Source organism: Mobula birostris, chromosome 18, assembly GCF_030028105.1.
Source record: "Mobula birostris isolate sMobBir1 chromosome 18, sMobBir1.hap1, whole genome shotgun sequence".
NCBI classification, from domain to species: domain Eukaryota; kingdom Metazoa; phylum Chordata; class Chondrichthyes; order Myliobatiformes; family Myliobatidae; genus Mobula; species Mobula birostris.
In genome coordinates this window covers 19,843,684-20,113,738 of record NC_092387.1, presented here as the reverse complement: position 1 = coordinate 20,113,738, position 270,055 = coordinate 19,843,684, and the positions used below count along the sequence as shown (strand labels likewise).

The window sequence follows — 270,055 nt, the reverse complement described above, 5'->3', positions numbered from 1 at the left end:
ATGAACTTTTGGTCTCCCATTCTTCCTGGTCAAGCTGCTTCCACTATATATGTCTGCCTGCTTGCATTTCCAATGTAGCTGAACATTATATTCTGCATTCCGTTTTCCTTTCTACTGTGTCCATGTACTTATTTGTGGTAATGATGCAAAACAAAGCCTCTTGCTGTATCCCTACATGTAATAACAAACTAATATAGCACTCCACCTTCGAGTCAGCACCCTCCGAGTGAAGAAACCTCCTCAGTCCCAAATGTCCTGTTCCAACCCACCCCTCTTTCTGAGACCGTAAACCTACGTCCAAACCTCTCACTCACTTGTCAACGTAACTAATGTTGACAATACTAACCCCCCTGAATTGTTCTGAGATACAGACTCATCACTTCCTTTCGTCTGGTCCCTCTTCACAAACGGCTAACTGTATCATCCAGGATGCCCGCCACCCTTTTATCTCTTCTACCTACAGGAGCGTGAAAGCCTGGATGTCCAGACTTAAGAACAGCTTCTTCCCTACTGCTATCAGACTTCTGAGCCCATTGAAGTCAGATCATTATCTCTTTTACACTCCCTTCATTGTCATGCTCTCCGCCTCCTAACTCGATCGCTCTCAGTTATTCCCTTTAACAATTATTGTCACATTACATCAGACTGCATGACAATCCTTACATCATTCTGTTGCTTTGTTCATTTTTGTATTTATTAATATGACCATTTACACTGTTTACTCTGTCGGTTTCATGTGACTAAGGAATTTCATTACACCCTGGTGGATATGGGAATAAACTAATTTAATTCACTGCTGGCCTTGATCTAAAACAGGAGCAGAATTAGGCCATTCAGCCCATTGAATCTGCTCCACCACTCGAACATGGCTGATTCATTATCCCTCTCAACTCCATTCTCCTGCCTCTCCCTGTAACTTTTGACACCCTTACAAAACAAAAATCCATCAATCTCCACTTTAAGTATACCCAAAGACTTGGACTCCACAGCAGTCTTTGGCATAGAATTCTACAGATTCACCTGGCTAAGGAAATACCTAAAGGGACATCCTTGTATTCTGAGGCTGTGCCCTCTAGTCCTAGACTCCCTCACTATAGCAAAAATCTTCTCCAAGCCCTGTCTAACCAGCTCTTTCAATATTCGATAGGTTTCAATGAGATCCTCTCTCATGCTTCTAAACTCCAGCAAATACAGGCCGAGAGCCAACAAACGCTCTTCATATGTTAACCCTTTCATTCCTGGGATCACTTTTGTGAACCTCCTCTGAACCCTCTCCAACACCAGCACATCCTTTCTTAGATAAAGGACCCAAAATACTCCAGGTGCAGTCTAACCAATGCCTTATGAAGCCTCAGCATTACATTCTTGATTTTTTTTATAGTCCTCTCGAAATGAATGCTAACATTGCATTTGCCTTCCCTACCATCAACTTAACCTGCAAGTTAACCAATGGGGAATCCTGCACAAGGACTCCCAAGTACCTTTGCGCTTCTGATTTCTGAATTTGCTCCTGTTTAGAAAATAGTCTACACCTTTATTCCTTCTACCAACGTGTGTAACCACATTCTTACACTATACTTCATCTGCCACTTCTTTGCCCATTCTCCTAATCTGTCTAAGTCCTTCTGCAAACTCCCTGCTTCCCCAACACCACCTTGCCCCTCCATCGATTTTTGTATTGTCTGCACACTTGGTCAGATAGCCATCAATACTGTCATCAAATCATTGACCTATAGCATGAAAACAAGCTGTCCCAACTCCGACCCCTACAAAACACCTCTAGTCGCCGGCAGCCACCCGGAAAAGGCCATCTCTGCAATCGATCCCAGCCCAAACTCACCTGCTTTTATGAAAGGCTCCACAAGCTAAATCAATTGCATCCCTGGACTAGAGCAGTGAACTGCAGTGTATCACCTCATGTGTGCTGAAGAAAATATGACAGATATTAAGGTAAAATATGCTGCTTGTGACTTAAATAACTTCATTTAATTGTTCCAATAAGTCATAATGCTGAAATACCTTCCGTTATTCCAAGGCTCGCATATCCACCGGTTCCTCTATATCCATAGAACATGATACTTCATCAAAAAACTCTATTTGGCTAAACTCAATTTAATACTCAGATGGTCAGGCATCATCGCAGGAGAGAGAACAGAATAAAGGTTTCAGGTTGAAGACACTTCAGAAGAACAGGAAAACTTCAAACGCAAGTTTTACGTTATAAACAAGTAGAGGGATGGAGAGAAGAGAGAGATTGGTGAAGGCTTGTTAACACTGGCTGATCTGTCTAAGGGAGGTGTAAGCAGAGGAATGTGAATGAGAGAGAAGAGAGAAAATAAACAAACTTCTGGACACTTTGCAGACAACAGTTGCTGGAATTCTGATATAAAGCAGTGCAGGAATTAGGGAACAAATCAGGCAACATCTGTGGAGAAAGAAAAGCTGAGGTTGTTATCAAAAACATTAACTTTATTCATGACTCTCTGAGCCTGTAACATGTCCTGGGCAGAGACGAGGAGTGGTTTTGTTATTCATTTCTATTTTTACTCTCTTCCCCGCACTCATGTTTACACCTCCTGCAGGCTCATCAGCTGGGAGTAAGAAACCTTCAGTACCAGGGGTGACGAACCTGTGGTGCGCATGCCCAAGATGACACATGCAAAAGTTATGTTGGCATGCGACATGTAGTGTCACCCCTTCGATTCTTTAAACTCCATCCATAAAAAAAGATGCATTATTATTGTCTTTACCACCAAATGAAGCAGCAAGTGATATTTTTGCGACCTGAGAGCAGTAAGAAGTTTTCACAGGAAACGTCACACGCCAGCTAACTGTTGCAACAACACGTGACATTGAATGGACCCCCAGCACCCAGGGCATGCCCTTTTCTCACTGTTACCATCAGGTAGGAGGTACAGAAGCCTGAAGGCACACACTCAGCGACTCAGGAACAGCTTCTTCCCCTCGGCCATCCAATTCCTAAATCGGCATTGAACACGTGAACACTACCTCACTTTTTAAATACGGTACATATTATTTGTTTTTACATGATTTTTAATCTATTCAATATACATATACTGTAATTGATTTACTTATTATTTATTTTTACTTTTTTTTCTCCTATATTACGTATTCCTTTGAACTGTTGCTGCTAAGTTAACAAATTTCACAACACATTCCGGTGATAATAAACCTGATTCTGATTCTTCTGAAATCCTTACAGAAATGTTAAACATGTCAGTAGTTAGGTAGTAAACAGTTATAATAACAATACTATTTAGAAATAATGTTATTTTTCAACTCTTTTAAACTGATTAATATTAATAATATTAATAATTTTAGGTTTTCTAAATCTGTCTCTGTAATACTTTTATTAGTATTAAAACAATGAATACATATAAATAAGCAACAGGACATCCTATTTCCTTAAAAATGTCCATAATTATTGTTATTCATTCACTAATCAATGATTATCTCTGCTCAAAATTATCATGGCATATAAGAGAATTTTGTTTAGAAGGTTATCACCAATTTGAGCATCCACTTTCAAAAAGGTTCAACTCCCCTGCTCACCACCATCTCCAGGACGACACTTGCATTGATGGATTTGCTTGGCCCCCATCCTACCAGAAGGGCTCCCTTTAGCTCTGCACCCTTTTCCGACTCCATTTAACTTTCTTCCTCTTCTATTCTGATGGAGGATCACCAACCTGAAATGGGGGCTTGTCTTCTCTCTCCATCAATGCTGCCTGACCTGCTGAGCAGCTTCAACATTTTCTGCTTATGTACCAGATTTCCAGCCCTTGTACTCATCTGACTTTATATAAAGTGTCCATTTAGTTCGCCTTTCAGAAAGAAATGTGCATATTGGCATTTGCAAACTACTGCAATTAATAACATACACAGGCAATCTCTGGGTTAGGTAAGGGCTACATCCCTGTGAACCGTGCATAAGACGATTAGTCTGTAAATCAAAAATGCCATTTTCTATAGTAAACCATTTCACGTCAATATACACTTGCTTTATTCTTTCATTTCATTGAATAATCACCCTAACACTACCCATAATTAAACAAATGGAAAGCATTCCATTAATGAAGACCACAAAACCATATAGGTTCTCCCCATGACCACATGGGTTTCCTCCCACAGTCCAAAGGTGTACCAGTTGGTAGGATAATTGGTCATTGTCCCTTGATTAGACTAGGGTTAAGTCGGAGGTTGCTAGGCAGCACGGCTCGAAGGGCCAGAAGGGCCTACTCCACACTCTATCTCAGTAAATAAATAAATCTATAGGTATATAAATAAAGTAAGTTTCTTTTATTATTACTACAAGTTTGAAAAATGCAAGATTTAATTTGCAGAAAGTGGGTTTTTTCACAGATCAAGTCATTGGTAACCCAGGAACCTCCCATAATATTACTCTTCTGCAATTTTGTTAGCATTGGCTCCAAATTGTTTGCATGTTTTGAAAGATATTGCCGCAATTTGGGCATGGCCCTACAGATCAAGTATAGAAAATATGCATAGGTGCTTTTAAACAGTCGGCAAAGTTGGGTGACTCTCTCCCCCAGTGTCAACGAGTCCTTCCGGGTTGGCAAGTCATGGAATTGGAGGTCCAAGTGGGCAGGAGGCATGAGGGCCTGCGACTCCCCCCAGGTCAGTGAGTCCTGGGGTCAGAGGCCTGGAGTTTCTTGTGATTGACGAGTCCTGGGTCAAAGCCCAAAGCTCGCCAAGTACAGAATTTGAGGCCTGATGGTTAAGGCCCCTGGGTTGGTGGGTCAGGAAGTTGGAGGCCTGATGTCTGTGTGAGTCTGCAAATCCAGGCAAGGGACTTGTGGCTGGAGGCCCGGAAAACAGCCTGACCTGGGGATGGAGGGGTGTTTGTGTGTGTGTCTGTGTGAGTGTGAGAGAGATATGAAGAAAAGGGGCTTGTTTTTCTGTTGTTTTTGTTGTTGTTGTCGTTGTTGCTTGTGTTGTTCTGCTGAGGATTGTGCATGTGCTATGTTGCTACTGGAATGTGTGGTGACACCAGCAGACTGCCACTAGCCCATCCTTAGATTGTGTTGGTGTTACTGCAGCTGACACATTTCACTGTATGTTTCAATGTACATGTGATAAATAAATGAATTTGAATCTGAAAAAAATGACATTTTGTTAAATGCTCGCTATAAAAATATTGTATTGGTAGATCAGGCAGGGATAAGCTTATTTCTGGTTAGAGAACATGCAATCTCCACAAGCCTGGGCAGTACGATATGGAGAGCAAGTTGTTGTCCATGCAATAGGAACCCCTCTCCATGCAGCCAATGAATCCAGAGGATCAGCAGACACAGATACAGTTTGGCACCAGCGATGTTGCACAAGTTGCCAGTCACCATTGAACTCAAAATAGGACTGCCTTAGGGACTCCAGCTCCAGTCTTTTCCTCAGGGTTTACTCCCGAAGCCTTCCCCATGAGCTGATATAGCTGCAAGGCAGTGGAGGTTTGAGATCAGATTTTTCCTTCTCCTAGATGAGCTGCCAACTATGGCTGATGAGCCCCATCTGCCCAGAGCGACTGGTTTTAAGGCACCAGTATCCCGCCTTTGCCCTTCTCCTGTCAGTCGAAATGCTTCCACTGGGCTTAGTAGGTAAGCCTAACGTGAAAGCCAGGAGCTTGCACTGGTTGTCAGAGGCTATTTGAAATGCACTCCGATGGGAGCATTGAATAGGTAGTAGAGCTTATTCCAACCCCCCCCCCCCCCCCACCACCACCCCGGATATGACAACCTTACAGAATTAAACTGAGGTAAAGCAAGGGTAAAACAATAGCTATGCTTTCTGCAGAGACAGTGCATTAAAGTGCAAGATTATAACCAGGTAAATTCAAAGGTTAAGAATCCATCTTATCGTACAAGATGCTCATAGCGTTTTTTTTTACGTGGTGGAAATGTGTCCCATTCCGTCCTCCTAAAGCAGGCTATCTCATGGTCCAAGTGAATCATATGTGCGGGGTGTGATATATCAATCTCCCGGGGGTGGGGGGGATATATTCAGTATGCCCTTCTCCTGATGGCGACCTTTGTGTGGAGGCTCCAAACCATACGTAGAGCCTGGGCAGACAAAAACACTGCTCTGTTCAGCTGGACCCTGCCACATCACCTGTACCTCACAGAAGAACTCTGTGCAGAATAACACTTTAGACCAGAAGTGAATTAGGCAGTGGTTCCCCGAGCAGACTCTCAATCTCATCTGGCAGACTATGTCATCACCAGAATTTTCAAATGAGCACCAAGACCTCCTCTGCTTGGTGGTGATCCCTATCAAATGCTTCATATACAGCTGGAGTCTCAGTCCGATTGAACACTGGCCTGGAGACGGCCGAGGAGTCATCCTCCTCCTTGTGGGCTGTGTGCGTTTGCCAAGAATATCTGAAGAGTGATATAAATTCAGTTTGTCAGGGTTTGGCCCAAACAGCTGCATGGGCTGTTTCCAGGACACATGCTGAGGCAAACTCAAAGTGCTGCTGGAAGATCACCAACCCAGTGAAAAACCCACTTTGGTCTTCCAGAGTAAGCAGATGCCGGTCAGGGAAGACACTAGGTCAGTTTATTATTGTCACACGTACCAAGATACAGTGAAAGAGTGAAAGGCTTGTACTGCATACTGCTTATACAGATCAAATCATTACATGGCGCATCAAGGTCAAACAATAACAATACAGAACAAAGTGTAATCACTACAGAGAAAGTGCAGTGCAGGTGATTAATGAATTGAAAGATAATGATGAGGTATATTGTGAGGTCAAGAGTCCTTTGTATTGTACTAAAGGTCTGTTCAAGAGTCTGACATCAGTGGGATAGGAGCTGTCCCTGAGTCTGGGGGTACGTGCTTTCAGGTTTTTGTATCTTCTGCCCGATGGGAGAGGGGAGGAGAGAGAATTCCCGTGGTGGAGTGAGATGCTGGAGATCTGTCCCAATTGCAAGGTCTGAACCTGAAACATTGATAATTCTCTTCTCCCCACAGATGCTGTTCGACCTGCTGATTTCCTCCAGTGGTTTGCTTTCTTCTGTTTTTGGCTGTCTGGGAAGGCTGCAGGAGTACACACTGAGGCTCAGGGCAGCCGATGGAAAGGTTCCGTGAGGAAGGAAGCGGCCCAGGAGCCTCCCGCCACTGAACACTGAGGGGCAGGGACTGTGTAAGGATTGCTCAGATTTATCACTGATGGAATAGTTGAGAATGAAAAATAGATTTTATGTCAGCATACTGTAAGAAAGTGTTCCAGTCAAGGGATACAATGTGAAGCTCACTGTTGTATCATTACCTATTGTAGGAATGAAGTATATTTTGGGGAAGGTAATGCTCCCAGTCTGGTGTAGAACAGTGACTGCCACTAGGGGGCGCCCCAGCGGCACACAGTTACACAGACTCAGGACCAATCCTGACCTCGAGTACTGTCACTGAGTGGTTATTCTCCTTGAGCTACAGGGATTTCCCCGGGTGATCTGGCTTCCTCCTACCTCCCAAAAACATGCTGGCTGGTTGACTAATCAGTGAATTAATTTGTCCCTGATGTGTGTGGGTAAGTGGTGGAAGTTAATGGGACTATGGGATACCACAGGATGAGTGTAAATGGGTGGACTGAATGCTGTGGGCACCATGTCTCTGTGACTCTATGATCACTCTCTGGCGTACAGCAGTGCATGCCATTCCACTCCCGTAACCCTCCCTGACCACGACCCCAGTGAGCTGTGGATGCAGCCCAGCCCGGCATGAACACCAGCCTCCTCTGCTTACCCTTCCCACCGCCCCGGGTGAGCAACGGATGCAATCAAGGATCCCTCCCAGCCCAGTCATTCTCCCTTCAGTCCCCTTCGACCAGGCAGAAGATACAAAAGTTTGAGAGCCCGTACCAACCAGCTCAAGGACAGGTTCCACCCCACAGTTAGAAGACTGTTGAAAGGACCTCTTACATGATAAAGATGAAGTCTTGGTCTTTCAATCTACCTCTTTATGACCCTTGCACTTTATTTGTCTTGTGGCACTGCACTTTCTCTGTAATTGCAATACTATATTCCACATTCTCTTTTATCCTCTGATACTATATTGATGTACTTACAGAAGACTTACACACATATGTGTATAGCTAGGGTGCTGAAGGCTTTTGCACAGTACCGTATTTGTCAATGTGGAGCGGAGAGCGAGTTTGTAAATCTGGAAACCTGGTGGGAGCAGAGGATGTTGCGAATAACGAGGGTGGAGCACCACGGGAGGGATCTGGGACCGGTGGCAGAGAAAGAATGCCAGGGACGGGGGGAGTGTGGCGCAAGTGCAGACACATGCAGCCCCGAGACACCAGGCAAGGTCATTTGATTCCAAATAATCGCTTTATTGATCATTACAGAATGTCTCTCTGGTACTTCCCACCTCCCCTCTCTCCCTTCCCCTTTTCCCAACAATGATTACCCTCGCCCAGACCCCTTACCACTCTCTGTCCGGAATAGAGACCCATATCATCACTCACATCTGTTGTGAAATTTGTTTTTACAGTCCTGCACAAAAGTCTTAGGGACCATAGCTATATGTATGTGTCCAAGTCTTTTGCACAGCACTGTGCGTATGAAATGATCTGTCTCGATGGTCTACAAACAAAAGCTTTTGGTAAATTTGTAAATTGGTTTATCTTAGTCACCAAGATCCAGTGAACAACTTGTCTTGCACACCGTGATACAGATCAATTCATTACAGCAATGCTTTGAGGTGGCACAAGGTAAAACAATAATGGAATGCAGAATAAAGGGTTACAGTACAAGTTAAGAACAGTGCAGGTAGACAGTAATCTGCAAGGTCATAATGAAGTAGATTGTGAGATCAAAAGTCCATCTAGGGTGGGGGTTCCCAAACTTTTTTAAGCCATCGACCAATACCATTAAGCAAGGGGTTCATGGACCCAGGTTAGGAACCCCTGATCTTGAGAAAAATTCAATAGTTATAGAGTCATAGAGAGGTACAGTATAGAAATAGGCCCTTTGGCCCATCTAGTCTGTGCCAAGCCATTTAAACTGCCTACTCCTATTGACCTGCGCCAGGACCATAGCCCTCCATATACCTATCCAACTTCTCTTAAACATTGAAATCGAGCTCGTGCAAGCACCATTTGTGCTGGCAGCTCATTCTACATTCTCACTACCTTCTGAGTGAGGATGCTTCCCCTCAATTCCCGTTAAACTTTTCACCTTTCACCCTTAACTGATGACCTCTGGTTGTTGTCCCACCAAACCTCAGTGGAAAAAGCCTGCTTGCAATAACCCTATCTACACCCCTCATAATTTAGTACACCTCTGTACAAACCTCCTCCCAATCTTTTACATTCTAAGGAATACAGTCCTAACCTACTCAGTCTTTCCTTATAACTCAGGTCCTCCAGACCTGGCAACATCCTTGTAAATTTTCTCTACACTCTTTCAAACTTGTTTATATCTTTCCTGTAGGTAGGTGACCAAAACTGCACACAATACTCCAAATTAGGCCTCACCAATGTCTCATACAACTTCAACGTAACATCCCATCTCCTGTACTCAGTACAATGATTTATGAAGGCCAGTGTACCAAAAGCTTTCTTTACAACTTTATCTACCTGTGATGGGTCAATGAATTATGGACCTCTATTCCCAGATCCTTTTGTTCTCCCACACTCCTCAATGCTCTATTGTTCATTGTGTAAACCCTATCCTGATTGATCCTACCAAAGTGCAAAACCTCACACTTGTCTGCTTTAAACTCCATCTGCCATTTTTCAGCCCAATTTTCCAGCTGATGCAGATCCCTCTGCAAGCTCTGATAGCCTTCATCGCTGTCCACTACACTTGGTGTCATCTACTGAGCCAGTTGACCACATTATCAACCAGATCACTGATATAAATGACAAACAACAAAGGACCCAGCACCAATCCCTGTGGCACACCACTAGTCACAGGCCTCCAGTCAGTGAGACAATTATCTACTACCACTGTCTGGCTTTTCCCACAAAGCCAATGTCTAATCCAATTTACTAACTTATCTTCAATGCCGAGCGACTGAACTTTTTTGAACAGCCTCCCATACGGGACTTTGTCAACTGACTTGCTAAAGTCCATGTAGACAACACCTAATGCCTTGCCTTCATCCACTTTCCTGGTAACTTCCTCAAAAAACTCTACAGGATTGGTTAGACATGACCTACCATGCGCAAAGCCATGCTGACTATACTTAATAAGTCCGGATTATCCAAATACTTATATATCCTGTCTCTTAGAATATGTTCCAATAACTTTCCCACAACTGATGTCAGACTCACTGGCCTATAGTTCCCTGATTTATGGATAGAGCCTTTTTTAAACAGTGAAACAACATTAGCTATCCTCCTTCTCCGACAATTTCTGTACTTGCCTCTTGTAGGGTCCAAGGGAACACCTTGTCAGGCCCTGGGGATTCATCCACACTGATCATGGAGCTGTAATTTGTCTAAACCGGCTGGTATATTTCATATACAACACTTTATAATTAATCCCTTTGGCAGCAAAGCATTTCTTGGGACATCTTGAGGATATGAGAAAGTGCAAGAGAACGCTATACATTTCTGCCCTTTGGAATGACCCACAGATTATCATAGGCAGTCTCTGGAGGAGTTCAATCAGAATAAGATAGCACTGTTATTGGACTCTAAGTCTTTACAACTCACGCCTAAGTTCTGCCTTCAGTCTTTAGGTCATGGTGCCCTCTGAATGTGTGAGGCATGGACTAATTTTCAACGTCATGTCTGGATAATCATTTGGCAGAGTGAAGTGTGTGTCAGTTGCAAAAGCTGCCCAGGGTTTAACCCGTTCAATGAAATGGTGACTTTTGCAATGAGGAAGATGGATCTGAGAACCCTCGTGATTTCTTCTGTGGGTATTGGCCGCATAAACCACGTAAATCAAAGACTGAAACCATCAGCTTTGCCGCTGTGACAGCAAATAACGGTCACCAGGACTAGAAGATTTACATGAGCCAGCAGAACAGGCAGAGCAGCTGTCTCCATGCTCCAGGGGTCCAGAGTTCAGTCCTGACCTCCATTGCTGCCTGGGTGGAGTCCGCCCGTTCTTCCTGGAATCCCACGGGTTTCATTTCCAAAGTGCTTCAGTTTCACTCTCACTTGGCTCCATCTACTTGTTCCTTTTCTCGTTGGCTGCCTCCACCAACCATCCACCTGCCTCTGTCTCAGAACTCCACCCTCCCCCTTCCCCACCTGGCCCCATTTCCCTGTCATCCTTCCCCTCTCCTGGGTCCATCTATCACCTAGCAGCGCCTATCTCACACTTCCCCGTCTTCTCTTTATACCAGCTATGCTCCCTCTCCACTTTCAAGTCCTGATGCAGGGTCTCCAGCGTAATTGATTTAAATCCCAACAGATGCTGTTTGATCTGCTGAGTTTCCTGGTGTTCTGCTACATGTTCCGACATAGGCAACTGTGTAATAACTGGTCAAGTTAATTACCCACAGTGTAATTAACATGGCCGGTTCCCCTACCCAGTAGCACATGGGGTATAAATAGGCATGTGAGAGAGATATGATTTACGGTCAAGGGAGAAATAAATGGGGGACGCAGTTGATGGGATTACATTGGAAATAACGTTGGCTTGATGGGCCAAATAGCTTCTTCCTTTTAAGAAAGGAAATATAAAAGCCATTTGCAGCAAGATCACCCCCACCATGTTTTGCAACATTTGCAAACTGCTATTTGGTGTAGAATCAGAACAGATCTAGCAAGTTTGTACCGGGCGTCCTCGGCGCATCGCGGACATCGGCAGCATGGATGTGCAAGCTCAGGGCCCAGTAAGCTACTCAAAAGTGCAGCCAAGGTCTCAGCAGTTGGTTCTACAAGGAGAGAATCTGTACGCACATGCGAGGCACCAAACTAGTGAGGCCGTGATACAGAATTATATGCATTCTAAACACAAAATTCAGTATGCAGTGTCAAATGCTAAAAGACCACACAAAATTGAGGCCCTACAGTCCCACCAAATCTAGCGGGAATGTTTACAGACAGTACAACAGCTATTCAGAGAAGATAGCTTCAAGCGCCATTTCCAATGGTGGTGGGGCTCCATGCATCATTGAAAGATAGAGCAAAGGTTGTGTGATCAGACAATGTTGTGGTTGCTGTAATAAAGATTTACATTGTGGAACAAGCCACATTCCAATCTGTTCCAGTGCACGTATAATACTGGCAACTGCTGATATTGTGGAAACTTGCCCAAGTACATCCCATTCACACAAAGAAGGACAAATCTACTGTAGTTGATTAGAACTCAATCATCAGCAACATCCCAGAAAGTGTCATCACAGAGAATCAAATGATGCCTCGTCTCTAGTAACCTGCACACCATTTCCCAGTTTGGATTTCACCAGGATCAGCCCGATCTAGACTTCATCACAGTCTTCTTTCAAGCATGGACCAAAGGGGAAATGTCTAGAGGTGAGGTGAGCGTGACTGACTGTGATATCAAGGCAACATTTGTCCGAGTGTCCTGGTAAAACTGGTCTGTGGGTATTAAGGGGAAAATAGACCAGGGGCTGGAATCTGACCTCATACATAGCAGGATGAGTGTGGACCCAAGACATCGTTTGCAGGAGTTCCTCAGGAGAGTTCCTTAGGGCCAACCCTCTTCAGCTATTGGATCAATGACCCTCCATCCTCTGGAAGATCAGAAGTGGGGATGTTGGCTGATGGTTGCACAATGTCGAATTGCAGTCATAACTCTTCAGCAAATGAAGCAGCTCATACCTGCATGGACAGTAGAGGGGTCTGGGCTGACTTACAGAAGTGCCAAACAAGAATCTTGAACAGTGTCATAAAGCAGCTATAAGAGTGACTGACTATTCATGGCACTCAATACATTGAGAGCTTGCTTGACTTTGAAAGTGAGGTAAATATTTAGGACACCTAATAGTGCACTGAATTATACAAATGTCTATTTCAGGATGATTAAGTACAGAACATATATTCAAGATACAAGTTTCAAGTCTATTTATCACATGTACATCGAAACATACAGTGAGAAGTGTCATTCCTGCTAACAACCTACACACCTAAAGATGTGATGAGGGCAATCTGTAAGTGTCACCACACAGTCCGGCGCCAACTTAGCATGCCGACAATGCTTGGCACAACACAGAACAGCACAAAGAAAGAACAGAACGAGCAACAACCCATGCACATACACAGTTGTCAAACCCTGATACAGGCCATCGTCCTCAGTCTCCAGCAGACTCAGACTTGGACATGCAGACATTGGGCCTTCAGCTGTCCCAGTGGACTCGCAGAGATTCACAGACCCAGGTTCCGCCCAGTTGGCTTCTGGACTTCTGATTCGATCCTATACATCAATCCCAGGACAATGGAACCCAATACCAAGGCTTTGAACTCCAGTGTCACTGATTCATGAACCCAGGGGGTTATTGGGCCTTGTTCCTTCTGCCCACACAGAACTCAGACTCTGAAACCCACCGACAACTCGCTGACCCTGGGAGTCCACCAGCCCTCGTCCACGTTGGTCTGCCAGCCCAATTAATACTCCATTGTCGCATTTAGTCAGGCCATCTTTAAGACTATACCATGTTTTAGGACAACAAATTGGTTCCTAGTTTAAATCTCCTTGAGGACTATAATAGATATTTACAAAATTTTTTTGATATATGGGGAAAATAGTGTCAGTAGGAAAACCAAGCTTAGATGGGCTGTTAGCCTTTAATATCATCATATAAAAAATTAGAGAATTGCACTTATTTGGTAGTAGGTGCATACCATTTTGTATAATTCAGTACAATATTAGATGTCCCAAATATTTATCTCCCTTTCAATGTCAAGCAAGCACTCGATGTATTGAGTGCCATGATTAAAAAACAAGATTAGGCCTACCCTGACACCTTTCGCATCCTTGTTGGGGAAACCAATCAGGTTAGCTTGAAGAAATCTTTGTGCAACTACCATCAGCAATTCATCTGCAGAACCAGAGGACCCAACGAAGTTGAACACGACTACACTACCATCAATGGTTGCCTACCTTTCCGTCCCTCGAATGCGTTTTGGGAACTATGACTGCTTGGCTATCCTCTCCCTACCTGCATACAGGCAGAGATTAAAGAGCAAGGCACCAGTGGTAAGGACAACAAAGAGCTGATCACAGGAAGCAAAGGAGTGGCTACGAGACTGCTTCAAGTCCCATAGACATTCGTTTGCTTCAGTGGACTGGGCCATGCTCAAGGACTCAGGGAACCTGAATGAATACACCAGAGTTACCGTGCACTTTATAAATACACCAGTGGACAAGTGTGTCACCACAAAATCACTTAATGTCTACCCATCCAAAAGCTCTGGATGAACCAAGAAGTTTGAAATCTGCTGAGGGCTAGATCATTGGTGTTCAGGACTGGCAATCCAGGAAAGAACCAGAGATCCAGGTATGACATCTGGTAAGCCATCTCACAGGCGAAGTGGCAGTTACGGACTAAAATTAAATCACAAAAGGATGCTCGATAGCTGTGGCAGGCCTTGAATACCATCACCAAAAAACGAGCAGGATAAATGATAACAAGGTTTCGCTCCCAGATAAGCTCAGTGTTCTTTATGCTCACTTTGACAGACAGAATATGGAGGCAACTTCACAAGCCCCCACAACCCTGAGAACCCTGAGGCTTCCTCATCCCGCCAAAGTGAGAGATTGAAGATGTTCATGAACACTCCAGCCAATTGATTAACACAGGTCTTCAGTACTCAGCCAAATGGACCATCTGGACCAGATGTTTTTCAAGGATGCTCCCTCTTGAAGGATGCTCTTGCATCAGCCTCAGAGGCTGATGTCACGGGGTCATCAGGGTTGTGGGGGCTTGTGAAGTTTTCTTCTTGGGCACATGTATGATTGAAGCTTGCTTGAACCCACCTGCTTCAAGCAAGCTTCAATCATAATGGTGCCCAAGAAGAACATGGTATCCTGCCTCAATTACTATTGTCCTGTAGAACTTGCATCCGCTGTTATGAAGAGCTTTGAGAGGTTGGCCATGAAGCATATCAAACTCCTACTTGAGGAACAACCTGGATCCTCTCCAATTTGCCTACCACCGCAACAGGCCAACAACAGATGCCATTTCATTGGTCGTGATGAAAATAGATACATCAAGGATGATCTTCATTGACTATGGCTCAGCATTCAACATTATCACCCCTCAAAACTCATCACTTAGCTCCAAGATCTGGGCCTCAATACCTGCCTGTGCAACTGGATCCTCGATTTCCTCACTTGCAAGCCCAAGTCAGTATGGATTGACAGTAACAGCTCCTCCACAATCACCATCAGCGTGTTCATCACAAGGCTGTGTGCAAAGACCCCTGCTCTCCTTGCTTTAGGCCTTTCATTGTGTGGCTAAGCACAGCTCCAATGCCATATTTACAGTAAGTTTGCTGATGACGCCACAGTTGTTGGCCAAATCAAAGGTGGTGACAAATTAGCAAAGGAAGATTGAAAATTGGTGATGAAGGAAGATGAAAATCTGGTTGAATGATGCCACACAACAATGTCTCATTCTACGTCAGCAAAACCAAAGTGCTGATGATCAAATACAGGAGGAGGAAACGGGGGGTGGGGGAGGGTCCATGAGCCATTCCGTATTAGGGGATCAGATGTGGGCAGGGTCAATAACTTAAAATTTCTTGGCATTATTATATCATAGCTAGTCATAGTCATTATATCATAGTACTGTCTCCAGCTTTAAGTGCCATCGGAAAGGAGGCACAACACCTCTAGGGTCTTAGAGGTTTGCATTGATTTGGCAAGTTACCTAAAACTTTGATAAACTTCTATAGGTGCACAGTAGAGAGTATCCTAAGTGACTGCATCACACCCTGACGTGGAACGCCAATGCCCAGGAACAGAAACACCTGCATATAATGGTAGATACAGCCCAGTCCACCATAGGCAAAGCCCTCCCCACCATTGAGCACACTTTGCATGAAGCACTGCCACAAGAGAGCAGCGTCCATCATCAAAAACCCACCCAACCCCCTCCCTCCCCACCATTCGCTACTACATTGGGCAGGAGGTATAGAAGGATTAGGTCCCACACCACCAGGTTCGGGAACGGTTATCACCCTACAACTATCAGGCTCCTAATTCAGTATGGATAACTTCACTCACCACAACTCTGAAATGATTGCGCAACCTACAGACTCACTTTCAAGAGCTGTACAACTTATGTTCCCAGTATTATTTTGTTTTTATTTGTATTCTGCACACTGCTTGTTTGTCAGTTTTTCCTTCTGTTTAGTTTGTCACAAATCCTATTTTATTGTTTTCCTATAAATGCCTGCAAGAAAATGAATCTTAATGTAGTATTTACATATATGTATGTACTTAATGTAAAAAAAATTTAGTTTGACTTTGATGTCTGTAAATAAATTACCTAGTCAATATCATGTTGTTGCTTTCAAGTTAACTGCTATGACTGCAACATAAACATTTGTGACTATATTTACCAAGTTCTTAATTTGGGTATGAAAACCTTCAGGAAGACTCTATATCTTCAATTCCTGTCAGCAGCATATCTATTAGCTGATGCAATCAGTTCAAGGACACACAATAAACAAAACAGAAGCAACCCTTTCTCATAATCTGCAAACAAGTAAGCTGTGACTAATTGGACAACCAGAAGTTCAAGCCGTGGTGTTTTATCGATGCTCTTTGAACAGTTGCTTTTCGTAAGTCGGTGACAGTGATGTCATTTTGTACTATTTATGCTTTAGGTTTCATCCTCTATAAATATATTAATACAACATTACGGACTGTTCTTAGATTGTTCATTGGGTGGAAGCATGGACTGGAGAGAGGGCTGCAATAGTCCTGAAATGTTTTCTGTACTGGAGGGCTCCTCGCTAGAAGGAAAACATTGCAAAATACTCCCGGCACACTACAAACTCTGATGCATAAACATTTCATTCCTTGTGTCTTCCTAGTCACCTGAGTTGAGTGGGGGGGGCGGGGGGGGCAGGTTTCAAAATCTCTTGATTGTTGATATCCAATTTATTCTGACAGATCATTTCATAGAATTGACTTTGGAATGACCTAGAACAGACAGTACTATGTCCCCTCGTTGCTTAGATACACGGTGCTATTTATAACTGGAGTTCACATCATTTCGGAAGTCTGTCATCGGTACGTCTCTGCATCATCACTATTATTGTAAAACAATAAGTCACAAGTTGAAACAAGTTAAAATGTAGGAGAATGGGTAATTGCCACAAAGCATTGAACAGACTGCCCTCGAAGTCACTAGGTGGATAGCAAACTAACTGGTACATTAACAGCAGCTCTTTGAGGTACTGTGAACCTCAGCAGAAATATACTCCATCACAATCTGCAACCTCACTATACCATCACAATCAAAGATTGGGATCACCCTTGTTCAAGTTCCTGAGGACGTAGAGGTGCTGGTGCGGTTTCCTGGCCAGTAGTGTCCATGCGGTTGGATCAGGATTAGCCATTGGTGCTGCTTACACATAGGAGCACGAAGCTGTCGACCTCAGCACCGTTGGTGTAAAAAGGAGTGTGTGAACTGCCCTGCTTAACTGCAGTCAAAGACCAGCTCTTTTGTTTGTAGACATTGAGAGAAAGGTTGCTATCACGACACATGGTCACCAGGTTCTCTTACTCCTGCACACCAACTTGTCAGTATTTGAGATTCAGCCCACTAGGGAGATATCATCCACAGCTGGAGTTACAACAGAATCTGGCAACTATTTCACGATTGTACAAGGCGTAGGGTGGGGGCCTGAGGATACAGTATTGGAAGGCACAAGTATGGGCAATAATCATAGCAGATGTGCTGTGGCCTATTCTTACTGATTGCGGTCTGTTGGTCAAGAAGTCAAGGATCCAGTTGCAAAGACAGCTGAGTCCCAGGTAGCATTGTTCGGAGACAGGTTCGCTCGTAATTATGGTAATGAAGCCCGAGATATAGTCACTAAGTAGGAGTCTATTAAGGGTCAGATTAAGCTAGAGCGGGGCCTGTAACATATGTTATAAAGGGGCCCTAAATTTTAAAAGTGCGCAGAAGTATTAAAACATAAATTATTTACTTGCATAGTAAAGTAATTCAATTTTTTTCATTTGCTGTACAGCCAGATAATACGACATATGTCTGACACTTCAGTAATAGTATTACTTACATGTAGCTATCAATTTCAAATGTCAAAAGTAACAAAACTACAATTTAAGAGTTACATTTTCTAGATTTAGCATGAGCAGATTTGTTGATGATACTGGAAATGTCTATTTCACGCAGAAGTTCATGTTCAATTCTCATTAGAGTGAGATTGTTCAATCTGTTTTGACCCATGGTGCTCCTTAGTTCATTTTTAATCCTTTTCAGTTTTGAAAATGAGCGTTCTCCACTGCACTTGTAACCATGAGTGGCAAATAGATGCACAAGGCATTTTCTACACTTGGAAAACATGACTCCAAAGAATTGTCAGTTATCAAATGGTACAACTGTAACTCTACAAGGTCTTGTTTGGCGCCAATATGAGAAGCAAGATCAGTTTTCAACAGTTCAGTAAACTCACAAATTCCTCATTAAGGCTTTCTTCCAGATCTTCCGGATATGATTTAATAAGATTTGATGACCTCTTTACGATCTCTTCAGGTGTAAACGACTGTAACTGATGAAGGAATCCAAGAACACCATTCACCTTTAGATAAGCTTTCTGCCTTTTTGACAGGGCAGAAAGCAAGCTGTCAATAATGCAAGAAATGTTCAGCTTTTAAACTTCTGAGAAGGCGAATGAGATTCAACAAGTGGGTCAAGAGTGCTGGAACCACTGAAATCATCATAGGCGCGATTTTGCTTGTGTTTTCTTCAAGTTTACTGTTGATAATCTTCACACTTCAGTCAGATTCTTGGCTTTTTGATCAAAGTCTGAAAAAGTAGACCGCATAACTTGAATATATCAAGATTCATAGAGTGCACAAGTTGTGTTCAAGTCTTGGCCAGAAGATTGCAAAGAAGAACTGGTCATATGAAAATGCTGTAATGCTTGATCCCACAATATGACCATTATTCCTGTTTCCAACTTCATCATGGTTAAAAGCAGTTAACGAGCCTGTTGTCGACACTCTGCCTTCTGATCACTGTTTTTTAAAATGTCATCCAAGACTTGTTTTATTGCGGAAAAGCTGTGTAAAAGTGCTTTTGTTGCATCTGCAAGAGCTGACCACCTGATATCTGACGTTCTTTTCACAATGGGCAAAAGAGCAGCACCATCAGATAATGCAGCAGAAAGGAGATCCCACCGATAAGTAGAAGCAGAAAAAAATGTGTACAAGCTTTCTGCAAATTGAAAGAAAATTAATGCTTCTCGACAACATTCAGCAGCACATTTTCCAACCAAATTTAGTGAATGAGCAAAACATGGAATGTAATCCGCAAACTCATTCAGCTTTTTAATTCGTGCTTGTAAGCCACTATACTTGCCACTCATGTTGCTAGCATTGTCATAACTTTGACTACGGCAGTCTTTATATCAATGTCATTTTCCTTTAAGAAGTCAAGTAAACTTTGAGAGAGCTGTTCAGCACTATGACTTTCCATATCCAAAAACTTCACAAATCTTTCAACTGGTCCAGACGGCAAAACATAGTGCATAGTCAAAGTCAGCTGGTCCACATTAGCTATATCTGGAGTAGGATCCAATGAAACAGAATAATACTTGTATTTCTTCACTTCACCAATAATGTGATCCAGTATTCTGGATCCAATCAGATTGATGAGTTTCTCTCATGTTGTTTTAGATAGGTATGATTTATGTCCCCTTCCTTGGTTTGCATGAGCATTTATACCATGACACAGCAAGGAGCCAACACACGCCTGCACACACATACCGTACCATGCAGCATGCAGCTCCCCCGACATGAAAACAACAGCATTGCCAGATCGTCGTTGTTGTGGCATGGATGAAATAACAGAGCGTTGCGTTACTGGTAGGTACAAGGCAGTTTCTTTATTCGACAAAACAGGGTTACAGCAGGCAGAGAACCCTGGCAGAACAGGTCTAACCGCCTTGTGATTGAGGCTCAATATTTATTTGCTAAACACAAAGGACAGTTCATAGTTACAAGTATAGACAATTCTTTGAAGTTTTCACATCTTTTGATTAAATTCATTCTACCAGCACCAGTATGCCTAAGCTGGCATTCATGGCCTTTAGGAATGTTAAAATCCATAATACATTATTTGGTATGTTACGTGCTAACTTAGAGGACAATTCATATCCAAAAAGCATAGATATGGTGTCTTCGCAACTACCTGTAAACTTAGCATTTTTGTCTCAGAGGCACCAGAGATGCATTGTTGCAAATGTTAGGGAGCGCATTGTTATGAACTCAATCCACAGTACTTTGTCAAAGAACAGAAGACTGATGGCTGAAGTCATTTATTTAAGTGTAAATGAATCGTCTACCCAAAACACACTCTAACAGTCGTGAGAATACGTCGGTGAGATGCCGATTTCACCAGACTGCAGCTTGCAAGCATTTAGTGCGGGCGGGGCCCGTAGCATATGCTACTTTTGCTACTAGGTTAATCTGGCCCTGAGTCTGATTTGGCTATCCAGATGCTTCAGAGTTGAGTGCAGGGTCAGGGAAATGTCATCCGCTGTGCCCTGTTTGATGAGCCAGGCACAGAACGCCACTGGCCAAGAGCGGGTAAATGAGACCACTATAGATGGGTATCCAGTATGGGTATGGTTGGCTGGAGTGCCTGCTCTGAGTTGTGCAAATTGACTCCTGCTGTTGGTGGTGTTGTCATCAACTGTGCAGCATACAACACACAACAATGCCCAACTATTCGTCCATGCCTATGCCTATGGACAACTAAATGTCCATGCCTATTTGGTGTCTCCCCAGATCAACGCAGGCAATGGAATCACACCTGCAGGAGGCCTGTGGCATCTCGGTTCCTGCTTCGTTCTTGTATCAGCTCTGCCCCTGTGGTTGAACTGTGAGCGGGTGCATGAAGCTGAGGAAGTAGAGGATCGACCTTATCCCCAGGAGCCACCCCTCACAGCAGTGCTGGCTGCTGGGAGAGCTCAGCTGTGCAGACTCCCTTGGCATGAGTGCTTCCTGTCAACAGGTCCTTGACCAGCAAGAAGTCCTTCCATGGTACGTTGATGAAGTGGAAGAAATGAGCTGACAGAGGAAGTAGTTGAGACAAGGTAGAATAACAATATTTAAAGGACATTTGGGCGGGTACATCACAAGGCTAAGAGTGAAATGTGGGCAAATAGAACTCACTTAGCTAGACATCTTGGTCAGCATGGAAGAGCTGGGCCTGCTTCCATGCTGCTTGACTCTGTGATTCTAAAAAACATGGGTTATTCATGGTAAGCACAAGAGATTCTGTAGGTGCTGGAAACACAAACAAAATGCTGAAGGAACTCAGCAAGTCAGGCGGCAACTGTGGAGAGGAATAAGCAGTTGTCAATTCAGGTTGAGACCCTTCATCAGGACTGGAAAGAACAGGAGGGGAGGTCAGCATAAGAAGGTGGGAGCCCTTCTCGTGTAGGAAATAACTATCTGCACTCATGAGATCAATCACAGTACCTGAGTTGCCGCCTATTCTTCACTGAGATCAAAACAGATGAAGCAATTCCTCCCAAAGAAAGCATTTCTCTGATGCAGCTCTGAGCTGTAAATTGACACACGGTAGAGATCTGCTGCCTTCCGTGAGAGTCACCAACTCCTTGACCTAGGCATAAAGCTGCCCAGATACAAGAGTGCAGTTGTAAATCAGCCCACAAGATGTCATAACCCCTGTGGTGACTGACTCAGAAAGACTGAATCAGCAAATTCTGTGTTTGTCAGACACATCCAGTTAAGATTTGATGTCTTTGAAAAGTGTGGGGAATAGGCACTTCTCAGAAATAATGTTTTTATCTCTTTCCCTAAACGACTTGCCTCTCCTGTAGCCTCTAGTATTGTACTGTCTCCACTGAGGCGCACGCTCAGTGAGTTTCTCAGGAGTTAAATGCAATAAAAAATAAAGTCAGTTCTGGCACGGTCAGTGGACTTTTTTTATTGAGATACAGTGCAGAATAGGCCCTTCCAGCTGTTCAAGTTGTGCCACTCAGCAACCCACCCCACCCCGATTTAACCCTAGCCTAATCACGGGACAATTTGGAAGATGCACGAGCAAACTTCAGCACAAGAGATTCTGCAGATGCTGGATATCCAGAGCAATACATACAAAATGCTTCTGCTACGCAGTAGGTCAGGCAGCAGCTGTTGGAAGGTCTTTCTGGCCAAGGCCTTTCATGAGCCCAAAAGATCCGGCATTTTGTGTGTGCTAGTCATGTGTCGGAGGTGCTTCCTGATTTCTTGGTAGAATCCCTTTGAGTAGTCAGAAATAGGTACCTAAGGTTGTGATAGCCATGGGTGCTAGTGGGGATAAGCTCCCACTACCTATAAGGTGCTCCAACTGGTGTGTGCCTTTAACAGCCTCTGACAACCAAATCCAACTCTTGACCTTCACGTGTGGCTTAGCTACTAGGCCTGGTGGAACTGTTTCCTCTGACAAGAGAAAGGGCAAAGGTGGATCACTGGCGACTCAAAACCAGTTGCTTTGGGCAGGTGGGCCTCGTCAGCCTTGGGTGGCAGCCCGCCTAGGAGATGGAAAACTCTGATTTTAAACCTCTGCTGTTTTGCGGACATACCCACCCATGGGAAAGGCTTCAGGAGTAAACCCTAGGAAGAAAACTGGAGCCAGGGTCCCTAAGGCAGCTTGATGTTGTTTACACCTTCACCCTGGTAACCTCTGTGACAACACTGGTGCCAAGCTGGATCGGCCCTTGTCCTTCCCTCGGACCACATCAGTGACGTGGAGGAGGGGATCCTGCCGCAAGGGCCACAGCCAGTTCTTCAAATCTTCCCGCCTAGGCTTGCGCCCGGGAGAGGACACAGTCCACCAGAGGCGCAAACCCCTGATCCCCTGGGTTCGATGGCTGCCTCCTACTACTACCAATTGAGAAAAGTAGGGACTTAAGATGTTCCTGGTTCTGCTGAAGCTTTTCCATGGCAGCCATTGTGTGGAGCTTTCAGTCCCAATTCATGACAGGACAAGTAGAAACATGCAATGCTTGTCTGCTCCAGGTTTTTAATTCTGGAAGTGATATCAAATAATTTATTCTGTGTAAAACTGACAGCAAATTGCTTCACATTTAGAAAGAAGTACTATGTGGTGCAATATCGAAGCTTGGAACTCCTGAGAATATTTGAATTGTGGTCTGAGCAGAAGGCATTTTACACCTGCAATTATATGTTTATTTTGAAGAAATCAGTGAAATGCATGGAGCCCGAAAGGTCGACTGTACCTCTTCCTATAGATGCTGCCTGGCCTGCTGCGTTCACCAGCAATTTTTGAATGCATGGAGCCTCTTAGAGAGAAAAAAAATCCTCCATTGTAGTCTGAGTCACTGCCTAGCCATTTTTTTTGGAAACTAAGTATAGCCTTACTGCCAGAGCCAGTTTACCTACTCATCAAGTCCTCATCTAGTAACTAATCTTCCATTTGACGTTCTTCTTCACCCTGGGTTCCAAAACTGACAGCAGGTTTTGAAGTGGTCAATATTCATGAAAGTCAAATGGTGCTATTTGACTGCAGTAGACAACACAACTAACCTCAACATTAACACTTTCATGCATGTCTGGGTAGGTTATTAGATCATTCTCTCAAGGGGTAGAGAAGAAGGCCATTCAGCCTATTTAGTCTATGCCAGCTCTAAGGGAAATCTCATCAATCCTATTCCCCTATTTATTTATAACCTATTCTCTCACACATTCCATCAACTCTGCCCTAACTCTCTATCACCTATCTTCAGCCAAGAGGTGGTGAATCTGTAGAATTCATTGCCACAGGCAGCTGTGGAGGTCACGGCATTGGGTATATTTAAAGAGGAGGTTGATAAGTTCTTGGTTAGTCAGGGCATCCAAGGGTACAGGGAGAAGCCAGGAGAATGGGTTTGAGAGGGATAGTAAATCAGCCATGATGGAATGGTGGAGCACACTGAAATGACCGAATTTGAGTGTGCCTTACAATCTTATGGTCTACACTGCAGGTAATTTACGGTAACCAATTAATTTAACAAGCAGCATATCTTTGAGATATCTGTGGAAACCAGAGCTGGGGAAACCCAAGTAGACCCAAGGCAATATGTATATTTCTCAGAAAGTGTTGCGGAGGTCAGGATTGAACAGAAGTCCTTCAAGTTATCTTCACTCTTAAGACATCTCTCAATTCTCATTGCTAGCTGCCTTAATGTAAAGTTTCCATTTTAACTACCTTTGCGACAAACCTTCCCAAAAGGCAATGATTTCAGACAGACTACATGCTATGAGTAGCGTAGGGCTTTTATATTGAAGATTGATCATATGACCTCCTCCCTTCAATGTCCCAGTACAGTTGTAAAGATTTTAATCAGCTGTGGTTTGGTGGGAGTAGTCTTGCCTCTGAGTGAACAGGATGTGGTTCAAATTTCTTTTCAGACTCAAGCACACAATTCAGTTTAATGCTCCATTCCAGTATTGAAAGGAGGGTTACAGTGATAACCAGGACCAGGTCTCCCTAACACTGCTCTGGACAAAAGAAGAAGTATGTCGATTGAAAATCATCAGGAAATCTTCCCTCCAAAGGCTCCCACAGTGCTCAACCCTACGCTGCCGTTCTACTAAGATCCACAAACGGGACTGATCCAGCAGTTTCAGCTTGCTCTTGCTCAACTGAACCTACCTTACCTTGATTCTTTCTCTCTAAAAACATAACAATTTTGATACTCTCCACCACTTCCGTTGCCCCAGTCCTAACTGGCTCATCTTACACACAGATGTTCAGTCCCTTCCACATCCATCCCAGATCAGGTAGGTTCAAATATCCTTCAGTTCTTCCTCACACAGAGGCCCAATCTGCACCCTCTTTTAATTGGCAAAACGTGCCCTTATGCTCAATGACTTCTCTTCCGATTCCACTAGCGTACCCCAATTTAAAGGTGTATCTATGGCAGCTTGCAAAGGCCGCATCTACACTTGTTACTTCTGTTGGATCAGTTCTGATGAAGAGTATTCGACCTGAAAATTTAACTGTGGTTTCTCTTTCGACAGGTGCTGCCTGACTGGTGCAATCCCACAGTTTTGTTTTCATTCTATCGTGCTTGTTTTTTTTTAGGTTTCCCACCACCATGAGGGTGACCAAGAGGTCCTTGCACATCAGTAAAGATGTGTTAAAACACTTGACCTTCGGTTTCCAGAGCACCAAAGACCAGATTCAGTGGATGTTGTGGAACAGGCCTATAGTTCAGGCAAGGCCTACATTCCCTAAACTCCAACACCAAGTCTGGGAGGCAGTGGATCACAGCAGAGAGTGGGTGGAGAGACACAAGAGATTGCAGGGGCTGGAGAAATTCAGCTGGTAAGGCATCTGTGGAGGGAAATGAACAGTCGATGTTTTAGGTCATGGGTTGGGTGGGGTGGGGAAGAATCTGGCATGGGGTGGGTTAATGTAGTTGGGCAACCATCCTGGAACAGAGTTGATTAGTGTGGATGACAGGGATGTCCAATCAGTGTTACGGCTGGCAGTAGTAACTGCACTTCATTGCAGATGGCATCGGAGCAGTTGTGACTGGCCCATTGTGAGGGGAGACAGTGATAGGCCTGGGCCTATTGCTGAGTGTGCTAGTAGCCAGAGTGACTGGCCTACGCAGCAGCTAAACAAAGGCCAAGAGACTTGAATGGCCTGTGGTCTGTTGAGAGGCAATGTTAGCAGCGGCTCCAGGCAGGCTCTTGTGCAGCTTCGGGGCTGCTGATATGTACCTTTCAACAGTATTACATGTCAACACAGAGCGGAGAGTGGGTTTGTCAATCCAGTGGAAGCAAAGGATGTGGGAATGGCAAGGGTGGAGCGCACAGGAGGGGTGTGAGACAGGTGGCAGAGAGGGAGTGCTAGGGGTAGACACACCCAGCACTAAGACACCAGGCAAGGTCATTTGATTTCAAATAATTGATTTATTGATCTAACAGAATGTCTCTCTGGTGCTTCCCGTTCCCTCCCCTCTCCCTTCCCCTTTTCCCAAACATGATTCCCCTCCCCCTGCTGCCTTCCCATTCTCAGTCCCCAAAGAGACCCATATCAGAATCAGGTTCAACATCACTAACAAATGACATGACATTTGTTTTTTTTTGTGTGGCAGCAGTACAGGGCACCTTCAGACAGGTGCATGTCCGCTCCATAACTGAAATGCTCCCACATGCATAGCCTTTGTTGCCATGCAGCTCAAATTTTCTTTTTTTTAGTTAATATAATTTGAAATTATGTCAATATAATTGTGAGATTATAATTAGTTATGTGTCAATGAATATAATCCATAAATCTTCTAAATAATAAATGTGCCACAAAGTTAACTTTGAAACATTTTAAAGCTTCAATGTATTTACATTGTCAGTGTTTCAAGATACAACACTGTTACAAATTGTAACAATAAACACAGAATGGAAGTCGCCACCTCATGTTAATAATCTGCCAGCCTGCTAAACACTGATGGAAAAGAGAATGCTGTACAACTTACAAAAAATACTGAGCTACTATTACCAACTATGACAAAAGCATTAATTCAAAAGTACCACGGCACTACTATGATTTCAAATATGTTCATTTTTGAGGAAGTTAAGGATGGCTCAATTAAGACATTTACAGATACGTATGTAGAAAAGAAGAATTAAAAGAACTGTCAATTCTTGTTGATTTCATTGGAATATCTCAAGCTTCTAGTGCTGACTGTCTTATTACTTAATCAAATGTAAATCCAGAAACAGAGTAGAAGTGGAACATTTGGATGATCTAATGAGGATAAAGATGTATCTTTCATCTGGATGCAAAATTAACCTGGACAGTGTTTAAAGACAATGGATTTGTAATAAAGACAGACAGAGAGTGTTTATGAAATGTGGAAGATTTTCTTTGTTATACCGTATTCATTACACCCTTCATTAAATAAATAAAATCAAGAATACTGTATGTGGTATTTTGATTTTTCTTTCAAACAGTCATAGTATGCACATTTAAAAAAAAAGCATGTAAAATGCTGCACAGTTTTCAACTGTACAAAACTTTCCTGCTCTGGGCAATGGTTGGCCCATGCAGCTATATAAACAAACAGAGGGAACATTGCTCCTTTGTCAATCCTGCCTATTAGTTACTCAAATAACTCTAATAGATTTGTCAGGCAAGATTTTTCCTGAATGAAGCCATGCTGACTTTGGCTTATTTAATAATTTTCCACCAAATACTCTGAAACCTCGTCCTTAGTAATGGACTTCAATATCTTCCCAACCACTGAAGTCAGGCTAACTGGCCTATAATTTCCTATCTTTGGCTTCCCTCCTTTCTTAAGGAGCCGTGTGGCAATTTTTCCAGTTCTCCGGAATCATTCCAGAATCTAGTGACTCCTGAAAGGTCATTACTAATGCCTCCACAATCTCTTCAGCCACCTTTAACATAACCCTGGATTTAGTCCATCTGGTCCAGGTGACTTATCTACCTTTACACCTTTCAGCTTCCCATGCACCTTCTCCTTAGTGATAGCAATTACATTCATTTCTGACATTCTTGATTTTTTGGCATACTGCTGATCTCTTCCACAGTGAAGGCTGGAGCAAAATACTTAGTAAGTTCTAATAAGTTTGTCAGCCATTTCTTTGTTCCTCCATTACTACCACTCCAACGTCATTTTCCAGCAGTGTGAGATCTACTCTTGCCTCCCTTTTACACTTTATATCTCTGAAAAAACTTTTGTATTCTCTTTTATTGGTAGCTTATCTTCATATTTCATGTTTTCTCTCTTTATTGCTTTTTTAGTTGCCTTCTGTTGGCTTTTAGCTTCTCCAACTCAAACTGCAGGGTGAATTATATCATATAATGATCACTCTCTCCTAAGGGTTCCTTTACCTTAAGCTCCCTAATCAAATCTGGTACATTACACAACACCCAAAATAGAATTGCCTTTTCCCTAGTGGACTCAACTATAAGATGCACTAAAAAGCCATCTCATAGTTGTTGTACAAAGTCCTTCTCTTAGGATCCAGCACCAACCTGATTTTCCCAATCTGTCTGCATATTGAAATCACCCATGATTATGGTAACATTACGCTTTTTACTTGATCTCCCGTTGTAATTTATATCACACTGAGTTAACTGTTTTTTGTTTTAAGAACTGGTTTTCAGTTCATAATGTAACTTGCAAGCAATAATCTGTTTGAAGTTAAAAGGATACTTGGGCTGGCTGCTAAAAGGTGTGGTTTGCAAAGTGAAGTAACCATAAAACCTATTGTCTGCATTAGCCAAACGCAAGATAATGAGTTTATATTAATTGGCCTACATTAAGCCAGACAACTATGGCTAAGTTATTCACTTTATTGTCCTCATAAACTTTTAGGCCATCTGTGCACGTTACTTTGTCCCAGCAAAGGTATCTGGAAAACAACACATGCAGATGATGTCCCCCTAGCAGCAAAACAGCGTAAATATTGGGAAGCACTGGGGATTATTACAAATGACATGAAGAATGGGCGAAAGACGGAGTGACTGAAAGAAGAACTGGAATTCATTCCTCAGTCTTCAGTTTCTGTCCGTCTGCAACTCATTGATATGTTCTTTTAGTTTGTAAGATTTGTGCCTGCATTTGGAAATCCTTTGTAGCTTATAAATTGTTTGTAGTTCTGAAATGTTTTAGAAATCAGAAACACTCTGGGATTCTTAAATATGTTAAGAAGTACTATATTTGTCTAAATTTAAACCTGTACCACTAAAAATAAGATAAACTGTGTTTAAACTACTTGTTAGCTGGAAGTACGTATCTCCTCCTTGGTCGGGGTGGCGGGGTGGTGGAATGCAGCATCAAGCAGTGGGTATTGGCAGCTGGACCTTGCTGAACAGACTAGACAGGGAAGTAAGCTCATCCTTGAAGAGTCGGTGGATAGAGTATAACCTCCTATATTGGGGGTACCTGTAGACATCTATATCAGACAAGGCTTAAAATCTACTTTTAAGTTTAGGGCTTTGTGGACAGGGAAGCCAATACCACTAGAAACAAACTTAACACTTCAACTCTGAGATCACTTATTCTGAAGTAAATAAGAGCTATTCCTAACCGAGTTTTCCTGACACAGATTCTGGTTTACCAGCTGAGTGCTTCCAGCGTTCTCTGCTTTTGTTACCAGTTTACACATATCAGGTCTATTCAATTTGGTCAGGTCACTGGTCTGAGTGCTACTGGTACCATGTAACCCAGTACTACCTGTTGCATGGTCAGGTGGTCGGCGACTAAACCAGCTCCCTCACCAGGTTTGCCTGGTGAGGAAGGTGGCTAGACACCCTGCAGGATGAAAAACAAGACCTGTCAAGGGGCGGATGAACCCTCCCGTAGGGTCAACAGCCATCTAGCAAACATGTGCCGTGAAGCGCGGAAAGGGCATCCCTTGCATTGAAGCTTGGTCTGGCCATTCACTGCAACAGAACTTCCCCCAGCTGTCTTGAACCCCACCATGCCACTGGATTTGATTAGATTAGATTATGAGGACACGCAGTCCTCTTTTATTGTCACTTAGTAATGCATGCATTAAGAAATGATACAATATTGGGAGGGGAGGGGATGTGGAGAGGGTGGGTCTGGACCTGTGCAAACCCCTACTCACCTAAAATCCATTCATGCACACACTGTTCTTTTCTGAGGAGTGGGGTACCACCTCACTAACTGCTTGAAAAGAACCATCATCATCCTATGGGATGGATAGCCAGAGAAAGAGAGAGAGATTGAATTTGAACAAGTAACTTTTGTTCATAATGTTTTAGATGGCATTCATCTTCTGCTTCTCAGCAGGTCACCTGTAACATGCCACATAACACACCACCGGGGAATGAAGCATTGGGAAGCTGGTACATGCAATAAGTCTGAACTGGGAAAGCTCAGCACATTGGAGAATTCAGGGACCAGAAAGGGTCACAGAAACAGCAGGAAGCAAAGCGGACAGAAGGACACCTACCTTTTGTATTTCAGGACCCACTTTCCTTTATTTCAAAGAATCTCGCAGCTTTATAAAACTCTGGTTAACCTGCGCCTGGAGTATTGCGTTCAATTCTGATTGTCCCATTATAGACAGGAATTGGAGACTTTGCAGAGGGTGCAAAAGGTGCTTACCAGGATGCTGCATGGATTAGAAAGCATACCTGTGTGCTATAAGGAGAAGTTAGGATACACTTTGAGTCATTTCCTCTGGGCCAAGAGAGGCTGAGGAGAGACCTGATAAAAGGTTTATGGGTAGCATAGCTAGAGTAGGCAGCAGTATTCTTTTCCAGGGTCGAAATGTCTAATACCGGAGGGCACACACATTTAAGGTGAGAAGGGAGGTAAATTCAAAGGGGATAGGTGAGGCAGGGGCAGGTTTTTTTTTACACGGGGTGGTGGGGGCCTGGAATGTGCTACCAGGAGCGATGATGGAGGCAAATATAATAGAAGAATTTAAAAGCCTCTATGATAGGCACATGAATGGACAGAGAACAGAGGCATGTGGAGTTTTGTAGACTGAAGGGATTAGTTTAGTTAGCATTTAATTACTAGTTTGATTAATTTGGCACATTATGGGCTGTAAGGGCCTGATGCTCTGGACTGATTTATGTTCTATATGAACAATCTGACTGCCAATCACTTCGACACATAATGTTTGACACCTGCTCCATTTTTAAATGTTTAGTCTTGGATTTAACATGTGGCTGGCAAGATCTTTTTATCTGGCTATCACAAGTTAGCATAACTAAGTGGTGTACTGATCCCAGGATAACTCAAGACAATCCTTAGAGGAAGTCATTTTGTTTTTTTTTTGTGAAAGTCTGCTTCACTAATTCTGGATTTTGACTTCCAGACTTTCAGTCCAACTAAACTCAAATTCCCAACCCGTGGTATTATAATTTCTACTCAACTTCTCCGGATTATTACCAGTTTTAGCATAATCAGTACATTCCAATTTTATCTAAATAGCCACCCTAAGCATTCAAACCAGACTACCAAAAGTTAATTGTTAACATTATTGCTCCAGCATTCAAACTTCTGCTGATGCCTAATGATAACTGATTAGAAATAATAACTGTGTAAAACTAGCTCCAAATAATCTATGTTATTAATTCTGTCCATCTATTGGCTGGCTTCAATGGAGCGTGTCCGTCTTGTGAAGTGATTTTCAGTGTTTCCTAATGGACTTCTCAAAGGCCTATTGTTTGGTTTTCAACTGGTTTACTCATTTGACTGGTTTTTTTAAACTGGGCTTTGTCCTGTACCGCTGGCACAGTCTCAGCAAATGCCGGAAATCACACAGGTGTCCTTCTCAAAACCCTACACAAAGAGCCAAAGGTTCCCGTAAAGCAGATTAGGTTAAAATGCTTGTGTAATTAGATTGACTGCACAAAATGTGGATGTTGCCCCACTTTTTACTTCACTTAAAGGTCCAAGAACTAATTAAATTTCCCAGAATTTAGACCATAAAACCATAAGACATAAGAGCAAAATTAGGCCATTCAGCCCATTGAGTCTGTTCCACCATTCCATCATGGCTGATTTATTATCCCTCTCAATCCCATTCCCCTGCCTACTGAACTCAGGTCACTGGTGCTGTAATGGTTTGATGCTAACCACTACACTACCATGCCATCAAGAACTGCTTTAAATATACCCAATGACTTGGTCTCCACAGCTGTCTTTGGTATGGAATTCCACAGATTCACTCTCCCCTGGCTAGAGAAATTTCTCCTCATTACTGTTCTGAATGGATGACCTTCCACACAGCACAGAAATAGGCCCTTCATCCCATCTACCTTGTGCTAGCCTAGTCTTCTGCCCAGTGCCATCCACTTGTACCTGAAGCTCTCCATACCTCTCTCTCGTCCATGTACTATCCAAACTTCTAAATATTACACTTGAACTCATCTATCACTTCTGCTGACAGCTTGCAACAGCCTCAGAATGAAGAAGCTCCCTCTCTGATTCTGTAATGAGCACTTTGGGCTTGTGCAGGGAGCTGAAGAGTGTTGGGCTCCCAAGTTTTTAGAGCATCTGATCTGGTTTAACAAGAGTCCTTAATCCCTGGAGTTTACTGTTTAACCTTGGTAAGTTTATTTTGACAGGCTCGGAGATTCTGTAATATTTGTATTAGTTAAGTGGATGCTCTGTTAGCCCTGTTGTAGGGTACTAGTTTTGAGAAGTTACGTCTTACAGTGTCGCTTGGCCGAGCCACTGATGTTCTGCAGGTTTTCTTATGAATAAACCCTGATCGCCATCTCTACATGGGAGTCTGTCTTTCCTCCAGACTTGGGTCTCGTCATTCCCAGCACACATCGTGACAGATTCCCAATAAATATTTCATCTCTCACCCTAAATCTATGACCTCTATCCTCAGTCTCACACAACCTAAGAGGAAAAAGCCTGAAAAAAAAATTCAACCTATCAATACCCCTCATAATTGTTGATACCTCTATAAGATCTCCCCTCATTCCCCTATGCGCCACTGAATAAAGTCCTAACTAATTCGAACGTTCCCTGTAACCCAGGCCTCCAAGTTGTTGCAACATTCGCTTTAATTTTTTCTGCATTCTTTCTCGCTTGTTGATATCTGTCCTATAGGTAGGCTACTCGATCTGCAAATAGTTCTCCATATTAAACCTCACCAACATCTAGTACAACTTCAAAATAACGTCCCAATTCCTGTACTCAATGCCCTGATTTATGAAGGCTGATATGCCAAAAAGCTCTCTTTACACCTCTATCTACCTGTGATGACACTATCAAGGAATTATGGATCTGTATTCCCAGATCCCTTTATTTTACTGAAAACCCAGTGCCTTACCATTCATGGTGTATGTCCTACACCGGTTTGATGATCAACACCTGTCTGTGTTAAATTCCATATACCATTTTCAGTCTATTTTCTGAGTCTATTATGTAACTGCAACAGCACAAAAATAACCCATTTTGCCCAATATTCTCAAAACGAGCATCTATAATCCTCACAAGGCTATTTTACAAATTTCTTTCGCACTAGAGTTATATAGCTTGGAAAATACCCTTCAGCCGAATTGTATACACTGAACAAATTGCTCACTTTTGTTCATCCATCGTTGACGTCGATGAGGACCTCGACACCATTATGATGGTTTTGAGACTAGCGCGTGACTTGGATTTAAGTGAGGGAGAGTTGCGCAGCGTCAGCCTCACTCTCTCTTCCCAATTCCCATCTGGATCCAGTGGCAAGACAAGAGTCTAGACGGCTGGAGATGGGACTAGGCGCAGTGGATGACCAGGACGTCTTCTGTGTCTTGTCCTGCTCTACACGTTCCACAACGCTTGCAGAGACCGCCACCTTGACCATTGGACCTTCCATTGGTCTCGTCCACTCAATCCGCCGGAGTCTGTCTTCACATGCTGGGATAGACAACTCCCTATCTCACCGAGGGTTTGAGACCCGTCGGCTACCTTCACCTGGTTTAGCCGGCTTGTCAAAGCCGTTGCCCAGGGTGTGGCCGCTGTCACATGCAAGCAGCTACGGGGAGCCACAGGTGAGAGCTGAGTGCCAGGTGGGGACCAAAGGTGGACTAACCGCCCTGAAAAGGACGCGACATGTTCCCCCACCAGAGATGCTACCCCTCCCTGACACCCCATACACCCCAAATTGCTCACTAGAGTTGTCCCATTTGTCTGTATTGGGCCTATATTCCTCTAAACCAAGGGTCCCAACCTTACATATGCCATAGAACCTTACCATTCACTAGGTGAGCGGGACCCCAGGTTAGGAACCTCTGCTCTAAATATTTACCATCCAAGTACCTGCCCAAAAGCCTTTTAAAATGTATCCACCTGTACCAGTTCCTCTGTTCATTCCACCTACCCGCCACCCACTGTATGAAAAAGCCTCGTTTCCTTTAAATTTCTCCCCTTTCACATTAAATTAAACTTTCTAGTTTTAGACTCCCTACCCTTGGAAAAAAAGAACATTCATCTTAATTATGCTCCTTGTGGTTTTATAGTCACCCCTCAGCATTCTATACCAGCTGGTGGTGCAATGGGATCAGAGCCGGACTCCAGAGCGAAGGCTCCCAAGTTCGAATCCAAGTTGAGCCACCCCCAAGCACGCTTTCCATCCGTGCCAGGTTCAGTGTCGAGCTAGCCACTTGACCTCGTAAAAAATACAAGGGTCAAGTCAGGAATGTTCATATCGTGACACCGTTAATCCTGACACCACACGCCGGACAAAAATGGCTGACTGTCTGGTGCGACACATTTAAAAAAGGTTAAAAAAGCATTCTATGTTCAAGGAAAAAAAAACAGCCTACCCAGTGTCTCATGCCTTCCAGTTTTGATATCATCCTTATGAGTTATTTCTGAATCCTTTCTGGCTTAATGATGTGCTTCCTACATCTAGGCAACCAGAGTTGCACACAGTACTCCAAGTGATGTCTCACTAACGACTTATAGTTTTGTAACATGATGTTCAAACTCTTGTACTCATGGAATGAACTAAATGTCCTCTTCACTACCCTGTTTACCTGTGTTACTACTTTCAGCGAACTATGTACTTGTACCGTTAGGTGCCTCTGTTCCACAATACTGACCACAACCCTGACATTTGCTGTGTATGTCCTATTGTGTATTTAATATATCAGTAATATTTGAGAATTATTTTAAATATAGTGTTTCATTAAGCATCCTTTGTTATTTAAGTAATTCATTATGGTTATATGTACGAAATACATTGAATAGTATATGTCGTCACACCACCATCTTATATGCATGTGTCTTGCTTAGAGACCAAGTTGGGCTCATATTTCAGACGCCCATCTTTTCTTTTCAATTAGTTTAATGTTTTGCAGTTACAAAACGTAACAGTGGCAACGAGGGGGTTTTAAACGAACCTGAGACATTGACCTAACTGTTGAAGCACAGTGAGACGTACAAGTTTAAAAAAATGCAGCAAGAAATGGTCAAGTTAAAAAAATCACAACATGTGTACTTAATAAGGGGAGATGATTTGTGAGGATTAAAAAGGATTGAAAATTGTGAGAAAATGGACAAATTCGCTGGTTCATAAACAATGAGTACCAGGTAATAATAATAATAAGAAATGGCTGGCTATATTGGAAAGATTGATGTGTTTGATTACACAATAGATAACAGGTTCATGTATACTGAGAATATTGAGCAGTATTTTAAAGCAAATGAAATAGCCAATAAGAAACAAGTACCAGTTTTTCTGAGTGCATTGGGTGGAAGACCATACCATACAGTTTACTTAGAAATTTAACTGCTTCAACCAAACCAGCAGAGATGAGCTTTGCTGATATTGTAAAAGTAATGCAGGGACATTTAGAACCAAAACCATTGTTGATTGCAGAATGTTTTAGGCTTCATAAGTGGAATCAAAAGGAAGGAGAGTCCATTTCAGCATTCGTGGCTGAATTGTTGTCTGAGCATTGTCATTTCAATGATGGATTTAATGATGCACTGAGAGAGTGTTTAGTTTGAGGAAAGTTGCAAGCATTCATCTTCTGTGAGTATAAAGAACCAGAATCTACTCTGCTGCATGAATTTCAAGAGGGAGACAAAAAGCTGCTTTTAAAAGTAGATGCAAAGACCAAAGCCCAACTGGATGAATGGAAGGCTAAAAAGAAAGGACTCAATGGAGATACAAAAAGAGGATTTGTCAGATGATGTTGTACATGAAGAAACCAAGAGGAGAGATCAGGTCATAAAAATAGCAATGAAAGGATTAATAAGAGAATACTCCAGTGAATTAGGTGCACCTTCCCAAGATCAAAATGCACATTCTAGGAAGAAGAAAAGGGAAAAGAAAGGTGAGGATGACATAAGTGTTATGGAAATGGAAGAGGATAATTGAAGCCTAATTTCTCGAAATTAGCAAATTCAGAGATACTCATAAAAAAGCCAGAAGAAAAATGAAGGCAGGAAAAAGAAAGACAAGAAGTTGGAAAAGAGAGAAGAGATAGTGAGCAAGACCATGAGCATTAAAGAGAAAAGGAACATGAGAAAGAAAAAGAGCAGGATAAAGAGAAAGAAGCTGGAACCGAGAGAGAAGCAAGAATCTAAGCAGATCCAGAGAGGGAAAAGCCAAGAAATGAAGAAGAAAGGTGTCCAGACCTGTCAGATCCACTTCCTGCAGGCTCGCTGTCAACTCCTACAACCAGCACAGAAGAGGCCCCGAAACCTGAGACTGTTTTCACAACTGCCAAACAGAGTGCCCACCCAACATGTGCCAGGACCTTCTGTGCCTGAAGTGGCCTGACCAGTCATCTTCAGACACACTGCATCCAGTCTCAAAGTGACTATATATGAAATAAAACAAGGAGGAGTGTTGTGTACTTAATATTTCAGTAATATTTGAGTGATACTATAAATATATTGTTTGATTAAGCATTCTTTGTTTTTTAAATTATTCAGTATCTGTATTGTTCTGGAGTTCAAAACATGACATGCACTGTCCTCCTGGTTTAACTTAGAAAAATGCAACTCTTCACACTTATACAAGCTGAAATTCATCTGCCTATCCTTGGCCCACTCTTCCAGTTGGTGTAGATCCTGCTGTAATCTTAGACAATCTTCTTCACCGTCTACTATACCACCAGTTGTGGTGTCATCTGCAAACTTACTGACCATGCTGGCTACATTCCTAATTACTAATATAGATCACAGGAAATAATTGACCAAGAACCAATCCCTGCAGCGCACCATTGGTCTCAGGGCTTCAACCTGTGAAGGAGCCCTCCACCACCACCTACAAATGACCACCACGTTCTGTTATTGCTTTTTTAAAATTGCTGTTTGACTAGAGAAGTATTCACTTGAGTGAGGAAGAGTCCGTTCGCAATTACTGATTGAAAGGGATTGCACTTTGTCCCATTAATTTACTAACAATGGGAAAATGAGGGTGAGATAGTAAACAGTGATGGATCAAGAGCTCATAAAAGTTGCTGGTGAATGCAGCAGGCCAGGCAGCATCTCTAGGAAGAGGTACAGTTGACATTTCGGGCAACTTTTATGTGTGTCGGTTGAAATTCTAGCATCTGCAGATTTCCTCGTGTATGGATCAAGAGCTGATGAGATCTCATGAACTGGACTGGACTAAAAATACAGGGGCTCTGTACAAGAAGGGACAGAGCTAACTGTACTTCCTGAAGAGGCTCCAGTATTCAGTGTCTGCAGTACTGTGCTGCAGATGTTCCACGACTCAGTGGTGGCCAGCATTTGATTCTACACGGTAGTCTGCTGGGGCAGCAGGGTGAGAGCAGCTGACGCCAAGCTCGTCAAGAAGGCTGGTTCTGTTCTGGGAATGGAACTGGATTCTCTGGTGGTGGTGTGTGAGAGAAGGATGCTGCAGAAGCTACAAAGCATTATGGATAATCCCCCCTCACCCCCTCCATGACATTCTGGACAAACAGAGGAACACCTTTAGGAACAGACTGATTCTACCAAAGTGCACCACTGAATGCCTCAGGATATCCTTTCTCCCTGTGGTTATACGAGTCTACAACTCCTCCTCCTTAAGTATATAAGTACATGGTTCCATTGCACATCTGTGTTTTGAACTATTACTTTTTAGTACAAATTTTGTATTTTTTTTGCATTTCAATGCTTACACTTTGTATTTCAAAGTATATATTTCGGAATGAGCAACCTTGCAATGACAATTTCCAATGGGATAAATAAAGTTTTATCTTAATCTTAATGTGAAGGAGATTACAATTATAGTAAGAAAGGGAAGTGAGAGAAGGCAGGTGTGAAAGTATGAAAATTTGAGTCATATAACATGGAAAAGGATCCATGCTGACTGTATTGGCCGGTGAGCTTGTCCCATCTGCCCACATTTGGCGCATAGCCCTCTAAACCTCTCCTATCCGTGTATTTATTTAGTTGATTTTTAAATGTTACTAATGTGCCCACCTCGACCTCCTGGCAGCTCAGCTTCCTAATATGTACCACCCCTTGTATGAAAAGGCTGCTCCTGAAGTCCCGCTTAAATCTAGATTCTGATCTCAAAACTATGCCCATTTTGCACTTCCTCCCTGGAAAAAGATTGTGTTGACAGTGCAGAGGCAATGTTGTGGGGGAGGGGGCAGGGGAAAAGAAGAATGAGTTACAACTAAAAACAGAGACACTCAGCAAGTCAGGCAGCCTCTGTGGAAAGAGAAATAGGGTTAATGTTTCAGGCTGAAGACCATTTATTACAGTTCATCAATATTTTTAGCCTGGATTATATGCTCAGACCTCTGGCCCAGAACTTAACCCACAATCTTGTGAGTTAATAAAGATTTTTTTTACTGAACTTGACCTGACGCCCACCTACAAATGACATTTGACATTAAAAATGTAATGTAATACATGCTGGTGCAAAAAAAAAAACAGAAATCAAATTGCCATCAAAAAAGTTGAGTAATGATACATGAGAAGGGGAATTCCCAAATGCTGTATTGCTATGACAGAATCTTCTGCTAAAAGTTAACAGCAAATATTTAAATAACCAGTGCCCAGACTAATGTGGCAGAGTACTGCTCGCCATCATTCTTGGAGGTTATGATGTAAGCCGAGCTAACGTCTTTTTTCTTTTGCATCACAAGTATTTTTCTCATAAATAAATGTGAAATAGCAAAGCACTCTATGTAACATTTTTTACCAGAGTTCTTCTCAACAGTATCCTTGGATATAATCACAAATCCTGATTGCATCAGTCCCTATTCTGCTTATAATCATTAGACAAGGATTTGTATACTATACCCAAAAAGATAACTAGCAGTGTATCAAGGAGTAGGTGAATTGGCAATGAAAGCATTTAGCATTAAAGTAAATCTTTCGTATATAGGTCCAGGAAGTGACACTGAAACTATTGCGGAAGGTCTCAAGTACAAGAATGTCTATATCGCAATAGCAAATAGACTTCCACACGATTTCACCTTTTCTTCCCTGTCTTCATTCTGATCTTGTCTTCCTTTTCAGTCAGTGTACATTTTTCTGCACCTAGTAAAGTTGTGACGAAGACATAATGAGGGAACAGATAGGTTAAATGTGTAGAAAGCGATCTGCCAAACAGAGAGTATTGTGCAAAAATGTGAAATTGCTAATTTTGGTAGGAGAAACCAAAATAAGTTAATTACCTAAACGGTGAGCGATTACGGCATCAAAGGTACTGAGGGACTTGGGTGTTCCTGGACATGATTCACTGAAGGTTAGGTTGCAGGTAAAACATGGATATGACTATGTCTTGGCATCATTACCAGAGAGGAAGATCAAAACAGGAAGCAATGAAGAAAAGCTATCTCTGAACTTGTTCTCAGGTTATATCTATTGCATACAGGTTCTCAGGATGAATCCACTCCAGTGAGTCAGCACCCTTGTAGGGAAGTAATACTTTGTCCTCTTGCCATTCTTGTTACAGCATGTCTTTGGTATTCAATAACAAGGTATCATGGCAAGTAAGTTGTGTATCTTGGGCAATAGGACATTAAGTACACTTATAGCCAGCTCTACAAGCAGTACTTTTTACTTCAGTAGAAATTATAAAATAGCTTTCAGGGATATTTATAACCAAGTGTGCTCCAGCGAGGGAATAACTATTCTTCCACTGGCTGTGGAACAAGGAAAATGTGATGGTGCTGACTGTACTTTCGTAGATTGGAAAGGAACCTTTGCATCAATCAGCCAATGAGTCAGAGCTTATGAGTCAGATTAATAGGCACTAGGTATCATATTGACTGTGTATTGTATCCAGTAAAGTCAATATACAATTATGTGGCTTTGTTCAGGATTGCTAGGCTTAAGTTTGATGTTTTACCAGATTGTTGTACAATTCCGCCTGTCAGAAAATAAAACCTGTAATGCATTCCTGGCGTGGTCAACATGTGACTCCAAATCCACCGATATGGACCCCTACCTGCCCCTGACATCACTGGCAACCAAGCATGGACAATTAATGCCACTATTGCCTGTGATGTCCACAAGAATACATTAAAAATGTCCTTGACAATGGATGATCAACATTATATGTTACTCCCCCAGCTCTAATCCTTGTAAGAGATTTTAGTCAGTGGCTTTTTCTACTTTGCAGCTGTCTGACACTCCAGATGCTGTTATTTCTGTACCACATTGGAGACCATTCAGCCCATCAATTCTTTGCTGACACATGCCCCACCTCTAAAATCATTCAGGTGAAGCCTTCAGGCAATCCTTCTAGGACATTCATGGCCTTTGTAAAATATGACAACCAGTATTTGACACATTACACTAGTTCTGTACCAACTACTGATTTGTACAAATCCAATATATCTACCCTGTTTTTCCACTCTCTGTTCGAGCTGTTCCCATGTAAACCTGGCTCCCTCAGTGCCTCCATGGTCTTTAGTTCCGAGTCATTTGATCGATATTGCCTCTCTACCTCTGTGAAGTGTATTACTTCTTGCCGTCCTGTATTGCTACTGTGTGTTCATTCAGCTCACTTTTCCTTATGGTCATCCCTCACCACCTACGCCATTCCCAAACTTTGTATCATCTGCAAATTTCAAAATGGCACCAGCATGGCCATGTCCAAGTGTTTATGGACCTTGAGGAACAGAACTGCCAACCTTCACTGACCTGAAAAACTACCACTTCCTTCAACTTTCTACCTTGAAGTAATTTTCTATCCATAGTATTAGTGGTCATTAATTCTCCAGGCTTTGATTACAGCTCAGGGCATTTCAGAGTTCAGAATTTAATTCTTGCGACGTTCTGTAAGGAGACCTCCCCGTGGAATGCGTGGGTTTTCTCTGGGTTCTCCAGTTTCCTCCCACAGTCCAAGGACGTACGGGGTAGACTAATTGGCCATTGTAAATTATCCCGTGGGTTTCTCTGGGTTGCTGGAGGGCCGACTCTGCACTGTATCGCTAAACAAATAAAATCAATATAAAAAATAGATTGAAACCAGGATAGTCAGCTACACATTAGAGGCACTTTACAGTGGCCAAAAGTTCAAAGTTCAAAGTACATATTACATATACAAACCTGAAACTCATTTTCTTGCAGACCTACTCAAATCCATAATAGAATAATAACTATTATAGAATCAATGAAAGACCGCATCAACTGGGGTGTTCAATCAGTGTGCAAAAGACAACAAATACATAAAGAAAAAAATAATAATAATAAATAAACAAACAAGTAAATAAATAAATATCGGGAACATGAGATGGAGTGTCTTTGAAAGTGAGTCCTTAGGTAATGTGAATATTTCAATAATGTTGGAAGTGAAGTTGGATGAAGTTATCCCCTTTGGTTCAGGAGCCTGATGGCTGAGGGGTATCAACTATTCCTGAACATGATGGTGTGAGTCCTGAAGCTCCTGTATCTTCTTCCTGATGGCAGCAGTGAGAAGAGAGCGTGGCCTGGGTGGTGGGATCCCTGATGATGGATGCTGCTTACTTGCGACAACGCTTCGTATGGGTGGGCTCAGTGCTAGGGAGGGCTTTATCCGTGATGGACTGGGCTGTATCCACTTAAGTTTCCAATTCAAGGGCATTGGTGTGTCCATACCAGGTTGAGGTGCAATTAACCTACCAAATCTTTTACTGAGGTTCTGGTAACATTAGGTAAATATGAATGAAAAAGGTCATTTAGTATTCTAGTTTACTAACCTGAGAAGTATCTTCTCAGAATGAATGCAGAAGTATGAAACTGTGTACAGGTCATCCGCAGATTGTGAACACCAAACCTGTTTACAGCTTGTACGTAGAAAGATAGAACATAGGACAATATAGCCGAACTTTTGACCTACTCCAAAATCAATCTAATACTTCCCTCTGACATATCCCTTGATTTTTCTATTATCCACGTGACTACCTAAGAGTCTCCTAAATATCTCCAATGTACCTGCTTCAAAGAGCACGCCTGGCAACGCAAACGTGCGTCCACAACTTGTGGAAAAAGCCTACAGCACCTCTGACATTCCCCTTCTACTTTCCTCCAATCACCACAAAATTATGACCTTTCATATTAGCCATTTCTGCCCTAGGGAAAAGACCCTGGCTGTCCACTCTGTCTGTGCCTCTTATCATCTTGTGCACTCCTTTCACATCACCCCTCATCCTCCTTCACTCCATTGAGGAAACTATGGAGTGAAGGCTCACTCAACCTTTCCTCGTAAAATATGGTGTCCAATCCAGCTTGCTGAGTATCTAATATTTCAGTCATATTTGAGTAATCATGTATATATTTTGGTTGGTTAAGCATTCTTGGTTGTTTAAATAACCCATTACAGGTTATATATGTAAATACATGAGTTGCATATATTGTAACGTTATCACGTGATGCGCATGGGCCTCACTTAAAGTAAACATAAAGTTAGATCCATATTCCTGGAGTCCCGCGTCTTCCCTTCAATTAGTTTAACGTTTTGGAGTTACAAAACATAACACAGGTAGCATCCTGGTAAATCTCCTCCGCACCCTTTTTAAAGCTTCCATATCATTCCTATAATGAGGCGACCATAACCAAACACAATATTCCAAGGGTGGTGTAACCATAGCTATACAGAGCTGCAATATTACCTTGTAGCTCTTAAAAGCCAACACACCCTATCAGATTGCGTGGCAACTTTGAGAGATCGATGGATGTGGGCCCCAAGATTTCTCTGTTCCTCCATACTGCTGAGAATCCTGCCATTAATCCTGCACGCTGACTTCCGGGTTGACCTTCCACGGTGAATCAATTCACACTTTTCCTGATTGAACTTCATCTGCCACCTAGCAAAATTCTGTAGCCTATCAATGTCTCGTTGTAACCTATAACAACCTTCTACACCACCAACTCTCATGTCATCTGAAAACCCACCCTTCCACTTTCTCATGCAAGTTATTTATAAAAATCACAAAGACCAGGGGTCCCAGGACAGACCCCAGTGGAACACCACTGGTTGCCAACCTCCAAGCAGAATATGTTCCATCTACAACCACCCTCTGCCTTCTGCGGACAAGCCAATTCTGCATCCAGGCAGCTAGGTTTCCCTGGATCCATTGCCTCCTGACTCTCTGAACGTTCCTGTCATGTGGAACCTTGTCGAACACCTCACTAAAACCCATATACACCATATCCACTGCTCTCCCTTCATCAATTTGTTTTGTCACTTCCTCAAAGAATTCAATCAGGCTCATGAGGCGTAACCTGTCCCTCAAAAAGCCATGCAACATATCCCTAATCAGACTATACTGATCCAAATGCTCATAAATCCTGGCTCCAAGAATCTTCTCCAATAGTTTGCCCACTTCTGACATGAGACTCACTGGTCTACAATTCCTAATAATTACCTTTCCTGAATAAAGGAATAACATTTGCCACCCTCCAATCTTCTGGTACTACTCCTGTGGACAGTGAGGACACAAAGATCTTTGCCAATGGCACAGCAATCTTTTCCCTCGCTTCCTATATTAACCTGGACTATATCTTATCTGGCTCCAAGGACGAGTCTATCCTAATGTTTTACATATGCTCCAGGACATCCTCTTTCTTAACATTGACATGCTTCAGCATACCAACCTATTCTACGCTGTCCTCATATGTGTCAAGGTCCCTGCCAAAGGTGAATATTGAAGCAAAGTATTTATTAAGGACTTCCCTATCCACCCTGACTTCAGGCACATGTTTCCTCTTTTATCCCTGACCAATCCTATCCTCGCTCTAGTCATCCTCCTGTTCTTCACATAGGTGTAGAATATCTTGCGGTTTTCCTTAATCTTACTCACTAGGACTTTTCCATGTCCCCTTCTAGCTGTCCTAACTCCTTTCTTAAACTGCGTCCTGACTACAGACCCCTCTCCTAAACCTCAAGTATGCTTCTTTCTTCCTCCTGACTAGATGTTCCACATCACTTGTCAATCATGGTTCCTTCACCCTACTATCATTTCCCTACCTCAGTGGGACATGCCTATCCAGAATCCCATGCAAATACTCCCTAAACAAGCTCCACATTTCTGTTGTACATTTCCCTATGAACATCTATCTGTTCCCAAGTTCCTGTCTGATGGCATCATAATTCACCCTCTCCCAAGTACTGTCTTGTCCTACCCCCGTCCAAAGCTACAGTAAAGGTCAAGGAGTTGTGGTCACTGATGGCAAAATGTTCTCCTGCTGAGAGACCTGTCACCTGACTAGGTTCATTGTCTTGTACTAGGAAGAGCAGAGGTGTCGAGTGTTTGGGAGACCAGCAAGATGGATCTACCAGCTGCTGCACAGATGCAGGCGTCTCCTGCCAGGTGGAAGTACATTCCTGGCCGCATTTCCTAGTTGTGAACCATATGGGTTATGAACAGCTCATGGGAATGGAACCCTACCACCACGTGGGCAGGACCTGTAATAATCCTGTCTCCAGCAAATATACCACAGGTGGATGCTGACAATTGTCCAAGTGTACCTGGGAAGTGGGAGAATCAGTGAGGAGTCAATGTTGCAGGAAGTAAGTGGGGGAATGGAACTGATGAGAACACTCTGAGAACCAGCAAGGACTCAATGGGCTGAACCGTCTCATTCAATGCTGAAAGAAAAATATGAAAGTTTTGTCAGAGCTTGGGACAGTCCTAAACAGCCCAGGTGGCTGAAGTGTCAAACTTCTCCAGTGCAATGCAGCTTTAGGAGATGACAAAGCAGGAAGACCTGCTGTGGGATGAGTGGTGTCTGCTGCCCTGTCACAGGGTGCTTGGCTATTTGCCAGCAGTTTCAGCGCCTCTTGGAAACTCTGTGCCTCCCAGTTTGCTGTACATAATGGTAGGTCACTTAGCACTGTGACCTGGTGTGCAGGTGAGTGATAGGGTCTGGAGGGAATGTGAAAAAAATAAAATGGGTTTCATACAATTGGGTGCTTGGGACAGAATTGACCCGGTGGGCAGAAAGGCTGTTCCTCTGCTGTGTAACTATGACATGTCTGGAAGGGAGAATCTTGCAGCCACAAAATGGACATTGCAGCTGAAAGGTACAATGGTACCAAGAGGTTGACTGAAAGTTCTGACCGAGTTTGTCTGCTTACTGAAAGAACACGGATAATGCCAGAGGGGTGGACGGTGGGGGAGGAAGGGCTGTCCTACACAGGCTGGATGATGACCAGCAATAGAAACAATGTTAGCTACTAAAGCACTCACAAATAAAGATGAATACCGAAAGTAACTGATTAGAGACACGAAGCTATAGTTAAAACTCCTGTAAACAAGCACACAGGTAGAATGTATAATATAGAAAGCACAGTAGGAATGGTGATCAAGACTGTAATAAGGATCCATGTGACCTTAAGCTTAACCTTTTAACCTTGGGGGACGTAATGCAGCCTATAGCCCAATTCTGTAAACTGCACTGCACCTATTTATACCTAAGATTGTCCGTTAGTTTGTTGGGAAATGCGAGGACATCCACCTTGGAAGGAAAAATGGAAGGTCAGATTATTATCTAAGTGGTAAAAGATTGCAGCATGCTGCTGTGCAGAAGGATTTGGGAGTGCATGAATCGCAAAAGATTGGTTTGCAGGTGCAGCAGGCTATCAAGAAGGCAAATAGAAAGTTGACCTTCATTGCTAGAAGGATTGAATTTAAGTGCAGGGAGGTAATGCTGCAGCTGTACAGGGCACTGGTGAGGCTGCATCTGGAGTACTGCCTGCAGTTCAAGAATATACTGGCCTTGGAGTCAATGCAGAGGAGGTTCACCAGGTTGATTCCAGAGATAAGGGGGTGGAGACTATGAAGAGGGATTCGGTCACCTGGGACTGTACTTGCTGAAATTCAGAAGGATGAGGGGAGATCTTATAGAAACTTATAAAGTTATGAAAGGGATAGATAAGATAGAGACAGGAAAGTAGTTTCCATTGGTAGGTGAGGCTAGAACTAGGGAACATAGCCTCAAGATTCGAGGGAATAAACTTAAGACTGAGATGAGGAAGAACTGCTTTCCCCAAAAAGTGGAACTGTGGAACTCTCTCCCCAAAGAAGCAGTGGAGGCTACCTCAGTAAATATATTTACGACAAGTTTGGTAGATTTTTGTATAGTAGGGAAATTAAAGATTATGGGGAAAAGGCAGCTAGGTGGAGGTGAGTCCATGATCAGATCAGCCACGATCTTATTGAATGGCACAGTAGGCTTGACGGGCCAGATGGCCTACTCCTGCTCTTATTTTTTATATTTGTATGTTAAATGCTGTGTCATATGATGTGAGCGATCATGGTCTTATGACCATGATTGCTCTTGGCAAATTTTTCTACAGAAGTGGTTTGCCATTGCCTTCTTCTGGACAGCGTCTTTACAAGACGGGTGACCCCAGCTATTATCAATACTCTTCAGAGATTGTCTGACTGGAGTCAGTGGTCACATAACCATGACTCATGATATACACCAATTGCTCATACAACCATCCTGTCCGGGTGCTGGAGCAGGGATCCAATCACAGACCCAGTACTGTACACACAGTGATATTAATTGAGTAACAAATCCTGAGGTGTTACAAAATACACGTGGACTAAGATGTTAACTGTCCTGTGCTATCACCAGTGGGACCATCAGTTGATCTGCCACCTGTCTTCAGGAGTTTCGGCCCGCTTATGATCAAGACTACCTTGAGGTGGTGGGCCAGCAGTGCTAAAGCACCACCTCCCACTGGTGAGCTTAAAAACTTGGATTCTGCCTCTATCAGAGTTGTTGGTCACTTCCATCCAACAGATAGTCTGCTCTTCAGGTGTCTATGCAACTACTGAAGGGTTTGCAAGATATGTATACACTGTCTGACTATCTGCCCCTCTGGACATACTTGGTCCACACCAATGCTGATCCTTTCTCTGCTGCCTCAGCTACAGCCCTGCTGGTTGACTTGATCTCTCTTCTGGTGAAGCCAAGGTCACGCAGCCACTTCTGGAGAGTGAATGCAATAAACCCACGGCAGCCTACTTCGAATGGACAGCATGAGACCTTCCACCCTCTGTCTCTGCACTCTGATCTTAATTCTGCATACTTGGTTAACTTGTGCTCATGGGCTTCATCGATGTTGTCTTCCCAGAGGACTGTGAGTTCACCAATAACCACTTCTCTACTGGTGTCAGACCATATGATTATATCTGGACGCAATGTTGTGAAAGCTATTTGCTCCGGGAAACTGCCTTTCCTGTCCAGGTCAGCCTTGACACACCAATCATTGGCTGAAGAAAGTATGCTTGATCGTGAGCCTGCGCTGTACACCCTTGACTTGGAGCCTTCTTTCACAAATGATATGCGATGTTCTGTGCAGCATGGGGCATGAGATAAGCTGTGCTGCAGTACTCTCTGCTCAACCGCTTCTGTTACAACTTTGAGAACGTTGTTATGTCTCCAAGTGTACATGCCACTGGAAAGATTGACTCTGCATGCACTCAAAATATGTTGAAGTGTTCCCATCTCGTCACAAGTAGCACACCTGTCTGTCTTATCTTCACACCAGGTGCTGAGGTTGGCAGGTGTTGGGAGCAGATCGTACGCTGCTCTGCATAGAAACGAAATGCGGAGCGGGTTCCATCTGCCACAGAACATTCCGAGACAGATGTCATTGTTCAACACCGGGTCCAAGCCCCTTGTTTGGCCAGGCCAGCTGTTTTAGTTAACCTCTCCTCCTCTTCTACCTCTCGTATTTCCTGTGTTACAAGCTCACGGCGCTCCTTACCTGTAGAAGATGACCATCACTTGTGGCTTGTCCATCCAAGTCCCTGGCGGCCTAGTTGGATAACCCCAACCGTCTCCTTGTGCTTCAGTCTAGACTCTGCCTCATCAACTGCTACACGGGCTGACCACTTCCTGCCTGATCTCACATCCGGCTGGGTGTTCTTGATGACAGGGTCTTTTGAGTCTCGAAGCATCAAGAATGATCTTACCTTGGCGACCTTGACCTTCTCAATAAGGGATTGCACTGGGATGGTAAGCTTTGTCTGGCTACTGTGGATTGCAACATTGGTGAGGCTGCTCGGTACTCCAAGTCACTTCTTCACATATTTGTTGATCTTCCGTTCCATTGCCTCAACATGGGACATTGCCACTTCATAGACAGTTAGCGGCCACATTATCCACGGCATCAGTCCGTACTGCAAGCACCGCAACTTCAACTTGCCGGGCAAGCCATACTTGTTGACAGACATCAAACCTCTGTTGATCTGTTCTCCTGTCTCTTGGTGTCTCTCTGCTCCTCTGTGGTACCATCGCCCAAGGCTCTTAACTGGTTGGTCCTGAATGGATGGAATCTCCTCTCCACAAAGGGTGAAATGAAAGTTAACCAGCTTTCCTCTCCTAAGAACAAGGCTCCTTGATTTCTTGGTCTTGAACTTCATTCTTCCCCAATCCATTAGCTCCTCGAGTCTAGATAGTACATTTTCCACTGCCTCCGTGCTGGGACCCAAAAGGGTAAGATCATCCATGAACACTCGTATTGGTGGTAACCCCCCTCCGCCATCAAGTGCGACACCTGGTCCCACTGATTCTGCAGCCCTCACAATAACCTCCATGGCTAACACAAAAAGATGGGTGAAATTGCACATTCCATTGGGATTCCAACATCCAAGCTCTGCCACCTAGTTGTAAACTGCTGAGTGGAAAATTTCATCCGGAAATCATTGTAATACTGCATAACAAAGTTCCTCACCTTAGCAGGAATCCATAGGAATTCCATCGCAAACTCAGTCAGGACATGGGGAGCAGAACCATACGCATTTGCCAGATCAAGCCAAACTACAGCCAGATTTCTTCTCAACCTTTCTGACTCCTGGATGGTATGCCATATCAAACTAGAATGTTCAAGGCCTGACGAAGGGTCTCGGCCTGAAACATCGACTGTACCTCTTCCTAGAGACGCTGCCTGGCCTGCTGCGTTCACCAGCAACTTTGATGTATGTTGCTTGAATTTCCAGCATCTGCAGAATTCCTGTTGTTTGCATACTTATGAGGAAGACTGAGTCGAGAATCTATGTTTACCATAAATCAAATGAACAAATGAATTTACTCTCTCTGCTAGTGGCAGGTGCGTGTGTGTGTGTGTGTGTGTGTGTGTGTGTGTGTGTGTGTGTGTATACGTGTGTGTGTGTGTGTGTGGCCTCCGTCAGTCGTGGTCGACCATGGGTACTGCTGCTCTGGTAGTCACTAGTTTGTCGAGCAGTGTTGACTGTGGCTATTGAGGCCGATTCCAGGATGGCAGGCTCTGCCACAGTTGCTGCACGTGTAGGGCATTGTGGAACTGTTGCCTGCTGTCCACTGTGCTCTTCGTTCAGCTCTCTGCTCCTCAATCTGACTCAAGATCACTCTTTCACCTTGCTTTAGGTGTTGCTGAAGAGTACCCCGCCATTTGTTGCGGTCATCTGCTGTATCCTCCCAGCACCCTGTGCTGATTTTTAAGGCTCTCATGTCACGCTTGCAGAGGTCCTTGAAGTGAAACTGGGGTCTACCAACATTCCTGTTGTCTGTTGCTAGTTCTCCGTACAGGATGCCCTTTGGCAGTCTACCATCCTTCATATGACGGTCGTGGCCCAGCCAGCGTAGTCTGCATTGTCTTAAAAGCGTGAACATTGTGGGAAGTCCAGTGTGGGACAAAACCTCAGAGCTTGGGACTCTGTCTGTCCAGGTGATGCCGAGGATGCGGCGAAGGCTATGCAGGTGAAAACTTTTGAGTTTCCTCTCCTGCTTGGATGGTCCAAGTCTCGCTACCATACAGTAGGGTGCTGATAATGCATGCATTGTACACAGCAGTCTTGGTCTTTGTAGTGAGTTTCGGATTCTCCCAGTCCCACGAAGAGAGTCGAGCAAGGATCGAACTGCATATATACCCGGTGGTTACTTTATTAGGTAGCCTCTGTATCTAAAAAGGTGGCCACTTGTGTAGGTCTGTGGTCTTCTGCTGCTGTAGCCCATCCTCTTCAAGGTTCAATGTTTTGTGCATTCAGGGAAGCTCTTCTGCAAACCACCATTGTAACACATAATTATTTGGGTTACTGTAGCCTCTGTGTCAGCTTGAACCACTCTGCCTATTCTCTCCCTGAACCTCACTCAATAACAAGGCCACAGAACCACCAATCACTGGATTTTTTTTTTTGTTCTTTGCACCATTTTCTGTAAACTCTAGAGACAGTAGTGCACGAAAATCCCAGGAGATCAGCAGTTTCTAAGATACTCCAACCACCCCTTCTGGCACCAACAATCATTCCATGTTCAAAGTCCATTAGATCACATTTCTTCCCCATTTTAATGTCTGGTCTGGTCTGAACAACAACAGAACCTCTTGACCATGCCTGTATGCTTTTATGCATTGAGTTGACTGATAAGATACTTGTGTTAATGAGCAGGTGTACAGGTGTACCTAATAAAGTGGCAACTGAATGTAATTAACTGGAACAGGCATTCATGAGTTACAGTCTGCAAGAAATAGCCTTACCTTGTGTGACCTCAATTAACTGCAAGAGACAACAGATACTATCTGTCAGCAATCACCACTGTTACAGCTCTGTAATGGTACCAGGACAATTTCTTCATGTACAACAATTTTATCGCAGAACCATCAAAGGATCTTTCTTCCTTAAATTAACGGAATTTTAAAAAAGTAGTTCATACTCATCAATTCACAACCAAACTTCCAATCATTCAAACTGATTCTGACCCACGTGTGCCCAAGACTGTGGGTCTGGCTTAAAGAAGAAAAGAAAGTAAAAAAAAATGGAAGGCGCTAGAAATCTGAACTAAATACGGGAAATTCTGGAAACAGGTCAGGATATCTGTGTGAGGAGAAACTGACAGCATTTCAGGTCTGGGATTTTTCATCTCTTCTACTAAAAGCTAAATTGTTGTTCTCATTTTCTCATTACTGACAAAGGGCATTGGTCCAGAAACTTTAACTGTTTCTTTCTCCACAGGTCCTGACAGACCTGCTGACTGCTTCTGACATCTTCTGTTTCTGTTTAGAACCCAGTTTGCTGGAAGACTCATCAGCTTAGGCAGCATTTGTGGAGAAAAAATGCTACGGTCACATCAGGGCCGGATTAAATTAGTACGGGGCCTGTAGCATATGTTATAAAGGGGCCCTAAATTTTAAAAATGACATAAGTATTAAAACATAAATTATTTACTTGCATAGTAAAGTAATTCAATTTTTTTCATTTGCTATACAGCCAGATAATACGACAAATGTCTGACACTTCAGTAATAGTATTACTTACATGTAGCTATCAATTTCAAATGTCAAAAGTAACAAAACTACAATTTAAAAGTTACATTTTCTAGACTTAGCATGAGCAAATTTGTTGATGATACTGGAAGTGTCTACTTCACACAGAAGTTCATGTTCAATGCTCATTAGAGTGAGATTGTTCAATCTGTTCTGACCCATGGTGCTCCTTAGTTCATTTTTAATCCTTCTCAGTTTTGAAAATGAGCGTTCTCCACTGCAGTTGATAACCATGAGTGACAAATAGATGCACAAGTCATTTTCTACACTTGGAAAACATGACTCCAGAGAATTGTCAGTTATCAAACGGTACAACTGTTACTCTACAAGGTCTTGTTTGGCGCCAATATGAGAAGTAAGATCAGTTTTCAACAGTTCAGTAAACTGCACAAATTCCTCATTAAGACTTCTTCCAGATCTTCCGGATATGATTTAACAAGATTTGATGACCTCTTTATGATCTCTTCAGGTGTAAACGACTGTAACTGATGAAGGAATCCAAAAAAACCATTCACCTTTAGATAAGCTTTCTGCCTTAGGATGGCTAATGTAACCCTGCTTTTTAAAAAAGGAGGGAGAGAGAAACCGGGGAATTATAGACCGGTTAGCCTAACGTCGGTGGTGGGGAAAATGCTAGAGTCAGTTATCAAAGATGTGATAACAGCACATTTGGAAAGTGGTGAAATCATTGGACAAAGTCAGCATGGATTTGTGAAAGGAAAATCATGTCTGACGAATCCCATAGAATTTTTTGAGGATGTAACTAGTAGAGTGGATGAGGAGAACCAGAGGATGTGGTATATTTGGATTTTCAAAAGGCTTTTGACAAGGTCCCACACAGGAGATTAGTGTGCAAGCTTAAAGCACACGGTATTGGGGGTATGGTATTGATGTGGATAGAGAATTGGTTGGCAGACAGGAAGCAAAGAGCGGGAATAAACAGGACCTTTTCAGAATGGCAGGCAGTGACTAGTGGGGTACCGCAAGGCTCTGTGCTGGGACCCCAGTTGTTTACAATATACACGTTTGTATATTAATGACTTAGATGAGGGAATTAAATGCAGTTTAATTTTAATTTTAATTTTAATTTTATCCAAGTTTGCGGATGACACGAAGCTGGGCGGCAGTGTTAACTGTGAGGAGGATGCTAAGAGGATGCAGGGTGACTTGGATAGATTGGGCAAATTCATGGCAGATGCAATTTAATGTGGATAAATGTGAGGTTATCCACTTTGGTGGCAAGAACAGGAAAACAGATTATTATCTGAAAGGTGGCCAATTAGGAAAAGGGGAGGTGCAACGAGACCTGGATGTCATTATACACCAGTCATTGAAAGTGGGCATGCAGGTACAGCAGGCAGTGAAAAAGGTGAATGGTATGCTGGCATTCATAGCAAGAAAATTCGAGTACAGGAGCAGGGAGGTACTACTGCAGATGTACAAGGCCTTAGTGAGATCACACCTGGAGCACTGTGTGCAGTTTTGGTCCCCTAATCTGAGGAAAGACATTCTTGCCATAAAGGGAGTACAAAGAAGGTTCACCAGATTGATTCCTGGGATGGCAGGACTTTCATATCATGAAAGACTGGATCGACTAGGCTTATACTTGCTGGAATTTAGAAGATTGAGGGGGGATCTTATTGAAACGTATAAAATCCTAAAGGGATTGGACAGGCTAGATGTAGGAAGATTGTTCCAGATGTTAGGGAAGTCCAGAATGAGGGGTCACAGTTTAAGGATAAAGGAGAAGCCTTTTAGGACCGAGACGAGGAAAAACTTCCTCACACAGAGAGTGGTGAATCTGTGGAATTCTCTGCCACAGGAAACAGTTGAGGCCAGTTCATTGGCTATATTTAAGAGGGAGTTAGATATGGCCCTTGTAGCTTGTGGCCAAAGGGATCAGGGGGTATGGAGAGAAGGCAGGTACAGGGTTCTGAGTTGGATGATCAGCCATGACCATACTGAATGGCGGTGCAGGCTTGAAGGGCCGAATAGCCTACTCCTGCACTTATTTTCTATGTTTGACAGGGCAGAAAGCAAGCTGTCAATAATGGCAAGAAATGTTCAGCTTTTAAATTTCTGAGAAGGCGTTTGACATTCAACAAGTGGATTGAGAGTGCTGGAACCACTGAAATCATCATACGTGCTATTTTATTTGTGTTTTCTTCAAGTTTGCTGTTGATAACCTTCACATTTAGTCGGATCCTTGGCTTTTTGCTCAATTTCTTAAAAAGTAGACCACATAGCTGGAATATATCCATGCAAGGGTTCATAGAGTGCACAAGCTGTGTACAAGTCTTGGCTAGAAGATTGCAAAGAAGCACTGGTCATTTGAAAATGCTGTAATACTTGATCCCACAATATGACCATTATTCCCGTTTCCAACTTCATCATGGTTGAAAGTAGTTAACAAACCTGTTGTCGACACTCTGCCTTCTGATCATTGTTATTTGAAATGTCATCCAAGACTTGTTTTATTGCAGAAAAGCTGTGTAAAAGTGCTTTTGTTGCATCTGCACGAGCTGACCACCTGATATCTGACATTGTTTTCACAATGGGCAAAAGAGCAGCACCATCAGATAATGCAGCAGAAAGGAGATCCCACCGATAAGTAGAAGCAGAAAAAAATGTGTACAGGCTTTCTACAAATTGAAAGAAAATTAATGCTTCTCGACAACATTCACCAGTACATTTTCCAACCAAATTTAGTGAATGTGCAAAACATGGAATGTAATCCGCAAACTCATTCAACTCTTTAATTCGAGCTTGTAAGCCACTATACTTGCCACTCATGTTGCTGGCATTATCATAAATTTGATCACAGCAGTCTTTTATATCAATGTCATTTTCCTTTAAAAAGTCAAGTAAACTTTGAGTGAGCTGTTCAGCACTATGACTTTCCATATCCAAAAACTTCACAAATCTTTCAACTGGTCCAGACGGCAAAACATAGTGCATAGTCAAAGTCAGCTGGTCCACATTATATATGTTTGGAGTAGAATCCAATGAAACAGAATATTACTTGTATTTCTTCACTTCACCGATAATGTGATCCAGTATGCTGGATCCAATCAGATTGATGAGTTTCTCTCATGTTGTTTTAGATAGGTATGATTTATGTCCCCTTCCTTGGTTTGCATGAGCATTTACATGCTCTGCCAGAGAAAGGTCAAACTTGGCGAGTAATTCTAACAACCCCAAGTAATTTCCATTATGAGGAGAGCCAACTGTTTCATCACTACCATGAAATGAAAGGCCTCGTTCTGCTAAAAACTGTACAACTCAATTATTCGCTCTAGAAGTGTGTGCCAATACTTTTGTTCAGTCTCCATTTCTTTCACAAGGTGGGAATTGACACGATTAGCTTTGTTTTTGTGCATCGACAGTGAAATTAAAGCTTGTCTATGTTAGGAACTTTCTTCATGTCGATGTAATAGATTGGTTGCATTTTTCCAGTCATTAAACCCCTCTTCACTAAACTTTAATGAACATCCTGAAGTCATAACCTTGCACGGAAACAGAATAGACTTCCTTTGCTTTCTGAATAGCATAACCAATTTCTTGCATGTTGCTTGTTTGTGGGTTTATGAACATATGTAAAATAAGACAGTGCCCAGGTTCCTTTGCATTGTGGATCACATGCACTCAACAACCAGCTAGGAATAGTGTTCTGAAAATTATCTGTTTAGTTGCTTATTGAAACTCACTTCAATTGGGAAATACAGGTTGAAACTCACAGTCTAATCTGATCTTGTATGTTCCTGAGCTGGTTCGGACCACCTAAAATCAGGAAAAAAATGAGGAATCATGAACTGGGTCACATAAAACTGTTGGGTTGCACATCCCTTGTCGCAGGCTCACCGTGGTGGCGCACCCTCCAGTGGCGTAACAGCGCACGCTGCAGCGGCTTGGGACCGTGGGAGATAGCACAAAGGTCACCACGACACAGCAAGGAGCCAACACGCGCCTGCACACACATACCATGCAGCATGCAGCTCCCCGGACATGAAAACAACAGCGTTGCCAGATTGTCGTGAGAATACGATGAGATGCCAATTTCTCCAGACTGCAGCTTGCAAGCATTTAGTACGGGCGGGGCCCACGAAAATGCGGGGTCCGTAGCATATGCTACTTTTGCTACTAGGTTAATCCAGCCCTGAGTCTATGCTGATGATCTTTCATTAGAACTGGCAAGAGTTAGAGGTCAAACCAGTTTTAACATGTTTAACCTCTGCAGTAGAAGGGAGGATTGATGGACAAAACAAAAAATTTGTGTGCAGGCAGAGCACAGGAAGATTAAACAACAAAAGGGGGTAAAAGGAAATTGGGTGAAAGCAGGTTGCAAAATCTTCAGGTGAATAACAAAAGGTAAATCTGGAAAGGAAGGTATATAGTTATGTGAAATTATCAGAGAAAAAGAAATATAGAAAACATAAGCTATGAGGGCTGATGATCTAAAATCATTGAACTTATTTGGAAAGACTGTAATGTACGGCATCTAACAGGGCTACTGTCATGGACTTAAGTTGGGTCTTGTCAGAATACCAGCAAGGCCAGAGTGAAAGTGTGGCAGAGAACTGTTGGAACAGAGGAGAGGACAGGCAGAGAACTGAAGCAAAATGCAAGTGAAAGCTCAGATGGAGCATGCAGATCTCCACTCTCTTCCACTTTTCATCAAGAGGGAGATGCCCCATTTGACATAAACACACAATGCAAGCTTAAAACATGAAGGTAAAAGCATAAGGCCAGCCAGATACACCTCACCAAAGGCATTCGTGGCTCCAATTTGACGGCATAAGATCAGGAAGTAAAAGGTCCCAAACCTGAAATGCCAACTGTTTCTCATTCCACTCATACAGCTTGACCTGCTGAGCTCGTCCAGCATTTTCTGTCTTATTTTGGATGTCCAGCATCTGCAGTCCTATTGATTTCCAGGTGAATAATATCAGCTTTGGCTCAGCATTTCTGATGCAAAACAGCATTGGTTCCAACAATACATTTCTGAAGACTGCAGATGCTGAAATCCAGAGCAACAAACAATGAAGTGGAGGAACTCAGCCAGAGCAGCATCTTTGGAAAGAAAGTAACTGTCAACATTTCAAGTCAAAACTCTGAATCAGGATTGAGAGTGGAGAGGGAAGGTAGCCTGATATAAAGTGAAGGGGAGGAGGGGTGAAACAGAGGCCAGAGGGAATTGGTGGACTGGGGGTGGATGATAGACAGATCAAGTCAGGTGGAGGGAGGAAGAAGGGTGGATTTGGAAAACGGAGGCAGGAGGAAGGAGGGAATGGTGCAGGGAGAGACAACTGCTTGGAGAGTGATAAGTAGGAAGCCCACATTTTCTACTACAATCACAAAGCATGGGGTGGAGCACCTCATTTCCACAACTGGTTCAGCCGGGTCCGTGCACGTAGACTGGACTCAGAAAAGCTGGTTAGCGCGAAGGCTGAGTTTGCTAACATAGAAATGCCTGGCGTTGTACACAGGTCGAATAGCCCTTGGGCTTCACTCCTCCTCATGGTCCCTAAGACCGATCGTGGCGGATGTCTGTGGGGCAATTACTGCCACCTTAACGAGTCCACCACCCCAATCGTTTCCCAGTCCCACATATTCAAGACTTTTCAGAGCGCTTAGCCGTAAAGTTAATTTTTTTTCTAAAGTGGACTTAGTCATGGGCTACCATCAGGTGCCTGTGTATGTGCGGGACATTCGCAAAACTGCTATTTCAACCCATTTGGCCTATTTGAGCTCCTGCTGAAAAATGCACCACAGACTTTCCAGTAACTCATGGAGTCTGTATTCCAGGACTTGGATTTTCTTTTTATTTACCTGGATAACTTACTTGTCACCAGCACATCCACAACCAACACTTGTCATATTTCCACACACTTTTCAAGCCAACATGGGCTGATTTCTAACCCACTAGACGCCAGTTCGGGTGGTCTGCAATTGATATCCTCGGTCACCACACCTCCGCAGAAGTTTCAACACCCCTGCCGTCAAACTTCGTCGCTATTACAGACTTTTCACTGCCCGGCACTATCAAAGCACTGCAAGAATTTTTAGGTATGGTGAATTTCTATCATCATTTCAATCTGCAAGCTACTAACTTTATGCTCCCCTTTGTATAGCGCCCCTAATCTCATGCTTGTGTGGTGGATGTCACCACAGCACTTGATGATCCCATATGAATGTGAGCCTACAGGTGCCCCCACTCCCCAGTGCATCTGTAACCATCACTACTGAACTACGCTGTGGGTGCTGTGTGCAAACAGTTGGCTGTAGGCATGTCTTCTTCAGCTGGCGGCTCTGCCTTCTCCCACTCGAGAGGAAGTACAGCACGCTTCACGGTCTCTATCTGGCCGTCAGCCATTTTCCATTTTCTGCTGGACGGTTGGCATTTCACAGCGTTCCTTGTGTGCGCGATGGCACCCTTGGTCTGCGCAGCAGCAACGCCGCTTGGCTTACCTTTCAGAATTCGCGACTGATACACAGCGCATCTCACGGCCCACCCTAAACGCCATACACATTGCGGTCCACTATGCTGGCATGGCAGCTGACCGAGCTACCGGCCCAGAGGTCCGGGCTTACAGGATAGCAGTCATGGGTCTCCGGTTGGCTGAAGTCAAGTTCAGGAATGCAGGACTTTTACTCCCCTGCGATGTCTCAACCAGTTGCCCTCGCCCTGTAGCGCCTGTAAATTGGAAACGGACTGTTTTTTTTAACTTCTTCCCACCCCCCACCCACCCCTGCACCCAGGCAGGAAGGCTTCAGAGGAAGTGGTTACTTTAAATTTTGAGTCGCACGGCCTTGGGAAGGATGTGTGGGACTGGAGTGGAGCCAGTGTTGTGGGCGAAAATTAACCATTGCCATTGGCACCTTTCAAGGCTCTGAGCCACGGTTTGACCACATCAATATGGACCTGGTTGGTCTTCTTCCCCCCGAGGTTTCACACATATCCCAAGCATGATTGACCTCATTCATTTTTGTCTGCTATGATGACATCAATACCCCCTTACGATGGCCCGTTCCGTGTTTTGGAACAGGGTGAAAAGACTTTGATTGAAGATAGGAGGGGTAAACCTCAATGTATTTCTGTAGCTCACCTTAAACTGGCCCACCAAGATCTGGATGGTTCCACTGTCATACCCCCAGCATCACAACATGACCATACGCTCGTCGGCACGTCGCTGGACAAGGCAGGGGCATCTGGCTGTTACTCCACCCAAGGCTCATCAGACTCAAGCCAGGCAGCTCATACCAGCTCCAGGTAGACTCACAATGCCGGTTTTGGTGAATTCTTGGGGGGGGGGGGGGTGTCCTGTGGTCCTGTGAAGGGTAATGTAATGGGTGACAGAAGACAGATTGTTCATAATCGAAACTGTTCTACATAATTCACAAACCCCATCATGGAGTTGTGTTCTCTTTAAGAGATGATGTCTGATGTAATGATGTCAGTGTAAGGCACCTTTTTTAGTTTGTTTGCAATGAAAGCAAAGGGCACATAAAACGACTTTTGATTTATTCACGGAATCCTACAATTCCGTTTTTCACTTTTTTGCCCATTCTCCCAATCTAAGTCCTTCTGCACGACACCCTGTCCCTCAACACTACCTGTCCCTCAACACTACCTGTCCCTCAAGCTATCTACGTATAGGCTGCAAACCTGTCCACAAAGCCACCAATTCCTTCATCCAAATCATTGACATATAACGTGAAAAGAGGTGGTCCCAACACCAACCCCTGCAGCACACCACTCGTCACTGGCAGCCAACCAGAAGAGGACCCCTTTATTCCCACTCCTTGCCTCCTGCCAGTCAGCCGACCTTCTACCCATGTGTGTATAACAGGACTCTGTGATCTATGGCCTGTTTGCAGGGATATTCTTGGCCTAGCTATCTAACTCGTTGTGATCTTGCACTTTAATGTTTACCTGCACTGCACTTTATTCTGCATTCTTACTGTCTGTCTTGTTCTACCTCAATGCACGGTGTAATTGATGTGATCTAGATGAACAGTATGTAAGGCAGACTTTTCACTGTGTAAACACGAGGAATTCTGCAGATGCTGGAAATTCAAGCAACACACATCAAATTTGCTGGTGAACGCAGCAGGCCAGGCAGCATCTCTAGGAAGAGGTACAGTCGACGTTTCAGGCCGAGACCCTTCGTCAGGACTAACTGAAGGAACAGCTAGTAAGAGATTTGAAAGTGGGAGGGGGAGGGGGAGATCCAAAATGATAGGAGAAGACAGGAGGGGGAGGGATGGAGCCAAGAGCTGGACAGGTGATAGGCAAAAGGGATATGAGAGGATCATGGGACAGGAGGCCCAGGGAGAAGGAAAATGGGGAGGGGGGAAAAACCCAGAGGATGGGCAAGGGGTATAGTCAGAGGGACAGAGGGAGAAAAAGGAGAGAGACAGAAAGAATGTGTGTATATAACTAAGTAACCGGTGGGGTACGAGGGGGAGGTGGGGCCTAGCGGAGGTTAGAGAAGCCAATGTTCATGCCATCAGGTTGGAGGCTACCCAGACGGAATATAAGGTGATGTTCCTCCAACCTGAGTGTGGCTTCATCTTTACAGTAGAGGAGGCCGTGGATAGACATATCAGAATGGGAATGGGATGCAGAATTAAACTATACCCCTAGCCCATCCTCTGGGTTCCCCCCCCCTTTCCCTTCCTCCTGTCCCATGATCCTCTCATATCCCTTTTGCCTATCACCTGTCCAGCTCTTGGCTCCATCCCTCCCCCTCCTGTCTTCTCCTATCATTGTGGATCTCCCCCTCCCCCTCCCACTTTCAAATCTCTTACTAGTTCTTCCTTCAGTTAGTCCTGACGAAGGGTCTCGGCCCAAAATGTCGACTGTACCTCTTCCTAGAGATGCTGCCTGGCCTGAGACGTTTCACTGCATCTTGATACATGTGACATTTTTTTAAATTAGCAATACACACATGGATGAACATTAAGTGCTGTTGGAAGAGCATAATTTTTCGCAGACGCGCCTCAGTCTGCCGGAAGGGTGAGATGTCCGGAAAGGGAATTCCGCCGACTAGCACATCCAAGTTCAGTGCAGCCAACGGTTCTGTGGGGAAGGTGCACGGACCCAGCTCCTTCCGCAGCTAGACGTGAAGGAGCTGAATTGGGTGGGAGAGCTCTTAAATAATAATGAGGTTGTTTCACTCCAGTTGTCCACTTGAGTGGCTCAGGTGCATGTACGAAAATTATGTGCAAACATTGCTTTGAATAGACAACACTGAGGATGTAAAGAGCTTTGTGTTGTGCTCTTTTTAAAACTATATAATGAATAAACATTAATTTAAAAATAAAATAATAAACAAAAAATCCCATTAAGCACCACCAATGGAGCTCGCTCATAGTTAAACTAGGAGGCGTTAGGACCTGGAGCGGCCGAGGCGGCTCTGGCCATGTAGCGGAACTTTCCATAAAGTTTCTTTTCCCCTCTGCAGCATATGGTGAGTTAACTTCCGGGGATTTTCCTGAGGCCTGAAGTAATTTAAATCATTCATGCTGATGGCGAAGCGTTCGCCGCTGAGCGCCGGCTGCTCCGGTTGGAGGTGCGGCTGACAGCGCTGAGCACAATAGGGTGCTCCGGATCGTCGCCGCTCTCCATGCCGTCTGTTCTCAGAGAGACCCCCGGATCCTCAGGTGAGTGCGGGGCGATGACTGTTAATATCGGAAAACGTTTACAAACTTAGAATGGCCACGCCTTTTCGAAACATCAACACCATCGCCACCCGGGTGGCACGTTCCTGCGTATCGCGGTTTGGAATGAAATGTTAAATCTTCTGTGAGGAAGGGAGTTCAGCTAGTGTGTATTTGGAGACATTATATCTAAAAGAAGAACATCATTATTAACTAAACGGAGAGTTGGCGACATTAATGAATCAAAATTGAACTAAGTAAAACTAACTGGTCTACATTTTTAAAAGTTGTAAAGGTAAAATCGCTATCTAAATTAGGGAAAAGTTTGTGAGAGAGAGAAAAGGTTGCAAGGGAAAAAGTGGGGAATGGGGTTGTCCTGAGGGTCGGCATAGGAGAGGTTGGACGGTATGAGGAAACGTGAGAGAAATGAGAGAACGAAAAGTACAGCAAAGTTGAAAGTGGGCTGGGATCCTTATTAGTAGTTCCTGTGCGGTGTTGGAAATGCGGGATACTACGCGTGTTCCACAAAACCAAGAACAGGACATGCTTTCAGTTACTTAAATGTAAGAGTTTCTGAGTGGGAGCCAAGGATTTAGATAGCCTTCTGGGAAGTAATCGCCCTGGAGGCAAGAAATGACATACTGTGACTACAGAGAAACCTCAATGATTGTGGCTCAGTGTTGACGGTGTTTGCCTTCGGTGAGCTGCCGCTATAAACTACCCTCTGGAGATTATAATGAAGTGCAAGTATGTAAAGTTACATCATTCTTATAGCTGTTAGAACCAAAATGTCTGTATTCAGAGGTTTTGGGAAGGAAAAGTGAAGAAACTGGCAATGCCATTTAAAGGCACTTTTTAGAAGATTTACAGAAGTATCCTAATAGCTGTGTCTCAAAGAAAATCTGTTGGGAGATTAAACTACTCAAAATTTTAAAGGGTTTTGAGGGAATAAATAAGGATAGACTCTTTCCATTGCCAGAAGCACTTAACCAGTTAAGCTTAATTTGCAGCTATTAAGGAGAAATAAAATCCAATTAATTGTTATTGTTAAATATATATCCAAAAATAAGGTAAATGCTTTATAAGGATCATTTGTAGTGTTATGGAGAAACAACAGTTTTCCAAGAGTCAGTGTTGAGACATCCATTGACTTAATGGTGCATCCCGCTCACCAGGGTTCATATACGGACTTGGCGCGTTAGCTAACTCTGCGAACAGCCACATGACTCAGCGGTAGCAAGGCTGCCTTTCATAAACAATATACGCCCAGGGTTGGTGTGATTTGGGGTTCAACCAAACAGGAACGTTATGGTGTTCCGGCTAAAGGAACCTCAATTTGAGCGAATGCTGTTTAAATACCACCCATACACAATTATTGGTCGGCAAGAAGTAACCCGTCATACAATGCATAAATTGTTTAAAAAGTATATTTACCAATTTTAGCTTTATCAAACAGTTAATGGGGAAAAGATAATAAAAGGACCCATTGCAGTTAAACCAGCCCAGTGTGCGCATAATGCTGGAGTGCATACAGGAGTCGGGGGTGTATCCCTTTGCGTGCTAGAAATCTGGTCTGCATGAAAGCACCTGCGACATTCTGAACTTCCCTCAAAGTCTATCTTGAACAAACTGGCTCTCCCTCAGGAGTATTGGCCCTTCCTCCTTAGAGCAATTCATCTGCACAATGCACTTCTTGTAAAGGGGACTCCCCTTCTCTGGCATTCTCTTGTGTCCCAGTCCGCAGGTCCCGCCAAAAGACCCCAAACCAGATTATTGTCTGTCACAGATCTCTCACAGCCTAGCTCTCTCTAGAACCTTCTGATCCCACCATCCTGACTGGCTGACACAACATTCCTAAGTTGAACAGCTGGGCTTCTTAACTTTAGCCAAAACCAAAACATTCTGCCAGCAAGACACACTGCTTTTGCAGAAAACTGCTAGAATGAAATACCCACAGCAGAGCAATAGAAATCTTAATCAGGGCATTATGCTGGGTTAATACCATAGAGCACACTGAGGCCAGAGCAGGGAAGGGGTCCAATCAGTATGGTACCTAGGTTCACATGGTACTGAGGGGAGGTGTTGGGATGGACTTTTTGGCTCCTTCCGGTATTGTAGTTCAAAATTAGTTGGGATAGCACATTAATGGCAGACTCGGTGGAATACTTGCCCCTGATTCGTGGGATCAAATTTGGTCTGGCTCTTCAGTGCAGTTCTGCAAGAGGCATGCGTTGCTGAGGTCTTGTCCTTTGAACAAGGTTTTAAGTTCTTTTTGTCCATCCTGTCAGATGAACTTGACAGTTTCAAGTAATTCTGAGTGCAGAAATGATCCTTCCAGTCACTTTACCAGTTCTTATCAAACAGCATCGCTGGAACTGGTATTTATCTTTTTACAGTCTTGCTTTGCAAATATTGCCTGCTATGATTCCTAAATTACAGATGTGTCTATATTTAAACATCAAAGTGTGATTGGCTTGGCAGTTCCAGGGCAGTGAAATCATTGCAAGTCATTTTGTTCAGATGCATTTTTGTTTTCACAATGATGAAGACATAGAAATGATGAACTCCCTGTTTGTGATCATTTTCTAATATTTTTAGAGGGAATAAAATTCGGAGTTATGTATTGAATAAACTGATACAGTGACAAATGTGCTTTAAATACCAAATTATCAAAGAAAGTGTACTGATTTGACTAAAAGAGAAGACTTAATGAAAGCTATTGATTAGAAGAGTTGCATTCTGACACTTTCAGCTGTGTGTAGAATGATTTAAATGTGGACAGTGTGCTTATGTGGATTTCATACAATGGGTGTGAGTCAGTTGTCCACGGTGTATAGTGGGAAATGCTTACCTTTGTTAAGGAAGCTAAATTCTGCTTATTCGTGTTTTTTTATTCAAATGAAGAAAAATGTTCTCCAAGGTTGGGAATTTCTGTTGGCAATGATGAGTCCTTAGTTGGTGAATGTTACCGAGATTGCAGTGAATGCACGTTGCAAGGGCATTTTGGGAACTGTTTACTGTGTGTGGAGCACTGGGGTGTGCGGTGGTTTGTATATCTGGCAGGGTGTGTTATATATCTGCAAGAATCCCAAATTAATCCTAAATGTCATTAAATCATAAAATCACACAGCACATTGAAAGTCATTTATTATCCTTGAGAGGGCCATGTACAGTACTGTGCAAATGTTTTTGGCTCGTGTATAGATGCAAGAAAAAGTTTGTGAACCCTTTGCAATTACCTAATGTTCTGCATCAATTACTTGTAAAATGTGGTCTGATCTTCATCTATTGTGTGTAGTTTTTTATTTGTCCATTGATCTACTGTGAATGCCCATGAGAAAATGAATCTCAGGGTAGCGTATGTTGATATATATGAACTTTGATAATAAGCTTGCTTTGAACTTTGGAATGGGGGGAGCTAGGGAGAAACAGAAACTATTCAACACTCAGCAAACTAGGCAGGATATGAATAGAGAGAGAAACAGGTGATCTTTCAGTTCAGGGAATCTACATCCAAACTCAATAACTGACTCAATTTTCATTCAGTGGATTTTTTTAAAACTAGTGTACAAATATTCCTTTAACATCTCTTCTAAATGAAAAAGGGAAAACAAAGAAAAAAAAACATCTCTTCCCAAATAACTACTTCGAAGTATTGCCAACAGTTCCCTATACCTACCCAATGAGGGTCTGTCTTTTAAAGGCAGAATTGGAAACCAAATAATTAATAATTATTTTCTTCTTAATGGGCTCATCCAGCTAAAAAAAAACCTTGCGTGGTGCTTTTACGAAAAAATATTAAAATGACTAATGACTTACTGTAAAGTAGTTGAGTTTCTTTGGTCCACATAAACCACCAAGCCAAAGATGTGCTATTATTCTAAAAGAAGGCACCTTTTCTCCATTTGTTTCATTTGCGGTATACAATGAGGTCCATTATCTGATCTTAGTGAACGTTTCATTTCTGGGATTTTTTGTTTCTTATTTGTTCAATAGGAAAATGTATTCACAGATTTAACTTTCCTTGCTAAGTACCCACTATTTCTGACTTTATTTTGAATCCAGTGTATTTTAGCAATTTATAAATGGTGCTTGTGCCCCATTGTAACATATGATTATTTTAAAAAAAAGCCCCAAAGGAGCAGCCCTGGACTTGAAACATGTAAAACTTAAATAATATGACTTAATGTTGCCTTAATGATTTATCACTGAGATATCACATGGTGTGTAATTAACCACTTCACAGTGTCAGTTTCAAATTTGACTGGAGTCCAGAAACAGTAGAGAGGATGCAATAGATAATGAGTACTGTTTCACAACTCTTTTGTTATTCAGTAACACTGGATGTTGGGGTCGGGAAGGGGGCTTACATACTTACAGAGATATTACAGGCACTACAATAAAAAATAAATGATTGGTAAATGATGTATTTTTATGATTAACAAATTGTTAAGACAAATGTCTTGTGGAGTGGTTAATTGTAAGTCAGATTTATGTTTTTGCATCATCTTAATTAAAATTCGAGTGTATTTGTCATGCAGTGAAATGTGTCACTTACATTAACAGCCAACGCTCCCGAGGGTGGCTGGGGAAAGCTGGCAAGTATCGCTACACATTCTGGCGCCAACGTAACATGTTCGCAATGCTCGGCAGAGTATCACAAGACACAAACAGCAGCAGCCGCAAAAACAAGCCCCATTCTCCCTTCCACCCACACACATACAATCAGACCTTTAACCCAAGGACAGGCCTCCAGCAGGCATGGACTTGGGCTTGCAGACCGCCACCCACCCACAGTGGACTTGTAGTGATGTGCAGAATCTGCTCCAGACAACGGTACTCAACTTCTGGATTTTCGATTCATTCCTGGGCCTCAGTCCTCAGCATCAATCCCAGAACATGCCGATCATTGACCACCAGGCCTCAATCAGGAATTGCTGTTGGCAAGAACCTGGACGCTAGGCCTCAAACTCTGCTATTACCTATTTGCGAGCTTGGGGGTCATTGGAGCTCACTTCTCCAGCCCACATAAAACCCCGACTCCAGAACCCACTGACAATTTGCTGAGCCTGGGGAAACCACCAGCTCTTGTCTGTGTTGGTCTGCCAATGAGAGCCCCATGTTGCTGACCTTTGAATGTGTAAGACTCCAGCCTGTCCTCTCATTCCTCTAATTTTCTCCGAGGAATGAGGTCTTTAGAGTTTCTGTAGCACTTCGTTTTTACAGGATAGGTCTACTAGCCCAGTGCCAAGCATTCCTCCTTTGGCAGTGGAGCTTGGGGCCATCTGTGGCAGAGTTTTAACTCCCCTGTCAGTCCCCATGTACAAAAACCATGGACCTATAAAGGAAACACTTTTTTAAAAAAAAAAATGAAACTGAACCGTAACCTCAATGGAGGTCACAGCTCGGAGTTATCTTTTTTTTTATATAACATAGATGCCTGGGCTGTCAAAGGTGACAGAGAGATCATATGATGGTTTGTGGAGGGATGGAGTCAAAATGATTCATGGTTGAGGAGTTCTTCAAAATGTTCCACTTGGTGGGTGCTGACTTCATCGCTTTTCTGGATAAGCTCACCTTTGTTCTTGCTTTTAGTAGTTGGAGTCCTTGGCTGTTCGGGCTGCTAATGTGCTCTACAGTGCTAAAGAATACGGTCCCATCGTGGTTGTTGGATCTTCTGAACTGTACCCACCACTATCTGTTCTTTGGGCCATGAGGTTTCTATTGGATAACAACCTTTATGCACCAGCACAGCTGTTGAAACATAATGAAGTTTCTATTCTAAAAGTGCCTTGCACTTGACTTTAGTGAGCTCCTGGCCTTTTAGGCCATGGTTGGAGCATTGGCCCTGATTACTACAATGTTATAGTCCGAGACAGTAAGCTGGAGGGTTAGAGGATGGCCACTTATCCTTCAGGGTGAATTGTTGATGGTGAATCCAACTCCTTAAAGGCAATGTCCTTTCTTTCTGGTTACTCTGCTGGAAGGTACCGGCTGGTGATGTAGTGGCATCAGCACCAGACTCCGAGGCAGATGATCCTGAGTTCGAATCTGGCCAGCTCCTTGCACACTTCCCATCCCTGCTGGTAAAGCATCGAGCTAGCAACTCGACCTCATTTTTAAAAAAAAACAGTCAAATGCTACAGAAACGGCAAAAATTAGTGCCCCCCGCCCCCCACTGCACTGCATGGCGTGAAAAGGAACGACAGCAACTCTCTAGGAGAAGGTATACCCACAAGGTTGCTCTTTGAATTGGCTGTCTTCTGACTGTTGTATCCCATGCAAGGCATGGTGTGGTTACTAAGGAGTTTCTGGATCTCAGTGTTTTCATACATCAACTGTCCTCTGAGGTGCCTATGGAATGGATCCTACCCCTGTGAAATAAGCATCCCCAAGATAAAGATCAGGAGACTGAGGCCCTTTAACATCTGCAGGACGATGCTGAGGATGTTCTACGAGTCTGTGGTGGCCAGTGCTATCATGTTTGCTGTTGTGTGCTGGGGCAGCAGGTTGAGGGTAGCAGACACCAACAGAATCAACAAACTCATTCGTAAGGCCAGTGATGTTGTGGGGATGGAACTGGACTCTCTGACGGTGGTGTCTGAAAAGAGGATGCTGTCCAAGTTGCATGCCATCTTGGACAATGTCTCCCACCCACTACATAATGTACTGGTTGGGCACAGGAGTACATTCAGCCAGAGACTAATTCCACTGAGATGCAGCACAGAGCATCATAGGAAGTCATTCCTGCCTGTGGCCATCAAACTTTACAACTCCTCCCTTGGAGGGTCAGACACCCTGAGCCAATAGGCTGGTCCTGGACTTATTTCATAATTTACTGGCATAATTTACATATTACTATTTAACTATTCATGGTTCTATTACTGTTTATTATTTATGGTGCAACTGTAATGAAAACCAATTTCCCCCGCGTCAATAAAGTATGACTATGACTATTCAACTAATTTGGTGTCACTTGAAAGAACTGGACCATGGTCCATATCTGGGGAGTGCCTCTCATAGAAAGTGGACATCGATGATGAAATTCACTGATACTTTCAGGTACCAACACGGCCTTGGCATATCTGAGGAAAATAGTGTTTGAAGGTAAGGACAGTGTTTCTGAACCACTGAACGGCAGAAAACCTGACTCTCAGCAGCCACCCTGAGTGTGTTTGCAAAATTCTCAAACTCCACTGGCAAGATAATCAAACCAACATCAGTGTCCTCCAGGCTATGATTATGTTTGGAGGTTTCTGAAAAAAGCAGGCAAATCAATCACGTGGCCACTACCAGACTCCTGATGAGGCATACTGCTCCGACTTCTATCACAACAAGGAATTTATCAGGAGGACAGAGATGTTGTACCAGATGAATTAAGTGTGGAAAATGTTATTCCATTACTCAGTGGTGGGCAAATTATTGGTGGAGGTTCTTAGAGACAGGATTTATGAGCATTTGGAGAAGCATAGTCTGATTAGGATTAGTCAATGTAGCTTTGTGAGGGATAGGTCATGTCCAAAAGCCTGATTCAGTTCTTTGAGGAGATGACATAGCACATTATGAAGGTAGAGCAGTAGATGTAGTGTATAAGGATTTTAGTAAGGTGTTTGATTTGGTTCCCCATGATAGGCTGTTCAGAAAGTCAGGAGGCATGGGATCCAGGGAAACTTGGATGTGTGGATAGAGAATTGCCTTGCACATAGAAGGCAGAGGGTGACCATGGATGGAGTGTGTTCTGCCTGGACCAGTGGTGTTCCGCAGTGATCGTTTCTGAGACCGTTGTTCTTCGGTGACTTGTATGAGGAAGTGAAAGAGCGGGTTAGTAAGTTTGCAGATGACACAAAGCTTGGTGGAGTTGTGGACAGTGTGAAGGGTTGTTGTAGGTTGTAATGAAACATTAGCAGGATGCAATGTTAGGCTGAGAAGAGGCGGATGAAGTTCAACTCGGAGAGGTGTAAACTGATTCATTTCTTTAAGAGCATGTGAAGGTGAATGAAAATGACAGCAAAAGACCAACTCCTCCCATCTCACCCAGCTTTCGCATCGAGCACTTCTGCCCCATCTTTGCTAAATGGATCTTACATTGTCTCAATAACCATCTCTGAATGAACCCACATAACCCTCATTCTTGATCACGAGGAGCTGCTTGAGCAGTAAGATGCCGCGTTGAACCTTTGGACAATAAAATGAACCTTGGATGTGACACATTCTTGGTTACTGAGTTAAGTGGGGTTGAGATTGCAGAATGGCTCGGCCTCATCTCCAGTGCTCCTTAGCATTGACAGAGCTGCCTGAGGAGTAGAAAGTGGCACATGTGGCGTCCTTGTTCAGAAAAGACATGCCCAGCAACTGCAGCCCAATTAGTTTAACTGCCAGTGATCTAAAAGTTTGTAGAAACAATCATCCGGAGGTGTCCAGGTCAGCTTGAGTTAATAAAAGAGAGTGAGAATAGGAAATATTTTCATTCTGAGGTGGTGAGTATATGGAATGACCTTCAAAGAAAGTGGTTGAGGCAGACCTAATATGTAAGTATTTGGATAGGTAATGGAGAGGTGGGGTTTAGAGTGACTGGGACTACCTGGGTGAGCAGCATGGTTGGCGTGGATTGGTTAGGCTGAAGAACCTGTATCTATTCTGTATTGGTCTATGACTGTATAGATTCGTTACATGGAAATAATGTGATTGGATTTGCTTTTTTTTTTAGTAATGAAAAGTTGCTGCACGGAATGCAGTAACTGTTGCTTTTGCAAATTTTCAAAATTCCAATCCTGAATATCATATTCCCCCCTTTCCCCCTTGCCCCCTGATGCATTTAACATCCAGAAATCTACCTACCAATATCTCAGATATATTCAAAGTTGCTGGTGAATGCAGCAGGCCAGGCAGCACCTCTAGGAAGAGGTACAGTCGACGTTTCAGGCGGAGACCCTTCGTCAGGACTAACTGAAGGAAGACTTACTAACTCTTCCTTCAGTTAGTTCTGACGAAGGGTCTCGGCCTGAAACGTCGACTGTACCTCTTCCTAGAGGTGCTGCCTGGCCTGCTGCATTCACCAGCAACTTTGATGTGTGTTGCTTGAATTTCCAGCATCTGCAGAATTCCTGTTGTTCTCAGATATGCTTAGTAACTTTGCCTCCTTTGTCTTCTGTGGTAGAAAATTGCACACATGCAGCCCCCTCTGAGAAATAAATTAGTTTTAAACCAGTTGACCTGCATATTTGAGACTCTGACCCCCTGAGAAAGAGCTTTGCAACCAGGATAAAAACTTTCCTCTCCCCATCCAGCCTGTGTCGCCCTGTCAAAAATTTAGTGTTTCAAAAAGATTTTATTTATTTTTCTTCTCAAGTTGATTTTATTCCCATTTGCCATGTCCTGTCTTGTCAACCCATTTTCAATCCTCACTCATGATTCCACCTGTTTACAATTGTACCCTAATATTGTTTGCTGGACTTTGCCAAAGACATTTAAGGGGGAAAAGTACTCTATGTTCCTTTTCATAAATCCATATTTAATTTGCCTAAGTGTCCATGTATCTTTTCTTAATGCACTGTTTTTATTTCTTTAAGCCATTTTTCCTCCCGCTGGCAACCAAGTAGCCTGCAGCTCCCAAGTTTACCTGTTTTAATTAGTGGGATCCATTTTGCCATCTTACAATCTGCCCGAATGGTTCCAAAATTGATAGAATTGTATAAGATGACCTGTTTCCATGACCTCTTCAGTGCGTTAGAATGTGGATTATCAGGTCCCAGAGGTTTACTGACGCGCTGTCATTAATCCAGTACTATTTAACCATTGCTGATTTACTTTACCTCACCTGTCACTAGATCTGTAATTCCTCACCTTTTCTGGGAAGTTATTTGCATCTGCTTCCGTGAAGGTGGAACTAAAGTATGTACTTAATTGTTCAGTCATTTCCTTGTCCCTGTTATCATTAATCTCTTTCATTTTGCATACTTGCAGAAGCTTTTGCGATCTAGTTTTAAAGTCTATGCAAGTTCACTCTAAAACTTCTTATTTGTCTATCATTCTGTTGACCTGTTCTTTAATTTAAAGCTGCTTCCAATTCTATGGCCTGTTACTTTTAACAGCAACTTTATATATTTCTTCCTTCAATCTAATACAGGGGTTCCCAAACATTTTTATGCAGTGAACCAATACTCATAAGCAAGGGATCTGTGGACAGCAGGTTAGGAACCACTCTCTAATACCTTTCTTACTTTTGTATATCATGATTGGATCTCTGTTGCATTTGTATTCTTGCTCCAAATAGAAATGTAAATCTGTTGTAGTTCCTGCATTCATTCCTTATGACTGTCAACTCTGCAATGCCTTCGGTGGTTCCAATTAATATCAGAGATTGCATACAATATAAAACCTGAAACTCTTACTCTATGCAGACATCCTCAAAAGAAAAGGAAAAACACCAAAGGATGAATGACAGGAAAAAATGTAAGAATTCCAAAGCTCCCTGCCCCCTCCCACACACAAGCAGCATTAACCCTCCCCCTTCCCCTTCCCTTAACCCCACTTATTCCAGCAGATAGCATCAGCATTCCCACAACCTATCATGCAAGCAACAGCAAAGCCCTAAAGAGAGCCCATGGTCTATAGTCCATCAAAAACTACAGTTCTTGTTCAACATCCCACAGGCTCGCTCGCTCACAAACAAGGAAGAAAAAGATATCACTCCTTCCACAGTGAGAGGGGGACAAACAGCTCATTATTTCCATGTTACAGCCTGTAACGCCACTTTTATTTCAAATTTTCTCCAACTCCAGTATCAGTGGCAAACTCACCATTGAGTGAGAGAGAGAGAGAGAGAGAGAGAGAGAGATGAGATTAGATTAGATTATGAGGACACGCAGTTCTCTTATTGTCATTTAGTAATGCATGCATTAAGAAATGATACAATTTGTTCCCCCAGAATGATATCACAGAAACACAAGACAAACCAAGACTAAAAAAAACTGATAAAAACCACATAATTATAACATATAGTTACAACAGTGCAAAGCAATACCATAATTTGATGAAGAACAGTCCATGGGCACGGTAAAAAAAAAATCTCTAAGTCTCTCTAAAGTCTCATCATCTCACGCAGATGGTTGAAGGGAGAAACTCTCCCTGCCATGAGCTTCCAGCGCCACAAACTTGCCGATGCAGCACCCTGGAAGCACCCGACCACAGTCCGACTCTGAGTCCGTCTGAAAATTTTGAGCCTCTGACACCAAGCACCATCTCTGCTGAGCGCTTCTACCCCGGCGATAGGCAAAGCCGAGGACTTGGGGCCTTCCCCTCTGGAGATTCTCAATCGCATAGTAGCAGCGGCAGCGAAGCAGGCATTTCAGAAATTTCTCCAGATGTTCCTCCGTGCTTCTCACATCTGTCTCCATCAAGTCAGGATTGTGCATGGCCCCTATTTAACAAATACGATATCAATTTGGAGCGGCCGTGTGCGCTGCGTCGCGCTGCCATCTTCTCCTCCCTTCCTGAGAGAAAGATGTACAGAGAGAGAGAGAGATAGATAGAGATGTATATCTCCAACAGACACACTCGATGTTCTGGTTCCCTGCAACTCTTCAGTGCACTACACTAGCGAGGAACTGGGTCCGCAGTGTTGTCAGGGCACACACCAAAGGCACCGTCTTCCAAGCCATTCCTGCAGATATTGCAAATGCGGCTGATCAGCAAGCTCCAAGAACGGGAATGCGCCGCCGTGAAGAACCGCGGTTCGAGTGCAGCTGTAGTTCAAAGACTCCAACAGGATCCCAGCCACCTGGAAATGGAAAGTACTGGGATTAGAAGAAGTAATGGCTGGGATAAATCACCCTCTGGCACCATCTGTAATCAAGTTATATTCCATTCATTTACCTTAATTTAGCCACTTTATTTCAAAGACTTTGTTCATAAAGATATTCCCCTTTTTTGTTTTGTTTTTAATAATTTCAGACATCTTTAACTTTTATTGTTACTACTTGCCTTATCACCAGTTTTCTCTCGCCTGAACACTATTTGTTAGTGGGGTTTTTGTACACACTGTTCATTTCCAGTGCCATTTGGTTGTCCATAGTCCAATTACTTCACTTCACTGCTTCCTTGTTCCTTCTCCCATTTAGATCAAAGCTCCATCTAACTTCGTGGCAATTCAGCTCACCGGGCCTCCAGTTCTGAGCCTGGTTTGGGTATAGTCCATCCTAATGGACCAGCTCCCTTTCCCCAGTACCTCACAGGCTGAACCCCACTTCTCACAGCAATCCCTGAGCCACATGTTTACATCCCTAATCCCATTAACCCTGTGCCAATTCAGATTCGGATTAGTGTATTGTCATATACACCAGGGCACAGCGAAATTCCTTGGTCACCCTTGGGAAAAGCATAGTGTCCTGCTTAGTCGCACCCTCTCCCCAACCAGATCAGGGTCACGTGAAGCCATGGGAGCAGGTGTGATACGCAGACGATCTCTGAAGATATTGATAATGGCTGTGGTCACCCATCTTGTAAAGACATTGCCCAGAAGAAGGCAAGGCAAACCACGTCTGTAGAAAAACTTGCCAAGAATGATCATGGTCATGGAGACCATGATCGCCTGCGTCATACAACACAGCACATGATGATCAATTTACACCTTGGCTGTTCATATTCTCTCATCAGAAACTAAGAAACTATTCATCAGTCCCACAAGGTCATTGGTAACCTCAGAGACGCAAGAGATTCTGCAGAAGCTGGAGATCCGAGCAATACACAAACTTTTAGAGGAATTCAGCAAGTCAGTCAGCATTTATAGTGGGGAATTAAACAGTCGATATTTGGGCCAAGACCCTTCATCAGGACACGTAATCAAGATCCTGAAGATCTTGTCTTGAAATGTTTTCTGTTCATTCCCCTCCACAGATGCTGCCTGACTTGCTGGGTTCCTCCAACATTTTGTGAGTGTTTCTCATCAGTAAGCCATGTGAATTGGACCCTCTCCCTCCCACCCCAGCCCAGAGCAGGTATCCTATACCATGACACTGGGTCTTCCATTTCTGGTTGAGGAGAATAGTGTTTGACCCTCTAATAATAGTTTCCTACTACAACCCCCCCCGCCCCCCCCACCCCGAGCATCCATTTAATTGTTCCTGTGCACCGTGGTACAATGTCAGTCCCCATACCTGTCCCCAAAGATTACAGCAGTCTCTGATACAGCGCAGAAATGGGTCTTTCTGCACACTGAGTACAGATTGGCGATCAATCACTTACTTGTGCTAACCCTACATTATTCTCCACATATCTCCAAAACTCCCCTTGAGTTCTACTACACTAGAGGCAATTTACAGCCAACACGCATGTCGTTTAGAGTGGGAGGACACTGGAGAACCCGGCCGAAACCCAGTCATGGGGAGAACCTGTGAACGACGGTGCAGAATTGAGTCGGGTCTCTGGAGCCGCGAAGCAGACGCTCTGCTTGCTGGGCCACTGGGCTGTAACGTCGGGCAAGTGTGCAGGGAGTGAGGCTCCTGTATCTCGGTTTCATGGGCCTCTGTACCTGCCTCACTCACAGTCACACTCTCCTGCCCCCGAGCAAGTGTTAATTCTAAAGCATTCAATCAGGAGCTGTGGTTTCCTCCTATAGTTTAAAATAAATCGAGGTAACTTCCTCCCTCCCAGATGTCTGCATCACCTCAGCACACAGGCAAAGTTCCTTGTGTCTAGGTGTTAGCTTTTTGAACAAATGCCTTGAAATTCCATATTTCACAGCAGCAAAATATCTCCTCTCCACTGGTTAATTTATTTAATTCATCAATTTAATGTACATTAAATTATTTGCCTCATCTAGATTAATCAAACTTACTGAGGTGAGTGGTGACTCTTAAGGATGGAAGCGGTTAGAGTCTAAGGAGAGAGGTCACCAGCGTGTCAGAATGATATTTATTATTACGGGCATTTGTTGTGAAATGTGTAGTTTTGAGGCAGCAGGCCAGTGCAAGATGTACAAAAAATTATAAGTTACAATAAACATAAAGTAAATAAATGGTGCAAAAGAGAAATAGTGAAGCAGTATTCGTGGATCGGCCGGAAATCTGACAGCGGTGAGGAAGAAGCTGTTCCTAAAATGTTGAGTGTGCATCTTCAGGCTCCTGTACCACCACCTTGCTGGTAGCAATAAGAAGAGGATATGTCCTGGACGGTGAGGGTCCTTAATGATGGATGCCACCTTCTTGAGATGCCACGTTTTGAAGCTGTCTTCGATGGTGGGGAGCTTGTGCCCATGGTGAAGCAGCTTGTGTCTACAACCCTCTGCAGCCTTTTTGTCATCCTGTGCATTGGAGCATCCGTAACAGACAGTGATAGAACCAGTCAGGGTTGCTCCCCAGAGTCTATCTGTCGAAACCATTCATGCTCCCCAGGGTACATGTGTAGAAACTTGCAAGAGTCTTTGGTGACATACTAAAACTCCTTAAAGTCTTAATGAAATAGAACTGATGGCCTCCTTCATGTACGGATGAATATGATGGACCCAGGACAGATCCTCTGAGATGTTGATGCCCTTTCCACTATTGACCCCTCAGTGAGGATTGGTCTGTGTTCTCCCAATTTCCACTTCCTGAAGTCCACAATCAGTACTTCAGTGAAAGGTTGATGTTGAAACACCACTGAGTCATCTAATCTATCTCACTCCTAATTGCTATCTGAGATTCTGCCAGCAGCAAATTTGTATATGGTGTTTGAGCTGTGCCTAATATGGCTGGTTGTTGAAAGTCATGGATAGAGTGGCTGTGGGGAAGATGTCTAGGATCTGAGGGCACAGCTTCAGAATAAAACAGAGGTGAGGAGGAATTTCTTCAGTCAGAGGGTGGAGAATTTGTTGCCACAAAGGGCTGTGGAGGCCAACTCACTGGGTGTATTTAAGGCAGAGTTTGATTACTTCTTGAGGGGTTAAGGGTCAGAAGTTGAAGGCGGGTTAGTGGAGTTAATAAGAAGTACACTATTGAATGATGGAGCATTAATAATCAGCTGAATGGCCTAATTCTGCTATCTGTAACATATAGTCTAATGGTTACATGTTCAGGCATCAGCTGTCAAAACTTTTGAGAATCATAATCACTGGCTTTCTTTGGGAGTTGTAGTTCAGTCTCCTTTCTAGCTCTCTGAGTTGCGGTTTTAGATTAAGACAGCCAATGATTCTTGTGCTAAACGTGAAAACCTTAAGCCTGTAAAGCAGTTATAGTCAAACGCAGATGTTCTCATCGAAGTCAGCAACATTTGCTGAAAGAAATTATCAAAGGGAACCTAACACTACCATTCGTTTCCGGACCTAATGATTCTGTCTCATTTTCTACATCTAATGTTGGTAGACTTCCGATTTATAGCAGAATACTGACAGAGGCTTGCTTATGCCAACACTAGAAGGAGCTGGGATGGTGTTTAATTAAACGCAAGAGAATTATTTATTCATTTAGAGATACAGTGCGAAGTTGGCCCTTCGTACTGCGCTGCAACCTCCACACCCTCAATTCTACCCTAACATAATCACAGGGCAATTTACAATGACCTGTTAACCTACCCAGTACATCTTTGGACCATGGCGGAACCTGGAGCACCTGGGGAAAACCCACACATTCCACATGGAAGATGTACAGATTCCTTACGGATGATGCTGGAATTGAACTCCTAGCTCTGATGTCCCGAGCTGTAGTGGCATCACACTAACCTCTACACCACCGTGGTTGATGGATGCCATATCTTCTGCACAATAGTGTAGTGTGTATCTGCAGCTGGGGCTGAGGGTGGATGGGAAAGTCCGGTTGATGGACTGCAAAGGCATTGTAGAAACCTTTTTCAAGAGTCGTCTCTTGTGCAGCGCCAGCAATTACACCAGTCAGGTTCTCTGAGAAAATTAGAGTTTGCAACTTTTAATAACAAATTGACCTACAAGCATTAATGAGAAACACTAGCACGCACGTACTATTTTTGCACTGAGTTTAAGAACTGTTTATACAAATTAACGAGACATTTGCAAGTGCAACATTTGTCTGTGTCTTTGAGTTTTTGTTATTATTAAGAAAGGGTAGCATTTTCTCACTGGCACTTTGTTTCTGTCTAGACCTTTCGGCTTCAGACCTTGGTCCGAACGAGACAGAAGTCTGTCTTCCGGGTATGAAATGAGAGTGATTACACTTGATGTCAAAGTAGCATTTGATGGAGTGTGGCCTCAGTGTTTAAGGTTAAAGTGGAAGTTGAGGGGTCTGGCTCACTGCTATTGACATCGGAGGAAAATGCAGCCTAATAATCTCGGCTTCAACATATCACTGCAGGGATACCTCAGTGCAGAACTCCAACCCAAGTCACCTTTAGTTAATTCATTATTTCCGAAAAGGGATGGTCTGTGATGATCTGTGTAATGATCAGTCAATTCCTTAGATAATGAAGTGTGTGTGTGTGTGTGTGTGTGTGTAGCAAGATCTAGACAACACTCAAGTTTGTACAATGTAATATTTGTGTTACATAATACCTGTGTCCAACAAGAAAGAATTTAATCGCCCTTCCTTGACATTGAACATCAATATCATTACTGACTCACCCACTAACAATATCATGAGACCTGCCAGTGACTAGAAATACAAACAGACTTGCCACGCACACTGCAGGTTGGCAGCTATGTATTCTGTGGCAGGTAATTCGCACCAGACTCCCTTTCTCCCGGTGTAAGCTGGAGAAAGTCAAAAGCAACCTGGAATGGTTTCCAGAGTTGCTTTGGTGTTCTTTTGTTGAGGGGAGCAAAATTAAACTGTCTTCAGACATGTAGTAACTGAGTGTTGGGGTGAACTGAAAGACTGTAATATAGGAAAGGTTTCGGAGACTGTACCTAAAAACGAGAAATGAATAAACAGTCAAAGCTTCAGGCTGAGACCCTCCTTCAGGGCTGGAAAGGATGGGGGAAGACACCAAAGGTGGGGGGGGGGAGGGAGAGGGGAAGAAGAACTAGCTAGAAGGTGGTAGGTGAAGCCAAGTGGATGAGAAAGGTAAAGGGCTGGGGAGGAAGAATCTTAGGAGAGGAGAGTGAACCATAGGAGAAAGGGAAAGAGGAGAGGACCCGGGGGACATGATAGGCAGGTGAGATGACGTGAGGCCAGGATGGGGAATAGAAGACAAGGAGAGGGGGAGGGATTTTTTTAACCAGAACAAGAAATAGATATTCATGCCATCAAGTTGGAGGCTTCTCAGATGGAATACAAGGTGTTGCTCCTCCACCCTGAGGGTGGCCTCATGTTGGCACAAGACCGACATGTCAGAACAGGAATGGGAATTGGAATGAAAATGTTTGGCCACTGGGAAGTTCTGCTTTTGAGAAAGTATACCTATTTTTAGAAAACCATCTCAATTTATGGTGACTTATTATAAAAAAACGCAATCAAGAAGCTTCCTTGACACAGTGGGAACATGTCCACCATTTAACCAAGCAATGCTGTAGAGAGTATACTAGTAACTTAGTGTGAAGTTCAGCTCCAAAAAGGAAGTACCTAATGCAGACTGTAAATAAAATGTAATGCCACACAACCTCTCAGATAAATCAAGGCAATTAAAACAAGATAAAACTGCTTTCTCCATCTGGCTATCTTTAGCATGTTAGATATGCTACATTCCGATTGGTTTTATTTTGCAACTGTTCTGTACTATCCACAATTAAACCTATCTTTTCCAAAATCAGATCACTGGTAAAGCAGTAGTTGCTTTTGGATCAGTAACACGGACCAATCCTCAGAGGGATCAGAAATGGAGAGAGTGAGCAGTTTCAAGTTCCAGGGTGTCAAGATCTCTGAAGATCTAACCTGGTCCCAACATATCAAAGAAGCCAAGACAGTGGCTATGTTTCATGAGGAGTTTGAAGAGATTTGGTTTGTCACCTAAAACACTCAGACTTCCACAGATCTACCATGGAGAGCTTTCTGACAGGCTGCATCACTGTCTGGTATGGGTGGGGCGGGGAGGGGTGGCTACTGCACAGGATTAAAAGAAGCTACAGAAAGTTGTCAAATTAGTCAGCTATATCATGGGTATTAGCCACTGTAGTACCCAAGACATCTTCAAGGAGTGGTGCCTCAGAAAGGCGGTCCATTATTAAGGACCCCCCCCCCCCCATCACTCAGGACATGCTCTGTTCTTACGATTACCACCAGGAAGGAGGTACACAGTTTGAAGGCACACACTCGGCAATTCAGGAACAGCTTCTTCTCCTCAGCCATCCGATTCCTAAATAGACATTGAACCCATGAACACAACCTCACTTTATTTTTACTATTTCTGTATTTGCACTGTTTTTAATTTAACTATTTAATAGACATATATACACTTTGTTTTTCTATACTATCAAGTACTGTATTGCATTGTACTGCAGCGAAGTTAACACATTTCATGACGTATGCCGGTGATATTAAATCTGATTCTGATTTTGATAGCTAAAAGCATGTGAATTGTATTCAGTTCTGGTTTTGTAATCACGGTTTCCAATCAGTATCATGTTCGCATTGTTTACTCATTGGTTTTGAAGTGTTGGGTAAATCTCTTCTCAATCTTTACTGAATACTTGATGTTAATTCTCAAGACAAATCTCAGTTGGTCAGATTAATGTTCCTGAGGGTCTGAGCAGAGATAACATGCTACAGCTCATAAAAAGCTAACTTCTGTGAAATGATTCAGAGGGACTGGCAGATTCACCACGTTACCTCATTGTCCACAGTAATGTACAGGCAGAGTGTGTGGTGAAAGTGGCTAGGTATCGTCTAGTTGAATCTATTGCCATGTACACAAGGACGGTGACGTGCAGGTGCAATGTTACCTGCAGCAGCAGCCCAGACAGGTAGTTAGACATAAACAAAATATAAATTATACAGGACAGCTAAGAGAGGAGAGTGGAGGGAAGCGTAGTGTATGCGAAATCAAAATGAAGCCTTGTGTTGCTTCATTCCTTCTCCTATAAGCTGCTTCTGTGTGGAGTTGTCTATAAGTATTCCAAATATTGCTGTCCCTGGGGGTGGCAGCGTCGATTCCTAAAGGCAGAATGCTTGTGGTTGGCTCCATTACTCCGCTCCAACTGAAGCATCGAGCAAGATTACAATCGACAAGGAAAATGAACAGGTGTTCAGTGCCGTCTGCCTGCGTTTGACCAGTCTGCCGCTCACCGCTGCCGTCGGAGGGTGCTGGAGTCTTGGGTGCCATGTTCGATCGGCTGGTGGCGGTGGACCCGCTCCCGGCTGTGGTCCTTGGCGCTGAGCGCAGTTTATTGCTTGTGCGATTTGATCGGCGGAAATGGATCTGTGGCTATGCCCTGCAGCCGTTGACGCTGCTGACTCAGTGGTCGTGGTTCTGGACCGGCTTCACTCACTTTGGTGGCTCGTGGCTGTGGACTCACTTTGGGGATTCTGTGCTTTGATGTTTAATGTTCTGTATATTTATTCCCTTCGTGTGATTTATTTTTTTTCACACACTTGATGGTATTGTGTATGGGGTTTTCTTTAACCATAACAATTACAGCACGGAAAAATCTCCCGCACTCTCAATGGAAAAAGCCTATCCACGTCAACCCTAACTATCCCCTCATAATTTTAAATACCTCTATCAAGTCCCCCTTCTAACTGATACAAAAAGTGGAAGAGACCCCAGACTGATCTCCGTCACTGGCATTAACTCCTGCCAACCCAGACACGTGCCCCCCTCCCCTGCCATGTGTGCCCAGAGGGTTTCTGTTGGACAACAAATCTTCTGCCTACATCAGGACCACCTCACACAGCCGGAGCTTTACTGTCTGCAATAATCCTTCATTGGCACTTGCTAAGGCAGCACCCATCATTAAGGACCCCCACCAACTAGGGCATGCCTTGTTCTCATTGCATGGTGTTTCTTTGTTCCGTGGCTGCCTGCAAGAAGACAAATCTCAAGGTGGTGTATGGTACAGATACTTTGATAATAAATGTACTTTGAACTTTTGAACTTCGATATTCTCATTTTATTTGTCTTTTTAACAATGCTGAGTGTGCTTTTGAGAAGTAATTCACTGGAAGGTAATTAGGGTTGCCCAGCACATACAGGGTCCAAGTTCCTTCTTATTCACATATTTGCACCAATTCGTTACCCTAGTCGCCTTCCATATTGTACCTGCCTTCCCTGCACAAATCCATCAGTCATTCACTGTTGTCACCAACCCATCCAAGGGCCTGTCAGAGGTTAAGGTTGGAGTTGCTGGATTACTGGTGCCACATGCTGTTATGGATAAGATCGGGAGGGTAGGACTGATGAATGTGTAACTAGAAGGGTGTAGGAGGGAGGGCCCTGGATTGCTAGGGTCATTTCTGTCAAGGTGGGGCTTGTACCAACTGAACCAGAACATGGTCAAAAATCCGTGTCGGGAGAGACGGGCTTTAAACTAATTGGGCATGGAATTAGGACAGAGAGAAGGTGTACGGAGAGAATGGAAGGAGGTCACGGGCCACAGCATGGAAAAAGACCCTTTGGCCCATCTTGTCTATTCTGTCCAAGATATCTTCCTGATCTAGCCCCATTTGGCCAGTATCCTTCTCAACCTTTAGTATCTGTGTATGTGTTCAAGTGTCGTTGACACTTTGTTTTCATACCTACGTCTAACATTTCCTCTGCTCTCTCTTTCTATACATCTACCACCCGGTGTGGGGGGGAAAAACTTGCCTTGCAGAGGTATGATTTAATGTTCACAGGTAACAGAAAATTGGTGGTGTTGATATTAAGGACAAATGTTGGCTACAGGATATTGATCATTGGGCAGCTTTGGCAGGGGCAACTTGATAAATGTGACTAGACATGTTTTGGAAGGATGAATGAGGTAGAACATAGAATGCACAGAAGGGGAAAGATGTCAGAATAAAAAGGTAGAGGGAGGGGTAGGAGGTTAGCTGGAAGGTGATAAGTGAAGCCAGGTAGGTGGGAAAGGTTAAGGGCTGAAAAAGAAGGAATCTGATAGGAGAGGAGTAAGAAGGAGGAGGGGGCCAAGATGGGAAGTAATAGGTAGGTGAGAAGAGGTAAAAGGTCAGTGTGGGGATTAGAGGAGGGAGGAATAAATTTTTTACTGGAAGGAGAAATCAATATTCATGCCTTCAGGTTGGAGGCAACCACAATATAAGGTGTTGCTCCTCCACCCTGAGGGTGGCCTCATCTTGGCACAAGAGAAGGCTATGAACCAACTTGTCAGAATGGGAATTGGAATTAAAATGTTTGCCCACCTGGGAGTTCTGCTTATGGTGGATGGAGCCCGACAAAGCGGTGCCCCAATTTACGACAGGTCTCACCAATGTAGAGGAGGAGGCCTCAGGAGCACCGGGCACAATGGGCGACCCCAGAATTCACAGGTGAAGAGTTGCCTCACCTGGAAGGACTGTTTGAGGCCCTGAATGGAGGCGAGGGAGGAGTATGGGCAAGTGTAGCACTAGGGCTGCGTGCAGGGATGAGCGCCTGGAGGCACAAATGGACAGGGGAATCACGGAGGGAGCAATACTTGCGGAAAACAGAGGAAGGGCAGAGGTAATGATGTGTTTAGTGGTAGGATCTCTGGGGTTGGCGGAAATTGTGGAGGATGATGTGTTGGAAGCAGAGGCTGATAGGGTGGTAGGTAAGGACAGGAAGAACTCCCATCACTGTTAAGGCGGCGGAAGATGGGGTGGGCGCGGATGTACGGGAAACGGAGGAGATGCGGGTGCGGGCAGCATCAATGGGAGGGAAACCGTTCTTTGAAGAAGGAGGATTTTGACTTCATTGAAGGCACCATCTAACTTAGTCTTTCACTGGTGAAACTTGCATAGGAATAACTGATCTAACATGTTTCAAGCCAGCTGCAAATCACTATTTTTCCTTTAAAGTCTCAACAACAGCAATTTATATTTGTTACATGTTTTTAATCTAGCAAAAGATGCCAGGGATGTGCTGTTGAAAGGAAGAAGTGTGCAATAATATAAAATGTTTTGCAAAATCAGCTGTTCTCACATAGTATGAGCTTGAAGTGCAGTGGAAAACACTGCACAAGATGTATTGGGACTCTGGGGACTTTTCCAAGTTTGGGCTGAACTCAAAGGTTTGTCTTTAACATAACATGTGCGGTTACACTGTTTGCTTTTACTTCTCCTATCCTGTTGGATTGGAGATTGTCTCAGTTGTGGAGTGACTAATCTGAGAATGAGGTTTGCAAGGCCTGCAGGATGCTAGGTTCTTTCTTTTTGTTGCATGACAGTGACTCCTTGTTCATTGACTGGACGAAAAAGATGTGCAGGCACCTGTTTCCGTGAAAAGCTGCAGCGAAGGGAAGCTGAGAAGCTTTCGGCTATAAGAAGGATGAGCTGGGAGGAGCGGTTTAAAAGAACCTTAACCCTACAGCCCAGAGAAAAGCCAGGTAAGGGAGCATTCAGTTGGAACACATCACTGAATATTACATTAAGATAAATGCATTTTTTTTTTAACAGTGCCTTTCTTAATTTCGGTACGTCACAGTGATTTACAGCCTTTGAAGTGCAATCATTGTTGCAATGCCTTAGCATTGTGCTAAGAAATTAAGTTTAATTGAAATCAGTTGTGGGTATAAAATGAGTCAGCAACCTTAACTGTCAAACCATTATTTCCCTCGGACCCTTAGTCAGAATGTATCCATTTGTGGCTAATATATTTACTAGATCCAGAAACCCAATATCACAACCTGTTATCATTGAAATTGATCAGTCTCATTACAGGAATTTCAGTTGGGATTGGTTCAGATTTCCACAATCCACTGAAGGAAGTGCTCATTCTGAACAGCCTAACTCTAATTTTACTGACCCTTTCACACGTACGTGCCCCACCAGAAGAGATAATTTCTTCCCTATTTATCATTTAAACGGGTGGCAGGGTGGAGATGCGTCTACACCAAAGGAGGTTAAAGGTGCTGCCAGCCTGTAGGTCACCCTCGGGCAGGGTGAGACACCCGCTTAGCCCACCCCCCCAATCAGGGTCATGAGAAGCCATGAGAGCAGGTGGTGGTGGCCGTATGAGCAGCTGGTCCATATCACAAGTCCTGGTTATGCGACTATTGACACCAGGCAGTTACTCTGAAGAGTATTGATAATGGCTGGTCACGTGCCTTGTAAAGACACTGCCCGGAAGAAGGTAGTGGCAAACCACTTCTGTAGAAAAGTTTGCCAAGGACAATTGTGGTTATAGAGCATGATCGGCTATGTCTCCTCCGGGTGCTCCAGTTTCCACCCACAATCCAAAGACATACTGGTTGGTAGGTTAGTTGGTCTTTGTAAATTGTCCTGCAATTAGGCTAGGGTTAAGTTGGGGCACGTGGCCAAGTGGTTAAGGCATTGGTCTAGTGATCTGAAGGCTGCTAGTTCGAGCCTTGGCCGCACGTTGCTCTGTGACGACACCGGTGCCAAGCTGTATGGGTCCTAATGCCCTTCGTTTGGACAATGTCAGTGGCATGGAGAGGGGAGAATTGCAGCATGGGCAACTGCCGGTCTTCCATACAATCTTGCCCAGGCCTGCACCCTGGAAACCTTCCAAAGCGCAAATCCATGGTCTCATGAGACTAACAGATGCCTATGAAAAAAATTGGGGCACTGTACCTCAATAAATAAATAAGATCAAATCATTACACCGTGCATTGAGCTAGAATAAGGATCGGCCTTGGGTGATGTAAAGAGGAGAATCTGGATGCAAAGTGCATCAGGGCTGCCTCTGCTCAGGATGTTTGTGCTTTGTCCCTGGGTTCGGCTTTGAGGTCGAGGGTTGAGGTACTGGTGTAGTGGACTCGATGAGCCGGCACATGAAGAACTCCTTGTCATCATTTCATGGTGAAATCATTGGGCATATTACATGTTGTTATCAGATTGCTGTTTGAGGAAAATCTGCCCTTATAATTGGCTGCCTAATTGAAGGTATTAAAAACAATTGAGTTTGTGGAATGTGCAAAGGAAAAGTAACCACTTCTTGAATTGCCTTTACCGATAATGAAGTTTTGCTAGTTTAGTGCTTAAGTATTCTAAATCTGAATAATTTAAGTATTCGATCATCAAAATCATGTGGTCTACCCTCATTGTTCCATGCTGTTGGGACCTTGGCAGGTTGACACAATACTTTATTTTTTGAGGTACAGCACAAAATAGGCCCTACGAGCCACACCATCCAGCAATCCCCCGATTTAATTCTGGCCTAATCATGGTACAATTTACAATGACCAATTAACCTGTCAAGCGGAAGGTCTTTTGGACTGTGGGAGGAAACCAGGACACCTGAAGGAAACCCACTTTTAGCAACTGTGAATTAAACCACCCACCCAAGGATGATTACTGGGCAAGCAGAAATCTTCCTGGTTTACGCTTAAGGGGGTTACTTGCATTCAAAGTTTAAACTTCAAAGTAAACTTATTATCGAAGTATGTATAGGTCACCATGTACCACCCTGAGAGTCATTTTCTTGTGTGCATTCACGGTACAATAAAGAAATGCAATAGAATTAATGAAAAACTGCACAGAAACTGATAACCAACGTGCAAAAGAAGACAAACTGTGCAAACACAAAAATAAATAACTAATGGATCAAGAACATGAGTCGTAGAGTCCTTGAAAGTGAGTCCATAGGTTGTGCAATCAGTTCAGAATTGAGGTGAATGAAGTTATCCCCACTAGTTCAGAAGCTTGATGGTTGAACAATAGGTGTGCGTACTAAACTAGAGCTGATTACTTGAACCTGTTGAAGTACCGCCAAAATTTGTGGGTTGCCACATAATAAAATTCGTGCTTTGTCTCAAGCCTTCAGTGCCATTTCTAGCAAAAAAAGGTGACCTGTGCATTTTTGCTTTCCTCAATGGTTGGTTCTAAAACTAAAAGAATGACTTGCATTGGAACAGTGCAAGTGATCTCCCAACTGCTCCCCAGCCAATGGTAGAGGAGGGAGCAGGCAACAAATTTGTGTGCAGCAAACTGCTGTGGGGACCAAAGACAGGAGGACTACTTTATCCATTTTATTTAAACTGGTAGCAAGAAAAATATATTGAGCAGACAGTTGTGGAAGCCAAGTCATTGGGTATATTTAAAGTGGAGGTTGATAGGTTCTTGATTAGTAAGGGTATCAAAGGCTATGAGGAGAAGGCAGGAGAGTGGTGTTGAAAAGGATAATATATCAGCCATGATTGAATGGTGGAGAGGAGTCGAAGAGCTGAATGGTCCAATTCTGCTCCCATGTCTAATGCTCTTATTAGAGAGGACATCATAGTACTATGAATTTTTGTGTGTATAGACGAAACTTTCAATTAATGTTTGATCCAAAAAGAAGCTATATGCATCTGGCAGCCTAGGCAATTCCAAGAGTGGAACATGGGAATCTGCAGGAAATTCCCAGCACAAATACACCAGAATAGTAATAACATAACTTGTATTGCCAGCATGGTGTAGGCAGTTACCAGACTTGCAGATGATCATAAAGCAGGAAGCTGCTGCAAATATTCAGCAGGGAAGGCTGCATCTGTGGGTAAAGTAATTGAGTCAATGTTTTAGCGGAAATGTTGAATCTGTTTCTCTTACCATGGGTGCGGTTTGATCTGCTCCGTATTTCCAGCAGTTTTGGTTTTCGTTTCAGATTTCCAGCATCTGCAGTTTTTTGGTTCTCGCATAACTTGGGAAGATTTCTGGTTGCCCAATAATTGGCCATGGGCGGCAGTGGAATTGATCAATATCGGCTGGGTTTCAATTGCTGATATCATTGGTATTGCGTCAATGGGAATTGTTGACTGTTGCTATACCAGTGAAAATTTCACAAGTCTTGGTTGATTGCATTGCAGTGCGATAGACTAGATTCTGAGCAATGTGGATTAAGAGTTACATTTCCCACAGCAGGGAGTTGTTGACGGTTGGAGCCAACTGTACGTCAGAGTCAGTTTTATGGAGTCCAAGCCCAGAGACCTTGGTATGAAATTTGCACTCACTTTCCTGATCTGCTAGGGAAAAAAAAATTCCTTGTAGTGTACCTGACTGCCCACCTTTAGGGAAACCCCATGACTGAAAGGTACAATACCAGCAATCAATGTGTAAATTTTGGATTTCTGTTCCTGAAGTGCCAGCATTGAAAGTATGTTTGCACCAGCTCAAAAGGAATGTAACAGATATTAGATTAACTATAAGGAAGTCATTGCAACTTCTTGCCACTGTCCGTAAAGAGTTTGTACGTTCTCCCCGTGACTGCATTGGTTTCCTCCGGATGCTCCAGTTTCCTCCTGCAGTCCAAAGGCATACTGGTTGATATGTTAATTGGTCATTGTAAATTGTCCTGTAATTAGGCTGGGATGAAATTGGGGATTGCTGGGTGGCGTGGCTCAAAAGGCCGGTACCGACCTGTTCTCCGCCGTATCTCAATAAAAAAGTTTAAAGAGTAAATTAGCTGAGGAGGGAGTTTAAGAGGGAGAGTGCTGCACCAGGTGGTACCTCATCCTCAGATCTCCAGCGTCCCAGGACCATGTTTACTTTGGCTGCCATCTGTGCAGGTTTCGCCTTCTCTTTCTTACTGCAGAGGGTTTTATTGAGTCATCTGGTTTCCCCCTACATCCCAGAGGTACACTGATGGATTAACTACCTGTAGAACATTCACTCCTAGTGTAAGTTAATACCAGTCAGGGTCATGGAGCATTTGATGGACAACAAAAGAGAATAAGATAAGAGAAAGAAGGTGGGGGTGGGAAGTAGGAATGATGGGATTGCTCTCTCAGGATTCCGCATGTACTTGATAGGCTGAATAGCTGCCTCGTGTCGTTATGCGGAGAAATTTATATATAATCACTTTTTTCCCAAAAATAATTTTATCACACTTAAATTCCTTGGTGTTGGCATTTTGGAGGACATCACCTGGGTTCAACACTTAACTGTAATTACAGAGAAGGCAGTGCCTCTACTTTCTTAAAAGTTTGCACAGATTTGGGCTCTCACTTAAAACTTAGACAAACTTCTTTATGTGCGTGGTGGAGGGTATACTGACTGGTTGCATCACAGCCTGTTACGGAAACACCAATGCCCTTGAATAGAAGAAAAAACTTCAAAAACTAGTGGATACATCCCAGTCCATCACGGGTTAGATCCTCCCACCAATGAGCACACTTACAAGGAGCAATGTCACAGGAAAGCCCCCCACCATGCTCTCTTCTCGCTGCTGTCATCAGGAAGAAGGTACAGGAGCCTTAGGATTCTCACCACCAGGTCCGGGAACCAATATTACTCCTTACCCATCAGGCTCTTGAGCCAAAGAGGATAACTTCATTTACCTCAACACTGAACTGATTCCACAATCATGGACTCACTCTTAAGGACTCTACAACTCATGTTCTTGATAATTTATTGTTTGTTTATTTTTATTTCTTGTATATATTTGCACAGTTACCTTTAGCACTTTGGTTGTTTGTCTTTGTTATGTCAAGTTTTTCACTGAGCCTATTGTGTTTCTTTGTATCTACTGTGAATGCCTGCAAGAAAATGTACAGTATAAAATATACTAATGTATACTGTATGTACTTTGATAATTTACTTTGAACAAAAATGCTTTTTTACTTGAAGGGTGATGTATTTGTAATAATCAACAGGAACAAGGCTCTCTGTCTAGTCTGACTTACCTCGCGTGTGCTGTTAGTCCTTGGTAGTAAATCTTCTCCCTCCCACCCCGCACTAACTCGGTGTTGCCGTCCCATGGATCACCACGGTTGTAGTTTTCTCAGTTAAAATGGCGTGAGGCGTTTTATGGTTAAGAAAAACCATAACAATTCATTTATTGTACTCCAAACACAAGGCACTGTAAAAGAACTTCACGTAATTACTTCATCAGGTCAGACCTGCCTTTATAGTGAACCCCAACTCAATATCAGTGGTTGTTAATTATGTTTGTTTCTACCAAATACATTAACCTACATGGTGATAGATCAAACTGATATCTTCACCAATCTCATGGTTTGCTGTTCTGCCCCCCACACCCCCAGCACCCCAAGAAGTTACATTAACCCACTGTGCCCTTACTCTTGCTAATGGCCTGGGGATATTGTGGGAAGTCTGGAGCTAGCTTTGAACCACAGCTGTGGAGTGCTTGGCCTTCTCTCAACAAACAAGAGAAAATCTGCAGATGCTGGAAATCCAAGTAGCACACACAAAATGCTGGAGGAACTCAGCAGGCCAGGCGGCATCAATGGAAAAGGGTACAGTCGATATTTCAGGCCGAGCATCGACTGTACGCTTTTCCACGGATGCTGCCTGGCCTTCTGAGTTCCTCCAACATTTTGTGTGTGTTGCTTGGCCTTCTGTCAACGTTTGCTGCTGCGAATATTAATGCTTCCAAATAATTCTAATGATCAGAGAAATTTGCAAATGGTTGGGGGAAATAAATCTATATATTTTTAATTTAGGATGGATTTATTTAGAAGTACACTTAGCTACTGCTAATTTAGAAATAAATATACTGTCAAATAAAGAAAGTAAGCACAAATTTGACAAACCTAATCTTGCTTTTTATTTATGCTGGAATACCCTTTAAAATGAGAGGACCTGTGGGATGTGCTGGCAGTGGTTGACGTAAAGCTGGGAGATGTGTCCAACCCCTCGCCTCTGGACTGGAGTTCAGGGTGGGGAGAGGGGTCAGAAGCTTTGCAAGAAGGTCCAACACCCAGGGCTGGATGTCCCTGCAGGTGGCTGTCGGTTCTCTGTGGGATTATCGTCCAGTCCTTGCTTCCGGCCCCCTCTCTCCCCCTCCTGTTTTTTCTGTGTACTCAAGCTTTTCACTCTCTACACAGTCCTGCCTGAGTTTGGAGGCTTGCTGCTCTCCGAGAGTGACAGACCTCTCCGCTCTGCAGCACACCACCAAGAGGTTTGCACTTTTTAAACAGAGAAAACACTTTGGGATAGAAATTCATGCTGGGTTTATGCATGATGTAAGAAAAACGTATGTACATGTTCCCCCTTGTATCACTCAAATTTGCTTTCAATTCCAGCTAAAATACATCCCCCAGCAACTGCAACAGCTGTCAGAGTTAGAATCCCGTATGCAAAAGGTGCAAAATAACATTTCCTCCATTTCCTCTTTTAGTACAAAGGTGCTAGTATTAGAAATGTGGTTTCAAATGAATCATCTTAAATAAGTCAGTTGAAGAACTGGAATTAATCTTTCCAACAGTCTTTTGTTTCAATTCCCACTTCTCACAGCTTGCAGTCAAACCTATCCAATCTTCTAGTAAATGTCTTGGAAAATGCTGTCTGCTGGAAGAGGTGTGCTTCTGACACTTTCGGCTAATTCCATCTGGCGTCTTCTGTGTGTCTTTGATGTTTCACTACAACGAAACATAAAACTTCCTTGTACCCGGGTTGCCAACCATTTTAATTCCAATCCCCCATTCCCATTCTGACATGTCAGTCTACTGCCAAAACAAGGCCGCTCTCAGATTGGATGAGCAACATTCCTATTCTGTGTCTGGGTCGCCTCCAACCTGATGGAATGAATATTGATTTCTTTAACCTCCTTCTCTCTTCATTCCCCATTCTGGCTCCTTTCTTATCACTTCTCTTCTCACCTGCCTATCCCCTCCTCTTTTCCTTCCTCCCAGATCCTCTCTCCTCCCCTAATAGACTCCTCCTTCAGCCCTTTTACCTTTTCCACCTCCCAGCTTCTTTCTTCATCCCCTTCCTCCACCCACCTGAGTTCACCTATCACCTGCCAGCTTGTCATCCTCTTCCCCCCGCCCCCACCACCTTTATTCTGTTTTATTTTCCCCTTCCTTTCCAGTCCTGATCAAGGGTCTTGGCGCCAAACTATCGACTCTTTATTCCTCTGCATAGGTGCAGCCTGACCTGCTGAGTTCCTTCAGCATTGTGTGTGTATTTGCAGCATCTACAGAATCTCTTGTTTGTATGTACACAAGTCCTTTTTCATGTTCTTCAATCACTGCTTCACAGCCACTGCCCTACTTTGAACACACAAATCATCCATCTGGAATTGGCCATCAGCTGCTTTTCATGAAGTGTAAAAGCTGCGAGACCAGCTTTGTCCAGTCTCTAATGATTTGCATAAAGCTAGTTGGAGTCGGCTAGGGTTATCAGCCTTCTGCGAGTACCCCAGGGATTTCTTGAATTTTTATGTCCAGCAGGGATGAAGTATCAGGGTTTTTTTTTGTTTTATAAGTTTGCTTGACTTGAATACCTGCATTTATTGGATGTATATTATGGATGGGGTTTTGGGGGGGGGGGGGGTGGCGGAGAAAGAAAAATAGAACCAAATTGGAGGCAGCGTGTGAAGTTCCAGAGCCACACCTGACCAAAGGTGTCGACCTGGCTGGTAGTACCTGCAGCCCTCAGCTCCTGCGCACACCAACCATGCAACCTCAAAATGACCTGTTTATTCCTCCTCTATTTTCCATACTTTAGTTGATCCTTGCCACTCCCAATCCCTTTGTCCTCTGATTTGCCCAATACGGTGCTCAACATAACCATATTGAAGATCTTCTGAAAATCCATTATGCTTAAAAATATCTCGCCTTTTGTTCCTTGCTACACCTGCTTCACCATGCTTTTGGCCAATAACTTCAGTGGAGCAAAATGTTGAAAAGGCCAGTTGGCTGGCTTAAGTTGACTGTTGGAAACTAAGAGTGAAAGTGCCTTTGGATTGAAGGTGGTTCATCTGACAGTATTGCAAAATGGTTCTTGTTTTAAAATGACAATTATGTTTCACTCCACAGGTATTGTCATCACAAAGCAACCTGAGTGTGCGTCTGTCCCAGCCGGTAGTCCTGTCGCTCTTCATTGTTCTGCCATTGGACCTACACCACTACAGTACCAGTGGTTTGAAGGCAAGGAGGAGGTGAGCAATTAAATTGGGCCCTGAATGCCTTCAAATCCATCAAACTGAGATCTGTATAACTAACTCCAGGATGCATTGATAGTTATGTTGTGACTAAATCAAATGAGCCCTTCTGCTTTTGCTTCTGTTCCAAAGTGCCAGCACCTACCAGTAGGATCTGGATCATTGTCTTTACCAAATCTATAAATAGACCCTGCCTCCCAAATTATCCTAATCAGTTAGAATTTTGCTGGAAATCACATCTTGTGCCCTCCTTCCATTTACAGTTGAGAGAGGATAAAAGCACAAAATAAAACCACAAAGTCCATTTAAGAGAGGCTGGTAATTTAGACAAAGTTGCAAATATTACAACTGAGTGAAATCTTGATCATGTGACTTTACATGAGACTTCAGGCTTGATAAGTTAGCAGTGAATTCTGAACAGAACCTTTGAGTTAAGATTTGGCCACTAACAGTGACATGAAAGATCTTTGGGATATAAATGAGGTCAGAATTGGAGGGGGTGCACGCAGCTAGGAGGGAGGCGGGACTACAGGGTTTATTGTTTCAACTATTTTTAGAGACACAGCTAGTAAATGGAATTAATGACTAGAATATGACATAATCTCTTTTTTTTGGTAGAACAAACTAGAAAGGCCAAATCAGCAGTTTCTCCTCTGGGTGTGCAGTAATCTGTGCTGAACCCAGGTTGAATCCCATCTCCAGTGCCTTGTTTACGTGGGCTATCTCAGGGTTTCTCCACTCATCCCAAGGATGTGCTGATAATTTAATTAGCCAGTCTAGATGACCCCATGTGGAATGCTTGGCGGGAGATGAGGGGCACGTGAGAAAGAGCAGCTTAGAGAGAGCAAGAATGCTCTGATCACAAACATGAGAAAATCTGCAGACACTGGAAATCCAAGCAACACGCACAAAATGCTGGAGGTACCCAGTGGGCCAGGCGGCAACTATGGAAAAGAGTACAGTTGACATTTCAGGCCAAGACCCGTCATCAGGACTAGAAAGGAAAGGGAGAAGTCAGGGTGAGAAAGTGGGGGGGGGGGAGGAAGAAGTACAAGGCAGTAGGTGATGGGTGAAACTGAGGGAGGGGGTAAAGTAAAGAGCTGGGAAGTTGGTGAAAGAGGTAAAGGGCTGAAGAAGGGGGGAAATCTGATAGGAGAGAGTAGAAGACCATGGAAGAAAGGGAAGGGAGAGGAGCACCAGAGGGAGGTGATGGACAGGTAAGGAAGAAAGCAGGAATGGGGGATGGTAATGGAGAGGCAATTACTGTAAGTTTGAAAAACTGATGTTCATGCCACTGAGTTGCAAGCTACCCAGATGGAATATAAGGTTTTGCTCCTTCAACCCGAGTGTGGCCTCAGTGTAGCAGTAGAGGAGGCCATGGACTAACACATCAGAATGGGAAGTGGAATTGAAATGGGTGGCTACAAGGAGATTCCACATTTTCTGATGGACAGAGTGTTGCTGCTCAGGAGCACTCTCCCAATCTACTTCCGGTCTCACCGGTGCAGTATACAGGGGGCCCCGCTGGGAGCACCGGTACAGTATACAGGGGGCCCCGCCGGGAGCACCGGTACAGTATACAGGGGGCCCCGCCGGTCTCACCGGTACAGTATACAGGGGGCCCCGCCGGGAGCACCGGTACAGTATACGGGAGGCCACACCGGGAGCACCGGTACAGTATACGGGAGGCCACACCGGGAGCACCGGTACAGTATACGGGAGGCCCCGCCGGGAGCACCGGTGCAGTATACGGGAGGCCCCGCCGGGAGCACCGGTACAGTATACAGGGGGCCACACCGGGAGCACCGGACACTGTAGATAACCCAACAAACTCACAGGGTGAATTGTCACTTCACCTGGAAGGACTGGTTGTGGCCCCTGAATGGTAGTGAGGGAGTAAGTGCAGGGGCAGGTGTGGCACTTGTTCAACTTGCAAGAACAAGTATCAGGAGGGATGAGTGGTCAAGGGTGTTACGTGGGGAGCAATCCTTGCAGAAACTGGGGAGGGGTGTGGAAGGAAGGATGTGCTTGATAGTGGGATCCCGTTGGTAATGGCAGATGTTATGGAGAATTGTGCTGGATGCAGAGGCTGGTGGGGTGGTAGGTGAGGTCAAGAGAACCCTATCCCTGGTATGGTGGCGAGAGGTCTATGGATCTTGGGTAGGAGGCAGAAACAGGAGGTGCAGAGTAAGGGAACTTGGTGGCAGTGGATGGGAGTTGATAAGGTTGGTGATGGTGCGGGAGACAATGACCTGGTTCTCCTTCATGGGATCCTGTTCGAGGGGTAAGGAAGAGGAGGTGTGAGTTGTCACCTGGCCTCGGCAAGGTAGAGGGCTGACCTCAGCACACCCCCCTTATCTGTGGGTTTGATGGCAAGGTTAGGATTGGTGTGGAGAGAATGGAGAGCAATGCGTTTGGAAGGAGTGAGGTTAGAATTATAGAGAGGAGTGTTTAAAATCGAGACGGGTAATATCTGTTCGGCAGTTAGCAATAAAAAGATCTAGAGTGGAGTGTCCAGAAAGAGGAGAGAGCCAGCAATGACTCGATGGGCTGGAGGGGTTACCATCCTCCTATGATATAAGACGTGACAAATAGAACCAAATGATAAACAACCTTTCACTCATCAAATATCGCCAGACCGAACCTCACCTACAATAAACTGAAAAGCTCCACTCAGCACCTGTGTTGTTTTCTAGTTTGAGGGTTTTGTGGTTTGGAGTTCCTCCTAGCAAAAGTAGGTTTAATGAATTCAGTTTTTGTTCGCAACTTTTCCTGGCAGCTGTATTGCTAATACTGGCTGAGTTAAAATATCAATGTTAGGGATTATGAAAGTGTGTTAAGGACCCATGAAGCGAGTGAGTAAATGGAAAGAGGGCACTGGACTGTAATGGGTTCAATGAACTCTGATCCGGTTGTCGAGTAAGACATTGTGATGAGTAAGTGGTTATGCAGGTGGGCATGCGCGAGCTTGTCAAAGTGAAATTTTTACTACTTTGCTTCCAGTTCAACATTTCCTGCCTACCGAGACAAGAATCTACTTTGACTTGGATGCTTCAAGATCACCAGTCTTGAGGCTGGAGTGCTGATTTAAATTTGACCCATTTGATCACATTTTGGAGTAAAACATAAGCATGCTACTGGGAAATGCACAGCTATGGAGTGCACGTTATTTCTCCCTATCAATAGGCTTAGCGTTGCTTATTGATCATAGGATTTTGGTGTAGTGTTACGATTTGATGCACCGTCCATGTGTCGCGAATGTTCATTTTAACCAACTTAGATTATGGGCAAGCATCCCGCTGTCAGGTCAAGTCTACTCTATAGGACGCTTACTTTTGTGACTATCTGGAGTTAGAGTGTTAAAATTTTATTGCTTTGATGACATATCTGTCCCTTTTGAGCTTGGTGAACTAATAGTTCATCAGGGCTTTGTCTCCTGAGGGAGTTGGATTACAGAGAATTCATGCTTCCAATCTTCCAAGAAGTTTGGATTTCTTCTCCGAAATGGTAGATAGCAGCAGATGACCAATGGTTTGAGTTTTTGTAACCACGATGTAGGTGGCAGATTCTAAGAAATCTTGCCAGCCATTGTTCTCAAATAGAACTATTCTCTGTAAAATAAGAAAGGTAACCAATCCAGGATGCAGAGCTTGCCAGCTGTTCCTTGTAAACCCACTTATAACACAGCACAAAAATGACCTTTCAATTGTCCAGTGGGTGTCATTTAAATATTGATATTAGCCTTTGTTTTTAAAAAAAAGGTTGGTGAAAGAGAATGCTGTATTACAGCCATTCAGTTAACAGAAATTCACACTCGTAAAATTCACATATCACCATCCAGAAATTTGAAAGGTGGAATAAAATTTGCTCTCACAGAATTTGTGTGGGAAAAGAAAATAAATAATTTATTTCCAACTATCATTTCCTCATGTATGCGTAGAAGACACAGCTTTGTGTTATGGAGAACCTGGATGTGCCTGCGTTAAAGAAAATGGCCAAAATGAAGGCAGATGGAGTATTATGTAAAAGTATATAAAGCTTATTCACTTTAAAGTTAAAAGTATGTATAAATTATATAACTTTGAGATCCGTCTCCGTCAGCTACAAAACAAAAAACCCAAAAGAACCCATTAAAAGAAGACTGTCAAACACCTAATGTGTACAGAGGGGGAAAAAAAATAGTACAATTAGTAAAAAATAAGCAAATAGCATTCAGAAAAACATAGTACAAATAGTAAAAATAAGCAAATAACATTCAGAACAAAAGTGAGTACGTAGACATGAAGCCCAGAGCAGGCCTCAGCCTCAGCCTCAGTTCAGCACAGAGCCGAGTAAATGTCACAGAGCTGAACCGGCCCAATCCTTGCCTCTTGTCTCGGCACCCTGCCTTTTCGATATATCTGCCCTGGCGATGAAATTGTCCAAACATCAGGTCGTTTCTCGCACTTGGACGTGGGCCTTTTTACATCGATACGCTCTGGGCTTGGGCCCTGCCACTGGGTTTTGGCTTAGTTTGGGTGGATGAGCCTCGAAACTGCCTCTCCTTTGCTCCGCTCACCCTGGCTTTGCTCGAATATACCTCGCCCCTGCATGCTTCAACCCTCAACTCAGCCACACCTTCGCTCACCTCTCCATTGTTTGCATTGATCGCTTACCATAAATTTTAAAGAATGTTATTGATAACATTTGATAAAAATCATGAACTATTTAGTTTTGTTTGCTGCCAGTAAGTAGTCACTGGGCTTTACCAGTCCCATCTTAGACCAGAGTCCCAGTTGAAAGATAAGAAACACATGTTGCTACTTGGAAGGTATGAATGCTGATCTCTGTGGGATCTGCAAGTGCTCTTTCTAAGAAACACAGAAGGCTGTTTCTCTCAAATAAGGAAATCAACACCAATAAGCAAATAGATGTGCAACACCAAAGGACCCAGCATGCACAAACACTGCTATACAAAGATCAAGAATGCCTCCTGTTCCATCTCTAGACTGCATTTTGGCAAATCCGATCATCTGGATGTTCTCCCCCAGGTGCAGGTAGAGGCTAAAGAGCAAGGTACCAGAGGTATGGACAGCAGAGAGAGAGGTGGTCACGGAGGCAAAGGAGCAGCTGTGGGACTGCTTTGAGTCATATTCCAGGACTCATCACAGGACCTGAATGAATACACCACAGTTGTCATGGACTCTATGAAGACACAAATGTATCCCTGCAAAATGATTTGGAGTCTTACCAACCAGATGCCCTGGATGAGCCAAGAGATGGCAACCCAGGGAAGTACAAGAGGTCCAGAAAGCCAGCTGACGGGAGAAGTGGCAATTGCAGACCAGGCTTGAATCGCAGGATGTTTGACAGCTCTGTCAGGGCTCGACTGGTAGTACCTCCTGCAAAGCAAAGCAAAGTAACATAAATGACAACGTGGTTTCGCTCCCAGATGAGCTCAATGCCTTTTATGCTCAATTTCACCGTGGACCACTCTCAGTCCTCAACAATCCTAAGGCAGACGTGAGAGCATCCTTCAGCGAGGTGAGCCCATGGAAAGCATCTAGCCTAGATTGTGTGCCCGACCGAGTACTGAAGACCTATGCTGATCAACTGGCTGGAGTGTTCACTGAGATCTTTAACCTCTCGCTTTGGCAGCCTGAAGTGCCCACCTGCTTCAAGCAGGCTTCAATTGTACCAGTGCTGAAGAAGAACGTGGTAACCAGTCTCAACGACTATCATCCAGTAGCGCTTGCATCCCCTGTGATAAAGCGGTTTGAGACGTTGGTCGTGAAGCATATCAACCCCTGCCTCACGAGGGACTTGGATGTGGTTCAGTTTGCCTGCTGTCACACTGGGTCCACAGCAAATGCCATTTCAGTAACTCTTCAATCAGCTCTGGAACATCAATGAGCATTCATACATCAGTATGCTCTTCATTGACTACAGCTCAGCTTTCAACACCATCATCCCCGTGAGACAAATCACTAAACTCCTTGACCCAGGCCTTGATACCTCCTTGTGCAACTGGATTCTCAATTTTCTCACTCCAAGACCCCAGTGAGTTCAGAATGACAACAACGTCTCCTCCACAATCCTCATCAGCACAGGTGCACCACAAGGCTGTGTGCTTAGCCCCCTGCTCTACTCACTTTGTGTTTACGATGGTTAAGTACAGCTCCAATGCCATATTTTAAGTTTGTTGATGACACTACTGTTAGCTGACACAACAGGCATATAGGAGGGAGGTTGAAAATCTGGTTGAATAATGCCATGACAACCACTTCTTACTCAGCATTAGCAACACCAAAGAGCTGATGACTGACTACAGGAGGAAGAAACTAGAGGTCTGTGAGCCAGTCCTCATTAGAGGATCGAAAATTCCTTGGTGTTATCATATCAGAGGATCTGTCCTGGGACCAGCACATAAGTACCATCACAAAGGAGGCACCACAATGCCTCTGTAGCTGACACAAAATGCTGGAGGAACTCAGCAGGCCAGGCAGCATCTGTGGAAGAGTACAGTCAATGTTTTGGGCTGAGGCCTTTCATGAGGACTTTTCTTAATTAATAAAGTCCTGATGAAGGGTCTCGGCCGGAAATATTGACTGTTTACTCTTTTTCATAAATGTTGCTGGCCTACTGAGTTCCCCCAGCATTTTGTGTGTTGCTTGGACTTCCAGTATCTTCATATTTTCTTGTCTTTGTACCATAATGCCTCTGCTGTCTTAGGAGTTTGCGCAGATATGGCATGTGGTCTACAATTTTGACAAACTTCAATAGATGCACAGTGGAGAGTGTCCTGACTGGTTGCATCATGACCTGGTATGGAAATGCCAATGCCCATGAACCGAACAGCCCAGAAAAGGTGGTGGACACAGCCCGGTCCATCAGAGGCAGAGCTCTCTGAATAGCATCAGGGATCCTCACCATCTAAGCTATGCTCTTTTCTTGCTGCTTCCATCAGGAAGAAGGTACAGTAGCCTTAAGTCCCACACCACCAGGAACATTGAAGTCAACCATCAATAATCAGGCTCCTCCTGAACCAGTGAGGATAACTTCACTCACCTCAACACTGACTTGATTTCACAACCTATGGACTCACTTTCAAGGACTCTACAACTCATGTTCTCAGGATGATTTATTTATTTATTTATTTGCATGGTTTGGCTTCTCTTGCACGTTGGTTGGTTGTCACACTTAATGTGTAGTTTTTCATTGATTTTAAAGCAATTCTCTTCCAATATGAATGCCTGTTAGAAAATGAACCTCAAGGTTCTATATGATATGTCCTGTACATATGTATATGAACTTTTAATCTACTTGCCTTGGAGGCAGTTCAGCAAGCTGCTTCCTGATAAGGTAAGAACGCAGAAAATGCACCTCTGGTTTTCTGTGGTAGAGAATTACATATATAGAAAATTCTCTCTTCATCTCAGCCATTATTTCTTGCCCCATATCCTAACACTTCCAGAGAAAACATCCTCGCTACATCCAGTTTGTTGAACTCCATCAGAAGTTCATACTTTTCAATAAGATACCCTCTCAGGCAGGCCTAGTTCACCCAGGTTTTCTCTGACATAAGAGCTTTGCCCTCCCAGAGATCATTCCGGTGGATCTTTGCTGCACTCCCTCTATGGCAAGTATTCCCTTTCTTGGGTTAGGAGATTTAAAATTGCAGGAAGTAATTAAGGTGTGACCTCGCAAAGGCCTGTGCAATTGCGCCAAGTGCACAAATCATTTTGCAAACTTCAAGGTACCACGTGTGTGTGTTTAGAAATGCTCTTCTGCACACCACTGTTGTAACGTGTGGTTGTTTGAGTTACTGTTGCCTTCCTGTCAGCTTGAACCAGTCTGGCTTTTCTTCGCTGACCTGTCTCATTAATAATGTAATTTCACCCCCAGGACTACTGCTCAATGGATGTTTTTGCTTTTTGCACCATTATTTGAAAACTCCAGAGACTTGTGAGTGAAAATCCCAGGAGGCCAGCAGTTGCTGAGATACTCAAGCCACCCTGTCTGGCACCAACAAGCACTCCATGGTCAAAGTCACTTGGATCAAATTTTTTTCCCCACCCATTCTAATGTTTGGTCTGATCAACAACTGAACCTCTAGTGTCTGCATGCTATTATGCATTGAGTTGCTGCCATATGATTGGCTGATTAGGTATTTGCTTTAATGAGTAGGTGTGCCTGATAAAGTAGCTACTGATTGTCTGCCCCCGTTCACTCGACTCACCTAAGTCATCCTGCAGCATCTTTGCATCTTCCTCACAATCTCACCCAGTTATGTTGTCCACATCTTATTTAACGGTGAGGCTCAGGGCTGCAATGCTAGCTCTTTTCTCTTCTGCTGTTAATGCCAGCCAACAGTTCTGAACTTTTTTTCAAATGTAATGTGCTTCAATCTTGCATTATGTTCAGAGAATTCCTTAGTCAGAACTGCATCTTCTGCTGACATGAACAAAAAGAGGGGAGACTGAGCAGAAGTTCAGACCGTGGTCACCCTGGCTGCTCCATATTTGGCAGCAGCGAAGGTTCTCTGAGAGTAGATGACCAGTGTCTCATCTGCCATTTCCCTTTTGGCTGGAAATAGTTTACTGTTCACTTATTGTCACACAATCACGCAAAGACCGAACGTGCACGTATAAAGTTGATCACAGGTCAACTAAAGGAACAGAGGTCACTAAATACCTTTCTCCCCCATCGCTTCTGGGAATATATTTTCTTTAACTCACACTTGGCAAATCAGGGTTTTTATTAGAAAATATATAAAGTGACTGACTTCTGTAATTGAGGAACATTTTAAATCATGTTCATCCTGTTTATGAGCTCTGTGTGCTTACTATCTGGCATCTTGCAATTGAACTTGGTGCTGTAGTTGAGCAGTGTTTTTGGTGACTGCTGCAGGGGAACTAGCCATTCATTTGATTTGTAAGTATCTGATTGGTTGGACATGTTTCAGGACATCATGTGGATGTGGCAGACTATGTATAGATGCAACAAAAGAGCATCCTTCCCCCACCCACACTATTTTCCTTCCTCTTTTTAATATCCTTGAAAGAAAGTTGTTTCACTTTTTCTTGCAGATAAAGTCAGAACTAGAGCAAAGTTGACTTTCGGTGAGAAAGGAGTTATTTTAACCTGAGAACAAGAATAGAGCAGAGAAAGAAACTAAAAACAACACAAGGGATGCTAATGGTGAAAAACCATGACAATAGCAACCGAAGTTTTAATTATATTGAAACAAATTCATACATTGTACGTTCAGATGTTTTAACAATATAGAAGGAAGCCATTGAGCCCATTGACTATCTCATGGCAATCACAACCTACCTCCCTGTAATCTATTCACTTTCTCCTGCCCACTCAACTCCCCCGATTCTTCTGCCACCCGCATACACTAAGAGATAATTTAGAGTAGGTATGTCTTTGAAATGTGATAGAAAGTAGCACCCAGATGAAACATGGTCTGATGGACAATGTTTTTTTAAAAAAAAACACAGGCACACTTCAACCCCACTACCAGAGTTACACTTATATATACACACACACACACACACACACACACACACAGAGCAAGGTGTGAAGGTAAGCCTTTCTGTGTAGCTACAGTACGGTTGACACTCTGCAGTGTGATAGGACTTGGGACCACATCAGAAGGAAGCTTAATTTTCTTACCTTAGCAGAGGTGTGAATCTGCTATAAAATGGGAGACTCATAACCTGATATTTCTGATGACCAGCAGGTAACTCTGATTGTCAATATAAAGCAATTCTAAGTTCCTTCTTCCCCACTCACCGCCTTAGCATAGTGTGTGTGGAAAATCCCAATGATGCCGTGATTACTCATAGGGTGAGCAACTGGGTTGAGGCATGCAGCTTTTGTGATGTGAAATCCACCCCCTATCCTCCAGTGTACGCGGATTTAAAATATGAAGCTTTTTTTTGTAAGAGGAGTGAAAAGACTTTCCTTTCTGGATGTATTTCACAATCTCGAGGCATCAGACATCACTTGCCTCAAATGAATTGCTTTTTGCCATACATTTGCTGTTTTGCAATGTGGGACCACATTGTCTGATAAATTGTTGTTGACAGGTTGTTGCTCAAGACTGAATGGATTATTGTTCCTAATCTTTACTGAGTTGGTATGTTGTACCAAGCTATGTGCAGCAGTAACTCTAGATTTCCAACAAAACCTGTCAAGAAGACGGGTAGGTGTTGGCTACCTGGCCCCTCAGGCCTTGATGCCTCTCAAAATAATCATGGCTGATCTGACCCAGGTCACAATTCCTCTGTGCCAGATACCCTGAGCCCTTGATTCCCAGATATTTCAAAAAAACATGTCTTTAAGTCTCATCCTCCAATGATCTAGCCTCCCTGACCCTCTTGGCAGGAGAACTCTGGAGATTCTTAACGCTCTGCAACCGGTAGATCCTAAGGTCTCCATTTTAAAATTGCACTGCCTCCAAAGCTATTATATTCTTTCAGAATGTAACATGCAAAGTTGGTGGAGGGGAGCCGATCGATGTGATCAATGTATTTGGACTTTTGAAGGGCTTTTGGAAGTAACTGAAACAAATCTGCTCAGAAATTCAGGCCTGGCTTCATCGCCATCCTGTAGATGTTCAAGTTTATTATCATACAACCATACACATGTATACAGCTAAAGGAAACACCGTTCCTCTGGGCCAAGGTGCAAAATGGGCATGTGACTAAGCGGGCAGGTATCGCATGCCATTTGCTGCCTAACTGCTTCCTGCACTTGCCTGCTGACCTTTTTTTGTGTGTGGTTCACCCAGGTCCCTTTGAACTTAGTTTACTCTCTTTCCATTTAGAAAAAAAAACAACCTGCTGCTTGATTTTTCTGCCAAAGTGCCTGACCTCGCACTTTCCAAAATCAAGCTGCATTTGTCAAGTTCTTTCTCATTCACTCAATCTGTCTGCATCCCTTTGCAGAGTCACAATATCCTCATCACCAGGTGCATTTTCTCCCACCTTTATGTCAGCAGCAAAGTTGGATGCTTGCATTTTGCATCCCTCCTCTAGGTCACTAATATAAATAATTAAATGTCATGGTCTGAATCCTCAGGTACTCTTGTTACACCCCTCTGACCTGAAAATGACCCACTTATTCCAACTCTGTGATAACCAGTTTTCAGTCAATGCTAATATAGCAATACCATGATTTCTTAACTTGCATCAGCCTCTTATGTAGCGTCTTGTTAAAAACCTTTTGGAAATCCAAATACATTACATCTATAGGTTTCCCCTCCACCAGCTTTGCATGTTACATCCTGAAGGAAACAAATTTATCAAGTGTAGTTTACCCTTTGTGTAACCACGTTGACCTTGTGTGATTATATTCAGCTTTCCCAACTGTTAAGCTTTTTAATCATTACTGACTCTGGCACTTTACCCACAATAGATGATAAAATCACTGGTCTGTAGTTTCCTGCCTTTTCTTTTTGTCTTCCTCCCTTCTTAAATTATTGAGTCACATTTTCTGTTTTCCAATTCACTGGGGCCTCCCAAAGACTTGCGAGTTTTCAAAGACTTGTCAACCCACCACCTCTACAACTACATCCTTTAAATCCCTTGGGTGTGAACTATTGGTCTGTGGCTTGTCGGCCTTTAATTTTGTAGGATTTTCCAGTATTTTGTTCCTCATAATTGGGACTTCTACCAGTTTTTCCATGCAGTTTGAAACTTTTCCACCTGTTATTTTCAGGGCCAACAATCAATCCACTGGAGGGTCACGGCAGGTTGAACAACAGTTGTGAGTGTAAGGAACTGTTGACGTTTCATGTCAAAACCCTGCATCTATTCCTAATGTAGGGTTTCAACCCAAAATGTAAACAATTTTTTTCCCCTTCCTCCCCCACAGATGCTGTTCGGCCCACTGAGTTCCTCCAGCTGATGGTTAGTTGTTCCATGTTCCAGCATTTAGGTCTCTTGTGTCTCTTGTTATTTTCATGATATTTGCAATATCCTCCATGATGGTTTAATCGCTGTACCATTTCCTCGTTCCCTGATATTAATTTCCCATCTTCATTCTTTGGGCTTTCCACAGTTGCACTAGCCACTCTCTTCCTTTTTATATGGCTATCGAAAATCTTAGTGTTTGTTTTGATATATGCAAGTTTTCTCACAAAATTATTATTTTCTTTTCCCTTGTGCTTTCTAACATTTCATTAGTAGTTCCTGTAGAGTTCAGACTTCTGCTCTGCCACCAGCCCACATACACTGTATGCTGAAATTTTCAATTTAACTGCATTCTTGACTTCCTTGAAACCACAGTTTCTGCCTCTTTTTTTTTGTGCAATTTACTTTTCCAGTTGGAATGAATTTCTGTCGAGTATTAAGAACTTTACTGTGTAGCATCTTAAACAAAAGTCAATTAAAGTGCATTGTGGTACTAATAGAAATGGCATCTACTCTGGCACAATGATCCTCTGAGTTCATCTCTGGATTATCTGAGTTTGCATGACCAATCTTTGGAAAAACAATCTCCAATGCGCACTCTAAATTTTTCTACAATACCCTTGCTAGTTTAGTTACTCCAATCAATGGACAGATTAAAATTTCCCATGAATTTCTTTATGATATTTCCCATTTTTTTTATTTGCCCTATCTAGGCCACACTTTAGGGCCAGTATCTTGCATCAATGGAGGGGAAGCTAGTTTTCATGATAGAGTGGGCTATGTCCACAACTCTCTAAAATGATCACAGAGAAGTTCCCATAGGAAGCTGTGATGCACCAGAACAGTTTGCTTTCTATGGTGTCTATAAAAAAAATAATGAGAGTCATCAGGGGAATGCTGAATTTCCTAGGCCTTCTGAGAAGGTAAAGGTGCTAGTATGCTTTCTTGGTCATAGCATCTCTGTGGTTGGACCAGGACATGTTATTGGTGATATCGTTCATCTAAGAATTGAAGCTCTCGATCATTTCCAGCTTGGCGCCATTGTGTAATGTACTCCGCTCTGCTTCCTGAAGATTATAACCAGCTCTTTTATTTTGCTGACGTTGATGGAAAGGTTGCAACACACACAAAATGCTGGTGGAATGCAGCAGGCCAGGCAGCATCTATAGGAAGAAGTGTGTGTTGCTTGAATTTCCAGCATCTGCAGATTTCCTCATGTTTTCGTTGATGGAAAGGTTGACAACATGACACCAAGCTATCTATCTCCTTCCTGTACTCCATCTTATTGTTGTTTGAGATGCGTTCTACTACGACGGTGTCATCTGCAAACTTGTAAATAGAGTTAGAGCAGAACCTGTCCATTTCATTGCGTGTTTTGCGAGCAAGTTAAGCCCTGCGGGGCATCAGAATGGTCACCTGTCCATCCGAGCTTCTGTATAATTAAAAACATCCCTGGGGGGTAAAGGATGAGGCAATGGGTTGAGGAAGGGGCTTGGAAGATCAGCTGATCAGATATTCAGGGAAAGAGGGGCAAGGTATCAGTGTGGGCCCTGACATTTGGAGAGTTGAGGCTCTTGCACGGTCAGGGCATGAGTTGGGAGATGAGTAATGGGACACTGGAGGGTTGGGTGATCTAGAGATCAGCATGAGTTACTAAAACTAACTTGGTCTGGTTTTTCCATAATGCTGTAAAAGGAATGTCACACATTGAGTTACATGTGAATCGATATGATATCTGCAAGGATTATTAGCCCAGTTCAATTCTTAAGGACTCAGAATGATCCAGGCCTTGACGCACTTAATCCATTCCTAGCTGCTTAGAACACCTGAAAACTAATGTACTAATAACCGGGTAATCTATTTGTAATTCTGGCCTGGGAATTGATTTTTGGCAGGACACCAAGGAGAATTCAACTACTCTTCAAGGTAGTGCTATGGGAGCTTTATATGCCTAACTAAGCACACGTGACTTTGGCTTAATATAACTTCTACGTGCACATTCTGTCGGTGTTGTATAGGTTTTACTGATCACATATTTGTAGTAACATTTACACGTGTAATATTTAGTCCTTGTAAGGTGTAGTTGGAGCTGGAAATGGGGTTTGTACATCAACTTTTCAGAAATGAAGCTGTATTTTTTTTTCTCCCTTTCTTTGTTGCATGCACATATCAATTCGAGGATCTTGTTCAAGGATGACCTTTACTGAATTTATCTAGATGTGCAGATTAACACAGTTCCTGTATTTGTTATCTTAAGTATATAAGCAACCCTTTAATGTGGTAAGAACTATGCAAGTTGATTGGCAGGAAGGGGGTGTGATAACCTAAACCACTGGGTGCAGGTAATTTTATTGTGTTCCCCCTTTCTTATTAACAGTTCAGTAAAAATGGTGCTGTTTGTCATCAGTTATATTTATCTTGCAGGTCTATCCCTGTTATTAGAATCACAGAGTTATAGAGCATGGAATGAGGCTCTTCTGCCCTAATCAACAATGCTAACCGAATTACCTTCCACCACCTGCTCTCATGGCTTCACGTGACCCTCATTGGGGGTCGGGGGGGGGGGGGTTAAGCGGGTGCCACACCTTGCCCAAGGGTGACCTGCAGGCTAACGGAAGGAAGGGCTATCTTGCATCTCCTTTGGGACAGACATACCTCTGCCGCAGCACCCCATTTTATTTTATTCCCTGTGGAAAGAGCTGGATTGAAAGGAGGGTGAACAGACCGGCTGCAAGGAGCCCTGAGGTGTCATGCTGAGGCAGGAGTGAGCTCCCCATTGTATTTGGATGGCCGTCAGCTGAGGTGCAAGTAGACCTATCATTCCAAGATCTAGTCAGCCCCTCACTACCTGTGCTGAAATCACCCCCATACAGTATGTACAGAGAGCCTCCACCAGGTTTCTTTGCAGAGGCCAGGAGAGCCCTGATGACGGGATGGGGGTGGCGTCAAAGCATGTGCCTTCTGTCTTGCAAATTGTTGGTTGAAAATATAAGCACAGCATCATCATATTTCCAAGCCAAGACATTTTGTACCATTTTTAGAAGAAAAATAAGTGTGTTCCCCCAGGGATGTCAAAAGTGTATCTTTCTACAAAAATATCACGTAGCCAGATTTTTTTTTTCTCATTTCTGAAGAAGTCTTAGAATATTTTGGCCAATCAGGACTTGCTGGGAGCACAGTTCAATAAGTCTATTAGTTTCTCCAAATGGGGAGTTTCCCAGTGAAGAGTTGAATGATTTACACCCTCTTCAGTTATTTTTATGGTAATTTTTCTGCAGCAACTCCACCTCATGCTAACAGCCGGATAAAGAAATTTGGCATGTCCTCTTTGACGCTCACGAATTTTTATCTACGCAACGTAGAAAGCCGAGTATCTGGATGCACCGCAGCTTGTTATGGTGATTGCTGTGCCCTTGACCGCAGAAGCTGCAGAGAGTTGTGGCACAGCTCAGCACATCATGGAAACCAGTCTCCCCTCCATGGACTCATTTACACTTGCTGCCTCAGTAAAGCAGTCAGTATAATCAAAGACTTCACCCACCACGAACGTACTTTCCTCTTCCTTCGCCCATCGGGCAGAACATAGAACGGTCCAGCACAGTAACAGGCCTTTGAACCAACAATGTTGTGCCAAACTGGCTAAAAAGTAAGTCAACCCCCCCCCCCCAAATAATATGCTCTTACCTACACAAAGTCCATATCCCTTCATCTTCCTCATATCCATGTGTCTATCCAAACGTCTCTTAAAAGCTTCTAATGTATTTGCCTCTACCACCATACCAGGCAGCACATTCCAGGCATCCACTACTATGAGTAAAAAATACTTTGAACCTACCCTCTCTCACCTTCAAAGCATGCCCTCTGATTAGAAATTTTTACCCTGAGAAACCAATGCACTCTGTCTATCTATGTCATAATCTTATAAACCTCCATCAGATCTCACCTCGATCTCTGCCACTTCTGATAAAACAACCAAGTCTGCCCAGCCTCTCATGATAGCACATACCCTCTAAAGCAGATAGCATTCTGGTAAACCACTTCTGCACCATCTCCAAAGCCTGAATGTCCTTCCTAATGAGTGGTGACCAGATACAAAAGCCTGAACACGAGGAAATCTGCAGATGCTGGAAATTTAAGCAACACACATCAAAGTTGCTGGTGAATGCAGCAGGCCAGGCAGCAACTCTAGGAACAGTCGATGTTTCGGGCCGAGACCCTTCGTCAGGACTAACTGAAAGAAGAGCTAGTAAGAGATTTGAAAGTGGGAGGGGGAGATCCAAAATGACAAGAGCTGGACAATCTTGGCTCCATCCCTCCCCCTCCTGTCTTCTCCTATCATTTTGGATCTCCCCCTCTCACTTCCAAATCTCTCACTAGCTCTTTCAGTTAGTCCTGTGTTGGAACATTTGGAGGTATATTGAAGTGCCAACAGTGAGTGATGATGACACAAGCCCTCAGGGCTTCTTAGAATTGATGTCTAAAGCTTAGCATGGACGGTGACTATTTTATTGACTTGGCAGAGAAATCTTTGGCACATACAGTGCTGTCAGTATAACTTCTCAAATAGAAATCAACAAAACCAAACTGCAGGAAAACTGAAATTGAAAACAGAAGGTTCTAGAATAATCAGGCGGGGGCTGAAAGGAGAAACCATCAAGGTTTCAGGATAAAGACCTGAATGCGGTCCTGACAAAAAGCTGAAACTTTAGCTTGGTTCCTGTTTCTGCAGGTGTTGCCCTGCTCTGCTTAGTGTTTCTGGCAATTTCTACCTTCGCAAATAGAGTTGAGTCAGCCTTGCTGAGATTTCAACTGACTCAGTATGCGGTAATGGGAATAAGTTGGTATGGAATTGCTTTGGCTTTGGTCACATTATCATGGGAACGCTGTTGTAATGTTGATTTTAGCTCAAGGAATATATGCTGTAAGGTGACAGTGAATTTGATATGGATCTCGTCTTTTCCCAGACCAAGTTAAGAACTAGGAGGCAGCAGTATGTGTGGTCAAATTCTACATTTAGGATGCCCATATATTAGTTCATGCCAGAAATTTATTAGTGCTCTGGCAACTTGGTAATGACCTTGGGAATTACTGCTAGCCATTGCACCCCCTTTCCTTTTTCGGATTGTCCCTTGAAGATATACTGCATGTTCAGAGGAGTCCATGTTGATTTAAAGTATTGAATGAAAAAGGAAATTGCCTTTTAAACTCACGAGAGAGCATAGCATCAACCTTTTGCTGTTGATGTTTCTGTAGCAGGCAATTTCTTTATGAGGTCGAGTTACTAGCTCGATGCTCAACCCAGCACAGATGGAAGGCGTGCCAGGGGAGCTGGCTGGATTCGAACTCGGGAGCCTTCACTTCGAAGTCTGGCACTGGTGCCATTACGCCACCAGCCATCAAAGTATTAAATAGTGGAGGATAATTATTGAGTTATCCTGCTCAAAAGCAAGCCCTTCTGCCCAATTCATCAAACCAACCAAGGTGGGTTCTTGAGCTAGTCTCACCTGCCTGCAGTTAGCCCATGTTTCTGTAAAGCTTTCTTCTCCTTGTACCTGTCCAATTGTTTCTAAAGATTGTAAAAGTACCTGCCACTACTTCCTCTGGAGGCTCACCCCATATACCTACTAACTTCTTCATGAAAAACCTGCCCTTCAGACCTTAGATGTGCTCCCTAGCTTTAGGCTCCAGTGCTGTGGGATAAAAACACAGACAATCCATCTTGTCTTTGCTCCTCATAGTTTTGTACATTTCCATCAGGTCATCCCTCAGTATCTCCAGGGTGAACAGTCCCAGTCTATCCATTCTTATAACTCAGGCGCTCCAGTCTCTGCAATGTCCTCGTGATTTTTTTTTTCTTCTTCTGTACACTCTCTAGTCTCCATTTCTTGATTCAGGTTTTACTAATGCATTTGCCTAGATAGAACAACCGTTCCCTGGTTTCTTTGAGTTTCCTTGCCAGTGATGGCACAAAGTTCTTCCAGCAGCTGAAAAACATCAAGATCAAGTTTAAATGTCATTCCGCTGTACACATGTATACAGCTAAACAAAACAGCCTTCCTCTGGGGTCAAGCTGTAAAACATATATAGTTACAAAATAAAATGCACACAGCACAGAGTTACAAAATAATATTACTACAAGCCCCTGAGTGACATGGCCTGAAAATTTATGGTGTATGGTATTTTGTCTTACAGTCATGTTTCTGTAAGAACAATCACACAGCAGTTTCTCATCTCATGCTGGGTCAGTCACAGACAAAGGCAAATCAGCTTGTCTTCCAGTGAGTGAACACTGCAGAGCTGGCCCGCTGGGGCTAGTCTCCAACTCAGCACTGATCCAGCACACCTGCTGCGTCTCTGTTCTCTTCCACACTGTCCCCAGTGCTACCTCCCTGAGTGGCTGTAATGGGCAACAATCAAGGCCATGCAGCTCCCTCGCAGCTGGTCCTGCCAATGAATCAATGAACCGAACTTGCAGTATTTTGTATTACCAATCTCTTAACAGGTTCTTGCGATCACAGAGCGGCCGCTGTGACCAAGCATACCTCCATCTTACTAGTCCACCAGTTTGTACAGTGTGCATAAGCTACTCGGTCAGCTTATTATAAATCTTCCATATGGTATGGGCATGAAGTTTGTGGGTGTCCCATCACCTGCAGGTTCCCTTCTTAGTTGTACACAATCCTGACTGAGAAATCTACCACTGTTCTTTCGTAGTCAGTAGGTGCAAGTCCTGCTACCTCCTCTCCAGCTACATTGAGGGAATTCTTCACCAGGAGGACTGCATCAGATTAAGAAGCTTTTTCAACATTATCTTCTCGGTGGCAAAATCTTGCCTTGACTGGCAATGTCTGCATCCAGAAATCAAAGAAAGAATTCAGTGACTATTTTTAAGAATTTGTGTCTTTAGGACATCAGTGAGGCCTTTGTGGTCTGAGCTAAGAAAATCGCAAGAGTGCAATGCATGCCTGTTTAAATGGTGTGTTCGCTATGTAGGACACTATCTTACACTGTATTATTGAGAAACGTGGATCTCATTGAGTCTGTGCAATTAATATCAGGGTGGTATATCTTGGAACTTAAAGATTAGTTTTATTTGTCACATGTACAATGTAACATACTGTTAAATACGTCATTTGTTTCAAATCAACTAAGCGAAAATCGTGCTATACTTCCGGCACAAACATAAGCATGCCCAGAACTCATCAGTCATAATCACACGTGTTTGGAATGTGGGAGGAAACCAGAGTACCCGTAGGAAACCAACGTGATCATGGGGAGAAGACACAAACTCCTCACCGACAGCAGCGGGAATCAAATCCTGATCTAACAGCCTGCTCTATAAAGCAATTGTGCTAATCTCTATGGTACTGTGTGAAAGGCAGAAGATTTTAGAGAATATTTGTGATGGTAGGAAAGAAGCAGAAATACCAAGACAGGCAGTAGTGAATCTACCACAGTCTCACCGTCCTCTCACCTGTTCTTTTCCTGTTGCTTATCTGCATCTTCAGCTCTGTCTCTAAACTTGTCAAGTTCAAATTCAGTGCAACCAAAACACTTTCAGACTCAAACTCCCCTGTGGTTCTTTTCCCTTGTCTATTAATTACTCATGAAGCAATATCAAAGTTTTTTTAGTTATGATTTATCTGGACCTTTCTAAATTCTTGAATCTGGACTCTCATCCGACATGACTATTGAAATAAGTTCCTGCAAGGATTGTGCTTAAAGCCATATTTGCCCCACAAACATTAAAAAGGTTGTATCCATGGGAACAAATGATTGGCCAACCTACCTGTGCGTACTTAAAAATTTACCCAGTAATTCATCTGCTTGGCCATTGAGTGCGATTGACATCAGATGAAAATGTTAAGCTTTATAACTTTTCAATCTGCTTCTTAAGTATATGACAGGATTTGCAGACTTCTTTCTGTAGAGATCCTGTTTCTTAGAAACCTCATTTGCTGAGGTGAAGAATTGATTATTTCTGAGCCGTGTGAAAACCAGTGTGTTAGAATAGTCTCTGTTCAGGTCAGTAATATGTCATGGGCATACTTTCAACAAGACATTCCTCTGGAAGACAGAATCCTTTTTTAGCAGAGTGATCTTTCTACTAACTTTTGACTTTTGGCTGCCATGTGGTTTTCAATAGGATGAAAACGTAATCAAGCTGTTTCTTCAGCTGCCAAGACCCCAACTCGCAAAATTTCGCCAAATCATCATCACCTATGCACTTCTCCACTCCTCATCCATTCTCTTTAAAGAAAGGGTCTTGCCCCCCTTCCCTTCCAGTCCTGAAGAAGGATCTTGACCAAAAATGTCAACTGTTTATTCGTTTCCATTAATGCTGCCTGAACTGCTGAGCTCCAGCAGCATTTTATGTGTGTGTCTCTTTAAAACTAATCGGTTTGATCAAGTCTTGGTCAACTTTCCTAATATGTCCAGCTCTGTATTTGTTTGATAATCACAGTTTTATAAAGAGCTTTGGGTCAAATTTACTCATATAAGTAGGATGTTGCTATAAAAAAAACTTGTTACTTCTGATAATACCCAACTGAAAAGTAGCAGTGCAACTTGTGAAATTCTGAACTAATTGGAAGACCTTTGTTCATTTTGGCTTTGAAAGCAAGAAGACATTCTTGCAGAATGCTAAGAGTTAAAGGAAGTGTATGGCTACAAGGAAGGGGGGTTAATGAAGAATAGTAATGACACAGATGATGTGAACTATCACATCCTGCTAGTGAAAAGTCATATAAAGAGCAAGAAATTCAAAGGGCCATTCAGAGCTCAGAACTCTATTGTGACTTAAAATATTATTTATTTATTTAGATACAGCACAGAACAGGCCCTTTGAGCCGCCCAGCAAACCCCTGATATAACCCTAGCCTAATCACTGGACAGTTTACAATGATCAATGACCTACGGACCAGTACACCTTTGGACTGACTGTGGGAGGAAACCGGAGCACCTGGAGGACAACCACGTGGTTATGTAGTGGCAGGAATTGAACCTAGGTTGCCCGTACTGTAAAATATGCACTACACTACGCTACTGTACCACCCTATTGCTTTTAAAGGAAAGCAATGTTGTCACTTAAGTGTGCATCATCAATAAAATTATTAAGAAATGCTTTTGTTGGTAGATAACATTACTGATACAGTCAATATTTGTCATCATCCCTAATTTTTCATTGATCTAAATACCTTGCCCAAGCATTGCTATGTACAATTAAAAGTGAGCTACATTTTCAGTTGAAACTCACAGATAGGTCGGACTGAGGACAGGTTGCTCTCTTCAAGGAAGGAAGCGATCTAGGTGGGTTTATTATAATCGATTAGTTCCACAATCACCGATACTGAATGATCTTGCTTTTGATTTACGTGATTGTATTTAAATTGCCAGGTCTCTTGTCCCAAGCTCAATCAATAGAAACTTAAGGACAATTCTATTGCAGTCTATTGCAGGAGTGACTTGTGTCAAGGACACTCCTTTAGCAATGCAGACTTGTTCCAGAGTACACAAGAAAGTGATTGAGTTTGCTAGTGGTATCGCTTTGCCAATGCCCATGTTGGTGCTCATGTCTAAATATGAAGTGTAAAACACAACAGTTGATGTAGATATTTTGGACCTTTTCAGATACAGTACATTTGTTTGGCTTGTTGAAACCCCTGTGTCACGACAATTGTGCCAGTCGTTGGTATTTGAAGGTCCTACTATGAGGTTCTTTCTCTATTGGTTACAGATCGTTGGGGCAACACAGTCGGTACTTCTGGTTGACTCTGTGAAGACTGGGATTTATGTGTGCCGAGTGAACGATGAACAGAACCGATGTGTTTTCAGCAACTGGGCAAAGGTCAAGGTTCATTTTATCAAATCTGGTAAAAGCTCCTTTTATAATTGGTTCACATAAGCATTAGTGTGTGATTTATAAATGGGGAGGTGTTGGTCAATAAGACAATTTACAGAATGCTTAATTCTGCAGTACGGTGAGTAGGGCTTGGCTTGGAGTAGTGTCAATATTGTTTCCTCTGACTTTTTAACAACACCTTATCCCTAAATGATCTGGCACCTCATCCCCTATGGTGTTCTACAGTCATTGCTCATAACTCGGTGCTCTATTCATAGTCATGGAGGTAAACAGCACAGAAACAGGCCCTTCCACCTATCTTGACATATCTATTACTAATCCCATTTTCCTGCCTTTGGCCCATATCCCTCTACCCTTTCCTATCCATGTACCGGCCCAAAAGACTTTGAACCGTTGTAATTGTATTTGCCTCTACCGCTTTCTCTGGCAGCTCATTTCATATACCCATCGCCCTGTGTGTGGGAAAAACTAGTCCCTGGGATCCCTTCAACTTTTCCCCTCTCACCTTATATCTATGCCAGCTAATTTTAGGCTCCCCTCTCTGGGAAAAAGACAGAGACTGATGTCTATGTCAATCATGATTTTCTAAACCAATATAAAGTCACCCACCCATCAGACTGTTTCATTCCAGGCAAAACAGTCCCAGCCTATTTAATCACTCCTTATAACTCAAGCCCTCTTGTTCTGGCAGCATTTCTATGAATTTTTCTGCACCCTCTCTAGCTTGATCTCGTCTTCCCTACAGCACGGCAATCAGAACTGCACGCAATACTCCAAGTGTTCCAGCTTTGACGTTGACACTGCTGTATCACACATCCATCCAGCCAGCCATTACCCTGCCCAATCTTGAAAGAGTCTGTGCTTCTCACATTGGCCTCATTAGCCACCTCAGACCTCAAAGAACCGGAGTGGTTCTGTGAACCAACTGGGCCGTGCCACTTTCTTGTAGCTATCATTGGGCAAGAGGTACAGAAACCTGGAGCTCCACACCACCAAGTTCAAGAACAGCTACTTGCCTTCAATCATTTGCCTCCTGAACCTACATGCACAACCCTAATTACAGCCTCAAAATAGCAACACTACTGCCACTTTGCATTACAACGGGTACTTTTTTAGTTGTAATTGTGTTCTTCCTTGTAAAAATCACGTATAATTTACATTTTTCTTGTGATTGTTGTGTATCTGGTGCCACGTGCTTTTGATGTTGCTGCAAGTAAGTTTTGCATTGTGTCTGTGTATGTACTTATGCATATGACAGTGAACTCAGCTTGGATTTTGACTTTGGATGCAAGTCATGCAAGGTCCCAAGGGAATGACTAAAAAGAAGAACTGACAGACATGCGAGCGGAAGTGAGAAGGACATTCAGAAGCAACATGTGCCACTCGAATGCCATTTCAGGACTTGGTACATTCATTCCAAATTTAGCCTAGTGGTGTCAGGCCTCTACCTGAGCAGCAAGGATTCTGGGAAATAATTTAAGGTTTCCTTCAGCAGAATGCTGTTTTCCCTCAGCCCTCACCCTAACTACCTGTGTGTCTTCCTCAATCAATTTTTAACATATCTATCTAATGGAAGTAAAGCAGGCCTAAAGATAAAAACAATAGACTGTGAAACATCATATGGGAGGCTGCCAGAACACTCTGTTCCTCAGCACTGTTTTCTGTATACTCTGCTGCACCATCTCACAGTTCTGAGGCTGATCAGCGATGCAGGGAGGGAGCTGTAGGCCCCCTTCAGCAGAGCAGATGGTTCCTGGCACTGACCTACATCTACTATTTGTGATTCCAATCTCATCAACATCATCAGGTGCCATGCCCAGTTTAAACTTTGACTGCCATGGCCCGCACACTCCTGTTTCGGGTCAAGTGGATCAATTCATTGGTATTCATTTCCAGTTCTCTGGCTGCTGTCTCCATCATCACTTGTCTTTGTCTTCCTCTTGCTTTCTTCCATTCAATCTTTCCCATAATTACCATGCACTACAACCAGAAACAGGCCCTTCCTGCAATCCAGTCCATGCTGTCCACTCTGCCTAGTCCCATTGATCTGTACCCAGACAATATTCTGCCAAATCCCTCTCCATCATATACCTATCCAAACATCACTTGAAGAAGTGGCGGGGGGGGGGGGGGGTGGCGCGGGGAGCTGCTGGAACTGTAAGATTGAAAATATTGTAGATCTGGAAATGTGAAATAAAACGGAATGTTTGAAATACTCAGCAGATCAGGTAGTGTTCACGGAGGGTGGAATAAAAACAGAGATAACGCTACAGGTTGATGGCGTAACATCAGAATTTGTCAGCACTGCAAACCACCAGGACTGGTGATCTGACATTGTTAAAATTTATGGATGCAATGTTGGGCTTTTCCCAACCAACACCTGAACTCTTGCTCTCTTCCCAAAAGCAGAGGAATCCTTTCTGTGTTTCTCCCATCCCCCCATTTCACAGTTTTTAAACTATTTGGTCAGACGAGCTCTCCACTTCAAGAAAAGTAAAACCAAGTCTGAGCGAAATTTTCTAAAAGAAGCATGCTGTCTCAGTTTCACCATGCTTGTAAATTATTTTGAACCTCAACCAGAACCGTACTAACCTTTTTACATTCGGACGAGAACTGATTACCAGTACCAAAGTTCAATGTGAGTTCGATCTGGGTTCTCTAGCTTTCAATTCTATCCCATTAAAAATAAAATTAAGTGCTTGGCTTTTATTTTGCTTTGAATTCATTACGGTTCCAGTCCAGATGAAGGGTCTCAAATGGTTCAATTTAATGTCATAGAATGTATACAGTATACAACCTGAAATTCTTACTCTTCACAGACATCCAGAAAACAGGAAACACCCCAAAGAATGAATGATAGAAAACATTAGAACCTCAAAGCCCCCCTTCCCCTCCTATGCACAGGCAGCAGCTTTTGCATCAACCCTCCCCCTCCCCTTCCCCCACTTGCTCCAGCAAAACCATCAAACCCCTTCCCACCACCTACCTTGCAAGCAATAGCAAAGCCCCCAAAGAGACAATGACCCATGAAAAAGTACTGTCCATCCCAACACTTCGACATCTCAGACAGGCTCTCTCTCTCACTAGTGGGGGAGGAGAGAGAGAGCGCTCCTGCAGCAGCAAGAGGGGAGACCAGCAGCTCGCAGTTTTGATGTTACAATCTACCGAGTACCCCAACTCGAGGACCAACATCGTCTCGATCATCATCGAGAAAGCGATCGCGCAAGTGCAGGGGCTTTCTTTCAACAGCAGCGCACACTGCGCGCTTTAGTTGGCGACATCAGAGAGGAACCAGGTCGTCCACGCCCGGGGCCACACCTCAAAGGCGCGTGTCTTCCAGGCCGCAAGTAAAGGTATTGACACACCAGGCTGTACGCGAGTCTGAGGATGAAAACGACTGTGGAAAACAGTAGTTTGAGCTGCATCTGTATATCATGGACTCTGACAGGACCCCAGCCATCGTGAAAAGAGAAGAGGAAGCTGTTTCACGGATGAACTGGAAGAAGTCGTCCAGGTTTTCAGAAACCTCTGGTGCCATCTTTAGCTCCTCCCTCTTAACCTGAAACCTCAAGGTGGCACTGGGTAGTGACCTCTGTTGAGGTCATGGCTCCATTTTAGCTGCTTTTCATTATTTTTTGGGCTTGGGGAATGGTTTTGAGGACAGGGGGGAGTTAGTGGTCAGTATTTTAAGTACAGGGATGTGGGGAATTAGAGCCTTAAATCTCCACTCCACATTCAAAGGACAACAATGCAGACGTGAGACATCCGTGGATGGGGCTGGGATGTTGGGCCGAGAGAAGGTCAGTGGCTCCGCCAGGGTCAGCGAGTTGTTGTCAACGGTTTCTGGAGTTGGAGTTATGTTGGGCAGGAGGAGAGAGGTTCAGTACCCCCCCACCCCACCGTGTTCGCCGATCAGTGAGATCGGAGTTCGGAATCTAGTGTTCAGGGTCCCTTCATGGTCAGGCTGGCGTTCAAGGCCTGGTGTAAAGTAATTGATAAGTTCTGTGATTGATGCTGAGGATTAAGGTCTGAGGGTCGAATCGGAAGTCCATGAGTCAAGGCCCACTGGCCAGAGCTCCAGGTCTGCAAGTCTCTGCAAGTCCACGGGGGTAGTTGAATGTTCAATGTGTGCGTGTTAAAGTCCAAGTCCGAGTCCGCTGGAGGCTGGTGGTGAGAGGACCATGTGTACGTGTGGGAGGGAGGGAGGAATGCGGCTTGCTCTGCCCTTGTTTGTAGCGTTCTGCTTTCTTGTGCTGTGTGTGGTTCTGCCCAGCTTTGCGGGCACGCTATGCGCCAGAATGTGCGACAACACTTGTGGGCTGCTCTCGAGCACACCCTCAGTTAGCAGAAACGACACATTTCACCATATGTTTCGATGTACACGTGACAAATAAACTTGAATCTTGAACGTATTTCCCTCAGATGTTGCCTGACCCACTGAGTTCCTCAATACCAGCAACTGCAATCTCTGGTACCTCTGGCTTTCATTTGTCTCGTCCTGCAGAACTATTCTTGTGATTTATGAATGTGTGCCTCTAGAGCCTTTCCCTGCTCTTGAAGCTTAGACTGGCCTATCTGTGCCTTCTACTAAACTCTGCCACACCACACATAAGATATCTGTTACAAACTCGTTGTGCAGGATCATTGATCCCTTGTCATCTGTTCTGGTAGCTTTTATAGATACATGCTTCACAAGATGTTATATTCCCTGTGTATAATATTGCTATTATGAAAATGGGTCAGCAGGGTCAAAGCAACACTTTACAGTACAGGCGACCCAGGTTCCATTCCTGTCACTGCCTGGGAAGAGTTTGTACGTTCACCCCATGACCATGTGGGTTTCCTCTTGGTGCTCCAGTTTCCTCCCACTATCCAAAGACGTAGATTAGTTCGTCATTGTAAATTGTCCCATAATTAGGCTAGGATTAAATCAGGGGATTGCTGGGTGGTTCAGATCGAAGGACTGGAACGGCCTATTTCGCATGGTATCTCAATATGCAGTGTAGATAAAACAGAAAATCATGGAATAACAGTGAAAATCCATTTGAAAATGAATGTCAAATGATAGGTTGACTTATTAGGTATGTGCACTCTTTATTCCAATGTCACAATAGTGTAAATAGATTTAAAACAAGTTAGTACTTCATATGTCATCATCCTGAATCAGTAAGTGCTCTTCGTATTTGTTCTGTCTGTGTCTGTTGACATCTCGCTCCCCACCCATTGCTTACACGTGCTGTGGAGGATTTTCTTATACTTTACAGGTGGGGTACAACTTTTACGATGTTTCCTTATTGTTGTATATAGACACAGAGAATGGGCATACAAACCGGAAACTGTACTGCAAATGGCTAGTGTCATTGCAGCATCGAGACACACCAATTTCGGATCAAAGAACTGAAAGCAGGAAGAAGGCCTGCTGATCACATGCGTTTGCGTTGTTAATTCATCTGCCAGTGACAGCTTCTGAACATTGGTTTCCTTTCCCTTCACCACCTCCTTTAGCAGCTGTTTGCTCAAATGATCAGACATTCTATATTTTAAAGAAATAAAAACACAGCAATGACATGCTGCTAAAATTTTCCAAGAAATCAAAGCCATTATGAGCTATAAAACATCAATATCAAGTGTGTTGTAAAATATTTTAATATATTCCTCTGTTTACAATTTTGATTTTGGATTAACAGACAGAAATCTGTGGCAGTATCTGGTTCAATTATAATGTCATTCTTTCATGTTTACATGCATTTAGAAGGCAACATATAATAAACCTCCACGCCCAATAGCAATTGCAAAATTCCACATAGTACATCCTTCAGCTATATCTGAATGGTGGGTCGGTCGCATCCAGAATTTCCAGTTAGCGGACGACTTCCTCCCACACCACTCTGACATAGTTGGGAATCGCATACGAGGCAAGTTATAGCAGTGGTTTGCCATTGCCTTTTGCCGGGTGAGTTTTTTTTCCACAGAGATCACCAGCTCTTAACCCAGCACAGTTGACAGGCGTGCAGGGGAGCCGGCTGGCTTTGAACACGGGACCTCCCGCCCCGCAGTCCTGTGCTGATGCCACTACGCCACCAGCCGGTTCCATCAGTATCAGTCAGTAATTAGCCCTCCAGACATTAGCTATGGGTACAAGACTTGTGGCTTTGTTGTTGCAATGGAGAACCCGGGCAGTCAGTGAATCCAGGCATTCACTGATTATGTAGGATCTCCTTCTCTCCAGGTGGGTTTAAATTGCTGAGAAGCGTGACTACGGAGCCTCACAAACACGAGAAAATCTGTAGATGCTGGAAATCCACAGCAACACACACAAAATGGTGGAGGAACTCAGTAGACCAGGCAACATCTATGGTAAAGAGTAAACAGTCAACGTTTTGGGTCGAGACCTTTCATCAGGACTGGAAAGGAAGGGGAGAAGTCTGAGTAAGGAGGTTGGGGGAGGGGAGGAAGAAGTACAAGGTGGCAGGTGATAGGTGAAACCAGGAGAGGGGGAGGGGTGTGAAATAAATTTGGAAGTTGATTGGTGAAAGGAATAAAGGGCTGGAGAAGGGGGAATCTGATGGGAAAGGACAGGAGACCATGGAAGAAAGGGAAGGGGGAAGAGCACCAGAGAAAGGTGATAGGCAGGTAAGGAGATAAGATGAGGGAGGGAAACAGAACTGGGGAATGGTGGAGGGAAGTTCGAGAAATCGATGTTCATACCATCAGGTCCTCAAGAACCTCATGTAATTTTTTTTTCATATAAAGTACTTGGAATGCTTCATATGAAAAAGTACCTAAATAGTGATTTGTACAAATTTAACAACTGACAAATTTGACAATATTACTTTGCTAATATGTGCATCACCAAGATTGATAAGTGCTTGCCACTCTCGAGTTCACCAATTAATTACTACAAGAAAAGCAAAACCCTCATTAATTAAGGCTTGCATTTCTGTTCAGCTAACGGTCCAGCCGTAGAGATACGATCTTTGTTTTAATGGTAAATGTGGAATGTATTAACACCTACACTAAATTAGATTAGATTAGATTAGATTCAACTTTATTGTCATTGCGCCAAGTACAGATACAAAGCTAATGAAAAGCATTTAGCATCTGACCAGAAATGCAAAGGATAGTGTTGTTTACAAAATAACTGCGAATAAAAAAAAGTGCTACAGCACACAAATATTTTTGCATACCACACTGAGATGCAGTTGGTGAGTATGCTCTCAAAGGTACAGCGGTAAAATTCCGTCAGTATCCTGGGACAGAGGTGAGCTTTCTTCATGCTCCGCAGGAAATAAAGGCGCTGTTGCACCTTTTTGATCAGGATGGAGGAGTTCAGGGACCAGGTGAGATCCTCGGAAATGTGGACACCAAGGAATTTGAAGCTTGATACACGCTCCACTACAGTTCAGTTGATGTAGATGGGGACGTGAGTGTGACTCCTGGCATGCCTGAAGTCCACAATGATTTCCTTGGTCTTCTGGGTGTTAAGGGCCAGATTGTTGTCGGCACACCACGCAGCCAGGTGCTGGACCTTATCCCTGTAGGCTGTCTTGTCATCCCCTCTGATCAGACCAACCACCGTGGTGTCGTCTGCGAACTTGATTATCGAGTTAGTACCATGTTCAGGAACGCAGTCATAGGTGAAAAGGGAGTATAGAAGAGGGCTTAGCACAGAGCCTTGAGGCACGCCAATGTTCAGGGTGAGAGTGGAGGAGGAGAGGTTGTCTAACTTAACTGATTGGGGTCTGTTAGTCAGAAAGTCCAAGGTCCAATTGCAGAGGGATACGCTGATACCAAGCTGGCGAAGTTTGGTGATCAGCTTGGAGGGGATCACAGTATTGAATGCCAAACTAAAGTCAATGAACAGCATTCTGACGTAAGAGTTGGGGCTGTCCAGGTGGGGCAGGGCAGAGTGAGGTGCTGTGGAGATGGCATCCTCTGTTGACCTGTTGGTGCGATAGGCAAATTGATGGGGGTCCAGGGTAGAGGGCAAACAGGATTTCAGATGTGATAGAACCAGGATTTCAGATGTGAAATGAACAATGTGGTAATGCATGCACTCTGAAATCAATGGAACAAAGGACATTTACCCTCTGAACTCCTCAAAAAGAAGGGGATAAGTATCTAGCCCCCAGTATTCAAGGTGTATTTTATTTTATGGCCAAAATATCTTATTCTATTTTGCATTCAACTGCCATTTTGCTAACTCAAATAACTTGCCCCATTTCTTCAATGTCTCTTTTCTACTTGGTATAATTAGCAAGCTTTATCACCCTGCACAAGTGTCTTTATGTTGAGACATTAAAGCTGCCTCAGGGCATGGTTGAGGCAAGTAACAAGCAAGTGTTGAAGGGGGAAGCCAGTATGCTTCAAATGGCATGATAACATTTTATTGTCTTGCAACTTGATCCTGTGCCAATGCAGTACTATGTGTGCTTTACAGATACTGTATTGTACTTTGACATATTCTGTTGTGCATTTGTAGCAGGGTTACCTCGAAGCTGGCAGGGCGAGCTAGTGATTGGCGTGCAGCCTGAGCCCTTGAGAGTAAAACTTGGACAGAGAGCATCCTTGATGTGTGTTGCATTTGGAATTCCTGCTCCCAAATACCAATGGTACAAAAATGGAATACAGTTACCTCATCAATCCAAAGAGGAGTTGATGGTAAGTTGACCTCAATAAATTACCACCTTTTCATACCATCAAGGGGACAGAACGAAGTGTTTAGTCTGAAAGCAGCTCCACTAAAGACGGCCATGAGCATGGTGGTTCTAGAGCAGGGGCTCCCAAACTGTTTTTGTAATGCCATGGACCCCTCCAGTAACTGAGTTGTCTGTGGACTCCGGGTTGGGAACCCCTGTTCTTGAGGGAACCTGCTTGTGGGTCAGCTTACCCCTGACTTCTGCACCTGTGTATTGGAAAATAGGAGTCAGAGCTGAGCTGGAAGTTGGATGCAGGACGCACATACTGGGCTGAACCACTTTAGTGAGAGACCCTCTTATTTTTATAACAGCCCGTTAAGTAGTGTGGCCCCATTCATTTGAATGAGGTCCTTCGCCTTAAAAATGATTATTGCAGTTGAGCATTTTATTGTCCTTTATTTCATATTAGTCTTTTAGTTTATTGTTGGGACTTTAAGTAGTTCTTGGTTTTGTTTCATGTAAGCATATTTGAATATTCTTTCAACATCTGATAGTAGGGACAGTCTGCAGGTCATCGTGACATGCTGGGGACATGGCCTCAGGATCTCACCTGCAGTCTAGGGCAGCAAAAGTTTTCTGGACTGACTTAATGGCTCAAGCAGCATCTGTGAGAAGGAAGGAATTGTCGATGTTTTCAGTCAAAAGGGTTTCAGCCTGAAACGTTGGCAATTCCTTTTCCTTGCACAGATGCTGCTCAACCCACTGAGTTCTTCCAGTAGATTAATTTGTTACTCCAGATTCCAACATCTGTAGCCTCTGTGTCTCCAACTGTGATACCTGTGAACCAGGTACCCCCTGTGATACCTGTGAACCAGGTACTCCCTGTGAACCAGGTATTCCCCCGTGATACCTGTGAACCAGGTACTCCCTGTGAACCAGGTATTCCCCCGTGATACCTGTGAACCAGGTACTCCCTGTGAACCAGGTATTCCCCCGTGATACCTGTGAACCAGGTACTCCCTGTGAACCAGGTATTCCCCCGTGATACCTGTGAACCAGGTATTCCCCTGTGATGCCTGTGAACCAGGTACTCCCTGTGATACCTGTGAACCAGGTATTCCCCTGTGATACCTGTGAACCAGGTACTCCCTGTGAACCAGGTATTCCCCCGTGATACCTGTGAATCAGGTATTCCCCCGTGATACCTGTGAGCCGGGTACTCCCCTGTGATACCTGTGAGCCGGGTACTCCCCTGTGATACCTGTGAGCCGGGTACTCCCCTGTGATACCTGTGAACCGGGTACTCCCTGTGATACCCGTGAACCAGATACTACTTATGGTCCACTCCATTTAGTGGGAGGACTAGTGAGTATGGAGGTTCAGATTGGTAACCTCTCTTGTTTGAATCAGGGAGTGATTGGATCCAGTAAAAACTAGCACAGTGATTTGTGATTTGAACTTGCAACCTATTGGCTTTGTGGTGTATCCAATGTTTAATTAAACAGGATGTAACAATGAGTATTCTAAAACATAAAGTGTAGCGCTGTCAGATGCCTGTAGATTAGGGGTTCCCAACCTGGGTCCACAGACCCCTTGCTTCATGGTATTGATCCATGGCATAAACAAGGTTGGGAACCCTGCTGTAGATGAAGGACCATGAAGAAAACAAACAATATGCAGTAATCCTTTGGAATGGAACGGAATGCATAGTGGAGATGTGAAATTATTCAGTTTCTTTTATGGATGAGAGTCAGCATGGAAATATCAGAACTAAGGTTTTTGTCAGAAAGAGCAATTAATACAATTCAAGCTGGATAGATTGAACTAAAAGATCAGCCAAGAAAAGGTTTAAAGAGATAAATGACTATCTCATTATGTTCCTACAAGTTTAGTATGTTCTGTACTGATGAACTATTATTTTAATAATTGCCTTCTGTTTATTAGAAATACAAAGATGTGACATTTCAGCCAACTCATTTTGCTTTTACATGACGATAATACAAAGATTGTGATTTTGAGAAATGGCTGTCACGGCAAATTACTGGATCTTTGTGATCAGACAGACATTGTTCTCCTCTGGCAAGATTAGAAAATATTTTCTCTCTCTACCCAGATAGCTGCGGCTGAGATGAAACATCGTGGGTCTTACCTGTGTGCAGTCACCAATAACCGAGGACAGGAATGCTGGAGTTCTGCAGCTGACGTAAGCGTAGGTAAATACCAGCACTGCGCTGTCGTTAATATCGCACTGAATTAGATTAATTATATAAAATTAATTCTATAAATACAGAAGCGGGTCATTCAGTTTGCATTACTGTTGTTCATCCTCAGGCCATCCTGTCCTGTTCTCCCTTGTGTTTTTATCAAGCTGTACCCAAAACTACACCCTTAATTACCTCCTATCTTTTGAAACTGGCTGCTTTGTACATTCAGATGCAAGATCTGTTTTAGTATAATGTGCCAGTATCTTGGTTTTACATACCAACGATCAAATGTGATGCTTTCTGAATTTCATTGTGTTCCTTCGAAACACTCTGCTGGCCATTATCCACATGTACCAAGAATATCCCGTCATGACTCAGCTGACTATCCTCATAATATTGTGTAGATGGAAGCTATTGTTATGAAGTTAAGCAGGTAATTATGAACATTTTACAGAGTTAAGGACATGCATAACTAGTAACTGTTTTATTCCTGAATGTCTGTTCCTGGAGAAAAAATATTTCTTTTAATAATACAGAATAGGAGAATGTCACCACCAATACCTCAATGCTGTTCTGTCTAAACTTCTACTTTATCTGGTTGATGGGGAGAACAGGAACCTCACCTCTTTTGTCCAGGAGTAAGACTGGTTGCGACAGCAAAGGGCTTTGTACCAGCGATCCAGGTGGAATTCAATCCAAAAGTCAAATATTGGCAGCAGGGTGTTGGTAATCAACTTCCGTAATAGAAAATGAACACTTTGCAGTGAAGGTCCTGACAAAGGTATCACCTTTTACCTGGTGGGTGGGTGTGGGGGGGGGGGGTGAGGAAAACAGTTGCTACATCATTATCAAGGCACTATTTTGAAACAAGAGCAGTGAAAGTTCTCTCTACCCTTCAACTACTATTGTGCAAAAAAGTTATTTGACTATTATTGTCCCATTACCTGCTGCACTTCCCACATTGCAAAATGTGTGTACCTATATATCTGACATAACAGAAAGTGACAAAGGAATATAGATCATTCTTCTTTCCATCAATTCATTTGGTTAAAATAGTGGAATTATCTAGACAACAGTATGAAGCTTTCGGAAACCATTAACACAGCAGTCCCCCACCACTGGGCTGCAAAGCATGTGCTACTGGGGCGCAAGGAAACGGTATGAGTCAGCTGCACCTTTCCTCATTCCCTGTCACGCACTGTTGAACTTGAACATAGGGTTGCCAACTGTCCCGTATTTGCCGGGACATCCCGTATATTGGGCTAATTTGGTTTGTCCCATATTTCCCCCGCTAAGGTAGAGCGTTCCTGTGAAACCTTTCGTGCTGAAATGGCGTGAAGTGAAAAAACAATTACCATTAATTTATATGGGAAAAATTTTTGAGCGTTCCCAGACCCAAAAAATAACCTACCAAATCATACCAAATAACACATAAAACCGAAAATAAATAACACTAACATATATTGAAAGCAGGAATGATATGATAAATACACAGCCTGTATAAAGTAGAAATAATGTATGTACAGTATAGTCAGGAAGATAAAGGCAAAACCAATTTGTGGACAAAAAAAATCAGCACATACGTGCAAGGCCTCATGGTCATGGTAGTCTTTCCAGGGGTAAAGTGTCCCAGGATTTGACTGCTACTTTTGTTCCTTATTTGGGAGTGAGAAAGTTGGCAATCCTAACTGTAAGAGACATGTTGAGGTGAGTTTAACCCTACTTGAACACCCCCCTCCCCCGGTCGGCCAGTCCACAAGAATATTGTCGATATTAAACCGGTACACGGTGCAAAAAAAGTTGGGGACCCCTGCATTAAAGTGTCATGACATGGGCAATCATGGCCTTCCATCTGTCTACTGAGCGAGGACCCATTGCCTGTGGTGAATATCCCCTTCATGCTGCTCTGTCTATGACCATGATTGTCCTTGGCAAACTTGCCCATAGAAGTGGTTTGCCATTGCCTTTTTTCTGGATAGTGTCTTTACAAGACGGGTGACCCCAACCATTATCAAAGCTCTTCAGAGATTGTCTGCCTGGTGTCGGTGGTCGCATAACCAGGACTTGTGAAATCCACCACCTGCTCTCATGGCTTCATGTGATTCTGATCGGGGCGGGGGGGCGCGGGGGTTAAGCAGGTGCCACACCTTGCCCAAGGGTGACCTGCAGGCTAGTGGAGGGAAGGAGCATCTTACACCTCTTTTGCTGGAGGTGTATCTCCACACTGATACCCTATATTTAGTACAAGTACATCACAGATCCTGTACAATTTAGACCAAAACAAAGGCAGGGTGTAAGATACTTGTAAACCTGGCTTTTCCACAATGGAGGCCAGAGATTATCTACGAGGGGTGATTGATAAGCTCGTGGCCTAAGGTGGAAGGAGCCAATTCTAGAAAACCTAGCACATTCATTTTTCAACATAGTTCCCTCCTACATTTGCACACTTAGTCCAGCGGTAGTGGAGCATACTGATCCATTCTTTGTAGAAGTCGGCGTCTTGGACCTCCAGAAAGTGGTCCACAGCAGGGGTGATCGATAAGTTTGTGGCCTAGGGTAGAAGGAGATGAGTTATTAACTTCAAACTTTCTGCAAATCACTCAAAGAGTTGAACTGCACGTGCATGTAATGAGAGCCGTATAACTGATCTCCTTCTACCTTGGGCCACGAACTTATCAATCACCCCTTGTATAATCCACCAAGTAATAATGATAATTTAGGAGGTAGCATCAAACAGAAAATTATGATGTCTGTAACAAAGGTTCTATGGGAAAAATGAGGGACTTTAGTCTTCATATGAACTGGCCAAAATAGTTCAGCAGACTACTTTAGTGGTTAAATTCCTGGAGTACATATGGTACTGTACACTAGTCTTAGGCACATTAATATAGCTAGGGTGCCTAAGACTTTTGCACAGTACTGTATTGTCAACGTGAAGTGAAGAGCAAGTTTGTAAATCTGACAGGAGCAAAGGATGTGGAAATGGTGAGAACGGAGCATCGTGAGAGGGGTGTGGGTCAGGTGGCAGAGAACGAATGCCAGGGGCAGCAGTGGTGCAGCTGCAGGCACACCCAGCACTGGGACACCGAGCAAGGTCGTTTGATTCCAAACAATTGGTTTATTGATCATTGCAGAATGTGTCTCTGGTGCTTCCTGCTCCCTCCCCTCTCCCTGCCCTTTTTCCCAACCACGATTCTCTCCCTGCCCCCTTCCCACTCTCAGTCTGCAACAGAAACCCATATCAGGTTTATCATCACTCAACGTAATGAAATTTGTTGTTTTTTTTGTGGCAGCAGTACAATACATAAAATTACTAAATTACCGTAGAAAAGTCTTAGATACCCTAGCTACTGTATATATGTGCCTAAGACTTTTGCACGGTACTGTAAGAAATAGTTTACTTAATCCAGTATTCTGAGGATGCAGCCAGGAGAGTGCCTACCACACATTGGCTACAGCACAATGTGAAGAGGCAAGTTAATGCATTTCTTGTGCAGGATTAATCCAAAGCTAGATTCCTAATTTAAACAAGCAAAACTATTAAGATATGAATGAGTTAACTCTGAATGATTGGGGAACTTCACTGACGTGCCCGAAGTGAGACAGGCAACAGCAGTTAATTCCAATGTAGAGCAGAAACTCAATAGGAAAAGTGACCCAATCATGATTTACCAAAGAAGCAATAAGAAAGATATTAAATCTGAAAGGGAAAAATAAAAATTCCAGAAAAAAATTCTGAGGATTGGGAGCAGCTTAGAATTCAGCACAGAAAAAGACAGGACATTGATTAAGAGAGGATTAAAACAAGTATGAGTGTAAACTTGCAGGGTGCATGAAGGCAGATTAAAAGCTGCTGCAAGTACATAAGAAAAATATTAATGAAGGTATATATAGTTACCTTACAATCAGAAATGGGGGAAATTATAATAAGGTATGAAGAAATGGTAAAATTATTAAACAAACATTGAGGAACGTGAAAGAGCCGGGAGACTAATGAGAGGGGAGAATTAAAAGAATTATTATACAACATAGTCTTGGAGAAATTTATTCCACTGAAAGCTGATATATCCCCTGAGCCTGCTAGTCTGCATGCCAAAGTGCTGGAAGAGGTAACCATGCAAAAAAATGGATATATCGGTTGTCATATAAAATTCTGTAGTTTATAGAACAAATTATGGGATAGGCCAATGGTGCACCTTTTGGAGCTGCTGTCTCTCAGCTTCAGTGTCCCAGGATCATTGTTAATTTTTTTCATCTTTTACACGATTTATGTATTTCATAACATCATCATTTTTATTTTTTGCACTCTGGTTGCCACAAAACAACAAATTTCATGACACATGCCCATGATAGTAAATTTGCTTCTAATTCTGACTGGGCCTACTTTCACCAGAATTTGGAAGAATGAGAGGGAATCTCATTCTGGTAGACGTAGACGTTTTGAAGAGGACAGTTTCCCTGGCTAGAGGATCTAGATTAAGAGTTTCAGTGTCAGGACACTGGGTAAGATGTTTAGGACTGAGATAAGGAGAAATCTCTTCACTCAGAGGATAGTGAACCTGTGCATTTCTTAACCACAGAAGGCAGTAGAAACCAAGTTGGGAATATTTTTAAGAAGATGGATTCCTAAGCACGGGGGGTGGGGGCGGTGAGAGTGCAGAAATATAATTTTGAGACAGTGCGTCTCCCATATTGGTATTGAAAGAGCCACAAACCTGTTCCTGCACCTAGTTTCTATGTTCCTAATGTCCTTGCTAAAAAAGCATGAGCTGGACTTTATCTGAAAGTCTTGTACATTACTGGAGTACGAGTTCATTCTTACTGGCACTAAAGCCTAGAAATTAGACCTATTTACACCCAAATCTTGTGTGTAACTTGCAAATAAAGATGTTGTTGATGTGATTAGCCTATTTTGATAGGGAATCTAATCATAGGCAAACTGCACTGGTCATTTCTGGGTTCAGCTAAACCTAACAAGCTCCCTGGCATTATTCACACATGCAGTGAGGTCAACTTGCACCCCAGCAGTTTGGCCTCCCCAACAGAAAATGGGACAATGAAGTGCAACTCATGATTGGTGTTTTTAACTCTCAATAAAACAAGGGGGAAAATCCAACACTAAGCTGTTAACTGTACATGAATTACGGACGTTGATATTTTGCTCTCTGATCATACGTTCCTCTTTGCTACACTGTCAGTGGTGTGTCAGAGTGCTTATTGGAACTCCTCACTACAGGCATATGTAGCGCGATCTCTGTGTGAATGATAAACCAGGCTTCATGGTAATTTGGGGAATATTGCATGCACAAGGTCTATTACTGTCTTAACTTACTGAATGCTATAGAGCAGTGGCCCCCAACCTCCGGGCCACGGACTGATACCGGGCCGCGAAGCACGCAGGGGTGCAGCGGTAGCCGGAGCGCACCCAGCATATCTTTAAGAAAAGAGCTGAAATAAACAAGCTAATTAATTAGGTGCCGCCTGGCACGTAACTGTTGGCCCAGATCAGAGGCGATTGCTGATTTCATTTGCTCTACACGATGTTCACTCCTCTTTCCAGGGCGTTGGAGTCTTTAGCTGTTCCATTGTTTGGTCAATTTAAACGCCAGCCCAGACAGGCTGAAAAGACGGGGCTGTTAGGATCGAGGTGACATGTTGAATCTACACAAACTTGTAATAAAGTACAGGCGCTGCCGTGCTTTCTTTGTAATGACAGTTACGTGCTGGTCCCAGGACAGATCCTTCGACACTTTTCAGAGAGAGAAACGTCGATCCTTAATGCCCATGCATTTAAAGTTATTGACCCTCTCCACCTCAGTTCCTCTAATGAAGACTGGCTTCTGGGCAGCACCTAATTAATTAGCTTGTTTATTTCGGCTTTTTTCTTAAAGATGTGCTGGGTGTGCTCTGGCTACCATTGCACCCCGCATGCTTCACGGCCCGGAGGTTGGGGACCACTGCCATAGAGAGTGCTTATTAGGGGACTGACATATCTCCCAGTTGTTAGTCAGTTTGGGTAATAACAAGCATCTGGTGATTTTGAGTATCCACACACAGTAATTTAATAAAGGAGAAGTGAAATCTATCCTTACAACTTTTTCTGTGCTAAATATCACCATTTTTTTCCCCAATTTGTAGGGTCTTTGACTGGATACTTAGACTAAATTCAGCACCCTCCAGTGTGTCAAAAATCAGTGGACTCTAACATTTAAAATAGTGGAAGTTCTGTGCAAAGATGGCTGATGCCCATTATAACCAGGATGTGTGCATTCTGTAAAATTGTTTCAAACAAATAAACACAAGAAAGTTTAGAGGTGCTGGAAATCCAGACCTCTGCCCTGAAGAAGGGTCTTGGCCCAAAACATCAACTACCTTTTCATTTTCGTAGATGCTGCCTGACTTGCTGAGTTCCTCCAGCATGTGTGTGCGTGTGTGTGTGTGTGTGTTGCTATGACACTTTAATTGGCTTGGTGATTCATGTGCTTATCTAGATGCTTTTAAATTGTGTGAGAGTCTCTCCCTCAGTTAGTGCATTTCAGATTTCATCCACCCTCTGGGTGAAAAAAATGCTTCCCCGTATCCCTTCTAAGCCGCTTATCCTTTACCCCAAACATGCGTATGATCGCTAGTTTCATACAGATTCATGCTTGTTTTATTCATAGACTGTGTATTCTTATGCCTTTCCTGGAAATGAATGTCACAAATAGAGTCAGCATCATCATCCATACTCAGCTGCTCCCATGAAAGCAATGAAGAGTCACATTGAACAGCTATAGTGCAAGTGGGCCTTTTGCCAGTCAACTCGGGTCATTCGGTCCATCATCTCCATAGTGACCATCAAGTACCCACCTGCACTAATCCAGTTTTTCATATTCACTGCCTGTTACACTGTTGGCATTTAGGGCAGCAATGAAGGCCCTCCATCTCTGCCTGTCCATACTATCACATTGCTGGTTCTGTAACATTTTTTGACCAGTCAGGGTTGTTAGCCCTGGGCTGAACCCCGGAACCTGGAGAATTGGTGGGCCACTCTTTGTCTGGCCTCTGCCCTTTGACCCAGATGGCTTGGGTGACCCTACCAAGAGCCAAAGCACAAGGCCCTGACTCCAGCCAATATAGCTCTCCGGGTCACTGAGGCACGCAAGCCTCCAAACCCTATGATGAGATTGTGGTCCTCTTGGAGGAAATCCAGTTTACAAATGCTTTAATTGTCCTGTTGAGTAAAGGGCTTCAGAATTTTGACACAGTGATGAGCAATGAATGCGATGTGAAACTGTTAATCAAGTCTATATCCTAGAATGGCTTTTCATGTCTTGTATGTGAGTTAAGGCCATCAAGCCATATAGCATCGAGACAGCCCTTTCACCCAACTTGTCCTTGCAAACCATGATTTCCATCTACATTGTGTCACTTACCAGCATTTGGCCCATATCCATCCAAAGCTTTCCTATCTCTGTACTTGTCCAGATGACTTTTTAATGTTGTTAATAGACCTGTCCAAACCACTTTCTCTGTCAGCTCAACCCATGTGCTGACTACCATTGAGAGAAAAGGTTGACCCTCAGATTCCTATTCAATCACTTAAAAATATGCCCTTAGAAGATGTTGCTGATGCCTTGTTCTGTGTTTTCTTTCTTGCTGTGGGTATTTATGTAAATCATTTCCAAGGTTTTTATTAGAATGTATCATGTTATTTCCCATGCAGTGGAAAACATCACTGTTCCAGTACCACTACCGTCCCGAAGAGTGAAGAGTAAGTACTAAACTTCCTTTAAACATTTTTCAATAGATATTGGCAAAAATGCAAATGAAACTTTTCTAAGTTGGATGCTTTGGGGAGTAAATCCAGCCTGGTCTATTTGGCACAAGTTGACTGTCAGTCATTTGATAGTGTTCCTACAATATGTTTGGTTACAGCTTTTCTGCTGTAGACCTGTAGCTCATGGAATTAAGAACTGATAACTGAGTGGTACAGTAGCTGCGGTTAGTGGAATTGCTGCCTCACACCTCTGTTGACCGAAGTTCAATACTGATCTATAATGTTATCTGTGTGAGTTTGTACATTCTCCCTGCGTTGGGATGGGTTTCCTCACACGTCCCAGAGATGTCCAGATCAGGAGGTTAACTGGCCACTGCAGTTTGCCCCTAGCTTGTAAACGAAGGGTAGAATCTGAGGGTAGAGCAGACAGAAATGAGTAAAAAATAGGTTAGAATAGGAAAAAATGGTGGGGGGAACAGAATTGTTCTATGAGCTAGTATAGACTTGATGAGCCAAATTATTTCCCTCCAAGTCATCAGGAAATATGGAAATGTCTAACTTGCTTCATTCAGATTTCCTGTATCCAGTGGAGAGAGAGGAGGACCATTCCTGTGGTCTTAGGGTGGAGTAAAAATATGTGAACTGGAAGATTTGCGTGCAATATTCAGTCCTTAATTTGCTCTGCAATTCAGTTTAGATCTAATTGCATTTTTAATTGTTTAACTCTCTGCCCTAACAAAAATGCATCCATATTCTTGAAATGTTCATTTATTCACCAGCACTAACATGTTGAGAGCTCCACTACCCCATTGTGAAGAAATGCTTCCTGATGTAAGCATGTCTGCCTAAGGTTAGGTTCCTGGTCCTGGATTATCCCCACTGCAGGAAGCAATCTTTCTCTCTATGCCTATCCAAACAAATCATGTTAAACAGCTCCTGTATTCATCTCTTATCTACAGTATGTTCAAGGGGGTATGCTGATACTTTTGTGTATAGTTTGTTTAAGAAGTCTGAGGTTATTTTGAAATGTTGTGACGTGCAATTAATCATTTTCAGCTTCATGTGAAGGGAAGGCAGCAGGAAGTTCCACACCAGTCTGTTTGACGCCAGGTGAGAGAAAGTACTTGACGCAGTTTTCACTTTTTCCCACGTGTGTGGGTGTGAATTGAAATATGCAAATTAATTCATTCAGCAAACAGGTTCCAGTAAAATTGGTGATGTAATGCTAAAGGCATTCCCAGGCTTCAAACTACAAGCTCTGTGCAAAACATCTGGATATCAGTGAACATGAAACTTGATTGGTTTTAATTGAGTGTTGTTTATAACTTTAATTGACACATTCAGAGCTGTTAATGTCTGTGCACATCCTTGATTTGCATACTAATGCTGTGGGTCAGATAAAACCAGGAAGCCCTAATTCTTTTGTGACCTATCCTTCTATCCTGTATCAACATTTCTGTATAACTTTTTGAAAGGGTTGCATACTGAAACCTTGCGTTTCTGAGTCAGAGCACAATTGTTGCTAGCCTCTTCCTGCAATCAAAAGGATTGACCTGCTCATACCTGGTCTTGGTCCTATAAACCTTTTGATAGCAGGCAATGGATGTTGAGTTGCATCTCATCAGTTCTGGGAGGACAGAAATCTGCCATCTCACAAGATGAGCTGGTCAGCAGTCAGGAAAAAGTTGCCGGCATTCCATAAGATGGGAAAAGCCTATCATGTACTGATTTTTTTTGGGGGCCAGCGCAAGAGACGACCCTTTCGACCTTCTCTACCAGTCAGTAGGATTGGTGGTAATTTTGTTCCCATCCAGGGACCATAGATTCTGGAGAAACTTGGAGAGGGTCTAAAGGAGGTTCACGAAAATGATTCCAGAATTGAATGGCTTGTCATATGAAGAGCGTTTGATGGCTCTGGGGCTGTATTCACAAGAATTCAGAAGAGTGAAGGGTGGTCTAATTCCACTCCTATATCTTATGGTCTTATTCCCCATTGTTCAAACTGTCAATCTTAGTTATAAATTAATAACAAAATTCCAAATATCTAGTCATCTTAGTGAAGAACTTTTTACTTGCCTCAGTTGCACTGTCTTTGTGCCCACCCAAAAAAATAACATTAAAATAATATGCAAGGTATTTTTGTAAAGTGATAGCATAGGTTGTTTGTTACTGCGGAGAGACAGACAGGACGAGCTCCACCACGACTGTACCTCAAAACTCCGCTTAAGAATAATGTATGGTAGTTCAATTTGGCCGTTGTAAAATTGCCCCTAGTGCAGGTGGATGCTGGACAAATCAGGAGGAGTTTATGGATGTATGACAACAAATGGGTTGTAGTGAAATAATGGGGCTGGTGGGATTGTTCTGAGTGCCAACATGCATTGGAAGGGTTGAAAGGACTCTATGTCATGAGATAAATATTTTAAAAATAGTTAGAATCAGCATCTTCAGCTACATACATTAATGAAGTCCTGAATGTTTCAGAATAACCAAGTGGACTATCATCAACATTTTACCTGAGACTATTGGAACAGAAACTGGGCAGCACAACTAGTCTTAAGACTAAACACAAGGGATTCTGCAGATACTGAAAATCTTGAGGAACACACACAAAATACGAGAGGAACTCAGAAAGTCAGGCAGCATCTGTGGAGGGAAATGGACAGTTGTATCAAGCTGAGACCCTTCATCAGGGCTGGAGAGGAAGGGGGCAGAAGATGGAATAAGAAGATAGGGGGAGGGGAAGGAGTACAAGCTGACAGGTGATAGGTGAAACCAGGTGAGGGGAGAGTGTTGGTAGGTGGGGAAAGGAGATGTGGTAAAAAGCTGTGGGGGTGATAGGTGGAAGAGGTTAAGGACTGAAGAAGAATCTACCAAGAGAGGACAGTGAACTTATGGAAAAAAGGATAGGAGGAGGGTTTCCAAAGGCAGGTGATGAACAGGTGAGGAGAAGAGAAGGGAAGGGGTGAGACGGTGGCCAGAATAAGGAATGGAAAATGAAAGAAGGGAGAAGGGTGTAATTAATGGAAGTTGGAGAAATCAAGGTTCATACCATCAGATTGGAGGCTATCTAGATGGAGTATGAGGTGTTGCTCCTTAAGCCTGAGTTTAGTGTCATCAGTTTTAAGGCTGCTGCTGTTTCTGGCAAGAGTATATGTGAACTGCAGATACTTTATGTTTTTGATCAGCTGCCAAACTTTCACTTCTCCCACGTTCCATAAAACTTGCAGGTGGTTCAGTTTTCAGAGATTCGTTGAAGAAATGCTTACTGTGGCGTCAGGGTAATGAGACCATCAGGAGAATTTTTTTTTAAATTTGAGCATGAACAAGGCCTTTTTATAAAACCATAACATATAGGAGCAGTCAGGCCATGCAGCCCATCTAGTCTGCTCTGCCATTCTTTCATGACAAACTTATTATCCCTCTCAACCCCATTTTCCTGCCTTCTCCCTGCAACTTTTCATGACCTAATTAATCAAGAACCTATCAACCTCTACAGATATTCCCAGTGACTTGGCCTCAACAATTGTTTGTGGCAATGAATTCCACAGATCCACCACCCTCTGGCTAAAGAAATTTTTCCCTCATCTCTCTTCTAAAGGATATCCTTGTATTCTGAGGCATGCCCACTGGTCCTAGACTCCCCCACTCTCGGAAACATCCTCTCCACAACCACATTGTCTACACTTTTCAATATTTGATAGGTCTCAATGAGGTATTTTCCCCACCCCCCATTCTTCTAAACTCCAATGAGTCCAGACCAAGAGCTAGCAAACAATCCCCATGTTAACCGTTTCATTCCTAGGATCATTATCATGAGCTTCTTCTGGACTTTCTCCAATCCAATGATATCTCTTCTTAGATAAAGGCCCTAAAACTGCTCACAATACTCTTAAGTACAATCTAAACAATGTCTTATAAAGCCTCAGCATTACTTCCTTCTTTTGTATTGTAGTCCTCTCGAAATGATTGCCGACATTGTATTTGCCTTCCTCACCACCAACTCAACCTGCAAGTTTACCTTTACAGAATCCTACACGAGGACTCCCGCCCCATTGCACCTCTGTTGTTGAATTTTCTCCCATTTAGAAAATAGTCCATACTTCTATCTGCCAAAGTGCATGACCATGTGCTTCCCTATACAATATTCCATCTGCCTTTGCAAACACCTTATTTCTCGAACCCTACCACCTATCTCCATATCACTCACAAACTAGGCCAAAAAGCCATCAATTCTTTTATCCAAATCATTGACATATAATGTGAAAAGAAGTGGGCCCAACACCAACCCTTGCGGACACTACTGGTCACCAACGGCCAACTAGAAAAGACCCCTTTTATTCCCACTCTTTGCCTGCTGCCAGTCAGCCAATCTTCTAGTCATGCCAGTACCTTTTCAGTAATACCATGAGCTTTAATCTTGTTAAGCAGCCTCACATTTGGCATCTTGTTAAAGACCTTCTGAAAATCAACGTAAACAACGTTCACTGACTCTCCTTTGTCTGTCTTGCCTGTTAATTCCTCAAAGAATTCCAAAGGATTTGTCAGCAAGATTTCCCCTCAATAAAACCACGCTGACTTTGGCCTATTTTATCATGTGCCTCCAAGTATCCCGAAACCTCAAATTTAATAATAGACTCCCAACATTTTTCCAGCCACTGAGGTCAGGCTAACTAGTCCATAGTTCTCTTTCTTTTGCCTCCCTCCCTCCTTAAAGAGTGGAGTGATGTTTGTAATTTTCCAGTCGTAGTGATTCTTGAAAGATCATTAATGTTTCCACAATCTCTTCAGCCACCTCTTTCAGAACCCGATGGCGTAGTCGATCTGGACCGGGTGACTTATCTACATTCAGACTTTTCAGTTGCCAAGCACTTTCTCCTTAGTTATAACAATGACACTCACTTCCGCCCCCTGACACTCTCACATTTCTGGAATTCTGCCAGTGTCTTTCACAGTGAAGACTGACACAAGATACTTACTAAGTTCATCCACTATCTCTTTGTCCTCCATTACTACCTCTCCAGTGTCATTTCCTAGAGGTCTGATCTCTCATCTCTTTTACTCTTTAAATATCTGAAAAAAAAACATTTTGTATCCTTCTTTATATTATTGGCTAGCTTACCTTCGTATTTCATCTTTTCTCTCTTTTTGGCTTTTTCAGTTGCTTTCTGTTGGTTCTTAAAAGCTTCCCAATCCTCTACCTTCTCACTAACATAGTCTCTCATTTGCTGTCTTTTTCCTTCATGCTGTCTTTGACTTTCTTTGTCAGCCACAGTTGCCTCATCCTCCCTCTAGAGTACTTCATCTTTGGGACATATTTTTCTTGTGCCTTCCAAATCTCCCCCGAGAAACTCCAGCCATTAATGTTCTGCCATCATTCTTGCTAGTGTCTTATTCCAATCAACTTTGGCCAGCTCCTCTCTCATGTCTCTGTAATATTCTTTTACTGCACTGTAATACTAATACATCTAATTTTATCTTTGCTTTCTCAAACTGCTGGGTGAATTCTGTCATATTCAGATAACTGCCTCCTAAGCATTCCTTTACCTTAAGTTCCCTAATCAAATCTGGTTCTTTATATAACACCCAATCCAGAATTGCTGTTCCTCTAGTGCAGGAGTTCCCAATTTGGGGTCCATAGACCCCTTTCTTAATGGTATTGGTCCACGGCTTAAAAATGGTTGTGAACCCCTGGTCTAATGGGTTTAACCACAAGGTGCTCTAGAAAGCCATCTCATATACATTCTACGAATGACCTCTCTTGGGATCCAGTACCAACCTGATTTTCCCAATCTAAATGCATATTGAAATCCCCATGATTAATGTTCAAAGTAAATTTATTATCAAAGTACATATATGTCACCATCTACAACCCTGAGATTTATTTTCTTGCAAGCATACTCAGTAAATCCACAATAGAATAATATCCATGGTAGAGTCAAAGAAGGACTGCACCAACTTGGATATTCAACCAATGTCCAGAAAGCAAACTGATTATTGCAACATTGCCCTACTTACATGCCTTTTCTATTTCTATGTCCTGTTGTAATTTGTAGCCCACATACAGGCTACTGTTCAGAAGCCTGTATGTAACTCCCATCGTGGTCTGTTTACCTTTGCAGTTTCTTAACTCTACCCACGAGGATTCTACATCTTCCAATCCTATGTCACCTCTTTCTAAGGATTTGATTTCAGTTTTTTACCAATAGAGCCACCCCACCCCGCTCTGCCTACCTGCCATCTTTTTGATAGAATGTGTATCCTTAGATGTTAAGCTGCCAACTGTGATCTTCCTTCAGCCACAACTCAGGGACGCCCACAATATCAGTGATCTAGCAGTAATGTTCTTCACATCTTAGCAGGAAGAGATATTTTTGTTCTTACGTATTTTTTTTCTCTCTTTCCAGCTACACATCGAGATATCAGACTGTGCGGTATGTCATTAATCATTTCTGTTTGCATTTGGGTTTTTGGGTCCAAGTTTTCATGACATTGTCACAGCATGAGATTTTCCGACATCAGGATCAGATTACTCAATGAATCATTTGAAAAATGTTCTGATTATTTACAACACAAAATCGGATGCTTGTGCTCTGCACATTCCTCCTCCCACTCCTAACAGGGAAGCAATTTGGCTGACGTAAAGGTCCAGGAGATGGACAGAATCATGTGAGAATGAAAGCAGCCACACTTCCATGGTATTCAACTCTGACGTGGTGCTGGTAAAGGACTGTCATCCTATGACGTGCCCTTAAGAGATGATAGCTCTTCACTGTTGGTAATCCTGCCTGTTTAAGTGGCATTCAAGTGCCTGATTTTCTGTTCTGCTGGTGCATATTTTGATTGTTACATAAAGATAAGGACCCTGAGATTTCCTGATTTTGTACTAAAACAGCACCACTAGCTTAAAACAGACACAATCACACTGCAGGGATTCCATTTATTTGCTGCCTCTCCTGTATTTCCTTTGTTATACCACCAGGACTTCTCCCTCAGTACTTCTCCGATTTGACTCAATTGTTATCCATTTGAGAACTGTAAGGTGAGGCCTGGGGAGCCGTAGCCCCGTTGATATTCTCATCTCTGAGTCAGAAATGCTGTGTTGAAGTCTCACTCCCACCCTGGTGTCTTGAACACAAAATCTAGGTTTACATTCACTGACAGAGGTTGAGAAAGTGCAGGGCTGTGCCAAATTTTGAGTGAGACATTCCACTACTGGCTGTACTCAAAAGCTCCCATTAGACATGTTCCATCACTAATATTCATCCGCGCTATTCTCTCCCACATGCACATCAGCCAGTTAATCTACCAGCTAGCACATTCTTTGATATGCAGAGAAACTAGAGCAACCAGAAGAAATCTACATGGTCATTAAGAAAACCTGCACACAGACAGCACCCGAGGTGGGAACTGAACCTGGGTTTTACCTGTTGTAGCACGTCATACTCATTATCACTAGGTGATTTAAGGGACCTTGTTCCTTGCAAGTTAATTTCTGTGTTTTCTACATCACAGTAACATCACTTTGAAATTATCTTAGAGTTATGACAGGTGCTATATACAATACTGTACAAAAGTCTTAGGCACATATACTGTATATAGGTAGGGTGCCCAAGACTTTTACACAGTACTATATTTGTCATCATGGAGTGGAGAGCGTGTTTGTAAATCTGGTAGAGGCAAAAAGATGTTGGAAACGGTGAGGGTGGAGCACCACAGGAGGAGTGCCAGGGGTGGGTTGACACAGGTGCAGACACATCCAGCTTTGAGACACCTGGCAAGGTCATTTGATTCCAAACAATTGGTCTATTGATCATTACAGAATGACACTTTGGTGCCTCCTACTCCCTTTCCCTCTCCCAACCATAATTCCCCTCTCTTTGCCCCCTTCCCACCCTCCATCCACAATAAAGACCCATATCAAAATCAGGTTTATCATCACTCACATCTGTCATGAAATTTGTGGGGGGGTTTTCGGCAACAGTACCGTGTAATACATAAAATTACAGTACTGTGCAAAAGTCTTAGGCACCCTAGCTATAAACGGTATATGTGCCTAAGACTTTTGCACAGTACTGTACACAAGAATTTAAAAATGCCTTGGCCCCTGAAGTCTGCTCCATCATTCAATAAGATCTTGGATGATCTACCTATAACCTTAATTCTGCATTCCTACCTCCCTGGTAATTTTTCATCCCATATCTTATGAAGAAGCCACATACAACTGTTTTAAGACTATTCAAAGACTGCGCTGAGACACAACATACTGTAAGTAGCGTGTTGATAGACAGACGGCCAATGCCTTTGTTGCAGTCGTAACCCAACATACACTCAGTGGTCACTTCATTAGTTACACCTGTGCACCTGCTCATTAATGCAAATATCTTAATTGGCCAATCATGTGGCAGCAATCAAATGTATAAATGCATGCAAACAGGGTCAGGAGGTTCAGTTGTTCATCAGAATGGGAAAGAAATCTGATCTAAGTGACTTTGGTGCTAAATAGGGTGGTTTGAGAAACTGATGAGTCTCTAGAGTTTACAGAGAATGGTGTGAAAAACAAAGATAATCCCGTAAGCAGAAGTTCTGCGGGTGAAAGTGTCTTGTTAATGAGAGGCGTCAGAGGAGAATGACCAGACTGGTTCAAGCTGACAGGAAGGTGGCAGTAACTGATATAACCACACGTTACAACAGTGGTGTGCACAAGAGCATCTCTGAATGCACAACACGTCGAACCTCAAAGTGGATGAGCTACAGCAGCAGAGGATCACAAACATACAGAAATACACTGCAGCCACTTCATTAGGTAGCTCCTGTACCTAGTAAATGGCCACTATGTGTACCTCCCCTGATAATCTCTTATCCCATTGCGTACGAAAACTCTACAACTGCCTTAAGAGTATTCAAGGACCCTGCTCTGAGACGTCTCATGCTGTCAATAAAGAGTGTTTATAGGAAAATGTTCAATTTCTTTATTGTAGTCATAAACTAACATAATTTACTAGAACCATTTCATGAAGTAAATGGGGCTCAGGACTAGTAAGTTACTTTTCATATAGTTGATAAAAAAAAAGTACAAGCAGAGATAATCGATTACGTCGAAAGGAAATTGGGAACTAGAGACAAGGCATTGAGAATAAAAGAATAACATTTCAGCAGAGTGCAGGAGTGATGAGATCAATGAGCTGTTAGTAGCTGCTACATCACGTCTGATTGAATGAAACAGCTTACATTTCTGTCACAGCTTTCACAACTAACAGGTTTGGGATACTCATTGTTTGTAGTATCCACACCATCAAAAAGAAAGGGTTAAATTGTGAAGAGAGGAGGGTTTAGCAGTACACGGAGAGAAAAGGGAACTAAAGTGGCTGCTGTAAGATGTTTTCCCCCTGTATCATTGGTACCATCAGGGTGCCAAGATTTTTGTGTTTGAAGTTCCATTTTGAGGTTGGACTGGTGGCTCACCTGTGCAGATGGTGATTGTAGAGGAGATATTGTTAACTGAACTGGGGTTTGTAAGTGAGGAAATCGAGGATCCAGTTGTACACGGAGGTATTGAGGTCCAGGTCTTGGACCTTATTGATTAGTTTTTAGGGTATGTTGATGTTAAATGCAGAGCTGTAGGTAATGAAGAGCATTCTGATGTATGCTTCTTCACTGTCCAGATATTCCAAAGTTGAGTGAAGAGACACAGAAATGGCATTTGCTGCTGGCTTTTTGTGATGCTAGGCAAATTGGAGCAGATCCTGGTTGCTTCATCACCAACCTCTCAAAATACTTGATCACTGTGGATGTAAGTGCTGCTGGATGATAGTCATTGAGACCGGTAACCACGTTCTTCTTGGGCACTGGTATAACTGAAGCCTGCTTGAAGCAGGTGGGTACCTCAGACTGCCAAAGCGAGAGGATAAGGATATCAGTAAACACTCCAGCTAGTTGATCAGCACAAGTCTTTAGTACACGGCCAGTTACCCCATCTGGGCCAGATGCTGTCTGTGGGTTCACCCTCCTGAAGGATGCTCTCAAGTCATCCTCAAAGACTGAAATCAGAGGGTTGTTGGGTGCTGTGGGAGTTTGTAAAGCTGCTTCCATGTTCTGTTGGTCAAAGTGAGCATGAAAGGCATTGAGCTCATCGGGGAGCGAAACCTTGTCACTTGCTGTATGTTGCTTGGTTTTGCTTTGTAGATGGTGATAGCATTCAAGCCCTGCCACAGCTGTCATGCATCCTCCTGTGATTCAAGTTTAGTCTGGAATTGCCACTTAGCATGTGAGATGGCTTTCCAGTGGTCATAGCTGGATCTCCTGTACTTCCCTTGATTGCCAGGCGTGGACACTGGTATTTGCAGATAGTTCCCAACATTACTTTACATTTTGCCTTGTGATCTTTCACATGAACCGGAAAGGGTATATATTATTGTTTTATTGTTTCATCTGAAAATTTAGCAGACCTTAGACTAAATTTGGTACTCAAATCTGTGGACTGAGAATTGACCCAAAAACTTCTGATTCAAAGTAGTAAGGTGCTGCACCTGCTTCATCCCTCAGCCCATGATTTTCTCTTCCTAGTAGCTTTTACAGCACCAATCCAACATTATTTTCTCCTTTGTATTTCAGCAACTGACAAAGTGGCGTTGCTGATTGGGAATATGAACTATGTAAATCATCCCAAACTGGTAGCGACCATGATGGATGTTTTTGAACTGTCAAATCTTCTGCAGCAGTTGGACTTCCGGGTAGTTTCCCTGCTGGACTTGACCAAAGAGGAGATGCAAAGTGCAGTCAAACAGTTCCTCCAGCTCCTGGACAGCGGTGTATATGGTGAGTGATTATGAGGAAACCTTGATCCATATCAGCAAGAAAAATGTTTAAAATGTCCTCATCCTGTGAACAGAACGATATCAATTGGCTAGAATTATTTTGCTGCTTGTTCCAGTTTGGACTTCTAGTACCTCGTGTCCTGTGGTTTATAAACTGTTTTAATTACTGGGAGCTCTCTGCTTTGAGGAATAGTCTCTAGTCTCCCTTATGTTTAAAAGTCTCCATCTATTAGTCTACTGTATTTTCATATGTGGTCTGCATGTATTCATACATTAATGCTTTCTGATCTTCAGAAATAGTTTCAGAACAAGTATTTACCTTTTCTGAACGCTTGTTTTCAACCACAACCAGAAAATATAGACAGTAATATAGATTTGCAGGGCAGCACTGTAGCATAGTTGTTAGCACTATACTTGATGGTACCAGCGATCCAGGTTCATTTCCTGCCGTTGTGCGCTGCAGTTTCCTCCCACAGTTCCAAGACTTACCGGTTGGTGGGTTAATTGGTCAGTGTAAGTTGTGCCCTGATCAGGGTAGGATTAAATTGTGAGATTGCTGGGCAGCATGGCTTGAAGTGCTGGAAGGGCCAATTCTGCACGGTTTCCTCAATAAATAAATAGTAAATAAACGAACAATATAAACTATATTAAATTTCATTACACCCTATAGCTTTTAGATTAATATTTGCTTTTAATGAAGAGGAAGTGAAGGCTAATTAATGAGAGCATGTCTTCATTTATAGTGCAGTGGGGATCAGAAGTGGTACTGAGTTAATTTTCAGCCCATAATAATACTATAAAAATTTCAGTTGCAGCTTTAAAACTCAGTTACGTTTTGAAGCAAAAGGGCAGTAGTGATAGTTTCTAATTACTGTTAATGTACAGGTACAACGGGCTGATTGGCCTCCTTTTGTGCTGTAATTCTCTCTGATTCTATGTTGAAATCAATGAGGATGACAGATCGTACTGCTGAGCATTGACAATTTGCATATTTAGGATTGTCTCGCCTGGTATCTATAACCAGACTGATGACGGTGAGTGGATTTAAACTTTAGATCTTCATTCAGAATGGTGGGTGTTTGGGAGAGTGGGTGGGATGTGTGAGTATGGGTAGGATTCTCGTGTTTATATATTTTTTATATCAGAGACATCAGTTTCTTAAATTAAATAACCTAAAGTCCTTATTAAAATAGCACATGGGAATGCCAACTGAATGGATTAACCATGCATATAATAACACTGCAGGTTAGTAATTCTCAGTAAGCAATATTCAGGGAAGAGGACACAGAGTGAGGGACTGGCATTCTGTACAGGATACACTTTGTACGACCAAACACAATTTCCATTGGTCGTTGGAGGCAGTTGAATGACTCAATGTATCAGCCTTTCGTCCTTTGTATACATCACTAGAACTACAAAAATTTTTTTCCTTCATGTTGTCCGTATTTCAAGTATCGCTGATTCCTGCTCATATAAAAAAAAAATGCCTTGTTAAGGAAGAGAAGTTCACCTCAGAGAAGGTAAATGTCTTTGGAAACATGCCAATTAGTTCTCTTCGGAGCAGGAACGTAACATTTCTTTAGTCCTTTCTACTTCTATGGTGAGAATCAGATTTACTATCGCTAATTTGTATCACATGAAATTCGTTGTTTTATGGCAGCAGTACAGGGGAAAGACATAAAATCACCATGTTATAAAAATAGGTAAGTTGTGCAAAAAAAAAGGAATAATGTGTTAGTGTTCATGAGTTCATGGAAATGTGGGTCTTGTGGCTCCTGTACCACCTTTCCCATGGTAGTAATGGTAAGGGGGCTCATTATGCATGGAGAGGGTCCTTTGTGATGGATGCAAACTTCTGGAGGTACACTTCTTGAAGATGTTCTTGATTTGTGAGGGTGGGGGGGTTGTGCCTGTAGTGGAGCTGGCTGACTCTATAACCCTGTGCAGCCTTTTGTGATCCTGCACAATGGAGTCTCCTTACCAGGCTGTGATTCAACCAGTCAGAACGTATCAGTTCACTGTACATTTGTAGAAATTTGTAAGAGTCTTTGGTGACATACTGAATCTCCTCAAATTCCTAATGAAGGCATGCCTTCTTCACGATTGAATTGTATTTTTAGCAAAGTCAAGTTGTCCCTGATCTGGTCATGTACAGGTGGGCCTTACATTCAGATAATGCAGCATGATTTGACAGGGCTGAAAAGTTCCATGACTTGAAAGTGAATGGCAGGTCTTTTGGAACATGAGGGGTGCAAGTATTCAGTGCAGTCTGAATGTGCGGAGCATGAATGGATGTGAACTGTGAAACGGTGAGATCCCGTCATTCAAACCATTCTGTTTCAGAAGCATATGTTCGTAGCTGTGCTAGGAAATTGCCATTGGAAAATAAGCACAGACCTTGACACTGGAGACCTTGACACTGAAGTAAAACAACAAATACTAACATGTCGCCCAGTTCTAGCTCATTTTGATTGGCTGCAGAGTGGTAGGAGGCAGCAGATTGTCTCATTCTAGATGCTTCCTATTTCCAGAATGTAATACAACAGTGAGAACAACTTCTATTTATATAGAGTCTTTGATGTCGTATCACATTCCAAAACAATTCTCAGGAACATTATCAAGCAAAATATTGTGAAGTCCAGAGTGGAATAGGAGGCAACTTTAATTTAATAAATTTGTTTTTATAGCTCCTTTGTGCTTTCTGAAGTCCAAGTTCAAGTTTATTGTCATTGTCATACATAGCCTGGGTATAAGTTAGCCTTTTGCAGCAGCAATTCATTACAAACATGACAAATGAAAATTTCATAAACTTATAATAAATTATATATAATTTACACAACACAATAAACAAAAATAATGTGACATCAGTTCAAGTTGAGGGAAATATAATTGTAACTATATTTATAGAGCACTTTTCATACAGATGATGTAGTCCATAGTACTTTACAATGGGATAAAAGTGTAAATATGAAAAATGAAAATAAATGGCAGAAAGATGTTAGTTATAAGCAATGTTAAATAAATAGCTTTTGAGCTGGTGTGTAAAGGTGTCAACTGAGTCTGAATCCCTTATAGTGTTAGGTATTGAATTCCACAGTTTAGGAGTGTAGTTCAATAAAAGCTGACCTGCCAATTATCTTTTGAATGAGATTGTTTAAATTTAAAAGACTGGTGGAAGAAGACCTGAGAGCTCGAACTGGATTATGAAAGGAAAGCAATTCTGTGATGTGCTCTGGTCCCAGACCATTAAGAGCTTTAAAAACAAGTAAGAGACTTTAAAATCAATTCTAAAAGATACAGGAGTATATAGTATGGGAGTGATACATTCCCTCATCCTGTTTTTGGTTAAAAGTCTAGCAGCAGCATTCTGAAGGAATTGAAGTTTCTCAATAGATTGATTTGGAAGGCTAGTAAAAAGTGCATTGCAGTAATCTAGTCTATTCGGTATAAAGGTGTAAGTTAGTTTTTCTGCAGAAAACTGAAATATAGTCCAAATTAGGAATTTTCAGATTGGTTCCTCCTGACTGTGGGAGGAAACTGGAGGACCCAGAGAAAACCCAGGCTTTCCACGGGAAAGACAAACAGAGACTCCTTACATAACAGCGCAGAACTGAATTCCTAACTCTGGAATGCCCCGAGCTGTAATAGCATTGCATTAACCGCTACGCTACCGTATCATCGTATACTACCTGGCGATTCATGTTCCTGCAGAATGTTTAATTAAAACAATTAAAACAGGCATCTTCCACGAGTAGTGCAGCCAAATGCAGTCAAGCTGCAGAGATATTGTGCCCCTTGTAGGGCAGCTACCTGTAATGAATGCATGGTGTGCGCCAAGTGTCTCATGTCGGTTTTAAAGCCGAATTTTCAAATCCTATTTCTGAGAATTGAGCACAAAACTTACGCTAATTTCCTGGTGCAACATTAAACAGCTGTGGCATGGTATGGGGTGGTACCATCATGTGGGTGTGATAGTAAACCACGGTTCTGTCTATTGTTTGAGATGCGGCAGATCCCACTGTATTACATTGAATAAAGATGGTGAATTCTTCACTGATGTCCTGGCCAATATTTATGCTTCAACTAGTTTCATGAAGGTAAATTATTCGGCCATTATCAAGAGCAACACAAAAAGGACCTCAGCAAGTCAGGCAGCATCTGTGGAAGGAAATAAACAGTAGACTTTTCAGACCAAGAGAATCCTGCTGATCATGTACTGGTTCCTCCTTGCTGCAGTATTCTATTAGTCTATATTTTGTGCTAAAGACTTTGAAGTTTAACTTGAATCCAGAGTTTTCTATGAAAGTGTTGAAAGCTAAGCTAATATCCATTATATTTCAACAAAGAAACAACCATCAATTTCTTGATTGCTGCTTCACCAACAGAAGGTCAAAGATGAACTCAAGATTAATTCTGTGAGGCTTTGATTCTAGTTAGCTCAAAGCGAGGTTCCAGGAAGCAGGAAGCTGTGATATTTAGACCCTTTCCAAGACTCCCATCCACTGAATGCTTATCCTTGTTGTGCCGTGTCAGCTTTGTCACATGTTCAGCCAGATTTAAGGCACATGCTGCTCAGTTAAAAAGTTTATGACAAACAGCCCATTAACCACACTTCCAAGATATGAACGCATACCTCTCTATGTATAGCAATGTGCGCAATGGAAAATGAGAGAAGCAGATGGAGAGCTTTGACACAGACCTTGAGGTGACTTTCCAAGAAGTCTACGGACTGAGTCATGGTCTAAAATTATTATAGTGATGTGTTGATATTAATCTATAGATTAGAAATGGAGACTTGTCCACAGGCTCTCAAATTGTCAAGGTGAGTTGGTGGTTGACATTTGGAGAGGAATCATGCAAAAAAAGAAATGTCTAGTAAAGTGCACAGGAGGGGATGGAAAGAGGTTATTGGCCAAAAAGCCACACAGGTGTCATTGTATCCCTTTTTAAAACCAAATATTTGAAAATGGATAAGATATTGAAATTTATAGTGTACTTTTCTCACCTGAACATCCCAAACCACTTTACATCCATTAAATTCCTTACAAAGTATCACTCATGATGAAATTGAGATTGTAGCAGCACATTGGAATATAATGTGTTCTATACATGAACAAAGCAAGTGCAAAGCACCTATGAAACTTCTCAGGTTATTTCAATACATTGGAGATGCCACAGAAATGAATATGTATGGTTCACAAATTGTACCAACTTCTTACTAATTTTTGTTCACACATGGGATGTGGATATTGCTGGGAAATCCACCATTTTGTTGCCCATTCCTTGAATCATGAAGATTGGTTGATAATTTCAGAGTCTGATAAAGATTTGCCCTAATGCAGATAAGACATGTCGTCAAATATGTGCTTCCAATTAGACTTGCCTCATCCACAGAGTAAGCCTGCAGTAGATGAATAATTGAAAAGATAAGAAACTGTGGCCTCTTTTCTTTCTCCCCACTATTTCATCCCTGAAAAGAGAGATCATGGCACAAAGAGAGATTAAAGCACAAACTGTTCTTCAACCAGCTCTGTTGGTTGTCGTCTTCCTCCTGCTGTGATGAGCTGGTAAGGACTACAGGAACAAGTTTGTCTCACACTATGGCAGCTTGCCTTTGGAAAATGGTGATGGAGAAAAATTTAATTAAGTAGTGTCAGCAATGATAATTTTTGTAAACTTGGCAAATTAGTCAGGTTTTAGCCATTAGTGGACAACAGCTATTTCAAGAAAGCTTAACTTTTCCAAGTCGGAGAGGCTGGGGCATGCAGTGGAGTGCGCCCTGTCCACTTGCTCCATTTGTTGTCAGCATTGGCGTCAGTTGAGTGATGGATACAAGAGGCAGCAGCAGCCTGTGTCAGGGCAGTGGAATGTACTATTTCTGGTTTGCCGGAGTTTCACCTCCGTGTTTGGTAACGGGGATGTAGTGAAGGAGACGGGCACAGAGGAAGAGAAGGAGCCCTATATTATTTCTAACAGACACCACTGAGAGATACAAAGGTTAGGTCCATTAAGAGGATAGACACATTATTGGCATTACAACAACTTTTATAGCTGAAATTTCCAGATCATGTATGCGTGGAAATACATCTTATATATAACAAAGAAAAAGCTAAGCAGCCCAGGTTTTTTACACCACTTTTGATGATTCACAAAAGCCATCTCTAACCTTATTTATGAGCATAACTCCTTACTCTCACTCATGGGTTTCTTGTTTCAGGGATGTCTGTGAAGAGTATGATTTTCAGGTTGTATACTGTATACATTCTCTGATATTAAATAAGCCTTTGATCCAAGTTTCCTGAAAATGTATTCATTTTCTTTTAGCAAGACATTTTCTTTCAGACTTCAGGACAGTTGCAATTGGATGTTAACGCAGTGCTGGCATCATGTACATGCGAAGTCTTTGGTTACTTTTTTTTTACCTTTAGTGACCTGTCTCAGTTCTAAAATCTATAAAGACTTTCATAAATTACTTGAGACTCTGTATAAAACCTTTAGAGTTCCAAGGTGTATAGTTCTATCAGGATGCCAAGACTGTAGATACACCCAGTGGCAGCAGCCCTGAAGTGCTTTGCTAGATGTATTTATAAAGAAGCTGGGTAAACTCGTGAGTTAGTAAAGGATAAGTTATACCTGGAAAAATGGGTGAAATTATGCCTGAATTAAATATTAGTGACACTGGTTTTGCAATCTCTTACCACCACTGCAAATCCCTCGGAAAGTGAAAAGATCTTCCTTTTGCTTAATATCTGCTCAACTACTGAATAAGTTATGTAACTACCACAGGGTAAGTGACAAATGGTTTGAACATTTATGCAGTAAATGACAATTGATGAAATTCCAAGAATATTGGAAGTTAGAAGTTGTTAATGTAATTTAATGGACAGTGGTCTGATCTTGTTCTAATATATCACTATATAATGTCATTGCGAAAGTGGAAAGAACATGTTACACTCCCATCATCGTAGTGTAGAGCAGGAGTTCCCAACCTGGCATAAAAAAGGTGGGGAATTCCTGGTCTGGAGTATACATTGATGCTATATTTATACAGATGATACAATACTCATCTGATGCTGAACAAATAATATGGACGCTGTACAGAACCCTCTTTCCCTGTTTTCCCCCCATATCCCCAAATCCACTGTCTAATGTTTCACTCTCTAAATCTCTCTGTCTCTATATCATGTAGTTACATTGGAATCCCATCACCTACATTAAATTTATTATCAAGAAGCAGCACTACTAACTTGAATTATGGCTGCTGTTAAATTAGACAGGAATACTTATTGGACACTGTGTCATTTGTTTGAGTTGCTGAAGATTTTTAAATTATTTTTAAAATTGGCAGGTTAGGGAGATGGTAGAGGATATCCAAAGATGGTGGTTCTTATGGGTTGATATGAGTAAAAAGACTGTAGATGGTTTATATATGTTTTCTGGTTTTCGTTCAACAGCTCTCTTTTACTATGCTGGGCATGGCTATGAATGCGCAGGCCGTAACTACATGGTGCCGGTCAATGCTCCAAATCCGTACAAGCCAGAGAACTGCATCAATGTCCAGAAAATCCTGTGCAGGATGCAAGAGAAGAACACAGCCCTCAATGTCCTCCTACTGGATATGTGCAGGAAATGGTATGGCTGCAGTTCCTCTTCTTTCTCTGTGATACATGCCTCAAAAATTTGTAAATGACTAGGTATGCAGTCAGGACCCCTCATTCAACAAAAGAGTGGAAGAAGCAATGTGTGCATATGAAAACAGAAGTTTATAAAATCACAAGAGTCGCGGCTAAGATGGATTGGTGAGTGTAACTAGAGGGCGTAGGCTGAAGGTGAGAGAAGAATGATTTAAAGGGTACCTGAGGGGCAAGTTTTTTTTTTACACAGAGGTAGGTAGGTATCTGGAACCAACTTCCAAAGGAAATACTGGTGGTGGGCAATTTCAGCATTTAAAAGGTATTTAGACAGTACATGGATAGGAAAGGTTTAGAGGGATATGTGCCAAATTCAGACACCATGACCAGCATGAACAAAGTTGGGCTGAAGGCTAAAGGGTTTCTATGCTGTGTAAATCTATAACACAGTGGCTCTAAAATGAAGATTAAAATCACACTCACAAGGAAATCTGCAGATGCTGGAAATTCAGGCAACAGGCATAAAAAATGCTGGCAAACGCAGCTGGCCAGGCAGCATCTATAGGAAGAGGTACAGTCGACATTTCGGGCCGAGACCCAATCACACCGAGTGAATTATCTTATTATACTTTTTAAAACATAGAAGTGAAATTAGCTACAATATTATTCATAAATACCCATTTGGCTAATATCTAATATGGTGGATACCACTGTAAAATGATTGGTGACGTGAATCTTCCCCACAATATCAGGACAGTTTCATGAAATCCATGCCTCCATAAAATGAGAATGGTTGCTGCAGTATCATTATTTTGCATTCAGAACTGAGGACTCATTTAAAAAAAAAGAAACCAACCTAGCACCCTGATTGCTTGGGGGCTGGATTTGTTATCCTATGTCCCTCATTCACTCATCCCCTTTTTTCACCCAGAATCAGAATCTGGTTGTAATACCACCAGCATACATCATGAAATTTGTTGATTTGCAGCAGCAGTGCATTGCGATACACGGTGTAAGTGAAATTACATCTGCTGTAGACCTATTGTAGTGATAGGTAAATCACAGAAGCTGATTCTAGCTATGACCAACCCCTTAAAGCACTTCATCACAGTAGATGTGGGTGCCACTGGCCAATAGTCAATGAGACAGCTCACCATGGTCTTCTTGGGCATTTTTGTTTGCTCTTTGGAAGCAGGTGGGAACTTCTGAACTGCAGCAGTAAGAGATTGAAGATGTCCTTGAATAATCCTACCAATTGGTTGGCACAGGTTTTCAATGCCCTACCAGGTGCACCATCAGGGCCTGATACCTTGTGAGGATTCATCATTTTTTGAGATGTTTGGAGGTTAGTCTCCGAGACAGATATTACAAAGTCACCAGATGCTGCAGGGATTCACACAGATGTGGTTTTATTCTCCCTTTCAAAGTGTGCATAAAAGGCATTAAGCATTATTGAATAGTAAAGAAGGATCACCCATTATACCACCAGACCACTATCTCTGTGCCATCAGCCACCCATTACAAGCCCTTGCGGCAACAACTTGCCCCCTGCCCTGGCTGCAGTTTCTAGTTCAGCCATTCTACCACGTTAGAAACATTAACACATTTGAGAGACTCCAGTTATTCCAGTGAATCCTACATTTATTTTCCAGGTACAATCAGGATTACCTTCCCTCAGGTCTACAGCCACTTGCTCCCACAGGGAATATCGTTTATGGATATGCAACGTGAGTATTCTCCCAGTTCCTTTCAGGGTCTAAAGTCACTCCCTCTTTCTCTTTCGATCACTTTTTCTCTTTGTTTACTCTATTTTACTTGCACTTTTTCCTCTCTCAGTTGCTCTCTCTCTTGCATTCTCAGCCACCCCTCCCAATCAGCTTCTGAATGCAGCCACAGAAAGTTCTCCCTCTTCACAGAGTGTGACCTTTGGAACTGAAGAAGACTGCAGAATTATTTGTGCCTGGAGTCACCATGTTCCTTTGACTCAAATTTATTCATTTATCTTTCACCATTAGCACCCTGTTCCGTCAGTTGCCAAGGCTTCAAGATTTGAAATTCTTTTCTAAAACCTATGCACCTCTCTCCCACTCTTTAAAACCTGGCACTTTGATCCAGTGTTAACAAGAGTATTGTTAAAAAGTAATTATTTTACTATGGGAAATATGGTATCCCAGTTATACTGTATATTGAAATGTTCCACCGACGATTAAGTGATATTATCTAGTTTATTGAATTGAATGAAATTTTTAGGACACAGAAACTATTCCTGATGATCTTTGAAAGCTCTGTGACTCAGTAACAAGTTAGACAAGGTGTCAGGGGAGAGCTGACAACTGTAGAACAGTACTAGTCAAAAGAAACTGCTGATTAATCTCAGGTGTGGTTGAGTAACTATACTTGCATTCATGAGACTTCATAGAAAATCCCTTATGCCTAAGGTGATACAGATCAATATTTTCCTCGGGTTGAGATCAAAAGACAACTGTGACCAAAGTAGTTTCTCAACAGGAAAATGTACTCAAAGATCAGAACAAAACTGCAGATGCTATCGATCTGAAATAAAAACAGAAAACAGTTTAACGCTCAACAGGTCAGGCAGCATCTGTAGAAAGAGAAATATAGCTGACATTTCCAGTTCTTGATGAAGCGTCTTCAGCGTGAAATGTCAGTTCTACTGTGCTCTCCACAAATGCCGCCTGACCTGCTGAATATTTTCAGCATTTTTAGCTGTTTGACTAAAATACACTCATTCTGCTTTCTCTTTTTACCAACAAATAAAATCTATATGTATCTGTTAAAATTAACAAGGTCAGATACCCACCAATAACATCAATCTAGCTGGTGTCTAGTCACAACAATTGTTACCTTCCTGTGTTAGTGGCTAATGTGTTGGCAACTCTATTGTAGAAGCACAAGTAGTCCTTCAAGAGATAAGAAGACGAGAAGGAAAAATGGGAAATAGTGAGAAAAACTTAATTCTTTTAACCCGCACTGTAATTGCAGGTGTGAAGATGCAGAAGCTTATGAGGTTCAAGATGGTGAGCACAGCTCAGGAATCTTTATGAAGTATCTTAAGAGGCATATTCTCAAAAAAGAGAAAGTCACTCAGATTTTGGAGAATGTCTCTGAGGGTAAGTCAGGTCCTTCCCTTCAAGGAAACTCATTGCATCTCTATTCATGATGTACTGCTTATTCATGGGTTGTGTTTGTTGGAATCCAATCATCTCTGTCCAAAGATATTAAATCAGAAGTTCTTCAATATCTCTCGGACCAACTACCTCCAGCTGCCTTTATAGAAGAGGATAGAAGTGGGGACATTCACCACTGGCTGCATTACATTAGTTCTGTTCATTAGTCCTTTGAAAGTCAAGCAAAGATGCCCGTGTGCAACAAGTTCAAGGCAACTCTCAGGCTTGAGCAGAAAGTAATTATTCACATTCATATCATACAAGTGAAAATGATTGAAAATCTCCCACAAAGGGGAGTCAAACCACCTTGACACTCAAAGGCTATACTGTCCCCAAAACCCCACTATAAGCAGTCAGAGGGTCAAACATGACCAGGCCACCCACCTGAATGCTGTGAATGGAAGGTAGATTAACGCATTGGTATTCTGGAGTGAATGAGTCACGTCTTACTTCCCCAAAGCCTTTTCATCACCTACAATGCATAACCAGAAAATGATAAGGTGTTCTTCATTTTATTGGAAGGGTATACAGTAATTATAATAATTTTATATCTTTTCACTGTACAGTTACCACAGAACAGCAAAGTTCACATCATTTAAAACATTGATAATAAATCTGATTCTGATTGAGTAATTCTAATGAGACTCAAAGGTCAACAGGATGCTTAAAACGTAAGCACGATGATCTGTTACCGTACATATTAGTTTCCTCCACTAGTGTATATTGCTGTGTGTATCATCTTTAGAAAGCACTGTAACATCTGACCAAAACTGTAACTGCAATAAACAACCTGAAATGTTTGCTATTTGCAGACATCCACGAGAAAAGAAAGAGTACTCCTAAGAATGAGTGACAGTGAAAATGTTAGAACCCCAAAGCCCCCTTCTTCCCCCTCCCATGCACAAGCAGCTGCGAAGTGCCAATCCTCCCCCTCTTCCACTTATTTCAGCACCCACCACCCTCCAAGCATGCAATAGCAAAGCCCCCAAAGAGAGACTGTGATATGCGGTACAACAAAAGCTAGTTGTTCACTCGACAATTTGACTTTCTCTCTTTCCCCTTCACCCCCTCCCCCCCAAATAAAGTGAGAGGGAAGACTGGCATAACAAAACAACTCGCTGATTACGGTGAAGTCTGCTGCGTCACTTTTACTCCAAGTGTTCTGACTCGAGAGTTGGCAGCAAACCATGTTGTGCTGCAGATCATGGTCCCTCTTTCGGGCTTTGCTATTGCTTGGGTGGTGGGTGCTGATGAGAGAGAGAAAAAAAAGAAAACGCGTCTTCTAGCCCGCATCTTTCAGTCAGTCAGTGGGCCCCAGGTGCGGGACCCAATGCCATAAAGAACTGCAGTTTGAGTGCAGCTGTAGATCAAGGATTCTGACAGAACTCCGTTCACCTTGAAAAGGGAAAATAAAAATATTAAAGGGAAGAAATTAAGCTGTTTTCACGCATGAGCTCAAAGAAGCTGCCCTCAGGTGTTATCTTAGTTCCAATTTTAATCACCTGGACTATAGTAGTTCAGCCAGACCCTCACTGCCAGCTTCTTGATTGAATAGAATTGACCTTTAAAGCAAGGTGTCCTTTAATTGAAAATACAAAATGGGAAAAGAAACACCATCTTTCACAACTTCAGGAAGTTACAACCAATGAGGATATTTTATTATTATTTGAGAAAATTGAGCAGTCATTTTATGCACAACATTGTCCCCCAAACTACATTGTGTCTAGAGTCAGAAAATCTGATGGAAAAGACCTAATAGCAATGAAATTATATATACAGTATGACACCTTTAATATAAGCACAGAAGGCTCCTCGATGCTCCAATCTAATCACAGAGAAAATAAATGGATGCCAATCTACCTGAAGAGATACCAGGACAGATGACAACAGGCACAGTCAGAAAGAGGCTTTCTGGAAGAGGTTTAAGCCGAGGGAAGGGATTTATGTAGAAATTCCAGAGTTTTAGCAGCCAAAGCAGTGGATCTGCAAACCATAAAGATGAATATTTTTGCGGATGCTGGATATCCAAAGTAACATGCACAAAATGCTGGAGGAACTCAGCAGGTCGGGCCCCATCTGTGGAAATGAACAAACGATGTTTCAGGCCAAGACCCTTCTCCAGGACTGGAAAGGAAGGATGAAGATGACAGAATAAAATGGTAGGGGTGGGGAGGAGAAGGAGGATAGTTAAGAGGTGATAGGTGAAGCCAGTTGGTTGGGAAAGATAAAGTGCTGGAGAGGAAGGAATCTGATAGGAGAGAAGAGTGGACCATATTGAGATTGCTAACAATATTGAGAATTTTAATATGAAAGCATCGTTTAGCCTAGATTCAATAAGTATAAGGCTAACGTGAATGTGATTGTGTACAAATTTGGGTATAAGCGACTGCGTTACACCTAGTGGAATGAAAACAGGCAGCTGCCAGGAATAGAAAAGGACCATTAATGATCGAAGGGGACAAAATTTTTTTCTACCCTGACATAAGTTATGAACTTTTGAAGGGAAGGAAGAAATTCATCCCAGTGATAAAAGTCCTATGGGATAATGGTTATCAATTTATACTGCACTATCCTGCAACCTTGAAGATTTTTTTGGCTGGCGGAGAAAAAAGATTTTTTAATGATTACCGGATGGCAGAGGAGTTTGTGTGAGAATCTTTGAATATTCACCAGACACAAGAAGAAATCTAGGGGAGTGAGATGGATTAAGGATGAAGGCTGGGAAAGGGAATAGACTTGGTGGATGTTTAAAGGCGGAAGAATATATAAATATATTATTAATTATATGATCGAGGGGAGGAAATGTAAAAGTTTGCGGAATATTAGTTGGGAATAGTGACATTAAATTTTATATATATATATAATTTTTTTTGTTACGGGAAGCTGGAAGAAATACTGATCAATCGCTACGGGATTCATGTGTGCAATCATGGCGACAGCCATGACCCGCAAAATGGAGGAGGGTAATGTTGTGGTTTTTTTTCACTCACATTAGTAGGGGGGTATTTTGTTATTTTTCTTTTTATATTTTATCTATCTTTTATTTCTTTCTTTTTGCCTGGATGATTGGGGGGCGGGGGAGACACATAGCAACATGGTGAAGTTTAAAGAAATTCCCCAAGGACTATGAGAGTTGAGATGTTAGGTAATGTTTTAGATTGGAGTAACTTTGTTAAGAACCATGACTGACCTATTGAATTTTTTGAGTTTTAATGTTAATGGGCTTAACGGACCGGTGAAAAGATAAAGAATTTTAATACACATTAAGAAAATGAAGGTAGATCTAGCCTTCTTGCAGGAAGCACACTTATCAGAAACAGAACTTCAGAAATTAAAGAGAGACTGGGTGGGAAGTGTTGTTGCAGCTTCATTTAATTCAAAAGCGAGAGGAGTAGCAATTTTGATCAATAAAACATTACCAATTAGAATACAAAATGTAATAACTGATTCTGCGGGGAGATATGTGATTATACACTGCCAAACTTTTTCCGAATTATGGACTGTCATGAATATTTATACACCAAATGAAAATGATGCAAAATTTGTACAAGAAGCCTTTTTGAATTTGGCTGATCCAATCTTTAAGTGGACAGAATTTCTACCATACTGGGCCAGGGTGTTACACAGACTGGGAACAATAGCTGAATAAGAAAGGTAGTGGTGAGGAAAAGCTGATTGATAGTGATTATCGCCCACATAGATCCTGAGGGGCAACACGGCAATAAGATAGTAAGACATGCAAGGACGGAAGTTGTGGGACACCAGAGGCAATGGTACAACAATGGAAAGGGGAGCTATCACTAGGAATTCTCCGGCTGCAATAAGATAGATAGAAAAGAGCCAGTCAGGAGGTGATAGACCAGAACAAGAGTTCAAACCATATCACTTCAGTACTAATCAAAACCTGGGCATCTGTACCTCCTTCTGCAACTGGATTCTTGACTTCCTCATCAGGAGACCAGTCAGTGCAGATCAGTAATAGCATCTCCTCGCTGACAATCAATGCAGTCGCACCTCAAGAATACATGCTTAACCCACTGATCTTCTCCCTACACTCATGACTGTGTGTCCAGGCACAGTCCAAACAGCATCTATAAATTCACTGATGATACCGCAGTTATCAGAATCTCAGATGGTGACTAGAAGGCAAACGGGCGAGATACACTCAGTGGCCACTTTATTAGATACCTCCTGTACCTTATAAAGTGGCCATTGAGTGTATGTTCATGATCTTCTGCTGCTGTAGCCCATCCACTTGAAAGGTGGACGTGTTGTGCATTCAGAGATGCGCTTTTACACACCACTGTTGTAATAAATAGATATTTGTGTTACTGTCACCTTCCTGTCAGCTTGAACAGTCTGGCCATTCTCCTTTGACCTCTCTCATCAACAAGGAATTTTTGCCCACAGAACTACTGCTCACTGGATGATTTTTGCACCATTCACTAAACTGAGACTGTTGTGTGTGAAAATTCCAGTAGATCAACAGTTTCTGAGATGCTCAAACGATCCCATCTGGCATCAGTAATCATTCCTTGGTCAAAGTCACTTAGATCACATTTCTTCCCCATTCTAATGTTTGGTCTGAACAACAAATGAACCTCCTGGCCATGTCTGCATGCTTTTATACATTGGGTTCCTGCCACATGATTGGCTGATCAGATATGTGCACTGGCAAGCAGGTGTGCAGGTGCACCTAATAAAGTGGCCACTCAGTTTTGATCGGCTGGTAGAGTGGTGTCGCAATGACAACCTTGCAGTTAGTGTCAGGAAGACCAAGAACATCAGGAAGGGGAGGTCCGAAGAACGTACACCAATCCTCATTGAGGGATCAGCAGCAGTAGAGAGGGAGCAGCATCAAGTTCTTCAGCATCAACAGCTCAGAGAATCTATCCTGGACCCAACATATTGATGCAATTACAAAGAAGGCACACCAGCCAATATATTTCATTCAGAGTTTGAGGAGATTTGGTATGTCACCGAAGTAGCAAGTTTCTACAGATATGTGGGGGAGAGAATTCTGACTGCTTACATCACTGCCTGGCACAGGATCAAAAGAGGCCGCAGGGGATTGCAGGCATAACCAGCTCCATCACTGGCACAAAGCTCCCAACTGACCACTGAGGATATCTTCAAAAGGCTGTGCCCCAAAAAAGCAGCATCCATTCATTAACAACCCTCACCACCCTCTTTTCATTACTGCCACCAGGGAGGATGTACAGGAGCCTGAAGACCCATATTCAGTGTTTTAGGAACAGTTTCTTCCCCTTCTGCCATGATATCTGAACAGTCCATGTACCTGTGAGCATTACCTCACGATTTGTCCTTCACACCATTTGTTTCCTTGTTTGTTTATTTTTATTGTAACTTGTCTTGCACTGTACTGCTGCCACAAAACAACTTTCATGACATATATCTGTGATAATAAATCTGATTTTGTTATTTTGCCTTATCAGAGTTGTTGGATGTTATGATAGGATGGAAGCCTATCACAAAATCAAACAAAGATTTGATTCAGAGAGTGTTCAGATTTTAATAGAACAAAGTGGAAGCTTACAACACATTTGGAGAAATTGGAGAGGAACTGGAGATTGAAAATGGGGCATTAGTTGGAAGAACATGGGATTACGGTAAGTGATGAAAGGATCAAAGGAAATCTGAGGAGTTTTTTTTACAATCTGGAAGGCAGGTCCTGAGAAGATGATGGAGGTGGGTGTTTTTCTCAACACTTGACAGGTATCACCAATGCGTAGAAGGGTACAGACCAGATGGAGGTAAATGGGATTGGTATAGATGCGTACTGGATGTGGTGGGCAAGGAGTCTATTTCTGTGCTGTGTGACTCTCTTGTCAAGGAGTTCTTCTGAGGAGAGAGGCAACAATGGCATCTTTCAAGGAGATGGAGAGTGTCTAATGAGAGAGAGTTATTAGCAATATTATGTAAAATGAGGTTCTAGAAAAGAAGTTAGGTTGTCAATGGTTTATGTACTAGAAATGTAGCCAAGAGGGCAGGAATTGTATTTTACAGATAAATGGAACATGTGGAGGTGGTGAGAGAGTACAGGAGAGAAACCAAGGAAGGACTAGGGCTGAGGGGAAGTCAGGAAGTTGATTTGGATGCTGGAGGAAGGAAGGGAAGAGACAAATCCATCTTCTGATTTTTCTTCTTAAAATACAGGATCTCCTTGTGTATTTTTGGAGATAAGGGTGGAGAAAACAAGGAAGTGGGTTTTTCAAGGAACAGTACCCAGTACGGAAAGGAAGCAGGGATATATTTTTGTAGTCCTGGATGTGCCTGAAATAGTTAGCAGCTTTGACAAATGGAGAGGGGCCCAATAATGGTTTGTGAAGCCAATTCAGACCTGACATTGAAACCATTTGCAACATTGCAACAGAGGTGACGACTACATTGAGAGTGGCGGGGGTTGGGGTGCTAGATGTCGTGCTAGTGATGGATTTAATGTTTTCTCAGGATCCTGACAATTTTATCTCATTTCTGTTTGTGGAACTTGCAAACAAAAAAGGCAGCAATGCTTCATAATATATTTTGGGATTTCCTGCACTCATGAAAAGTGCTATTGAGTGCAAGATTTTTGTTATTAGAATAAAAGGGAAAAAGGGAAAATACATAAAGAGGAAGTATTGCTTATATATGGTACAGAAGATTTTCAGATAAAAAGCTCAGGTTGCAAATAGTTTAGAAATAGAAACAGGAAAAGCAGACAAACCCATTTATGTAATATATATGAGAAAAAGGCAACAAATAAAAAGTCATTCCCAGCGTTTCCACTGATTTCCCCCCCCCCCCCCCATAACAATGTTACAGGGGAACAGAGCCTGCAGTACAGCAACAATACCCATTGTTCATTAGGGTTTGCTTAGCATGTTGCTGAAATTGAAAACTATTAACGAACCAAGGAGGGGCAAAAGGAAGGTCAGACTTAAATTTAAAGGGCAAACAATTCCATAATTCCTGAATCAGAATCAGGTTTATTATCACCGGCATGTGATGTGAAATTTGTTAACTTAGCAGCAGTTCAATTCAATATATAATATAGAAGAAGAAAAAAAAAATAATAATAAATAAATAAATAAATCTTATTCACTATACTTTATACAATATGTATATTGAGTAGATTAAAAATTGTGCAAAAAATTGAAATACTATAAATTTAAAAAAAGTGAGGAAGTGTCCAAGGCTTCAATGTCTATTTAGGAATCAGACGGCAGAGGGGAAGAAGCCGTTCCTGAATCACTGAGTGTGTGCCTTCAGGCTTCTGTACCTCCTACCTGATGGTAACAGTGAGAAAAGGGCATGCCCTGGGTGCTGGAGGTCCTTAATAATGGACGCTGCCTTTCTGAGACACTGCTCCCTGAAGATGTCCTGGGTACTTTGTAAGCTAGTAGACAAGATGGAGCTGACTAGATTTACAACCCTCTGCAGCTTCTTTCGGTCCTGTGCAGTAGCCCCTCCATACCAGACAGTGATGCAGCCTGTCAGAATGCTGTCCAATCAGATTGAAGCATTAAGCTCAAACCTGTGGCACTTTATATGAAGCATGTAGCATATGTAACAACTTAGATGTACTGAGACCACACATAGTAACAAACAAATATTATTTAATGGCTACTAATGAGGCATGGTTGTGAGATGACCAGGACTAGGATCTCAGATTCCAGGTAATTCAATATTCAAGGTTGCAAGAGAAAGGGGACAGTTGTGGGCTTGTTAATCAAGAAAAAAATCAGTGCAGTGATGAGAATTGATGCAGTTGGAATAGATTGTGACATAGATTTGTTTTTGGGTGAACATAATGAAGGTAGGAAGATAGGGATGGAAGTAGTTTATAGCCTCAAGCTATTCCTTCTGGATAGCACAGACCATAAATAAGGAATACCAAAGGCCTGTGGAAAAGAGAAATACAATCATCACGGGCACGTGGTCTAATCCAATGGGCAAGGGCAAGTTAATTTGTGGAATGTGTTTCTTAGGACAGTATATAACTCTATCGGGAATATTTGGTCATGTGTAATGAGATAGAATTAATAAAATACCCCTAGCATGTAGCGATGACAACACAGTAGAATTCTGGAGAAACTCAGCAGATCAGTGGGGTCCTGGAGCACTGTATGTTTCTAGTGTGACAACTCTGGGACTTCTCTGCTGCCAGTCTTTGCCCTCCAGGGAGGAGCTTGTAGGTGGGTGATGCCAGTGCCTGACAGTTGTGGCTAGTTGAGGTGACCAAGGCCACTGGGGCGCTGGACCTACTGTGAGCCCACAGTGTCATCTCTGGTTGTTTCCTCACAGTTCATGTGTGCTTCCCAACTACAGGCTCTGGGGTCAGCTATGGCTCAGTGGGAATAGCACAAACCCATACACATTGAAGAATGGCAGGGGGAGGGGTGGTAATCTCATTCAAACCTACTGAATATTGAAAGTCCTAGATAGAGTGAACATGGAGAGGATATTTCTAATAGTGACAGGGTCTAGGACTGGAGCGCACAGCCTCAAAATACAAGGGTGTCCTTTACAACATAGTTGAGAAGAATTTATTTAGCCAGAGGGTGGTGAATCTGTGGAATTCTTTGCCACAGATGTCTGTGGAGGCCAAGTCATTGGGTATATTTAAAGCGGAAGTTGATAGGTTCTTGATTAGTAAGGATGTGAAAGATTTCAAAGAGAAGACAGGTGAATGAGGATGAGAGAGATAATAAATGTGTCATGATCAAATGGTAAAGAAGGTTCAGTGGGCTGGATGGCCTAATTCATGTTCCTATGTCTTATGGTCATATGGCGGCATCAGTGGAGGGGAATAAGTGGTTGTTGTTTCAGTTCAAGACCCTTCATCAGGACTGGAAAGGAAGGGGGCAGCAGCCAAAGTAAAGGGGGGGAGGAGTCCTGTTACTCTTCACCCCCACATTCATATTGTGGCCTTTGTCCCCTTTCCTTTCAAGTCCTCATAAAGAGTCTCAACCTAAAACATCGACTGTTTATTCCCCTCCATGGATGCTGCCTGACTTGTTGAGTTCCTCCAGCATTTTGTGTGTGTTCTTCAAGATTTCCAGCATCTGCAAAATTCCTTGTGTTTATAGTAGAATTTTGAATGCAGTTATTACATTAATAATAAGGTAAAAGGTGTGGGCTGGGTCAGTAGGGTAGGGAACAGGTCAGTGGATAAGCAATGGATAAGATATTTAAGTAGCTAGTTAATAAGGAAAATTTAATCCCAATTGGAAAAAGGGATTCCAAGTGAAAGATAAATCATCTATAGTTAACAAAAGAGGTCAAGGGAAATATTAAATCAAAGACCAGAGCACAAAAAATGGCAAGGACTAGTGACAGACCAGATGACTGCCAATTTTACAAGAACCAGTGGCAAGACACTAAAGGATTAAGAAGGCAAGAGAAAACTGATCACAAAAGTTAGCAAGTAAAATTGAAAGAGTCAGCAAAGGTGTTAATGGATATAATGGAAGGAAGAGGATAGCTAGAGCATATGGTTGATCCCTCGACAGTGAGACTGGGAATTGATAACAAAAAGCAAGGAAATTGTAGACAAGTTAAATAAGTACTTTGCCTGAGTTTTTTGAGGATCCAATAAGCAGAGTTAATTGAGGGGAACCTGTAGATGAAGGCATTTGACAGTGTGCTACATAATAGACTGATGAGCAAGATAGGTACTCATGGCGTTATGGAAAGTGTGTTAGCATGAACTGAGGCTGGTTATAGCATAGAAGACAAAGTTAGAATAAATGGGTCTTTCTGAGGCAGGAAGAATGTAATTAAGTCACATTGGCTTTATTGTCATTCACAAGTACAGTGAGGTACAAGTACAATGAAAAACTTGCTTACAAAAGCATCATAGGCATTTGAGTACAGACAACACAGAACATAAGTTATACTTAAATTTGTACAAGACGCTGAAGGGAAAAAACTGCAAACCCATACATTAGTGCAAAAAAACTCAATATTAATGCGAGAGTTCTGTAGATGTGTGGTGGAGAGTATATTGACTGGCTGCATCACAGCCTGGTATGGAAACATCAATGCCCTTGAATGGAAAATCCTACAAAAAGTAGTAGATACGGCCCAGTTCATCACGGGTAAAGCCCTCCCCAACACTGTGCACATCCACATGGAGCGTTGTCTCAGGAAAGCAGCATTCATCATCAAGGACCCCGACCACCCAGGTCACGCTCTCTTCTCATTGCTGCCTCAGGAAGAAGGTACAGAGCCTTACGGCCCATGCCACCAGGTGAGGAACAGTTATTACCCCACAACCATCAGGCCCTTGAACCAAAGGGGATAACTTCACTCAACTCCACTTGCCCCATCACTGAAACTTTCCCACATCACATGGACTCACCTTCAAGGACTCTTCATCTCATGTTCTCGATATTTATTGTTTATTTATTATTATTTCTTTTTGCATTTGCAGTTTGTTGTCTTTTGCACACTGGTTGTCTGCCCAATTGGTGTGGTCTTTTATTGATTGTATTATGGTTATTGAATTTATTGTGTCACCTCTGATTGATCCCACACAGTTCATGTGTGCTTCCCAACTACAGGCTCTGGGGTCAGCTATGGCTCAGTGGGAATAGCACAAACCCGTACACACTGAAGAATGGCAGGGGGATGGGTGGTAATCTCATTCAAACCTACTGAATATTGAAAGGCCTAGATAGAGCGAACGTGGAGAGGATATTTCTAATAGTGACAGGGTCTAGGACCGGAGCACGCAGCCTTAAAATACAAGGGTGTCCTTTACAACATAGTTGAGAAGAATTTATTTAGCCAGAGGGTGGTGAATCTGTGGAATTCTTTGCCACAGATATCTGTGGAGGCCAAGTCATTGGGTATATTTAAAGCAGAAGTTGATAGGTTCTTGATTAGTAAGGATGTGAAAGGTTTCAAGGAGAAGACAGGTGAATGAGGATGAGAGAGATAATAAATGTGTCATGATCAAATGGTGAAGAAGGCTCAAGGAGGCAGCATCTATCATCAAGGATCCCCACCTTCCAGGTTAAGCCCTCTTTTCACTGCTACCATCCGGCAGAAGGTACAGAAGCCCTGTGTCCCACACTACTGGATTCAGAAATGGCTTCTTTCCTACAAACATCAAGTTCTCAAGTTCTTGAAATGACCTGCATAACCCTAATCTTGCCTCAGCAATGGAACAGCACCGACTACCTCATCAAAGATCAAAGTTCAAAGTAAATTCATTATCAAGGTGTGTGTGTGTATATGTGTATATATATATACCTACCCTGAGATTTATTTTCTTGTTGGCATATACATCTTAGTATATGTTTATGTTTGGGTGGTATATTTGGCATGGAGGAGGGGCTTTGTGGTGTCAGTGTTCCTTGTTACCCCTGAGATGTAATGCTTCTTTCCCTCACATATTACAAGCACTTAATGTAATGGAAGAATTGTAACTACACTCAGTAGCCACTTAATTTGGTATACCTGTACACCTGCTCATTAATGTAAATATCTAATCAGCCAACTCAATGCATAAAAGCATGCAGACCTGGTCAAGAGTTTCAGACCAAACATTAGAATGGGGGAGTAAATGTGATCTAAGTGACTTTGACTATGATGATTATTGGTGCCAGATGGGGTAGTTTCAGTATCTCATAAACTGCTAATTTGGGATTACAGTTTATAGATTAGAGTTTACAGAGAATGGTGCGAAAAACAAAAGAATATGCGGTGAGTGGCATTTCTGAGAACAAAAGTGCATTGTTAATGAGGGAGTTCAGAGGACAATGGCCAGACTCGCTCAAGGTGACAGGAAGGCGGCAGCAACTCAAATAACCAAGCGTTACAACAGTTATGTGCAGAAGAGCATCTCTGAATGCACATCACGTCAAACTGTGAAGTGGATGGGCTACAGCAGCAGAAGACCACAAACATGCACTCAGTAGCCACTTTATTAGTACTCCCAGAGAACAAGCATAGGCTGCAATGCAAGTGGAAATAAGGTAGTGCCCTTCACAGTCTGTAGTTTTCCACTGCATTCTGTAATGATAATTGTTAACTTTTTAATTGTGAATACCACAATATAATTCTTGATCATTGAGGAGCTTCCATTGATATCATCTTGTTCACAATCTTGGGGTATCCAAAGAACTTCAGACCAATTAGGAATTTTTGGAGTGTAGATGTAATGAAGGAACCTTAGCTATTTACACACAGACAACAATGAGATAATGATCCAAATCATCTGTTTGAAAGCTGTGTTTGGGAAAACCAGGCTGGGCTGATGATAAGATTATTGACTTCAGGAGGAGGAAACCGGAGGTCCATGAGCCAGTCCTCATCAAGAGATCAGAGGTGGAGAGGCTCAGCAACTTTGAATTCCTTGGTGTTATCATTTCAGAAGACCTGTCCTGGGCCTAGCACTTAAGTGTAATTACAAAGAAAGCACAGCAGTGCCTCTACTTCCTCAGGAGCTTGTGAAGATTCTGCTTGACATTTAAAAGCTTGACAAACTTCTGTAGATGTGTGGTGAAGAGTATATTGACTGGCTGCATCACAGCTTGGTATGGAAACACCAAAGCTGAATAGAAAACCCTACAAAATGTAGTGGATATGACCCAGTCCATCATGGGCTAAGCACTCCCCAACATTGAGCACATCTACACGGGGTGTTGTTGCAGGAAACCAGCATCAATAATCAGGGACCTCCCCCCCCCCCCCCACCACCTAGGCCATGTTCTCTTCTAATCTCTGACATCAGGAAGAAGGTACAGGAGCCTTAGGACTCTGACCACCAGGTACAGGAACAGTTATTAGCCCTCGACCATCAGGCTCCTGAACAAAGGGGATAACTTCACTTATTTCACTTGCCCCATCACTGAACTGTGAACATAAACTCACTTTCAAGGACTCTCCATCTCACATTATCAATATTTATTGCATATTTATTTTTATCATTTCTTTTTATTATTCTTGTAAGACAGTTTGTTGTCTTTTGTAAACTGGTTGCCCACCTTTTTAGTGTAGTCTTTTATTGATTCTGTTATGTTTATTGAATATGCCCACAAGAAAATGAACCTCAGGGTTGTAAATGGTGACATATATGTGCTTTGATAATAAATTTACTTCGAGCTCCCTGTTATATATTTTTATACATATCTTGGGGATACTTCATGTGTAACATCTAATGTGGAAAATGCGAAGTCCAATGTGACACCCCACTCCAGTGCTATACACCTATCTTAGATTATGTGCTCAGGTCTCTGGAGTGGGTCTTGAACCTACAACTTTTAGAACCCTTTAATCCATTGGTAAAAATATGGTGTGGTTGTAGAAGAGAGGCCAAAAAATTACTTGAGCAAATTCAAACCACTTTTTCAGTGATGCACGGAATTGTTGATCAACATCAGCCATCTCAGCCTGGCTGATAACCTTACCATTTTAAAAATTCTGCCTAGTAATCATACTCCTCTTTGTGCCTGGATCCACGCAAGCTGTTACCTGCGTCAGCAATGACCTAATTTGCCTGAAATTATCACAGCTTTCTGATAGAGGAAACTTGATTCTCTTGACCTCGTGCTCATTGACAGCTGCCTCTGCACTGGACCAACAGCTTGATGCAGGATAGAAATATGGAAAAGTGCTTATAGCTTTTTGACTGCTGATCAAGATCAAAGGCTCTGAGGGTTTAAATAGATCCAGGCGTACTGATTAATGAGCTTTTGCTCATGGGATTTGACAAGCTGCCAGGGATTAAAAAGGACAGAGTCTTCTGGAAATTATTTGAAGTAATTTGTTGCATTTGTGCTTCAGAAAATAGCCAGCACCACACAATAAAGATTTTGACTTCCCCTGCACTGCTGCTCTGTGAATGTTGAATGTTCCATTATTGTGGCTTAGTCCCTCTCAAAACAATGGCCCTTGTGCTGATTAACAGTGTTGGTTTTCCTCTGCCATGTGAACAGCAATTTGGTTGATTGAACCTGGGTCACCATTGTGACTTGTTGCTTCAATTGCAAATATTTATTTAGGAATGATGCAATACATAAAGCATGATTATGACCATTTCAGAGTCTCTTCGTGACACATGGAAAACTCAACCAGGCAATTCCTGTCTTGCAACCACAATGCGATTTCCACATCAGAGCCACATGAGGTGACATCATTCCCCATGCAACATTTTGGGGAACTTGGACCGTGTTGCTCCATGGTTATCAGTCATCGGGTACTGCTAGGATAACTGTAAAGTTTGTTCTAAGTAAAATACTTCACTTCATTTCTGTGCCATCCTATATTCCTGCATACCTCATCACTGGATTTCCTCTCCTGACATTCATGTATCTTCACCACACCAACTCCCCCAAGTGCACCCAGTCTTCTGATTCCTCCTTATAATATTTTGCTTCACCTTTGAATGGTGGCCAGCCTTCTCCAAATGTGCAGCTGCTGAGATATTATTCAGAGATTATCCCAATCCCCTTTCCCCCATCAGCATCCTAGTGCTAGTCAGCTTCCCAATTGTCTTCACTTTCACAAAATGCAGGGTTTCAAGGCCCCTGCTACTGTTACCACACAAGCTGGATTCATTCTTTTCCCCATTTATCCATAATAAGACTATCAAATTGTAGTTAAGTCTCCAGTCCAAAGCCCCAGTATTCATCCTTGGGGTCCTTCTAAGCTTCCGGCTGAACTGTTGTACCTGGCCAAGGTCAGGAGGACCAAGTTACATACACTGAACACAGATTTTTACAGTGGGTTAGTATTGTTTGAGATACACTTGAATTTCTAAGCTAGAGTGTCTTCCCATCTCATCAATACTTCAAACAGGAGGGAATACCGGACTTCCTAAAAGCATGTAGTGATGTTGGCAAGCACAAGATCTGGTTTCGTTGACTAGTAGTCAGGAAGTGATGAGAAGACACAATAGAAAAACATATGTTGGGAAAGAAAACAAGGATCCATTAATTATCTGCCCTTAGCTGTAGTAATGATCATCATGGAAACTGTTGTAAAAGTGTGCTCTTTTATTAGGAAGTTTAATGTAAGGGTGTCAACCTCCATGTGTTTGTAAGTTTCTTTGAAGGGGTCTCTTAGAATCAGATTTAATATCACTGGCATGTGTCATGAAATTTGTTGTCTTTGCGACAGCAGTGCAATGCAATACATCATAATAGAAAAAAAATGTGAATTACAGTAAGAGTGTGTATGTGTACATATATATTTAAATTAAATAAGCAGTGCAAAATCAAATTTTTAAAAAGTCATGAGGTAATGTCCATGGGTTCAATGACCATTCAGAAATCAGATAGCAGAGGAGAAGAAGTTGTTCCAGAATCATTGTGCCTTTAGACTTCTGTAACTCTTTCCTGTTGGTAGCAATGAGAAGAAGGCATGTCCTGGATGATGGGGATCTTAATGATGGATGTAGCCTTTTTGAGGGATATCTTGAAGATATCCTGGACATTGCAGAGACTAATGCCCATGATGGAGCTGGCTAAGGTTACAACTCTCTGCAGCTCACTATGATCCTGTGCAGTATCCCCTCCCCTCCACCCCCTCCACCCCCCCCCCCACATACCAGATGAAGCCGGTTAGGATGCTCTCTGCAGTACATCTGTAGAAGTTTGCGAGTGTTTTAGATGACATACCAAACCTCCTCAAATTCCTAATGAAATATAGCTGCCGTCATGCCTCCTTTGTAGCTGCATCAATATGTTGTGTCCAGGTTAGATCTTCAGAGATATTGACACCCAGGAACTTGAAATTTCTCACTCTTTCCACTTCTGGTCCCTCTTTGGTGTGTGTTCCCTCATCTTACCCTTTCTGAAGTGCACAAACAGTCCTTTGGTTTACTGATATTCAGTGCAAGGTTGTTGCTATGACATCACTCAACCAGCAGATATAGCTTGCTCTTGTACGCTGTCTCGTCGCCATCTGAAATTGTGGCAGCAGTGGTTGTGTTGTCAGCAAATTTGTGGATGGCATTTGAGCTGTGCCTAGCTGCACAGTCACGGGCGGAGAGTCGAGCAGCGGGCTAAGCACACGTCCCTGAGGCGCACCGGTGTTGATTACCAGCGAGGTGAAGATGTTATTTCCAATCTGCACAGATTGTGGTCTTCCGGTTAGGAAATCAAGGATCCAGTTGCCAAGAGAGGAAGAGAGGTACAGAGGTCTAGGTGCTAGAGCTTTTTGATCAGAACTGTAGGAATGATCATGGACAAGGTATTTACTGTATTTTCTGAGTTAAGACTATGTGTATTCATTCTCACTGTATTTATGGCATTTATGGCCTGTCCCTAAATTCTTCCTCTAAGAGAAGATTTCTGTCACTGCCTATAAGGAGTTTGTACGTTCTCCCCGTGACCTTGTGGGTTTCCTCCAGGTGCTCCGATTTCCTCCCACGGTCCAAAGGCATACCTGTTGGTAGGTTAACTGGTCATTGTAAATCGTCCCATGATTAGGCTGGGATTAAATCGGGGAATTGCTGGGCAACACGCCTCGAAGGGCCGGAAGGGCCTATTCCATGCTGTATCCCAATAAATAAATGTTAAACCAAGGACACATCATGTGGTCATAACAGAGGTAGTTATTGGAGCTCTATTCAGGCCAGACTACACAGGGACATCAAAACTCCTTTCTGAAAGGTAAAGAATCAGGCGAGTTTTCACAAATTTCATATTACCAATTATGCTAAGAGCTCTTTATTCCAGTTTTATTTACTTACTTGAATTTAAGTTCCCCTGGTTTCTTGGTGAGATTTATATCTTTATTAAGAATAACTTTATTCCGCTAGTCCCATTGACCTGCACACAGTCCATAACCCTCCAGACCTCTCCCATCCATGTAGCTATACAATTTATTCTTAAAACTTAAGAGTGAGCCCACATTTACCACGTCAGATGGCAGCTCGTTCCACACTCCCACCACCCTGAGTGAAGAAGTTCCCCCTAATGTTCCCCCTAAACCTTTCCCCTTTCACCCTAAAGCCATGTCCTCTTGTATTTATCTCTCCTAATCTAAGTGGAAAGAGCCTATTCGCATTTACTCTGTCTATACCCCTCATAATTTTGTAAACCTCTATCAAATCTCCCCTCATTCTTCTACACTCCAAGGAATAAAGTCCTAACCTGTTCAATCTTTCCCTGTAACTCAACTCCTGAAGACCTGGCAACATCCTAGTAAATCTTCTCTGCAGTCTTTCAATCTTACTGATATCCTTCCTATAGTTCGGTGACCAGAACTGCACACTACTCCAAATTTGGCCTCACCAATGGCTTATACAACCTCACTATAACATCCCATCTCCTATACTCAATATTTTGATTTATGAATGCCAGGATGCCAAAAACATTCTTTAACACCCTGTCTACCTGTGATGCCACTTTCAGGGAATTATGTACCTGAACTCCCAGATCCCTTTGTTCCTCCGCACTCCTCAGTGCCCTACCAATTACTGTGTATGTTCTACCTTGATTTGTCCTTCCAAAATGCAACTTGTCTACATTAAGTTCCATCTGCCATTTTCTGGCCCATTTTTCCAGTTGGTCCAGATCCCTCTGCAAGCTTTGAAAGCCTTCCTCGCTGTCCACAACGCCTCCAATCTTAGTGTCATCAGCAAACTTGCTGATCCAATTTACCACATTATCATCTAGATCATTGATATAGACAACAAACAACAATGGTCCTGGTACAGATCCCTGAGGCACACCACTAGTCACAGACCTCCAGTCTGAGAAGCACTACCACTCTTTGTCTTCTCCCACACTGCCAATTTTAAATCCAGTTTACAACCTCTCCATGGATACCTAGTGTCTGAACTTTCTAAACTAACCTCCCATGTGAGACCTTGTCAGAGGCCTTACTAAAGTCCATGTAGACAACATCCACAGCCTTTCCTTCATCTACTTTCTTGGTAACCTTTTTGAAAAACTCTACAAGATTCGTTAAACATAATCTACCACACACAGAGCCATGCTGACTAACCTTAATCAGCCCTTGGCTGTCCAAATGCTTGTATATCCGACCTCTCAGAACATCTTCCAATAATTTACCTACTACTGATGTCAGGCTTACCGGCCTGCAATTACCTGGGGTACCTTTGGAGCCTTTTTTAAACAACGGAACATGAGCTACCCCCCAATCCTCCGGCACCACACCCGTGGCTAAGGACATTTTAAATATTTCTGCCACGGCCCCTGCAATTTCTACACTAGTCTGTCTCAAGGTCTGAGGAAATATCATGTCAGGCCCAGGAAATTTATCTACCTTTATTCGCTGTAAGGCAGCAAGCACCTCCTCCTCTTTAATCTCTATATGTTCCATGACACTACTGCTTGTTTCCCTTTCCTCCATATACGCTATGCCAGTTTCCTGAGTAAATACTGATGCCCAACAAGTCTTCCTATTCTGCATTTTGCAACTTCTACACTCTTTTGTCGAGTTCTTTTGTGCATATTTTCACTCGCTAGCTGTTCCCAATCGGTCATTACCTAGAGAATCTTTCCTAGAGCTTATCCCCTTACCCCATCAGAGAGGTGCACCGCCTGTGGCTTCCTTTCTCTCCTTTCCAATTTGGATGAAGGCCTCTGCTCTGAAACATTAACTCCGTTTCTCTTCTATTAAATACAACTTTACCTTCTATTTCAAGCAGTTTTTTTTTGTTTCTCATTTTACATTCCAGCATCTGCAGTTTTTAAAAATTTATTATAACAATGCCTTCTTAACTAGACAACTAGGAATGGACAATAATGGCAGTACTGTATAATTAAGCAGCTCATGGACCTAAAATGTTTGGATTTCCCAATCTAAAATTTCATATAATCTTTTACTACCAACAATTCCTATCTAAATATGAAATCTGTCAGAAAATGAACTTGGGGTTTGGAAGTTAATGGATGAATAAGAAATAAATAGTAATCAGCCAGAAGTGCAAGAAAGCATGTCTGGAAACAATGACGGAAAGGGGAATAATTAATGTTGCCTCTGATAAAGGTTATCAAGCTATTCACTCTGTGTTTGCAGGACTCTTTGTTCCTATTTCAGGTTTTCAGTACATGCTGTATTTTGCTGTTCGTGAATTGCAACCTACCACCTTCTGTAAAGACAAAGATGCACTTAAGAGCAATTAAATATGACTGATCTCACACAAGTCCTCTAGGCCAGTTTCTGTATTAAATCTATGATTTATTATTTTGTACTACAGACATGGGTAAGGACAAGATGATCACTGGCAAGCAGGTGATGGAGATTAGGCACACCCTGAAGGAACGCCGTGCACTGACTGATGAAGTTTGTGCGACAGGACATACTGCGCAACTCCATGTCAGGAACGAGCGCTGGCGACGAGCCAATGGTAAGTTGCCCAGCTGCCCCAACCAGGTTACAGGAAGCTCTTTTAAATATCATCCAAAAGTAATCCACGGGGTGGTGTGAAGTAGCCCCTGGCCCTTCCCTGTACAGTATTTACATTCCTCCATCATATGAAATATACCTTTGTTTTAATTTTGTGAAGAAGATTATTTTGGAAAGCAAATATGAGGCCACTATCAAATCCACCTGAAATCTCTTAAAGAAAATCAAAAACATCCCAATGAGGAATTTTTCAGCCATTCTCTTCACCCACCAGAGTCGGGTGGAATTGCTACTGTGTAAATTCAGATAATTTTAAAACAAAAACTTTAAACTTTAGTTAGGCCGTATGTGGGACATCGTGTGCAGATCTGGACGCCACACTGCAGGAAGGATAACGAAGACTTTGAAGAAGGTGCAGAAGGAATTAATTGGGATATTGCTTGAATGACAGACTATTAGCTATAGGAAGAGGCTGGAACAGTTTGCTCTGAAGTAATGGAGTATATGAGAGGCATTGATGTGGTATACAGTCAGTGTTTTTTTCTAGGCAAATATAGGCAGGGGTTCCCAAACTGGGGGTCCACAGACTCCTCAGTTAATGTTAAGGGTATTAAAGATAAAGGTTGCGAACCCCCTGGTTTAAGTGAACAAGTCTGAAGTGAGAGGAGAATGTTTCAAGGCCATTTGCGAAACAAATTGGACTTATTTCTGACCTAGTCCACTGTGTGCTCCATCAGATTACTCAGTATGTATATGGAATGTAACAGGGTTTAAATTGATTCTCAACTGAATGCGATTTATTCATGGGCTGGTGTCAGAGTGCATGTAACCAGCTGGAATGCAACAGAGATTTCAGGTCATTTATACAATTAGGTGGATGTTCTCCATATTCGCCAGTCAGAATGTGTTCTTAATAAAAATAAACTTGGCATGGGTTTACCTTAGAACCTGGTATGGTAGCATAGTGGTTGGTACAACACTTTACAGTACCAGCGACCCGGGTTCAATTCTCACCGCTGTCTCTAAAGAGTTTGTACGTTCTCCCTGTGACTGTGTGGGTTTCCTCTGGGTGCTCCAGTTTCCTCCCACAGTCCAAAGACGTACCGGTTGGTAGGTTACCTGGTCATTGTAAATTGTCCCGTGATTAGGTTGGGGTTAAATTGGGGGGGGGGGGGGTTGCTGGACAGCATGGCTCAAAGAGCCCACTCCAGACTGCACCCCAATAAATAAACAAATAAATGAACATTTTATCACTGAACTGCTACAAACCCTGTGCACATGCAACCCGGTCACCACTTTAGCTTCCAGTTCTGGGTGAACCACTTCCATTGCCCACTGGGAACTGAAGTACTTTATTATGCACACATAATAGCAGCTCTAATATTTACTGCAAAGTACAGCTCAGTTGTAAAGATTTTCTTTTGATTTGATGTAAAATGTCACTTCTGCCAATGACCTTGAGATGCCTGCTGACTCCTGACAGAAGTCAGGTTTCTTTAGGCTAGTAAGAACAGAAAATACTCAGTGGGTCAAACAGCATTTGTGAAGGGAGAGGAACAAAGTCAATGTTTCAGATTGATGACCATTCACCAGGGCTATTTCTGCAGCCTGGTCCATTCAGGATTTTCTGTTTCTTTAATTTCAATCTTCCAGCATTTGTAGTTTCTTTTTTCTTTTTCTTTATGAAAATGATGACTGCTCTGATATTTTTTATAGTAACAGTCAAACTTGACATGATCTTAATTCACTCAAGTATCATGAAAATGATTGCAGGTGAGGAAAGCCTTTAGGCCATTTTTTTTCATCCATCTAGAAAGGCATTATTGATCCCAGTCTTAACTCCATGTTAATAATATAACATATAACCATGTAACAATTACAGCGCAGAGACAGACCACCTTGACCCTTCTAGTCCGTGCCGAACACTTACTCTCACCTAGTCCCATCGACCTGCACTCAACTCATAACCCTCCATTCCTTTCCTGTCCATATACCTATCCAATTTTTCTTTAAATGACAATATCGAACCTGCCTCTACCACTTCTACTGGAAGTTCATTCCACACAGCCACCACTCTCTGAGTAAAGAAGTTCCCCCTCATGTTACCCCTAAACTTTTGTCCCCTAACGCTCAACTCATGTCCTCTTGTTTGAATCTCCCCTACTCTCAGTAGAAAAAGCCTATCCATATCAACTCTATCTATCCCCCTCATAATTTTAAATACCTCTATCAAGTCCCCCGTCAACCTTCTACGCTCCAAAGAATAAAGACCCAACTTGTCCAACCTTTCTCTGTAACTCAGGTACTGAAACCCAGGTAACATTCTAGTAAGTCTTCTCTGTACTCTCTCTATTTTGTTGACATCTTTCCTATAATTCGGTGACCAGAACTGTACACAATACCCCAAATTTGGCCTTACCAATGCCTTGTACAATTTTAACATTACATTCTAACTCCTATACTCAACGCTCTGATTTATAAAGACCAGCATATCAAAAGCTTTCTTCACCAGCCTATCCACATGAGATTCTACCTTCAGGGAACTATGCACCATTATTCCTAGATCACTCTGTTCTACAGCATTCTTCAAAGCCCTACCACTTACCATGTATGTACTATTTTGATTAGTCCTACCAAAATGTAGCACCTCACATTTATCAGCATTAAACTCCATCTGCCATCTTTCAGCCCATTCGACTAACAGGCCTAAATCTCTCTGCAAGCTTTGAAAACCTGCTTCAATATCCACACCACCACCTATCTTAGTATCATCTGCATACTTACTAATCCAATGTACCACCCCATCATCCAGATCATTAGTGTATATCACAAACAACACTCGACCCAGTACAAATCCCTGAGGCACACCATTAGTCACCGGCCTCCAACCTGACAAACAGTTATCCACCACTACTCTCTGGCATCTCCCATCCAGCCACTGTTGAATCCATTTTACTACTTCAATATTAATACCTAATGATTGAACCTTCCTAACTAACCTTCCTTGTGAAACCTTGTCAAAGGCCTTACTGAAGTCCATATAGACAACATCCACTGCTTTACCCTCGTAATATAGAATTGTACAGCACAGTTGGGGCCCTTTGATGTGCTGAGCTATATAAAATGTTCCATGATCAGTCTAACCCTTTCCACCTACACGGCCCGTAGCCTTCCATTTCTTTATCCATATGCCTAAGAGACTTGTAAAAGTCCCTGTTGTCTCAACCTCTACCACCAATGAGTTCCAAGCACCTACCATTCATTGTGTAAAAAAAAACTACCTCTGACATTTCACCTAAACTTTCCGCAAATCACCTTAAATGAATGTCCTCTGGTTTTGCCCATTACTGTACTGGGAGCAACAAGAGAGAACTCGTCCAACAAAAAAAAATGTGCAATCGCCATACAGAGAGCATGCAAAATCAGGATTGATTCCACATCTCTGAAACTAGATCCAAATTCTTATTATGAACTCCTCTGCCTTTCAATTTCTTTACTTTAAAATGTGACTCAGTTATGTGATAGCGTTCCTAGGAGTCACCTCGGGTCACCAGTGGTTTGAACTGGGATAAGTTCAGTAAATTCCCCTTTTACCATTTGCCCTGTGCATCAAGAGCTGAGGGCAAACAGTTAGACAATACAGGGTACTGTGCAAAAGTCTTAGGCACATATTTAATATAAAGCTAGGCTGCCTCAAGACTTTTGCACAGTATTGTATTTGTCAATGTGGAGTGGAGAGCAAGTTTGTAAATATGGAGAGAGCAAAGGATATTGGGAATGGTAATGGTGAAGCACCGTGAGAGGGGTGTGGCACAGGTGGCGGAGGGGTGCCAGGGGCAGGGGATGGCATGGATTGCAGGCGCACCCAACCCTGAGACACCAGACAAGTTCATTTAATTCCAAACAATTGGTTTATTGATCATTGCAAAATGTCTCTCTGGTGTTTCCCGCACATCTCCTCTCTTCCCTTTTTCCCCAAATATGATTCCCCTCTTCCTGCCCCCTTCCCACTCTCAGTCCACAATAGAGACCCATATCAGAATCAGGATTATCATCACTCACATATGACATGAAATTTGTTTTTTTTTTTGTGACAGCAGTACAGTGCAATACTTAAAATTACAACAGTACTATGCAAAAGTCATAGGCATCCTAGCTATATATATGTGCCTAAGACTTTTGCACAGTACTGTATAGCAGGTGAACAGTGGCCTAATATTTGTCTGGTGTCTATTGGCAGAGCTGCCTGAGAAGAGGACTATTCGCTTTCCCTGTGGTGTGGTAGTGGAGCTAAGCTGTAGTGCTGTTTTCTCCAATGTGATGACGATTTATGTCAACATCAAGGCAAGATCTTCCCAGATATCGGAGTGTAAAGTTTCCCTTCAGAAACCAAAGGTGAGTGAGCACAATCTGAATCCTCATTTCAGGCTCATGTTTCTGATCAGTCGTCAAAATGCTAAGAGAGGCCAACGAGAATTGTACCAGGACACCTATCCAAGTATGTCAGGAGAGCAGGAGATCAAATATCCTCCATCCCAGTGTCTATGAGATTCAGATTCTTTCTATCTTGATGTGTCTAGGATTCCAGGTATTCCTTTACTGTAATTGTGAGGGGATGATGAAATACTTCCCTTTTGCAATAGCAATGAGTTGTTCTATCATACTGTTTAATGAGTCATGGAGTTTAAAGTACATTTATTATCAAAATATGTATACCATATACAACCTTGAGATTCATCTTCTTGCAGGCAGCCACAAAACAAAGAAACAATAGAGCCTATTAAAAAAACTCCATATAACAACGACCGTGAACACTCGGTGTGTAGAGGGGAAAAATGAATCATGCAAATAATAAAAAAAAAACAAATAACACACAGAATATTAACCGCACAGTCCCCGAAAGTGAGTCCACAGACGTGGAGGCAAGTGATGCCTCTCAAAGAGCCCGATGGTTGCGGGCCATAGCCACGGGGCCAATTCAGTGCTGAGGTGAGCGCCAATAGTTGCTGCCACAACTGCAGAAGCGAGTAAACTCCACGGAGTATTGAGCTGAACACAGTTTCGTCCTTCGCCCTCAACCTTGATGCCTCGATGAAATCGCGCAAATTGTAAAAAAAATGTAAACAAAAACACTTGGAGCATGAACTGCTAAGTCCCTGAAAGAGAGTGCATTCAGCACTAAGGCTAAATGGAGCCCGAAGGCTGTAGGGCAACAACTACCCCCAAACCTGGCAGTGTGGGATCCAAGACCCCTGAGTTGCCAATAGTTAGCCCAGAGACATAAGAGTCTGCAGATACTGGAATCTGGAGCAAAAAAAACCACAAAGTGCTGAAGAAACCCAATAGAGCAAGCGTGAGTTCCTCCAGCAGTTCACCTTTTGCAACAGTTAGCCCAGTTTGAACTGACACCAACAGGTTGGAGGCACAAATTGTAGATCCCAATACACAGGCATTTGATCAAATTATCTGTTTGTGGGATGTGAATCCCAACACTTACAAATTAACCTATTTGTCACTAATAAAATGAAAGCCAGTGCAACTCAAGCATTGGTCATCCTTAGATTGAGATCAGAGACATGGTAAACAGGAAGGTCCCATGCCTCTTCTAAGCCAATGCTCTTTGCAACAGCTCAGGCACCATGGGAAAGGAGTCGATGAGCTTTCAGATTCATCCATGTGTCCGACTAATGCCTTTGAAAAGTTTCAGTTTTGGAGTTTTGATGACACCAAAGATTTCTTTCCTCCATAGCTGGTGTGGTATATGGGAAAGAACAGTGTCCTGGGAAACCTTGTTCGCAACAATCAAAACCATTATTTTCTATGAGACCATAAATCATAGGAGAATTGGGCCATTCGGCCCATTGAGTTGGCTCTATCATGGCTAATTTATTTTCCCTCTCAACCCCATTCTTCTGCCTTCTCCCCATAACCTTTCGTGCCCTTACTCATCAAGAACCTGTCAACCTCCACTTTAAATGTACCAATTGACTTGGTCTCCACAGTCATCTCTGACAGTGAATTCCACAGATTCACCACCCTTTGGCTAAAGAAATTCCTCCTCCTCTCTGTTCTAAAGGTATGCCCCTCTATTCTGAGGCTGTGCCCTCTGATCCTAGACTCCCCTACTAAAGGAAACATCCTCTTCATATCCACTCTAACTGGGCCTTTCAATATTTGATAGGTTTCAGTGCGATCCCTCCACTTTCTAAAAATTTCCAGTGAGTACAGACCCAGAGCCATCAAACACCCCTCATACATTAACCATTTCATTTCCAGAATAATTCTCGTGAACCTCCTCTGGACCCTCTCCAATGCAGACTGACATGAGGGGTAGGCCAAGCTCAAATCTTTCACTCCTGCAAAAAATGCTACTGTTTGTGCCCTCCATTCAAGAAAATTGCTGCTTCTTCTTTTATAATGATGTAAAGGGCTGTTTAACGAAACAATGGGAAAAGGACGTTTAAATGCGAAATGAATGAATGAGTATACTTCAGATTTTTTTACTCTTGCATGAACAACTGTTAGAAAATAAGTTGCATTACTTGTTTATTCCAGGAGTTTGCCGATAACATTTCAGACCTCGATGGAGACTCATCCCAAATAGATTCCCTGTTCTCTTCACTCGATGGCAACCAGCAATCGGACACAACATTGAAGCTGTGTGGCCTGCATAAACTGAAGGTAAAGAGAAAAAGCTCACATGCTCTCAGCACCTTTCACAACCTCCTAGGCTGATGGGTTTGTTATTCAAAGAGAGATGAAGCCAGCCTGGTCTGTGCTGTCAGGAGTTTAGATGAATGAGAAATGATCTCATTGTAATATACAAACTTTGAAAAGAGCTTGACAGGGTAAATGTGAAGTTGATGTTTCCCCAGGCTGGGGTATTTAAAATCAGGGCTCCCAGTTCAGGACCAGGCAAGAAGAAATTTCTTTACACACAAGCTGATCTTTGGGATTCCAAAGGACTGTGATGGGTCAGTCACTAATTGCAATTATAGAAAACATAGAAAATAGGTGCAGGAGTAGGCCATTCAGCCCTTCGAGCCTGCACCGCCATTTATTATGATCATGGCTGATCATCCAACTCAGAACCCTGCACCAGCCTTCCCTCCATACCCTCTGATCCCCCTAGCCACAAGGGCCATATCTAACTCCCTCTTAAATATAGCCAATAAACTGGCCTCAACTGTTCCCTGTGGCAGAGAATTCCACAGATTCACCACTCTCTGTGTGAAGAAGTTTTTCCTAATCTCAGTCCTAAAAGGCTTCCCCTTTATCCTCAAACTGTGACCCCTCATTCTGGACTTCGGGAACATCGGGAACAATCTTCCTGCATCTAGCCTGTCCAATCCCTCTAGGATTTTATACGTTTCAATCAGATCCCCCCTCAATCTTCTAAATTCCAACGAGTACAAGCCTAGTTCATCCAGTCTTTCTTCATATGAAAGTCCTGCCATCCCAAGAATCAATTTGGTGAACCTTCTTTGTACTCCCTCTACGGCAAGGATGTCTTTCCTCAGATTAGGGGACCAAAACTGCACACAATACTCCAGGTGTGGTCTCACCAAGGCCTTGTACAACTGCAGTAGTACCTCCCTGCTCCTGTACTCGAATCCTCTCGCTATAAATGCCAGCATACCATTTACCTTTTTCACCACCTGCTGTACCTGCATGCCCACTTTCAATGACTGGTGTATAATGACACCCAGGTCTCGTTGCACCTCCCCTTTTCCTAATCGGCCACCATTCAGATAATAATCTGTTTTCCTGTTTTTGCCACCAAAGTGGATAACTTCACATTTATCCACATTAAATTGCATCTGCCATGAATTTGCCCACTCACCCAACCTATCCAAGTCACCCTGCATCCTCTTAGCATCCTCCTCACAGCTAACACTGCCGCCCAGCTTCGTGTCATCCGCAAACTTAGAGATGCTGCATTTAATTCCCTCATCCAAGTCATTAATATATATTGTAAACAACTGGGGTCCCAGCACTGAGCCTTGCGGTACCCCACTAGTCACTGCCTGCCATTCTGAAAAGGTCCCGTTTATTCCCACTCTTTGCTTCCTGTCTGCTAACCAATTCTCTATCCACATCAATACCATACCCCCAATACCATGTGCTTTAAGTTTGCACACTAATCTCCTGTGTGGGACCTTGTCAAAAGCCTTTTGAAAATCCAAATATACCACATCCACTGGTTCTCCCCTATCCACTCTACTAGTTACATCGTCAAAAAATTCTATGAGATTCGTCAGACATGATTTTCCTTTCACAAATCCATGCTGACTTTGTCCGATGATTTCACCGCTTTCCAAATGTGCTGTTATCACATCTTTGATAACTGACTCCAGCAGTTTCCCCACCACCGACGTTAGGCTAACTGGTCTATAATTCCCCGGTTTCTCTCTCACTCCTTTTTTAAAAAGTGGGGTTACATTAGCCACCCTCCAATCCTCAGGAACTAGTCCAGAATCTAACGAGTTTTGAAAAATTATCACTAATGCATCCATTATCTGATAGGTTTTTAGATATTAAAGCCATCAGGGGATATAGGGTCAGTGCAGAAAAATGCTGCATATATAATGAAGTATTTTCTGAGTAATTATGCAGAAAAGCAATACAGATTACCCCTGCATTATGGGGTGTGGGCGGAGTGTTATGCTCCTAGAAAACAGTCCATATTTCATTTTCCATAGTGTAAAGCCACACCACCTACACATGCATCAAGAAACACAAGTTGAAATAAAAATTACTGTTTACTTAACATAGATTCCATGAGAGCGGATATTGGATATTAGTCCTTTGCTCTTCTTCAAAATTAAATGTATCTTTAAATTCAGAAGAGATTAAACAGAGATTTAGTATAATTTCTTTTTGAAATAATATTTACAACATTATAGCAGCTCTCTGACATTTTATTGGAATATCAGCTTCAGTTATGTACATGAATCTCAGGTAATAAGTTCTTATGCAGGTTACATTAAAGTTTTCTGATTGTTAGGCCTTAAATGTGCTTCCACATAAAACAAAAATCAGCTCGAGAAAGCTATTGCTGACCATTACACCACTCTGTTTGAATCCATACAGTGTGGCTTCTGTCACCACCAGAGCAAGGAGACATTTTTAACAAAGTGACAGGTGCCATATTTTGTCACTGGTGTTTATGTTCCATTCATCTATCCCTTAGTTTCCGTGACCTCCTTTTGCCTTTTCATGGTCTGTCCCTTTCCTTGGTGGGATTGCTTTGTTCCACCTTTGTAACACAGCACATTCAACAGTAGTTATTTTTCTTCCTGATTCTGCACCATTATGTTTTGTATCTCTAAAAAAGCTCTGTCAGGGTAGTGGGGGAATAAGACGAGTGGTAGGACCCGCTCTTACTGCCACTGGGTCCTACCGCTCGTCTTATTCCCCCACTACCCTCTTTCCTCCCCGCGACTCTCAACCTTCCCTCTACCCCTCATCGCCCCTCTATTCCTCTGATCCCTCATCATCCCCTAACCCCACACTCCCTGAACATCCCAACACCCCCTCTCCCTCTTGAGACCTCCTACTCTTCACCCTCCTCTGACCCCAGCCCCAACCCTTGCCGTATCTTCACCATCTCCTCTGACCTTCCCCTCTCTGAGGCAGAACGTTCTGACCTTAGCGAGGGCCTCACTTTTGTCCCCCTCCGTCCACACCTCAGTGAGTTCCATGCCCGCCATGACGCTGAACTCTTCTTCCGTTGCCTACATCTCCAAGCCTACTTCTTTGGCAAGGATTCCCCTCCCCCCACTGATGACCCCTTCTCCTGTCTTCAACCCTCCTCCTCCTGGACACTCCGCCCGGGCCTTCTACCTGCACTCGATCTTTTCATCTCCAACTGTCGCCGAGACATCAACCGTCTCAACTTCACCACTCCTCTCTCCTGGTCCAACCTCACTCCCTCTGAACGCACTGCCCTCCACTCTCTCCGCACTAATCCCAACCTCCCCATCAAACCCGCTGACAAAGGTAGGGCTGTAGTAGTCTGGCAGACGGACCTGTACCTCACTGAGGCCAATCGGCAGCTCTCTGACACCTCCTCTTACTTACCCCTGGAACAGGACCCCACCAAAAACCATCAAACCATTGTCTCCCCTACCATCACCGCTCTGATCAACTCCGGAGACTTCTCATCCTCAGCCACAAAACTCATAATTCCCACACCCCGCACTGCTCAGTTTTACCTCCTCCCCAAGATCCACAAGCCTGACTGTCCCGGTAGATCCATGGTTTCTGCCCGCTCCTGCCCCACCGAACTTGTATCTGTCTACCTGAACTCCATTTTGTCACCCAAAGTTCAGTCCCTCTCCATCTACGTTCGGGATACATCCCATGCCCTCCACCTCTTCAATAACTTCCAGTTCCCTGGTCCCGACTGCTTCATTTTCACTGTGGATGTCCAGTCCTTATACACTTCCATTCCCCATCAAGAAGGCCTCAAAGCCCTCCACTACTTTCTGGACAATAGGCCTCACTAGTTCCTCACCACCACTACCCTCCTCCGGTTGGCGGAACTGGTACCCACACTTAATAACTTCTCTTTTGGCTCTTCCCACTCGCATGGGCCCCAGCTATGCCTGCCTCTTCGTTGGTTATGTGGAATAGTCTATGCTCCAAACCTATTCTGGTACTGCTCCCCAATTTTTCCATCAGTACATTGACGACTACATTGGTGCTGCTTCCTGCACCCATGCTGAGCTCGTCAATTTCATCGACTTTACTTCAAACTTCCACCCAGCCCTCAAATTCACTTGGTCCATCTCGGACACTTCTCTCCCCTTTCTCGATCTCTCAGTCTCCATCTCTGTAGACAGATGGTCCACTGACATCTTTTATAAGATAACTGACTCTCATAACTACCTCAACTATACCTCCTCCCATCCTGCAACATGCAAAAGTGCCATTCCCTATTCCCAGTTCCTCTGGCTCCGCCGTATCTGCTCCCAGGATGAGGCTTTCCGTTCCAGGACATCTCAAATGTCCTCTTTCTATAAGGTTCGTGGTTTCCCTTCTACCGTCATCAATGATGCCCTCACCTGCATCTCCTCCATTTCCCGCACTTCGGCCCTCACCCCATCCTCCCACCACCACAACAGGGACAGAGTTCCCCTTGTCCTCACCTACCACTCCACCAGCCTCCGGATCCAGCACATTAGCCTCCGCAACTTCCGGCACCTTCAACAGGACCCCACCACTAAGCACACCTTTCCCTCTCCACCCCTCTCCACTTTCCACAGGGATGGTTGCCTCCGTGACTCCCTGGTCCACACGTCCCTCCCCACGGATCTCCCACCTGGCACTTATCCCTGTAAGCGCAAGTGCTACACCTGTCCCTACACCTCCTCTCTTGCCACCATTCAGGGCCCCAAACAGTCCTTCCAGGTGAGGCAACACTTCACCTGTGAATCTGTTGGGGTCATCTATTGCATCCGGTGCTCCTGGTATGCCTCCTCTACATCGGTGAAACCCGACGCAGATTGGGGGACCGCTTCGTCAAGCACCTCTGCTCCGTCCGCCGCAACAGACAGGATCTCCCGGTTGCCACCCACTTCAACTCTGCTTCACATTCCCATTCAGATATGTCCATACATGGCCTCTTCTACTGCCATGATGAGGCTAAACTCAGGTTGGAGGAGCAACACCTCATATACCGTCTGGGTAGTCTCCAGCCCCTTGGTATGAACATTGAATTCTCCAACTTCCAGTAATTCCCTCCCCCTCCCGTCCCCCATCGCAGTTTCATTCTGCCCCCTCCGCCAGCTGCCTATCACCTCCCTCATGGTTCCGCCTCCTTCTACTACCCATTGTGCTTTCCCCCTATTCCTTCTTCACCTTTCCTGCCTATCCCCATCCTGCCTCCCCTCCCCCACCCCTTTATCTTGCCCCTTACTGGTTTTTCACCTGGAACCTACCAGCCTTCTCCTTCCCACCCTCCCCCCACCTTCTTTATAGGGCCTCTGCCCCTTCCCTCTACAGTCCTGACGAAGGGTTCCAGCCCGAAACATTGACTGATCGTTTCCACGGATGCTGCCCGACTTGCTGAGTTCCTCCAGCGTGGTGTGAGTGTTGCTTTGACCCTAGCATCTGCAGATTATTTTGTGTTTAAGCTCTGTCAGAAATATTTATGAGCTGATTTTTTTTCCTGCCAGTTAAACACTGGGAAAGCAAGAGTCCATTGTCTCCAGCACCATAATGAGTTTCCACAGTCCTTCAGGGCAGACAATTCCCTTAAGTGGTGTTTACTGGTTCTAGACTCTTCAATCAAAGGAAGCAACCTGTCAGCATCTAGCCTGTGAAGTTCTTTTAAGAATTTGTATGAACACTCATCCAGTCCCAGTCTCCTCATAGCAATCCCACCATCCCTGGGCCCAGTCAAATGAATATTCATAGCACTGTTTTCATAGGTAAAACACCTAAATTTTACACAGTACTCCATATGTGGTTTTACCAAGGCCCTATATAATTGCATAAGACTTACCTATTTTTCTTTTCAAATCGGGTTGAAATACAGGCTAACAATACACTTGCCTGCTCAACTGTTTATTGAAATCTTGTTGGCTAAGCTCTATTGCAGGAACTTATCAAACCACTTCCGATAATGCAATGCATCACGTTCACTGCAGTCAGTGTGACTAACTTTTTATTCCACGTACACTGCCTCAGCTATTGAAATAATGAGGAAGTAGAAACCACTTACCTCATGAAACATCACCACCATTCAATGAAATGACCCATCATATTTCCATTTACCACATTGATTTATAATCCTCATTACTAAAATAAATCTACTGATTCCTGTTTTGCTCTCCTTTTTAACAACAACTTAAGCCTTCCATTCCTCTTCTGATTCTTTACATTTTCCCTGAATAGTGCAATTCTCATTTTTTAAAACCTCTTTTCCTATTTTCACATCCAAAAGGACTTGCCCCCCATTATATAAAGTCTGTATACATCTCAAATACCTGAATTCAAGAAATGCAAGTCAATTAGGCTCTTCTTCATAAATCAAACCTTTTAGCTCCAAGAAACGTACCAGTGAATCTTGACGACATTCCCTTCTGAGCTAATATATTCTCCCTGTGGTGTGGTGGTGCCTGGAAGCAAGTTACTCTTTAACTACTTGTACAATACGTATACAAATTGAATGTAACTACATTCCTTTCTAAGGAAGTTTTCTAAGAGATCAATTCTATTTTTTTTGCAGCAACCATTGATCTTGCGGGTGATCCTTCAGTATCAAAGCTGTAAGAAAAAGCCGAAGCTGGAAGAAATAGTAGATATCGACTTGGGGCTCCCCCTGGTGTCACAGCTGGAGCTGTACAGGACAATGCCAGCCACACGGGCTGAAGGCGGTACTGCCAGCAGCAGCCATATTTCTGCTGTGGCACCCACTAGCACTGTCACCAAGGATACGAGCCGTGCCTGTGGGTCAGGAATTCAGAAGGCAGCAAATGAGCAAGAGTTTGTGCATTTAGCACACCAAGCTAGAAGGCCGAATGAACCAGAGGAAAATGATGAGAGCGAAATATCAAAGTGGAGTTGGTAGCACAATCTCCTTGGACTAAACTAGTGGAGAAGATTCTATGAGTGTAATAAATATTAAATATTTGTGATTATGCACTCAACTTTAACTATTAAACTTCTGTCAGATACTTGCTACACTGCACATGGGGTTGCTGGCCAACTCCTCGTCAGTTCATGGGGTCTGCCATTGGTGCTGGGCGGTTTCAATGAAAACTTAATGCTCTGATTTATATGAAGGTTTGAATCTTAATTTAGTGGCCAACCAGTTCCATTTGGTTCTTGGAGCTCATCATACTAGCTAGATAGTTGTTAGTTTATGTCACTTGTGAGGCTCAGCCTCAGAACACAAGGATGGTCAGGTGAGGAGGAATTTCTTTAGACAGAGGGTAGTGAATCTGTGGAATTCATTGCCACAATCAGCTGTGAAGGCCAAGTCATTGGGTTTATTTAAAACGGAGGTTGCTAGGTTCTTGATTAATAAGGGTGTCAGAGGTTACAAGGAGAAGGCAGGAGAATAGAGTTGAAAGGGATAATAAATCAGCCATGGATCTGATGGGCTGAATGGCCTATTTCTGCTCCTTATGGTCTTCACTGGAGACTATAGAAAAGATTATCCATCAACAGTTCCATCTGCTCAGTCCCTGATACCAGTAGAATCCAAATAAACCCTGGTAAAATTTACTACAGATGGTTACTGGCTCACTTTCTTGAATACTGTCAATTGGATATACTGAGCATATTTTTGCCATTGCAATTCTAGATACTTGCTCATTTTATTAAGTTAATGGCATATAGCCAGGCTGCGATACTGGGTATAAGTAACTTGACATCACCTGAACTAATCCTGATCTACTTAAGCTGCTTTAGCTCATTTTACCCTTTCCCAGCACACATAACAATGGGTGTGTGCTGGTTGAGACATGGGGATACACCAGTTCCCTGTAGGCACAAGGCTTTGTACCAAAGCACTAAAACTGAAAATAATCAGCAAGCTGGTCAACAACTGGACATTGATGTCACATAAATTGCTTAACTGCCTTTGATATGTGCTGTGTTCTTTAGGTTCACATGCCATCAGGTTCCTCAGTCAAGAGAGGAGAGAGAGTTAAACTGTCCTTGTGTAGTATTAACATCAGTTAATTGGCAAAAGGGGAAAAGCCCAACTGCATTGTGTTTGAGGTAGTGCACACAATGTGAAAGCTAAGTTCCATCAATCATATTCAGAACACTACTAACAGGAAACATTGTGATTGTTACAGTGTAAGGAAAATGTGTATTTATTCTTATTTCTTGTCCTTTAATAGCACTTGACACCATATTAATTTTCTGTTTACCTACCAGGTTGTAGAAATGGAGACAGTAACATCAGATGATTTGATATTTTATGCAATATCAGATTAAAACTGAATCCATAAATGTCATTTGGCTCCAGGAATGACATACTGAGAGCTGTGAGGATTTCATTGGTTACATGCCAATACATTCTTGAGTGTTTATGGAGCCTCTCTTTACACTTTAATTAAGTTGTTATTATTTTAAACTCAATGTTATTTTTGATGATGGCTGAAGTTCTCAAACCTCAATCACTAGAAAAGCTGGAGACTCATGTTTGCCTACCATTCTCATTTTTCTGTTTGTAATCAGATCTGTTTATTTAACGAGCTTGTGATACAGAAAACAAAAGTGACAAAGCATTATTGAAACATTAAAACTTTTTTGTGTAATGAATGGATGATGAGGTGGGAAAGACCTTGAGTTCTGTGCATCAGGGTGAAATGGTTGATAGTAATCTGAAAGCCCATATTGCACTCCGTGTTTTCAATTCATTGTGAACCAGGTCATCCACCATCTGCTTTATACTACTGCACTAGATCATGGTCCACCCCAGTGATTTGGAACATAAGGAGACAAATAAAATTTGACTAGCCTGACTGCAGAAGCCAATTGAGAAGAGTTAGACAGATATTAAGAGCTGAACTGGTGACCTCAGAGGGTGTTGACCACCTGGAACATACTGCCTGAGTTCTTAGCCATGGCAGATACTCCACAATCTTTACAGAGTATGTAAGTAAGCTCCTGAATCATCAGTGCATAGGAAAGCAGACAGGTACTGGTAAGTACAAAAAGTGCATGGGTACTTGATAATTGAGATGGACCTGAGAGGCCAAATACCTCTTTCTGTGCTCTGGTTCTATGGCAGACACGACAAGTGAACCACCGGTGGATAACATCAGATGTGAATTTAGTGGATAGAAAAGTTGACAGTGTATAACTGAGGTAAATTTTATTCTGTCAGTTTTTCACCAGGAGAGTTAGGATTATGTGTTCAGGCAACAACTCCAGTGCTCAGCTGACAATATTCTTGATTTTTAACACTTGTGAATTTGCTTATTACATTTTATTAATTCATTGGCACCCACTCTTCAAACAAAATTATGTCACAAAGTCAAATTAAATGGCAGTGTTAATCAGACTTCTTTGGAACAATTCTGTTTATTAATAGGAACTTTCATTACAAGATTCTCCATTAATATTAATCATCCCGCTATTTCTAATCTTTCTCCCAACTCTGACTTTTTGTGTCACGACTAATCCTTTCGCACCACCAATAGTAGCAAGGTTTCAGCTGCCCATACCTTAAAGACTGAAATTATTTCCCTAAATCCCTCCTTTTACTATGCTCCTCGCATCTACATCTTTGACCAAGTTTTAGGGCATCTAATACTAAGTCCATTTGCAGCTTGGTGTCCACCTTTTCTGATCTGATTCTACTCCCTTGGTCATGTGTTTTGGAGGGGTTGGACTACACTAAAATAAAAGGTGTATAAATGCAAATTGAAAAAAATTCATAAGTGCTGTTATGGTTTTCAGTTAAAACAAATGTGCTGTGATATAAAGCATTCTGAGGAGTCAGCTGAACTCAATGTGTACCATACTCACTTTTGAATCGGATAGTTCTGCGTCAAGATTTGCGCCACGTTAGCGCAACACTATTACTGCTCAGGGTGTCTCAGGGTTTGGCGTTCAACTCTGGCACCGGTGCCATCTGTTAGGAATTTGTACGTTCTCCCCATGAACTGCATGGGTTTCCTCCCACAGTTCAAAGACGTTCTGTTTAGTAGTTTAATTGGTCATTGTAAATTGTCCTGTGATTAGGTTAGGGTGAAATAAGTGGGTTGTTGGCAAGTGCAGCTCATTGGGCTGTAAGGGTCTGTCCACACTGTACCTGTAAGTAAGCACAAAATCTGATATGTTACTAAACAGGAGTGCTGCTCTGTAAGAGGCATTGCCCTACAAGTGAAATATTAAATGGATGTTACATTTTGAAGAACAGGGAAATTGTCTCCTGACCAACATTGGTGACGTACTTTCTTTTAAAGTATGTTACCAAAGAGCTAAATGTAACTATAAATGGAAGATAGGTATCTGCAAATTGGCTGCTGTGGTTCCTGCATTACAATGATCACACTTCAGAAAGTATTTCAGTAGTACATTAATGCTTAGACTGATTGGTGAGGATGAGTATTTTGATGGAATGGCGCAGGGTCTGTAAAACTAGCACCAGCAGATCAATCCTTACGGAAAGGATTGAGGTACAAACACAATTTGGAATAATGCTGGAAAAACTAACTCTTTGTTATGTTTGATATTAAAGTTATATTTTGATATTAATTTATGTAATGTGTTTTACATGAAGTTGTAATACTTTAAAAGTAGAGTTATTTAATTTTCTGCAGAGTAGAGCCAGAAATATTTTGTTAAATTTTGTCACGGTAAAACTAAGATAATAAAATGTATCATTTGAAAAGTTTTTTTCTTCTTCAGATTATATTATAATAAAATGGATTATTCTGGACCTGTGACTGAGCAAATCAAGTTAAGGTTTAATTATCATTCAACCATACATGAATACACATTAATACAGCCAAACGAAACAGTGTTATTCTGGGGCCAAGGTGCAAAACAGTTTCACATAGCACAAGGCACATACAGTATAAGATAGCAAACACATATAAGATATCAGTAAAATGCAGTCACACAAAAGAATATTCCAAGATCCTGAGTCCATGTACGTTGCAGCCGTCTACAGCCAAACACAATACAGCTTGTCTTCTGCCAAGTGTAACGGTGGGGGGGGCAAACATGACTCCAGCTTGGACGCTGTGCCACACAGACTCAGACACCTCTCTCCTGGGTGGCTGTAAATAGGTGACACTGGCTTGAGGGTTAGTCCTCAGCACAACCAAGGCCATGCAGCTCCCCTGTAGACTGCCAATAAATCAGTGAATTGGACCTGTAGCATTCCACATTTCCACTGTCCGCCAAGGTCTTGCGATCACAAGTAAAGCAGCTAATCTGACTCACTGTTAGACTGCGCACTAAATCCTCCAACGCCTCTCTGTCGCAGGCAGCAGCATGATCTACACCAAGTCCTGATCCTTCAGTTTCTCTGCCAACGAGCATCTTGCTTATGGGGCAGACCTACTGTACTTTAAGTTCTTAATGTCCAGCAGAGTCTTGCGATCATAAGAAATATGTTTAAAAAGGACAATAACATCTTTGGTTGACTCCAGAGAAGCCATTGTGATTGAACACACCACCACCTTACCAGAAGTCCTTCGTAATTAGATCAAGCTACATCCTACACACTGGGAAAGTGACTTTCCTGTTTAACCCCTTACAATGCATTGAAACAATCTATACTACAAATAGATACAAGGCCAGCAGTATACAATAAACTGTTCTGGTAGGTTACCCTCATCTCCACATCATCATTTTTCATACATGGATCTCTCGTAGAATGGCCTCTGTTGTCCACTCTGCATATAATGCAACTTTCTCCAAGTAAACATTTATAAAACAATTATTTAGTTCACCTTATTCACCTTCATTCAGGGCCCCAAGCAGTCCTTCCAGTTGAGGCAACACTTCACTAGCAAATCTGCTAGGGTCCTCTATTGTATTTGGTGTTCCTGATGCAGCCTCCTCTACATAGGTGAAACCCGAAATAAATTGGGGCACCACTTTGTCGAGCACCTCTGCTCCATCCAGCAAGAGCAGAAATTCCCCGGTGGCCCAACATTTTAATTTTGATTCACATTTCCATTCTCACGTTAGTTCATGACCTCCTCCTGTGCAATGATGAGGCCGCCCTCAGGGTGGAGGAGCAACACCTTATATTCTGTCTGGGTAGCCACCAACCTGATGGCATGAAAATTGATTTCTCCTGGTAAAAAAAAATTCCCTCCCTCTCCCCTCTCCTCTTCTTCTGTTCCCACTCTGGCATCTTACCTCTTCTCGCCTGCCTAAACCCTCCTCCTCCCCTTTCTCTTATGATCCACTGTCCTCTCCTATCACATTCCTTCATCTCCAGCCTCCCGGCTTCATGTATGACCTTCTTGCTATCCTCCAGCCCCTCCCCCAAACTTTCTCTTCTGGAGTCTTTCCCCTTTCTTTCCAGTCCTGATGACAGCTCTCTGCCTGAAACATCGACTGTTTATTCATTTCCATAGATGCTGACTGACCTGCTGAGTTCCTCCAGCATTTTTATTTGTCGAGGTACAGCCCTTCAAGCCACATCACACAGCAACTCCAGGTTTAACCCTAGCCTAGGGTTACAAACTCCTTTCAGGCAGTGGTGGAAATTGAACCTGTGTCACTGGTACTGTAAAGCACTATGCTACCATGCCACCCCCATATTTTATGTGTTTTTATTTAGTTAACTATAGCTTTGTTAGGTGCTGCTTCTTGATAACTTTGCCACTCGTGCGGCATTCTCAGGAGTACATCAAACGGATCAGGAGTATATGTGTAATTTAATCTCTGAATTAGCTGTCCAGATTATGATGCAAGGTTTTCAGGAATGCTGGATACCTTTTGCTCATCTTCCACTTACGGCTGTATGATACTACTTTAAAACAATCTCCATCAATCTACGCAAACACCTGAAGGGTCTTGAATTTATCAAAATTTATCAGAATTTATCAAAAATGTATCAAAAAGCACTGACAAGATGGCATCAGCGAACAATGTGACCACTGGTGATGTCCTGTAGCCAGCCTACTAAACTACTGTTTATTTCTTCTCCTTTCAAATATATTTCTACTGCTAAGCTCCGTGGGTTTGGAACCTATGATTTACATTTTGATGGTGTGGTTTGGGCCTGATGGAATAATCTGGCAAGTTACTTTCCTGTCCCTGAGGGAGTGCGATGAGGTTTGGAGTGGAGCGTGTGACCTCAAGGCCTGGTAGCCTGGAGACAGGGTGCAAGCACATGATTCACTCAATTGTTTATCTGTGACTGAGGTGTCGAGCAAGGCTGAAGTCAACGAGGCCAACAGCAGAGGAGGGGCAGGTGTTCGGCCTGCATTTGACCAGTCCTCCTCTCCCTTTTTGTTCTTCTTTGTCGTGCATTCAGTGTCTGATGTTTTCTTGAATGGGTTCGATGGTGTTTCTTTATTTCATGGCTGCCTGCGTGAGGACAAATCTCAGAATTGTACTCTGTATACTTACTTTGATAATAAATGTACTTTGAAAATTTGAATCTTTGAAAATGGTACTTAATTTGGATTTGAAGACAGCATCCCATTTTCCCTAGGGTGCTATTATTAGAATGAGTACCTGCTCACTTAAATATTAGCCCTAATTTCGAGATGGAGTCTAGTTGTTTGGGGAGTGGGAGACTGGAGGATGGACAACAGCCTGTGGATACATTGATCTTGCTTAAATTTTATGATAATGCAATTTTTATGGTATTCTTGTCACCCAGATGCTGGCAGATTTCTGGTTTATTGTGTAATTTATGATGGAAATCACTCCAAGGACCATTGGAAATTAGTCCTGCCAGTTAGAACTGATCTGGAGTTGGGTGATTCGAGATGGCACTTGGTTGTCAATCATGAAGGAAATGAGTGAAAGAATGGAATCAGCTGTCACAGTGAAAAGGCATTACAATCAACAGAACAACTACTTGAATAATGGGAGTAGGAGAATTTGAGCCAGAAGCTCCAATTTCCATTTCATTATCTGATTTCTCAGGTATTTAAAAATCTGACCACGAGCTGTTGAAACTATAATTTATAATAAACTATGAGTGCCATGTTAGTGTAGCAGTTGGCATAATCACCTTATAATGCCAGCGATCAACAAGCATTGATCAGGTTTTGATTCACACCACTGTCTGTAAGGAGTTCATAAATTCTCCCTGTGACTGCATGGGTTTCTTCCACGTGCTTCTGCTTCTCCCGCATTCCAGCAGTATATGGTTAGGGTTACAGTTTGTAAGTTGTAGGCATGTGATGTTGGAGCCAGAAGCATGGAAGCACTTGCGGGCTGTTCCCAGCACAAATTCCTCATTGATTTGATGTTTGATTCCTCATTGAATAGGACCAATCAAGTGTGACAGTGGAAAAGTGTGTATGGAACCAGAGGACATAGCAGAGGTACTTAATGAGTACTTTGCTTCTATATTCACTGTGGCAAAGGATCTTGGCAATTTTAGGGATGACTTACAGCAGACTGAAAAGCTTGAGCATGTAGATATTATGAAAGAGGATGTGCTGGAGCTTTTGGAAAGCATCAAGTTGGATAAGACACTGGGACCAGACGAAATGTACCCTAGGCTACTGTGGGAGGCGAGGGAGGAGATTGCTGAGCCTCTGGCAATGATTTTTGCATCATCAATGGGGACAGGAGAGATTCCGGAGGATTGGAGGGTTGCGAATATTGTTCCATTATTCAAAAAAGGGAGTAGAGATAGCCCAAGAAATTATGTACCAGTGAGTCTTACTTCGGTGGTTGGTAAGTTGATGGAAAAGATTCTGAGAGGCAGGATTTATGAACATTTGTAGAGGCATAATATGATTAGAAATAGTCAGCATGGCTTTATCAAAGGCAGGCCAGGCATTACAAGCCTGATTGATTTTTCTGAGGATGTGTCTAAACACATTGATGAAGGTAGAGCAGTAGATGTAGTGTATATGGATTTCAGCAAGGCATTTAATAGGGTACCCCTTGCCAGGCTTATTGAGAAAGTAAGGAGGCATGGAATCCAAGGGGACATTGCTTTGTGGATCCAGAATTGGCTTGCCATAGAAGGCAAAGAGTGGTTGTAGACAGGTCATATTCTGCATGGAGGTCGGTGACCAGAGGTGTGCTTCAGGGATCTGTTCTGGGACCCCTACTCTTTGTGATGTTTATAAATGATCTGGATGAGGAAGTGGAGGGATGGGTTAGTAAATCTGCTGATGACACAAATGTTGGCGGTCTTGTGGATAGTGTGGAGGGCTGTCAGAGGTGACAATGGGACATTGATAGGATGCAAAACTGGGCTGAGAAGTGGCAGATGGAGCTCAGCCCAGATAAGTGTGAGGTTGTTCATTATGGTAGGTCAAATATGACGGCAGAATATAGTATTAATGGTAAGACTCTTGGCATTGTGGAGGATCAGAGGGATCTTGTGGTCCAAGTCCACAGGACACTCAAAGCTGCTGTGCAGGTTGACTCTGTGGCTAAGAAAACATACCATGCATTGGCCTTCACCAATCATGGGATTGAGTTTAGGAGCCGAGAGGTAATGTTACAGCTATATATGTCACAATGGCGGGGGCATAGGGAGCGAGGGTGGACCCAAATGCAAGACACATTTTGTGAGGTTAACTAAATTTAGTTTATTGTTCGATATCAGGAGAGCTAGGCTGGAGCAGGAGTAGCGAACTGGACAAGGACTGAGGACTACGACTAGGCTGGGACCAAGGGTCTGGGCTAGGACTCGGAATCGGCTCCCAGAACTAGAGGAGACATGAAGAGGCTAGGGTATGGACTCCGAGCCAGAAACTGGGCAAGGACCCAGTACCTGGGTCTTGCCTCGGGCTCGGACCCCAGAACCAGGCAAGGACATGACATGGGCTAGGGAGAGGAGGAACATGGGAACACAGAGCCTCGTTCTCAGGGAGCAGGTACATGGAACCATGGACACATACACAGAAAACAGAGTCGGGACCCCTCCTTGGGTACAGGACATAGGGCCGGGACTCGCACACGGAACAGAGAGCCGGGACCCCTCCTTGGGTACAGGACATAGGGCCGGGACTCATGACCCTCCGCGGGGCAAAGGCAAGACGGCCTGACTTATCCCACGGAGGCGAGGACAAGACAAGACAGAACATGACCCCCCCCCAGAGCAACGGCAAGATGGCCTGACTTACCCCATGGAGGCAAGGACAAGACAAGACAAGACCAACACGAATGAACACCAGACAGTACCTATCTAGCTCCGGTGATGGAACTAGACTGAAGTGCAGGCGGGAGCTGCAGACAAGGGCTAGAGGCGAGAGGGGCAGAGAAGGGATTCAGACAAGGGGGTAGGACAGGAATCACAGACTGCCAGGGCCAGGACTTGACTCAGAACTGGGAAGCCGCCAGGGACAGGACTTGACTTGGTGCTTGAATGCCGCCAGGGACAGGACTTGACTTGGTGCTTGAATGCCGCCAGGGACAAGACTTGACTTGGTGCTTGAATGCCGCCAGGGCGAGAACTTGACTTGGTTCTTGAATGCCCCCGGAGCCAGGACTTGACTTGGAGCCTCCGGGTAGTGGCGAGCTCTCGACTCGGCCCGGGAACAGTAGACAGCGGTTCTTGATTCACTCCGGCGGGTTAACTGACCTCGGTGAGGAAACTTTGCAGGCTCGCTTTGGTGAGATAACTTGACAAGGTTGCTCCGGTGAGGAAAGGCGAATTACCAGCACTCACTTCGGGCAGAGACTGTCCCAAGCAAGTTTTGCGACTATCTGTATGAATGTTCCCATTACTTCAGTAAGCTGTTATCTACAGCACTGTGCAAAAGTCTTAGGCACATGTATAGCTCGGGTGCCTCAGACTTTTACACAGCACTGTACATTGGTTAAATATAGGGATGTGGTCGGGAAACAGGAATATTTAGCTTTGTGTTAGCTCAGAAGTATAAGTGTTAATTTTAACTGGAAAGACATAATGTACTGTACTGTGCAAAACTCTCAGGCACCATAGCTATATATATATGCCTAAGATTTTTGCACAGTACTGTATATTCCCACTATCTCACTGTACTGCTGCACTCAGTCTTTTGCAGAATGATAGTCATCACTTACCATCTGAAGGATGTGTGGGGGGAGAGGGAGACAATGACATCTGTTACACCAGCTAAATGAAGCTGTAAAATTTACAGGACAGGAATTCATCAAGAAGCATCTGCACATATTAAGCCTGACTACAAATAATTATGATGCTTGAATAAATCAACATTAATATTTCAATTTCATAAAGAATATAGTCACATTTGTTTGAGAGGAAAGAAACCTTCACAGGAACTTTCCTAAAACACTAAAATGTTTCTGTAAGTTCCCCGGTGAAACCTCCTTATGTCAAAGACTGTATTCTGGGATGACTTCAAACAACTTTGAAAATAACTGTTGCAGCTAACAAAGTGTGTCAGTTTACTTTGAGTTTGTCTAGAAGGTTCCTGTTTGAAGTTAGCTTCTTAGAGCCAATGCAAAGAGGCTCTGCTTCTTCACAAAATTTAAAGACTCTATATATCAATCCAGCAATTGAGGAAGTGAAACTACTTATGTCAGCATCAACACTACAGTCTTATAGCCTGAGTCTGCTGTGAAACTCGCAATATTTGAACTGCATGGACTCCAGTTGTTTGTGAGACAAAGATATATCATACCTTTCTCCAGTCCGTGAGTTAAAATTTCACCTTTCTTTTCAAATAGCACCACAGCCTACCTATCTTGACAATGTTCTACAAGCCTCCAAGTTTGTTGTGGTCCATATTCATTACTACTTCTGGCTACTGTGCCTTCAACTAATTTCAGGAATTCTCTTCCTAAATCCTCTATTCTCTCTCCTTTTCAAGGTGCTCCTTAAATTTGATCTCAATGACTCTGTGTTTTCTTCTTTGTCTCCATATGAGGCTCAATGTCAAATTCCAACACAGCACCCAGCATCATGTGATCTTTAGACCGTGTTTCAATGCAAATTGTTGTCCCTAACCGGTGTGTTTATTTTTTCCAAATGTCATGGGACCAGTTCATACAACATGGAAACTTTCGGCCTAACACATCCCCACTAAAGATGCTAAAGGTGTGAGGTAAAGTTTTTTGTTTAAAATTATGTGTTCTTTTAAAGAATATTGATTTTGTCACCATTTTCATCCCCATTGTCCCTGAACTGTGGAGTTTGCTAAGATCTATCAAAGGCAGTGCACTGTTGGTCACCTTGTCTGGTTTAGGCTCCATACAGGCTCGACTGTATAGGATAGTCAAAATTTTGTCCTTTATCAGCATTAGAGAACCCAATACTTACCCAACAGCTTTTTAAAACAACCCAGTAGGTTAATTTTCACTATTCTAACTTGTCATTTCAGTTTTGTTTAATTAATCATTTGAACGTGCTTCCCATCGGTCATGATAAAATCTACATGAATAGTCTGGGCCTCTGGAAGCTGCACAGGAAGTTGCTTCATACTGCTTTCTTAGAACATTACACAAATGCCAAATTAAACTAAATCTCTTCTACCTGCACATGATATATTTCCTGCATATTTACATGCCAATATAAAAGCCTCATAAATCATGTCTGCTTCCATAACTACCCCTGGCAGCCCATTTGAGGCACCTGCCACTCGGTAAAAAAAGAAACTGGCCCTGCACGTCACCTTTAAACTTCCCACAGCTCACTCACACTCAGTGGCTTACTTTATTAGGTAGACCTGTACATCCAAGCGTTAAGCAAATTTCTAATCAGCCAATCATGTGGTGCAACTCAATGCATAAAAGCATATAGGCGTGGCAAGAGGTTCAGTAGTTGTTCAGACTAAATATCAGAATGGGTATAAATGTGATCTAAGTGACTTTGACCATGTGAATGATTTTTGGTGCCAAATGGGGTGGTTTGAGTATCTCAGAAACTCCTGATCTCTTGGGATTTTCACAAGCAAGTCTCTAGAGTTTACACAGAATGGTGCAAAAGCAAAGAAAAATCTAGCGAATAGCAGTTCTGTGGGTGAAAACGTCTTGTTAATGATGAAAATCAGAGTAGAATGGCCAAACTGGTTCAAGTTGGCAGGAAGGAGACAGTAATTCAAATAACCATATGTTACATCAGTGGTGTGCAGAAGAGCATCTCAATACATTGAATCTTGAAGTAGAGGGGTTACAGCAGCGGAAGACCATAGACATAACTTCGAGGCCACTTTATTAGGTACAGGAGGTATCTGATAAAGTGGCCACTAAGTGTAAGTAAACAAGCTGACATTCTAGATCTGCTACTAGGCAATGAGCAAACTCAGGTGACATCTCTCAGTGGGTTTACATTTTGGAAAATGTGACCACAACTCCCTGACCTTTACCATAGCTTTGGTTAGGGATAGGTTCAGGCAGTATGGGGAAGTACTTAATGGGAGGGGAGGGTGAATTAAGATGCTGTTAGGCAGGAATTTGAGAGCATAAATTGGGAATGGATGTACTCAGAGAAATGCACAGTGGAAATGTGGAGGTTGTTCAGGGAGCAGTTGCATGACGTTCTGGACAGGTTTGTCTATTGAGGCAAGGAAATAATGGTATGTTGAAGGAAACATTGTTGACAAGAGATGTGAAACATCTAGTCGACAGGAAGAAAGAACCACAGTTAAGGTTTAGCAGGCAAGGATCAGACAGGGTTCTGAAGAGTCACAGGGTAGCCAGGAAAGATCTTAAGAAGGGACTTAGGAGAATTAGAAGGGGACATGAGAAGGCTTTGGCAAGTAGGATTAACGAAAAACCCAAGGCATTCTATATGAACATGAAGAAGAGGAGGATGACTAGAGTGTGATTAGCTCAGATCAGAGATAGGAGAGGAAAGGTGTGCTTGGAGCTGGAGAAGATAGGAGAGGTCCTTAATGAATACTTTACTTCAGTATATACCAGTGACAGGAACCTTGACAATATTAGGACAGCGTAGAACAGGCTAAAATACTGGAACATAGAAAGCGGATGCATTGGAACTTTTGAAAACATTTAGGATTGAGAAGTCTCCAGGGCCTACCAGACTCGAGGTTACCATGGAAGCAAGAGAGAAGATTGTTGCATCTTTGGCCATGATTTTTTCATCCTCGCTAGCCAAACAAGTAGTACCAGAAGATTGGAGAGTGGCAAATGTTATTCCTTTATTCTAGAAAGGTAATAGGGATGACCCAGAGAATTACAGACCAGTCAGTCTTACATCAGTGGTGGACAAACTATTGGAAAGAACTCGTACAGCCATGAATTAAAAGCATTTGGAGAAGCGTGGTCTGATTAGGGATAGCCAACCACACTTTGTGAAAGGCACACCGTACCTCAAGAGCCTGAATGAATTCTCTGAGAGAGTGACAAAACAGATTGATGAAGCTAGAACAGTGGATGTAATTTATATGAATTATAGTAAGGCATTTGACAAGGTTCCCTTGGTAGGCTTATTCAGAAAGTCAGGAAGCATGGGTTCCAGGGAATCTCTGTGGATTGAGAATTGATTTGCACACAGAAGGCAGAGAGTGGGAGTAGATGGAGCACATTCTACCTGGAGGTTGGTGACCACTGGTATTCCACAGGGATTTGTACTGGAACCCCTGATCTTTGTGACTTTTATAAATGATTTGAATGAGGAAATGGATGGGTGAGTTAGTAAGTTTACAATGACACAAAGGTTAGTTGTGTGTGGATAGTGTAGAAGATTGCTCTAGGTTACAGTGGGACATTGATAAGATGTAGATCTGGGCTGAAAAGTGGCAAATAGAGTTCAATCCAGAAAGTTGTGAAGTGATATACTTTGGGAGGCCAAACTTGAGGGAAGAATACAGCATTAATCATGCTTAATTTTATTTTAATATGGATGAACAGAGGGGTCGAGGTCTACATCCATACTTCCCTCAAAGCTGTGGTGGTTAAGAAGGAGTATGGTGTGTTGGCCTTCATGAGTCAGGGAATTAAGTTTAAAAGCTGTGAGGTAATGTGGTAGCTCTATAAAACTCTGTACAGACTACATTTGGAATATTGTATTCAGTTCTGGTCACTTCATTATATGAAGGATGTAGAAAGGGTGCAGAGGAGATTTACCAGGCTATCACATGGATTAGAAAGCATATCTTATGAGAATAGATTGAGCGAGTTAGTGCTTTTCCTTGGAGGAAAAGAGGATGAGAGGTGACTTCATAGGGTTGTACAAATTGATAAGAGGCATAGAGTGGATAGCCAGAGACTATTCCCCAGGCGAAAGTGACTAATACAAGGAGGCATGAATTTTAAGGTGCTCGGGGGAAAGTGTAGGGGAGATATCAGAGATAGTTTTTTTTACTCCAGAGAGCGGTAGGTGCGTAAAATGCATTGCCAGGGGTGGTGGTAGAGAAAAATACATTATGGATATTTCAGAGACTCTTCAACAGGCTCATGGATGAAAGAAAAATGGAGAACTATGTGGGAAGGGAGCATTAGATTGATATTAAGTTTGGTTAACAGGTCCGCACAACAAGGGCCGGAGGATCTACGCTGTGCTGTAATGTTCCGTGATCCATGATTATTCCCAAAACATTGGACATAATCCACGTATGCTACTTGAGTAACTCAGAGAGTTTGTGAGGCTTTAATATTAATGTAAAATGTCATACGTCAAGAGCCAAGCAGATAAGGACATAACCAGATGAGATGATGGAATTTCACAACAGTATTCATCAAAGAGAAGGACATGTATGATGGTGAGATGAGAGGGGTAGTTAGGCATACATGTGAACATAAAGGGACTAGGGGATGTTACAATACTCATGGGGAGCTTCAATATGCAGGTAGATTGGGAAAATCAGGTTGGTGCTGGATTCCAGGAGGGAGAATTTTCTAGACTGCCTACAAGATTCTTTTTAAAACAGCTCGTGGTTGAGCCCATTTGGGGATCAACTATTCTGGATTGTGTGTTGTGCAATGAACCAGAATTGATTAGAGAGCTTAAGGTAAAAGAACCCTTAGGGCCAAGTGATCATAATATGATTGAATTCACCCTGAAATTTGAGAAGGAGAAGCTAAAGTCAGATGTTTCAGTATTACAGTGGAGTAAAGGGAATTACAGAGGCATGAGAGAGGAGTTGGCCTGAGTTGGTTGGAAAATAACACTGGCAGGGAAAGGGCAGAGCAGCAATGGCTGGAATTTCTGGAAGCAATGTGGAAGGCACTGGATATATACATCCCAAAGAGGAAGAACTAATCCAAAGGAAAGACGACACAACCGTGCTAACAAGAGAAATCAAGTCAACGTAAGAGCCAAAGAGAGGGCATATAATAGAGCAAAAATTAGTAGGAAGCTAGAGGATTGGGAAGCATATAAAAACCAACAGAAAGCAACTAAAAAATCATTAATGAGATAAAGAAGGAATACAAAAGTAAGCTAGCCAATAATATTAAAGAGGATACCAAAAGCCTCTTCAGATACATAAAGTGTAAATGAGGGGCAAGAGTGAATATTGGACTGCTGGAAAACAATGTTGGAGAGATAGTAATGGGGGACAAGGAAATGGCGGACAAACTGAATAAGTATTTTGCATCAGTCTTCATTGTGGAAGGCACCAGCAATATGTTGGAAATTCCAGGTGCCAGGGGTCATAAAGTGTCTGAGGTTATCATAACTAGAGAAAAGGTTCTTGGGAAACTGCAAGGTCTGAAGGTAGATACGTCACCTAGACCAGATGGTGTATACTCCAGGGTTCTGAAAGAAGTGGCTGAAGAGATCGTGGAGGCACTAGTAATTATCTTTCAAGAATCACTAGATTTTGTAATGGTTCCAGAAGACTGGAAAATCACAAATATCACTCGACTCTTCAAGAAGGGAGAGGGGCAGAAGAAACTATAGGCCAGTTAGTCTTATCTCAGTGGTTGCAAAGATATTGGAGTCGATTATTAAGGATGAAGTCTCAGGGTACTTGGAGGCATATGATAAAATAGGCCGTAGTCAACATGGATTCCTCAAGAGAAAATGTTGCCTGATAAATCTGTTGGAATTCTTTGAAGAAATAATAAGCAGGATAGACAAAGGAGAATCGGTTGATGTTGTGCACTTGGATTTTTGGAAGGCCTTTGACAAAGTGCCACGCATGAGGCTGCTTAACAAGCTACAAGCCCATGGTATTACAGGAAAGATTCTTGCATGGATAACACAGTGGCTGATTGGCTGGAGACAAAGAGTGGGAATAAAGGAAGCCTCTTCTGGTTGGCTGCCAATGACTAGTAGGGATCCATAGGGGTCAGTGTTGGGACCAATTTTTTTTTACATTATATGTCAATGATTTGTATGATGAAATTGATGTCTTTGTTGCAAAGTTTTCAGGCAATATGAAGATAGGTGGAAGAGAAGGTATTTTGAGGAAGTAGAGAGGCTACAGAGAACTTAGACAGTTTAGGAGAATGGGCAAAGAAATGGCAGATGGAATAGTGTCAGGAAGTGTATGGTCATGAACTTTGATGGAAGAAAAGAAAGAGTTGACTATTTTCTAAATGGAGAGAAAATACAAAACAACTAAGGTTCCAGAGGGCTTGGAAGTCCTCGTGCAGGATTCCCGAAAGGTTGATTTGCAGGTTGCATCTGTGGTGAGAAAGGCAAATGCAATGTTAGCATTCATTTCAAGAGGACTAGAATATAAAAGCAAGGATGTAATGTTTAGACTTTATAAAGCACTGGTGGGGCCTCACTTGGAGTATTGTGAGCAATTTTGGGCCCCTTACCTTAGAAAAAATGTGCTGAATCTGGACAGGGTTCAAAGGAGGTTCACAAAAATGATTCCAGGATTGAATGGCTTGTCATTTGATGGCTTTGGGCCTGTATTCACTAGAATTCAGAAGAATGAGGGGCAACCTCTTTGAGACCTATAGAATGGTGAAAGACCTTGATAGAGTGGATGTGGAGAGGATGATTCCAAAGGTGAGAGAGTCTAAGACCAGAGAACACAGCCTCATAATAAAGGGGCATCCTTTTAGAATGGAGATGAGGAGGAATTTCTTTAGCCAGAGAGTGGTGAATCTGTGGAATTCTTTGCCACAGCAGGCCAAGTCTGTATGTATTGTAGCACCCCACTGCCCCGGCCACCCTCAGGGTCGCTTGGCTCGCTGTCGTCTAGGGAAACAGCTCTCGGCACCGCCAAACTGGGTATTTAGTTTGTGTGGATGCTGTGTGATGTACCCCACCCTGCCCAAATAACAGACAATACACCAGATACGATTAAATGATTTACAGTTTATAGATATTACTGGAACTATATAATTAATAGAGAATAAAATATAAAAGGAAAATAAAAGGCGCCACGCTTATCAAAGCTCAATCTCTTCGTGCACAAACAGTTGGAGCTCAGGACCCTTCTTCTTCATCCTGCGACCCCCTCGAACCACCTCGACCGGCGGCCTGGGATCAACAACGGTGGTCGACCAGACGCTCCACACGAGTCTGTCTCCATCTCTTCTCCTTGCCGAACGCCCTCCCCGGGGCCTGACTCCGTTAGCGGACTCACAGCACCTGGTCCATCCTCTGTCTCTCTCTCCCGCCTTCTGTCCCCCAAAACCCCGCGCATACAATCTCTTACAGACACCCCACAGGCAAAACGACTAACCCAATTGGTTCATTTGTCCTCTTATCAGTAGATAAACCAAAACAAACTGCCAGCGCAAGAACTTTCTCAGTGTTTAACATAACAAAGAAGCATTCACATGTATAACATAACAAAGAAGCCTTTTTAATTAGCCTACACAGTAACATAAGAGATGAATCCCTCTTATTTAAGGCAGAAGTTGATAGATTCTTGATTGGTCAAAGCACGAAGGGATACAGGGAGGAGGCAGGAGATTGGGGCTGAGAGGAAAATTGGATCAGCCATGATAAAATGTGGCCTAATTCTGCTCATATATATTATGGTCTTATATGAACCATGCATAGACAAATAGGATTAGTTTAATTTTTCATCATGCTCAATGCAGGTATGGTGGGTCGATTTCTTGCTCCTCTGCTGTAATTTCTCAAATTCTATATTCTGTGTTCTCTATGAACTCAGGTCACTAATAGGGATGAGGGCAGAACTGTACCCATTTCAGTTTAGAAGATTGAGGAGGGATCTCATTGAAACCTACCAAATATTGAGAATCCTAACTAGAGTGGATGTGGAGAGAGTGTTTCCTATAGTGGGTGAGTCTAGATCTAAAGGGCACAGCCTCAGCATAGAAGGGCATCAATTTAGAACAGAAATGAGGATGAATTTCTTTAGCCAGAGGGGTGGTGAATCTGTGAAATTCATTGCCACAGATGGCTGTGGAGGCCAAGTTATTTTTAAAGCAGAGATTGATTGGTTCTTGATTAATTAGGGCATCAAAGGTTACAGGAAGAAAGCAGGAGAATGGGGTCGAGAGGGGTAATAAATCACCCATGCAGACTTGATGGGCCAAATGGCCTAATTCTACTCCTATGTCTTATGATCTTACCACTATTACTCAAGACAAGCTTTTCACTGTACCTCAGTTACAAGGTAATAATGCACCTTCATGAAGATTAATTAATGTTTACTTGGCTATGGCAGAGGGGGCCAGTGTGAAATACGAGTGCCAAGTCCAATACTTTGACAGGCAGTAATGTGTTCAGGGACCTGTTGACACATACATACATTGTGTATCTCTAAGATGCAAGCCTCTACACATCAGTAAATCAATGTGCCATTGATCATGTAATGCGCTCATAGTAATAGCATGGAGGATATGACCAGCACAGGTGTTCCTGTCTAACACTTCATTATCCTGTTAACATTGAATTAAAATTTTATGGACTGTGCAATCTTTCTGTTAACAGCATATTTGTTGCTCAACAGTGGGTTGTAAGCATGTCTGAAAGTAGATTTGTCTGCCCATTTAATCCATAAGACAAAGGAGCAAAATTAGGCCAATCAGCCCTTCGAGGCTGTTCCATCATGACTGATTTATTATCCCTCTCAACCCCATTCCCCTGTCTTCTCCCCATAACCTTTGATGTGGAAAGATAGAGCCAGCAATTTTTGCAGACCCAGACAACTTCTTCTAGTTCGTCCACAAAACAGCTTATTCTTCTTCTCTTATGTCTTTCCTTTCTTTTCAAGATGGTTGGGGTTCTGTTGGAGTCTGTGATCTACAGTTCAAATTACGGTTCTTCACAACCTGTGGGGTTTTTGGAACAGCTGTGCGTCCTAGCGCTTCGCTATTTCCAGGAACGGCCTGGAAGACGTGCACCCTCAGGAAGTGACCCTTTGGAAGACCTGGTCCCTCGTTGATTTCGCCAACTGAAGCGTCATGGGAGTCTGAAATATCAAGACAGCAGGCGGTGTGTTTGCTAATCGTTGTTGGAAGAAGGACGCTGCACTCCAGCGATTCCCCACTCTCTTTCTTTTGGTGGAGAGTGAGAGCTTGTCAGTCCTTGAGACGGCGGGCTTGGAGAAGCGACGCAGAAGATTGTAACATTAGAACAGTGAGCCACTGGTTTTTGTTCTCGTTATTGCAGGAGCGACCTCTTCCTCCCTCACTGAAGAGAGAGAGAGCCTACCTCAGATACTGAAGTGCAGGGTTATAGACTAGTTTTGATACACTCTGGATCAAGATCTCTTTGGGGCTTCTGCTGTTGTTTGCATGGTGGGGGTGTGTAGAAAGGTGGCGCTTTTACTGGCATGATTGGGTCTGGGGTGTTGGTGCTTTTGCTCATGGGTTTGGGGGGTTGATGCTTTTGCAGCTGCTTCTGTGAAAGGTGGGGGAAGTGGGTTTCTATCATTCAATCTATGGGGTCTCTTGTTTCATGGATGTTTGTGAAGAGTACAAATTTCGGGTTGTATATAGAACACATTCTCTGATATTAAAGGAACCTAAATCTAAATCTAATCTAAATCAAGAACCTATCAACCCCCACTCTAAATATGCCCAATGGCGTGATCTTCACAGCCATTCGTGGCAATAAATTCCACAGATTCACCCCCCTCTCACTAAAAAAATCCCTCTTTATCTCTGTCCTAAAGCAACAGCCTTCTATTCTGAGGCTGTACCCTCTGGACTAAGGCTCTTTCACTATAGGAAACATCCTCTCCACATCTATTCTATCTAGCCTTTTCAATATTTCCCAATGCCAGCAATTCCTTTGCAGATAAGAAGCCCAAAACTGTTCACAGTACTCCAAGTGTGGTCTGAAAATGCCTTATAAAGGCTCGCGTTACATCCTTGCTTTTCTATTCTAATTCTCTTAAATTAGTGCTGACATTGCACTTGCTTTCCCTACCACCGACTCAACCTGTAAGTTAAACTCTAGGGAACCCTGCACAAGGAGTTCCAAGTCCCTTTGCACCTCCGATTTCTGAATTTTGAGATTCACTGCCAGTTTTCCCATGAAAGCAATTGGTGATGGTATAATTTGTTTACCTGGAATTTTGTGGAGTTAGTGACTGAGAAGTCAAGGTGTGATCTCAACAATCCTCAATGTCTGCTCCTTTAATGTCAGGTTCAGGGCCCAATGCCCCAAATGATGTCAGCCCTGAATCCCACAGGATGCTGGGCGGTTTTCTGAAATACACGTAAAATCGGGCTCAGTCCTCTGTTTCACACAGGACGCTGGGCTCAGTGTCTTATCAGATGTCAAACAATGGTTTGACATCTGATCATTTCATTTCAAACAATGGTCATGTTTACAGGAGACAGATTGGCTCCTGGAACCTCTCCCTCTTCTGGGCGTATATTTAATACAGTCGAGTTTATTGTGACCTCACCTACTTTGCTCCTTATTGTTAGAAGGCAGTGTTGGTGACCCTAAACAGCAATGTTATGGATATTGTTTTCCATGCCTGAAGCACTTCCTTTGATCCCTAATGAGTTTGTAGATGGCTAATGTGTTATTAAACTTTTAGGGGGATGCAATCAGTCATGGTAGCTGATACATCATAAGTTACACATTCAATTTAATAACAGAATGTGATATGAACTTGGCGTTTTGCTGGCAATATTATCACCCTTTCAGTCAAAATCTTGCAAATTCAAATTCCATTATAATCAGAGGTATCATGAGGCATGGAAACACAAAAGATTTTCAATATAAAGCAGGGATGCCCAACCTTTTTTTATGCATTAGACCAATACCATTAAGCAAGGAGCTCGTAGAGCCCAGTTTGGGATGCCCTGATGTAGAGGGAGACCATTCAGGCTATGACCAAACACTTAGATTGAAACTCATATACCACCCAGGACATGCTCTCTTCTCTCTGCTGCCATCAGAAAGAAGGTACAGGAGCCTCAGGATTCACACCACCAGCTTCATGAATGGTTATTACCCTTCAACCTTCAGGCTCTTGAACCAAAAGGGGATAACTTCACTCAACTTCATTTGCCCCATCATTGAATGTTCCCACAACCAACGGATTCACTTCCAAGGACTCTTCATCTCATGTTCTTAATATTTATTGCTTAATTATTTCTTCTTTTTTTTTACATTTTGTATTTGTGGTTTGTTATCTTTTGCACACCGGTGAAAACTCAAGTTGGCGTGATCTTTCATTGATTCTATTATGGTTATTAATCTATTGTGGATTTGTTGAGTATGCAGGCAAGAAAATGAATCTCAGGATTGTATATGTACTTTGATAATAAATGTACTTTGAACTTTGAACAGCATTTTAAAAATAGATGCACTGGACATTTATCCTTTAGCGAACTGCACAAAAATCTAATTAACTATCACTTGCTTCACTTGTTTTTGTGGGAGTTTGCTGTGAACAAGATGGCTGCACTTAACCTACTTAATGTCTGTACATCCAAAGCACTTTAATAGTTGTGAAACACTTTGGATGTCCTTAGATCTTAAAAGGCATTATGTAAACATGTTCTACCATTATCTTCTCTCCAGATACACCTCACAGTATCTCAGCTAAGATTGAGAACCCTTGTTAGTTCCAGCAGGAGATCTGATTCTTTCAATAAATGATTCCCTGAATGGTGGAGTACTATTCTATTTGATATGTTTTAACTACATTAAATAATACAACTTTAAGCCAGAGAAATGGCTTCTCTGCCATTTAATTCACATTCACAAAAGCAGAGGAAGATCATGTGGCTCCTCTTAATGTAGTTAGTCAGAAAGCAAAGGCATGTCAATCCACCTAAATCCTATGACAGCTTCTATCCTCATATAATGCACCAAGCCTTTCATTCCCTCACTTCAATTTTCAAATTGGTTCCAGGCAGCAAAAAAATTGGAATTGTTTGATGCTTAACTTCAGTTGAATCTGTTGAATTCATGTAAAGCTACAGCTTTCCATGTGAGGGTGGTGTTCAACAACAATACAGCTGCCTCCTGTCCAAGAAAGAATTTCAGTTTGTTTCCGGGAGACACAGCTCCAAGTACATGGAGCTTCAGATGAATAATGATTCATCCAATATAAGCAACACCACTATTGTATCATTTTTCAATGTACTTGCAGACAAATGCATTAGTTCTAAACACAGCCACTGATTAGCAATATTTGATTGAGTACTTTGACTTACTTATGCTGACACAAGATATTGCAGATGCTGGAAATCTGAAGAAACACACAAATGATCTGGAGGAATTCAACGTGTCAGGCAACAGCCAAGGAGGGAAATGGATAGTGGATGTTTTGGGTCAAGAATCAGTTAGACAACAGTGCTTTTGTTCAGTTGTAAGTATGGGCAATAGGAGGAGCAGCCAAACAAGTCAAGCCTGGCAGTAACATAGCAAAGAGACAAGTATCAGCAGTGGATGGACTGAGACAGCAGTGGAGACTGATGATATAATGCAAGTGGATTTGCACAGTCACTAATGGAGAGGATTAATAGTTGAAAGCTCAACTCATTACACAAAGTAGGAGCAGGAGTAGGCCTTTAAAGCCCTTAAGCCTGCTCTGCCATTGATCATGGCTGATCTCTGCTGGCATCTCCTCTCACTGGCATTTCTCCACACCCCTCAATTCCTCTATCTTTCAAATATCTATCGATCTCTATTTAAATATCTCAAATAATCTGGTTCCCACCAGCCTCATGGGCAGATAATTCCTGAGATTCACCACCCTCTAAGAAGATAACCCAATACAAAAGGACACAGTATTAAATCATCACTGGTCCTGAATTAAGAAGAAGGCACAAAGAATGTGAGTTTTCTTATCATAAATGGGGAAGGATTACTTACTTCTGTTTTACAGTCAGATATTAGGGTAGTTGTCCTCTGTATTACAGTGAAATGCTGAAAAGCCTAGAACATGTCAACAATATGCAATATTGGTCTGCACTTGCCATAGCCTTAGCTCACTAATGTCTTGAGAGAAGCCCAGAGGATTCTCTCTGCTTCTTTCCACCATGATCCAGGGAATATCAAACCTTCAGTTCAATATCACGCAAATGGGTGTTGCAATGCAGAGAAATTCTTATTCTTTATACTTTATACCTATTCCCAGGCACAGGTAGTTTAAAAAATAAGTATTGTAATATTCTCTTGAGCTCCTAACAGGCTAAGCAATGCTCTCCTTCCTTAAAAGGATATATCCTCCTCATGATAGTCAGTTGGGGTTGCTTACCTATTCTACATCGTTCATTCATTATGTGCCATGTCGTTTGACATAGGCCATCAGGGTCTTTCCATGACCATGATTGTTCTTGGCAAATTTTTCTACAGAAGTGATTTGCCAATGCCTTCTTCTGGACAGTGTCTTTACACTACGGGTAACCTCAGTCATTATCAATATTCTTAGAGATTGTCTGCCTGGTGTCATTGGTCGCATGACCAGGACTTAGGATATGTACCAGCTGGTCATACAACCATCCACCACCTGGTCCCATGGCTTCATGTGACCCTGATTGGGTGGGGGGGCTAAGCAGGTGCTACACCTTGCCCAAGGGTGACCTGCAGGCTTGCAGAGGGAAGGAGAACCTTAAAACTCCTTTGGTAGGGACGTACCTCCTCCCCATCACCCACTCTCCTACCTAAGACTTATAAAGCAGCCACTCTATTTCAAGCTCAGTAATGGGAGGAGTTACTAAGAGACAGATAAAGATTAAAGGACGAACTTAAAGTTTTTAAGAGAAGCGTAACATCCCCACTGACCTGTGGGAACAACACTTGATATCTACAATTTAGCATGGAGAGACTTGAACTGATCTACTGTTGTCTGTTTGTCTTGGCTTATAGACTGTGCCTCCATGGTTGAGCATTCAGGTGCTTACCTATGTTGCCATTTTCAAGCACATTGAGGGTCAAAGGGCCCATACTGTGCTGTACAGTTCTATGTATTCTCTCATGTTGCGTTTGGCATTATCCTTTACATTCATTGATGACAAAGTTAGTTGGATGGCATTGAATAGATATGGTGGCCCGTGATCTACACATTGTGGGTGAATACAAATTTTACTGCGACTGATGATCCACAGCTCCATTTGCCTGTTATGCTGCTGACATTTGGGAAGCAATGAAGGCCCTCCATCTCACTCTGTCCATACACCACACACAGATATAGAAGGATTATTCATTGCTATTTCCAGAACAATTTCTTTGACCATTCAGGACTGTTAGCCCTGAGCTGAACCCCTGAACCTAGAGGACTGGTGGACCACTCTTAGTCTGGCTTCTACCCTTTGACCTGTTTGGCATGGGTGACCCTACCAAGAGCCAAAGAACAAGGCCCTGACCCCAGCCAACGTAGCTCTCCAGGTCATTAAGGTATGCAAGCCTCCAAACCATGATAAGGTTGTGGTCCTCTTGGGGCCATAGGGTCCTCTGTTTCATTTAGCACGGTCATTATCACCAGTATGAAGATAATACTTTGAATTCAAATGACTATGCAGTGATCATTCCTACCAATATTTCAGGTAGATTTGTAAAGATGAGGTTAAGTAGTCTTTCATCTCATGCTGATTATCCAGTCACTTCCTTGCCTGCCCACTTTGGCAGCTGTGTTCTTCATGACTTGACCAGCTTAGTTATTCAGGGAACACTGAGCCATTGTTGGTAGTGGACACTGAAGTTATCCAACCAGTGGACATTTTGTGCCCTACCTGCTAGTGGGGACTGTTGGGTGAGCACAGAGGGGAGAACTAATTCATCACCTGAAGGTGGTAGGTTATAACCAGAGCATCACACACAAAATGCTGGAGGAACTCAGCAAGTCAGGCAGCATCTGTGGAGGTCAAGACCCTTCTTCAGCAATGGAAAGGAAGGGGGAAGGCCCAGAATAAAAGGTGGGGGGTTTAGGGAAAGAGGGCAGCAAGAAGGTGACAGGTGAAGCCAGGTGGGTAGGAAAGGTAAAGGGCTAGCGAGGAAGGAATCTGATAGGAGAGGAAAGTTATAACCAGCACGGAGATATAAGAGACTGCAGATGCTAGAATCTGAAGCAAAAAAAAAACAAACTGCTGGAGGAACTCAGCAGATGAAGCAGCATCATAGAGGCAAAGGAATGACCACCATTTCAGATTGAGACTCTGCATTTTAACAGGGAGTGTACAGGAAAGATGGCTAGTATAAAGAAGTGAGACTGGGCCTGGTAAGTGATAGGCTGAGAAAGACAAGGAAGAAAATAGGAAGGGTAGAGCCACATGGAGGAGACAGACGCTGGGAGGTGATAAATAGTATTGTTATGGGAGAGGTAAATGGAATACAATAGGGGAGGGGATAGAAAAGGTATGCAAGAGTGAAGAAACCCAGATATGTAGGTGTGTGAATGATGGACAAATGGAGTCAGGTAGATGAGGGTAACAAACCTAAGTCATGGGAGCTGGAGGAAAGGTAAAGATGCACAAAGGGAGAGGGGAGAGGGAAAAAGCACAGGGGGTGTGAATTACCTAAAATACATCCAAAACATCAATCATTCTATTCCCTCCACAGATGCTGATTAACTTGCCAAGTACCTCCAGCAGTTTGTTTTTTCTGTAACTGTTAAAATGATTCTTTGTCTGTTCTTAACCTGTTGTTATGAAATCTCATGGGGATTGCAGCCATTGCTGAGAATGCCCAAATTAAAGTCAATCTTCATCAAGCTGATGATAAGATCGCATTAGAAGATCATTGTCATAAGTTTTATGGTTGTATCAATATGTGTTGTGTAATTACTACTTGTGTAAGAGCTTGACATTAATATTTCCATTTATATGTATAAAGCCTGTCATAAGCTAATATGTCTCAAAAGTTCTTTGTATGCATTTATGCTTCATTACATTTGTCTTATCCTACACTTTGAGAATTTAAAAATGTACTTGTCTTCGTATCAATGACAGTAAAACACTTCTTCCTGCAGTTACAGTTCCTGCACCAGACATTTCTTAACTATGCTATCAAATTAGCAACACTTTGTAAGTATTAGCTGTGCTGGAGCAGGCTATCTTGTGCTTGACCTTGGATTGAAAGGTAAACAGTGAAAGGTCAAGAAAGGTCAATTTAGTGGAGGACTGACAGGAGTGGAGTTGGCATTCAATGATTTCTGATTGGGCATGTTACAGACCTTAATACTCAACGTTGAATTCAACAACTTCAGATGATCTGTTGGTGTCAGAACTGGTAACATCATCAGCTTTAACTAACTTCACTTCCCCTATCACTGAAATATTCCCTCAACCTATGGACTCACTTTCAAGGACCTTTCACCTCATGTTCTCAGTGTTACGGCTGCTATTCTATTATGGATTTATTGAATATGCCCACAAGAAAATTAATCTCAGGATTGCATATGGTGACATACGAGGGTTGATTGATAAGTTCATGGCCTAAGGTAGAAGGAGATGAGTTATACAGCTCTCATTACATGCACGTATAGTTCAATTCTTTGAGTGATAATGCAGAAGGTTTGAAGTTAATAACTCATTTCCTTCTACCTTAGGCCACGAACCTATCAATCACCCCATGCTGTGGACCACTTCTGGAGGTCCAAGATGCCGACTTCTACAAAGAAGGAATCCGTATGCTCCATGACCGCTGGACTAAGTGTTTAAATGTAGGAAAAATAAACATGCTAGGTTTTCTAAAATTGACTCCTTCTACCTTAGGCCACGCATTTACCAATCACCTCAGGTACGTGTACTTTGTTAATAAATTAACCTTGAACCTTGAACTTGTTTTGTTAAACTCAAATTTTCTACCCCAATTTTGCTCTCTGTCTTGCAAGGTAAGCCTAGCATTTTTTAATCTCAGCATTTTTCTCTCTCTCCTGTGCTTATTTATCTTCCTTTTGTTCTTTTCATCCTTCTTCCTTCTCTGAAACTTACATCTTCTTTGCTTTCCATCTTTTCCCAGTTCTAATGAAAGGTTATTGACCTGAAACATTAACTCTTATCCTCTCTCCATAGATGTTGCCTGACCTGGTGAGTGCTTCCAGAATTACCTGACATGTTTTTAGATTTCCAGTGTGACTATTTACTGCTTTTCAAAAGGAAGAACTCCCTTGCTCTCAGGAATTATGTTGTGAGATCCTTTTGATCTACGAGGCTGGACTTTTATCTAAAAAGTCTTCTTCTGCATTTATCAATAACTGATATTACAATGGCAGTCTTGATTATGGACTTAAGTTGCTGGAAATTTTAATATATAAGCTTTTGATCAGAGCAACCTACTAACCACATCTGAAGCCTACCAACTTTGTCACATTTTTATGGTGCATTTTTGGCCCACAGCCATTCTCCATTTGATACTTCAAAAATATTATTGGTATTCATTTTAATTGGGCACATCAGAAATACGAACTGGTAGAGATCATATGGCCTCCACACCTACTCTCTGGCTTTAAATATTATGGCTATATCTTCAATTTCAGTGCTAGTTTCCTGTATTAACTTCATATTCCCGGTGGATGGTTTTCCCACTAGTCAACCATTTTAATTCCAATCATCATTTCCACTCCAACATGTCAGTTCATGGCTTCCTCTACTGTCACAATAAGGGCACTCTCAGGTTGGAAGAGCAACATCTCGTAGTCCATCTTAGTAGACTCCAACCTTAGAGCATGAACATAAATTTCTCCAGCTTCCAGTAATTTTTGCTCATCTTCAATTCTCCACTCTGGCCCCCTTCTTACCTCTTCTCTGTTCCTCACCTGCTTATCACCACCCGCTGATGTCCCTCCTCCTTTCCTTTCTCTCATGGTCCGCTCTCCCTCTCCTATCAGATTCCTTCTTCTCCAGCCCTTTACCTTTTCAACCTATCATCTCCGAGCTTCTCACTTCATTTCCCCTCCCCCATCCATCCGACTTCACCTATCATCTTCTAGCTTGTATTTCTTCCCTTCCCCCTACCTTCTCATTCTTGTTTCTTCCCCCTTCCTATCCAGTCCTGATGAAGGGTCTCAGCCTGAAACATAATGTATTTATTCATTTCCATAGATGCTGCCTGAGCTGCTGAGTTCCTCCAGCATTTTGTGTGTGTTGCTATGGATTTCCAGCATCTGCCTAACATCTTGTGTTGAATCTTATATTCTCTGATTCCCTTACCATCCAAAATAGTATCCATTTCTATCCTGAACATACTCACTGATTGATCCTTCTCTTGGATTGAGAATTTCAGAAGTTCACTACCCACTGGTGTAGAAATTTCCTTTAATCTCTATCTTAAATGGACTTTAGATCACGATATCTTTGGGGGCTTTGCTATACCTTGCACGGTGGACGGTGACAGGACTGATGCTTTTAGCGGAGGCAGGTGGGGGAGGAGGAGGGGGCTTTGGGGTTCTAACACTTTCCTGTCATTCATTGTTTGGTGGATGTCTGTGGAAAGAATTTCAGGTTCTATACTGTATTCATTTTCTGATATTAAATGGAACCATTGAATAATTCAGACAGAAGCCTGTGGAACTCCTAGTTTGATTGTAACCCTTCGTTTTTGAAAATGTTTCCTAGATGGATTAAGGAGGGAGGTTGGTGGCATCCGTTAGTCTCGTGAGACCATAGATCTGTGCCTGGAAAGGTTCTCTAGGGCACAGGCCTGGGCAAGGTTGTATGGAGGACTGGCAGTTGCCCATGCAGCAAGTCTCCCCTCTCCACGACACCGATGTTGTCCAAGGGAAGGGCAAGGGCCGATACAACTTGGCATCAGTGTTGTCGCAGGAGTTGCCAGAACGAGGTTGAAGGCAACGTCAGACTGCCTTAGGGACTCCAGCTCCGGATTTGTCCTCAGGGTTTACTCCCGAAGCCTTTCCCATGACTGGGTATGGCCGCAAGGCAGCGGAGGTTTGAAATCAGAGATTTCCTCTCTTAGATGGACTGCCTTCCCAGGCTGACGAGCTCCATCTACCAGAGGGAGGTTAGAGAGAGAAAAAGCGTATCAGAGACAAAATGTAATGTTGAAACCTGAAACCAAAAGAATGCTGGAAACGCCAAGCCGATCAGGCAGTGCCAGTGGAGAGAGAAGAAGTTAATTCCTGTAACCGATCAGCAACCTCACAGCAGAGTGGGTCTTTGTATAAACAGAAAAAACTAGTTATCTGATATTGCCGAATCTGATATCAAGCTCTGGAAGCTGCAACACACCTAGGTGGAAGATGAATTGCTGTTTAGCAAGTTTATAGTGGAACAATGCATGAGGCTACAGACACATAGATCAAGGTAGAAATGGTGCGCAGGATTAATGTGGCAGACAAGCGGCACCATCTGTTTCTATTTTGGAGTTATCTATTGACTAGTCAGTTAATATTGAAAAGCAAGGTTGCATTAACTTTAACAAAGGGCAGACCTCCTGTGTAGAATATTGACCACTGTATTTTCAACAATACAATACTGATTGTACTTCAAAATATGTTCAACTACACATAGATCACTTCAGGACACCCTGAAATGAAAGACGCTACACAAGTGAAATTCTCCTTCTCCTTAACTGGAGCAGCGGCAGCAAAAATAGTGACTGTGCAGTGATAATCCTGTCTGGATGGAAAATAAGGGTAAATAAAGGTGCTGTGTTATTTGTAATAAATCGACAAATGGCACTTCACTATCAGCATATAAATGATGCAGATTATTTTTGAAAGTGCTTCCAATCTAGATTCGGAAGAACTGCCAATGGCTTCGTGAGAAAGGTCACATTTTGACATTCCCGTCTTGGCTCTGATTAAGGTTTAGGACCACACAACAATACTTCCCTCTTATTCATCTCTAATTAAATTTTATCATTTTCGGCTCATAGTTCCAATGATGAAAGCCCACACTACTGCCTATGAGAACAAACCGGCAAGTCTGTTCCCAACCTGTGCTGAAAAGGTTAGCTGCTAGTATGAGCTAATGTGATTATAATGAATTGATGCAAATTTATTTTTGACAATGACAATGACATTTAAAAATTATGCTCTAAACTTCAAGACTATTTGCATCTGAAGTCAAGTGTAAAACAATGTTCATTAGCCCACTGTTATCCAACAAGAGATACCAGTTAGCATTTAGTGACAAGATTTGCTTTTAAACTGGAAGGTTGTGGATAGAAGTAGACTATGAGATTTGAAGACTTAATCTGGGTTTTGTGGATATATTGAATAGGAAAATAAATCAGCCATGTATCTTTCCTTATCAAATGTCTGATTCACCATGGCAACGCTGGCCTCATTCTATCAGAGATATTTTTGTTACCCTAATCATCCCTCCCCACCTTCTCTGCAATTTAAAACTAACTTGCTTTCTCACTTTTAGGGTTCTGATGAAGGACATTCAACTTGAGATGCTAACTAAGTTTGTCTTTTGCAGAGATGCTGCCTGACCTACAGAGTATTTCCAACATTTTTTATACCTTAAATCAGGCCTTGCCCATCTGCTCTGGAGTACTTCATGCATAGCTATTGTATTGTTCTGGACAATACATAAGCTTCCACTGATACAGCTCCAAAGCCTAATCATTTGGCTTGTTATGATCTTGCTGTGCCTGTGCCTTTTGGCCCATGTTTATACTTCAAGAGGATTTTCTTGTCTGTGAAGCACTTGGGATTCCTTGAAGTTGATGACACATACATGCATACTTAGTGGCCACTTTATTAGATACTTCCAGTACCTAATAAAGTGACCACTGAATGTTCTTTAAAATTTTATTTAGAGATACAGTGTGGCACAAGCCCTTCCAGCCCAGTGCCCATGGTCTTCTGCCGCTATACCCCATCCACTTCAAGGTTTTGTGCATTCAGAGCTGCTCATCTGTATACCACTGTTTTAATATGTGGTTATTTCAGAACTGTCTCCTTCCTGACAGCTTGACCCAGTCTGGCCATTGTCCTCTGACCCCACCCATTAACAAAGCGTTTTCACCCACACAACTACCATTCACTGGATTCTTTTCTGTTTTACATACCATTCTCTGTAAACTCCAGAGACCGTCATGCATGAAAATTCCATGAGATCAGCAATTTCTGAGATACTCAAGCCACAAGTCTGGCAGCAACAATCATTCCATGGTCAACGTCACCTAGATCACATCACTTCCCCATTCTGATGTTTGGTCTGAATAGCAATTGAACCTCTTGACCATGGTTGCATGCTTTTATGTATTGAGTTGCTGCCACATGATTGGCTGATTAGATATTTGCATTAATGAGCAGGTGTAAAGGTGTACCCAATAAAGTGAGTGTATATTTACACACCAGATGGGGGAAGAAACAAATTAACAATTGCTAAACTTTTGCCATTGTTATTTTTGATTTGACTGTTTGGTAATGTTAAAAATTACTTTTGGCAGCTTGCTGTTCATTTGTCTATTGTTTCATCCGAGTTTCATGCTTAACCCCTCACACAGGTGATTCTGGACACACCATTGAAGGGGGAATATTCCCCAGTGTCACATAGGAATTCAGAAACAATGCAATTACATTATATTGCATGTGTGTCAGAACTATTTTACTTTGCATGGATAGGCTCAGTAACTACATCACAGGGAGTGGTCTGGGAGCCACTGGGAACTACTATATAACTGTCCGTATAACTGTCATTGCTTTTCCAGCAAACAAGGCCAAAAAAATACTCCCACATGGCATGAAAGTCTCCCATCGTGTCTCTCATGACCTCAAGATGCCCAAGGCATTCCCCTCCCCCCACCTTTTTATTCTGGCATCTTCCCCCTTCTTTCACAGTCCTGAAGAAGAGTTTCAGCCCAAAACATCAGCTATCTATTCACTTCCATAGATGCTGCCTGAACTGCTGAGTTCCTCCAGCGTTTTGTGTGTGTTAATTTGGATTTCCAGCATCTGCAGACTTTCTCATGTTTATGCCCAAAATATTTGAAAGCACAATTATTAATATGATATGAAATACCCAGCAACCAACTTGTGTAATCTTCATAAGCTGCAAGCGGACAGATTATTGGAGTGCTATGGCACCTTCAAAGCCCCCCTCAGCAGAAGCCAGATTGGCAGGAATCTCAATCTAAGTTGAAGCTTCCTCTGCAGCTAGAAGCCATTGACTGGTTTCTAGCAGTGTTGCAACAGAGAAGGTGGTATGTGCAATTTACAAGCCATTTCTCCCAACAGGTCAGTGCTATTGTTTCAATGTTTCAAAGTACATTTAATATCAGAGTATGTATGTAGTATATAACCTGAAACTCATCCCCTTCACAGAAGTCCACGAAACAAAGAAACCCCATAGAACGATAGAAACATCGAAGCCCTTAAGGCCCCCCTCCCTTCGCACAAGCAGCAGCAAAAACATCAACCCCCTCCTCGATCATGTACCAAAAGATCCATTAAACCAGAGCCCATCAAACTGCAGTTCACAAACCAGCTCTTTGGTATCTCAGATAGGTTTTATAATCCAATAAATCTTCATGTCATCCACACACACCTTCTCTCATTCAGTTCCCTGTTCACTTTAAATTGGTGGCTGAATGGCATTTATTAAGGTCAAATTTTCTTTTACTTTTCCCAACAGATGACGTGTACTGGAATGACTATTCATTTGGTGCAAAGCCAGTGCCTCCCAATCACCTGCAGTGCAACAATTCTTCCCAGTTTGCTGCCTTCATTGGAATGGGTTTGCGTTGGCATGTAATGAAAGTAAATCGTGTTCAGGGAGGCTGCAATCGATGGCGACTCTACCAACTTAGAGGAGTACATGGCATCAGTGACAAGCTACATCAGCAAGTGCATTGATGACACCACTGTGGCCAAGACCATCACTACACACCCTAACCAGAAGCCATGGATGACCGCGGAGGTGCGTGCGCTGCTGAGGACCCGTGACTCCGCCTTCAGAGCAGGCGACAAGGCAGCCCTAACAACAGCGAGGACCAAATTGTCCCGGGCCATCAGAGAGGCAAAGCGTGCACATGCCCAGCCAATCCACAGCCACTTCCAGGACAGCAGAGACACGCAGCGCATGTGGAAGGGCATTCAGGACATCACCAACTACAGGACATCACCACCTGACTGTGCAGGTGATGCCTCCCTCCCAGATGCGTTGAACAACTTCTACACTCAGTTTGAGGCGGATAATGATGTGGCGGTGAGGAAGACCACCCCTCCTCCAAATGACCAGGTGCTGTGTCTTACCATGGCCGATGTGAGGAGAACCCTGCGCAGGGTCAACCCACGGAAGGCTGCTGGACCAGACAATATTCCTGGCAGAGTGCTTAGAGGATGTGCAGACCAGCTAGCAGAGATTCTCACTGACATCTTCAACATCTACCCGAGCAGCGCTGTCGTTCCTACATGCTTCAAGGCCGCCACCATCGACCCCGTGCCGAAGAAGTCTTCAGTGTCCTGCCTCAATGATTACCGTCCCGTTGCACTCACATCCATCATCATGAAGTATTTCAAGAGGCTCGCCATGAAGCACATCACGACCCTGCTGCCCCGCTCACTGGACCCCCTGCAGTTCGCGTACCGTCCCAACCATTCGACAGATGATGCCATTGCCATCACCCTCCACCTGGCCCTAACCGACCTGGACAAAAAAGACACGTACGTTCAAATGCTGTTCATAGACTTCAGTTCAGCATTCAACACAATCATTCCTCAGAAACTGATTGGAAAGCTGAGCCTGCTGGGCCTGAACACCTCCCTCTGCAACTGGATCCTAGACTTCCTGACTGGGAGACCTCAGTCAGTCTGGATTAGAAGCAGCATCTCCAACACCATCACACTGAGCACGGGGGCCCCCCAGGACTGTTTGCTCAGTCCACTGCTGTTCACTCTGCTGACCCACGACTGTGCTGCAACACACAGCTTGAACCACATCATCAAGTTCTCTGATGACTCGACCGTGGTGGGTCTCATCAGCAAGAACGATGAGTCAGCATACAGAGAGGAGGTGCAGCGGCTAACGGACTGGTGCAGAGCCAACAACCTGTCTCTTGAGTGTGAACAAAAGAGATGGTTGTTGACTTCAGGAGGACATGGAGCGACCACTCTCTGCTGAACATCAACAACTCCTCTGTAGAGATCATTAAGAGCACCAAATTTCTTGGTGTTCACCTGGCGGAGAATCTCACCTGGTCCCTCAACACCAGCTCTGTAGCAAAGAAAACCCAGCAGCATCTCTACTTTCTGCGAAGGCTGAGAAAAGAGCATCTCCCACCCCCCATCCTCACCACATTCTACAGAGGTTGTATTGAGAGCATCCTGAGCAGCTGCATCACGGCCTGGTTTGGAGATTGCACCATCTTGGATCGCAAGACCCTGCCATCACAGACGTTTACACCACACGCTGCATCTGTAAAGCAAACAGCATTATGAAAGACCCCACGCACCCTTCATACAAACTCTTCTCCCTCCTGCCATCTGGCAAAAGGCACCAAAGCATTCGGGCTCTCACGACCAGACTATGTAACAGTTTCTTCCCCCAAGCCATCAGACTCCTCAATACTCAGAGCCTGGACTGACACCAACCTACTGTCCTCTACTGTGCCTATTGTCTTGTTTATTATTCATTGTAATGCCTGCACTGTTTTGTGCACTTTATGCAGTCCTGGATAGGTCTGTAGTCTAGTGTAGTTTTTATGTTTTTTCTTACGTAGTTTCAGTATAGTTTTTGTATTGTTTCATGTAGCACCATGGTCCTGGAAAACATCGTCTCATTTTTACTATGTTCTGTACCAGCAGTTATGGTTGAAACGACAATAAAAAGTGATTTGACTTGACTTGCCTACAGTGATGCTTCACAGGTAGGCTTGGTTCTGCAACACATTATAAGAGATAAACTAAATACAGACCGGACACATTCCTAACCAGCAGTTTTCTCAGGCAACCTATTCACTCACTCATTACAAGGAAAGCAGGTGCCATATTTAAAGTGACATATCTCTCCAGCATGTGGCAGTGGCAAAGCCATAAATAAGTAGAAAGCAGTTAATACAAGGATGTGTGTTCACCATGCAGATGTATGGATTGTCTCATTGATATAAAATAGAAAATAGAAAATAGAAAAACGTACCTATTGAACGTACAATTATCCTGGTTATATGTCAAGCTTCCAACTGTCACTTCAGGCTGTTTCCTGTCAGGTTTCATCAGTAAACCTTCTAAGTAACCTTAATTACACTTAATCTATCAGAAGAAAGGTTGCCTTACTAATAGCAGTTGTTTTCTTCTTGCCTCAACTGGCATTTAAACTAGTGAAGCATTGTCTACCAATGGCTGCACACTCTCAACCCTTACCTGCAAAAACATCAACTCACCATATCTCAAAGCTGCCCTGGTCTACAGTTCCACTTTATCCAGTTCTACTCTGGTCCTCTCTTTTTCTTTCAGTATGGTCAATACTTCCTGCACTCATACAGTGTTTCAAAATGTCATTACTATTTCTGCCCTGCTCTCGGCTTCATGTGGCTCATCTCTGATTCTTCCCTTTCCTTTCTGGATCTCTCTGTCCCCATCTCATAGACAGGTTAGCTACAAACATCCATTACAAACCCATAAATTCCCACAGCTACCTTGACTCACTGTCAATCTTGACTGTGGTTGGACAATGTGGTGCTGTGTGCTGACAGTACCAAATCCAACAGTTGAAAACAAGCAGTGACACCAAGTCGGCAAAAGTTGAAAAGAGCAATAGTTCAAAATAGACGAAAATGTAATAATTTAAATAAGCAAAAGCACCAAATGATAGAAAGCAAAAGAAGGATGACAGTGTAATTTCTTATAGGATGTAATCACAAATGGCATCGCCTGCACTTATTGCCTATTCTTCACTGTGCTTGAGGTGGTGATGATGACCATGACAATCTTTCTGAAGAAGGTACACTAAATTGCAGCTGGATAGGAGATTCCAGGATTTATCTATAGTAATGATAAAGGGATAGTAACAGTTTTGTAGGTCAAGATCAAGGATTTACAGGTGATAGCATTTCTATATGTCTGCTGTTCTTATTCTTGGCTGTAGAGGTTGCTGATTTGTGAAGTTATGTCAAAGCAGCCAACATAGTTCATTTTGTAGGTGGTATACACCACTACAATTCCTCCACAAGCAATCTGCTGGAGGAATTATCAATGTTTTGAGTGGAAACCCCTGTACCATGTTCTAATGAAAGGTTTCAACTCAAACCATCGACAATTCCTTTTCTCCCACAGATACTGCTTGATGCTGAATTCCTCCAGTAGATTGTTTGTTGCTCCATATTCCAGCGCCTGCAGTCTCCTGAGTCTCAACACCTCTCTCTGTAACTGGATCTGGGACTTCTTGACAGAATGACCGTAGTCAGTCCATGTTGTCAGCAGTTTCTGTAGCTCCATCACACTGAGACCACAGGGCTCCATGCTCTGCCCACTGCTGTTCACGCTGCTGAAACATTACTGCATTGCTTAGACCCAGCTCAAACTCAATCATCAAGTTCACCGATGACACAACAGTGGTCAGCCTGATCAAAAACGACAATGAGACAGCGTACAGAGAGGAGGTAGACCAGCTTGTAGAATGGTGCAAGCATAACAACTTGAGTCTCAATGTGGACAAGACTAAAGATATGATTGTGGATTTTCAGAAGCTGCAGGCTGACCACTCCTCACTGCAGATAAATGGCCCCTATGTGGAGAGAGTTAGGAGCACTAAGTTTCTGGGAGTGCACATAATCTGGCCCCTCACAACACCTCTTTAGTTAAGAAGGCAGAGCAGCATTTCTACTTCCTGAAGAGCCTAAGACAAGTGAAGCTTACACCTCCACCCCCCCACCTCCCATTCTAACCAATTTTTACAGTAGCATCACTGAAAGTATCCAGACCAGTGGCATCATCGTCTGATATGAGAATTGCAAGGCATCTGTCCAGAAGACCTTACAAAGGATTGCAAGGCTGCTGAGGGGATCTTTTGGTTTCTCTTCCACCCATTCTAGATACTTATCAGGAACACTGCGCATGCAGGGCCCTTAGTACTGTCAAAAATCCCTCCCTACTGTCTCACAATCTCATTAACCCCCTACCATTAGAAGATACTGTAACTTAGGGCAAGGACTTTTAGAATGGGAAACAGCTTCTTCATCCAGGCCATGAGACTACTGAATTCCCTATCACTACTGAGGTCTCATCACTTCTGAAAGACCAGTAGCATTATGCTATTTATTTTTTTAACTTGTGTCATAAACGCACCTTATGCTGTGTGTCAATATTCCAAAATATAGTGTATTTTTATTTGTTAATTTATTTGTGGTAATATTACTTTATGTGCCTTGTGGGAGTTCTATGTATTGTGTTGTGCACATTGGTCTGGAGGGATGTTGTTTCATTTAGTGGTTAGACATGTATACATATACTGGTTATACTGAGTGACAATAAACTTGATCTTGAACTTAATGGTGGATGGAGTGCCAATCAACTGGCATGCTTTGTCCTGTATTGCAATGGCTTCTTAACTGCAGCAGGAGCTGTACTCATCTGGAGAATATTTGCAAAAATATTACTTGTCACTTGTCAACCCATGCCCAGTGTTGTCCAGGTTATGCTGCAGGCTGGCACAGACTGCTTCACATTATCAGGTGGTGCAAATGAATTGAGGATTGATTGTGCAATCAGGAGCAAGCATTCCCACCTCTGATTTTATATCTGGATAAATATGCTATTGATGGTGCAGCTAAAGATAACAGAGTCGAGGGCATATTCATGAAGTATCCACTAGGGCTGGAATGATTAACACAAGGAGGAATAGGCTAATTGGACCATTGTGCTTGCTCCACTAATCAACAAGATGGTGGCTGGTATTTTACCTTAACATTATTTTCTTGTCCAATCACCATCTTCCTTGATTTCTCTGATATCCAGAAGTCTACCTATCTCTGTTTTGGATTCTATCAATTACTGACCCTCTCTGAGTAGAGAACTCATGACACCTACCACTAACATCATTGACTGAAGACACTGCAGCTCATATCATTCCTAAATGGCCTAACTCCTGTGATCTATGTTGCACACATCCCAGCCGCGGAAACGTCCTCCCACCATCCAAACTGTTAAGCCCTCTAAGAATTTCATACACTTCGACGAGGCTGTCTCTCAATCTTTTAAACAGCAGATCAACAATCTGAGAAAGCATACTGGTGAATCTTCATTTCTTCCACAACAATTGTCTTCTTTCTTAGGTAAGGAACCAAAATTGTAGATAAGCTTCACCTGTGGACTTACTAAAACATTATATAATTGTATAAAGATGATTTGCTTTCAATAATAACATATCACTTACTTTCCTAATTGCTTGCTGCACCCACAGCTTAACTTTCAATGGCTTGTGGACAAGGACGTGAATATTGTCATTTCTAAATCTCTCCCCATTTAAAACATTCTAAGTATTTCTATATTTTCAAACAAAGTAGAAACCTCACATTTTTCTACTCTATATTCTTTTGAAGCCTCTTTGCTTCTGCATAACCACTCATAGTCCCACTTGGAATTAGATGTGCTTCCTTCAGACAAATCCTTAATAAATAATTAGGGCCCATTTATCAATCTCTATGGGACCCCTTCAGTCAGAGCCTACCAATCAGTGAAGGACCTGATCCTACTCTATCTTCTACCTGTCAACCAACTCACAATCTACATTAGTATGCTATCCCTAATCCCTGTGCTCTAACCTTATCCTTGATTTTTAAGAAAAGCTAAATTTATTACATCCAGTGAATTCACTTATCTGCTCTACCAGAACTCAAATAAATTGGTCAGACATGTGTTTTTTAATCATAAATCCATGCTTACTCAGGTCAACGACACTGTTTCCTAAATTTCTCACCCTTTATTATGGATCTCTGCACTTCCCCAACTAACAATATAAGGTTAATAGATTGGTAGCTCCTAGTTTTCTCTATTCCTCTCTTCTTAAAAATGAAATCACGTTTGCTGTCCTCCAATTCTCAAGAGCCACTTCAGAAACAACAATTCGAGAAGGTGACATCTGGAGCATCCACAATCCCAGAGCCATCTATTTCAAAACTCTGGGATGTAAATGGTCAGGTCCCTGGGATCTATCAAGTTTCAGCTCTTAAGCTTTTAATGGACTTTTAAACCAATACTAATTAGTTTTACTTCATTTGCTAGACCCTTGCTCCTCCAATATTTCTCATAGTTTTTAAATGATTTTTTTTCTAGAGACATACACAAATCTAGAAAGAGTTGTCAACTAGATGACTCCTTCTTCTGTAATGTTGATTTTCTCTTAACCCTTCCACAGGTTGAAATCACATCTAGCACAAGGAAAGATAGTTGGAAGTCATAAAGCATAAAACATCTCTGCAGGAGTTCTCTGGGGCAGTGTCCTAGACCCAACTTTCAGCTGCTTCATCAGAGACCTTCCTTAAATCATAATGACAGAAGTGGTAATGTTTGCTGACAATTACACAATGTTCACCAGTATTCACCACTCCGCAAATAATGAAGCACTCCACATCCAATTGCAGTAAGACCTTGTCAATATTCTGAATCTGGAATGATAAGTGGCAATTAAAATTTGTGTTACACAAGTACCAGGCTATGAAGAAATTTAGCTACCACCCCCTGACATTCGGAAGTGTTACCATCACTGAATCCCCCATTATACATGTCTTAGGCATTGCTATTGACTAGAAACTGAATTGGAGTAGCTATGTGACTGTAAGAACAGGAGAGAGGCTAGGAATACTGCAGCAAATAACTCACATCCTCACCTCAAAGCCTGTCCACCATTTACAAGGCTCGTCAGAAGTGTGATGAAATATGATCCACCAGAAAATATACTCTCACCTCAAGGACAGCCACAGTTCAAGAAGGCAGCTCACCACCATCTTCTCAAGAGCAAGTAGGTTGGGAGATTAAATGTTAGCCAAGCCTGTGAAGCCTACATCTTTTGAAAATACCTATCCCTCTCTCACCTTCACTGATCTTAAAGTTAACTTGTTTCGTTCTTTCCCATTTCTACCAAAGGACTTTCAACTTGAAACATTTATCATCATCATTATGTGCTGTTACATATTGCTGTGGGCAATCATGGTCCGTGAGCATGATGGTTTTGGCAAATTCTACCGAAGTGGTTTGCCATTGCCTTTTTCTAGGCAGTGTCTTCATAAGACAGGCAAACAATACTCTTCAGAGCTTGTCAGCTGTAGAAGCAACAACCAGAACCATTTTCGTCTGAGCAAGTTGTAACTACAATGACTGGGGTGTTAACTTGACGTCATATGCTCTCTCACCAGGGCTGGATTTCAGCTCTTTGATCCAAGATTGTGGTGAAATCTGGAGCCTGTTGTCCTGGAAAAATTCAAATTATACATAGATGGAAAAGTTTTCGGGACTAGGTGTCAGTTGATAGCAGAGTGGATGACATTTCCCATCACTTTGCTGATGTTTGAGAGAAAAATGCTTAGGTGATAATTAGCTGGATTGCATCACTCCTGCTTTTTGTTGGTAGGATCTTGTTGAAAGGCCTAGATAGAGCGGATGCGGAGGGGACGTTTCCCATGGTGGGGGAGTCTAGGACCAAAGGGAACAGCCTCAAAATAGAGGGACATCCATTTGGAACAGAGATGAGAAGGATGAGAAGGAGAAAGGGTGGTGAATTTGTGGAATTCATTGTCACAGGTTTTATGATTAGTCAGGGCATCATGACAGGTTATGGGGAGAAGGCAGGAGATTAGCATTGAGAGGGAAATGAATCAGCCATGATGAAATGACGGAACAGACTCGATAGGTCAAATGGCCTAATTCTGCCCCCTAGTCTTATGGTCTTATGATACACTTGTGCAGCTTTTCGCATTTTCATACCAGTGTTGTAATTATAACAATCCTACACCCTAATACAACAGAGCTTCTCTTAAAATTAGTGTTTAATGACAGGAGTAGCAGGACTGCTTAGCTTTGATCAGATCTGTTTGTACATACATAGGTCATATTTCTATCCATTGCATGTTGTTTTTGAAGTTTGGCATGCATGTGGACTTTATTTTCCAGCTTCAGCAGACAGGCGATTCATTATTAAGTACACCTGCGTACCCATCTGCAGTCTATTTTGAACCAGAGTTGACATCCTGGCATGATTATAATAGCAGAGTGAGGGGTATGCTGAGTCAGGAGTTTAGAAATTGCAGGAAGTGCATTTCTGCTCACAGATGTTCAATTTTGAGCTGCGGATAAGCTCTAAAAAATTTACCAAGTTTCAGAAAATGGATTATAGAATAAGATGGCCATTGGTGGTAAAAGATTGATAGCTGGTTTTAGTTCCAATTGCAGCATCGTAGAATGTTCAGCATACAAGGAAGTTATTTGGCAATTCTGTCTACTTCAGCCAAAATCAGACCAATCAGACTAATCTCACTTTCAGCTCTTGGGTTGTAGCCTTGTAAGTTATAGCAGTTACTGCTACTGTTTAAATCTAGTTACTATTTAAATATGATGAAGTTTCTGCTCCATATTATCTTTCGGAGTTTCAGATCTTTACCATCCACTGAAGTAAATTTCAATTCCCCTACATTGCTTTTTAAGGATTCCCTTAGTTCTGTGTATCCTGATTGTTGTCCTCTCATTTAGCAGAAATGGGACATTCATTTTACCTGTTAGGCCTCTCACAATTTTAGATAAAGTACCGCCATTAAATCTTTCACTCAGTTGTAAAATAACCACAAATAAGCTAATCTTTCTTCATAACTATCACTCTCCACCTATCTAACATTCCCATACGTTGCCTCTAGTGCAAAACACCCTTCCTGCAATGTGGCGAGAACTATGTAAGGTACTCTGTGCATAATCCAAATTGTATTTTACAGTTGTAACTTGACTACAAAACATGAACTAGTAATAGCAGGTATCCTGTTTGCTTTGTTAGTCACCTGATCTGGTTCAGGGCCTTGTGAGCTCTCAACACCCCTCTATTCCATTATACTTCACAATATCTCCCTGTTCATGGTGTACCTGCTTTCCTTGCCTGTCCTTCCAGAAATGCATTACAGCATTATTCACAAGACTGAATTCGATATGCTACCTAGCTGCCCACCTGAGCCAATTTGAGACGCAACTGCACACTTACCATTAGATCTCATGAGCTTCAGCTCATGCACAGTGATGAGTGCCATGCTAACGTAGCAGTTAACACGATGCTATTACATCTCGGGGCGTACCGGAGTTCGGAGCATAGCTCCGGTGCTATTCTGTAAGGAGTCACTATGATGTCCTCCCGGTGGAACCCGTGGGTTTCTCTGGGTCCTCCAGCTTCCTCCCACAGACCAAAGAGGTACTGGGTAGGCTAATTGGCCCATTGTGAATTGTTCCGCGATTAGGTTAGGGTTAATCGTGTCAGTTGAGAGTTGCCGGGGTGGTTCCACACTGTATCGCTACATAAATAAATAAATAGTAACTTTTTTGATGAGTCTACTGTGTGGGACTTCAAAAAAACCCTGACTAAAACTATTTGGACTTCATAAAAAAGTATCACAATCATTAAACTTCCTCCCTAACTTCACTATCATTCATGCGTGATTGTTCTATGTTGAGTGGCCTTAATTTAACTGGTCTTACTGTCCTTCATCAGCTTTTGCAATAATGTTAAGCTAGCCAGTTTATAATTCTCTGTCTATTCTTTATCTTCTTTTTAAACATGGCACATCAGCAACTTGCTAATCCTTCAGCACCTTTCATAATAACAGCCAGAGAGGACTGGAAAACCATGGATATTTAATGTCATTCAAGGTGGTCATAAGTAAAAGTTAGTTCTCAAGTTAATACAGTATAAAATATTTTTCAAAATTAAGTTAATATAGAAAAGTAGAAGAAAAGAAATCCTGCACGTCTACCAACCAGCTACTGAACAATAGATTCAAAAGTGGAAGTTCATTTCTTTCTGCAATATTGTCTTAGTTTAACAACAAAAGGCAATTTTAAATGACAGAATCAGAATCAGGTTTAATATCACCAGCAACACACATCAAAGTTGCTGGTGAACGCAGCAGGCCAGGCAGCATCTGTAGGAAGAGGTGCAGTCGACGTTTCAGGCCGAGACCCTTCGTCAGGACTAACTGAAGGAAGAGTGAGTAAGGGATTTGAAAGTTGGAGGGGGAGGGGGAGATCCAAAATGATAGGAGAAGACAGGAGGGGGAGGGATGGAGCCAAGAGCTGGACAGGTGATTGGCAAAAGGGGATACGAGAGGATCATGGGACAGGAGGTCCGGGAAGAAAGACAAGGGGGTTGGGACCCAGAGGATGGGCAAGAGGTATATTCAGAGGGACAGAGGGAGAAAAAGGAGAGTGAGAGAAAGAATGTGTGCATAAAAATAAGTAACAGATGGGGTACGAGGGGGAGGTGGAGCCTTAGCAGAAGTTAGAGAAGTCGATGTTCATGCCATCAGGTTGGAGGCTACCCAGACGGAATATAAGGTGTTGTTCCTCCAACCTGAGTGTGGCTTCATCTTTACAGTAGAGGAGGCCGTGGATAGACATGTCAGAATGGGAATGGGATATGGAATTAAAATGTGTGGCCACTGGGAGATCCTACTTTCTCTGGCGGATGAGCGTAGATGTTCAGCAAAGAGGTCTCCCAGTCTGCGTCGGGTCTCGCCAATATATAAAAGGCCACATCGGGAGCACCGGACGCAGTATATCACCCCAGTCGACTCACAGGTGAAGTGTTGCCTCACCTGGAAGGACTGTTTGGGGCCCTGAATGGTGGTAAGGGAGGAAGTGTAAGGGCATGTGTAGCACTTGTTCCGCTTACACAGATAAGTGCCAGGAGGGAGATCAGTGGGGAGGGATGGGGGGGACGAATGGACAAGGGAGTTGTGTAGGGAGCGATCCCTGTGGAATGCAGAGAGAGGGGGGGAGGGAAAGATGTGCTTAGTAGTGGGATCCTGTTGGAGGTGGCGGAAGTTACGGAGAATAATATGTTGGACCCAGAGGCTGGTGGGGTGGTAGGTGAGGACCAGGGGAACCCTATTCCTAGTGGGGTGGCGGGAGGATGGAGTGAGAGCAGATGTACGTGAAATGGGGGAGATGCGTTTAAGAGCAGAGTTGATAGTGGAGGAAGGGAAGCCCCTTTCCTTAAAAAATGAAGACACCTCCCTCGTCCTAGAATGAAAAGCCTCATCCTGAGAGCAGATGCGGCAGAGACGGAGGAATTGCGAGAAGGGGATGGCGTTTTTGCAAGAGACAGGGTGAGAAGAGGAATAGTCCAGATAGCTGTGAGAGTCAGTAGGCTTATAGTAGACATCAGTGGGCCCCAAACAGTCCTTCCAGGTGAGGCAACACTTCACCTGTGAGTCGACTGGGGTGATATACTGCATCCGGTGCTCCCGATGTGGCCTTTTATATATTGGCGAGACCCGACGCAGACTGGGAGACCGCTTTGCTGAACATCTACGCTCTGTCCGCCAGAGAAAGCAGGATCTCCCAGTGGCCACACATTTTAATTCCACATCCCATTCCCATTCTGACATGTCTATCCACGGCCTCCTCTACTGTAAAGATGAAGCCACACTCAGGTTGGAGGAACAACACCTTATATTCCGTCTGGGTAGCCTCCAACCTGATGGCATGAACATCGACTTCTCTAACTTCCGCTAGGCCCCACCTCCCCCTCGTACCCCATCTGTTATTTATTTTTATGCACACATTCTTTCTCTCACTCTCCTTTTTCTCCCTCTGTCCCTCTGAATATACCTCTTGCCCATCCTCTGGGTCCCCCCACCCTTGTCTTTCTTCCTGGACCTCCTGTCCCATGATCCTCTCGTATCCCCTTTTGCCAATCACCTGTCCAGCTCTTGGCTCTATCCCTCCCCCTCCTGTCTTCTCCTATCATTTTGGATCTCCCCCTCCCCCTCCAACTTTCAAATCCCTTACTCACTCTTCCTTCAGTTAGTCCTGACGAAGGGTCTCGGCCTGAAACGTCGACTGCACCTCTTCCTAGAGATGCTGCCTGGCCTGCTGCGTTCACCAGCAACTTTGATGTGTGTTGCTTGAATTTCCAGCATCTGCAGAATTCCTGTTGTTTGCGTTTAATATCACCAGCATATGTCCTGAAATTTGTTGTTATGCAGCAGCAGTACAATGCAACACATAATACAGAAAATAAATCAGTAAAACAATTACAGCAGGTATGCTAAATAGTTAAATTAACAATATGCAAAAACAGAAAGAATATTAAAGAAAAGTGAGGTAGTATTCATGGGTTCAATGTCAATTTAGGAATCAGATGACAGAGGGGAAGAAGCTGTTCCTGAATCACTGAGTGTGTGCCTTCAGGCTTCTGTACCTCCTACCTGATGGTAACAATGAGAAGAGGGCATGCCCTGGGTGATAGTCACAGAAAATTACAGCACAGAAACAGGCCCTTCAGCCTATCTAGTCCGTGGGAACTATTTAAACTTCCTAGTCCCACTGATCTGCAGCTGGACCATACTCCTCCCATCCATGTACTGTTCCTATCCAAACCTCTTAAATATTGAAATTGAAATCGTATCCAGCATTTACAAGGGCAGCTTGTTCCACACTCTCACCACCCTCAGAGTGAAGTTTCCCCTCATGATGGGGGTTCTTAATGTTGGACGACGTCTTTCTGAGACACCACTCCCTGAAGATGTCTTGGACCCTACAGAGGCTGGTACCCAAGATGCAGCTGACTAATTTTACAACTTTCTTTAACTTCTTTTGATCCCGTGCAGTAGAATTCCCCACCCCTTCCCCCCCCAACCCCACCACAGACAGTGATGCAGCCTGTCAGAATACTCTCCATGGTACATCTGTAGAAGTTTTCAGGTGTCTTAGGTGACAAACCAGATCTCCTCAAGCGCCTAATGAAATACAGCTGCAGTCTTGCCTTCTTTACAGTTGCATCAATATGTTGGGAACAGGTTAGATCCTCAGAGATATTGACACCCAGGAGCTTGAAATTGCTCACTCTCCACTTCTGATCCCTCTATGAGGGTTGGTTTGCGTTCCCTCGTCCTACCCTTTCTGAAGTCCACAATCAGCTCTTTGGTTTTACTTATGTTGAGTGCAAAGTTGCTGCTACAACACCACTCACCACCACTCACCACTCAACTATATTTGCTCCTGTACGCTCTCTCATCACCATCTGAGATTCTGCCAACAATGGTTGTATCTGAAGCAGATATTATCAACAAACCGCACAGATTGTGGTCTTACAATAGGAAGTCAAGGACGCAATTGCAGAGGAGGTGCAGGGGTCCAGGTTCTGTAGCTTATTGATCAGGATTGTAGGAATGATGGTGTTAAACACTGAGCTATAGTTAATGATCAGCATCCTGACATAGGTGTTTGTATTGTCCAAGTGATCTACGGCCATGTGAACAGCAATTGAGATTGCATCTGCCATGGACTTATTATGGAGATAGGCAAATTGCAGCGGGTCCAGGTCCTTGCTGAGGTGAGAGTTGATTCTGGCCATTACCCAATCTCCCAAATGTCACCACATTCAAAGTTCAAAGTAAATTTATTATCAAAGTACATATATGTCACCATATACATGAAACCGTAAGACCATAAGACACGGAACAGAATTAGGCCATTAGGCCCATCAAGTCTTCTATGCCATTCAATCATGGCTGATCCTTTTTTCCCCTCCTCAGCCCCACTCTCCAGCCTTCTCCCCATAACCTTTGATTCTGTGTCCAATCAAGAACCTATCAACCCCTGCCTTAAATACACTTATCATCTCTGTTTTATATGGATGCCCCTTTATCCTGAGGCTATCCCCTCTTGCCCTAGACTCTCCCACCATGGGAAACATCCTTTCCATATCTACTCTGTCTAGGCCTTTCAACATTCGAAAGGTTTCAATAAGATCCCCCCTCAGCCCTCTAAATTCCAGCGAGTACAGACCCAGAGCCATCAAATGTTCCTCGTATGATAGCCCTTTCATTCCCAGAATCAACCTTGTGACCTTCCTCTGAACCCTCTTCAACGCCAGCACATATTTTCTCAGATGAGAAGCCCAAAACTGTTCACAATAGTCAAGGAGAGGCCTCACTGGTGCCTTATAAAGCGTCAGCATCACATCCCTGCTGTTACTGTATATTCTAGACCTCTTGAAATGAATGCTAACATTGCATTTAACTTCCTCACCGCCAACTCATCCTGTGGATGCCCAAATCCCTTTGCATCTCAGAGTTTTGGATTTTCTCCCCATTTGGAAAATAATCTGCACATTTATTCCTACTACCAAAGTGCATGACCATGCATTTTCCAGCATTCTACTTCACTTGTTACTTTCTTGCCCAGTCTCCTAATCTGTTTAAGTCCTTCTGCAGCCTATCTGTTTCCTCAATACTACCTGCCCCTCCGCCAATCTTAGTATCATCTGCAAACTTGGCAACAAAGCCATCTATTCCATCATCTAAATCATTGATATACAGCATAAAAAGAAGTGGTATCAACACCGCCTGCAGAACACCACTAGTCACTAGCAGCCAACCAGAAAAGGATCCTTTTATCCCACTCACTACCACTTACCAATCAGTCAATGCTCTAACCATACCAGTAACTTTCCTGTAATACCATGGGCTCTTAACTTGGTAAGCAGCCTCATGTGTGGCACCTTGTCAAAGGCCTTCTGAAAGTCTAAATATATAACATCCACTGCATCCCCTTTGTCTGCCCTACTTGTAATCTCCTCAAAGCATTTCAACAGGTTCATCAGGCAAGATTTTCCCTTAAGGAACCCATGCTGACTTAGTCCTATCTTGTCCTGTGTCACCAAGTACTCCATAACCTCATCCTCAACAATTGACTCCAACATTTTCCCAACCACTGAGGTTAGGTTAACTGGTCTATAATTTCCTTTCTGCTGCTTTTTTACTTTCTTTTAGAGTGAAGAGACATTTGCAATTTTCCAGTCCTCTGGTACCATGCCAGAGTCCAATGTTTCTTGAAAGATCATTACTAATGCCTCCACAATCTCTACTGCTACCTCTTTCAGAACCCTAAGGTGTGGTTCATCTGGTCTGAGTGAATTATGTACCCTTAGGTCTTTCAGCTTTTTGAGCACCTTCGCCCTTGTAATAGTAACTGCACTCACTTCTCTTCCCTCACACCCTTCAACGTCTGGCACACTGCTCATGTCTTCCACAGTAACGACTGATGCAAGATACTCATTTAGTTCATCTGCCATCACCGGCCTCATTTTCTGGCGGTCCTATATCCACTCTCATCTCTCTTTTTTTCACATATTTAGAAAAAGCTTTTATTATCCACTTTGATATCGTTTCCTAGCTTGCTTTCATATTTCACCTTTTCCCTCCTAATGATTCTTTTAGTTGCTCTCTGTAGGTTTTTAAATGCTTCCAATCCTCTATCTTCCCGCTGATTTTTGCTTTGATGTATATCCTCCCTTGCTTTTATATTAGTTTTGATTGCCCTTGTCAACCACGGTTGTACTGTTTTGCCACTTGAGTATTTTTTTCATTTTTGAAATATACCCATCCTGCACCTTCCTCATTTTCCCCAGAAACTCACGCCATTGCTGTTTTGCTGTCATGCCTGCAAGCATCTCCTTCCAATTTACTTTGGCCAGCACCTCTCTCATACCACTGTAATACACACAAAATACTGGAGGAACTCAGTGGGCCAAGCAGAATCTATGAAAAATAGTGCAGTCAACGTTGCTCCAGCATCTACAGATTTTCTCTTGTTTGTGATTTTTCATACCACTGTAATTTCCTTCACTCCACTGAAATACTGCTAAGTCAGATTTTACTTTCTCCCTATCAAATTTCAAGTTGAACTCAATCATATTGTGATCACTGCCTCCTAAGGGTTATTTTACCTTAAGCTTTCTAATCACCTTCGGTTCATTACATAACACCCAATCAGTACAGCTGATCCCCTAGTAACCCTGAGATTTACTGTTTGCAAGTATATTCAAATTTATAGAATAATAACCATAACAGGATCAATGAAAGACCACATCAACTTGAGCGTTCAACTAGTATGCAGAAGACAACAAACTACGTATACAAAAAGAAAGAAATAATAAATAAATAAACAATAAATATCAAGAACATGAGATGAAGAGCCCTTGAAAGTGAGTCCATTAGTTGTGGGGACATTTCAGTGATGGGGCAACTGAAGTTGAGTGAAGTTATCCCCTTAAATTCAAGAGCCTAATGGTTCTGGGACAATAACTGTTCCTGAATCTGGTGGCTTGAGGCCTGAGGCTCTTGTACCTTCTTCCTGATGGTAGTAGCAAGAAGGGAGCATGTCCTGAGTGGTAGGGAACCCTGATGATGGATGCTGCTTTCTTGCAACAGCATTTCATGTAGATATGCTCAATGGTGAGGAGAGATATTCACCATCTAAGCATTAGAGCACTGAAATAGTTTTCTACCATAGAAAGTCCTTGCCAGCATTCATACTTCACATCCTAATTTATCCCTCTCTAGCAACATATTGCTCTGTCTCTTATCTGGTTTCCCTGTCAAGGTATCATCTCATTTGCCCTAAATACTCCAGGAAATAAGTCCCGCAAAAGAAACATTGTGAAAACACCAAATGCTGAAATTGTAAAATAGGCCAATCAGTATAAGAAAAGAATGAATAAAGTTAGAGTAAAGTTAGACGATAATTTTAATCCTCTTTTTCCAATCTACCTTTCATTACAAACATTTTCTGCTATTTATCTTATAGCTTCTGTTTTGAGACTATGGGTCCAAGTAGTTTGGATACCAGACAGCAGTGCTACATAAATGGCTCTGACAGGCGATAATAGAATGTAGTTAACACTTATGTCTCATGTTTGTCACAGGCTAATTTGCCTTTTAATAGGATCACTGCATCAAATGGAGTGTGTGACTCAGAGACAGAATCTTATTGAGTTTGTAGTCTAAGGGTGACCTCCAGGGTTCAATTCTCAAGCAATTACTGATCTAATCAGTTACAGCGAACAGATAGTAACAGGTAGAATTAGCCTGGGCGTGAAGGAAAGGGGAGGGGAAAAGGAAGAGACGGCAAGGTTAAGGGCAATGCAAGTATTTGGTGTTGATCTGTCACTATGAATCAATTCAACTTTCCAATAAATTAATGTCTTCTAAATGTCATTCATAATTACAGACCTTTATCACTTGGTAACAGGGTTAGAGATGCACACATCCGTTCACAATTCATTCAATGACGCAGTTACAATAAGTCAAGAACTAATGCAATAACTTTTACATCCTCAAGTAAGAAAGAATGAAAAGAAGAAATGCTACAAATGGGGCAGAATGTCAATACTGTCAAACAGAAATTATTTTCATAGAATCAACACTAGGCAGATATTTAATAAGGAATGATGCTGCAGTCTTGGTACTTTCTTGTCAATACCTGCACATACTGATCTAAAGGGTAAATGCAGAGATCTTTTCTCACAACTTGAAACAGCATCCAGGTGCACTGAATGCTTTCTGTAAACCATGTCAAACAAAAGTTCAAACTTCAAACTTCAAAGTAAATTTATCATCAAAGTACATATATGTCACTATATACAACCCTGAAATTCATTTTCTTACAGGCATACTCAATAAATCCATTATAGAATGATAACTATAATAGAATCAATGATAGAATCACTAACTTGGGTGTTCAACTAGCGTGCAAAAGACAGCAAACTGTGCAAATACAAAAAGAAAGAAATAACAATAGTAAATAAATAAACAATAAATATCGAGAACATGAGATAAAGAGTCCTTGAAAGCAAGTCCATAGGTTGTGGGAAGATATCAGTGACAGGGCAAGTGATGTTGAGTGAAGTTATCCCCTTTAGTTCAAGGTTGAGGGGTAATAACTGCTCCCAAAACTGGTGGTGTGAGTCTTGAGGCTCCTGCACCTTCTTCCTGATGGCAGCAGGGAGAAGAGAGTATGACCAGGATGGTGGAGGTCCCTGATGATGGATGCTGCTTTGCTGCGACAACACTCCGTGTATATGTGCTTAGTGCTGAGCAGGGCTTTTACCATGATGGGCCATATCGACTACTCTTTGTAGGATTTGCCATTCAAGGGCATTGGTGTTTCCATATCAAGCTGTGATGCAGCTAATCAATATACTCCACACCACGCACATATAGAAGTTCGTCAAAGTTTTAGATGTCATGCCAAACCAATGTCAGAAGAAAGCACTATTATTTTCTAATGATAATCTCAAAATGTTTTCAGAATAAGTAGAAAATGAAGAAGAGGTAGATTGGTGGGGTGGAGATATGTCTCTACCAAAGGAGGTATAAGGTGCTCCTTCCCTCCACTAGACAGCAGGTCACCCTTGGGCAAGATGCAGTACCTGCTTGGCCCTTCATTCAGGATCACGCGAAGCCATGGAAGTAGGTGGTAAATGGTTGTATGAGCAGCTAGTGCTTCTCACAAGTCCTGGTTATGCAACACAGAGGCCAGGAAGCCAATCTCTAAAGATGAATGATAATGGCTGAGGTCAACCATCTTGTAAAGATGCTGCCCAGAAGGTGGCAATGGAAAACACTTCTGTAGAAAAAATTGCCAAGAACAATCATGGTCATGAGACCATGTTTGCCCACATCATACCACACGGTACATAATGATGACAATGTTGAGAGAGAGTAAGAGAAACCTGGGACCCAGAAAGCTATTGGGACTGGTAACAAAGCAGCAGGAGCAGCAAAGGAAGAATGTGCTTAAGAAACATCAGAAACTAGGCACCCAAAACATCAAAGAAGCTGTAAAAGTTGCAGGAAACTGTTAAGCCATATTCTGGTGAAACACTCTGATTCCATCGGCTGCTATCTCCAGCTCTGCAAGCTCACCCCAAAACCCCTTGTCTCTGTGGGCGCAGCGTGATTCGTTACCCTGTTACAAATAAGTGCCACGAAATATCAGACAGTACACCGCTTACAATTAAAAGATTGAGCTTTGTAATTCTTTATCTGACTAAAGGGTTAGTAAAGAAAGAACAAAAAAAGAAAAGGACCCATTTTAATTAAACAGTCTAATGTGCACAAGTTGGAGCTCATGGTTTCCCCTTCACCAATCCTCCTTTGATCTCATCCCGGGCTTCATCGAATCACAGCTCCGCTCTCGATCGAATTCTACGACCTCTTCTCTCCGGTGTCTTCTCTTCATCTTCTCAACAAAAGACCCCAAACTCCACCATAGTGTCCCTCACCAGTGAAATATCCCCTTAATCTGGCCATCTCAGTTGAATGGCACATGATTCTCCTATCTCTTATCTTCACGGTAGCCCAAACAAGCAGCTTGCAGAGAACAGCACAAAAATCAAATACAGAACAGCTTAACAGTTAAAAAGATGAACCAGGGCATTACACTGGTGTTATGGTATATAGAAAATATTAATTTCAACAGCAACCAGTCTTCAGATCTGAATGTGGATTGTAGATTGAGTTCAAAATGCAGCTCAGAACAGTGGTGTTCCTGGAACAGCAGACGGGAGTCCATTGCAAACCAAGAAACACTCATTGACCTGAGATGTCTGCATATGCATGCATGCAGCTCAGAGGCAATGGTGATGAGCATTCATTTTGGGTGTCTGGAGCATTGATGTGAAGATATAGGTGTTTGAAAATTATATGCCATTCAAAGGAAGCATTGTGGATATACTGCAACTATACAATTGTCCTGCCATTACTTTTGATCTTTAGCATATAAGAATGTCATGAAATATTGAATCAAGGAGCCTCTTCTTCCAAGAGTGTCTCCAGTATGATGCCTGTTCGCTTTGCTGAATAAAGACGTCTATATCCACCAGTTTCAGTGTCTCCCTAGCGACTTCATTCACAGTCACAACAGAAACGGTCATATCAGCAAAAAACTCAGCAAATTTTCCCCACAAAAACACACCGTACAACCCTTCACTCATCTAACAACAATATTGTTCAGTCATCCCTCTGTCACTACATTAATTTGCTGCATCACATGCCCCAACACTTAACACCATACCAACACTCCCATATACATTTGTCTTATAGTTGAGATCTGTTTGGTTATAAAATTTAAACCGAACCATAAGGAGTTCTTGGTTCAAGGACATACAATAATTATTTTGAAACCAATGCTAACCTAAAGCTAGCACATACATTCAAGTCTGTTGGGTTCAGGATGGATAACCAGGGTCTCAATAAAATACTGCACCTCTATTGTTCGTTTGTTGTGTGCCCTGTCAAATGACATAGGCGAACATGCTCTTTCCATGACCATGGTGGTTCTCAGCAAATCTTTCTACAGAAGTGGTTTGCCATTGCCTTCTTCTGGGCACTGTCTTTACAAGATGGGCGAGGTCAGCCACGATCAATACTCCTGTCTGTCTGGCATCAGTGGTCGCATAACCAGGACTTGTGGTATGCACCAGCTGCTCATATGACCATCCACCACCTGCTCCTGTGGCTTCATGTGACCCCGAACGAAAGGCTAAGCAGGTACTACCCATTGCCCAGGGGTAACTTGCAGACTAATGAAGGGAAGGAGCATCTTACACCTCCTTTAGTAGAGATGTACATATCTCCACCCCACCACCAAGCACCTGGCTACGCTTCCTTATAAAGAATCTGTCCAGCCCCAATCTGACTAATGATCAAGCCAGGTGACCATACTCTATCTCACATCTTACATACCCTTCCAGTTATCCAACCCTGGCAGGAGCATCATACGAACGAATGAACCCTTCTGCAAGACAAGATGGCACATAAGCATCACCACCGAGAAAGTGGGCAAAGTCAATGTCCATCAGTTCAGTCACCAGTGAGAAAGGATGCTGCCCATTACTGCAGCAGATATCACAGTGTGCAAAGATAATTGAGAAAGAAGATAATGCCTTCTCACATTCTAGTCTCTTCTGATTTATAAATGCTTTTGATAAGGTACCAAAATTCAAATTGATAAATTACACAAAGATATGTAGAAAAGTAACCAGTAAGAAGACATAAGGATACCAATGTGGACAGGTTGAATGACCTATTAAGACCTGTGGATAAGATGGGTATAATGTGTGAAATATAAGATTGTTCATTTTGGCACTCAAAATTAACATCAACCCTATTATTTAAATGTTGAGCGATTACAAAACTCTGAGATGCAAAGCGATCATGGTGTATTCATAAAAGGCAAGCATGCAGGTACACTGAGTAATTAGGAAAGTTAACAGAATGTAATTGTTTATTGTGAGAGGAATTTAATAAACAAGTCAGGAGGTTATGCTTCATATATATATATATATATATAGTATAGATGAGCCCATACCAGAGAAATTGTGTAGAGTACTGTTCTTAACTATGGAACTGATGTTAAGGTATTGACATCAGGTCACAGAAGGTTTACTGGACTAACACAAAGGGTGGGGAGGTTGGTTTATGAGGATAGGTTGGACTGGCTTGGCTTGCATCTCTGGGTTTTAGGAAAGTTTGATGGAACTGACAAAATCCTGACAGAGTAATGTAGAGAGGAAGTATTTTTGTGAGAAATTAAAGGATTGTCTGGGGTGCTGAATGGTGGTAAGGGAGGAAGTGTAAGGGCATGTGTAGCACTTGTTTTGCTTACAAGGATAAGTGCCAGGAGGGAGATCGGTGGGAAGGGATGTGGGGGAAGAATGGACAAGGGAGTCGCGTAGGGAGCGATCCCTGCGGAAAGCAGAGGGGAGGGGGAGGGAAAGATGTGCTTAGTGGTGGGATCCCATTGGAGGTGGCGGAAGTTACGGAGAATAATATGTTGGACCTGGAGGCTGGTGGGGTGGTGGGAGAGGACAAGGGGAAACCTATTCCTAGTGGGGTGGCGGGTGGATAAGGTGAGAGCAGATGTGCATGAAATGGGGGAGATGCGTTTGAGAGCAGAGTTGATGGTGGAGGAAGGGAAGGCCCTTTCTTTAAAAAAGGAGGACATCTCCTTCGTCCTAGAATGAAAAGCCTCATCCTGAGAGCAGATGCGGCGGAAACGGAGGAATTGCGAGAAGGGGATGGCATTTTTGCAAGAGACAGGGTGAGAAGAGGAATAGTCCAGGTAGCTGTGAGAGTCCGTGGGCTATAGTAGACATCAGTGGATAGGCTGTCTCCAGAGATAGAGACAGAAAGATCAAGAAAGGGGAGGGAGGTGTCGGAAATGGACCAGGTAAACTTGAGGGCAGGGTGAAAGTTGGAGGCAAAGTTAATGAAGTCAATGAGCTCAGCATGCATACAGGAAGCAGTGCCAATGCAGTCATCGATGTAGTGAAGGAAAAGTGGGAGATAGATACCATTATAGGCTTGGAACATGGATTGTTCCCCAAAGCCAACAAAAAGGCAGGCATAGCTGGGATCCGTATGGGTGTCCATGGCTACACCTTTAGTTTGGAGGAAGTGGGAGGAGCCAAAGGAGAAATTATTAAGAGTAAGGACTAATTTCGCCAGACGGAGCAGAGTGGTGGTAGAGGGGAACTGGTTAGGTCTGGAATCCAAAAAGAAGCGGAGAGCTTTGAGACCTTCCTGGTTGGGGATGGAGGTATATAGGGACTGAACATCTATAGTGAAAGTAAAGCGGTGGGGGCCAGGGAACTTAAAATCATTGAAAAGATTCAGAGCGTGAGAAGTGTCACGAACATAGGTAGGAAGGGATTGAATAAGGGGGGATAAAACAGTGTTGAGGTATGCAGAAATGAGTTCAGTGGGGCAGGAGCAAGCTGAGACAATGGGTCTACCTGGACAGGCAGGTTTGTGGATCTTGGATGGGAGGTAGAAACGGGAAGTGCGGGGTGTGGGAACTATAAGGTTGGTAGCAGTGGATGGGAGATCCCCTGAGTGGATAAAGTTGGTGATATTGTGGGAGACAATGGCCTGGTGCTCCTTAGTGGGGACATGATCGAGGGGTAAATAAGAGGAGGTATCCGTGAGTTATCACTGTGCCTCGGCAAGGTAGAGGTCAGTACGCCAGACTACAACGGCACCCCCCTTATCGGCGGGTTTTATAGTAAGGTTAGGATTAGTGGTTCATTTTGGTAGGTCAAATATGATGGCAGAATATAGTATTAATGGTAAGTCTCTTGGCAGTGTGGAGGATCAGAGGGATCTTGGGGTCCGTGTCTATAGTACGCTCAAAGCAGCTGCACAGGTTGACTCTATGGTTAAGAAGGCATACGGTGTATTGGCCTTCATCAATCGTGGGATTGAATTTAGGAGCCTAGAGGTAATGTTGCAGCTATATAGGACCCTGGTCAGATCCCAGTTGGAGTACTGTGCTCAGTTCTGATCGCCTCACTACAGGAAGGATGTGGAAACCATAGAAAGGGGGCAGAGGAGATTTACAAGGATGTTGCCTGGATTGGGGAGCATGTCTTATGAAGCAAGGTTGAGTGAACTTGGCCTTTTCTCCTTGGAGCGACGGAGGAAGAGAGATGACCTGATAGAGGTGTATAAGATGATGCGATGCATTGATTGTGTGAATAGTCAGAGGCTTTTTCCCAGGGCTGAAAGAGGGCACAGGTTTAAGGTGCTTGGGAGTAGGTACAGAGGAGATGTCAGGGGTAAGTTTTTTACGCAGAGAGTAGTGAGTGCGTGGAATGGGCTGCCGGCAACGGTGGTGGAGGCAGATACGATAGAAGACTTTTGGATTGGTACATGGAGCTTAGAAAAATAGAGGAATATGGGTAACCCTAGTAATTTCTAATGTAGGGACATGTTCGGCACAACTTTGTGGGCTGAAGGGCCTGTGTCGTGCTGTTAGTTTTCTATGTTTCTATGTTATAAATAAAGATAAATCATTTAGAACAGAGATCAATATGATATTTTTCCTCAGAAGTTCACAAGTCTTTGGAAGCAGTATCGTTGAATATTTTTAAGGCAGCAGTAGACAAGCTCTTCATAGCAAGGCAGTGAAAGGTTACCATGATACATAAGGGTCCTGAAAGAGATTACAGTCACATCAGCCATGATTTTATTGCATGGTATACCAACCTCAAGGGACTGAAATGCCAACTCCTCCATTTGTATCTTTGCAAGGACAAAATACAAATGGTTTAAAAATTCGTGGCTCAACTTGTCCTCTTAGGCCCTAAGGCATAGAAGCAGAATTGGGCCATTCAGCCCGTCAAGTAGTGACAGAGGGACAACTGAACAATATTGTTGTTACAGAAGTGAAAGGTTGTACAGTGTGTTTTTTGTGAGGAAAATTTGCTGGGGATTTGCTGATATGATAGCAAAGGAGATGGTTATCGACTTCTGGCAAACTCACACCACTTACACCCCTTCCCTCTTTAAATTAGTCACACAGCAATGAAAACTGCAAGTAGTTTCAAACCCCTGGGAGTGCATATCATGCATAACCTCGCATGATCCCAGAACACATCCAACACAGTCAAGAAAGCGCACCAAAGCCTCTACTTTCTGAGGAAGCAGAAGAGAGCTAGAACTTGCACATCCATACTCAAGTCATTTTACAGATGCACAGTAGGGAGCATCCTGACAAGCTGTATCACTGCCTGGTATGAAAAAATGCAATGTGACAGACAGGAAGGCTCTACAACGGGTAGTCAAAACTGCCCAATGCATCACTCGCACCAGCATACCTGCCATCAAGGACATGTATACAGAAAGGTGTTGGAAAGGAGCCAGTAACATCATGAAGGATCCCACATGCTTTGCTCTTGAACTTTTTGTCCCACTCCTATTAGAGAGGAGGCTATGGAGCATCCACACCAGGACCACCTGTGACAAGAATACACATAGATTAAGATGTAGCATAGATTAAGAGAGAGAGTTAGAAAGGCAGGAGAAAGACAGAGAGTTAGAAAGGCAGGAGAAAGAGAGAGAGTTAGAAAGGCAGGAGAAAGAGAAACAGTTAGAAAGGCAGGAGAGAGAGAGAGAGACAGCTGGAGCGAGAGGAGAAACAGAGGGAAAGGGAATTCGAGCTGGAGAAGTTAAAGATAAGGGCAGAGCAGGGGCCCGTGCCAAACCAAGGTGGAGGGTTCCGGGCGACCCAGGAGGTTAGGCTGGTTCCCCCATTTGACGATACCGACGTGGATTGGTACTTTCTCCATTTCGAAAAAGTTGCTACAAGTCAGGACTGGCCGAGGGATAAGTGGGTTGTTTTGCTTCAGAGTGTACTGAAAGGGAAAGCCCAAGAAGCTTACTCAGCTTTGTCCGCAGAAGATGCCCAGAGGTATCAGGTGGTGAAAGAGGCCATCCTCAGGATTTATGAGTTGGTCCCGGAGGCATACCGGCAGAGGTTCTGGAATGCAAGGAAGCAGTGGGACCGCACGTATTTAGAGTTTGCCTGTGAGATGCAGACATATTGTAAGCGTTGGTGCGCCTCGAAGTGGGTAGAGGGGGATTATGACAGACTGCTACAGCTGATTCTGATTGAGCAGTTTAAAGGTTGTGTCCCTGAGGGTATGAGACCCAACCTAGATGAGAAAGAGGCAACCACGTTAGCCGCAACTGCTAAGTTAGCGGATGAGTATGCGTTGACGCATAAAATGAGGTTTGCCCCGAGTAAAGGCTACCAGAAGGGTAGTCAGGACGGCGGGGAGAGTCCACCAGAAAAGTCAGAAAGTAAGCCGGGGACTAGTGAGAAGGGTAAGGTAGACTGGGAGCGGTCTGGTAGGAAGTCTCCTGGGGTTGTCTGTTATAATTGCGGGAAAGTCGGACACTTTGCTTCCAGGTGCTTTGCCCCATAGAAGGAGAAGGGAAAAGGAAAAACGGCGATTTTGACTGGCTGCATCGAGCTGGTAAACGAACCGCTAGGGAAGGGCAGGTCTGCCAAAGTTCAGGAAGGGCGCGAGAGGTTTATCTCGGCCGGATTGGTGTCAGTGAAGGAGAGGTTAAAACCAGTTCCAGTGCGGATCTGGAGAGACACGGGAGCGTGTCAGTCACTAATACTGAAGAGTGTATTAGAGTTTAGCTCAGAGACCCAGACTGGGGAGGTCAAGGTCAAAGGTGTTGGGGAAAGGACAGAGTCAGTCCCTTTGCACCAGATACACTTACAAAGCAACCTGGTCTCTGGAGTAGTCACGATCGGGGTGAGGTCCGAATTACCGATGAAAGGCGTGGAAGTCTTGCTCGGTAATGACCTCGCCGGGGGAATTGTGTTCGAAGCAGTGAGATTGACAGGTCAGCCTGCCAGCATTGAGGCCCCGCCCATGGACTCACAGGTTCATCACGGGACTGTGGTAGTAAATTTAGCTGAGACGTTTCTGTCAGCCTTGTATGAGACGGGGGTAGAAAGTGAAAAGAAGGAGTGTAGTGAAACAAGAGGTAGTGAGGGAGCTGAGACAGACTTAGCTTTAGCCAGGAAAGAATTTGTGCAGGCGCAGGAGCGAGACGAGGGGCTGATGGTTTTGGCAGAGACAGCTCTCTCTGACACAGAATTAACAAGGGAACTAGTACGCTATTGTGTGGAGGAGGAAGTGCTAAGGAAGAAAGGGAGACCAAGTACCATACCCGCAGATGAGGAATGTTGGGTGGTGCAAAAGAGTTATGGGGATGAGATTTTTAACCTGGCCCGCAAGGTACCCCCCGGTGGACATTTTGCAGTGCTGGAGGAAACAGTTGGTGGAATCATGAAAGAGGTTTACCGGCTGCCCAGGAGGGAGGATGTTATTGATTATGGCCGACGCGAACTGAGACGGTCACAGGCTTTTGATATGCTAACAAACCTAGTCTGTGTTAGCGCGGAAATCAATGAAGCTAGGGTCCCCCTGATAAGAGAAAAAAAACATTTTGAAAAGATGAGTATGGTATCGACCAGATGGGAGAAGGCTATTGTTTTGGCCAGCTCTGCTGATAAGGTCTCTCCCTTAATCCCTGAACAAAGCTACTCTTTAGGAGAAGTAATTAAACGACTCGCACACGTGTGTTTGATTGTCCCGAGGCGATGCAAAGAACTGGGACGTTGGGTGGTGCTTGTTACACTAGCCTAGCGGGCAACACCCATATAGAATGAGTAATTCAGTGACCAAAGGGCTGACGAACACAGAGGTGTGTATTGGCGATGTAATACGGCTGTCTGAAGCCAGCTTGATAGTGAACCTTGAAAAAAATGAGTTCGGCCACACGAAGGTCACTTACCTGGGAATTGTGGTGACACAGGGGCAGCTGGCAGCGATGCAAGCTACAGTGCAGGCTATCACTGACCTCCCAACCCCGACAGACAAGAGGGCCGTCAGAAGGCTCTTGGAGATGGTGGGCTACTGTAGGAAGTTTTGCAATAACTCTGCAGTTACTACCCCTCCCCCTCCTACTAAGCCCTTGCGAGAGAAAACTAAGTCGGAATGGGACGACCCTTGTTATTGTGGTCCGGGACGAAACCCAATGAGAGGTTACATTGATCGCAATTCATCAGTGTTTTTGGCCACTATGAAGTTTGCTAAATTGGAGCCTGTTATAAGGGATTATTAATAACACATATAAAAGGAACAGAAAATGTGATGGCTGACTGTCTGTCAGGTGTTGACAACTTCAAACTCGCTGTATTAGCCAAATAGCTGATAAAGATGTATATTTGTGTGTGTATCAAATAATGTATTCATGTTTGTAATTTTTACCCCCCCGGTAAAAATCCTTAAAGGGGGGAAGTGTGACAAAAATACACATAGATTAAGATGTAGCTGGCCTGGGCTGGCACCAGTGGAATCAGCAGTTGGTCTGCCACCTGACTTCAGGAGAGAGAGAGATAAGGAAAATAATGGAGCAGCATTTGGAGATGTTAATGAAGGAAGGAGAGCTGTCAAGATCGGCTCCCCCTTTGAACCCTGAACTGTTTGAAGTGATGGACAGGCGATACCCCAGCAGGGGGATAAAAAGGGACAGGTTCGCTAAGGCAGCACACACACGACACCCGAGGTAACAAGACCCTGGAAGCAGTGCGTCTCTCACAAGCCGGTGGGAAGTACCGGGCCATAGACGCACAGGGTGGAAAGGCACGATCGGCAGGAACCTGGTGTGTGTCCACCCTTGCCTGGGTGCCAGGTTCACCGCAGGGAAACGATCGTATCTGGAAATGGAGGAGTCATGGTCGGTGACCTCAGATGACATCACAAAGGACTCGCCCGAAAGCTGACTGCGAAGGTCTGTGTGGAAGCCTTGAATATTCATTCATTTTGCTCTCTCTCTCCTTCCCCCCACTGTCCATCGCCACAGCAGTGATTACTGCGAACTGAACTGAACTAAATTGAACTGAACTTTGCATCACTTTGAAACTGGTCATTTACCCCTAGACAATGATAGAGCTTGATTAATCCTGTTATCTTAATTCTGTGTACATGTGTGTTTATCATTGCTGAACTGTTGCATTTATTATCCTTTTGATTAGAGTACTGTGTTGCTTGTTTCTTTAATAAAACTTTTTTAGTTCTAGTAATCCAGACTCCAACTGAGTGATCTATTTCTGCTGGTTTGGCAACCCAGTTACGGGGTACGTAACATACCAAACTCAAAAGCAGTTACTTTTCCCAAGTAGTCAGGCTGATCATCAGTTCCACCCACTAACTCTCCCACTATTTTATTATTTCCCATCAATCTCCTTACGTACAGCCTAACGTCACTTTATGAACATAAGCTATCTTATGTATTTATATTTATTGTGCTTTTTAATTATTATTTGTTCTTCAACTTTTGTGATTTTTTTTGTTCCGCATCGGATCTGGAGAAATTATTCTGTTTTCCTTACACTTGTGTACAGGAATTAACATTAAACTAACTTGAATCTTGAATTTGGAATCTGTTATATTCCAGAGCTTTAGTTTTCTTCCACATCCTCAAGACATGAGGTTAGTAGGTAAAATGGCCATTATAAATTGCCCTGAAATATGTGATGCTAACAATGTAGGGAAAATAAATTGAAATTAGTTCAAGAGTAGTGTAAATTGGTGCTTGACGGTTGGTATGGACTCATTGGGCAGAAGGGTCTGTTTCTGTGTTGTATGACTCCATGGCAATTCTTGTCATGTGTTTGAGCTCTTTCAGTGGAATACCACGTTTTTTCTCAAAAACTACATTGTGTTTAGGCATGCACACAATGAAATGGAGGTTGCCAACATTCCATGTTTCCAGGCTCCCTGCAATGTGATTTTCAAATTCAAAAGTTGACTCATCCATACTTCTTAATATTTCATGTGAGTTTACTGGCAGGACTGAAAAAGCCTGAATTTCTAAATGTGCATTGGAGTTTATCTGTGGGCAGCCCATGCTCATCTGGAACAGAACTAATGTATGAGCTTTCTCTGTGCAGCAACTACTCTCATAAAAGATCTGTGACCTCTGTAAATCAATACTGCTGCAGTAGTCAGAGAGGTTATTTGAGTAGTTCAGTTACTCACATTGTTCCAGTCAGTTTTTGGGTGTGTCTCTATGCAATTAGTAAACAATGCTTGTCTCCCTGAGTTCAATATACAGGAAAAACTTTCCATGTCTTGAAATAAAAATTGATTGCTTTTCAATTGAAACTAAAGAGAAATCTTCACAACCCTTTCATCCTGTTGTTGCCTGATGACAAAGCACAGATCTAAAGTTCTCTCTAGGCCGAGAGCCAGTGTCAGTGCTTGTGGTGAAGAGTGCCAGGTCACGGCTGGCGACTTTCCTTTAGTATCCTGCTCATCAGCTAAGAACTGGACAAGTTAAAGTTTTCAGAAGAAATTACAATGTTAAGTGATGGAGAGACAAGGAAAAGAGAAGGTATTTAATACAGCAACAATCAGCATGAAGTCAGAGGATTGGGAAACTTTCAAAAACCAACTAAAGGCAACTAGAAAAGCCATTAGGAGAGAAAAGATGAAATATGAAGATAAGCTAGCCAATAATATAAAAGAGGATACCAAAAGATTTTTCTGATATATAAGGAGTAAAAGAGAGACTGCTGGTAAATGACACTAGAAAGTTAGTAATGGGGAACAAAGAAACCATCTCCTTTGTCTTCTTGACATTAAGGAAGAGGCTATTTGACTTACACCAGGACTCAAGGTCTTCCACCTCATTGTTAGTGATAAGCCCATCACTGTTGTGTCGTTGGCGAACTTGATGATGTGATTGATCAGATGTTTGGCCACGCAGTTATGTACGAGCAGAGTGTACAGCAATGGGCTCAGCATGCAGTCCTGAGGGCACCTGTATTGAGGATGATGGGGAGAGAGGAGCACTTCTGCATCCAGGCTATCTGAGGTCTGTTCGTTAGGAAGTCCAACACCCAATTGCACATTGGTGTACTTAGACCAAGGAGTAGGGAGAATAGGCAAACTCCACATGGACAGCACCAGAGATTAGGATTGAACAAGGTCACTGGATTGTGAAGCAATAGCTGTACTACTACATCTCCTCTAATATAAGAAGGGAGATCTTCCAAATGGTGTTTCTGTTTATTTTGGAATTATGTTGATTTATTCTTAACATAAGATTAGTCTTACATTTTCAGCAATTGTTAAAAATGCTTAATATTAAAAATATGATTTGACTTCAATAAAAATGGATGCTTGGAGGTAATAACAGTGGGTGGCCAAAGGAGAGAGGTATTTCCTGCTGCTCAGATATGGTTTCCTGTGTGTGGTTCTTATAGCATATCAAGTTGTTTGTGTGGCCCACTTCAAACTTTCACATAGACTATGTCAGCAACTCTTTTCTTGGAACACCGCCAGTGTAAAGTATCTTGAGAATCTACTCAAATGACTGAAAATTTTAGAAAACTGCATTAAGGCCAGCATTTTGAAAGCAGTTATAAAACAGGACACTATATGGATGGATGGATTATTGAATATATTTTCAGAGAAGATGTAAAGCTCTTTATTAATTAAGGTTTGCAATAAAGTGTTTTATAATTCAAAAGTAGTCAAAGCATTTATGACAGGATTAGCTCAATTACATTTATAATTACCTTGCAAAATACCAGAGGAAAGAAAATATTTCATAATTATGGAAATTCATAAACATTTGATCCAGTTCCAAAACAAAATGAGAAAACACTTATGAACAGAGTTGAGACAATGTGAATATTCTCATTAGCATATAGAATGCTAAGGAAAGACTTAGTGGAGTATATTAAAAAAGATTTCAAGGCAATCATTGTAATAATCATCAGGTAAATGATGATGCTGCTGCTGCTGATGATGATGATGGAAAATAAAGTCATGCAACAGGTTGTTAAAACTGGAATGAACTACATGAAAGGTTGTTGAAAATAAGTTCAATAGTAATTTTCACAAAAATATTAGGCATTTAGTTAAAAAGGAAAAAAGAAAATATATAGCTATGGAGAGAAAACAGGGGCATAAGGTCAATTAAGAAGATGTTACAAAGTGTTTGATGAATCAAATGAAATTTTTAATGCTACATAATTTTATGGGTGCAACTTTAAACCAACGCACTCAACAGAGAGTAAAATTAAACAAGATAATGAATCAGTGTCCTTAACAATTCAATAGGTTTTCAAATCAATGAGTTAAGTAAATTCTCCACTGCAGAATCTCAACATCTAAAACTCAAATCGTGACTTGACTGATGACTTCATCTTAAAGATCCACTGAAAATAGAAAAACATGAAAACCATACGCTTAGCGGCCACTTTATATACCTGTACACCTGCTCGTTAATGCAAATATCTAATTACCCCATCATGTGGCATTAACTCAATGTATGAAAGCATGCAGACATGATCAAGAGGTTTAGTTGATGAAGTGTTACAGACCTGAAAGATTAACTGCTTCTCCTTCCACATTTGCTGCCTGCTCTGTTGAGTTCCTCCAGCATTTTCTGTTTTTATTCATGACAGAATCATATGACTTGTCAAGCCATTAAAGATTTCAACAGCAAGGAACCATGCACACTTCTATTAAAATAATTATGTTGCATCAATTCCAGTAATTTTAAACTGAGTTGCAGAGTTTATATGCAATTTCAACAATTGACCAGCAGGAGCATAAGAACAGGAGGAGGCCTTTCAATCCTTCAACCTTGCTATGTTATTTGATTTGGTCATGGCTGATTTGCATAACACAAACGTATGTCCAGAAAATTTCTGTTTGCACTTTAGTATATGAAGGAGAATTATTTTCTTTGTGAGAAAAAAAAACAAAGCTTTTTTAAAAAATAGGTTGAGCATGGTGTGAGTAAAGTTCTGAGCTGCGTATATTTCAATGTAAGAAGTATTGTACAAAAGGCAGATGAGCTCCGGGTATGGATCAACACATGGAATTATGATATTGTAGCCATTAGTGAGACTTGGTTGCAGGAGGAGGAGAACTGGCAGCTCAATATTCCGTGGTTTCGTTGTTTAAGACATATGATGGATGAAAGGGGGAGGGGCAGGTTACTGGTCAGGGAAAATGTCATGGCAGTGCTCAGTCAGGAAAGACTGTATAAATCATCTAGTGAGGCTTTATGGGTGGAACTGAGCAATAAGAAAGGTATGACCACTTTAATAGGGCTATATTATAGACCACCCAACAGTCCACAGAATTTGGAGAAACAAATCTGTAGCGAGATTGCAGACTGTTGCAAGAAACATAAGGTTGTTATAATACATGATTTTAAATTTCCACATATTGACTGGGTTTCCCATACTGTAGAAGGACAAGATGGGATAGAGTTTGTCAAATGTGTTCAGAAAGTTTCCTTAATCAGTCCCAATGAGAGAGGGTGTGATAAGTGATTTCCTATTAGGGAATAGAAACATAGAAAATAGGTGCAGGAGTAGGCCATTCAGTCCTTCGAGCCTGCACCGGCATTCAGTATGATCATGGCTGATCATCCAGCTCAGAACCCTGTACCTGCCTTCTCTCCATACCCCCTGATCCCTTTAGCCACAAGGGCCATATCTAACTCTTCTTAGATATAGCCAATGAACTGGCCTCAACTGGTTCCTGTGGCAGAAAATTCCACAGATTCACCACTCTCTGTGTGAAGAAGTTTTTCCTCACCTCGGTCCTAAAAGGCTTCCCCTTTATCCTTAAACTGTGACTCCTCGTTCTGGACTTCCCCAACATCGGGAACAATCTTCCTGCATCTAGCCTGTCCAATCCCTTTAGGATTTTATACGTTTCAATAAGAACCCCCTCAATCTTCTAAATTCCAGCGAGTATAAGCCTAGTCAATCCAGTCTTTCATCATATGAAAGTCCTGCCATCCCAAGAATTAATCTGGTGAACCTTCTTTGTACTCCCTCTATGGCAAGAATGTCTTTCCTCAGATTAGGGGACCAAAACTGCACACAGTACTCCAGGTGTGGTCTCACCAAGGCCTTGTACAACTGCAGTAGAACCTCCCTGCTCCTGTACTCGAATCCTCTTGCTATGAATGCCAGCATACCAGTCGCCTTTTTCACCACCTGCTGTACTTGCATGCCCACTTTCAATGACTGGTATATAATGACACCCAGGTCTCGTTGCACCTCCCCTTTTCCTAATCAGCCACCATTCAGATAATAATCTGTTTTCCTGTTTTTGCCACCAAAGTGGATAACCTCACATTTATCCACATTAAATTGCATCTGTCATGAATTTTCCCACTCACCTAACCTATCCAAGTCACCCTGCATCCTCTTAGCATCCTCCCCACAGCTAACACTGCTACCCAGCTTTGTGTCATCCGCAAACTTGGAGATGCTGCATTTAGTTCCCTCGTCTAAGTCATTAATATATATTGTAAACAACTGGGGTCCCAGCACTGAGCCTTGCGGTACCCCACTAGTCACTGCCTGCCATTCTGAAAAGGTCCCGTTTATTCTCACTCTTTGCTTTCTGTCTGCCAACCAATTCTCTATCCACATCAATACCATACCCCCAATACCGTGTGCTTTAAGTTTGCACACTAATCTCCTGTGTGGGACCTTGTCAAAAGCCTTTTGAAAATCCAAATATACCACATCCACTGGTTCTCCCCTATCCACTCTACTAGTTACATCCTCAAAAAAGGCTATGAGATTCCTCAGACATGATTTTCCTTTCACAAATCCACGTTGACTTTGTCCGATGATTTCACCACTTTCCAAATGTGCTGTTATCACATCTTTGATAACTGACTCTAGCATCTTCCCCAGACCGATGCTAACCGGTCTATAATTCCCCGGTTTTTCTCTCCCTCCTTTTTTAAAAAGCAGGGTTACATTAGCCACCCTCCAATCTTCAGGAACTAGTCCAGAATCTAAAGAGTTTTGAAAAATTATCACTAATGCATCCACTATTTCTTGGGCTACTTCCTTAAGCACTCTGGGATCCAGACCATCTGGCCCTGGGGATTTATCTGTCTTTAATCCCTTCAATTTACCCAACACCACTTCCCTACTAACATGTATTTCCCTCAGTTTCTCTATCTCACTAGACCCTCGGTCCCCTACTATTTCCGGAAGATTATTTATATCCTCCTTAGTGAAGACAGAACCAAAGTAGTTATTCAATTGGTCTGCCATGTCCTTGTTCCCCATGATCAATTCACCTGTTTCTGACTGTAAGGGACCTACATTTGTCTTAACCAATCTTTTTCTTTTCACATATCTATAAAAGCTTTTACAGTCAGAATGAGACACAGCAGGTGACGGATTTTTGTGTAGGGGAACACTTTGCATCTAATGTTCATAGTGTCATTAGTTTTCAAAGTAAATATGAAAAAAGATAGGTCTGGTCAGCAGGTTGAGATTCTAATATAGGGGAAGGCCAACTTTGATGGCAAGTGCAGATTGGGACAGGCTGTTTTTGGGCAAAGATATACTTGGTAGGTGGCAGACCTTCAAAAGTGAAATGTTGAGAGGACAAAGCTTGTATGTATATGTCCAAGTTAAAGGTAAAGATAACAGCTGTAGGGAACCTTGGTTTTCAAGAGATATTGAGGCCCTGGTTAAGGAAAAAAAGGAGGACACAGCAGATATAGGCAGGTAGGAACAAATGAAATAATTATGGAATACAAGAAATGCAAGAGAACACTTAAGAAAGAAATCAGGAGGACTAGAAGAAGGCATGACGTTGCCCTAGCAGATAAGGTGAAGGAGAATCCTAAGGGATTCTACAGATACGTGAAGTGCAAAAGGATTGCAAGGGACAAAATTGGTTCTCCAGAAGTTCGGAACGGTAATCTATGTGTGGTGCCAAAAGAGTTGGGGGGGGGGTGCAGTCGGGATCTCAACCGATCTCATTTGTTCCTACCTTCCTAAATCTTTTTTTCTTACTTATATCTGTATTTACTTGGGAGATAGACACAAAGTTTATAGGACTGAGGCAAAGCAGCAGCACAGTCATTAGCCCTATACAGATTACAGAGGAGTAGGTGTTTGCTGCCTTGAGGCAAATTAGGGTGGATAAATCCCCAGAGTCTGACAAGGTGTTCCCTCGGACCCTGTGGGAGGAAAGTGCAGAAAGTTCAGGAACTGTAACAACGATATTTAAATCATCCTTCACAACATGTTTGGTACTAGAGGACAACTAATGTTGTTCTGCCCTAAAGTTAAACCAGGAAATTATATGCCAGTAAGTCTGACATCAGTAGTGAGAAAGTCATTGGAAGGTATTCTAAGGGACCGGATTAATGAGTATCTGTATAGATATAGACAGCATAGGGATAGTCAGCATAGCTTTGTGTGTGATAGGTCATGTCTAACCAATTTCACTGAGTTTTTCAAGTAAGTTATCTAGAAAGTTAATGAAGGAAAGCCAGTGGATGTTGTTTACATGGACTTTAGCAAGGCACTTGATCAGATCCCACATGAGAAGTTGGGAGGTTGGTCAAGAAGGTTCAGTTGCTTGGCATTCAAGATGAGGTAGTAAATTGGATTAGAAATAGCTTCGTGTGAGAAGCCAGAGAGTGGTAGCAGATGGTTGCCACTTTAACTGCAGGCCTGTGACTAGTGGAGTAACGAAGGGGTTGATGCTGCTTCTGTTGTTGTTTGCCATCTATATTAATGATCTGGATGATAATGTGGTTAACTGCATCAGTAAATTTGCGAATGACATCCCAAGATTGAGTTTGTAGTGGACAGCATAGATGACTATCAGAGCTTGCGGTGGGATCTGGCCAGCTGGAAAAATGGGGTGAAAAATGACAAATGGAATTTAATGTAGATAAGTACAAGGTATTACACTTCAGTGGAGTGTATGGGGTGTCAGGGAGGGGTAGCACCTCTGGTGGGGAAACATGTCACATCCTTTTCAGGGCGGTTTGTCCACCTTTGGTCCCCGCTTGGCACTCAGCTCTCACCTGCGGCTCCCCGTAGCTGTTTGCATGTGACAGCAGCCACACCCCGGGCAACGGCTTCGACAAGCCAGCTAGACCAGCTAAGGGTAGCCAACAGGTTTCAAACCCTCGGTGAGATAGGGAGTTGTCTATCCCAGCATGTGAAGACAGAATTCGGCGGATTGAGTGGACGAGATCAATGGAACATCCAATGGTCAAGAAGGTGGTCTCTGCAAGTGTCATGGAACGCGTAGAGCACAAGAAGACACAGAAGATGTCCTGGTCATCCACTGCGCCTAGTCCCATCTCCAGCCGTCTAGACTCTTGTCTTGCCATCGGATCTAGATGGGAATTGGGAAGAGAGAGTGAGGCTGATGCTGCGCAACTCTCCCTCACTTAAATCCAAATCAAGCGCTAGTCTCAGCACCATCATAGGCGGCTGGTGGCGCAGCGACATCAGCGCCGGACTCCAGGAGCAAATGTTCCCGAGTTCGACTCCAGTCGAGCCGCTCCCAGGCACGCTTTCCATCCGTGCTGGGTTGAGTGTCAAGCTAGCAACTCGACCTTGTAAAAAGTACTAGCGGTGTCGAGGTCTTCATTGATGACGATGGACGAACCATATTACTCTTCAGTAGAGCCAACCAGGGTAGGTCCTACACAGAGAACAGGAGGGCACTAAGAAGTTCAGTATTACAAATAGATGTGGGAATGTAGGTCCATAATTCATTGAAAGTGGCGGCATAGGTAGATCGGATTGTAAAGAAAGCATTTGGCACATTGGCCTTCATAAATCAAAGTATTGAGTACAGGAGGTTGGACTGAAGGGTAATTTAACCAGTGGAAACATATGCATAATTCACAACCACCAACACTGAGTAGGACTTTAAGAGGCCAGTCTGACGTAATGACGTGAAGTTTTTACCGTGCTTTATGTTCTGTGTTGGTTGACAATAGAGTTGTTATGGTTTCTCTTAAACTTAAAATGGCTCAGCCGTTTTATTTACAAAAACCTTCACTGGTGACCCCGATGCTCTAGGACGATTCCAAAGTTATTCAACATGCCGGCTGATGCAGTCGCTTTGAAACTGCCAGAGTTTTCGGAGCGATATACCATTATTTGGTTTGTGCAAGTGAGGCTGAAATCATGCTGTAAGAAATCTCTATGGACAACACCAGATATTACTGCCTAGTAGTATCACTGAGTAGTTCCACGGCAGTGAGAGTGGTGAGTCTGCCTGACACTGACCGGGACACCAAAAATACTGCACGCTGAAAACTCAGACTTTTGGACTGTCAGAGTCTGAGTGCGCTAGTTGCTCACCTTGCCTGGCCAGAGAGATGCTAGGCCTTCGGAGGTAATGGACCACATGCTGTCTCACCTGGGAAATCACAAGCCTTGTTTTATTTTTAAAGAACCCTTTATGCAGCAAATGCTTAGGTGGTTTGCATAGCCCTCGCTGATACACCCCTGAAATACTATAGGGAGCTTGCTAAGATAGCTGATAGTCTGCACTTAGCCTAGCAAAGGTGCATAATTCCTCCTCCTTTCCCTGCCTCAATAAGTCCAGTCAGCAGTACCTCCAACACATGCACACCTGCGGGTGCAAAACAGACAACACTGGCTCTGTGTTTTTACCACACTCATTTTGGTACAAATGCCAGGGCCACCTTGCAGTTTTGACAGTGCCAGCACATAAGGACATCAGAGGTCTGTGAACACTATGGGTTCCAGCTATCAGGGTTGTCTACTGTTTGCTATAACACCCTTTCAGATCGATGCTTCTTGTGTGACACAGGTGCTCAAGTGAGTGTGCTGCCAGGATAACCTATTGATAAGAATGCAAAGAGCATTGAAACCTTGCTGGAGGCTTCCAACAGCAGTTGAATCCAAACTTACAGAACATGACGGCCAACATTCTACTTCAGTGGGCAATGTTATACATGGGACTTTGTCCCATCTAAAGTGGCCAGACTTCTACACAGTGCAGATTTCCTGTGTGCCCCAAGACTACTAGTTGATCTTAAGAACTACCAGCTTGTGGAATTTGGGTTATTACCCTGCTCCCCCAGTAAATTCCCCATGACTCTGTCAAGCACAGGCACCCCTGCATGTGAGTTCACTCGATTGCTGGGCAAATTCCCAAACCTCACCAAGCACACAGTCTCAACTACAGTAAGAAAACATAGGGTTAAGCACCACACTTCCACAACTAGTCAATGGTCCATGCTCGCACACATAGACAAGACCCAGAAAAGTTGGCAAACACGAAGGACTTGACGTCATACATAGGTCAAATAACCCCTTAGCCTCTCCAAGTGGTCCTTTTGTCCAATGGTGGTTGCCACCCATGTGGCAATTACCAACGCCTTAACGAGGTCACCACACCTAACTGTTACCTGGTGCCACACATTTAAGACTTTTTGGTACATTTAGTGGAAAGTTAATGTTTTCTGAAGTCAGTTTAGTTAGGGGTTACCATCAAACGCCTGTGTGCTTGGAGGTCATTCCCAAAACAGCAGTGAATACCCCGTCTGACCTCCTTAAGATGCTAGCACATGTGTTGTAGGCAAGCTTGATTGCAATGTTTAAGGGAAGTTTGGATAGGTACATGGATGGCAGGGGCATGGGTGCAGTTTGATGGCTGTAGCCAGTTTAAATGGTTTGGCACAGACTAGATGGGCCAAAAAGTCTGTTTTTGTGCTGTACTGTTCTATGACTCTATGACTAGAAACATTTTCAAATGAAGGGCCACTGACCTGAACTGTTAACTCAACTGTCTTTCCACAGATGCTGCCTGAGCTGCTGAGTGCTTTTTTTTTTATCATTCCTTACTTTTATTTCTATTTGAATTATATGTCCTACAAATATCATTTGTTTGCCAAGAGTTGTGACAATAGTATGAATTTATACTTATATAGCACCTTCCACTTATGAAATACAGTGCCAAATTGTGCACAGAAAGTTTTCTCAAAGAGCAATGTGATTCCAACATATGTGTTTATGTTCCATAACTAGTGAAATACATTCAAATATAATCATTGTTGCAATTTAAGGAAATGTTCAAACCACATGGTTTGGTGATGTCAGTTGAGGGCTCAAAAGCAATCTGGCACAGTCTGTTTAAGAGGAGGGAAAGTTTCCAAGAAGTAACAAAAGAAAGATAAAAATGAAATGAAAAAAAGTTTGATGTACAACCAATGTCACTGTTGCTGATGGCAAGAAATAAATGAGAAAGGATTTGAAGTTTCAGCAAGCTTGAGTTGATACATGGATCAGCGTCACTAATTACTTGTGTACGTGTTCCAATAGATGTAGAAGAAATGAATTCAGAACTCCAGCTTTGAAAAATCCAAACAACAATGGTACCATAAAAAACCACCCCCAATAAGTGTATTTTTTTATGAGAAGGCACAATGTACTTTGACTTTCATCGTTCACTTTATTATACTGTAGTAATCTGAATGCACAAGGCTTCGAGAAAATTAGGGAAAGTGCAATGATTCATTATGATGTTAACATCATCAGTTTAAGTATGGTGGTGATTGCGTCAGGTTTGACCCAGTAATATGAGTTAGAAAGTAGTAAGTAGTTTAAAGTTTCACTGTAGAGATATGTGTTTATAATTTAAGTTGGCATTCCAGTTTAATACTGAGGAAGTGCTGCATTTTCCAGGTGCTCATAAGAAATACCAGGGACTATTACAAAAAAAAATCAGGGAAATTCTCCTCAGCATCAAAGCTAATATTGAGAGTTCATCTTTTTGGTGTAACTGAAGAAAGTAAAGATTACAGCAAATTCTGTTCAACTCACCAGACTAAGTGCCAAAGTCAAAAACACTTGACTTGCTAACAGTGACACCCGAGTGATATTCTGAGAGAGTGCTGCATTGTCAGAAATGTCTTCTTTGTAACATTGCTTTTACCTTCTCAATGATCTAATTAATCCCAAGGCTGTGTTTCATATGTACAGTATGCTAAACTTTATTGCTGTAATGTTGCATAGGGAGAATTTTCATGCTGTCTTTTAAATTACGTCCATATTTGTTACATCACTTGAGAAGGTGAAAATATGAGCCCCTGAGAACTTCAGCCAAGCGTCAGACCAAACATCAAACTCCAGTTTTTGTGTATGACCTAAACCATCTCACTCACAGAAAGCACTACTGAGTAAAATATAGTAAACAAGAAGCAAAATATTCTTCTCAGAGTCAATGTCTTGTGACTAAGGTAGTCCATCATGGAATTTCACCAAGAGACAGCAGCTTTGAAAGTAACTACAGAATTTTCTTAGAGCTTAAGATCTCAAAAGTAACATTTAACTGTTGGAGGAGGGAATGGAAACACCGGCTAAATAGACGTAAAAGACCCAACACCATTTTTCTAGGAAATGAAGAGATGTTCCTGCTGTTCTTATTGGAAAATGTAAATGCACATACAATGTTACAGTATTTACTCAAATGCACACATTGTATTTTCTACAGTATTATAGTATTTACTATGTAACCACTGTTAGCTCATTAGAAGGTATTCACTATGTAGCCATGACTTTTGACCTGTTCACTATTAATTCATGAGAGAACTAGAATGAAATCAAGTAGAAAGATAACGGTGGCGGGTAAGATGATGAAATATGTGGCAATATGTCGATGCAAGACTAATTAAGAAATAACTGTGGTTAGGGATGAGAAGACATATGGTCTAAAAATGTAAACTAAGACATAATTAAGTTGGGGAGTAAAACAATAGTGGAAAGTCAAGAGCAGATATATTGATGATATGTAATCACATATCCGTGTATATCCGTGTAAGCGGAACAAGTGCTACACATGCCCTTAACTTATCCGTGTAAGCGGAACAAGTGCTACACATGCCCTTACACTTCCTCCCTTACCACTATTCAGGGCCCCAAACAGTCCTTCCAGGTGAGGCAACACTTCACCTGTGAGTCGACTGGGGTGATATACTGCGTCCGGTGCTCCCGATGTGGCCTTTTATATATTGGCAAGACCCGACGCAGACTGGGAGACCGCTTTGCTGAACATCTATGCTCTGTCCGCCAGAGAAAGTAGGATCTCCCAGTGGCCACACATTTTAATTCCACATCCCATTCCCATTCTGACATGTCTATCCACGGCCTCCTCTACTGTAAAGATGAAGCCACACTCAGGTTGGAGGAACAACACCTTATATTCCGTCTGGGTAGCCTCCAACCTGATGGCATGAACATCGACTTCTCTAACTTCCGCTAGGCCCCACCTCCCCCTCGTACCCCATCTGTTACTTATTTATATGCACACATTCTTTCTCTCACTCTCCTTTTTCTCCCTCTGTCCCTCCGAATATACCTCTTGCCCATCCTCTGGGTCCCCCCCCCCTTGTCTTTCTTCCCGGACCTCCTGTCCCATGATCCTCTCGTATCCCTTTTGCCAATCACCTGTCCAGCTCTTGGCTCCATCCCTCCCCCTCCTGTCTTCTCCTATCATTTTGGATCTCCCCCTCCCCCTCCAACTTTCAAATCCCTTACTCACTCTTCCTTCAGTTAGTCCTGACGAAGGGTCTCGGCCTGAAACGTCGACTGCACCTCTTCCTACAGATGCTGCCTGGCCTGCTGCGTTCACCAGCAACTTTGATGTGTGTTGCTGTAATCACAGGCCGATTGGATATGATAATGTAGCTAAGATAGGAGAATTGCTATAAAAATGCTGTGTACAAGGATCAACAGACAATCAGTGACTAGCTCACTGGCTGTCTCAGCTTTGATTTGCAAATTAAAGTTTAAAACTTCTTTAAGGATTTTCTGCATCTCCTTGTCATTTGTGAGAAACAAGAAACCACAACATTCTTCACCCATCAAACAACTTCATCAAAATGCTTGCCTTGTACAAACTGACTGCCATGTTTCCTACATTACAATAGTGGCCACAGTTTGAAAATACCTCATTATAGAAAATGATGATAGATCTGCAGAAATTGTGAATCTTGATGTGTAAAAGCAAGTTTTTTTTCTTTTGCCTGAGAAATTTAACCTATCAGGTACATTAGTTATTAAGATACTCACTAAAACCAAACTTAATTAAGGTCTTGGTCATGAACCTTGCATGTTCAGGGTCAAATCTTGTTGCCATTATTGTGAAGCAGCTTAAGACATTTTGCTACATTAAAGAGGCTATTCAAATACAAGTTTAAGTTTTTTTTCCTCTGCTATGGACCACATGTGTATTGTCATCTTGTCTTCTTGACATCAGTAAACAATCAAATCAGAAAACAATGTTAAAATTAACAGTGCACAAGATAGACAAACTAATGACTCAACTTGAGATAAAAGGGTTTTTAACAACCATTACAGAAACAGGACAACAGTGACAAAGATTGTGAACCCAGAATTTAGAAAAGACAGACAAATGGATAAACGAATGAGCTAGCCCTTACTGTAACATAACAACTTCTACTCATATCTGACTGATGAAGATCAGCATGCCTAAAGCCTTCTTTTTCACCTTGCTTACCTGCAATGCAACATTCAGAGAACCATCCGCTTGTATTTCTATGTCTCTCTATTCTACAATACTCTACAGGGCCCTATTAGTCACCACGAAAGTTCTAGCCTCACTTGCCTTCTCAAAATGAAGCACCTTGCATTTATGCAAATTAAATGTTATTTGCCATTCTTCGGCTCATTTACTCAGCTGATCAAGATTCCCCTATGAATCCTAATAACCATCTTCACTGTCAATTGCATATATCTCAGTCACAGTTCCCACAATTTCTTTACTAGATCCCCACTGTAGTCTTATCAAGCCCTACCTTCACATGCTCCATCATGGGCACTAACCTCCCCAGCATCCAGGACATCTTTAGGGAGCGATGTCTCAAAAAGGTGGCATCCACCATTAAGGATCCCCATCACCCAAGGCATGCCCTCTTCCCATTGCTACCACCAAGGAGAAGGTACAAGTGCCCACACTCAATGATTCAGGAATAGCTTCTTCCCCTCTAATATCAGATTTCTGAATGGACACAGAGCCCACGAACACTACTAATTTAATTTAACATATATATACACACACTCTTCTTTTATATATATATATATATATATATACTTCTTTCTGTAATTCAGTTTTTATTATGTATTGCATTGTACTGCTGCCACACAACAACAAATTTAATGACATGTGCCAGTGATATTAAAACTGACTCTGATTATGATTCTTTCATTACCTTCTTCTCTATTGTAATGTGGAATATCCCCAATAACTAATCAAAGTTCCAAAGAGTTCATGTCCTCCACAGTACAAACAGAGGAGAAACATTAATTGAGGACTTTGCCTATCTCCTACAAATCCACTTTGGTGTTTGGTGAATCCTATTTTCTCTCTGAAGTTACTCTTCTTCTTCTACTTGGATTATTCCTAAATCCTCTCTGACAAAACTGTCTCCTGCCCCCTTTTTGCCTTTCTGATTTCCATCTTAAGTACACTCCTGCATCCCCTATACTTCTCCAGGGATGGACTCAATCCCAGCTGCCTGTACTTAACATCCCTGCCTTTCACTCTAACAGGAGTATGCAGATCTTGAACTCACAATATTTCACTTTTAAAAGACTCCAATTTGCCAGATGTCCTTTTGCTCACAAGCAACTTGTTCAATCAACTTTTGCAAGTTCCTGTCTAAGACCAGAAGAATTTGACTTGCCTAATTTAGAACTTAAGCTTGTGGACTAGATTGCCTCTTTCCATAACTAATATAAAAATAACAGAACTATGGTCTCTGGTCCCAAAGAGCTCCCCCATTGAGAACTAGGGAGTAAAGTACTCTCTGTCCGCCAGAGAAAGCAGGATCTCCCAGTGGCTACACATTTTAATTCCACATCCCATTCCCATTCTGACATGTCTATCCATGGCCTCCTCTACTGTAAAGATGAAGCCACACTCAGGTTGGAGGAACAACACCTTATATTCCGTCTGGGTAGCCTCCAACCTGATGGCATGAACATCAACTTCTCTAACTTCCGCTAATGCCCCACCTCCCCCTCGTACCCCACTGTTACTTATTTTTCTACGCACATTCTTTCTCTCACTCTCCTTTTTCTCCCTCTGTCCCTCTGAATATACCCCTTGCCCATCCTCTGGGTCCCCCCGCCCTTGTCTTTCTTCCCGGACCTCCTGTCCCATGATCCTCTTGTATCCCTTTTGCCTATCACCTGTCCAACTCTTGGCTCCATCCCTCCCCCTCCTGTCTTCTCCTATCATTTTGGATCTCCCCCTCCCCCTTCAACTTTCAAATCCCTTAATCACTCTTCCTTCAGTTAGTCCTGACGAAGGGTCTTGGCCTGAAACGTCGACTGCACCTCTTCCTAGAGATGCTGCCTGGCCTGCTCTGTTCACCGGCAACTTTTATGTGTGTTGGTTGAGTAAAGTAATTTGTTGGTTGAACTTCTAAATGCATTCTGGATAGATTCCTAGAATTAGATCATGACACCAACTAGGAAACATGCTATTTTAGACCCATTTCTCATTAATACAAATGCTCATAGTAAGGACTCCTTTAAGGAAAGTGATCACAATATTTTACAATCAGTTCATGAGAAACGTCATTCCATTGGAAACTAAAACCTTTATCAAGGAGATTACCATAAAGGAGCACCAAAATAGTAAAAAAAAACTTGTAAAAAAATTGTAAGAAGATAAATAATGCCAAACATCAAAAGTAGCTTTTCATAATTTCAATGAATCTACTTTTTTACTGAGAAATAAAAATTCTACAGAAAAGGTGATTCACCATTAGTAAATAAAGAAGATAAAAACAGCTATAATGAAAATTCGCGGTTTATAATATTGCCAAGTATGGCAAGGCAGAGTTTCAGATAATGTTTGGGAGTCAGCTACCAAAATAATTGATATCAAGCATGAATGTAAATTTGGAATAAAATAAAAATAATTTATAAGCTTCTTTAACCATGCAGAAAGTAGCAAAAAATGAATCTGGATCTCTGAAACACCAATTATAAAGAGTAAAGAAATAGCCGAGGGGAAAAAAAACAAATATTTTATACCTCTTTGCAGCAAGCAGATCATGTGTCAAAAATGATGAGGGGAAAATGATCAAATGATTGAGGAACTTTAAATAGTTAATAAACAGAAAGCATTAGAGAAATTAGTGGGGAGGAGACAAAATACATGAGAGTAGTAAAGAGGGTAGATAAGGAGATATCAGATGCAATTGTAATGAAAGGGGGAGTAGGGTGGTTAAATTTCCAGATTACTAATCTAGAGTCCTAAGATCAGATCCTATTAAACAACTGTGGACTTTAAGTTCAGTTAAAAATCTGGAATTTGAAATTTTTAAAACTTTGGTAATGTTGACCATGAAAAAAAGCTACTTGCTTGTCATTAAAAATTCACTAATACTTTTCAGGAAGGAATTCTGCTATCGATAGCCATCTGGTCTTATTATAACTCCTGACCCACACCTTGTGGTTGCCCTTTAAGTGTCCTCTGAAATTATAAGGAATAAAGCAAAATGCATCATCCGGCATCAGCATCATCTGAATATTGATTTCACTCCAAAACAATTCAAACTTGCAAAATCCTCCTCAAAAACATCCAAGGAACTCTGCGCAACAGACTCACCAAGCAACTGCCTGATATAGTGATACTAACAGATGATTACAGTCAATACGCCAGACACCTTCATCATAGTCCTTGTGTATGTCTTATTCCACTGGCAAGATGGATCCACCACAGGTGGAAGAATACTGCTTGATGGAGCGAACAATCCTTGGAGTCCTCAACATTGATGCAAGATCACATGATGTCTCACAGTATTGAGTCAGATTTGTGCAAAGAAACCTCCTCTTGATTGCTGCCTAACATCACCCCTTCCATGTGGCGAACCAAACCTCCTTCAGGTTGAACAACATTTGGAAGAGACATGGAATGTTCTCTGAATGGAAAACTTCAATGTCAATCACCAAAAATGGCTTGGATGCACAGACTGAGCTGACCAAATCCTAAGGACAAAACTGACAGACTGGATCTATGGTAGGTTGTGAGTAAATCAACATGAGGATAAGCCTATTTGACCTCATCCTCACAGTGGCAGAAGCATAGTATTGGTTTGAGTGACCAGTGCTCAGTCCTTATGCGGACAAAGGCTCATCTTCACATCAAGGATACTCTCTGTGAAGCTGTTTGGAATGATAGATTCAAAAACAGATCTGATAGCTTAAAACTGAGTATTCATGAGGTGTCGTCAACCATCAGCAGCAGCAGCAATAATTTACACCACCATAATCAGCAACCTCATGGCACACCATACCATCGCAGGTTTAATGACTAGTGTAGAAGGGTTTTCCAGGAGCAGCGCCAAGCATACCTAAAACTGATGAAATGCCAGCCCAGTGAGCAGCAACACGGGACTACTTGAGGGCTAACACCAGAAACAGCAGACAATAGACAGAGTCAGGAGATCTCACAAGCAATAGATGAGATTGTAGCTTTGCAGTTCTACCACATCTGGTCATGATACATAGACAATTAAAGAGCTAATAGGCAGGGGAGAGTCCAAGACAGCCCCAACAAAGAGTAGATGAACCATCTTGGATTCTTCAAGTCCGCAATCTTTATAGGATCAATCTCCAGCCAATTTAATTCAATCCAAGTGATACCAAGGATTGGCTTGCAGCACTATTAATTTATGTGACCAGACAATATTCCAGTTATAATGCTGAAAATCTGTGCTGCAGAACCAGCTGTGAGTCTAACCAAAATATTTCAGCAGTTATAACATTATCATCCACTCAATAATATGGAAAATTACACTGCAATGTCCTGTTCATAAAAAAAAGAATAAGTTCAATTGCACCATTTGCACCCCTCTCCCTAACTAGTCTACTCCAACCCATCAACAAACTGGTCCATTAGTGTTATCAAACAGCATTTACTTACCGACAACTTGATGCTATTGAGTACACTCAGGACTCAGATCAATAAATTTATGAACATTTAGGCATCAATGGATAATGAGGAACTGAAATAAAAAGTTGCTGAAGTATAGACTCATCCACTGTTTAGAGCAGGAGCTCCCAACCTGATGTCCGTGGACCCCTTGCTTAATGGTTGGGAATCCCTGATATAGAGGTTCCTGCCTCTACTTCTTATGATTGTAGACTTTATTCAATTTATTCAATTCGAGGTGGAGGTTCTAGAGGCTTACCTTTAATTGGGTGGAGCTTAGGAGACTCCTTCGCTTGCATCTTCGGAAACAGCTCTGTTTCTATCTTTAATATCTTTATTTTTCCCTTTCAGGGTCCTTTTGAAGACCCTGACCTGGAGTTACACACTGACTTTGGTTCTTTGCGGGAATGGGACCCGCTCTCGTGGTCTCACAACTGGCTGTTATTCAATATACCAAGGACGCGGCCTAGAAGATTAGCTCGCCTTCGGAGTTTCGGGATTTCATGGCTCTGGAGGCGGGCGGACATGAGGTTGGTGCCTCTGCAGGAAATCAGTGTGTCGTGGGAGATGGAAGATCGAAAGCAGCAAGCTGGTTGCTGGCTGTGTGCCCAGAAACCCAAGTTCTTTGGGCACAGAGCTCGAAAAAAGCGACGCAATGGACTTTTAACATCATAAATCAGCAAGTTGTTTGTTATTGCTCACCTCCCACTGTGAAACAGAGACACCTCTTTTTCTGTTAGTAGGGAGAGCGAGAACCTGTGGTATGTCAAATTACCGGGTGAACGAGTAGGCTTTGGTGTCTTTATTGATGCTTTGCTGCATGCTTGAGTGCTTGGTGGGGGTGGGGTGCTGATGCTTTTTTTGGCTGGTGGAGGAGGGGGATCATTGTTTTGCTGCTGCTTACGCATGGGGGGGAGCTGGTGAGGTATTTGGGGTTCTAATATTTAACCGTCATTCATTCTTTTGGGCACTCCTCTGTTTTCGTGGATGGTTGTGAAGAAAAAGAATTTCAGGATGTATATTGTATACATTTCTCTGACATTAAATGTACCTTTGAAACCTTTGAATTGCCTTCATTATAATTAAAGTTAAAGTCTGTCCCAAGTCTTGTGGCCCATCAGGCCGGTACTTATGCTGGTTTCTGTGGCGTGAAGCAACTGACAGTACAAGACTACCCCGCCCCCCGGCCAGGATGCCAGTCTATTGCGAGGTTAACCCTCAGCATTTTGCCAGTACCCATTTTCAGCTGGGTGGACTGGAATAGTGTGTGGTTAAGTGCCTTGTTCAAGAACACAACCCACTGCCTCGGCTGAGCCCTGAACTCACGACCTTCAGATCTTGAGCCCAATGCCCTAACCACTTGGTCACGCTCCACTCATTGTAATCAAGGCCGAATATATTGCAGTAACTCTTCCACCCTGAGTGTTTCTATATTGCTCAGCTGAAGTCCCAGGGCCAGCTCTGAAGCCTGTCCTGTCAACTGTCCCTGCATTGCACCAGTGGGCACTGTGTGGAGTCTTCTAGCATGGTGTAAGTTTTCTACAGAGCTGCCAAACTTTCAGGAAGGGAAATTTACCTGCTGAACCCATGATGGAGATGGAGGAGAATGGTTAGTTGCCTCTTGTGCCTGGCCATTGTAATAAAACTAAAGAAAAAGAATTTTAATAAAGTCTTGCTCTAAGAAAGAAATGGAATTCGATTGTAATCAAGGTGGGAGAGTGGAAACCTGATTGGATAAGGACTAAACAATAAGAAGGGACAGACGACGAGGGCATAAATACCGTAGGTCTAGACATATTCAGCAATCATCCCCAATGAAGGTGGCGGAGTTTGTCATCGAAATGTCGGTTATAATCAATACCTGTACCCGGCTGAGAGCCTGAGAAGAGTACAACAGTCCTATTCCAATGTATAAGAAAAGCAAGTTACAAAACTGCAGAATGCTGTTCATTAAATGTAATATACTCAAAATGCTGGAGGAACTCACCAGGTCAGGCAGCTTCCATGGAAATGAGACAGGCTTGAAATCTCAATACAGTAACATGCAGGAAGCCCAGCTCCCAACAGAGCTTTGCTCCAGGGACACAACGGAAGGAACAATGCAGCATTTTAACTTTATAAATGTAGGAGAGGATATCTCAGCAGTGAAAGAGTTAAAGATAAAAAAAAATTCATCTCTGAAAAGACACTATTTTATCTTAATCTATCTCTCCTCCTAAGGGTGGCACCTGATGGCCCAGGGCAATCTAGATGAGTCCAGTGGAACTTCTCAATGAATGGTGGTTCCAAGATGAAACTCTATGGCACCCAAGACCTCTCCTCTGGGCCATATCCTTCCTGGTCAACCAGGTACAGCACACTCTGGCCACAGTGACGTGAATCAATCAACTGGTGAAGCATGTACACTGGACCAACTTCCACCATGCTTGGTTCTGGAGTTACAGGCTCAGGTGAGTTGAGTGATACACAGGCCTGAGGCAGAACACATGGAGGGAAGGTGCGATCCTGAGGGACAGTAGCAGCTGGAGGCAGTAAGTGACTGTATTGATGCAATGGCTAATCTTACAAAGACCAATGAACGGAGGCGAGAGCTTGCGGGAGTCAGCAGGTAGTGGCAGATCTGAGGTAGGCAGCCAGACATGGTAACCAGGCCAGAGTCTGACTGGGTGCTCTCAATGGTTAGCGTGGTTGGCAGCTAGGATGGCCCTCCATGGCCTCTTCCAAGCATTCTGGTATCAGTGAATTAGGGCCCTGGTGGAAGGGTCCTTCACAGTTTGCTCCTCTGCAGGGAACAACAGGGGTTGGTAGCCATGAAGCTCAGTAGCATGACATATCCATGGCAGAGGCCGTGTGTAGACTGTG

At 42.8% G+C, this 270,055-nt stretch overlaps 1 protein-coding gene and 1 long non-coding RNA gene across 10 annotated transcripts; one reads left to right on the top strand and one right to left on the bottom strand.

Moving 5' to 3' along the window:
- The first annotated feature begins 60,366 nt into the window (after window positions 1-60,366).
- Window positions 60,367-190,580, top strand: malt3 (MALT paracaspase 3). Of its 6 annotated transcripts, none has more exons than XM_072282335.1 (17): window positions 60,367-61,028; window positions 83,260-83,418; window positions 91,753-91,874; window positions 113,517-113,652; window positions 122,128-122,303; window positions 124,395-124,494; window positions 132,191-132,238; window positions 133,301-133,354; window positions 138,652-138,678; window positions 142,859-143,062; window positions 150,516-150,693; window positions 152,345-152,419; window positions 153,696-153,823; window positions 173,067-173,216; window positions 177,456-177,610; window positions 179,771-179,896; window positions 186,453-190,580. In XM_072282335.1, the coding sequence occupies exons 1-17, from the start codon at window positions 60,992-60,994 to the stop codon at window positions 186,792-186,794; spliced, it is 2,217 nt and encodes a 738-aa protein (XP_072138436.1). In that variant the 5' UTR covers window positions 60,367-60,991; the 3' UTR covers window positions 186,795-190,580. The 6 variants fall into 6 exon arrangements, with proteins under 6 accessions (XP_072138436.1, XP_072138435.1, XP_072138439.1 ...); XM_072282334.1 differs by having other exon boundaries at window positions 60,369-61,028; window positions 122,125-122,303; XM_072282337.1 differs by lacking the exon at window positions 60,367-61,028 and adding an exon at window positions 61,523-61,772 and having other exon boundaries at window positions 122,125-122,303.
- Window positions 109,437-185,863, bottom strand: LOC140211997 (uncharacterized). Of its 4 annotated transcripts, XR_011889617.1 has the most exons (6): window positions 179,758-182,045; window positions 154,265-154,352; window positions 126,923-127,036; window positions 125,109-125,280; window positions 124,431-124,529; window positions 119,280-119,994 (listed from the first exon to the last, which is right to left on the bottom strand). It is a non-coding gene; the product is annotated as an uncharacterized lncRNA (long non-coding RNA). The 4 variants fall into 4 exon arrangements; XR_011889619.1 differs by lacking the exons at window positions 119,280-119,994; window positions 126,923-127,036 and adding an exon at window positions 109,437-109,764; XR_011889618.1 differs by lacking the exons at window positions 126,923-127,036; window positions 179,758-182,045 and adding an exon at window positions 185,727-185,863.
- Window positions 190,581-270,055: the final 79,475 nt, after the last annotated feature.

Excerpts from the sequence above, each read along its gene's own strand:
- malt3 (XM_072282334.1), top strand. The coding sequence starts at position 60,992 with ATGCCGTCTGTTCTCAGAGAGACCCCCGGATCCTCAG. Across the intron at positions 152,420-153,695 it reads ATCGTTTATGGATATGCAAC|GTGTGAAGATGCAGAAGCTT; the intron begins GTGAGTATTCTC and ends CTGTAATTGCAG. Across the intron at positions 153,824-173,066 it reads TTTGGAGAATGTCTCTGAGG|ACATGGGTAAGGACAAGATG; the intron begins GTAAGTCAGGTC and ends TTTGTACTACAG.